The 278,151-nt window shown below is 58.5% G+C and overlaps 4 protein-coding genes across 10 annotated transcripts; 1 reads left to right on the top strand and 3 right to left on the bottom strand.

The window, feature by feature from the left end:
- Nucleotides 1-60,954: 60,954 nt before the first annotated feature.
- On the top strand, nt 60,955-118,180 carry GPBP1 (GC-rich promoter binding protein 1). Of its 7 annotated transcripts, none has more exons than XM_028524693.2 (13): nt 61,043-61,130; nt 62,216-63,162; nt 84,506-84,625; nt 94,406-94,529; nt 94,659-94,885; nt 97,433-97,499; nt 98,501-98,560; nt 103,699-103,883; nt 104,459-104,599; nt 106,001-106,168; nt 106,524-106,711; nt 109,974-110,076; nt 117,291-118,180. In XM_028524693.2, the coding sequence occupies exons 3-13, from the start codon at nt 84,563-84,565 to the stop codon at nt 117,447-117,449; spliced, it is 1,485 nt and encodes a 494-aa protein (XP_028380494.1). In that variant the 5' UTR covers nt 61,043-61,130; nt 62,216-63,162; nt 84,506-84,562; the 3' UTR covers nt 117,450-118,180. The 7 variants fall into 7 exon arrangements, with proteins under 7 accessions (XP_028380519.1, XP_028380536.1, XP_028380494.1 ...); XM_028524684.2 differs by lacking the exon at nt 61,043-61,130 and adding an exon at nt 61,266-61,415 and having other exon boundaries at nt 117,291-118,179; XM_028524718.2 differs by lacking the exon at nt 98,501-98,560 and having other exon boundaries at nt 60,955-61,130; nt 117,291-117,738.
- A 4,809-nt stretch (nt 118,181-122,989) lies between these two features.
- LOC114506106 (serine/arginine repetitive matrix protein 1-like) lies at nt 122,990-150,073 on the bottom strand. Its single transcript, XM_028523611.1, has 13 exons — nt 149,821-150,073; nt 144,551-144,703; nt 143,561-143,678; nt 142,769-143,286; nt 142,569-142,706; nt 141,114-141,190; nt 139,751-140,024; nt 138,287-138,468; nt 136,911-137,096; nt 132,302-132,439; nt 129,544-129,693; nt 127,866-127,994; nt 122,990-123,574 (listed from the first exon to the last, which is right to left on the bottom strand). The coding sequence occupies exons 1-13, from the start codon at nt 150,071-150,073 to the stop codon at nt 122,990-122,992; spliced, it is 2,901 nt and encodes a 966-aa protein (XP_028379412.1).
- Nucleotides 150,074-162,952: 12,879 nt separating this feature from the next.
- ACTBL2 (actin beta like 2) lies at nt 162,953-164,111 on the bottom strand. Its single transcript, XM_028514864.2, has one exon. It carries the CDS (start codon nt 164,109-164,111, stop codon nt 162,978-162,980), a length of 1,134 nt encoding a protein of 377 aa, XP_028370665.1. The 3' UTR covers nt 162,953-162,977.
- Nucleotides 164,112-195,003: 30,892 nt separating this feature from the next.
- Nucleotides 195,004-200,081, bottom strand: LOC114505672 (collagen alpha-1(III) chain-like). The gene is made up of 7 exons (XM_028523454.1): nt 199,613-200,081; nt 199,178-199,325; nt 198,638-198,985; nt 198,338-198,491; nt 198,096-198,291; nt 197,351-197,379; nt 195,004-195,993 (listed from the first exon to the last, which is right to left on the bottom strand). Exons 1-7 carry the CDS (start codon nt 200,079-200,081, stop codon nt 195,004-195,006), a joined length of 2,334 nt encoding a protein of 777 aa, XP_028379255.1.
- Between the last annotated feature and the right edge of the window lie 78,070 nt (nt 200,082-278,151).

Raw genomic sequence — 278,151 nt, 5'->3', positions numbered from 1 at the left:
CCACCGGGAGCCTGTGGCAGGGCAGGGGCCGTGCATCGTGCCCCGCCTTGGCCGGGGTGAAGTGCTTCCCCAGCCGACTGTCCCTCCCCTTGGCCGGTGCCATCCCCCGGGCCCTGGCAAACAGTCGTCTCTCCTCCAGCACGGGGTGTTTGAGGGCCCGTCTCTGCAGAGCTGCTTGGGCGATGCTGATGCACGGCGACACCTGGGAATTCCTGCCCCAGATGCCCCTCCTGGGCTCTGATGTGCACACGGCAAGGTTCTGGTCACAGACTCAGCCACTTGATGGTGGGACACAGGGTGGCCGACACGCATGTGATTCCACTCACAGGAAATGTGTGCACCTGTGTGAGCGGATGGGCTAGCTCTCAGGTCCGTAGGTTAGTCTTGCAGAGAGTTGATCAACACGAGTGGATCGCCTTCCCGCCCCCCCCAGCCTGCTCATTGCACCTGGGTTTGCGTGGGGCGAGCACCAGGCCTGGCTGGCGCAGGGCCTCTCTGCTCCAACTGTAACAAGGTGCAGCCCAAATGGGGGTTTGTAATGGGGCCCAGAACTGGGTGTTTAGGAAATATTAGAAAAAAAATATATGTGTATAGGATGTCCTCACCCCCACCAGTCTGAGCTGGGGGGTGGGGCGCATGGAGCAGGGCCAGGGAGAGCTGTTTTGAATAGCAACAGTTTTGCAGCTACCCTCTAGGACGGTCATTTAACAGATCTATAACCTTCCACTGGTTTCATGGATTGTTAAACAGCTGTGGCCATGCTTTGAGGCAGGGGGATGGGGGTGACTTCAACTCATGATGCACCTGGGAGGCAACGCCCCCTGGTTACCACACCTGCGTGAGGCCTTGGAGATGATTGGCTTCACACCATGGGCCACACCTGCCCGGACTCACTGGGGCAGCCCAGGGGAGCTGGAAGAATACGGGGATGCCGGCAGGTGTAACTGATTGTGGGAGGGGTCGGAGATGGGGCTGCAGAGGAGGATTGGTGCTGGGATTTAAACCCAGGTGCCACAACCATGCAGTGTCTTCTGGGGACCACGCAGCTTGGGCAGAGAGGAACCACGGACTTCTATTTCTTTTCCTGAAATACAGTACCCCGGACTGGGCGGAGGGGGAAGGAAGGACTGTGCGTTTCTGGGTGTTCTGCAGGACTTTGGAATCTCAATGAAGACATTAAGTCATTGCTCTTAAGTTTGTATAACTCTTTTCATAACCCCTTTCCTTTTCACCCATCTCTGGCACTGAGAGACGTCTTTCCCTGGTGGAGGGCAAGGTGAATCTATTTTGGGGCGGGGGACCCCCGGAGCACAAGGGGGGGGTCTATTCGCTAATAGTGTGTTGTCCCCCCGCACTGGGCCTGCGCTGTAACACGACCAGTGAAAGTGTCCCATCCTGGGAGATGCCTCTTGTCAAATGGGTGTCGTTGGTAGGGTGACCGACGCCCCCCAGGGCTCCTGAGCCTGTCCCGTGCTTTAAAATGGAAGGTCCCACACCCTGGGAGCCCTGCACCCCAGGCACACTGTCTGTGTTGGCCGGGTGCCCTCGCTGGCCACGGAGGGCCGCCTCCTCAGGGTGCGCTCTGCGTGGCAGCCTCAGACGAACCCTCTGTTTCACTCTTCACGAAGCTCTATCATTCCCAGACTCAACGATGTCCAGAATTTTCAGGACATAAGGATTTTGGTTCCAATGGAGGCTCATAAATATTATAGGCTACGGTGGGGCATGCTTTAGAGAAAAGAAAATCGTCAGGATTGCTCAAAAGTGGGATGCTCCGTCACCTCCTTTCGTAACTAGACCGAGCGAGGAGGCCCAGAGCGTGCCGGTACCTGGCTCCAAATACTGATCAGAAGGGGCCCGAGGGCCGCGCCTGAGATGTCACCAAGGCTCCGAGCTCCCTGGAACCTGCAGGAAAGACTTGGGGCCCTCGGCCACCCCTCCTTCCTGGCGTGGAGGCCTCTCTGACGTGGGGTTCAGGCTTCACCCTGTGTCCCTCCCCCCGGCTGGCCCGTGGTTCGGAGGAGAGTGTCTACTTCCACTCGGTGTCCGGGACACTCGCCGCGTGAGGCCGGCGGGCGAGCGCCGGGCGGCTCACGGATGCACTCGCCCGTCTGAATATTCATAAACAGGGGCTCACTGTTCCCCGCACTCGGCCTCATGAATAATTCACATGTTTGACAGCAGCCCGTGTCGGCCAATTTCCTTCAAGACTACAATCAGCGCAGCCTGCGACTCCGAGACGCCGCCGCCGGCCCGGGGACCGCAGCGTGCTCGAGAGTTCCCCTCCAGTTCTTTCCTCGCCGCGTCGGACCGCAAACACAGCGCAATTACCAATAATTCCACCTCCATTCCGCATGTCACCACAATCAACATATTGATTGCTTTTTGATGATAATAAATGGCTGGTTAAATTGAAGGTTTGCGATTAAGTATGTTAGCGCTGATATTTACTTAATTCAGCTGCAGCAATTTGGGCTGCACATGGTAATTTCATAAAGAGCTTTCGAGAACCGGAGTGGTTATTTGAATCGAGGTGTACGGAGAGCCCGTCTTTCCCGGAGTTGGGCATTTGAGGGAATTAGCCAAGTCGGGGCTGGGCTTGCCTCCAGCACCCAAGTCTCTCCAGCGGGAGGGCTCATTTCAGTGGGCGAACAGGATGGAGGGAAACTCAGGCCGTGTCCCCGGCCAACTTCTCGTTTCAGGGTTTGGAGAAGGAGGTGCCAGAGGAAGAGGGAACGAAGCCCCATCCACACGGAGCTTTGCCCTCGGAGGCACGAGCCAGGGCCTACCCTGGCTGGACAAAGACAAAACCAGTTGTTACAGAAGAAACACGGCAAGCAGTCACTTTGGGAGAGAGGTTGAGAGATTACCAAGATTCTGGCCCGCGGCCAGAACACGTACTCCAAAGGAACGAAAGTTCACTCTGCTGAGGAGTCCGTCCCTCAAGAGGGGACACGGAGACTTAGCATCGGCCCGGTGTCGTGGGTGACGGAGAAGAGCCTCGTGGGAGGGGTCTGTGTCGGGAAGCCGCCCTTGCTGACCTCCCCCGGTGGGACGCCCACCTGCCCTCCCGACTCCACCCCAATGGCTCTCTCTCGACACCTTGCTCGCTGAGTCCTTGGGTGCACACGCGCGGTGGGCTCCGCCTGAGACGATGGCTCTTGGCTGCTCCAGCGACCTTCCAGAACCCTGAGTGACCCCTGAGCACCTGGGGTCTCGTTCCTGCACCCACCTAGCCCCAAACACCATCGCCCCCCACCCACTGCTCCCACGAGCACACCTTGGGCCTCACAGCAGCACCTGGAATGGGTCCACCTCTAAAATCTTCAAACACCCCACGAGCAGGGCCCCAGGCCCCTGCCCCGTGTTTCTCGTTCCTGAACTCCCCACAGTCTGTCCTGACTCCCTTCTTCATCCTCTCTGCACCCCGATTCTACCTCCTGCGGACCCCATGGCCCTGGCTTCGCCCTCGCTGGGCCCAGTCCCCACCACTGTGCGCTGTCTCCGTGCCCCTTCCCCCCACACACCCGGCAGAGCTCCGGCTCGGAGGAGCCTGCCTCCGGGCCCCTCCCTGTGCCGTCTGCGGGGCTGCAGTGAGACAAACCCCATGACTCGGACTCCCGGGACGCGTGGGCCCCGACCAGGTCCCCAGCGGCTGCCTGCGCACCCTTCCGCTGTCCGGGCAGCGTCGCTCCCACTCTCCGCAGAAGTCACGTGAGACCCCCGCTGGCTGTCCTCACCTGCAGTCCTCACTCTCTGCAGGGGACGTCCCGTCCAGGGGAGCAGGAGCCGTCCCCTGGGAACTCCCGCAGCCCAGCCCGGTGCTCAGCACGGCGTTGGGCACTCGGCGGACCCTCCGTGAACACTCGTGTGTGAACGAGTGAGGAGCTTGTGGGTGACGCTTCTCCGCTCTAGACATGGAAGGGCCATGTGCTGTACGGGCTGCCGGCGGCAGAAAGACCGCAGGCTCTGGGCCCCAGCTTGCCCCTTTCTGGATAACCGGGGAGCAGTGTGTAACCTCTCTGACCTTCAGCTTTCTGACCCATGCACTGCAAGTAGCTCTCTGGACGGCTGCAATGCCCCGTGGACCGTTGGGCTGAACTCGGTGCCTGTGCTGTGGGAGCCGCCCCCTCGAACGCCTGCCCGTCGACCCCCCGCACCTCTGCGGCCATGTCTCGGTCTAGCGCTTCCTCCGACCGAGTGCGAGACACCTTCTCTCCCTTCCTCCAGAGACGGCTCCTTCCTGACATGAGATCATCCTCCCCACTCCCGCTCCTCTCTCCTCTGACTTCCTCCCGGAGCCGGAGCCGGGGCCTCGCCGCGAGGCAGACACCGCTAATGGTTTCTGCAGGAGCCGTGGCGTCAGACGCAGCAGATCCATAAGTTACTGCGCTTCCAAGCGAGCGGAGGAGTGGGCTCGAATCCCCAGGTGGGAAATGATAAATATAATTGCTGAAGTGGATACCAGTAATGGTTTCTGCAGAAATCGGACGGTCGGACCCTTCATCATGCGGACACATGCACTCCCCGGAGCCTCCAGGGCAATAAATTCTGTCGCACCGCAGGTCCGTGGCCAGATCCGGGGCACTAAAGCACAGCCTCTAAAGTGTGAGCGTCTGATGGGAGCAAAGCAAAGGCCGGGCAACAGACCCTTCTCGCCCGGCTGTTCTGAGAAACTGAGTCAGGGCCCCCGCCCCGTGTGGGTCGATGAGCTAAGTAGTTAGATCTGCCGGTCTTACCTGGGTGTGTGTGTGTCTGTGTCTGTGTGTCTGTGTGAAAGAGAGAGAGTGTGTGAGATGGAAGGGCTGTGCAGAGAGGTGACGGAGGTGGGCAGGCGTCCCACCTGTCTCCTTTGTCTCCTCCGCCCAGCTCTCTGCCCCGAGGTGGACTCCTGTAGACCCCTCCTGAGGCTCAGCGGCTTGCCCTCGTCCACCGTATTTGGCCGGGAAGAGGCCCTGAGGGGCCACCAGAGGGGAGAGGGCGTGCCTGTCCCCGGGTCCTCCCGCACCCCCTCCTTGCCCAGGCAGGTGGAAGAGCCCAGCCCAGGAACAGGCCCGGGGGAGGGGTCACCAGGCCTGCACTCTTTGGGTCCTTGGGCATTCCTGACAGCCACTGGCTGTTTGTCTGCCTGTCCCAGGTGTCGGCCCTGAGGAGCAAGGAGAAGGAAGCTCTGTCTTCCTGTGTACAGGTACCTGTCTTTCCCTCCAAGTCTCCTGGAGACAGAAGGTGTGGGTTTCAGCTGTTCCCCACCTCCTCCTCGTTCCAGCCTCCTTGTTCGCTGGGGAGGGGCTGCAGGCCCGAACCCTCGGACGCAGGTGTGCCGCCTGCCGCCCTGGCCGGACCTGTCTGTGTGCTGAGTGGCTCTGGAACGGACCTGACCCCAGGGGCCAGCCGGGCAAAAATGCACGGGTGTACGACCATGCTTCCTGTCACACAGGAACTAGCAGCGGGGCACCCAGGCAGCTCCCCTGCACCCCCCCACCCCGTGCACCCCCACCCCCTCCCCCGCACCCAGCGAGGGCTTGGGGCACCAGCACTATATTCCCGAGCTAGCGAGAACGCGGGGGTGTGGTTGCTGCTGACTCGCAGCCGCTGGTTCGGAAGGGCTCTCTCCGCTGCCCCTGGATGACCGCAGGCCCCTTTCATCCTTCTTTTCGCTTTTGTTTTTGGTCTGAACCCTGCACCTGGGTTCACCTGGGTTCTCACGGGCGGAGCTGGGGCAGAAGACTTGTCTGCCCCCTGGCATCCCTTGCCGGACTCATCGGCGGGCTGTTCTGGTTCCCAGCGGGCTCTGCTCTGCCCTGGGGGGGTGCATCTCCCAGCGGGAAGGCCTGCCGGCCAGCCCCGCACAGCACGGCGCGCACCTGCTGGCGGTTTCGGCTGCGTCGGCAGCCGGAGAGCTGCCGGCACTACCAGCGCCGGCCTCTAGGGGCGCTCTGCTTTCCCCAGCCCCAGAGCTCAAGCTTCTGCAGGAAAACCTACAGCTGCCAGCGGACTTGGGGTGACAGGCGGAGCGCTGTCCCTAAGCTCGCGGGGGGCGGTCGCGGTGGAGAGTGCGCTGTCAGCTCTCCCATCCAGCACAAGGCTGAAAGTTCCCGCCGGCGTCCAGAGAGATCTGTCCCCATGGCTTGGTTGTCCACATGGGAAACCCCGAGGAATGGACGCAAAGATCTTCTAGAACGAACGTGAGCGAGTCCATCACGGTCTCGGGTTACACGAAATCCAGACAAAAATCAATAGTGTTTCTGTGTCTAGCGATAAGCACATAGACACTCAAATAGAAAAATCTAATGCCACTTGGAATTTTCAGGAAACCAATAAAACACTTAGACGTATTCAATAAGTCTGAAATGAATTATCTATAGTTATTGCAAAATCAGAAGTTTAGCTCAATAAATATTGGTATTTCACAATTGTTCAATAGTAATATAATTTACCAATGTGATCATTTATTATTTTCACTTAACTGTGACACCCTTATTAAATTCATTTTGCTAATTATAAAAATATCCAAGCCCCTGGCCCCCCCCACACGTGAACACACGTGCACACACATTTACCTAGAATTCAACACTCCACATCTGCAGGTCTGCTGCCCTGCCTGAAACCCGTATTTCTAACATCACGTAATTCCGAAATGCACTCAGCCCCTAGTTTAGGTGAGACTTGGCATCATTCATTCCCCGTCATTCCACATTAATGTCCCAAGGCCACCTGTCAGTGACCGTCGGTGTCAGTGGCAGGACAGAGAGGTCCTTGAGCTTCGCTGCACACACGCCTGCCCTGGGAGCGGACCCCAGCCCCCTGCCTCCCCGAGGTGCCACCCCTCCAGGCTGGTGACCCTCTTAGTGCCATCTGGACATACAAGCATGGCTTTCAGAGTCTTAGGGTCAAAATGAGCATCTTTTGAAAAGCACAAGTGAGCTGATTTTAAAATAAAACCTACACCCTTACAGGGCCTGATCCTGCAGATGGCAAAGGACAGGAAGAAAGTCCCTTGTCAAAACCAGCTCTGGCCTCCACATCATCACGCCTTCCTCTCTGGGCGTGAAGGCGCAAAGCTAAGCTGAGGGATGCCATTTCTTCCCGAAATCTATTTAAGGCAGACAGGGAGTTTTAAGGAGACACATGAGCTACCTCCAATGCCAAACAGAACTCACACCTGTAGCAGACAGCTGCCTGCTTCCCAAAGGGGCTTGGCAGCCCGCACAGGTGCACCATTTTTGAAATCTGAGGAATTAAATTCAAGAGGGGACGCGGGGGCTGCAGACCTCACCAAAGCATTAGGGCGTCGAGAGGAATTTTGATGACAAGGTGAGTGATGCACAGTGAATGCACGTGTCACCAGGGCGTCGGTGCCTGTGGCGGCTGTCACCCCCACCCCGAAGGCCTGGCAGCACGCTCGCGGCCAGGGTGGGCTCTCAGGGGACAAAGGGACAGTGCGAGTGTTCTCCTCTCTGTGAGAGGCGGACTGGGGACACGAGCAGGGGCTGCACATCCCCGAAAACTCCTCCTGGCTTCTGGGCTGGTCAGAAGACGTGGTTGCAAGCAGTAAAGATTTGGGGAAATTAAGCGGAGTAGAAATGAATCATCAGGAAACCTGAAGAACCAACCGGGCTCAGAAAAGGGCTGTGAACCAAGGTGGTCGAGCAGCTGGGCCCACTGCCGAGGTCACGCTGGCTTGGGTGGGGCCTCTGCCATCCCCACTGAATGCACTGGGCGTGGCCCCAGGCTCTGCGACCCTGGGACCCTGAGGGATCGGCTGCCGCCACCACCACCCGGGGAGCCGCCCCCCCCGCCCCCCCCTCACAACCAGGATGAAGAATCAGGACCTCCAGGAGCGCAGCCTGTGCACTTGTGTCTGAAATAAGCTCTCCAAGGCGACTTTAAAGATCCACCTGGTTTGGGAAGCAATGACTTAAACGTCAAAAATAAAGCGAGTTATCGCCTTGCGCCAAGCCCCCCTGTCTGTTTTCTGCTCGCGATCACACTGTTGCTGGTGGGAAGTTAAGTTCAGCTTCCCTGGACTGGCGTTCCGTGCCCTCCACGCTGCGGCCCGACCCCGCTGTCCCAGATGTATGTCCCCCGCCGCACAAGCCGCACCAGCCCACCAACAGCCCTGTTTTCCCCGCGTCCACCCACACGCCCCTCCGCTCTGCTCCACGTTCCTCTGCTGAAAAGGTCTCCAGGGTTCGGGGCGCCTCCCCCAGAGCCTCCCTTAACCGCGTCTCCGCTTCCTCTGAACGCCCCTCGGGCCCCGCCTCTCCCTGGACACAGCACGCTGCGACTTTTGATGCAGAGTTTGTGCGGGCGTGTCATTTGTAGGGACAGGTGAGAGTCTTCGTGTCACCCGTCGTAAAGAGAACAGTCCCTGGCTGGTAGCAGATAGTCAACAATTACATGGACAAAAACCATCTCGGGAGTTTTCCCAGTCAGATTTACAGAGCGCACTAACCCTGACAAATGTCCCCAACGAGGGGCAGAGCTGGCCCCGAGTTCTCGTGTGCTAAACAGTAGCCTGCGTTCAGGTTTGCAGATCACGACTCTTTGAGAGAGGGGCCACCTCAACCACCATGTCACCCTGTCACTGAGGCAAGCAACCATACAACAGTGATTCGCATAATTACACCACACCCTTGCCCTCAGCGTCACAGTTAAGAGTGTCTATTAATTTAGAGCAAATGCTACTTACACAAAGGTCACCTCTGTCCGTGGCGACCAGCAGAGAAATACTGTAACTATTTAGGTAAATATAATCTTACACATTGTATACATGCAGCAGTGGATTTTGGATAGAAAGTTCCAGATACCAGGCGTCTGGTTTTTAAGAGGTCGGTGTTCAAAGCCCTGGAGTGACCGGCGGGCGCAAAGGTGTTGGGCAGAAGGAGAGAAGGGCGAGGTCTGGGTTTCTCCTCGGTGGCCGCCTCACGCCAGAGGGCTCCCGCTGTGAACTCACACGCACAGCGTGTTTCGTTTTCACTTTCCTCGGTGCCGTGCGTGTTCCCTCTGCCTCTCGTTCAACAGCTGCAGAACCACGTCAACCAAAAACGAAAACAGGAAAATGAAGGGAAACAGGAGAGAAAGCGGAGCAGACGAGAGCCGCATGGCTGGAGGAGAGACTCCGGCCCTGCGAAGTCCCTTCCCTTTTCCTTAAGGGCGAAGGGACTGTGGGTTTCTCGCAGCAGGAAATTTCTGTCCTTGTCTTCGGCACCCTCCAAGCATCAGCCAGAGGGGGAGGGGCCACTCGAGAATTTCTTAACCACCTGACATGTGCGAGACGGCGCTGGCCCTCCATGAGGCCCCCACATCCCTTCTAATGCGTCCCCGAGGGAGTTTCTGAGTCCCGGCTCCCTCGCCCCGTGATTCCCCTCAGCCCCGAGGACCCACGCGCTGCTGTCACGGCAGGGGGCTTTGTGTGACGGTGACTGCCCCGTCACAGCAGAACGATGTCCCGAGGGTAGGGCAGACCCCGGAAGACTGACCTTGGGTCCAATAGCTGTGCTTACACACTCATGTGCACGCTCGTGTGCACGCACACACACACACACACAGGGCCTTGTTTAAACACTGCCAGGCGGGTGTCCCGCCCTAGAGGTCAGTCTCAGGGCCGACGGGGAGAATGTCCTCTCCGGGGCCAGCCCGCTGACCGTGGTCGGGATGGGGACCGTGAGCACCGGCCGACCAGCAAAGACAAACGCAGAGTCAGCTCACTCGGGTCAGCCGGATGGAGCCGCGGCCGCCCTCGCAGCCGGCCTCTCGGAGGCTGGAACAGGCACTGGTCAGAATGGTTCCGTCTCGGCCCGCATCCAAGTCTCCCAGGAACAGAACAGGACGGAGGTTCCAGGGCTCCCGCAGATCGGCCAGACCACAACCTCCAGGGCCATGACCCGGGAGCCAGCGTTTGCCAGGTGCTCAGTCCCCACCCCCACCCCCACTGTGGACGGGGAAGCACCGGACAGAACACAACGTGCCCCCGAGTGGCCGTGAGCCGCACGACCCAGAGCTGGCCGTATGCGGCCAAACCGCTGCCACCTGAAGCAGCGCCCTCCGGCTCACGGTCCGTCTGCAACAGCTTCGCTGGGGACCGGCCACGGTGCCACCCCAGGGTGGCCTGCTGTAGGGAGGCAAGTGGGGGTTGGAGAGAGGAAAGGCAAACAGCCAGGGAGGGGGTGACCTCGCCGAGCCCTGCTCCCCAGTTGGGCCGTCGCGCTCACACCCCAGCTGCCCGTCACGCAGGTTCGGGCTCCTTCTGTGGAGCCTTGACCCAGGTTCTCGGGCGTGTCCTGAGACACAGACAGGACCCCTGCGGCCCCTCCCTGTCCAGCCCCCCTGAGCTGGCGCCCAGCTCTGGCCCTGGGTGCGGGCGGCGGCGGGAGAGAAAACAGCCGTTGGAGGCCGCAGCGACGGGCGGAGCGCGTCAGGCGATACAGTCCTGTTCCTGGAGGAGAAGGACAACCGTCGCTACAACGTGCCGTGCCGTGCTGCCCTGTGAACGCCGGCGGGTGTTCGTGGGACGGTGACTCCTTTCCCCCGGGAACGCGAGCGTTGGTGACGACTCAGGTCGCAGGCAGAGGAACGCCGGGTGACAGAATAACTCGGTGCTCGTGCGCCGGGAGGGCACAGCACGTCCCGCTTCCCGGTGTGCGCGGGAGGGCGTCGGAGTAAAGCTGGAGGGGGAGGGCGCGGACGTGCAGACTTGAGGTGGGTTCGCTGTGCGAGTGACGGGACGGGGCTGCCATGCGGAACGAGGCACGTCTGCAGGCGGGCGCCGGGGGCGCCGTGACGGGTGAGGGAGTGCAGGCCGGTGGCCACCACACAGTCGCAGGGACGTGACGTGGGGCATCGGGCACGTGGTCAGTGACTCTGAGTGGTTGGAGGCAGCAGGCAGGCCCGACTGGCGTGGGGATCGCCTGGTGACGCATGGACACGTCCAGTCACTGGGTCGTCCACCTAGCCCTGCTGAGAGGGCAGGTGTGACCTGAACGTCAAAGAGCTTCTGCACAGCTGGAGAAACCACCGACCAAACAGGAAGGCAACCGGCCGAGTGGGAGAGGATATTTGCAAACAGCACCTGTGATAAGGGGTTAACACCCAGACTGTATGAAGAACCCGCACAACTCAACGCCAAGCAACCCACCCGGTGAGAACACGGCAGGGACCCGAGCAGGCCCTGCTCCCAGGGGGACCCGCGCTGCGGCGTGCAGACGGGGCGTCCCAGAATTGCACACAGGCAGTCTTAGCAACCCACGTCTCCCCCGAATTCACTTTAGAAAACAAAGTGAAGTGGGTTTGCGTGGCCTCTTGGGGTTACTCAGACAAGCACCACCGAGGCGGAGGCACTGTGCCTGCTGTGTGAGGCGGCACCAGGCGCGCGTCTGAGCGTCAACCGGAGAATCGGCGGCATGCCGGGGGGGCCCCCAGCCCCCGACGCCGGCTGCCAGCCCGTGTCGCCCGCCCCTTTCCAAGCGAGACCGCTCAGGAGCGCTCGCGTTCCGAGGCCAGGGCAGGCGCCGAGCTCCACGAGGCATTTGGAGTGGGAAGGCATGCTTCCCGCCCCTTACTGTCGAAGAGTGTAAACGTAGGTGACGTCGGGGGGGGGGGGGGGAGCAAATATGGCAAAACAGTAACCGTTCCTGGATCTGTGAAGAAGCGTGTGGGGGCTCATAAAGTTGTTTGTTCAACTACTCTGAGTGCTTGAACATTCCCCTGATCCAAACTTGGAAGGAGACAGTGTAGCTCCTTCAGGTCACTGAGAGCACTGGGTCGCCGCAGAGCCCCCGAAATCACACCCACGCTGTGCGCACACTCCGGGCCCCTTCTCACGGGGTCCTCCCTCTTCCTGGGGGGGTGGGGGGCTGGGGGCTGAGTGTCGGGTGTGGGGGACCAGGGGGGGCTTCTGCAGAGACCAGACTTTACTGAGTCTGCAAACCGACGAGACCGTAGAATAGAAAACGTTTCTCAGTAGACGCGCCCATGCGTGAAACTCCATTTGCCAGGGTGAGGGGCAAGGACGGTGTGTTCTTGGGGCGAGGTCAGGGTCTTCTCCCGGGAGGGTCCCGGGTGTCTGCGTGCGTGTTTCTTTGCGTGTGTGCTGCCTGCACGTCCGGGTCGGGGGCTCGGAGCCACTGGCCCGTCACGCACTGTCTTCCCCGGCAGGCCCCGCGGCCCTGTCTTCTCAGCCTCCCGCACCTGGAGTGGGGCTCTGGGCCGGACCGCGGCGCACCTGCCCCCACCCCAGGAGGCCTCACTCCCTGGCCAGGGAATTGTCTCGTTCACTGTGCTCGCCGCCGCCACCCGCCGGGGCCGCCAGCCCCCCGACCTCCGCAGTCAGCCCCGTCAATCCCGCCGTCTGAGACGGGAGCGGGACCCTCTCTCCCTCCGTCTCCGTGTCCCTCTCTCCCCCTCAGCTGCCGTCCCCGTGAGCGCAGCCAACGACCACCCTCCGGGCTTCTGATACTAGCCGGTGGGCGACCTGCCCCACTTGCTGACCTTTCCCAGCTGGCTCTCCCCCACCCCGGTCCCCCGACCCCCCCCACCCCCGGCACCTGCTGGAGCCGCTCTCGCCCCACATTCCTCAGGAACGGGAGGGTCTTACACCTTCCTGGGGGTCCGTGCCCCTAGGAATGCGAGTTCCTGGCGGGGACGCCTGGTGACAGTCTCTGCTGAGTGGGGGACTGTCCCCTCCCCCCCCGTGACACCCCAGCTCCCGAGCATGTCCGTCTGCACCGCTGTGGGCACCCGCCTCCAGAGGCGGCCCAGACACCCGGGGCCTGGTCTCCGGAAGCCCCGTCAGGGCGGCAGGGTGGCGCTGTACTGGCTCGTCTGCTGCTGCGGCTAGAGGTGCCGCGTCCTCACGAAGCTGCCGCTGGGGGGGGGGGGGGGGGCTGGGCCTCCTGTCCTGAGCGGTGCACGGACCCCGGGCTGTGGGGGTGGGCAAGCTGGGAGGCCTGAGGTCTTATCCGGAGCCCAGCAGGGCAGGCCGGCTTCGGCGCCCTCCCCGAGCTGCGCGGAGGGGAGTCAGATGTTGGGGTGTCCCTGCAGGTTGAGCTCCCGCCGGGCAGCACAGGCCACAGGGAAGACGCCGGGACGGGCAGCGAGCGAGCCGCACGCCGTCGGCGTCCAGGGGTCCACCCTGGGGCCCGAGGTCTACACGCGGCCCAGGACGGCTATGAATTCGGCCCCACATGAAATCGTAAGTCTGTTTAAAACATGGGATTATTTTCTGTGTGTGAGTACATGTCGCGATGTATTTAACATGTGGCCTAGAGATGCCAAAAGGTTGCCCACCCCTGATGGTCACCACTGGGGCCTCTGTTTCCCTGGGAAGGTCAGGGCCGGACGCCTGCCTCCTGGTGGCCTTGGGGGTCGCTGGGGGCAGCAGGCAGCGCTGGCCGAGTGACAGATGTCCTCGTCCGACTCAGAGACCTCGCAGGCTCCTGGGAAGGTTTCCTGCAGGAACTGGGGAAAGAGCTTGGGAAGTGTGGCCTCCTCGAGGGAAGGTGGAGTCGCTGACCTGTTGGGAGCACACTGGGGAGCACAGGGTGGCCGAGGTCGGGAGAGGACAGAGGGGAAGGACAGGCGGGGGAGGAGCTCTGGGGCAGCCATGTTAGGGTCCGTGATGGGGCGGGCAAGAGCCGGCAGCGCGGTGCCCAGAGCAGTTGAACCACGGGCGCGAGCACCCTCCGATGGTGCCCGGGCGCCGACCCCCGGCTCCGCTGCCACAGGTCGGAGCCCAGGGAAACAGCGGCACAGATCCATCCGCTCAGTGTGCGCACCGGCTGTGCACGGGGGCTGTCAGCAGCATAAAAACACGTGCCCATCGAAGGGCATCGCTGAAACAAGCGTCGATGTATCATAAAGGTGCAATGAGCGAACAAAGAAATCAACCTTTATTCAGCACAGGAGACGCTCGTCTCACCGTGCGGTATTGTTACACAAGAAATAAAGCCGGTTACAGAGTAGCACGTGGCGCTCAGCTTGGGTTTGGAGACAGTGTCTGTGTGTGGGGGGGCGGGGGGGCACGGAGCAGTCAGCAAAGGCTGTGTGGTTAGCGTTCGAGGCCCGGCCGGCGGCCCTGAAACTCAGCGGCCTCCAGCTGCTGCTGTTTCTTGAGTTCGTGACTATCTGCAGGGCCGGCCTCCAGCTGGGCTCCGCTGAGCGGCTCTTCGGCCCCGCGTGCCCTCCTGCGCCTGTGGTCAGCAGCCCGTGGGCTGGATCCTGGCCGGAGCAGGACGGCCTCAGCTGGACGGTGACTCCTGGTCTCTCGAGACCCTGTGATGGAGCTGTTTTGTTCTCAAACGTGTGTCGTCTCTCAGGCCCAAACCACCGTCCGTGTCCGCTTTGCGAGGCTGTTACTGGACACGTCAGCCTCTGCCAACAGGGAACAGCCCCACAGTCGCCCGCCAGCCTGGCAGCTCCCCCTGCTGGGGGGCCCGCTGCACCCCAGTCCGAAAGTGGTGCCTCCTGCAGGCCTCCAGCAGCCTCTCAGTCCCCAGCCCAAGGCCAGTGAGCTTCTGGGGACGCCACCTGCACGTCACCTCAGGGCCCTTCAGGTTTAGTCCCCTGACGCCCGACCCCCTAAGTCTCGGCTGTCACCACGACCTTGTGTCCCCTGCCCCGCACAGCTGGTCCGGACGTGGTGAGCGCGGCGCCTGCACGGCAAGACCCCGGGGCGCTGGGGGCTGGAAGGTGGGCGCTTGACTCCCAGCAGCTCAGGTTATGAGATTTAACTAAACTTTCCAAGAATTCATGTACACGTGTATTTGAGGACTTTGGGTTTGAGTGTTTATAGTAACGAATTCTGATGTACAGGACGCCTTTTACTTTTAATGAACAATCGTGCGTGTTTTAGGAGAAAAAGCTCTCTCCCAAGCAAGCATTCCACGGCGGCCGTGGTGTGACCTCCCTCTTCCCCGAAAACTCGGCCTGGTCCCTGCGGCCCCTCCCCCGTGGGCTGGCCCCTCCCCCTCAGCGCCTGTAACCCCTGAGGGCTGACGGCGGGGAGCGAGCTTCCGTGTGCTCCCGGCCGCGGGCGACTCTTCTCCATATGGGTGCCGACGGGAGTTCTTGCTCCTGTCTAATTGGGTCGTTTGTCTCCTAACATTTGAGCTGTAAGAACTCCTTGTGTATTCTGAACTTGAGCCCCTCCTCAAATGCCTGATGTGCAAATGTCCTCTCCCCTTCCGCAGGCCGTCTTTTCACTCTCCCGACGCCCTCATTTGCGGCACAAGGGTCTTTGGTTTGGACGAAAACCAGTTTAGTCCAGTGAAACAGGTATCTCTCTTCTGTCGTGCGTGTGCGTGTGTGTGCGTGTGCGTGTGTGTTGTTACATGTCAGACGGCTCTGCTGCGCCCGAATTCACGGAGCTTCACTGCCGTGTTTTCTTCCGAGAGTTTTGCGGCGTGAGCTCTTGCGTGTGGGTCCGTGACCCATCCTGCAGGAACCATCCTGTGGTTGGCATGACAGCAACCTCGTCTGGCCCAGGCGGGCGCTCAGCTGTGGTTTGGTCCTTGGTTCCATCCGCCCTTCCCGGTCAAGGACCGGTCCTCACGGTGCGCCGGGTCTCCGTCCGGAGCCTCAGTGCTGCTCTGCTGACCGCCGTGTCCGCCCGTGGGCGGGCAGCACCCGGCCTCGGGCACTCTCGGCTCTGTACTGAGTTTTAGAATCTGGGAGCGTGAGTCCCCCCCCCCCCCCCCCGCGCCCCACCACTTTGGATCTTGGGTAAGTTACTTAACCTTCTCTTTCTGGTTTTCTAACTCCATTCAATGACAATAAAAAGAGTGCCTCCTTGAGATGTAAAAATAAGTCCTCAAACCTGTAAGGGGGAAAAAATCCTGATTATCCCACAGCCACAGAAGCACGCAGCCACCACGACCAGATTTCCCCCCGTCCGATCAGTGAGGGACGGCCCGCCTGAGAGAGGCCCCCCCCCCCCCCCCCGCAAGCCCATGGGCCAGGGCCAGCCCCTCGTCACCAACAGTGCAGGATGGAGGGAAGCAAATACGTTTGGGAGCGGCTGCATCCCCCGTCCCTTTCTCGGGGGGTCCTGGTGGTGCCTCTGGCCAGGGTCTGGCTCCGGGAACCGGCTGACTGGGAGACCTGGGCGCAGGAGGTGCCACGGGGAGCACTGTGGGGGCAGCCCGGTTCCAGCTCCCTGGGGGCAGCCCGCACACCCCACGGGGTCCAGGTGCAGTCCCTCTCCCGACAGCTCCTGCTTCTCGGGGACCCTGCCCTTCTCACTGACCCGTCCTGAACCCGGGGGTCCCGCCCCTTCCCCCCTCGGCTTCCGTGATTGGCCGGAATGAGTCACGACTCACTCACGGCGCTGGGCTTGTGTCGGCCGTTTCATTGTAAAGAATACACACCAGCCAGAAGCCAGAGACAGAAGGCCAGTCGGGGGGACCCCGGCGTGGGTCGCTCGTCCAGCACACCACTGCCCTGGCCCCCCCCCCCACCCCGAAAGCTCCACGGGCCCCGAGTCCAGAGTCTCTGTTGACTGGGGCTCCGCTGTGCGAGTGTGAAAGGTCAAGTCGGGGGACACACACTTCGGGGGACGGGACGCAAACCCTCGCGTCTCTGGGCAGCGACACTGCGCTCCCACGTGCTCGGCGGCCGGCCAGCGACGCCACTTCCGGGGCCGGCGAGAGGCCGGAGGGTGGAGGTCCTCGTTAGAGGGTTACCCAGGGCAGCGGCAGCAGAGCACGCTGCCGACGACCGGGCCCCTCGGAGCATGGCCGTGGGTGTGCGCAGGCCGCGCGCCCGTGGGCCGTGGGAGGCCAGCTGGCCGGACACGCTCTGCTCCACCCACCGCGGGTCCCCGAGCACCGTCCTTCACTCTGCCTCCCCCTCCTCGTCCCGGCACCTCACCACGTCCTGCGTCCTCCCGTGTGGGGGCCTCCCCAGCCTGTGCCCACCTCCCCAGGCCCCCGGCCAGCCTCCCTAAGTCAGGATGCTGGCCCCCGCCACTGGCTCCTGCCGCCGGAAGCCTTCCACCAACCAGGCCTGCCCTCTGCCCGGCTCCCCTCCAGGCAGGAGGCCAGGGTGTCGCCCTAAAAACGCAGAACTCGTCGGGATCCCCACCCCGCCCCCGCCTGCCTTGCTGACAGCAGCACTTCAGCGATGCCCTTGCTCTGGGCCCAAAGTTCACGCACCCGGCCCCGGGCGATAAGGCCTTTCCGGCGTGGCCCCAGCTCACCGCCTCTCTCCCTCCTGCTGGACAACCTTTCCCCTCTGCCCTCGCGTGCTGTGAGGTCGGACCCTCGGGCACAGAGCCAGCCGGCGTAGCACGCCTGCGGGGGTGGCCCGGGGGCCTCCTGGGGGTCCTCTCGGGGGCAGGCGGGGGGTGGGGGTGGAGGCCAGAAGCGAGCCCCTGCAACCAGGCGGCCCAGAGACTTCATGCTTTTCTGCCTGGTCCCCCCGTGTGTGAGGGTGAGAGTAAGAAAGTGTCAGCCCTCCGTGAAGGGCGTTCCCTGCAGGTGCAGGCAGGGAGCCCTCGGAGCTGGCAGAGGCAGCTCAGAGCCGCTGCGGCTGCCGTCACCCAGTCGCCCAGGGGCCTGCCGGCCTGGACGCCCCGGCTCTGGGGCTGCCACGAGTCCAGGGTGTGGCTGCCTCCGGCTGCTGCTCCCACCCCGAATCTGCGTGTGGCTTTCTCTCCACGTGAGTTTAGCTCCCACTGCAACTTTCCAACTGCTCGGCCCTCTCTCCTGAAACTTTCCAAAGTCCCCGGAGTAGGAGTGGGTGGGGGCAGGGCACCCCTGCAGGCAGCGGGGCAGGAATGTGAATGTGGGGGCTGTCCCTCCAGGGGGCTCAGCGGGGGCCCCTGAGGGGGCTTTTGGGGGGAGCAGGGATTCCAGGCAAAGGGCTGCCCGCTCCCCTGCGTGAGCTCGGCCCGACGGGCAGCTGTCAGTCACCCTGGTCCTTGACAACTTTGTCTCCGTGCACCTGTGCTGGGAAGCCGTGCATCGCCTTCAGGTGTAATTAAATGTGTGGGCGACGCTGGTGAACGAGAGGAGAGGTCACACGGGATTCGAGTGCACCTGTCGGTGATGCGTCACCTGTGTGTGGCCTCGGGTGCCACCCCCCAGAGTCAAATCTCCTTCCGTCCCCACGGAGTTGACCCCTGTGCTCTTTACTGCACCCCCCGCCCCGCCCCTCCCCTCTGGCGACCACCACACCGTCGCCCGTGTCTGTCTGTGGGTTCCCGTCTGGCTTGTTTGTTCGCTTGTTGTTTTCGGTTTTCTGTCCCTCGTACGAGTGGCATCGTGACCTTCACTTTTTTGTGCTTTGAATCACCGCACACATCTGAGAAAATGCTGCCTGCACTTAAGGGTAAAAAAAAAAATTCTAGAAATAGTTTCAGGAATATAAGGGATTTCCAACTTAAATAGCAGAGAAAGCACATGCAGATGATGGCTGACTATAGTTATTCCCTTCTTTTCCGTGTTTTAAAATAACCCTCTCCTTTGGCAACCTGCCCCCAAAGAGTAACTGTGAAAAGGTCAGAGAATTCCGGAAAGCATAATTCCGGTCGCTGAGGTCCAAGCCCATCCGCTCCCCCTCTGTCCTGGGCACGACGCGACCCCTCAGTAAACTTGGGGTCCCCGACTCCCACACGACGCTGGGATATGCTGTTCATCTTCGTCACAGACGCCGCCACTCCCCCTTGCTTCCCCTCCCGAGATGAGGAGACAGACGTCAACGTGCATGAACTTGCACTTGCTCCTCCCTCAGAATGAGCGGGGCCCTGGGTGTGCGTGGGTGTGTCGGGGATACCCGGAGGTGAGGGGCAGGGAGAGGGAGGACCAGGGTCCTTGAATTCCTCTCCGGGGCTGCAGAACGAGGTGGACCAAGACCGGAGGCTGGGACGGGTCGCCCCATGTAAACGCGGCTGGCGGTCTGCCGGCCCCCCGGGCTCTCCGAAGTTCGCACCGGGGTGTCTTCCCCTTTGCTGCTTGTCACCAGTGTTGGCCGCACGCGGGCCACCGTCAGCACTCTGGCTTCCTGGTCCCCCGCTCCCGGCAGCGACCTTTACTCCACACGAGGACCCCTCCCGCCGGCACGCCCGGGGACCTTGGCACGCCGTGTGCTCCGCCGCTGACACAGCAGGTCCCAGCCCTTCGCTCACGGAGCACCGCCTTCCCGCTCCCCACCCCCCCTCCCCCGGGCCTTGGGTCTGGTCCAGGCCGCAGGCTGCCTTCCGAGTCTCCCTCTCACTCCCAGACCCTCTCTTCCCTCCTTTCTTCCCTCAGCACGGACCCCAGGTCACGGGCTACTGCCCCTGTCTCCACCCCTCCCCTCGGGCCCTGACCCAAGCTGCTGTGGGGCTCCCAGGAAAGTCACCCCTGGGTCTCTCCGACCTCCACGTGCCTTCCTCTGAGCCCAGCATCCTGGGGGGGGGGCTTCTCACACTGCACCCCCACTCTTCATGCCACTTCTGCCACTTGCCTCGACTGTCCTTCCCGGCACACCCCCCCCCCCCAGCGCAGCGCTGGGGAGGCTGTGGCCATACTTCATGGGTGGGCTCAGCGGGGGTGCTCGGGGTCCTGGGGGTCAGGGGCCGCAGAGCCCCGAGTCCCTGACGGGAACCTCTGCCCCCTGCTCCTGAGGCCCCCTGTTCCCTCTGAGTGTCTGGGAGCCGCAGGCCCCTTCACAGCCACGTGAGCATCCGTCCACCCTCTGCACCCACGTTGAGGTGGCTCCGGAGTGTCGCGGGGACCCACTTCCGTGGAGCGTGCTGGCGCTCGGTCACGGAGACCTGCTGGGTCAGGGCCCCCGCAGCCAGCGGCCCGGGGGGGGGGGGCCTGCGGGGGTCTCTGTCGAGCAGGGACAGCGACCTCCCCCACGCGGTGGGAACCTCTTTCGAGCCTCGCCGGCCCGCGGGCTCTCCAAGCTGCAGACCTCGGGCACAGGACGTTTGGTCCCAAGGTCAGCCAAACGCCTTCAGTCCGTCCGTGACTAAAGCCCTCGTCGCGTCTTGTCCGTCGACAGCGGGAACCCGGGGCCGCCGAGGCACCGGCAGACCTTCGAGGGTTGTGGAGCCCGGGCAGCCGTGCGGCGTGTGGCGGGGACGGTCGGAGAGGGACGCTGAGCTCGCGTCGGAGGTTGGGGGACACGGGAGTGTGGACGCGGGCCGGGCGGGGGGACGGTCCCTCCCGGTGGGTGTGTGTGCGCCCATCACGAGCACTGGGGTCCCGGCCCCTGCGCCCTGAGGAGGTCACCGGTTGCGTCTCGATGTTCAACTACGGTGGTTCACGGCTGCGTGGCACCTTTAATGTTGAGGCCTCGATGTCTGTTTTACTTGTTTTGAGAATTCCACGTCCTCGTTGCTTGTTACGGGAACTTGCGTCTGACTTGACTCACCAAACCGACCTCATCGCAATTAGTTCAGCGAGTAGGAAGGGATCCCGTCCTTCCGTGGGCTGTGGTCCTCAAATAAACGGTGATTCTATCTGAATCCCCCCCCAGTATTTTGGGGGATAACATGTCACCCCACACAGAGAGAGGCAGGGCGAACAGCACCCACAAACCCGGTGCCCAGGCTCAGCAACACCGACCAGCTGCCGTAGCTGTCGGAACGTTTTTAAACGTCGACGCATAAATCTGGCTTCTCGTTAACCGTGCAACCCGGCCCCCATGCCCCCCACCCGCCCCGCGGGGCGATGGCTCAGGCGCCCACCCGCCCCAGGTGCTGGGGCCTGGGGCGGACGGAGCTGCAGGACACTCGGGTGCCCGACGGCACCGGCGGTGGTGCTCACTTCCCGGCACGCTGTCACCCTCGGTCTAGCCGAGGCCCCGTCTGCATTTCTGCCGCTGCTGCCACCTCTCCCCCCATGCGGCTCTCCGAGCCCCCCTCCCGGGGCACCAGTGCCCTTTAGATCGATTCCCCACACGAACGTTCTGTCGTCGTTCCCTGGAGGAAGTGTGCCCTGTTTGCAGAGCTCTGTCCCCGGCGGCGGGGGACTTGGGGTCTGTGCACAAAGTCCCTTCCTGCCCCGTCACCCAGAGGGCCCACCCGCGCCCAGCGCGTCCCCACGTCCCCCCACCCTCTCCTCCACATGCTGCCGTGCCACCTTCTTCACTCGCCCAGGTGACAGGGTCGCTGGTGAAATGCAGCATCTGTTCGTACTCCTGCGAACAATGTGGGCTTTCCCGCAGCTGCCCGTTTCGGACTGGGTTGCCTAGTTGTTGACTTGGAATGTCCCCCCCCCCGATTGGCCAACTTCCTGCACATCCTAAATAGAAATTTCCTTCACTTTCCCCCACATAATTTCTACGCATGTTTGATAGATTAATTCCTAAGCACTTCACAATGTTATTGCTGTGATAAATAGCGTCTCTTTTTTCTGCTGTTTCCTGTCGATCCTGGACCCGGCGGTCTTGTCCACGCTCTCGGGCGTCTCTGTGAACGACAATGTCGTCGACAAGTCAGGACGGTTTTGTCTCGCCCCTCCCCCACACATCCCCCTCTTTCGACCTCTGTGGGTGGTCAGGTGCTGGGGTCAGCAGCAGTGTTAATGCAGACGGCATTCGCACTTGGTTCTCGACTCCTAAGGGGACGTGTCTTTCTTTTTTCATAAAGATGTTATTTTATTTATTTATTTTTTAGAGAGAGGGGAAGGGAGAAACAGAGGGAGAGAAACATTAATGTGGGGTTGCCTCCCGTGTGTCCCCAACTGGGGACGTGGCCTGAAACCCAGCCGTGTGCCCTGAGTGGGAATCGAACCAGCGACCTTTCGCTTCGCAGGCTGGTGCTCAATCCCCTGAGCCACACCAGCCAGGGCTAAGGGCACGTGTCTTGAAATGTTTTATTAACTGTTGTGTTTGTTGCAAGTATGTGATAAATGCCCTTTTATCAGAAGCTACACACGGGTTTTGACCTCGAGGGCTCAGCTCCCTAATCTCTGCATTATTCAAAGATCAACTCTGCTCCCCACCCCTGCCCCCAGCTGGGAACCTAGCTGTTCTGCTCGTCTGTCTGTCTGTCTGTGTCTTGTGAGGCCGCCACAGCGCTGACCCAGGGCGACCTTTGAGCTGATCCCCACCAGCACGTCTCCGAGGTCCTGAACGCCCCAGTCCCTAGCAGGAAGCCCCGCCTGGCTGGGGGACCGGTGCCAGCCCGCCGGCCCACGTCCCCAGTCCCTGCAAACGGGAACGGTTCCCGGCGAGGGCCTCGTGAGAGAGCCGGACCGCCTGCCACGTGTCGGGCCTCACGCTCTTCTCTCCAAAACCCTCCCTCGAGGCTAAAACCCGAGGACCGAGTTCTGCCGGTTCTGCCCGTGAACCCTCCCAGACGCAACCACCTCTCTCCGTTCCCTGCCCTCCCCCGCGTCCACCCTGCATGCCCTGCTTGGTTGTTCTCCCCCCCCCCACAACCCTCCCCCCAGAAGTCTTTGCCCACGAGACCGGCGTGTGGACTCAGACTCCCTAGCGTGGCTGTGTGAGGTTCTCGGGACAGCCTGCCAGACGCCACAAGCTGGGCAGCCCCAAACCACAGGAACGTCCTCGGTCACCGGTCACTGGTCACCGTCCGGGAGACGAGAAGCCCAAAGTCAAGGCGTCTGCTGGGCCGTGCTCCCGCCAAGGGCATCAGGGCAGCATCCTCCTGCCCCTCCTCCTGGTGTCCTTGGGGCTCCCGGGTCTGGCACCATCGCTCCCGACTCTGCCTCCGTCACCACGGCCTTCTCCTCGATGTGTCTCCCAGAGCCTTCTCTTCTTCTTCCTCCTCTTTTAGAATGCGTTCATTGTGTTTTTTCACTAACATTTAGTCCCCTTGTACCCCCTCCCCCTGCAGTCACCCCTGCTGCCCAGGTCCAGGAGTCCCTTCTCCTTTCTGCTCCGTCCCCCACCCTCTCACCTCCCCCCCACCTTGGACGAGCCGTCAGCCTGCTCCCCGTCTGTGAGTCTGTCCCCATTTCCCTGGTCAGTTCAGGGTGTTCCCTGGACTCCACACCTGAGTGACATCACGTGGTACTTGTCTTTCTCTGACGGGCTTGTTTCACTCAGCATCATGCTCTCCAGGTCCATCCACGCTGTCCCAGAGGGTCAAATTTTCCTCTTTTTTACGACCGAGTGGTGTTCTGTTGGGTAAATGTCCCATAGTGGTTGTATCCACTCTCCTACTGACGGACACGCGGGCTGCTTCCACATCTGAGTGATTGTAAATAACGCTGTAATGGACACAGGGGTGCTTATGTTCTTTCAAATTAGTGTTTTGGGTTTCTTCAAATACATTCCCAGAAGTGGGGTCACTGGGTCAAAAGGCAGATCCATTTTTAATTTTTAGAGATATCTCTGTACTGCTTTCCCCAGCAGCTGCCCCAGTCTGCACCCCCACCACCAGTGCACGAGGGCCCCCTTTCTCCACAGCCTCACCAGCACTTGTTGTTGTTTGTTGATTTACTGATGGTGGCCCTTCTGACAGGTGTGAGGTGGTATCTCATTGTGGCTTTAATTTGCATCTCTCTGATGGTTGGTGATGTGGAGCATGTTTTCATGTCTATTGACTGTGTGCATGTCCTCTTTGGGGAAGTGTCTATTCAGGCCCTTCACACATTTTTTAATTGGGTTGTTTGTTTTTTTGGTGTTAAGTTTTGTAAGTTCTTTATACATTTTGGATACTCACCCTCATCAGATGTATCGGTGGATATGTCCTCCCGTCCTGTGGGTTGTCTTTTACTTTGTTGATGGTTTCCTTTGCTGTGCAAAAACCTTTGTAGTTTGATGTAGTCCCATTTGTTTATTTTTTTCTTTTGCTTCCCTTGCCTGAGGAGATATATCATAAAATATTGCTACAAGGAATGTCCGAGATTTTGCTACCTATGTTTTCTTCTACAGTTTGTATGGTTTTGAGTCTAACACTTGAGTCTTTAATCCATTTCGAATTTATTCTTATGTGTGGTGTAAGAAGGTGTCTACTTTCATTTTTCTGTACATATCTGTGTAATTTTCCCAACACCATTTATTGAATAAACTACCTTTTGCCCATTGTATGTGCTTGCTTCCTCTGTAGAATATTACTTGACTGTAAAGCTGTGGGTTTATTTCTGGGCTCTCTATTCTGTTCCATTGATCCACGTGTCTGTTCTTATGCCAGCACCAGGCTGTTTTGATTACTATGGCCTTGCAGCATAGTTCAAACCCAGACAGACCGTCACGGAGGGACCAGTGGCTCCTGGCCTGGTGCTGGTTTGCGGTTGCATCCTCAGTGCCCGACACAGTGCCTGCCCGTCGCTACAGAATGAACGCATGCACGAGTGGATGAATTCTTTGAAAAGCAGTTCACATGTGGCAGAATATCCGGGTGTTAACGTGGACAGGCAGTGGCACCTGTGGTGGTCCCTCGATCCAGACTTGCCTTCAGCGAGAATGACAACTCCGTCGGGGGAATATCGAGGGGAGCACCCCATGAATGCTGGCTGCGGTGGTGGGCAGATCAGACACCCCACTGCGTCTCGGGGTTGCGTGTGCTGGAAACCCACGTTACTCTGACCAGAGCCTCGTTCACTGTGATGATCCCGATCACACCGTGTGAGGTTCGCCGTGACAGCCGTACACTGGAACGACGGTGTTACCGCATGAATGGGTTTCGGTTTCGTAAGAACCTTATCTCTAAAGAAAGTTGCGTGGGTGTTTCTGCAAGGAGAAGAGCAGCTGCTGCTGGCAATGGGGAGGTGCGCACACCTGCAGTGAGAGCACTGGGAACCGGGCCCCGGAGACGGACGTTGAGGCAGACACTGTTGACCGCCTGCAGGTAAGTCCCCGTCTCGTCCCCGGCGTGACTTCAGTCACCCAGGGGCCTGGACAGATGGGGACAGAGGGGTGCTGTTAGGAAGATCACACGCCTTTTAGTCCACCGTTTCGGGAATAGAAAGCTCCCAGGATTCTCGAATTTCCTGTTCGTGGGTTGATAGAACATCCAGCGTTAAAGAAACACGAGGCGGAGAGGCTGGGTTGCAGGGAGAAAAGGGCCGGGGAGCCCAGCAGGGGGTGAAGGACCCCGACTGGCAGGACATCGGAGGCGGGATGGTCTTGGAGGATGGGGCCTCCCCCGGGAACCCCCGGGGCCCCGGGCACAGGAAAGTGCTCGTGAGAGCCAAGCACCTCAGAGAGGGGAGGGTCCAGCTGCGCTGGGACCCGGTGGGGGGAAGGGTTTGAGGTGCTGGGCATTCAGACAGCGGGGCGGGGGGGTGGCTTTAGAGAGAAAATGGTGGCCTTCTGTTCACTTTTCCCTCCCTCTCCCTCCCCCTCTCTCCCTCCCTCCCTCTCTGTCTCCCTCTCTCTCCCTCTCTTTCTCTCTCCCTCTCCCTCTCTCTCTACCCCTCCCTCTCTCTCCCTCTCTCTTTCTCTCTCTCTCCCTCCTTCTCTCACACTCCCTACCTCTGCCCCCTCTGGATTTTGGGGCAGTGCTGTTCCATACTCTTTGCCGGCTACCCATCTCCCTGTGAACAAAGGCCGCAGCGGGAAGAATCAGACATCCTCCTGTCACCCTCGTTTCTGGGAATCTACCCATTCACTAGGTTTTCCATTCCCTCCTGTATTCACTCTCCATCACTCAGCAAACTGTACTCTTCTGGGCATGTACTCGTCTTCCAGACCGATTCTCTCCAGCCCTGTGGCTGCTGCTAGGCCATGCAGACCGCTTTGCCGGTGGAAGATTGCTGACATCAGCCTGACAAGAGCGAGCCCAGGCTGGGATGCAGACCGGCCAACGCCCCCCGCTCTGCACGGGGCTGCTGCAGGACTCTGGGCAGCACGGCCCTCACAGGCCCCTCACACGCCGATGTGGGGTGTGACACGGGACAGTGATACACACACTGGACAACACACACACCCAGACTGAGACGCACACTCGTGAGACCGGGTGGAGCTGCCGTCGCAGCCTCTGATGGAACCATCCTCACGGCCCTCGGCAGCAGCGTGGAGACACAAGGGTGCTGTGTGGCGTTCGGGTGGGGACTGCAGCTACATGGAGCAGCAGGGAGGAATCTCACGGTGTCAATGACAAAAACAAGACACAACAGGATATGGACAGTGTGGTTATGGTTACAGAAAGTTCAGAAGCAAGCAAAACTGAACTCTGTTATTGAGGGGATGCATAAATAGAAGATTTAAATTTTTTAATTACATCTTAATGATCATGCTATTAGTTGTCCCAATTTTCACCCTTTGCCCCCCTCCACCCAGCACCCCCCACTCCCTTGGGCACTCCCCCACCATTGTTCATGTCCACGGGTCATGTGTGTAAGTTCTCTGGCTGCTCCATTTCCTACACTCCTCATCTCCACGGCTGTTCTGTAACTCCCTGTTTGCACGTCTTCATCCCCCACCTCTTCGCCCATTCCCCACACCCCTCCCATCTAGTGACCATCAAAACACTCTCCGTATCCATGATTCTCTGTTCTTCTATTTTGCTTTGTTTGTTTTTTAGATTCAATTGTTGATAGATGTGTATTTATTGCCATTTTATTGTTCATAGCTTTGATCTTCTTTTTCTTAAATAAGTCCCTTTAATATTTCATATAAAATGGCTTGGTGATGATGAACTCCTTTAGTTTTTTCTTGTCTGGGAAGTTGTTTATCTGCCCTTCAAATTCTAAATAGTATCTTTGCTGGGTAGAGTAATCTTGCATGTAGGTCCCTGCTTTTCATGATTTTGAATACTCCTTGCCAGCCCCTTCTAGCCTGCAAAGTTTCTTCTGAGAAATCAGCTGACAGTCTCATGGGAACTCCCCTGTAGATAGCTAACTTCTTTTCACTTGATGCTTTTAAGATTCTCTATCTTTAACCTTTGGTATTTTAATTATGTGTCTTGGTGTGGGCCTCTTTGTACCATCTTGTTTGGGACTCTCTGTGCTTCCTGGGCTTGCATGTGTATTTCCTTCACCGAATTAGGGAAGTTTTCTTTCATTATATTTTCAAATAGATTTCCAATTTCTTGCTCTTTCTTTTCTCCTTCTGGCACCCCTATGATGAGAATGTTGGACCTCTTGAAGTTGTCCCAGAGACTGCTTATACTATCTTTTTTTCTGGATTCTTTTTCCTTATTTTTCTTCTGATTGGGTTTTCTTTTGTTGTTTTTTGTTTTTTGTTTGCTTCCTTATGTTCCAAATCATTGACTTGATTCTCAGCTTCATCCACTCTACTGTTGATTCCCTGTAAATTGTTTTTTATTTCAATTAGTGTATCCTTCATTTCTGGCTGGAGATTTTTTGTGCTGTTGAGGTCCTCACTAAGTTCCTTGAGCATTTTTATAACCAGTGTTTTGAGCTCTGCATCTGAAAGATTGCTTATCTCTATTTTGTTTAGTCCTTTTTCTCGAGTTTTAATCTGTTCTTTCATTTGGGCCAAGTTCCTTTGTCTCCTCATTTTCACAGCCTCCCTGTGTTTGTTTCAATGCATTAGGCAGAGCTGCTTTGACTCTGTGTCTTGGTGGCATGGTCTAATGTAGTAGGTGTCCCGTAGGGTCCAGTGGCACAGCCTCCCCTGCCACCCAAGCTGGGTACTTGAGATGTGCCCTTCGTGTGGGCTTAGTTTGTTGTGAACTCCCCTGCCTGGTTTCAGAAGCTGTAGCCCCTCCATGGCTAAGGCTGAGTGAATGACCTTGGGACCAAAGCCACTAAGGAGACAAAGCTTATCTCCCTGGCAGGGGCACCGCCTCTGCCCCTTTTACTTCACCCTGCCTGGCCCCCAGTGCATGATCAGTTAGCCAATGACAGGTAAGATTACTCAAGGAAGGGATGACCTAACACAGGCATGATCACAGGGGCCCCCAGGGAAGGACTTGGGGGGCTATAGCAAAAGGGGGTGATGGACCCTCACCCCTAGGCTTTGACATAGCCTGAGTCCTCATTCTGTCTGCAAGGAGTCTCCTTATCTCTTGGCTGCCTAACTTCCGCTGCCTGACTTAAGCCTGAAACAATGACAAAGGGTGGTGCAGCTCTGTGCTGGAAAGGGCGGGTTCCCAGGGTGATCAGGCCTAAGAAAGAATACATAAAATCCTGTGAAACCTGCTTGCTAAGAATGCTCTCAATTAAATGATAAGGGTCCAAGCAGGAAATGAGTTTGTTTCCCACAGTTTTGTAGCCCTTCAGCTAACAGACCCTGACTCAGAATAAGCCCTCGTAGTTCTTTGTATAGCTATTGTTTGGTCCTCATTGCCTGACAATGATGAATGAGCTTTACTTGTATTCCTGTGCAAAATGAACCCAATAAAAGCCCATTGAGGAAAAGGCTCCTGGCCCTTCTCCTTTGAGAGATCGGCCACCTTTCTTCCCTAAGCAAACCATGTCTTGGTAGGCTTAGTCTCATCTGTGGCAGCCAGTGTGGGGGTGGGGGGGCCCTGCAGGCAGAGCCCCCACCTACACACATATTAGTTCACTCTCCTCTTATAGGTGAGCCTTGGTTGCTATTGGCAGGTCAATGGGAGGGATTGACCCAGGCCAATCAGTGGCAAGGACTGGCTGCGACCACTGACCACCAACCTCTGCCCTCCATGGAGGATCAGCAGTGCAGGGGCAGGGTGTTCCAGTGTGGTCTGTAGCTGTCCACTGGGTGCGCTGGCCCTGGGGTTTCCTAGGTGGTGCAGGCCAAGGTCAGCCCCCACCTGTGTTCTGCCTGGGCCCACCCTGCCTGAACTGTAAAGCAATCTGAGCTGGCTGCCACTTGTGCCGGGCTGGGAAGATTCCCAGGTGAAGCCAAGCTGTGCATCTAGACAGGCTGCTGCTAGTGCCCTGTGGAGGCCACTCAGCAAGAGGGATGGGGCCTAGGGGCTCCCTGAGGCTGGCTCTTTCTTGTTGGAGAGGATTTAGGAAGTTGTGAAGCAGGAGCTAAGACCAGCCATTCCTATGGAAAAGCCATTCCTAACAGTTTGGGTGGGCTTGTCAGTTGGGTGGGACAGAATCTCCAGGGACCTCCAGGGTGGGGCAAACAGTGTCAGCCGGGCTGATGAAGTCTCAGATATGGCACCAGCCTGCAGGCTCTGTGGCTTTCTAGACGAAGGGCTGAGGAAAGGGACAATGGCCTCTATCCACCTTTCGGTCTGGGAGAAAGCTGTCCCCCAGCTTTTGCCTTGATGGTAGACACGTCAGTTCCCCCCTGTGAGTCACTGGTGCCTCTCACACTGCTACTCCAGTGCCTAAGCTCAGAGGGAGTGAGTCTGGGTAAGTCTGTGAATGAGTTTTTAAGAGGAACTGCTTGGGATTCCAGAAGATTCCTCCACAAACTCCGTCCACACTGACTTTTGCAGCCAGAAGTTATGCAGACTTATCTTCCTGGCATTGAAACCCTGGGTTGGGGGATCTGGTGTGGGGCTGGAACTCCACACTCCCGAGATGTCCCTGCAGACTTTCCATCCACCACACATGGACACAGGACCAGCCCGTTCTGCCCCTCCGCCCCTCCTACCAGTCTGGGTGGAGGTGGTGTCTTTAATTCCAAGTTGTCAGACTGATGGGGGACTCAAATATTGGAAAAGTTTAGTTTCAGGTAATAGCTAATACACTTAGTAATCAATGCAGGTAGAAAGCTGCTGTTTCAGGAACTGCAGGTAGGACCCACCCTGACTGACGCCAGGAGACCACCGGCAGTCCCACCTTTGTGCCTGGGGGGACCGCAGGCCCTGGAGACGGAATCTGATCCACTGTGTTCCCAGGACACAGATAAGGAATCAAGGTCGACAGATGAAAGAATGCTGCAGCTCTTTATCTGATTAACTTTTCCTGAATTCCAAACCCCTGACCTACACTTTCCTTCTCCTTACCAAAAAGGTCGGTTTGGAATGGAATGTAAGACAGTCTGCTAGGGCACAAACCGGCCATCTTCCCAGGTGGCCAGCATCTGGAAAAGGTGCCCATAAAGATTCGATCCCTGCCTCTGCTTCTTGGGTCCGGTGGGTGGCAGGCAGCTCAGACGCCAGCTTTCCCAGTTTGAAGATTTCCATTCCCCTGGATTTCTGGCAGTTCTGAATGATGGTTGTTCTATGGTTGAGCTGCGTTTTTGATGTGGTTGTGCAAGGGAGCAAGCCATGTTTACCTGTGCCACCGTTGTGACCAGAAGTCCAGGTAGAAGATTTTTAAAAAGCTAGAAAGAAAAACAATGAAGTGATGACTGTAAAATCAGGAGAAAAGTTACCTCGAGGAGAGAGGGAAAGGGATGTCACTGGGAAGGGTCCCAGGGAGCGGTAGGTGGTGCTTTAGGGGTGCTGGCCCTGTCTGACCCCTTGCTGTAGGGCACAGCTTCACCACTGTCAGTGTTATTTGGAGACACAGTGGGGTGCTTGTCCTTGCATGTCACCTGCCTAGAGTAGGTGAGAGAGGTTGCGCCCTGGACGGGCACACCGAAGTTCGAGTCGGGGGCTTCCATCTGCACAGCTCAGTCTGAGAGCAGCGGTCAGGGTCGGATACGGCCAGGTGCCCTGGTCAGGGCCGGAGCTGGCCGCACGCGCCAGCGATGGGAGGTGTTGGAACTGGGCAGCAGGTCAGTTCACCCATTAAGAGCGACAGACAACTTGATCTTGGGCTAAATTACTCAAACATCCGAGGCTCAGCCCCCTGGTTGGTCAAGCGAGCAGTGACCTGTATCAGGGGCACTGCTTCCTCGGGAGGCCGAGAGGGTCAGAGCCGCCCCGTGGCACGAACACACGGGGGCCGGGCTGAGTGTTCAACGGATGCCGGCTCCTCACTGTCTCACGCGTGTTCACTCGCACGTGGGGGCTTCGGAGAGTCAGGAGCTGTCACGAGCGATGGGCTGGCTCCGTGACACTGCCCAGCCTGTGCTCTGCAGGGGGCAGGCAGGAGGCTGCCCGGAGGGAAGGGAGGAGGGAGGGGCTGTGTGCGAGGGGCTGTGAGCCTGCAGTTCCCCGGCCTCCCAGCCCTGGACGTTCTGGGTAAACGTTCAGTGGCAACGAAACCCTACCTTTCAAAAAATAATTTAAATCACTGATAGTGGCTTCTTTGCACACATCCCCAGAGGTGGGATCACTGGTGCTTCGGGCAGTTCCGTTTCTCACTGTCTGGGGAGACTCCACACCGCTTCCCGCAGGGCTGGCTCCAGCCGGCAGGCAGTCCCCCCAGCAGTGCCCGAGGGTCCCCTTTCTCTGGAGCCTTCCCGCCATCTCTCACATCAAGTCGGTCTGTGTCCGTCCTGCAGGCTGGGGTTCTCTGGAAGGATGGCGAAGAGCCAGCGCCGAGCTGGGGGTCACAGGGCAGGCGAACTCTGTGACCTTGGGGGACACTGAACACAGAGTTGGGGGGACTGTGGGGGCTGGCATCTCCATAGGCTCCTCCTGCGACTTGGGTCAAGTCACTCTGGCGACTCAGGTGCCTCCGTGTTGAACGGAGAGTGATGGCCACGCTTGACCAGCCCTTTGACAGCCGCGGGAGTCAGAAGAGGACTCGCGGGAGGGGAGGGACATGGCTTCAGCCTGTGTGTGTGTGCAAGTGGGGTTCCCGTCCCCGGGAAGGCTCGGAGCAGAGGCAGGGGCAGACTTGGGTGGGACGGGGTGGCCCGTGGGGCCCTGCGGGAACGGGAATCAGAACTTTGAACCAAACCTGTTGGGAGCCTCCCTGCCTGGTATCAGAAGCTGTAACCCCCGCCTAGGCTAAGGCTGAGGGAGTGACCTTGGACCGTAAGCCAGCAAGGAGACAAAGGCTTAGCTCCCTGGCAGGAATGCTGCTTCCGCTGCTTCATCCATAACTGAACCCCAACGCTTGGTTGGTTAGCCAAAGACGGGTAAGATTCCCTAAGGGGGAACAACCTCAGACAGGCACGATCACGTGGGAGGCCCCCCCAAAGAAGGACTTTGGGGGCTACAGCAAAAAGGGGTGATGGACCCTTGCCCCTCGGCTTTGACATAGCCTGAGTCCTCATTGTCTGCGAGAAAATCTCCTTATCTCTTGGCTGCCTTACTTCCCTTGCTCCACCTAAGCCTGAAACAATGACAGAGGGTGGTGCAGCCCTGTGCTGGAAAGGGTGGGTTCCCCAGGTGATCAGGTCTAAAAAAGAATGTGTAAAATTCTGTGAAACCTGCTTTGTTTGGAATGCTCTCAGTTGAACGATAAGGGTCCAAGGAAGAAGTAAGTTTGTTCCTCAAAGTTTTACAGCTCTTTGACCCTGACTCAAAATAGGCCTTCAGACTTCCTCGTTATCTATTGTTTGATCCTTACTTCCTGGCAATGAGTAATGAGCTTTTACCTGAATTCTTATGCAAACGAACCCAAAAAAAGCCTGCTCAGGTGGGAGAACGGGGTGCTGGCCCTCAGCAGCACTGTCCCCTAGGGAGGGTGGCCATGGCACTCCCCATTAGAGAGACTGGCCATTCCATTCCTATTTCCCCACAAGACCTGGTTGTTTCTGTGTTTTTCTCATGTTTTAATGAGCCATCCACAGCGTTCTGCGGTCACTGCCGGTCGGTGGCCCGGTCAACCAACTGTCCCGTTCTGCCCAGAAGTGAGGGGATTTCCGGGACTCGGCCCTCCAGTGCTAGAACGAAATGAGTGGGTCCCCGTCCTGCTGAATAACTCCAGCTGGTCACACCTCAGGCTCCTGGTACTCCACCTGCCCCAGACTCGTGGGCCTGCTTCCCTTCCCCCGCATCCTGGCCCGCACGCCCTCTCATGGCGGACAGCCTCTCGAACTGCCTCCAACGCCAGAAACGCTGGGGTTACCCTAGGCGCTTCCCCCCTGGCTTACTCCCGCACCCAGTCTTCGAGGCCTGGGGACCCCTCCGTAGGAAGCTACGTCTCAGACCCTCCAGCTTTCTCGCCTCCCCCTCAAGGACCACCATGCTGCAGCTGCCTGCGTTTCCCAGCGGACCGAGTTGGAACCTCTGGGTGCAGCCTAGGGCCGGGCCGGCCGGGCAGAGGGTGGCAGGGTTGTTCTCCTTTGGGGGCTCTGGAGGGGACAGGCTCTGAGAAGCCCACCCTTCTTCCAACCTGCGTAGCTTTTGTGTCTGCTGTGGTTTTAGTGTGTACACTAGCCGCATAGAAATGAGAGAATTAAAAACTAGCAGGGAACGCTAACAGAACTCAGGTGTCAGGGTTTAGCCTGAACTAACAGGCTTAAGTGATTAATGCGTGTGGAAAGCTGTTGTTCCAAAGTTGTGTAGTTTTTGAATAAAAACTCCTTTATCACCAAAAAAAAAAGAAAACTGTCTTTTTCATTGCTTTAACTTCGCTATCATTGCTTGCAGGGAATATTGCCAAGGCAAACTATTATAAAAGGAAACGCTATTTAAAATATTTACCCCCAGCATCTGTCTCATTGTTTGTACTAGTTGTGTTCATGTTTCTTTTCTGATAAAAATGATTAATACACCTTAGTCTCAATGCAAGGTCCAAGAGAGTGTTCCAGAATGGAGGGACCACAGAACCCCGAGCCGGTGGGGGTGCGGAGCCTCCCTCGGGCACCCCGCAGCCGGCCTCTGCAGCGCTGGGTGCCCGGCCAGCTGCCCGAGTGCTTGGGGCCCGGCTGGTCTAGGACACAGCCCCAGCCCCCGCTAGTGGGAGCAACGGGAGAGCGCGGTGCGGGGCGGAGCCCCTGGGTCTGACGGGGCTCTGCTCAAGGGCAGGGGCGCAAATGGGGGTGGATCCTGGGGGTCGGCGGCCCTTGCGTCCAACAGTCTGATGCCTGCGACCAGAAGGGGCGGAGCCGCCCCAGCGCACGTGTTGCACACGGGAGCCCCTCTGGCTCGCAGACACGTGTGAGATGATGACCCGCGAGCCTCATCGCGCTGCCTGAGGTTTCTCCAGGAACAGGTTATAGAGGGCGGAGCCGCACGGAGTGGAGAATCCCGGGAAGGACGCCGTTGCTACCGCAGGGGCGTGGCTGGGCCTCCTGGGGCAGTTCTGCCACGGGGACACGACGGTCGGCCAGTTTTCCCGGCCGTGGACGGAGTAAATAATGAGTTCTTACAGCATGCCAACCTCTTACATTCGCTCTGCGATGCGTCCTCAGAGCAGCAGCCCGGGGAACTGTGTGCATCACGGACGTGGAGGTGGAAGGGATAAAGGGTGATGGTGACGGACGGAGACTTGGCCTGGGGCGGTGAACACGCGTGACGTGTACGCGTGACGTGCTGTGGGCTCGTGCCCCCGAAGCCTTATAGTTGTGCTAACCAGTGTCGCCCCAATTCAATGGAAAGGGGAAAAGCATGGATGTGGAAAGTAAATCTCAGGCCAATTTGATCATCAGTCTATCAGCAAGTTAGCGACAGAGCCGACACTGAGATGCAGGTTTGCCTAAGTCCAAAGTCACCACTGATGCGTGGGTCACTGGCCAGCAGTGACCATGGAACGCTGCGAATGGCTCGACGAAACACGAGAAAAAACATGCACAGAGACAGACCACTTTCTGTGGAGAAGTCGGGACGGAATGGCCACCCACTCTGGTGGGGAACGTGCTGACTTACCATCCAAACTGGCTTTTATTGGGCTTATTTTGCATAACAATTCAGGTAAAGTACAGTACTGATCAGGAGGAAGTAAGGAACCATGGAAAACAAGGAACTCTGCCGGTCTATTTTGAGTCGGGGTCAAAGAGCTGTAAGCCTTTGAGGAACAAACTAACTTCCTCCTTGGACCCCTCTCATTCAACTGAGAGCATTCTAAACAAAGATGGTTTCACAGTAATTTACATATTCTTTCTTAGGCCTGATCACCCGGGGAATCCGCCCTTTTCAGCACAGGGCGGCACCACCCTGTCATTGTTTCAGGCTTAGGTGGAGCAAGGGAAGTAAGGCAGCCCAGAGATAAGGAGATTTTCTCCCAGACAATGAGAAGTTAGGCTATGTCAAAGCCGAGGGGCAAGGGTCCATCACCCCCTTTTGCTGTAGCCCCCAAAGTCCTTCTTTGGGGGGGCCTCCCATGTGATCGTGCCTGTCTTATGTTGTCCCCCCCTTGGCAAATCTTACCCATCATTGGCTAACTGACCAAGCTTTTGGGGGTTCAGTTATGAATGAAGTAGCAGAAGCAGCATTCCTGCCAGGGAGATAGGCTTTTGTCTCCTTGGTGGCTTACGGTTCCAAGGTCTTTCCCTCAGCCTTAGCCTAGGCGGGGGTTACAGCTTCTGATACCAGGCAGGGAGGTTCCCAACAATCACGACCTCACAGCCCCAGGGTATCCACGCGCAGGTCATTTATTTACGCGGCAGGTAAGTTCTGTGCGCCCAGCGCAGGCAGCCACTCTCTGTGGCTGCAGTGATCAGCCAGGTACAAGGAAGGAAAGCGTGCCCCTCCTCACGGAGCTCAGGGCCTGGTGGGACAGGTGAGCCTTCGTCAAACCCTCACACAGGGAGCCTCGGGGCTGCAGCTGTGCGTGCACCCCAGGGAAACGCCCGGGCTGCCGCAGGTGTGGGCACTGTGCTCACCTGTCCAACGCGCCTTAGAAACTGCCCCTCCGTCTTCCTCTGTGACCCCGCCCCCCACTCTCTGACGGGGCAACTGAGGTGCGGCTGACCCCACCACTGACCTCACCGAGGATCGCACAACCCAGCCCCGCACCCCGGTGAGCGCAGTGATTGGGTTCAGATCACCACGTGCGGTCAGGCCTGGCCGGTGAGCAAGCTGCAGGGACGGCCCCGGAACCTCGAAGAACGACCCACACGCAGGTACGTGAAGGTCTGATCGCCGGGTCGCGCCCCTGCAACTCACGTGACTGTGACTGAGAAACTGGAGAAGAGAATGCGGTGCGCTAAGGGACAGACGCGTTCAGAGTGTGGGTGGGGGGGGCGGGGCAACCGAGCCCGAGCCGGACGCCCGCGGAGGGCAGGGGAGCCAGAGCCAGAGGTCCCCGAGGGAGCTAACCGCACACCGCACGCGGGGACCCAGCTCCCAGGAACCACTCCAGTTCTGTGAGCCAGTTAGTTCCCCTTCTTGCTTCAGCTCTTTGGTCGGTTGGTTGGTTGATTGATTGACTGGTTTTTTGTCTCGTGCACCTGGAAGAGAAAGGCATCCTATCTCCACGGCCAGGGGTGGCTCCCCTGAGGAGCGCAGGCGACCTGGGACCTGAAGGGGAAGCAGGAGGGTTCGTTAGACAACGAGGGGAGGGAGGAGTGACCAGGCGCCAAGCTCTTCAGCCTGGATGGAAACGTGGGTCCTGTGGCTGCAGTTCGGGCCCACGGGAGAGAGTTTAAGCGTCGAGGGGGTAGGCTTCTAGTATCTCTGGGTTGTGTCCAGGAGAACAGAGGGAGCCATCCAGGGCCAGCACACACAGGGGATGAAGCTCATGCTGCCCTCTATGCCGGGCCGTTCACCCTGCATCTAAACAAGCATCTAGAGCTAGTCCTGAAAAATGGGAGGTGGGAGGGCCTAGGAACGTGCTGGACAATGCCCCAGGGACACGGCCAGCCCAGGCCAGACAGGGGGACATCGTGTAGGACAAGTGACCCAGTTAGTTCCTCCACAGATGAATGTGTGGAAAGAGAAGCAAGGGGAGGAGGAGAAGGGGGAGGCAGGGGTTGGACGTTGTCTGGATCGAGGTTGAAAGAAAACTGTAGCAGAAAGACCTTCGGGAGCAAGTGAGTCGGCCGGGGTCGGCGCCGGGTCTGTCCTGGTCCTGAGAAAGAGCCGTTTTCTTCTGTGTGGCAGTGGCGTTGGAGTTTGTTTTAAAATGATGGACCTTACATGTCAGAGACACGTAACTCGAGAATTTACAAGTGAGCTGACAGCTCTGATTTGCCATTATGTTCACAGTTATCGAATCTGGGGTGATGGGGGGAAGTTTTATATTATTATCTTCCTGCTTTTTTATACTTAAAAATTTTCATAATTAAAATATTTAAAAGTAAATTCTTAAAACATAGATTAATAAAATTTGGAATTAAAACCAACTAAATTTCAACAACCGAAAGGAACCATAAAGCTGTGAAATGCACCCAAGGTACCACTGAGAGAGAGAAGCAGGATTCAACACCACCACCACCACCAGAAACCCACGCTCGGTGCCGAAGCAAACCATTTTATCGTTATGCCTTCCCTCCGTGCCCTGCCTGCAGAACGGGTGGATGCTGAGGAAACACTGGGCCTGCGACCCTGTCTTCCCGCGAGGGGCGGGCAGGCCTGCGGGTGTGGCGGAGGAGACGGGTTAGAAGGCGTGTGGTTCGTTGCCCACAGGGTGGTGCAGTGGCCCCTGCAGATGACAGTCTGGGTGTCAGCTCCCTCACCGCTCTGAGCTGAGCGCAAAGCAAACGAAAAGGATCTTGCCAGCGTCTTTGCTGCGTTGCCGCTTGCTGACACAGAAGAGTCTCGCCTCCTTATCTTCCTCAAGCACCTTTAGGGGTGGGGCTGCTGAAAGGGGTCATCCCTGCCTTTTGGCCTGGATGCCCCCCGGAACCAAACCAAAGCCCCAGCCTCTGCAGCACGGAGCTGTCCATGGATGGAAGGAGACGGGGGAGGTGGGCAGCAAGCGGCACTGCAGCCAGAACGGCCTGCAAGTCTTGGCCCGCACCACGTTCATCTTATTGCCGTGGTCGCTGATGCACCGAGTCACTTCGTGCCACTGAAACAGTAATGAGCTCAGTTTTAGATTCACTAACTCACGCTGTCTCACAACCCAGCAGCTACTGCCTGCTTTCCACCCTACACACCCGTCTTTTTTCCCTGCTGCTCTCTCACTGAATGTGTGTTATGAAAGAAACGTAATCCACGTGGAGTTGACGCTTCTGTTGTCTGTATGGACAGCCAGACATTTATGGGAAAACAGTAGTTGATGGAGACGAAACCCTTTCCAGGTCGGGTTTCCCTGAGACAAACTCACAGGAAATGTACCAGGGCTGAAACCCTGTGCAAAGGTGCTCACGCACAGCGAGAACAGGAACTGCCAGACGGAGCTGCCACTGGCCCAGCCTGGTCCCAGAGTTCCGCATCTTGAAGAATCTGTACACAGGTAGGATGAGAAGTTAACTGGTTGGTTGTGCCCTGGCTGGCGTAGTTCAGTGGATTGAGCGTGGGCTGTGAACCAAAGCATCGCAGGTTCGATTCCCAGTCGGGGTACATGCCTGGGTTGCAGGCCATGACCCCCAGCAACCCACGGGCCTGTCTGCCTTGCTCCGTGAGCTTGTGGTATCGTTGCTGTTACGGCTTTGGGCACACGTGACTGACTGTGTATTTGTGGGATCCTCGGTCAGTTCCTCAGAGATCTCAGTGAAAGTGGACTGACTACCCTGCGTTTTCTTGCCCTCGCTCAGGGGGCACGATTTATCTTCTGAGACAGGGCCCGGGGTGACCACGTGACTTTCTCAGGCGTGACCGGCCGCAGTGAGTTCTGTCTGCTCACACTCGTTTCCCCCAAGAGTGGGGAAGGTGCCGATTGTGTCTCGAGTGTCAGAGCGTCTTCACTCGGTATCAAGCAGCTAAGGTGTTTAGTTTGATCCTTGTCACAGCGTTTTCCCACTTGGAGGGTTTCCTCTGTAACCTTCCCTCAGGCCCCAGGACACAGGTGCCAGGAATGGGGGGGGCTTTATCAGGGCCCCCACCCGGGAGCTGCACGGACCTGGGGGATCAGCTTACCCAGTGGCTTCCTACGTGGCTGCGGGGGCTGGACAACCCAGGACGCGCCAGAGGAGCAGGCAGGGTGGCTGCCGGGCCCTGGGGTGCGGTGGGGGGGGGGGTGGAAGTGGGGTGCACCGAGCAGTTCCTGGGGATCCTGGGAAGGCACCTAGGAGAAGTGCCCGGTTTTCAAGGGGAGGGGCTCACTCCCCCTCGAATATTTGCCGTTGAGCCGCACATATTCTTACCCCATTTGTTTCCCCAGATTTTCAGTCAATTCCGATGGAAACCGGACCGTCTCCTGTGGGCAGATCCTGTCCGCGTGCTGGGGGCGGGGGGGGGGGGCGGGGAGGGGTGCGCGTGTTCGGAGCAGCGGCCGTGGAGGAGACCCAGCCGGACCCACCGGCTCACAGGCTGCGGGTCGGGACTCCGTCCGGCGACCCGCCGCGTTCCGGGCGGTGGCGGCCGCGGGCCAGGGCTCCGGCCGGTGAGCGGACGCGAGGAAGGAGGAGGGCGAAGAGCCACCGCTGGTAAAGCGACCAGCGTCCGCTCGGAATGCTTTTGCTTTACAGTGCGGGGGCGGGGGGGGGGGGCGCGAGGACGACGCCCACGCGGACCTCGTCCCTCGCGGACTGGCACGGGGACGTCGGGAGAGGGCGCTGGTCCGCTCGGTCCGGACCCCACGGCTCGGCCGTCAGCCCCGCCCCCAGCCGCAGCGCACCGGCGCCCGGAGTCTCCCTGCGCAGAGCTCGGCTGCAATTTCCAGCGCGTCGCAGCGAGCACGCGTATTTCGAAAGGAAAAGTATCTTTCAGAAAAACGGGGAAGCTGGTCACTCCGCACCCGTCACGCCCCCTCTCCTGCCCGGACTTGGGCCCTTTTCCGCTCTCCGCTCCCCCTGAACCATCTCCCCGGCCCCCGCCCCGACGCGTATCCCTCTCCTCCCGGGTGCGCTCCTCCGGCCCAGCCGCGCTCCTGCGCCCCCCGGGAACCCGCGGCGGGCGGCGCCGGGTCGGGGACCTCCGGGCGGAGCGCCTCCCCGGAGGCTCCGCGGGCTTTCGGTCGGCGGCCGGGCGGCTCTTGGCCGCCCTCTTCTGGGGTCAGGCCCCGCCACTCCCGGCTGCTGCGCGCGCCACCGCCGAGGTCCCCCCGAGCAGCCGCGTTCCTCCCGCGAGTGCAGACAGACGCCTGTCTCCCCGTCTCTCAAACGCCGCAGCGGTTCGCCAACGAGGAGGATTTTGCGGAAGGAGAAAAGAAAGGAAGGGCCGAGGCCGCTCCGGAATAAGACGTTCCGTGCATTCGGCGGAAACAGACCCTCATCGGGCGCTGTCTGCGGAACACCCCCTCCTCCTCACATCGTCCCGGGTGGGCTCACACCATAACCGTCGGTAAACATCTCCAAGTCCGCAACTGCGCCTCGCACCCACCACGTCGTTTAACAGTCGCCGTGCCCTGGGAGGGCTGAGCTGTAGGGAATGAACCGAACCGTGCAGATCGGGGGAAACACCCGACGCTCCTGAAGCTCGCGGCTCCCCGCCGGCCCGGAGTGCTCCAAGGACACGGGAAGAACACGCGTTCCCTCCACACGCACACGCGCGCGCGTGCACACACACACTCTCTCTCTCTCTCTCTCTCTCCGTCTCCCCTTTAGGAGATTATGAAGAATTAAACCACTCAGGGTCTCTAACTTTCTACTCCTTCTCGTCTCTAGCCGGGAACACACTTGTTCCCTGAGAAGAACTCTCTTCCCAGCACGTGGAAACGACCGTGAGGCTCGGGGCCGGACACGAGGGGGACGGGGCCAGTGCGAGAGAAGGGGAGCATGCGCACACGCTGCTGGCGGGGTGTCGCGCGGGCTCACACGGCGTGGGTGGGTTCTGCTGCAGAGAGACACGCCACCCGAGACGCCGGCGCGGCCCCTGCGGAGTCTGCGGAGAGCAGGGAACCCAACGCCCGCAGAAATCCGCGCGCGCGCGAGCGCTCACGGCGGGTGAGTCCTCCGTGGCCCCGGACCGGGAACAGCTCCGTGTCCGTCAGCCCCGGGCGAACAAGCACGTTCTGACGCGCTCGCACGACGGAGCGCCAGTGGGGATGGAGACGAGGACGCCCGGAGCGGCGTGGGTGCGTCTCACAGCCGCGGCGCGGAGAGGACGCGTAGGAACACCCGCGGTCCACCCGGTTCTGCAGAGCGCGCTGGAGACGACGGGCAGGCGGGCAGGCAGGCGGGCGGCCTCCACTGGGGGGCGTCGGCGGCCGCTGACTGCGCACCGGCGCGAGAGAACAGTCCGGGTGACAAAACTGTCCGTGTCGCACCCGGGCGCGGTTACATGGGTGTGCGCGCAGGTGAGACGTCCTTGAGCTGTGCCGTGCCCCTAAGAGCTGTGCATTTTACTGAGTACAGGCCGGTCCTAAATGGAGAGGCGGAACAGACGGAGAAAAGGAGGTTCTAGAAGGAGCAGCAACGGGGCTGGGAAGAGAGCTGCCAGCTGGCCAATGTCTAACTTCCCACCCCATAATGCCGTGAAATCCTCTGTCTCGTTTGGAAATAAAATAGTGTTTGAAAGTTTATTCACCCGGCACGGTGCCCCCCAGCATCGCGGTGGCTCCCTGGGCGCTGCCCTTTGCTCAGGCCTGGGCCACACGTGGAAGGGCTGCGCCGGGCCCTGGGCCCAGGGTCTCCTCCACGGACACACAGCCGCTGGCAGCAGGGCTCCGCACTCTGGCGGGCCCCGAACTTGGTTCGATCATTGCTCTGCTGTCGCAGCCTCAAACGTCCTCACAGTTTGGCCTTTGAACTTGTGCTTTGCAGGTGCAGCTTGGCAGGACCCGGAAGCCATGCAGGGTCATTGGAGACGTTCACGGTCAGTGTGTCTGCTGTCCACCGCTGTCCCACGGCACGTACCACGTGTGATGCCTGGGCACCCGGTTTCCGTGGACTCACGTGCATGGCTGTTTCACAGGCTCAAAGCAAGTGCTAGGTGGCACCACACACGTGTGACTGGCCGCTTCCAGAACATGCTCGAACCGGAACACGTCTGAAAGAGGGAAAAAGGCAAACGTGTCCTAAGCAACACAGATCATGGAGGAACTTACCATACCTCCTTGCACACGCTAGGCCCTTGCAGTAGCCACGGGAGATGGCGGGTGAGCGGCACTGCGTCCCCAGCTGTCCCCCCGCCGAGTCCTCAGCGCCACCCAGCCCCACGCAGCAGCCCGGGGGCAGCCCCGGGGCAGCGCTGAGCCTTCCCCGAGGGCAGAACCGACTGCAGCTGCAGGTGGGCGGCTGAGCACCTGATGGTTGTTGTCTGCAAGTGTGGTGTTGGGCGTAGTTTCTTTCTTTCTTTCTTTTTAAAGATTTTATTGATTTATTTTTAGAGAGGGAAGGGAGGGAGAGAGAGAGAGAGAAACATCAATGTGCGGTTGCTGGGGGCCATGGCCTGCAACCCAGTCATGTGCCCTGACTGGGAATCGAACCTGCGACACTTTGGTTCGCAGCCCGCGCTCAATCCACTGAGCTACGCCAGCCAGGGCTTGGTTGTAGTTTCTTGTGAGGCAAGAGAGTGCCGAGACCCTCCTGGGGTTCCCTGGGGAGGAAGGGGGACCCCACCTGGGCAGGGCTGGTGGCCTGTCTGATGCTGAGCTCCCAGGCCCTGTCACTGGACCGTCTCGGGCAGCATTCCCAGTTCCACCACCTGCCACCCGTGCGAGTCCAGGCAGGCCCCTCTCGCTGGTACCTCGCGCCTCCCCCGTGGGGTGCACAGTGATGACAGGGCTGACCCCCCCCCCACACACACACACTGTTGTCGGGGGTCAGAGCACCTCGGGGAGCACCTGGCCTGCGGTGGACTCAACGCCATTGGTTTCAGAGCCCAGGCAGCTCCGTCACCGTTGAAAGTGGTTCCTCACTTGTGAGTTTGCTCTCTCTGGCATCCCTGGGTGTCAGAAATACTATTTTATTTTTTCCACATTTCGTCGTAATGGCCTCTCTTTTCAGGTTTCACGATCAGCCTGCCGCTTCATCGTCGACGTTATTTGTAATCAGAAGAAGAATGAAAACATATCGGCAGCATGAAGGGGATGGACACAGAGGCCTCGCTGACAGCCCGCCGTGCCTCAGTTTACCTCGGCCTCAGAGCCACACGCCTGCCACTGAAGTAGTTGGAATCCACCTGTTTCTGACAGAGACAAAAAAAAGTTGCTTGGATGTGAGTATAAGTTGTGATGAGCAGCAGGACCACTGGAGCCTGTGGGTAAGAGCCCGAGGAGAAGTAACTATGGCAACAGCACAGTTAAACAGTCAGCTCCAGAGCTTGGGGGAGCTGCTTGGGAGTTTCTGTTTGGGCCAGGCACTGTCTGCTGACCTGGGAACTCTGTGGCGACCCTTGGGGACCGCCCCCTGGACGGCAGCCGTGCAGGCGGGCCCACCCAGCCACCCACCCTGGCCCCCCATTGCCCAGCAACTGCTCCAGCAGCGGGACCCTCCCTTTGTGCGGGAGATCTGCTCTGGGTGGTCCCTACTGTCGTCTCCCCAGAAAAGGGTCGCTGCGTGGAAAACCCGGACTTCCTTCCTCCGCCTCCCCGGCCTGGAGCAGGAGTGTGACAATCTGTCACTTGTCTGCAGTACGCCAGGCCTTTATTTGGCTCCTTAAGAGAGATGATCCTGCATGTTCTTGGCTTTTGAAATTATTATAATTCCCAGAGTGAATCCATGCTGCATAAATTGCTGACAAAGATAGAATCCGTCTCTGAGTACAACTTTGTCTGCCTCCTGGAACACACGCAACCCAGGCGGGCAACCCGCCTCAGGGACCTGAGGCTGGCCGGGGGAGTCGTCTCTGTGGAGCTGCGACCCGCGCTGAGCTCCCCAAACCCGCCCCCCCCCCCACCCCGGGCGCACACGTCCCAGACGGACTCCGGGGTCTGGGAACGCAGGTGTCAGCCCCGTCTCCTCGATGTTTTTCTGTACTTTCAACATCTCTCAAAGTCAAAAAAGGAAAAAGGTGATCCATGTATATTGCGCGAAATCTGGAATATACAAAAGAGTGAAACAATCATCCCTAACTTAACAACCTGGTGGAAATCACTCTGAGACTGTCCATGCCCATTCCCGAGTGCAGGGGAACGTGACCGACCATCGGGAGGTTTGTGAGGGTCAAGGAGGTGGCACCTGACCGCACAGGGAAGTTTTGCCCTGGAGAACAAGTGACCTCAGATCCTCCAGGTCCACCGAGGCCACAGAAGGCTCCGGACGCAGAGGCAGGAAGGGAAACTTTTTGGATAAACAGGTCATCACAACACAAATGGTGATAATTTACGCAACACTTTTAATTCACAGGAACACGTTTCCGAACTTTGCCATTTTAATGAACAGAACCATTCACTTTGAGAAATATTCACTCTCCTAAAACCATCTTACTTTTCCTTCTGACGGGGCACTCAAATGTGGGAAAACTTTAGTTTCAGGTAATAGCTAAGACGCTGAGGGATCAGTGTGTGTAAAAGCTGTTGTTCCAGGAACAGAAGGTGTGACTCATTCAGACTCCAGGAGACCAGAGCGGTCCCACCTGCGTGCCTGGGGGCACTGCCGGCCTTGGAGACTGGAATCTGAGAATCTGAGCCGCTGTGCTCCAGGGGGAGACGCCCATTGCCCAGGACACTGATAAAGAACTCAGGTCAGTGGGTGCAAGAATGCTGCAGCTTTTGATGTAGGATTCCCTGAATTCCAAACCCCTTGCCTACACTTTTCCTTATCAAAAAAAGGCCGGTTTGGAATGGAATGAAGGCGGCCTGCTAGGGTGGGAACCCACCACCTTCTCGGGGCGCCCGCATCTGACCAAAGCGCCCGTGGAGATTCATTCCCCGTCTCTGCTTCTCGGGTCTGGCGGTGACCGGCGGCCCGAGCGCTGGCTCTCCCGGTTTCACTTTGGGTCTGTAGGTAGCAGAATGCTCTTTGCAAACTTGCTTCTTGACCCGGTTTATGAGCGACGCAGCTGTCCGTGGGGACATTTTTGCCCGTTCCCCTCTGACCCAGGCAGGCCTCTGGGGTGACCGCAGTTGTGCTCCTGGTCTTTCTGGGTGGAGCCGGGGCGCAGATGCTGCAGCAGGAGGAAGGGGTTTGGGGTCGGGCGTGGCCACCGGGTGTGCAGCAGAGGCTCATGGGAGAGAGGGGCTCTGTAATGGATCGAACCCACGGTGACCGCACTGGGTGGTCTGATCACAAATTCCTAACTGGGCAGGTCACGGTGGGTAGTGAGGCCCCAGGCCAATGAGTTCCCCGGTGGAAGGTTTACCTTTGCTGTGAGCACGCCCCGCCATGTCCTCGGGAGGCTAGTCTACCCCTCCCCCCCCCCACCAAAGGCCCCTTTCTCAGCCCTGGAGGCCTGGCCGCCCCCCTCACGGCCCCTCTGAGCTGCCCTGTGCCTGCTCTCTCTCCCACCTCCCTGCATTGTCTTCTGTTGCCTTGTAAACACCAAACGTGCAAAACCAAGGCCAGGTTGTCCTCGTCTGGAGTGTTTGAGAGCTGGCATATGCACTCTCCAGGTTCGGCCCTTCGGTTTCACAGGCAGCTGCGTGCAGGGGCGCGGAGGCAGGGACCCCACGGGCACAGAGGCCCCTGCAAGCCGCCCAGGGCTCGCTCACGGCAGCCCTGCCCCAGCACGGCAGACAGGCGGCGTGTGGGGCCCAACTGCTCCTCCGTCTTCTCTCCCTGGAGACACCACCCCCTGGAGGCCAGACTCAGGGAGTGGGGATCCCAGCTGGGCAGCGCTCCACCTTGGTGTCTGTGTCTCCCCCTTCAGGCGGGCCAGGAGGCTTGCAGCTCTAGGAAGTAGCTGTCTGAGGGGGGGGGGGGCAGGGCAAGAAGGTGGAAGGACTGTGTAACTTGAACGATTCCAGTGAGGCAGGCACCGGGGTTTTGAGCTGCTCCCATGCAGTGGTCAGGTGGCGAAAGGGAAGGGGTAAGGGTGGGGGTGGGTGCCGAGGGAAGCGGGAGAAGCTGAGGGGAGAAGTCGGAGACCCCGAGGGGAGAGCTGGGGTTTGGGACGGGGCCAGGCAGGCGTGGTGCCGGTGGGGACTTCCAGCTGGAGAGTCCCCAGACGTGGAGGGACACTCCTCTGCACACAGAGTCCCTGCAGACAGAAGGTCGGGAAGATGAGCGACTGGGGGAGTTTCAGGCCACCCGGGGCTCCGGCGAGACCCGGCGTCACAGATGACCGGATCCAGCCTCCCCCCAAGTCGTTGGCATTTCTGAAGGAAAAGTACCTGCTGTGTCCAGGAATTCCCCTTCGGGCGGGGCAGGACGTGGGCGGGGGCGGGGGGGGGGGACCGGAGGCCTGGAGCAGAAGTGGGGGATCCGACCTTCACCGGCAGCGGTCTGGGAACGGGAGGGTGTTTAGATTGTTCCAGAGACAGCCTTTCACCAATTCACATGTGGTCGACCTGCCTTCTTTTACAAGGTAACTGCTAAGTGTTTCTTGCTTGGCTTGGATGTACATCCAATTTGCTGGGAAAGCAAGCACGAAATAAAGCAGAGGAAAATCGTACTTAGCCTTTCACGGGAAGCTTGACCAGGAGACACCCAGAACGTCAGAAAAGGGTGCTGTCACCGGCCCGCTAACCTCATCCATTCAAATCAGGGCGGCGTGTTGCCCGCATCTGTGGTTCCCGCAGCCGGACTCTGCAGGGGGCGCTCTGAAACACAGGCTGGGGCGTGTTCGAAGTGTTGAGAGTTCCTCTGAGCAAACACGGACGCCAGCCTGTTGCCTCTGTCCTTCCGGCAGCTGGAGAGGAGCTCCGTCCGGGGAGCTGCAGAAGATGAGAGTTTGTAGCGAGCGGGAATGCGGCAGTTACCCTGATTCAAAACAAAACAGAACAGAACAAAACAACTGGTCACTGCTCAGGGGATGGGAGGGTGTGCGGGGGCAGGTGCCTCTGACGGAGACACCCAGTGCCCGTGCCTGTCCCCCCGTACCTTGGCCAGGCCAGGTCTCACCTCCGGGAACACATCACCAAAAACCCCTGCTTACGTGCTCACAGCCTGCTGATCTGTGATTCTTTCCCGCGTCGGCCAGAAGGGCCGAGCCTCCCACAAAACTCCCACCAGTGCTGACCAGGGGGTTCCCGATGGGCTGGCTGGTGTGAGTGAGGCTCCGGTCCTGGGGAACCAAGGCTGTGTCGCTTGGTGACTCGGGGGCCTCGCGTGCGCACACCCATCTGCCTTGGGCCCGCTGGCTTGTCCTCAGCAGCGCAGACACACGGCCGCCCCACTATGCATTCCCGTGACTCAGCATTTCCACGCTGAACTGTGCGTCTTATTAAAAATTACTTCCCGTTCATTACAGCGAAGGGACAACGCGAACGGTTTATTACTAAAAAAGAGAGTGTGCGTTTGCAGAGCCAGGGCCCACTGGCCCTGGTGCAAGAGCTTTTCGCTTCGGGGCCAAGAGGCCGTTTGCAGAACGCAGCGAGAGCCGGGGAGCTCCGCTCCGCACAGGAGCACCAACTGCTGGAGCACCTGGGTGCAGTGCACGCAGGTGGACTCCGTCTTAGGGGGCACCTGGAAGGTGAGGTGATGGAGGTGTCACAGGTGGGCACAGGTAACCGGGTTGTTGGTGATTGTGGACAAAGAATTGAACCGAACACACAGAGTGCACAGCAGACAGAGAGCGAGCAGATGTATTAAGTGATAATACACTCCACAGAACATGGGAGCGGGCTGACCCGGAGCAGAGGTAGACCTCTGGGGCCGGAGGGGTTCTGTGCTTATAGGGCAGGTATTTCCTGCCTAGTTTGGGTGGGTTTCATTGCCTATGTGCAAGCAGGTATGGTTTCAGCGGGCTTTTATTGCATACATATGAGTAGTTGTGTGAGGGGGTGCGGCCAGGAGGCCCCCCAAAGGATTCATAATGGGGTCCAGAACTCAGGGTGTCCAGGGAATATTATATATATATATATATATATATATATATATATATATATATATATATAATGTCCTCACCCCCACCAGTCTGAGCTGGGGGGCTGGGGGAAGGGACACATGGAGCAGGGCCATTGAGAGTTGTTTTGCATAGCAACAGTTTTGCAAATATCCTCTAGAATGGTCATTTAACATATCTATACCTTTTAACTGGTTTCATGGATATATTAAACATACAATGTATTTTCAGACTATAAGACACACGCCCAAAATTTGGGAGGAAAATGGGGGTGCATCTTATAGTCTGAATGTAACTTACCTGGCTCACTGTGGTGGAGGTAGAGGTGGAGCTGAGTCACAGATCATTAAATATTTTACCACATTTTTTCCTTCAAAAATTTTTTTTTCTATTTTCCTCCTCTAAAACCTAGATGCAGCTTATGGTCCGGTGCGTCTTATAGTCCTAAGAACACCTGTGTGAGAGCCTGAAGATGATTGGCTCCATGCCACAGAACCACACCTGCCCGGACTTACTGTGGCGGCCCAGGGAAGCTGGAAGAACACGGGAATGCTGGCAGGTGCAGCCAATTGTGGGAGGAGTCGGAAATGGGGCTGCTGAGGAAGATTGGCTCGGGGATTTAAACCCAGACGCGGCAGCCATGACAAGAGGAACCCCATGGCCTCGGCAGGGGAAAACCACGTGGCTTTGGGGCTCCCTTTGCCATACAGCTTAGGGAGCTGGAAAGCAGATGTAGCTGCCACACAGAGCTCTCTCTCTCTTAGCAGTTTGGAGGAATGCAGGAGAGACGCTGTGGGACAGAAAGGGGTGAAAGTGTTCTTGCTGGTGGGCCAGGAGAAGGTGCCTCGTGGGTTTGGATTAAGTACTGGAGGTCGCAGCAGCGACACAGCTGATGGTGCCGGGAACCTCGGGAGGCCTGCCAGCCGAGCCCGGGTTACTGGGAAGGACCGGGGGCTGCCTGAGCCATGGACTTCTGTTTCTTCTCCTGAGATGCAGTGCCCCGGACCGGGCAAAGGGGGGAAGGAAGGACTGTGTGTGTTTGTGGGTGTGTTAAGGGACTTTGGGATCTTAATGAAGACATTAAGTCATTACACTTAAGTCTGTATAACTTTTGAATAAACAATTCCTTTCCTTTACACCAATCGCTGACATGGAGAGCTGTAATTCCCTGGCGGCAGGCAAGGTGAACCTAGTACAGGGGACCCCAGGAGAAGGGGGGTCCATTTGGTAGCACTGTGTGACCCCTTCTCCGGTGGCCGATCAGGGAAAATCATGGCAGACCCCCGTGCAGTAGCTTTAAAGTGATACAACTACTTACACGTGGGCAGTAAGAACCCACCAAAACTAGCCAGGAAGGAGCCGCCCGATGAGAACAGAGTCCCTCCAGCCCACGAGGTCACCAATCTCTGCTTGGAGCTGGCCTGCTCCTATGTTCTCTGGTCTAAACTCTGGGTGTTCCATTCAATTCTTTGTCCTGATCCCCAAGAACCTGGTTACCTGTGCCCACCTGTGACAGCTGTATCACTTGAAAGCTACTGTGCATGTGGTCCTCCCGTGATCTTCCTTGACTGCCCACGAGGGGAGAGGCCTCCCACAACGCTACTCTATCCTCACGCTGTTACAGGGAAGCAGGGGCCGTGCAGCATCTTCTGCCCAGGGGCTGCATGACTCACCAGCACTTTCCCAGAGAGCAGGAACATCCGGTCTTAGAGCAGGGCCTCCGTCCTGCATCCATGCCCTTTGTCCCAGCCCTGGGGCACCTCCGGAGTTTCCTCCTCCCCGACTGTCTCCTGCCTCAGGGGTGGGTGCTTGAGCGGTTTCACAGGCAGTGGTTTCACTGGGCTCGGTGGGGTGCACTCGGAACACAGCCTTCTTTCCTCCCAGTCCTGGGCGTGCAAGCCCCGTCTCCAGAACCGCTTCCGTCTGTCTGAGGACGAGGTCCTGGGCACGCTCTGTGGTATGTTCACGGTCACGGTCAGACAATGGAGAGGCCAGCCCAGCGATCTACATTCTACCCTCCCACCAACCCGAGTCCTTTCCTCCTTCCTGCTCAATTCTTTTCAGGTTGTAAACCCTTGGTGGGGGAGGGGCGAGGTCCGTTTGTTCTCTATTTTCTACTCCCCGGGCCCCGATGGTGAGGCTGTGCCACCTGCTCCTGGTGTATTCGGCGGGGCGAGGGCAGAGGAAACACGGAAAAGGGGCCGAGAGGGCTGCTGTCGTGCTCCCTGGATTAGACAGGCCCCAGGTGCTGGTTCCGTCCCAGAGTGCCTTCCCCGATGCTTCCTGAACCCTCCCCACTCAGAAAATGCCAGCCTGGAAAACCACGGTTGTGGGCTTGAGCTGGCCCCTCGAGCTGGCCACGTGTGACCAAGACTCTCTCCCGGACCAGCCTCTCGCCAGGCGCCTCTGAGCTCGCTCCTGACCCGGCCTCCACCTTGGCCGAGAAAGACCCGGACAAACACAGGGTCTCCGGCAGGTCAAAGCTGCACCTGGGGGTGACCTTCCGCCTGCCTGGGAGGGTCCAGGTGCCTCCAGAACCGACCCTCGGTCCTGGCCAGCCTTGACATGGTGCCTGTCCCCAGGCTCCGTGGGAGGCAGGCGTCGACCTTGAACAAGGGCAGTTGACACACACAGATCAGTGTCCTGCGGACCAGCCCCCATCCTGGTTTTTGTGATTTTCTTTTGCCAGGTGGCAGACTGTCATGGTTTAACTAGTGCAGATACAGTGTGCTCACAATCTATCCCTTTTCCCTGCTGTGCCCCCGGCACTGGGATTGGTGGCCCCGAGGGCCCGGGGGCTGCTCTGTCCACAGTGGCTCCGCGGTCCTTCAAGGGGACGCTGTGAGCAGCGCCAGCCACCTGGCTGCCCACCAGCAGCGCTTCAAGCCCCTCGACGCTGTGGACCAGGAGCTTCCGGAAGCCCCGGGCAGCACGGGCTTTGTTTCCCTGTCCCAGGGCCGTGCTGCGCCCCGAGATCCGGCCCTTGACTCTCCTGCGCACACTGTCGTCTGTCCATGCCTCTGGGTTTCGCCCGATGCGCTGAGTTCCGACCCATCATCGCTCTGACTGGTGCCGGGAGAACGTCTCGGTCCCCTTCCCGACGACCTCAGGTTTCTCGAGGGGTCCGAGGGCAGCCGTGGTGCCGGTTGGCAGTGGCAGGCACCTGCGTAGCCAGTGCCAGGAAGAGCTGATGTTTGTCACTTTCTGTTTCCCTGACTCTGCCGAGCCCCCTCCCCCTCCCCAGTTCATCACTGTCCCTCTGAGACGCCCAGTCCCCTCCAGATCAACGGACGGTCAGCTGGTTCGCCCCAGAGTCTCCCCGACTGGAGCAGGACACCAGGGACCGTAGTCTGTCCTTCCCGCTTCTGTCCGGCCTGATTGGTCTCTGACGGTTTCTGGAGACTCACCTCTCTGCGGACTCACCACACCCTTCCAGGTGTCCCTCCCAAGCCCAGTCCAGCTGCCTTCACTGAGGCCCCACCTGACTGAGGGTGCTGGCCGAGCCCAGTGCGGCCTGAGTGGCCGGTCAGCTGTGGTGTCGGGAACGGTCACCAGGGAGCCGCCGGGGCCTGGGCCGGGTGTCCCGTGTTAAGGATGGCCCAAGCATCCTCCCCTGTTGGCCTGTGTTTGTCCACTTGTCCCTGTCCCTGGCCACAGGGCAGTGGGTGTTCGATACCCACGTCTCTTTCAATCTCACGACCACAGTTTTCCTTTCATAGGTGCAGATGGAGTCACCGGCACCGTACTCCTCGCTGCAGCACCCTCAGCACTTAGCCTGGCGCCTTGGGCAGAGGAACTTTGTATGACAATTTTTTAAATGAACAAATGATTATTCTATAGGTAAATAATTTTTTTTGCATGCAAGTTAAAGCAAAGAACAACAAAGAAAATTCTAAGTATGGTTTAGGTTTCTTTCTCTCTCACCCACGTCTATTTGCTCATTCCAGTTCTGCTTCCCTCTCACCCTGAGTCACCGGCTTCCCTACCAAAGTGGCTTCCTTCTTTCGCCTGCACCCTTTCACGCCCCTGGAAGTTCGGCCGGGTTTGTCCTCGGCGCGGAAAGGGGTGTCGACGGTGGGAGGCCTCCGGGCTCTCTCAGGTTCCCTTTCCGTTCTGCTGAAGCGCAAAGAGCCAGAGCCCCGGCTGGCGGAGGAAAATCAGACCGAGTAAATTGCTTCCTCTTCTATTTAGTTTCCACAAAAGGGATCCGGCTTTACAGGGGACCTTGTTTCTAGATGGAATAGGCGAGTTTGATTCTTCGCTCGGCAAGCTGTCGTGTTGACACAAAAAGAGAGAAACACAGAGCGGTCCCCCCCCCCCGCCCCCCCGGTGGCTCACGCCGGTCAGTTCCGTCACCAGACACCGAAGGTCCTTCTCGGGTGATCCTGGACATCACGGCTGGAGGAAAACACGGCCTGGCACCCGGCACCTCGCGGGGCCAACACGCTGACGTCACGGGTGTTCCTTAGACCGCACGAGGCGGAACCCCGCACAAGGCGATGCAGGCGGGCCCTGTGCTTTCCCTGCGGGGGAGTCCAGAGGCGGTCCCTGCCGCGGGGAGGTCCCAGGAAGGACTGAGAGGCCGTGAGAGCTCTGCGGTGTCTCCCTCTGGGAGGTGCCGGGCGGGCAAGGTGGGAATGCAGAGTTTCCCACGGGGCGCTTGAGACGTGCGTCCTTTCGATGTCAGCGCCCGCGGTGGAGAGTGGACACACGGGCAGCACAGTCTCGGAGAAGGCTCTGCCTGCTGGGGCCAGCCGGCGCCCCATGTCCACCCTGCAGCCCAGGCAACAGCATGCCACCCGGGCAGGCCTGGGACCTGTGACCATGCTTGGAACAGGGTCACGGGTCGGGGCTGGCCCCACTCGGACCCCACGGAACGGGTTCCCTCAGGAAACCGGCACCCTGTGGTCGGGAAAGTGTGGGGCGGGGGGAGAAGAACGAAGTCCAGGTTTAAAAACAAGGTCTCCCCTTTAAACTGCTCCCAAGCTTCAGGGTTTAAAGGCGGCCATGCCTCAAATTACCTATTCCAATATGTAACACATTTTTTCTACCAAAAGTGATCTCTTCCTTTTTTAAAAAATTGTATTTATTGAGCCCTGGCTGGCGTAGCTCAGTGGATTGAGCGTGGGCTGTGAACCAAAGTGTCGCAGGTTCAATTCCCAGTCAGGGTACATGCTTGGGTTGCAGGCCACGGCCCCCAGCAACTGCACATTGATGTTTCTCTCTCTCTCTCTCTTTCTCCCTCCCTTCCCTCTCTAAAAATAAATAAATGAAATCTTTAAAAAATTGTATTTATTTATTTTTAGAGAAGGGGAAGGGAGGGAGGCAGACAGGGAGAGAAACGTGGACGCGAGAGAGAAACATCCATCGGTTGCCTCTCCCGGAGGCCTGGCCAGGACCAGGGCTGGTGCACCCGCGACACCACACCGTGCTGGAGTTCATGCCGCAGGGGCAGCCACACCCGCCAGGGCGCGCCTCCTTATTTCTCTCGAAGGGCATTCACGCTCGGGTTTATGGGCACGTCCGCTTCTGTGGGGCTCCTGACAGACGTGTCAGACAGGTGAGACCGCTTTGCTTTAGTGACTCAGCGGCTGGAGAGAGAGAAAGTTAGAAAGTAACAGGAGAGAATACCAGGGGAGGAGAGAAGCTACAAACAAATGAAACAGATGAAAGTGACTGCAAGAGGGAAGAGCCCGGTTCTTATTCTGCCTTTTTGTTTTATTCTTTTTTGGTTCCGTATTTTTTGGGTTGGAGTTCCCAGTTTATAAGACAGCCACGTCACATGACCGGCCCGGCCTCCTCTGAGAGCAGTGAGGGCGGGGGGCAGGGGCAGAGAGGCGGCCGCACCAGGCCCGAGAGGCCAGCAGGCCTTCCTTGCCCAGCGTTCTCTGTAGCCTCCGACCGAGTGCCTGGGGGAGCGCTGAGGACGCAGGTTGAGGCCGGAGACTCGGCTGCGCTGCGTTTCTTCCCGCCTGAATTCGTGGTCTGAGGCTGGTGCCCGCTCCAGGTCCCGCCCTGGACTAGCGCCTCCACCATCTTCCCAAACTTCTCGGCCTGGGGTCCTGACGCGGGGGCCACAGCCGCCCCCCACGGGACCGACTGACCGCCGACGTTTTCTTGCCTGGTCCTCACAAACATTTAGGTGTAACGTGCTCCGTGTCCACCCCTGAACCTGGACGTGTCCCTGTCTGCCACTCACCCGTTCACCTGATCCCTCTCGAGGCCCAGCCCCTGCAGACACCTGGCTGACACACAGCCACGGCCCGACAGAGGGAGGGACATCAGGCTGTGAGACCCGGTTGTCTGGTGGACGGGCGGCAGCGAGCACAGGGGCATGGGCGCTCTGGTGGGAAGGCACAGCCTGAGGCCAGAATCACAGAGGACGATGGTGCTGCACAGGCAGCACCAAGAGACGGCCAGTGTGGCCTCGGCCACCGTGGTCCTGCACCCAAATGGGCACCTGCCTCTCAGCCTCTTCCCTCCCTGGGGTTGTGTCTTCTGCCCTCTTCCCCAGAGGACCACGGGAGGCCCTTTTTTTCAGCATGAATCCAATCGTGTCCCTCTCCAAAGCGGTCAGGACAAATACCTGCCGGCCCTGCACAGGGTCAAGGCCCCTGGGACAGGAATCTGTGCCCGTCTGCAGTCACGCCCGAGCTCCCGGCAGCCTGGGGGTGGCCGTCGCTTCTGGCATCGTTGGAAATGCCTTGCCCTTCAGGGGTGCCGCTGCCTCTGCCTTGAGGGCCCTTCCCTCCCGGCGTCCTGTCTGGTTCGTCGGCGCGGGTTCCAGAAGGCTGCTCCTCAGAAGGACAGTGCAGAGCGGCTGTGCTCGCCCCCAAGGCAGCGCTCAGCACGAAGCTTTGAAGTTCACTCCCTTGGCAGGTGCCGAGTGGCCTCTGCTGCTCCGGGCCCTGGAGGACGCAGCACCGAACAAACCGGACACAGTGTGAGGATCCAGAGGCCGGACTCTGCTCAGGCGTCTCTGCAGCCTCTGCAAATGGCACGGCAACAGCACCGGGCGCAGGGAGCGCGCCCGTCCGAGCCGAGCCGGCACTCCCGCCCGGGTCTGACTCTGCCAGAGCCTGTGCTCCTCCCAGCGCTCGGTGGAGTCCAGACTGACCTGAGCCTGTTCATGTAAAAAATGGTAATGCTATCAAGAGAAATGGTGCCGTGGCTGGCGTGGCTCAGTGGACTGAGTGCCGGCCTGTGAACCAAAGGGTCGCCGGTTCGATTCCCAGTCAGGGTACATGCCTGGTTGCAGGCCGGGTCCCTAGTAGGGGACAGCAACCACACATTGATGTTTCTCTCCCTCTCCCTCTTCCCTTCTCTCTAAAGAGAAATAAAATATTAAAGAGAGAGAGAGAAATGGTGCCTGACTCTCGTCTAACCAGGACCTGGTTCATCATAAGTGCCCGGTGAATGATGCGGTGTTGCCAGATCTTCCTTTCATACGAGCGTCCTTGCCACCACGCCTCACCCACAGACTTGCCCCCGTAATTTTCCCGGCACTCCCCACCCCTTCCTTTCCACACACACTCTGAATGCACAGACCGCCACGGTTCATGGAAGAACAATGAGATGCAACCTAAAAGTTCTTCCAGAAGGTACTGGTTAAATGAACAAAGTAAACGCTTTCAAGGATTGTTACGCAATTGTTAAAAATAGTAAGTCAGCCCCGAGTGCACTGACGTGGGAAGATCTGTGTATTATTAAGTTGCAGACTAGAATGTGGAGACCAATTTCATTAAGGTGCATGCGTGTGTATGACACACGTATGCATAGGAGAACATCTGCAAGGATCACAACACACAAAAGTGTGACTCTGGAGGCATAGTAGGACTTTCTTCTAATTCATGTGTGTTCCTCTGGTTTGCATTTTGAATAAAAAGCTTGCACTAGTCTCATAATTAAAAAGATGAACATGTAATCAGAGATGCTCTCATAACATAAACTGTGCGTCTTCCCACATTCATTTCTATGAACTGTGGCCGAAGCCGGTTGGCGTGAACACAGCTTCTCGTCTCGGGGAAGGAGAAGCGTTAGGCAGGGCGGACAGCAGCCCGAGGCCCGGAGCGGGAGCCGGCAGTCTCCCCGCTGGCTCCCTGCCCGCAGCCGGTCCGATAAGATTGCCAGGTGTTCCCAGCGTCGGAAGGAAAACCGTGGTAGCGCGGGAGGCGGCGAGCCCTTGAACCCCCGCGTGTATCTTTCCCAGTGTCTGGGAAAGGAAGCCTTTCAAACCGTGTGCTCAGCCCAAGGTCGGGGGGGAGGGGGAGGGGGAAGGGGTGGGCAAGGGGGGAGGGGGACCTGGAAGCCGGCTGCAGGCTCAGAACCCCTCAGGCCCCGACAGCCAGGGCACTCAGAGCGGCCGGGGGCCTCCCCGCAGCTCCGTGCGCACGTGCTCGCGTGCATTCCGTCCGCAAACTCGCTACTTCACTTCTGCCAAGCAGGTTCTCTGCCACCTGGAGTCTCCTCCTGGGGGTGAGGCAGGAGCGGGGGAGGGGAGCCCCCCGCCTCTGGGCGCCCCGGGACAGAAGTGACCTATGATTGCTGTAATTCTGAGACCCACAGACTCAGTCTAGGCATCCCCACAAGACACCTTCAGTGTTACTTCCATGCCTGGTGCCCCTGGTGGGGTCTGACTGTGTCGTTCGGCTTCTGCACAGTCGTGCCCCCCCACCTGCCGACCAGGCGAAGGCTCCGTGCTGGGGGCGGGGGCGGGGGCCGTTCCTGCCCGGCAGCCAGGGAGGGCTTTGGGAGGGCGCCGCGGGGTCTCTGGTCCAGGACGGACTTCCCTTCACGAAATGGGCCTTCAGAGTCAAGAGTGGCGGCCGCGATCCCCACGGGAGCTCGGGAACCTGAGAGAATAGGAAATCCCACCACAGAGAGGTTCCTAAGCAGTGTCCCTCATGCTTACTGGACCCAGAGGCCCAGCTCTGGACTCGGTTTCCCCTCCCAGGACCAGGCTGTAACGAGGCGCAGGGAGCGGGGCAATCACACCTCCCCGGCTCCTCCTCCGCGAGTGCCACGCCCAGAGATGGTGCGGCGCACCGCGTGCTGCAGCGGACCACCAGCCTCGGAAACGCCACGAAAGGGACTCCGTGCACAACAACGTGCATGCGTGTATCTCCACTGTGGGTTTAAGTGACAAATGCCACGCCAGAAGACGCTGCGTTTTCGAAGCCACACGTGGGAAAGGATATTTAAAAGCGTTTGCTGGCAGTGGTGCTCACGCTAGTGGTGCTCACGCTAGTGGTTTCCTTCACACCCCCCAGCAGAGGGGGGCACAGAGCGGGGCCAGGTAGGGGAGCTGGGCCCCCCAGAGCTGCTGGAGCCCGGAAGAATACTTGCCAACCAATCCATTTCTGTTGAGAAGTGGTCAGTTCCATGGTGGTCAGTTCTATGTACAATTTAAAAACTGATCAAGCCCTGGCTGGCGTAGCTCAGTGGATTGAGCACGGGCTACAAACCAAAGCATGGCAGGTTCGATTCCCAGTCAGGGTACATGCCTGGGTTGCAGGCCACGGCCCCCAGCAGCCACACATTGATGTTTCTCTCTCTCTTTCTCCCTCCCTTCCCTCTCTAAAAATAAAATAAAATCTTAAAAAAAACTGATCAAAAGGGAGACAGTACTTAGTAAAGTTAACTTTATGACCATGGATTAAATCCGGTGTACTTTCATAGGATCAGGAACCTTTCCTTGTGGAAGGCAGTTTAGAAAAGGGGCTCAAACTAGTAACCATCCTTATTGTGTTAAAGAGATCATAGAGATTAGTATGAAATGTTTTAAATGAAGAACTAAAACATTATGTTAATTTAAAAAGTGGGACACAAAATTAAAAAAAAACTGAAAAATGGGGAGTTTGAGAACCAGAGCTGAATGAAACACAGGTGTAAAGCCGTGTGCACACTACGACACGGCTGCCACACGCAGACACTGTGTGGACGGGGCACGTCCCTCCATGATGGCCGTCGTTTCTGGGTGGCAAATTATTGGCGATTTTAATTCGTGTGTGCTCTTCCGTGTCTGTAAGCTTTCTCCAACAAGTAAGTACAACCTTCATGCTTAAAAAATGGAAATAAAGGAGTATCAAATTTATTGATCAAAGTTATCATCAGATGTCATGATTACAGATGACCTAGATCTTTCTTTTTAAGGTTTTTATTTTTTAGAGAGAGGGAGAAAAAAGAGAGGGAGAGAAACATTGATGTGTGAGGGAAACATCTATTGGTTGCCTCTTGCACGCCCCCTACTGGGGACAGGTTCGAAACCCAGGCCTGTGCCCTGACTGGGAATCCAACTGGTGACCTTGTGGTTCATAGGCTTTCAATCCACTGAGCCACACTGGCCAGGGTGACATAGATTTTTACAAAGTTAAAATTACACTCTGTCATTTTTCATGTTTTACATAACACGTTTTTTAATTTAAAAGAAAACTTTATTTCTTGCAGAGCAGCGTTCTTTTTAAACATTTCTCTTCAAAATGCTTCCACTCCCATCATCCAGTCCCTTATTCGCCCAGGTAGTGTCTATGTAATACCTCTGTGTCCAGCATTGTGCGAGGTGCTGGGGACACGGCAGAGGACCAACAGGGCAGGGAATCAGCCCTTTGGAAACCCATTGAGGAGAGGGACCCATTGAAAGGACCAGCCCAAATTGTGAAACTTGCCAGAAAGAAAGAGAAGCATGCACCTGCTTTTGGTTCCACCAAGGAGAAAGGCTGTGTGTCTCTGATTTTTTCCAGGCGGGACACCTGAGCCTCATTCGGACTGTGTGGACATGAGTGCGAAAGCGGGACCACGGTCCGCAGCGAACAGAAACGAGGAGAGAAGCCTGCAACTGGACAAGGTGCTGGGGAGCCGGGTCAGGCTGCCCTGGTGCCGGGGACCAGAGCCGGTTAGTTCTGGATGCTTCAGGCGTCCATCCAGCCTTCCTCAGGCTGAGCTTTAGGCGTAGGGGGAGGGGATGAAAAGAAGTGTTGCTGACCGGGGTCTCACCATCTAGAAAGGGGAACAGAAGGAGGGCAACTAGTGCCCTGGCCAGTGTGGCCCCGGGGGTTGGAGTGCTGTCCCATACACTAAAATATACTAAACGGTTGGGAGTTTGATTCCCGGTCAGGGTTCATGTGGGATGCTTAAGGAAGGCAACCAATCCAGTTTCTCTCCCACATCAGTGTTTCTCTGTCCTTCCCCCTTCCTCTCTCTGTAAAATCAATGGGCATATTTAAAAAAAAATAGCAAATAGTGATAAAAGTGAGTATATACCCATATAAGAGCACAGAGAGGGAAGTTCTGAGCTTTATCTGATAGTTGCTTACCTGAGTGTTATTTGAACAGGGTCTCTAGGAATAACAATACAAATTTACAAAGTAGAGAGTGGGGAGGGCAAAAGCAATCTATAATTAAAGGAAATACATTGGTACAGAATATTCAATACAAGGGAAATTCTGAGAACTCAGGTAACACATGAGTAAAACAAGGTTAAAGGTAGGGAAGTCACACATTCAACAAACACTGGAGAATTTACACACGACTGAAAGTGTACTAGGGGCTATGAAAACACATGAAGACCTAGTCGCTGTGCTCAGGGATCTGTGAGTCCAGTGGCAGAGACAGATGGAGAACTGACCATTTGAACCTCCGGCAACAGGATTAGGAGCAACAATAAACAAGGTCTTGGACACCTCTCCAACATCAACATAGCACAAAAGGAAACTTTCTTTTTTCTGCCAGCAGGCAAGCCGACTTATATATACAGAGGGCCACGCCCCTCCCCCACCCATCCCTGATTGGCCTGTCATCATGCAAATGAGGATCCAAACCCTTGCACTTTGATTGGACCAAAAGGCATTGTCCTGATTGGGCAGAATGGAGTCTCTCTGATTGGTTAGTGAAGAAGCTGATGAATATAGCTCCCCTCTGATTGGATGAGGAAAACCTTAGTCCTATTGGTTGAAATAGGATTTCAGGAACTCCTTTATAAGGGCTGTGTCCCGTGGCAGAAACACAGTGCACGCTTCTCCCAGAAGTGTGGTCTGCTGAGAGGTCCCTGTGCGGACATGGGTGCTATGACCTTTTTTTTTTTTTTTTTTTTTTTTTTTTTACATTTGAGCCAAGGTGGACACCAGCAGGCTTTCATAATAGGTGTGGTCTCTTCTTTCTCAGGGTTCACACACTTAGTTTTATTTCTACTGAGAAAGTACTTTTTTTCTTACAGTTATTGACACATATGACTAGCTTGATATCCTTTTATGTTTCAAAAGAGTTGGTTTTATTTTCACTAATTTGTAAGAGTTCTTGATATATTTGTAAATTAAATATTAGAAGGCATAATAACTGAGTCTATACAATTAAATATTAAACTGTCATACATTACAACCATTCCTACATTTCACTAATGTACTTGTGTTTTTAACTTTGGTAACGTCCTTTGCCGTATGAAAAGCACAATTTGTGTGTGTTCAAATGGTCAATATTGACCTCTTTCTCGAAATAGGGCCTGTCCTAATACGTAAGTCACTTCTGGGGAAGCAGCACAGTGCGGTGGAAAGAATGAGATTGGGGCTAAGCAGACTTGAGTTTTCCTGGCACAGCGAAGTTGCGGCACCCAGCCCCAAACTCCATAACTGGAAGCACGGTCTTGAACATAAACCAGTTTCCTCCTCTACAAAATGAGGAAGAGGGTTCCAGCAAGTGTTAATTCTCTTTCCTTGCACTCAGCCGGAGGCATCATTAATTGCCAACATGTCCAGCTTCCCCATGAAGGGTAAAAGAGTGGGAGCTGTAGTTTTTGGTGAATTTACATTCAACCATTCTTCCAGGAGGCTTTCAGTAGTCCACTGAACTACTGAATGTGTGTCAAGGGATGATCAGTTTCTGTGCAGAAAACTTTTGTGGCTTGCGGAGGGTGGACTCATTTTCTGGGCTTTCCTTTCCCCACATTCCTCCGGGCACACAGGTGCTTCGTCTGGAAAGGTTAACTTAGATGTGGGGCGGCAGGGCCTTCCCTTGTTACTCGAAGTGACTACACGACGTTCATTTAAGAAATCGCGTGGGCGGTGTAGCTTCAGCACAGGTGAACCTGACAATCGGCTCGCCGACGGTGTCCGCTAAGCCCTACAGATCCTCGGGGAGTCGGAGCCTAAGTCCTCGGGAGCAAGTCTCGAGGCCTCAGCACCCGCTCCCGCAGGCCAAGCGCGTGTGCACCACGACTCCAGGGCGCCCGGCTGCCGGCTCTGCGCAGCCCGCTCCTATCGCGAGCACGTGACCGGCGCCGCCCGGCCCGGAGCCGGACCAGCGACTGGCGCGCCGCCGCTGCCCCCGCATCCTGCTGCTGCCTGGCCACCTCCCGGCCGAGCGTTTCAGTTTCGTCTTCCCGGCAGCCCCACCATTTAGGCCCCCGGCGGCCCCGGGCGGGGCCAGGGCGGGAGGAGGGGGCTCGGGCGCGAGCAGCGGGGAATTCCCCTCCTGCAGAACGTTCCCGATTGTTCAGGGGGCGCACGTCAGCAGCAGGGGGTAATCCCCGACTCCAGCTGCTGCTGACGTCACCGCGCGGAGCCCCCGCCCCCCCGCGGCCTCCTCGAGGCCCCGCCCCAGGCGTAGCCACGCCCCGGCCCCGACCCCAGCCTCCCAACGTAGAGGGCGGAGCGTCCCCGGCCGGGGCGTGAGCTGTCGCTCGGGCCAGAAGGTTCTGTGGTGGAGGCGCTCCTCCTGCCGCCCCGCCCAGGAGGTTCGTTCGCGGCGCTGCCTCCACGCCCCGTCTCCCACCTCGTCCGCGCCCCGCCTTCCCCTCCCTTCGCCTCTGCCCTCCAGTTCCTTCCCCGCCTCGCCCCCTTCCCCCATCTCGCGAGACTTGGCCCAGAACATTGCGGATCGGGTCGGCGCCATTTTGGGACGGAGACTGGCTGTGGGGGAGGGAAAAGCGGCAAAAGGGGATTATTCAAAGTACCGAGATCTTCGTCCCGGGACCGACAGCGGGCACCCCAGGCCGGGGACACCTGCGGGGTGGCAGGAGGTAACGCGGTGGCCGGTCCCCGCGCCGGGGTCGGGGGTGCCGAGTGGGCGTCGGGGCCGGGGTCGGTCGGCGCTGGCGGCGCGCGGTGCCCGCGCAGGGGTGCGGGGGCCGAGAGCAGGCCGGGGCGGGGGCCTCGGGGGTGGCGGGGGCCCGGCGGCGGCGGGGCTGGGGCCGTTCCCCTCCGCGCGCTGCCGCCCCCTCGGGCTCTGGGGCCGGGCGGCCGGGGCGTGAGGTCGGGGCCTCGGCCGGGGTGCTGGGCGCCCAGGGTCCGAGCGGCTCTTCGCGGTGGACGCGTCGGGGGAAGCCGCTTCCTGCGTGGAGAGAGCCGGTGCCCGCGTTTCGCCCGGCGGCCGCCCGCGGAGGCCGGTGCGGGCATGGTGTCGCCCTCGGGGTCCAGCGCGTCGGCCCTCGGTCCTTGCAGCCCCGCGGGAGCGGCGCTCCCCAACTTACACGGGCGAGAGCTCGGCCCCACGCCTGTCGGCGCCTTGTCTCCGTGCCCGTGGTGGAGCACGCAGGCGAGATGCCCTGTCAGGCCGGGCGCCGCTCTCGCAGTGGCGACGTTTGCCCGGAAAGTGCGAGGCTCCTTATGTAAGCCCGCGGGGGCCCGCGCCGCTTCCCACCGGCATCGGCGCGGCCCCCGCCTGCGCTCTCCACCCGCGGCCGCTCGGACCCCGCGCGCCGCCCCCAGACCCCGGCGGCGGCTCCGCAGCTCCGCGCCTGAACGCGGGGTTAGTTCCTAGTTCCACGTCAGAAGTCTGTAATTCAAGTTTTTTTAATTTTTTTCTTGATAACTTTCACAGGTGATCGGATTACTCAGGTACGAAGATCGTCTTCTAGGTTTCGTGGAAAAGCCCCGGATATCTCAAGTGGCCATTTTGGAATTACAGTGTTTCTGGGCAGCTCTGCCCCAGAAGTTGCCTGAGACCGCGGGAGGCGTCTCCGGAGCGAGTGGGTAGCGGTGCGGAGCTCCGCGGGCTCCCTGAACGGAACCCGGCTGTCCTCGGTGTGGGGTGCACGCGACGTACGTCACCGGCTGAAGTGTCGCAGCTGCTGGCGGTCCCCGCCCCCCACCCCTGTGTCTGCAGCCCGAACTGTGAGATATGCGTGGTTTGCGCGCCGAGTGGTCTCGGAAGTGTCCAGTCACTGTTTAGACAGTGCCGGAGTCCCACGGCGGTTTATTTTTATCCCGATTAAAACTTTTAGGAACTTTTGACCTCCGCCTCTTTCATGGCATAATGGGACTGCCTTTCTGAATGAAGACTTCGAAAGAGCACAGAGTTTTTTTCCTTTCATCTTTTATTTACGTGGAAATTTAAGATGTTGCCACTTCCCAGCAGCATGGTAGTGTCGAGATAGCTGCGTCTCGAGTGCTGATGTTCAGGAATGCTCTTCCGATGTGACGTTTTCTTTTCGTTTTTGCTTTTCGGCTCATAAAAGCAAATTCATCTGGCTATTTCATCTCGAGTGGATACGTACAGCAGTGACAAGTACATGGAATAATCAGGAAGCCCTTGCACTCCTGCACCCGAGGACGCGGCTGGTTGCGGAGGTAGCGACAGGAACCCTCGACAGCGGAAGCATGGGCAGCTGACTTGAAGGAGTAACTCTATGTCAGATAGTCGTAGGTCGAGTGTCTTTAGAGAACTCGAATTTTATTTCAGAGGATACAAAATAAAAAAACAAACTGGAAAACACAAAGATAACAGAGAAAACCCCAACACCTTCCTGTGCGGTCCTGCTGGAATTTGTGAGTACCACCGGGGAGCCAGTCGAAGGACCCTTCCTGTGGTGTAAGGGGGGTCCAGGCTAGCCCGCTGCTCTTGGGAGCCTTTCGGTTTGTCGCGAAAATTGCTTTGACTTCAGATTCCTGGGCAGTTTGAAAACAACTGTCAAGTAAATTTAAATGCAGACCAAACAGTCCAAAGTTTAAGTTTTTGTGTTCCTAAAGCGGAAGACAAAGTCCACGTGGTCATTGTCCGCCTTAGGCTTCATAGGATTCACAGAGGGGTTGGGAAAAACCCGGCAAATTGTTTCATGTTTAAAACACCATAATGTGGGGCTTGGTTTTTAATCTGACTTTTCACGAGCTAGCTTGTTAGAAATTACGTTTTTGAAACAATTAGTGGCAGTGATTGTATTTCACATTATTCTGTAAGATCTGTTTCAAAGAGTCAAGTCATGACCAGGAACAGAAACAGGAGCTGAGCTCGATGTGTTAAGAACTTTTAAAATGACTTTAAGAAAGAGTGTATCATGTTTTTCCCCTGGAAAAATTATGTTGGTTTAAGTTGATAAAGCTTTTTAAGAAAGAGTGAATGTTAACTGCTGTAATAGAAAGCCTTTTGGTGAATGAATTATCTTTTAATGTAATTGCACAAGATTGAGTCGCATTTTGAGTTACCATGAGTTACTGCTTTTTTTTCAGAGAACTATAGACATTCAGTTGAAATGTTTTTAAATCATTAAAATTCTTTAAGCAGTTACTATTAGTGAACACATCAGTGTAGCTAAAATTAGGGTTTATTTCACTTAATTATCTTCCCGAGGTGAAAGACTAATTTTTGAACACTTGGCTAAGATGGTCTGTAACGTGTCAGTGGGTCATTTACTTTTGTAGCAACGGCTTTTTTGCCGTGCAGCTGACCCCCCAGCGGTTTGGGTCAGAAGAGGTGGTGGGGTCCAGCGTGTGGGTGTTCAGGTGTGCACGTGCAGCGCTCGTTTTCTGATCTGAAATGGAGGTTAGGGTTCAGCACTTCTGTTGATGTAGACCAGGGGGGTTTTGTTTTCTGTCAGAACGCTGGGCGGTGTTTTTAATTGAGTTTCCACCTTGATTTATGTAAAATGTGATGAGAGCATTCTCCCTTGTTCCTTGCTTCAGGGAGCTTGTGTTTTATGCTTTCCTCAATTTCATGGCTTTTCAAGTTACTTTCCTGAGATCATGCGTCTTAAACACGGTCAAGAAGAATTGGAAAGGAACGGTCTTGACTCGCAGAAGAGGGCCAGATAACATGTCATTTGTGGTTATTTTCCTTTAGATTATTCCTGTTGATGTTGTTACCCCAAACAGTGTTTTTAACGCTTAACTGTAATCCTTGAACAGAACGTTTGTGATCTTTGCTTACAGCAGGTGTTCAGGCCCCATTGATAGATATTTTATTGTATTTTGTTTTCTTGGTGTTGAAGTACACGGTACCACGTGTAATGGGGACAGTGACCTGCTTATCTCTGTAGAATTCCCTTCTCTTTTTCTCTCCGGGGCCTAAGCTCTAGGTGTGAAAACAGCAGAGTGACTGATGTTGGTAGATGATGGCTGTGCTGTGTGCTCTGCTGTGTGCTTCACAGGGCACATCTTCCTTCTTACCCCCTCCTAGGAGGGGCGCTGGTAACAGTGGCACAGGTGTGGAAGTGAGGATCCGACAGAAACGGTGGGGTCAGGTTACCTTGAGCTCCTTCACCTGTGCTGTCTGCACAGGCTTGGAGCGCAGTGTGTGTCGGCGGTGTTTTCTCCGGTTTTTGGTTGAGGTGACTGCATGGAGTTTTGTGCTTAAAGCTGCTGATAGACTCAAGGAAGGGGGGAATAGTAGGAAAATAAGAGCAATGGGACATAGTAGGGAAAGAATGGGAGTGGGGGAAAGAAGAAAATAAAAATCAGAGAGCTAAGGAGAAGGGAGTAAGGATGGGAATTTCTAGTCTGTGAGTGAAATTAGCAAGGGAGGATAGAAAGCTAACCCAGGCCAGATTACTTAATTGTCTTTGATGCAGCCACCTTTTCTGTTCGAGCTGTGACGGCAATGTTTAGGTAACCATTTTGATCTAGGTGCTTGCTGTGATGTAGAGAGTAGGGAATGTCTGGGGGTTAGGAATATTTTTGGTTTAGGATTTGGAATATCTAGAAAAGGGCCCGTGTGACCTTGTACATTCACCTAGCCTCTTTTGGCCCTAGTTCTTCATAAAACCGATGGAAATAATGCATTTGAATGGTTTTGGTTAATTAGAGTGTAATAGATAAACAGTTTTATTCTGATATTTCAAGATTCTATTTAATGTCAAGTCAGTATTTATCGTAGTCTCTGGCATTGTTTTTTCTCTCGTGTCTGTTAATGGCATCACCAGCAATGCCATTCATGCCCTGCCTTCCCATTTCCAGTTGCATTTATTCTAGCTTGGGTCTTAGCTAAGAAAACCACCTGTTAGCTCGCCTTTTTGCCTTTAGCTCTATTCCCTTCTGTCCACAGTGTCTCCTGTGGCCAGGGACTCTGTCTCAAGTATAGTGCTTGGGTTTGTTGCTCCAGCAGCCCTGGCTGTGTGTGTGGTTGGCACACTTAGCGGGGGTGAGCTGGAAAGGAGACGTGGCTCCCCCCAACCCCCTGTGTTACACTGTGTGTCGGGTTCCTAACGTCAGTTCTTTCCAGCTGCGTGAGTGGCTGTGGGAGGCAGTGCAGTCTGAGAATTCTCCGGAGTGGACAGTTTCAGGGGTGCTTACGTATTTTTCTGGGGACCAGCCCCATTACTTTCAGGAGGACTCGCATGAGAAACAAAATGTTGGAATTACTGATAAACCTTTAGTGGTTGGGTCTTCTCTTTTTTCCTTCCATTTTTACTGCTTGCTTTTTTCCTTTTTGTCAACTGCTGCACCCAGCATTCATGGGCTTTTGCTCTGTCCCTTCATGGAGTTGCTGGTCCCTGTGTCTTTTTGTACAAGACGCCCCACTGGTGTCTCGGTCGTCAGTCGTCTGCCGTGGACAGCCTGGGGAGTGCGGTGTTTCTGCGCTCCACTTTCTGCCTTTAATTCAGTTTTGAGATCGTATTTCTTAAAACCACATTTAAGGGTTTTCTCATACCTTTTTTATTTTTAGCAAGAACAAAGAGTTAACATCCTAGTCAAATAGGTTGTTTCCTTTGAACTCAGAATTCACAAATAGATTTTTAAAAATATCTTAAAAAATTGTTAGGAACAAGTTACCTTTACGTGTGCATACTAGTAAAAGAAATTAGTTTGCTTTTCAGTGAACATAACTATATATCCTTTTATTGAGTGAGCTTTAAAAACAGTATTTCTTTCACGATTTTGTGGGTAAGAAGTTTGGGAGCAGTTGAGCTGAGGGGTTCTGGTTCCCTCCAGGTCTTTGATCACATCTGAGGACAGTGGCCAGGGCTGCAGTCGGTGGGGAGCCTGCGGGCTAAGGAGCTCCCTCCAGGTGTCCTCATCGGCTGGCCTGTGGGTGCTGCCTGCTCAGCTCCTGACCCTCGTGGGCCTCTCCACTGAGCTTGCCTGACCTTCTTTGCTGGGCGGCAGCTGCATCTCCCAGAGCAAGTGGTGGAGAAAAGAGGTCAGAGCCTCCCTGACCTGCCTGTTCTCAGAGGTCACCATCTCCACCCTGGAAGCACGTCGTTAACTCTAGACGGCTGTCGAGGGTGTTGGTGTTACACTCCCTTGTGTCCAGAGAATTTGTGGACGTACTAAAAACCACAGTAGGAGACCATCCTCCACAACCAGTAGCTGTCACTGTAATTAGCAAAGTTTTCACCCTGCAGATAGGAAGTTGTGCAAGTTTAGAGAAGAAAGTGTGTTCTGAATTTAAATGAATTTAGAACGTTTAGATCTTCATACCTTTCTAGCTAATGTATGAGATGTGGAGGTAAGGTCCCTCCCCCTTTTGTACTAATTTCCCAGTCAGTGTGTGAGAGCAAGTAAACATAACATTTACTACTTTAGCCACTTAAATTTTATCTTTTATTAAAGCTGGGGACAGCGAAACAAGGAAGGACTTAGGACAGAAGTAGCAGCAGGAGAGAGCCCAGGTGGGGCTGTTTGGCTCACAGGGCAGTGAGAGAAGAGGGGCCTTGGAGACAGGTTCAGGCGTGAGCTTGCCCCCGGCAGGGAGCACGCGCCTCGCCACTTCTCATGGTTCAGTCTAAAGGCATTGAGGCCACTTACACTGCTGTGGAGCCCTCCCCACGGTCCACCTCCAGAACTGCCTCACCTTTCCAGGCTGACACAGTGCCCAGTGAGCATGAGCTCCCCTGCCCCTGGCTGTCCTCGCTGGAACTGCACTACTCTAGGTGTCTCATGGGGGTGGAGTTGTGCACTGTTGGCTCTTTTGGGACAGTCTTGTTTCGTTCCGCATGATGTTCTCCGGGTTCATGCATGTTATATATAGCAGGTGTCAGTATCCCTGTCTCCCCTTTTTTTGGTCCCACAGGCTCATCCAAGGATTCCGACCAGGTAAGCTCTTGGAGGCTGCGAGGAGATTCTGCAAAGGAGAAATAAGGCTCGCTGAGGCTCACAATTCCAACTGGCCAGCCTCACTTCCTTATACTGCAGCAGGTCCCTCCAGGTCCCATAAGCTAGGGAAGACACCAGGAAGACACAAGCCTCTCTTTTGTCAATATGACCCTGATAAATCAGTAGCCTTCCGAAGGCCAGTGACATCTTGGAGAATATGATAAAACCTATGGGCTCCAGAAAAATGTACAAAACATACCATTCAGGGAATTCAGGGACCCCAGTAATTTCACTCATAGCCCATAGGTTAATGGCCTTGATACAGAGTAGTAGGAAACCAGGGGTTCTTTGCTCACTTTTTCTTTCCATTGCCTGGTCACTCAGCAGCAGCACCCCTTTCACTTCCAGGCCAAAGAAGGGAAAAGTGTAGAATTCCAGCCAGTCTCTTTTCCCCCCTTTGCACGTCTAGTGGAAGATTCAGTGGATGGTAAAACTAAAAAAACAGGGTTTAGAAACTTCCCTAATATCAACAACTCCCCCCCCCCCCCCGCCCCAAATTCCTAAACTCTGCAGAGTTCAGGTGCTGGGGACTTTGGGAGCCCTGCTTGTGGACCCTGCTCCTCCTGCCCAGTTTCTCTGCATGCTCTTCTCCCAGCGTTTCAGCCCTGTCCCCAGGTGTGCTCCTTGCACCGCCTAGGAGAATACTGCTGGGAATCTTGACTCCTGGAGAGAGGGCGCAGGGCCCCAGTTCTACGGGCCGACTGAGGCAGGGTCTGTATCCCCTTCCTTCCCTGGCCCTTGGTTTGTTCTCCCTGAAGTGCACACCAAGGTGGGGGGGGGGGTCAGTCCAGGTCTGTTTTAGCGGGTTGGGATAGGAGTGGTGGTGAAACTCAAAAGCAAAGCATAGAGAGAACCCAGTGGTCTTGCAGCCTTGGTTTAAGCCCCGTGGCTGGTGGCCAGGGAAGAGGGTACCAATTCTGCGGGCCCAATTCTCACCTTCCACAAACCACCTTTGCACATGCGTAACGTGCACATGCGTGACGTCTCGGACCTGATTCTGGCCCTGTCCAGCGTATTCATGCACAGATTTTCAGGCTGCTACCGGAGCTGGGCCCCAAACCTGGGGAGGGCGTCATTCCTGGAGGCAGCTGGGGAAATTCCACTTGACCCCCAACTCTGCTCAGAACCCTCAGCAGCGAACCTCAAGGTCTCACCCCGTTCCTAGGCTGCAGGCTCCAACAATTTCTCTGATAGAATTTTCCCTTTTTAAAACAATAATCCTTTGGTTGTGTATACCACACTTGGTCAATTCATTCATCTGTTGATGGACCCTTGGGTTGCTTCCACCTGCTGCGACCAATGCTGCTGTGAACATGGGTGTACAAATACCTATTTTACTGTTTCAGTCCCTACCTTTAATTCTTTCAGTTATATACCCAGAAGTGCAGTTGCTGCTGGATCATGTGGTCACTCTGTTTAATTCTGTAAGGAACCGCCGTATTTTTCATGGTGGCTGTACCATTTTTTGTCAGCAGTTCACAAATACTCAGTTTCTCTGTGTCTCCAACGTTTATTATTTTCCATGTTTTTTCAAAACAGCTAGCCTATTGAGTTAGAAGTGGTAATCTTATTGTGGTTTCGATTGCATTTTCCTAATGATTCGTGATGATCAAGTGATGTTCTTTCACGGCTTATTGACTTTCTATGGAGAAATGTTTGTTCAAGTTGTTGGCCCGTTTTTCAAATCCAGTTGTTTTTGTTGTTGAGTTGTAGGAGTTCTTTATGTTCTGGCTATCAACACCTATAGTGATGAGCAGATCTTAATAACTGGTGTTTACTTATTGCTCATCATGTTCCAGGCAGCGTTCTAAGCCTTACAAGTGTGTTAAGTATTTGTCTCATACACACTGTATGTGAGAAGGTCCTAGTGTTGCCCTCATGTTACAGATGAGAGAGAGAAGGCAGATTTTAAGTTGCTCACCAAGGTCACACGACCAGTAAGTGGTATTTCTGAATGCATGCATTCTGTATCCAAAGTCTAGATGCCCAGCTGTCGTGGCTTACGGTTACAGTTTTTAAGGTGGTGGTAAGAGGAAAGAAAATACTGTTCTGTTTCAGGAACTTAGAAAATACAGGGTCCTGAAGAGTAACACCTGCTTGAGGGTAGTTGGTCCGGTAATAATATGAGTGTAATAATTTATAGTTCTTTTTTTTTTAACATTTCACCTCAAATGTCATATGGTGTGCTTGAGTGTGATATTGTTATGTTACAAAATTACATGCTTATGATTTTGTAATAAGAGTTTATAATAGAAAAGGGGTATTATTTGTGCTGGACCCTGTATTTTATTTTCCTGATGATGTTACAGTTGTAACTTGTCTCTAATACACCCTTCACATGAGTTTGATCTCAGTCAGGAATATTTTCCTTTTGGATTACTTCATAACTAATGCTTATATAGTATTTTGATTTAGGAATTACTTTTCCCTATTACATGTGAAATGAGTGCTATTTCCATTTCCGTGGTCTTCAGAAACTCAGTCTGAGATTAAATAATTTACCCAAGGTCCTCAGTAACTGACAGAGACAGAATTTGAATTGTGTCACCTGTACTCTTCCGTTCCAGTTACCTTCCTAGAGTTTGCTGCCCTGCAGGTGGGTGAGGCCACAGAAGGACCCTGTGTCTGCACTCCTCGCTGGGGCTCTCTGGCCAGTGTGGAGCACGCTGCACTGCACAGTGCAGATGAGGAACTGAGCTTTGAGTGTTAACTTTTAGTGTAAACTTAACCGTCCCCCCAGATGTCATTTGCCCCCCATAAATCAGTCATCTAGTGTTCTTAAGAACTTCTCTCCTTAATGGAAGAAAAGTTACTTAGGCCAATTAACAATATAGTTACTAATTAGGGTACTTTTCCTTTATTTTTGTAATGTTTATTGTCAGTATAGTTGAACAGGTAGTTAGCCAGCGTTGAGGCTGTCTTGTGGTGTAGTGATACCATACCCCTAGAAACGATCAGAAGGAAAGCACTGTGTGTTGCTGTGTGTAACACGCTGCCGTGTATAATGCGTGCCTGTGTTTTTTGCACCCATGTGTTTTTTCAGAAAAATCTTGTTTTAATTCTTTATTCAATTATTTATTTATATTTAGAAGCGAAATCGATGATCATATTCCAGGGTATTACTTTGCATATGGATATTGTTACTGCTTTCTCGAGTTACACTTTCAATGTGTAAACATAAAGAAAAGAATTAAAAACATTTACATAGACGCGGAATTAGTACTACCCATGTATAATGCACGTACTTATTTTCCCTCTAAAATTTGGTCAAATTGCGCATATACATGGCAGAATACGGTAATTGTTAGTTTCTCTCTACTGTTAATTGAAAGTAAAAATCAACATCCAATTTGGGTTAGTGGAGTGGGCCCTTGATGTAGAGGGAAAATTATAGGATAAATTTATTAAACTTCATAGACTTGAGAAAATAAGCTTCAGGGTCAAAGTAACACCAGCACACCTTTGGTGTGCTTCACTTCTTTGTGCTTCCCAGATGTGTGTGCGCGCCTGTGGAGCGGAAGGCAAGGCCCTCCTCTGGCAACACAGCTGGCTTGCTTTGCCGCGGACTCTCTCGTGATCTGGAACTGAACCTTCGTTATCTCCAAGCTGCGCCCGTGTGGGGGAGCACTAGTAACCGTGTGTTTTCACAGTGGAAAGTGGTGGTTTTTTATAGTTGGTCTGTGTAAGTGTCTGCTGATTTTTTTAATGGGGTATGAACCCATTTTAAAATTAGGTTTTTTGAGGTGTACATACAATAAATATACTGTTTCTAGTGTAAAAGTTTGAAGGTTTTTGACAAGCCAGTTGTGTAACCTCGCCACAATGAGAATGTAGAACATTTTCAGCACCCCAGAAAGTTACCTTGCTGTCATCCTGTTCAGATAGACCCCTCCCCACACCCCCCAAACCATCAGTCTGTCTCTTCTTCTCTGTTGTGTGTCTCATTTTCCAGAAAGTTGCATGTAGGGAATCAGTGTGTAGCCTTCTGTTTGATGTAGACTTCTTTCATGCGTGTCGTTGAATGTGTTACAACCATTCTTTTTATTGTTAAGTGGTATTCTGTTGTATGGATGTGCAACCAATGACTACTTATTTGTTCTCTGGTTACCTGACATTTTGTTTTTTTCACGGTGTTTGTGAATGAATGAGGCCTTTTCAGACGTGTGCATACAGGACTTGGTGTGAAGGAATGTCTTCATTTGCGGGGGTTGGCGGGTCGAATACCTAGCAGTGGGATTGCAGGGTCACATGAATTATGTGCATTCAGTTCTTTTCCAAGAGGAACCATTTTAGCATTCTCACCAGATGTATACATTATATAGTTTTAGTTCTCTGTTCTTGCCAGTATTGGATATTGTCAGTCTTTTAATTTTTGCCATTCTAGTGGGTGTGTAGTTTGAATTTGCATTGTGGTTTTAATTTGTATTTCCCTAATAATGATGCTGAGCATCTATCTTTTCATGTGCTTTGGCGATGTGTCTCTTGAAGTCTTTTGCCATTTGAAAAATTGCAGCTGTCTTATTGAGTCGAAGGAATATATACAGGGTGGGGCAAAAGTAGGTGTACATTTGGGAGGACGGGTAACAGTTTATTCTTGTGTTATTTTCCCATCAGAACAACTGTAAACCTACTTTTGCCCCACCCTGTACTTTGGATGCAAAGGTATCAGACAGATGTTCTGCAAATAATGTCTCCCAGTCTGTGTGGTATGTCTTAATTTTAATAGTGTGTTTTGAAGAAGAGACATTTTAAATTCTGAAGTAAAATTGGTTGATTTTTTTTCTTTCATGATATGTGCTTTACTGTGTCCTAGGAAACCTTTGCCTAACCCAAGGTCACAGGATTTTCTCCCTTTTTTTTGAAATTTTGTAGTTTAGCTCACATTTTACCATAGATCTGGGTATGAAGAACAGGTTGAGGTTCTTTCTTGGGGGTGGGGGGTGGGGGAGTACAGTTGTCCAGTTGTCTCAGTTCCATTTGTTGAGAAGACATTGTTTCCCATTGAGTCACTCTGAAACACCTGTATTGAAAGTCAGGTGACCATATGTGTGTGAACTGCTTGTGGACTCGTGCAGATATGCATGTCCCGTGTCATCTCTGCATAACAGTAGGTGATAAATACATGTTACGGATTTTGGCTTTTTCTTTCTGCTTTATTTTTAAACCTGATGGCGTCTTTTTGTTTTCTAAAAACTTAAGGGAATTTGGATTAAGAGAGTAAACTTTTTATGGGCATGTGAAGAAACCTGTTGCAAAAGAATGCTGTTTTGAATGTATAGAACAGTCTTTTGAGTGGCTTCAAATGTTCATGTTTCCTAATTTACAGTTGAGCGTACTGGAAAACACATGACTGCACTTCTGTATTGGAAATGAGAAGTTGGGGTGCAGACCTGGCGACCTTTGGACTGTAAACCGCTGACCTGGCGTTCGAGGGGTGGGGTCCTCGTCTCCAGAGCAGGTCTGCATGCCAGCGCCCTGGCCTCAGCAGAGGTGTGCCTGCCTGCCATGCCCCTGAGCTGTCACTTTGCCGCCGTGGGAGGTTCCTAAATTCATGGGTCAGGAGTGAGTTTGTGCCTCGGTGGGTTAGGTGCAGGCCTGCAAAACCAAAGGGTTGCTGGTTTGGTTCAATTCCCACTCAGAGCACCTGTCTGGGTTGCTGGCCAGGTCCCAGCAGAGGACATGAGAGTAAACCGCATATTGATGTTCTCTCCCTCTCCCCTTCCCTCTCTCTAAAAATAAATAGTCTTTTGTTTTCAAAAAGAGCTTGTTTGGAAGCTCTGTGAACACAGAGTAAACAGTACCCTCGAGGTTTGAGCTGTGGAACATGTTCCAGATCCTTTGCAAGAGGGTTTCTTTACTAAAGTTCTAGTCTGCAAGAAGTTTTGTCTCAGGCTGCTCTGGCGAGTCCTCCAGGTGAGGGGTAAGGTCAGCGGTTAGAGGAACACCGGCTGTGTTGGAGACCCCTCGGAAACTGGGTGTGCCTGGGAAGGTGTCCGAGGCCCTTTTCAGTGCAAGGCTAATTGCCTTAGGTTTTTCCTGTAATTTAACTGGTAGTTTCAGATTTTTCACGAGTTACTCTTTGGTCTCCTTCATTAGTATGATTTCCTTTTATAAAAACTTGGAACTGGAGAAAAATGAGTGAAAATGTTTTCACCGTAGTCCTTAAAATTAAGCTTCCCAGGACTGAATGTAATGAGCACAAGAATCTGCTAGGGAACAAAGGTGGCTAGGTGAGAGTGGGAAGCCAGTGGCGAGGGCCCTGGTGGCTGGAACTGCGGGTGTCATTCTGCCTAGGAGAGTGCCAGCCGCGCTTTCCGTGGGCCCTGCAGCTACCACCCTGGCTTGGTAGGCACAGCTGAAAGCTCCTATTTTATGAGGTGAGAGTGATGTCCACCTGATGTGTCCGGGACTCTTTAAAGTGTGTATGCGTGGGAACCCCGCCCCCGTCTCCTGGGGAGGTGCACGAAGCTTTGAGACCTGTGGGCGCCCTGCCCACGTTCGGAGAAAATGGATAGGCCTCAGTCCAGAGGGGTGACTCTAGGCGCAGCCTGCTCGTCTGAACAGAGTTGGGGGACACCTGCAAACCTGAGCTGTGGATGGGTGCGATCCGCATGGTCCAGGGGTAGGCAGTGGCCGCGCGCGGAGGCGCCCCCCTGGAGGCGCGCGCCGAATCTGGACTGTGCGTGTGCGCATGCGTCTATGCGTGTGTGCGTAGATGCGTCCTAGCGCATTCCTGGGTTTGCCTATATATGTGCGCGCGCGCGTGCGCCTTTGCTTGAGTTTCTGAGCTTGCGGTGGAGCCACGAGGAAGGAGTGGGTGACCACGGCCCTGCGTTCTTGGCGCCAGAAGAGGTTGGTGTCGGTAGCAGCCAGTGTGGAGCGACCCCCAGTGGGTGGCGGATTTCTCCCGGCCGCCCACGGCCCGCGTCTCCGGACACGTCCCGCCCCGGACGGACACGCCGTACCCGGACGGTTTGGCTGGGGTGGGAGGCCCGTCCTGGCGGCGTTTTACTTTCCCGCGCTCTCTTCCGAGTGCGCGGTCACTAACTGCGCCTAGCTGACTAAAGCACGTGGGTGCCAGCCTTCCTGCTTCCAGCAGTAGGAATGCGTGACCGTGGGGCTTTCACGGTGCGAACGCGTTCCCCTGAGAGCTTCAGGGCGCCTGAGGAGCCTGGTGCGGGCTGATCGCGTTCCTTCCCGGTGGGGGGTGCTCTCGCTGGTCCCGAGGAGGGGCTCTTTATTCTCAGGGTTCGGGGAATCGCACGCATTTGGGCGACTTCCTGCCCTGTTTCTTGTGCGTCCATCATTTTAACGGCCGCTTGCATGGCGCGTCTTACCTTCCAGGGTGCGGTTGCTGCTCGGTGGGCCCAGCAGTTGGTCTGGATTTTCCGGACCGAGGCTCCGGGGGTGCTACTGGCTGCCTTCCACACCGTCCGGAACGCTGTGGTTAGATGGTTTGGGATGGCCTCGTGTCAGCGCGCGTTGTGTGGACACTCACCGGAGCTGGGGGGCTTTTGTGCAGCGCTCTCGGTATTGAGGGGGAAGGAAATGAGCAGCCTTTTCATTTTCAGTTCAGCGCCCTTGGTCACTTAGAGAGCGGTGAAAATGCTGCTGAACTGCGGCGGGAGGTCTGCGCCGTGTGTGGGGAAGGCGCCGTGACCGGTGGGCCGCGTCAGGAGCGGCGTGCGAGGTTTCTCGGGCCTGCGGGCCCTTGGGCCCACGCTTCTTGATGGGGGGGCTGTGTCACGCGGCGGGCGGTGTGCCGCGCCTTGGCCCCCGCCCGCTGGGCGCCCGCGGCGGGCCCGCCGGACTCGTTTGGCGCGCTGTCTCAGTCCTGTCGTTTCCATCTGTTGACTGGGATTTCTCAGGCTGTGGCAAACACGCGGTACGCATTTTTAAAGTAAAAAACAATTGAGTGGATTTTGGGGGTGGAGGGAAGAGAGAAACGTCGATGCGGGAAGCATGGGTGAGTAGCTTCCCATGCACGCCCTGACCGGAGACCCGGCTAGCAGTCTCGGTGTGCGCACCGAACCCCGACCTTCGGTTCCGGGGGCGCCCCAACCAGCTGGGCCGCACTGCGCAGGGCGGAAGAAACAGTGTAAGTGTTTTTGGGGGGAGGTGTTTAGAAATTGTATAATAAGGTTTCCTCAGATTTTTTGGTGAGTACATTTATATTTCTCTTTTCTTGGCTTTTTATTCAAGGAGTTATGTTATAATACAGTGTTCTTACTATATGTTTTTATTGGTGAAAGTCATATCTAATGAAGGTTAACTATTTTAAAGTGTACAATTCAGTGGCATTTAGTGCGTTCACAGTGCTGTGACACCGACATTTCTATCAAGTTCTAGAACGTTTTCATCACCCCAAAATAGAAATCATTCCATTTTGTAGTTTATACCCATTCCCTCGTAACAGTTCCTGGTAACTATCAATCTGCCTCTTCTCTCTGGATTTACCTGCTCTTTAATTTTCAAATAATTGGAGTTTGTGCTTGGTTTCTTTGATTTAGCATGCTTTTGAAGCATGCTTTTCACTACTTCGTTCCTTCTTCCACTGAAGTTTTAAGGGGTTTGTTCAGAAGGTACCCAGCCATGTACTATGAAAAATGGAGACATTCAGTGAAGAAGATACAAGATACAAGAAGCATGGTACACACCTGAGGGACAGTGACGCCTCAGTCCCCTTCAGAGCAGGCACCTTGGGACCTCACACAGTTTTCCCAGTCGCCATCAGCTTCCCCATCGTATTTTCCTGAATCTCATCAAGGGCTTGAAATCTCTTCCCTTTCGAAAGTGATTTTAGTTTTGGCGGAAGCCAGAAGTCTTGGGGCACCAAATTGGGGCTGTAAGGGGGCTCGTGATACTTGAGCTGATGCGTTGTGTGGATGACACTGCAAATCACCAGTTGCCCATAGCTGTGGCCTTCGGAATCATCCGAATCGTTTCCACAGAGGAGTGTGCAAGCTTCACGCAAAATTGGTGCATGTTTGTTGCTTTTCTCACTCACTCATTGTGAACATGAGGGCCGCACAGTGCACGTGCTCATGCAGTGGTGCCTGCCTTGCTACCAGCAATGTGCCGGAACCGGTTTCTCTACATATTTGCCAACCCTCATTCTTTATGTCTTTGTTTCTCTCTCCCTTTTTTTTTTTTTGGTTTATCTTTTTTCTTTGTTTTTCAAATTTCATTTTTTTCTCTTCTTGTTAGGGGTGGGGTTTGTGTGTTTGAGTTCTTTGCCCATTTTTTAATTGGGTTGTGTTTTTTTGTTGTTGACTCTTGAGATTTCACATATTCTGCATAATAGACCTTATGTGATTTGCCAATTATTTTTTCCTGTTCTGTCAGTTGTCTTTTTACTTCGTAGGTAATATTCTTTGCATAGAAGTTTTAAATTTTCATGAAGTTCAACTTTCTTTTTCCATTGTTTCTTATGTTTTTTTGTCATTTCTAATAATCCATTGCCAAATCCAAGGTCATGAAGCTTTACTTTTTTCTTTGATGGTTTGTTATACAATTGAAGCTTTTATAGTTAAGTCTTTGATTCGTTTTTTTGTTTATTTCTGTATATGGTGTGACTCAGAATCCCAGTTGTCGCAGCACTATTTGTTGAAAAGACTTTTCTTTTTTCTCCATAGAGTGGCCTTAGAGCTTTTGTCAAACTCAGTTCGCCATATGTGTACGACTTCTTGGATTGAAGACACTGTTTTGATCGTTGTAACTTTGTAGTAAGTTTTGAAATAGGGAACTTGAGTCTTGTAGCTGTATTCTCTTTTCCCAGGATTGTTTTGGGCCCCTTGTAGTTCCAAATTAATTTGAGAAAGACTTTTCTATTTCTGCAGAACAGGTTGTTGGAATTTTAATAGGGATTAAGTTGAATCTATATCACTTTGGGCAGTATTGCTATCTTAAGATTGTTTCCCAGTCCTTGAATATGGGATGTCTCTGCATTTATTGGTCTTTTAAATTTTTTTCATCAGTGTTTTGTAGTTTTTAGTGAAAGTTTTATACCTTCATGGCTAACTTTATTACTAGGTCTTTTATTCTTTTGGATGTTACTGTGAATAGAATTTCTAAAGTTTCTTTGGGATTGTCATTGCTAACATGTAGATAAACAACTAGATTTTCTGTGTTGACCTTGTATCCTGCAACACAGGTGAATAATTAGCTCTAGCAGTTTTTTCCATGGATTCTTCAGCCTATTCTGTGTGTGATATCATGCCACTTTCCAGTCTGCCTGCACGGCAGTGGTTGAAGAGGCTAGCTAGCCTTCTCATCAACCGCTCTGTCTCTGTAGCATGCAGTGTCTGTGATGGTGGAGGTGTTCGCCGCTGGTGGCACCTGCACCCGAGGGCTGTCTGAGTGCATCGCCACTCCTGGTTGTGGGCATACTCACTTACTCGGTGCTAGAGATCCTGTTTGTGCCTCCTGTAAGGGGAATGGGGGGTTTTCACCACCTGTTGTCACCGTCCTGTGAACCACCTTCTCTCTACGAGCAGGTCCTCTCCTACCAGCGTGCACTTGGGCCTGCAGTTCGGCACGTCTCTTTGGGCTCGCCATCGATTATCTTGTTGGGGAGGAAATGGCTGAGCAGTGAGTGTGTACACATGGGGGCGCAGGATGGCAGGTAGAAGTGAATCTTTTTGCACTTGACTTCCTTGATGTTTGGGTAGCCTCTTGGATACATACGTTCGTGTGTTTACCGAATCTGGTAGGTATTGGGTTGGCCAAAGCTTGTTCATTTCTTTCCGTATGTTGGCTCTAGTAGCGTTTAGTTGCATTTAACTTCATTCAAAACACTTTTGTTAGATTATATTTTGAGAGCTGTCATGTCAGCATGCATTTTTAAAAAACTTACCAAAATCTGTGAATTTTTGTGTAGCCATTTTAATATTGAAGATGGAAGAACATAAGCAACATTTTTGGCATGTTATGCTTTACTATTTCAAGAAAGGTAAAAATGCAGCCGAGACAAACATTTGTGCAGTGTACGGAGAAGGTGCTGTGATGGATGGAACGTGTCAGAAGTGGTTTGTGCAGTTTGGTGCTGGGGATTTCTCGCTGGATGATGCTCCATGGTTGGTAGACCAGGTGAAGTTGATAGCGATCGCATGGAGACATTAATTGAGAACAATCAACATTCTACCATGCAGGATTATAGCCAACATACTCAAAACATGCAAATCAAGTGTTGACAATGATTTGCACCAGCTTTGTTACACTCGTTTTGATATTTGGGTTCCACGTAAGCTAAGTGAAAGAAACTTTGTATTTCCGCATGTGATTCTCTACTGAAACGTGAAGAAAACGTTTCGTTTCTAAAACAAATTGTGATGGGAAATAAAAAGTGGATGCTTTACAATAATGTGGAGCTGAAAAGACTGTGGGGCAAGCTGACTGAACCCCCACCAGCCACACCAAAGCCAGTCTTCGTCCGAAGGTGGTGGTGTGTATCTGGTGGGATCGGGAGGGCATCCTCTATATTGAGCTCCTTCCGGAAAACCAAGTGATTTATTCCAACAGGCACTGCTCCCCATCAGACCAGTTTAAAGCAGCACACAAAAGCCTCCGGAATTAGTCAACAGAAAACACATGATCTCTTTTCAGGATAGGGCAAGACTGCATGTTCCTTTGATGACCGGGCAAAACCTGGCACAGCCTGGCTGGGAAGTTCTTACTCTGCAGCCTTCACCAGACACCGCGCTTTCGGATGTCCACTTATTTTGGCCTTCACAAAACTCTCTTAATGGGAAAAATTTTAATGACCCAAAAGACTGCAGAAGGCACCTGGAACAGTTCTTTGCTCAAAGAGATAAGTTTTGGGAAGATGGAAGGATATGAAGTTGCCTGAAAGACCGCAGTGGGACAAAACGGTGAATACGTAGTTCAGTGAAGTTATTGCTGGAAATGAAAAACATCTTATTTTTACCAACCTTATTGGACAAACCAATATCTAGTCATTATTTCCTTAGATAATTCTTTCCACCTTTTTGCTTTTTTTTGGAACTTCCATTATGCATGTGCTGGTATGCATGATGGTGTCCACAGGTCTTTTCAGCTCTGCTCTTTGCTTTCTTCTTGCTCCTTAGGCCTGTAATTTTAAGACCTATCTTCAAGTATCAGATTCTTCTACAGGCTCAAATCTACTATTTAAACTGTCTACTGAAGTTTCATCTCAGTGCACTCTTTGGTTCCAGAATTGTGTTTGGTTCCTTTCTGTAGTTTCTGTGACTCTTCTGGTCTTCTGTTTGTTGAGACATTGTTCTACTGGCTTCCTTTAGCTCTTTGTCCTTAAGACAGTGGAGGTCAGTGTATAGTCAGAGGCAGTTTCTGCTAGTGTTTTACTTGTGAATTGGCATGCTTTTTTAATTTGTGTATGTAGAAAGTTGAACATTCTGAGTATTGTCCTTTGTAGACTGTGGAATCGAACACCCTCCCCCACCCCCTTCCTATCCTCATGGCTACTTGCCGTGGGTTGTAGTTGTGTCTTCATTCAGTGACTTTCTTAAATTGTTTTTGTGAAGTCTGTATTCTTCGACTGGGGTAGTCTCTGACCCATAGGTTGTGGTCATCTAGTGTTCTTTTTTTTGTTGTTGCTTTTAGGTAAAACAATATTTTAATGAAGAATTTTAAAGAAATTGATGGAAAAATATGACGAACAAAAGATAAAAATTTACATCAGAATCAGTATGTTGCTTGTGAAAAGTTTGCAAATCCTCACAGCTGAGACAGGTTGTGGTCCATTTTTCTTTTTACGTTTTTATGGGGGTTATGCAGGTTAATGTAATAATAGGTTCAAGTGCCCCGGTCTGTAGCACATCATCTGTGTATTGTCCTGTGTGCTCCCCACCCCGACTCGAGTTCTCCTTGCATCACCACCACTCATCCCCCCCCCCCCCCCCCCCCCCCGCTCTCAGGTTGCACCCTTTGATAAGACTGGGGTCGAGTCACTGCTCACAGAGAGTAATTCCAGTGCAACAGCAGTTGAAGTTCAGCTGTGTGTGGAGCTGGTGTTCTCAGAGTTCTCGGACCAAGAGCCATCTTTACTGCGTTCACTTAGTGATCTGCTTGATGACCGGGCAGACGCATGACTGGAGTCTAAATGGAACTTAAAAAGTGGAAAGAAAAATAACTCTCATGTTGGCCTACTGGGGCATTTCTGTAATGCCTAGCCACACCTTTATAACTCTGCCTTAGCCTCCACTTCCTGCTTTTGCTGAGCCTGAAAGACCATCCAGAGGTGAAAGCTCAGGGTTTTCAGGTTTTTTCCTGTGTGGCCATCTCGTCCTGGGCATTTGTGTGGGTTTCCAAGTTACCTGGTATAAGGGAGTTGTTTGCAGTGAATAATTTCCCAAAGAAATTCTCTTTTAGTCTTTCCCCTCAGACTTCGGCTGTGCTGTCTAATCATTTGTAAACCTCTGTCCCAGGTGGGGGCAGCTTATGCCATACAGGTGTAGGTGAGTGCCCTCCACCCCTTGTGATTGCCCCCGTGGCCCCCAGAGAGGCTGGCACAGACCAGCACAGCTTGGAGAATAAGGTTTCCTCTGCTGACTCCGGAACTGAAATACCGGGCCCCACATTGAGTGTCAGAGACTTCCACTATGCCCGGGAGACAGGTGGGGGTCGAGGGCGCGTGACAGGCGCGTGACGGAAGGACATGAGATGGGAGTAGGACGGACCCTAACAGGGTTCTTTCAGTTAGTCATCCCTTGGAAGATCTTATTTCCAAATAATGGTTTCATTCTGACAAGGAGGGGTTACAGCTTCACCATACGAATTTGGGAGGGGTTGGGGGCACAGTTCAACCTGTAACATTCACACAAGGAAAGGAAGATGGAATGAAATCAGACGACACAAAGCACAGTTAAGATGAATTGGGTGGAGCTTTTGAAACTCTTTTGCCTTTACTTACGCAGGGGAGTACCGTTTCTGTTTCCTTGCACCCTCCAAGGTTCCATGTGTGGGCCTTGTGTGTTAGACTGACAGAAGATAGGTTCCAAGAGAAAACGGAGAGGTTCATTGCTCTCATTTGGGAGTACCAGAGATGGGTAAAGCAAAGAGGTGGCTAGGATTTCAGATCTCTTCATAGGATACAGGGAGGATGGGAAAAGGGGACTTAATGGAAAAGCAAATGACGTTTGAAAGAGGCCTTTAGGAGAATTGATGGGAGAAATGATAGTTTGTGGCAGAGTCTTGGGGATATGCTGTGGTTTTTTTGTTTTCTTCTTGGGGGGGTCTCCCAGGAGAGAAAGTTGGAGTTGCCTCATGAAGATTAGGGGATTGATCCGATCATTGTTTTGGGAGGCTCTGCTGTTACAAATGGAATTTTGGGGATTCAAATGCCTTCGGAACCGCTCGAATGCCAGAGAGGCGTGTTTTGGGGTGGCACATCCTGATCTCAGCACACTCTTGCGTAAATGCCTCGATGGCACCTAGTTTGCTCTGTACCTTTTCAGAACATGAGCACTTAATGCCATTAGCTGTTGGTATCTTATTCTTTAAGAACTACATTTAAATTAAAATTCCTAAGGAAATTGCAGAAATGGATAGGTGATATTATTAATGGTTGTCTCAGTGATTTCTGTTTATAACTTCTCACATAACCGTCATTTTGGATGAGATCCTGTTAAAAACCATTAGCTTTAAATTATTGGTTAATTTAAGTTATGTGGAGTTTCCTGTGAACTTTGATTTGATGGCGGTTATAATTTCCCATTCACGTTGCATTGTTAGAACTGTAATCTTCAGAGTTTCAATGCAAAGTAGTTGGGAAAATAACAGTCTGTTACAAATGCATAGACATCACAAATATTTAGTGTTCAGCTTAATGTCAGAACAGATAACAAAAATCCTTCATATACCCTAAAACATTGTAGGTTTCACTTTTATTGTAGAAGACTTAAAAAAGTAACATAAGATGGTAGTGGAATTAGAATTTCTGATTTTTTTAAATATAGTTCATTTTGATTAGGCATGCTCTTAAAATCTTACATTTGTTTGTTCCATAAGTGGGTTTTTGGGTTTTCTTTTTTCTTTTTTTTTTTTAATTCTGTCAGGTTTTTGAATTGTGTCAATATTTTTCTATCCCTGGCTCTCATGAGCAGTTTTTAAACATTTACCGTAGTGAATTAACTAGTTATATCAGTTTTTTTGTTTCTGGCCACTCTTAACCTGCCTTTTAATAGACCAGCACCACTTGGGATAGTTGAAGCAGAATATTTGTTACATCTTGAGACTCTTTTAGAAAGTAATTTAGAGTATTGATAGAACTTTAAAAAATTATGGACATAGCACTTATATTTGAAAGAAGACTTGCAAAATGAAGATTGATAGTGGTACTGATCATTTTGTTTTTAAAATTGTTTTCACTTGAGATTATTTGTAAGTATATAAGACATTGTTATTAAACTTGGATGTTTTGATGTTTAGAAAATTTGATTTCTTCATTGACTAATAGTGTAAGCTCTATATTGAATGTGTATAGTTGCCCACTTGGCTTTGGCATTATTTAAAAAAACTGAATTTATTACGTTTAGATTGGGCTGGCAACTTGTAGGGCTTATTGATGCAGTTGAGAGAGGCTCCCAGAAACTTACATTTAGAATGCAGAAGAAAGGTTGTTGCTCAGACACAGGGTGGGGCAAAAGTAGGTTTACAATTGTTTGTATGGAAAATAATACAATAAGAAGTAACAGTGTAAGAATACACTCTTGTTTCACATAATCAGAACTGTAAACCTAGTTTTGCCCCGCCCTGTGTTTAAGACAGCTGTTGGGATGGTTGTAAACACCTGTTAATTTTGGAACACTCCAACCATTCATGTCAGTAGAGAGAGGAGTGTTTCTGCACTCTTCTCCAGCCCCTCGAACCAACACTTATAAACGTGTGCACAGCCGTGTCGCAGTGTAAACCTAGTCAGCAGTCCTTGGTCATGGCACGGGCACTTCCCAGCCGTGTCGTGTTCACTGTCAGGACACCAGTGTGTGCCTTCCTATTCTGTGCTGTCATCTCACTAACCACTGTGACAGCTAAAATGATGAGTAATCTCTCAGTGCCATTTCCTATTCAGTCATGTTCAGGTGTTTTTATTATGTCATAATGTTCATTCTTACGGGTAGGTTGGCTTGAGTGTATATGTAAGTATGTGTGTGTGTGTATGTAAGGCCCACACATTGTGTTTGATTGCTCTGCCTATTCAAACCATTTATTTATTTGTTGAAGAAACTAAATCATTTTACCTGCAGAACCGCTTGTGATCTGGATTCGTTGGATTACCTCCCTCAAAATGTCCTTTCGTTCTCTGGGTGGAGCTTCCTGCAGAGTGGGAACCAGTTGGATCAGAGTTCATACCCTGTGTAGGGTGGGGGCAAGGAGGCGTCCTGAATGGCTCTTTGTGCCTTCTTGGGACACTTGGTGTGTCGTCCGTTTGTGCTAAGGCTGTCGCACAATCATTTTTAAAAATAAGCTTTATTGAGGTAAAGCTTTTACATTAAAATTAACCAGTGTTTAGCGTACAGCTTGATGAGTTCTGATGAATGTGCACGTTTATACCACCAACACCCCGATCCTAGAGAACACCCCGATGGCGCGGAAATCTCCTCCTGCCCTTTGCAGCCATTCCCCTCCCCCGCAGGCCCTGCACTCACTCCACTGGTCTAGCTTCTGTCACTTTATTCTCGCCTTTTGTAGAATTTCACTATAAATGGAATTTTAAAGTAGTGAGAGCGTTGTAACTGCAGGAGCTAGAGAATGAGAAGATGATTTTGGTCGGGAGCTACAGGTCTAACGCCTTCCATTTTTATGACAGGGACTTGCCATGAGGTGTTGAAGCCCTGTTTCATTGAGGCGGAGAGACTGGACCTAAATGGCGCAGCATGACTTTGCTCCAGCCTGGCTTAATTTTCCCACTCCACCATCATCAACAAAGGTACCCGTTCTCGCATCTCTCTCCTCTTTTTGTCTGTCTGCTTCTGCTGTTCGCATTCTACCCAAGCGTGGCTATTGTAAAGGCTTAATAGTTTTGTGGAGAAGTACTTTTTGTATTGCTTTGTAAGTTAGTTTATATTTAATCTATTGGTTTTTATTATTTAAAAGTCAGTTTTTAATATTGGATCAATGCATGAAACCATTCACTTCAAAGGTGTCTTTTGTACAGATCAAAGTTCCATGCACTGTTTCAAGCCGTGTCAGATTAGTGCTGCATCCCGCCTTTTCCTGTGTTATTTCTCTGATAACTTGCCTTTCCTAACATTTCGTTTCAGTGGAGGTTTTTGAAATCTTTCCATATAACCGGAAGACTTCTTTTTTGTATGATCAGTGAGACTTCCAGTGGCACATTGCTAAAGTTTCAGGAGCGAGGAGGACTTTGCAATAGTTGTTATGTATCAGGACTCACTAATCTGAGAATTGTTCCTTTTACTAAAACACCAAGACAGAACAGCTTGTGTGAGGGACCTTGGAATTGGTTGGGGTCACTCACTCTGCTGTGCTGACGAGCTGTCTGCCACTTGTGTTCCCCTGACACGGAGGAACAGGGCGGGGGCGGGGGGGGGGGGGGGGCGGGCCCTGCCCTCGGCTTGCCTGTGACACAGCTCCGCCCAGTGCGGGCCTGGTGCACCACATCATGTGGGGAGCAGCTGTTCCGGGGGTCGCTGTGTAATTTGGACAGTTGCTACCTTATGAAGACTTGTTGGATCATAATAAATTTGGCCCGTAGTATCTTGAAAAGCTGCACTGGAGCGACAGAATTCCTAGACAGTAGAATTTAATGTTTGAACGTTGATCTTACTGGTCATGTCGGTTGACCTTTTTAGATACGGATGGAGTCTCTGGAAGGTCGATTGACTTGTCTGTTGTCATGTAATTAGTGTGAGCTTAGATCAGAATCCAGGCTATATTTCCTATTCTTTTCTTTTCCCATAGGAGTAGTTTTCGGCATTCTGTAAAGTGATTAAACACTTTGTTTACTGTGAACGAGGGTTTGAGATTGTTAGGGGATGGAGACTTCGCCGATGAAGCCACTGAGATCACTTAGTTACAGATGCTCTGTTTACCCCTCTTCCTCTTCTATGTGGGTTTCTGGAATTTTCTTGTTCATTTTCTTCCCTAAGTTGCGCTCATCTATCTTTTCAGTGGGTTCATTTCTTTTTCTCCCCAGGCTTACTTCAGAGCTTGGATACACATGAATTTCCTGTTTCCCCTTTGTGTCCTTTTTCTCTGATATAACTGTGACGTTGGTTCTCATTTTTAAGCAAATCAATAGCAGTTACCATCACCTGGAATATTTGTTGCAAAACATTATAAAGTTTGAGAGTAATTTTTTCAGATGTTAGTTCGATATTGAGAAAGATTGACTTCTGTTTGTGTGTGGCGAACCCTTCCTGCCGTCAAGAGCCTGACCCTGGTTCTGCTCACGGGCCCTCCTGCACAGGGACGATGGTCCTGAGAATTGGGGCTGCTTATCCTAACTTCTCACCCGCTGTTTACCTAAGCTGCCTCCAAAGAATGAGATTGAGGGAGGGAGAAAGAGCAGGAAAAACATCGGTGGAAGAGAGGAACATCAGTCCCTTGCCTCGACCAGGACCAAACCTGCGACTGGGGATTGAACCAGCAACCTCGCACTTTGTGGGACGGTGCCCAGCCAGGCCACACCAGTCAGGGCCAACGGTGTTTTGATAAACACAAACAGCCTTTTAGTAATGCCTTTTAAAAACTTACTCTGTATGACTTACACCTTGTCTTTACCCTTTTACTTCAAAATCACTATTCATGGATTCTCCTTTATAGTTAACCTCTTGTTTTCTGTCAGAGCCCTTTTAACTTGTATACTACGTGGAGCAAGCAATAATTACTGTTGGGTTCTTTATTTCAACTTAATGAAAGTCACTTATTTCTTTGAAGGGACGATACCAGGACATGAATTAAGGGTAAGGTATTTCCAGAATAGACTGACTGCACTTCAGTAGCTTCCTGAGTTGTGTAGGATTTTAGCCCCATCGTGTGGTGAAATGTTGAACTGCATCGATAATGTCTGGCAGAGGGCACCCGTTGGCTGTTGAAATAGATGCTCACTGGGACCCAGTGAGAAGGAAAATTCTTGTAACGTTTTTGTGGACACTAAAAAGACACAGACCTGTGGTGCACTAATATTTTCTCTTGTGGCCTTTTGTTCTTTTCTATTCTGTTAAAAGTGCAAATTGTTACTAACTTCATCATTCTTTAACAGGTTCTGACCCGCAGTTTGAAAAGTAACATTTTTGTTCTTGAACAGAAGAGGCTGTAGATACTGACAGACTTAGACCCCTTTTCAGATGAGCCCTGTGCGGGTAGAGGCTTCTCCTCTGCACCTCCCGCCTTCAGACGCTCGGGGCGGTGAGGGCCGCGGCGCGGAGGCCCCCTTGTGCTGTGCAGTCGTTCGAAGACGGTGCCACCAGGGGTGCAGTGTGAGGAGTAGACGCGCTGTGGGAAAGAGGAGAAAAGTTGGGAGCGTTTTTTTTATCTTTTTAGCTCTAAATAATAAAAACACGTGTGGTTCTGCTACAGCCAGTCAGTACATTTCACATCCTTATTCCGCATCCTGTTGTCACACGTATGGCTGAAGTAAGCAGTAGTGCTTTGTTGGTTCTCTCATGGTGCCATTTGAAAGACACTGAATAACACTGTATTTCCCAGTGGTGACAGTGATGTCAGCCTGAGCGGAACATGTGTGCTCTTTAAGCTTTCAGCCATTAGGGGATCAGACATTTCAGTCAGACTGGTAGCCTGGTTTGTTTTCAAACTTTGGTTTGCTGTGTAGAGTTTTTTGTATTGATTCAGGTACTCTGGGGAATCCAGAAAAGGAATTGAAGTGAGGGAGAGGGGTGGGTAGAGATGGTCTCTTCCGTGCGCATCGTACCAGCTGACGTTTCTTGAGGCATCGCCACACGCCAGTCACTGGTAGAACTCGTGACTCGAGGGCCAGCGGGAGCCCTAAGAGGAGACACCTGTTTTCCCTCATTTACGGGTGAGGGGTGAGGCCGAGAGAGAGGTGCAGTCTGTTCCGGAGGGCTGCAGTGCGGGTAGGAGTCCATGTGCTCCTCCCTGTGAAGTTAGTTAGCAGTTCAGTGACTGACTTCGCTTGGTTGTTAGGCGGTAGACTACTTTGCAGACGTGAGTACCAGGATGCTTTTACGCATGTGCCAGAATATATTTTTATTCTGGTCTGAGTAAACACATGAATCGCCTTTTCCCTGTAGGGGGCGTGTCCAGCATGTCTGTGCAGCCGGCCCCCGGGGTGGGCCTGGTGCATCCCAGGGGCTGGAGGGCCTGCTGTGGAGCGGGTCTCCCTGGACGCTTCAGTCACCTCCCTGCTGATGGGCTCAGCTGCAGGAGTGCTGGGTAGGCGGTGCCTGGTCGCTTTTTGCAAATGTTGTACCGATTTATAATCCCATCAAAATGTCGGGGGCCCCCAGTGTTGCCAGTACTGGGTGTTTTCACGTGTTTAGTCTTTGTGGAATCGAATGAAAAACGGCGGTCTGTCGAGCATAGTTCTGTGCCAGGAACAGTCTCCAGAACTGCTTGTTCCCACAGTCCATCTCTTAGTGATCTGTGACAGTTCTTTTTACGTCGAGGGGTTTGTTTGCCGTTAGCGTTGCACATGTTTTCCTAGAGAGACGCGTAAGACAGATGGGACGAACACTTACCCCCACGATAGCCACATCTTGCCACTTTGGCATATTGGTGTCACCACCTCTTGGAAGTGAAACAGCGTGTGTCGAGTTGAAGTGGAAGGGCACTGCTGACTTCTCCGTGGTCCTTTTCTGTCTTCGTCCCCCCCAGAGGGGGTCTCCGTGCTCGTTCTTCTATTACTATTGCATGTGTGAGTGTCGATACATACTTTTGTTCTGCACGTTTAAAAGGTTTATGTGAATGGTTGCCATCGATTTGTCTGCATCTTGCGTTTACAGTCGTTCTGTCGCTGAGTCTCTTTCCGTGTTGATGCCTGCAGACCTCGTGTGTCCGTGGGAGGCTCGGCGCAGCGCTCTGCCCTGTGCTTCTGCGCCGCGCTTCATTTGTCCACTGAGGTTCCGGCTGTCGGTGGCCGTGGGCCCCTGTGGAGAGCACCGCCCTGCAGACCCTCGTGCTGTTTCCTTGTGCACGCGGACGGCCACCTTCCGGGCCAGCACTCCTTACACACGCAGAACGTGACCTGGGGGTTTTGTTCACCTGCGAGTTCTGGTGACGGCAGTTCTCAGGGGAGGGCCCTGGCCCCAGCACCCGCCGGGTGGGGCCCGACTCCAGAGCGCAGGTGGGAGTGAGGAGGGAGGTCGCTGGGGCTTGATCAGACATTGTCAGTTCTCTTCCACGTGGTGTGCTGCACTGGACTCCTGCGTTTTGGGTAGGAGTGTGTGCTTGATACTGTTGCTCGGGTTCTTTCATATTATCAGAGTTAATATTTCTGCCATTCTTTTGTCATGAGACTCATCTCTACTCTCCTTGGACATTGGGTCACACTTCTGTGAATTGCGTATTCACGTTCTCTGTTCCTTTTGGGTCTTTTTTTTCATACTGGTTTAGGAAGTATGTATGTACATATACACACATACATGTGCATATGTCACTTTAATCTCTTCAAATACAGTTCATGTTTTTTCTGTTCTAGTCTTCATGTATTTGGCTAGGTGTGTTCAAGCACCTGCTTGTTGCTGTTTCAGAAACCGTGAAGCCCTTGATGCAGACAGCTTGTCAGTGTTGTGTGTGGCAGCCGAATTCTTAGCCCGTAACGCCTGGGATTTTTTAACACGGACAGACAGTTGTTCACAAACACTATCAGTTTTTTATCTACCTTTTCAGTCCTGTTACTTGTATTTCTTATCCCTAGTTGACTGTGCCAGCTGTGTGTCAGTGTGTGAGGGTCTGGGATTTTATCATCTTGCAAACTGGTGAGCTGGCCCCCCGGGGCTGGTGGGAGACTGGAGACCCCTTGGTGGGAGGTGGAGAGCTCCGGCACTCACGGTGCAGCAGGCAGCACCGGCCTTCCCATCCCCAGACCCTCAGGGGTTGTGTGGAGTGTCCCCACGGATGCTGCCCTCGCCCCGAGTGGGGAGTCCACCGCCTTGTCATCAGCCTGCTCTCGTCCCAGAGAAGGACATGACCTGTCTCTTCATGCTGCTTGCTGCGAACTTAACCCTTAGGTATGGGCCATACCGAGAGTGGTCACGGTCCCACACTCTTGGCACGAGGCAGTGAGGCGTGTTCTGATCGAGTGCCCCAGCAGTCTGCTCGCTAGCCCTGTGTGTTCTTGGCCAAACTTGTGTTTCCACTTGGGTGTCGCTCTGCCGGCCGCTCCGATGAAGCTAGCGGAGGGGAGAACCGAGTTCATTCACTGTGTCTTGATAAACGGCATTTACTTGATAAACCAAAACCCAGGCGGCGGGTCGAGTCCGTTCCCGACTGTGGGTCGGTTTCAGGGGACCAGTAGATGGCTGTTTCAGCCGCTGGCGTGTGATGAAAGGCCCCCTGTCATTAGTTAACCTCTCCAGGGAGTTTCAGCTGACCTGGATTTCGGTGTCCTTACCTGTAATTGTAGAGGCAGTAGATGGGCCTAAAAGCAGCTCTCATCCTCAGTAAAAGACATTCTGTGGCACAGACATGTCACCTGAAAGGGACCCAGATCACTTCAGTTTGGGATACATTGTTGAACTTGATTTGGGTCACTATCATGTCATTGTGCTTAAGTGACATTTACAGTGTCAGCATACATGGCCTCATGGCAGAGATAGCAACTCTCAACCTCTCTGTCTCGGGGCACACACAGTCTAGTTAGTCTAAAATTCTGCAGCAGACCAAAAAGTACATCTTTTGCCTGTCTGACAAAAAATAGGTATAGTTTTGATTCATTCAAGCAGAACAGTTGTGTTGCTGCTGTGACTTTTTGTTCGACAGTCTAAGGGAACAGAGGTCAGTGCCCCTGACTGGTCAGGCACTGCGTGTTGGACACCGCTTGTAGCACGCCGGTTGCCAGTTGCTGCCGTTAAGACCGCTCGGGTGTTAAGGAGGACCGCGTGCATTTTTATCTGAAGGATGAGACACGGCGTGCAGGGTGGACTGTGTGCGTGTCCGTTCACGGTCCGGAGTGGCTCTCTTCTTGGGCAGGCACCGCACAGCACCTGAGGGCCGGCTCTGGGGGCAGGGAGAGCGTTCCCTGTTCTCCCTCCCAGTGCCTGCTGGGGTCGCAGGCACTCCCTCTGCCACCGTGAGAGCTCTGTGTCTGTCCCATTCCAAGAGCTCAGGATCCACCGAGGAAAAACAATCCCCGTGCTCCCAGGGTTTTGATCCTGAGGAGCTGGACATGGGAGGGACAGGACATTTTTACACGGGGTTCGGGGAACCAGTCCAGTTCTCACCGTGGTTCACAGGCAGCGCTGCTAGGGAAGGCTGTGTGGGAAGGGGTGGTATTCACGCAGGTCCTCGGGTCTGCGGGTGCAGGGCCGCGTCTGCCCCGCAGGACAGACCTGCTGGCCTGGCCTTGGTGTGCACTTAGGGGAGGCACAGAGGCCTCACGTCCAGGCTATTAAGCAGACCAGGACCCGGAGTTTCTGAGGTGGGTCTAGGTAGTCTCGTAACTTGTCACTTCTCCTCCTGACCGCGGTTCAGGGTGTGGCGGAGGGGATGGTCTCTGCGGCCGGGCCGGGTGGTGCTCGCTGGCCGGCCGGCCCCCTTACTGAGGGACGAGGGCTGCCGGCGTCCGGGGGGGCTCTGCGCGGTGTTTGGAGGAGACGATGAGAGTGCTCCACGTCACCAGTGACTGGGTGGGAGGAAGCATGGAAGGCGGGCCTGTCGTGGGGGAGACCTTTCTGACCTAAGATGACTGCGAGTGGTCCGGAATGCCAAAAGCACGACATGGGTTAATCTTGAGGGTCACGGTAGCATGACCCAGGTTAGCCAGTGAGACTGCAGTGGTGATACTGTGACTTGTGGAAGTCCCAGCAAGGTGAGGTGCCATGATCGCTCCAAGAAGTGGTCAGAGGTTTGATGCAAGTCCCTAGTGTCCACGTGTACCTCCAGCTTCTGGCAGAAGTCACACGCCGGCAGGCAGTGGTAGTGCCGCGTGAGAGAGATTGAGTCTTTGATCTGCCAGTCTGGCTTTTCAGGTACGGACAGGTCGGAGGGGCCATTGGCACTGGCCTAAGAGCCAGAACGATGTAAAATGTCTGGGCCTTGAGAATGTCAGGTAAGGTGAGGGTCCCTGCTCCCACTGTACCCCATTGTGCCTACTGGCACTTACTTGGTCTTCAGAGTTGTGGGGGCTGGTGGGGACTGCAGCCCAGGGGACTGCAGCCCAGGGGACACCGCCACCTTTCGTGTGGTTGAGCCATCAGCGAACAAGGCCCAGACGTTTAGGGGAACTATGATGGCTGGCGAGCCTTACTGAACTGGTGGCTGTAACAGGTAGCAGGGAAGGAGTTCGGGTTTCTTACCCCAGAAGGTAGTTGCCGCTTGTTCGTGCAGGGCTGAGCTGTCCCCAGGGCCAGGCCAGCTGCACCCTTGAGCACGCTAGTTTCAGTTGATGAGAGGAGTCCCTCGGGGCCCTTTTTTCTGGTTAGTCCTTAGTTTCAGGTGTTTGCTTTTGATCAGAACTCAGCAGTAGGGCAAGAACCACATCTCCTTGACGCAGGGAGTGTGCCTGGTGCCCGTGTCAGGCAGGTGGCACTGCTGGGCTGGGAGACAGACTCGGTCCTCCTGCATCCTCCACACCTTCAGCTCCCTCCCCATTGCCGTGTTCTGGGGACCTGGAAACGATGGGAGGGCTGCACCGGTCCCCCTGCGACCCTAACCCTCAGTGGGAGAGTTTTCAGGGCAGGCTTGTCACAGGAACACCACCTGCACAGCACCGCAGTGCACTGAATGTGCCTGAAGCCACCTGCACGATCACTTGAGTTTCCCTGCCTCCTGCTGGGTCTTCTAGCTGCGACGCTCAGGTCTAGTTTCAGATCGAGCCCCTGGGGCACTGACTCCTGCTGCGGGCACAGGAACTGAGGGGTTCGGTGTGTGCTGTCAGGGCTGCGGTTGAGGCTTCCAGGTGCAGCTGGGATGGGGGAAGGTGCTGGTGGAGCTTAAGACTGCCCTTCGGGACCTGACGGCGTGGCGTGGGGGCTTTTTGTTTCTCCCCAGGGCTCCTCCGCCAGGCCAGTGCTGCCTCCTCCCCTGTGTACCGCCTGCTCCCAGCAGACTGGCAGGTTGGGGCCCTCCCCGCCCCTCCGTGGCTGTGCCCCACACTTCTCGGCTCTGTGTTCCTCACCCCTGGGCTTAGTGCTCTTCCCGCCGTGGGCGTGGCCAGGACAGGGCCTTGGATGCCTGTGTCCAGGGGAGCTGTGAGAGTGTCTCTCCCTTCCTTCCATGGTGCACACGTGACTTTTCGGTTATAGCCCCTGAGGTCAGCGTGGTAGGGAAGTCACTCCAGGAAGCGGGCTCTGCATTTGCTTTGCTTCCAGTAGGCAGCAGCAGCTGAGCCTTAACGACCGACCCTGAATGTGTGCAGCCACAGCGCCTTTCGTCTGGGTCCCCTTGTCACACGGAAGCATCCCTCCTCCCACTCACCCGGAGAGTTCAGCTGGAGCCCCCTCTTGGTACTTGTTTCAGATCCGCCCTTTGCCATTGGCTGCTAAGCAGTGAGGGGCCCTTACTCCCTCCTGCCACTTGGATGAGGACGGCTGCTGCAGGTCCCGGAGAGGCTCCTGACACGTGCCCTGGTCCGGGCCGGGGGCTCCCAGCTTCCCTCCTCCATGGTCAGCTCTGTGAGCGCCGTGTCCGCATCGCCACAGCGCAGGGCCCCGGTGCAGGGCTCGGGTTTTCATCCTGTGTCCGGGCCTGGCAGACGGTCTGGCACTGTTCCGTGCGTGTTGGGGGACAACACGTGACAGTCAGGGACTTGGTCCTTCACGGCCTGGCGCCTAGCATGCGGCCCGAAGAAGCAGGGAGCTAGCACTGAGAAGCCCCATGGGGCAGTGTGGGGGAGAGGCCCCGCTGGGTGTGTGTGGTGGGTTCCCCCACAGGGAGGAGCTCCGCTCTTTGTCCTGGAGGAAAGGGGTGCCTAACACAGCCGAGAGAAGCGATCAGGGCTTTAAGAAAGTGCGAAGTTTGGATGGTGTTTTCATCTGATTAATGGGCTAATATTGGGGAAAACCAGCAATTTTCATACATAGTTGTTTTATTATACAGTTCTAATATTTAAAAATAGTTTTTACACACTCTTTTGATAATTTTTGAAAACATTTGTTTTGGGGAAGAAGGAGTTTTGAAATAAATTTAGAGAACTTAAGATAGAACTGTAGCTTTATTTGCTACAATATTCTAACATTGGAGAAAACCTTGAGCTATTTAATTCAGGCAGTGTATGGTACATACTGTTACGTTTTGTTACAAGAGAAATGCACCGTGTTTTGCCTTGTTTCCCTCACACCGTTTCGCCTTTGAAGTCTCAGGGTGGGTAGAGGTGGTTGAGCTCCGTGAGGGCAGCGCTCCTGTTCTCATTGGGAAGAGAAAGCACACCGGCCTCGGAGTCCACCTTGCGAGTTACCAGTCAGCAGACGTGCCGAAAACCACTGCAAAGTCTTCTTAACCGTTTAACATTCTTGGGAATAGAATGAGCCAGAGAGTGTTAGTTTTTAAAGTTGGTTGTAGTTAGGTTTCACATATAGGTTCACCCATGTGCTTGTAATTGTTTCAGTCTTCACTGAATTTCGAGAAGCATCCTGAGAACTTTTCATGGACAGAGAGTCGTTACGATGTGAACCGCCGACGACACAACTCTTCAGATGGCTTTGATTCCGGCGTTGGACGTCCTAACGGAGGTAAAGGGTGCCACGGGACGGTAGAGGTGAAGGGCTCTTTTATGTTCTTTGAGAATGTTTCGATTGCGATTCATTCTTTAGGCATAACTATCTTCTTTGAATTCATAATACTTTCCACAATCAAAAAAGGTAACTTTGGAAGGAAAGAGAAGAACGGATGGCGGACGCATGGAAGAAATGGAGCTGAAAACATAAATCACCGGGGCGGGTTCCACGGCGGGGGCAGCTCCCGCTCTCGCAGCAGCGGCTTCCACCCTGGGAAGAGTCAGGGGCTGCACGAGAACAGCACCCCTGACAGCGACGCCGGCAGGAGAGAGGACAAGAGGGAGCGCAGGCAGTTTGAGGCCGAGGACTTTGTAAGTTTCCTGTCGCCGGGGTCCAGGCGCGGTTTCTGCAGGTGGCGGGCGGGGCGGTGGGGGCGGCAGGAGATCCTGTCAGCCCAGCTCCTTCCCTGTGGAGATCACAGTGGACAAGCCCGCCTTTTTAAAGGCTTTTGTGTGTAATTCTCCCTGCCCCGCACCCCCCTCCCCTCCTCCTGCTTCCTCCCGAGTCCCCCTCACCCTGTGGTCTTGATAAATTTGTGTTGTTTTATTTCTTACGGAAATGGAAATAATTTCTCTTAGAAATAATGCCTGAGTTCAGTGGGTTATTTGCAAATGGATCATAGTATCTTTAAAAATCTGTTACATTTTTGGAAGGAATATTTTATCCGTAGTGCATTTTACCTAGATTGTGTCTCCTCACACTTGATTATTCATGTATACTCCTAAATTAATTCCAGGATAGCTCTCCTTTCTTTGAGCTACTGTCTCTCGAGTGTTTTTGTGGTCAGGGAAGGCAAACTAATTGTTAGCCTAGGTCAGAAATAATTAGGAATATCAGCTGCACTACTAAAAACAAGGATGAACTAATTAAAAACAAAATTTTGCTAATATTTTTCCTTTTGGTAAATCTCACCATGTGGCTGGCCTTCTAAACACCGTTTTCTCGAGCTGCATAAAAACTGATCTAGTGTGCGCTCTGTATCTAGTTCCCGTGACTCATTCCTGATCATCTGTGTGTGTGCACATGCTCATTCACCATTCCGATGTGTGTGCGCGGCTCTGAGTCTAGCTGTTCTTGACCTTCTGAACACACAGGTGAGAAAGACAGGGGAGGTCCCCGCTCTTGCTGAGTTTCTGGTCTGTGGAGGACCTTCAGACTACGGACAGAAAAAATAATTAGTGTTCTGCGGAGAATTTAGACAGGAAGTAACTGAGTGGCCACTTTGGTTTGGGAGACCAGGAGGGGTTCCTCTGGGGGTGTCCTTTAATCTGCGACGGGAGGGCGTGTGCGGTGTTGAGACTAGGAGAAAGGGGAAGAGCTGGTGGGTGGACCCCGAGGGTGGGAGCAAGCCTGTCCTGTTTGAGGGCTGGAAGTGAGGCTTCTGTGGGGTGAGGAGCAGTGTTACAGCGGGGTGGAGAGGCGGGACAGGGTTCTCCTCCCTGAGCAGGGTTGGTGCCCGCGATGGGGAGAACTTCAGTTTAACTGCAGGTGCAGCCGGAGCCTCTCGGGAGAGAAGCAGAGTCCGGGAGGGCGTTGGTTTTCGTTTCTCTGAAGACTGCTCCAGGGGAAGTCAGAACACAAGAGGCTCACTGCGAGAGCGGGGAGGCCAGTTGGGAAGCGGTGGCCGCAGTTCGGGGGGAACAGGATGGCTTGGCTGGGCAGGGAGCTGGGACGGGCGAGGGTTGGTTGGAGGGTTGAGGTGAGAGAAGGAATTGCACAGATGGGTTTCCGGGTAGGGGAGTGGCGAGGGAAAGAGAAGAACAAAGATTATGCTTAGGTCCTGTCCTCCATTAATTAACGTTCGAATCACTGAGCTTTCCATTTCTCTCTAGTCTGTTTTTTCCACTTGTGAGTTGGCACAAAATGGAATTTTTGTAACATGAACAAACCAGGAGTGATAGTAGTGTGCTCTCATAGTGCTGAGAGGGTCAAACGAGCAGTACGAGTAAAAGTCACTTACAGACAGCGCCAGGCACACAGCAAGCGTTCACTAAAACCTAGTTGCCGCTGTCGCTGCTGTTAGTACTACTGTGACTGTGACTAGGGTGACGATGCTGCGCCCCCACTTCCACGTCGGTGGGCGCCAGCCGTCGCAGCCCTGGCGCTGGAGTCCAGGCCCGTAGCCTCACACCCGACAGCACTGCCCTCCGCCGCAGCCTCCTCGGTCCTCTCCAGCTTGCGTCAGGGGGCCGGGCCAGTGCGCGCGCCTGCTCTGCGGGCTGCTGGCGGCGATGCCGCAGAGTGCCTTTCACTCGCTTGTGTGGTGATTAAAATACTCACGGTTGGGTTCATTCCATTCAGCACATGCTAGGCACCTCTGTGGCATGGCAGGCTGTATTGCCGTGTGATGTCAAAAAGATACGGTGTGATTACTGGACGTTTAGGATTTTAGAGGGTGGACGCATCTAAAGATGAGCTTTAGAGGGTGCGTTCAGTGCTCAGCTCCGTTCCTTCTCAGTATCCTGAGCGCCACTTGCTTAAATAAGAATTTGGACTTTGCTTTGAGGATAAGTGTGCTTTTTACTGAAGCATCCAGTAATGAAAACAACAAGGATTGGGGGTCCTCTTCCCTGCCCTTGACCTTCTGCTGACAAAGGGTTTTTCTCAGATTAATACGACTATGTTCTCTTTTGTTCGCTCTTTTTTTTTCTGATACTTTGCTTGTTTTTCCTTGCTAGGAGTGAGTACAGGTAGTAACCATTTTCATGATTAGCGGGCTAAGCCAAAATGTAGGTTCGTGATTATAATTCATCTTTAATTGCTGAGTGGGTTATGTCATTTGGCTTTTCAGTATGACTTTGAGATTACATTAAAGCTTATACATTTTTTGTATTATTTTGATTCCAATTTTCTTTCAGCCATCTTTAAATCCTGAGTATGAGAGAGAACCAAATCAGAATAAGTCTTTAGCTGCAGGTGTATGGGGTAAGTAATCTTTTGTCTATCTTTGAGGGGTATAAAATGTTATTTGTAGGTTTCACTTCTGTGTTTTTAAAATACATAGGCTAGAATTAAATTACAGTATGGTTTGATGCTAATAAGTAAGTTACAGAAAAGGTGGAAATTACCCATTAAAACAAGATATTGGGGATAGAAGAAGAGTTTGAGTAGAAATAATTGATTTGCCCTTGTTTGTACCATTAAGTATACTCACATATGAATTTTTAAAAACTGGTTGTAAGTTAATGTTAATGAACGGTTGTCATTTTGAGAGCAGCCCAATAATCTAAAGGAAAGACTTAATTTTTAGTTTTACAAAGTTGAAAATTTAGTTAACTGGAAAAATAAGTACTCCTTCTTACAGTGTGACAAATTTAATCTTTTTACTTAAGAAAATGGTTATCCATAGAGAGTATGTAGATATAATTGTATGAATTTGCCTATGGAAGTAGTCTGTGCTTGAAATTATTTGCCTTTTTGATTGTCAGAGTTTAATGACAGTTTTTCTGATAATAAGTCCCTTTTGTATTAAACTGCACTCAGTATAAATTAGCTTTTTTAAGATTTAAGTGAAGTTTAAAATAATGGGAAATTCATAATAAGACTTGATATCTGAAAAATAAATTTAATTATTTGATACCAAATTCAAAAGTGATGTAAATGTATGTTCACTTTGGAACTTGTACGCATGTTCATTTATATTTTCCTATTGAAAATCAACTTACCAAAACAAAAGGATTGTGGCTATGACAGCATAATGGCCCAGCAGTGAAGGCATTATTTTAAACTTTGCCACTTCCTGTGCTATTCTTTATTGTATTTATGGGGTGATACTCTGGGCAACTATTTTGTTTCTCTTTGATCTCCAGGTTTATTTGAGGGGTTTTTTGAGGGTGGGGGTGGGGGTGGTCAGACACTTGTTAGAACCATGTGAATGGCGTTGTGTTTTCTGTATTGCAAATTAGTATTTCTGCCACTCTCCCCAGGCCTACACGCCCAGACACACACATTCCCAACCAAAAAATCCTCCCCAGCTCCTCTCTTAGGTATGTCTCCTTATTCTTCAGTTTTTCTGGGAACAGCTGATTGCGTAAGAATATAGAACCACCTGGAAGGTGTTAAATAGAATCTCTAAGAGATTAGGAATAATTTGGATAATTTGATTAGAATGAAAGTAAATAAAAAGTCAAGAATATCAGTGAACATTTGTCATATAAAACTTCCTGTAGATATGCTGATATCAATCCTTGGTTAATGTAATAATTTTTATAAATGATTTAAAGGCAAATGCATCTTTGACAATATTGACAGTGCGGTTTATTAATATGAAGATTTTGGTTTTACTGTTTCAGGGTTGGTATAAGGATTTTGAGTACTAGTGGGAAAGATGTTTGAAAGGAAAATGTACTCATTACTGAGAAGTGTGTGTGCTTTAGAAAAAAAGATTGTTCATTGTGGCATGGTTAATTGTGAAATTCCCAGTGCTTCCCATAGGAATACAATGAAACTTTCATTGTATTGCATTTCATTTTTCCTTTCTCACTTCCCCCACTGGGTTCCCAAATACTGTTGTATCACTGCAACATTTAAAGTAGCTATTATGTTCCTGAGGAAGACATGAGAGAAATTTAGGAAAGACTTCAGTAGAACTTTTCTAGTGCTGCCTCCTTCCAGGTAAGTAAAAATTTAATAATGGAAATATAATAAGTATTAAAAATAAAAACAGTTTGTCCCTGAAGTTATCCCCTTATAGATCAGAAAGAGTCTAAATATAATATCCCAATTTAAAAAATGACCTTGTGGGAAAGGAAAGCACCATTTAAAATGCAGTTTACATACATTTAATTCTGCTCAGAACTGGGTCAGACTTGCTAGGAGCACCTTCACGCAGCTCATGCCTGTGACTGATGCAGGTCTGGCCCTAAGCGGGGGCACCGTGGTCGGGGCACAGAATTGGCGCCGACTCGGTCGACCTCACTTCCGTGACCGTGACGATCTGAAACACAAGCCCAGGCAGGGCACTTCAGTGCGTCTGTGAGGATTGTATCATACTTTAGTTGTGCGGTTTGTTCGGGGGATGACGAAGAGATACAGTGACGTGTGTTTATTGTGTATTTGTCAGCGATTGGAGACGTAATTAGTAACTGGTTTTTGTGATCTCAGGAGTCCTGCTGGCTGTGTCTGTGTCGACACAGCATGTCAGCAGTACCGTATTAGCAGAGGCTAATGCGCAGTGCTTGAGGTGCTGAATAGTGAGAACTTGGGTCGTTAGTAATTAACTTAGAGCTTAATTTTGTTTCAGTTCAGCATTCATACTTGTGTGTATTTTTTATAACTTGAGGAAGTTTTACAATTTTTGCTGTTTCACATTACTACTTGAAGGCGTCAAGGTTAATTTTTAAGAGTTTTGTCTTTGAATTCAAAGCAAATTGGTGACTGCTTCTTAAAGATGGGTGGTTTTCTAGAGAATTCCAATGATGCTAGCCACAAGCATGCAGACCTGATTTAATTAAATGAGTTAGATCATGTCGAAACCCGGTTTTTTAAAAAAAGGAACTTTGTAAGTAGAATTAAGAGAAGGGAATAATCTTTATCAAATTTCTTTGCAAACACATTTTGTTGGTGAATTGTTTATGTATCGAGATGATTCCATTGTCCTTTAATATCTCTCCTGCGGGAGTGTTGTTAAAACCATTGGTAAAGCAGAGGCGGGCGGCACAGCCGGTGTTCACGGTTGAGGAGGGAGAGGGCGAGGGGTTTGGTCAGGTGACATGACACAGGGAGCTCGGTGTGGTCGCAGCGGGGCACGTCACATGTCCGTCCTGTGAGTTTGTGCTGCTCTGGGGTGTGTCTCTCCTCACCTGTCCCTCACGTGCGTGAGAGACGCCAGCCCCGCATGCACATCAGGTCCGCGTTGGGGAGACCCGTTCGGTAGCCCCCCGCTGCCGTCAGAGAGGATGGGCGTGTGCGTCGCACCGAAAACTCAAGCCCAGACTCCGGCAGCCCCGCCTTGGGCTACTCGTTAGACCCAGGGTTCACGGTAGGAGTCTGCTGCAGCTGCCGGGGCACAGGGTCTCCCAGCTCGGTGCTGGGGTGCCGCATCTTCCGCGCCCGTGCTCCCTCCCCCGTCAGCGTGGCACTGTCCCCCATTCCCCGTCCCCCCTTCACTGGGCTGTGTGCTCTGCTCACACGGCAGAGTTGTTTCTTGTCTTGTGTTAGGGTGGCGAGGAGCCTCAGTTCAGGCCAGCGTCGGTGGGACAGCGGAGGGAGGGGTGGCCTGGGGTCACGGGGCCGTGCCCCCTCCCAGGCCCGTGCCCTGCCGGTTCGGTGTGGACTTGGCGCTTTCAGTTGGGCCCGGGGCACGCTTTGCAGTGTCCGGCTGGCAGTGGTCGGGTCTCTCTGCTCTGCAGCGCTGGGATGCTGTGCCCGAGCGCACCGGCTTCAGGGTCAGCTGTGGGCCCCGCAGGAGCTCGGTAGCTCACGGGTGGTTTCCTTAGCCGCTGGGAAGAGGGCGCTCGGCCTCTCTCGTGTGGGATGGGGGGGGGGTCCGCGGCCCACGTGGGGAGAGCACCATCCACGCTTGTCCGCCGTGTAGAACCCTCGATCACGTTACAGGTGTCTAATCCCCTTGTTCAGATCCAGCAGGCCAGGGACATTCTAGTAGATTTATGAAAAGGCTCCCCTCCCCACCAGAGAAGAGAGAATTTCTAGTGATATGTCAAATAGTAAAGTGTAAGTAATTGAAGTCAGAAAGAATTTCATGTGGCCGCTGTGCAGAGAGCTTAAAGAAAAGCAGGGAGATTGAGACGTCAGCTTGGGATTACATGGGGCAGTATTTTAATTCTCCTCTTCTTCCAAAGAGTCGAGCCACTGTCCTCCCCCTTTTGACTTTGTATGGGAGGAATGAAACTGGTTGTTACAGCCACAGGCATTGGGAAAGCAGGAATACCAGGATGACAGAGGGACATTTAAAGTCAGTTGTTGGTGGATTACAGTAGCTGGTGAGGACAGAGGGAAGCCGTGAGGTGAGAACCCCAAGGCACGTTTGCCTGCAGGTGTGTGGAACTTCGATTTGAGTGAGGAGAACTGCTCGGGAGCTTGTGGTCATCGGCACTTGCAGTTTACCAAAGCCTGTAACTTCCTTTCAAATTCTAGGTTAAAGGTGTTTCATCAGTACATCATTTTTCCCTTTAAAAGAACAAATAATTTGGATCTTTTGCATGTAATTTACAAAAACTCTCCAGTTCCCAGTTGACAAAGTAAATGGAGAAAGTGTAGGAGACACTGGATACTGTTGAAACCTGACAGCCTCAACCCTTACCTTGGAAGGGTGGTGTCAGGAGAACTGGTGGGAACAGCCTGTGGTCCGATGAGCCAGTCCTCAGGGACATGGGGTGGCCACACAGGACGCACAGTCCACCCGGGCTCTGGGTGCCGCCGCCACCCTCGCCGTCACGTCCGTGTGGCTGGCGCCGGTCCACACACACTGCCCTGCTCTTCATCGGGCGGGTTTACGCAGGGTGTTCGGCATAGATGTGTGCAGGGCTGTCAGTCTCCATCGCGTTTATTTCTGGTAGTGTTTTTCATCTCTTACAGTCCCGTGGATCAACTTAAAATTCCCGACAGAGGACACCTTTTAAATATAATTGGAAGCCTATCATGGTAGATACGGTGCATGACTCCTCGGGACATTTTTTCCTGGTTTACTGAAGGAAATACTGCAGTAACTTTGAGATACGAACTATTTTCCACTTAATAGACGAGAGATTACCTGGCAGGGTTGGAGCAAGCACAAAACTGTGTAGACCTGAAACAGAGCCACGTGTTCTCAACGCTGCGCTCTAGTGCTGGAGCACGGACGGACTTCCGCGCGCCCGCGCTGGGTCCGCTGCCCGTCCCGCGCAGCCCCTCGCGCCCACCTTCCGGCGCCGGGGCCGGCTCCTCCTCCGCTGCCTGTTCTTCTGCGACCGATCGTGGGGGCTTCGCGGTTGCTCTTTCCTGTGTCGAAGGCTCTTGGAGGGAGCAGCCAGCACATTGCCTACTCCTCCCAGGTGTCTAGGAGCCCAGTTGTAGGAAAGGCCAGCGACGCCGAGACTCAGAAGGAGCAGCTCTGCTTGCCTCTTCACTCCCCTTCTCCTCTGACTTCTCGTTTTGATCAGTGATAGTTTGCGTGTAAAAAATACTATTTTTTTGCTTCCTGTGCCTGCAGCCTTGTATGTGGGATTGTCTTCCTTCTGTCTGAAGTACACCATTTAGAATGTACTTTAATGAGGACCTTTGCTGGGTGACCAGTTTTTAATTTTTGTCTGAAAAAGTTTTATTTCTGCCTTACGTGGCGTTTCCCAGCCTTAGTCCGCAGTCCCTCCTCAGGTGTTGGGCTCCTTTGTGTGGGCTCTGAGCTCCACAGAGCTGACGCTCTCAGAACCGCCTGTTGCGACCATCGTGAGCGTGCTCACGTGGTACCATCTCTTTGACCACAGGCACACTGGTCACACTCTGCGAGTAGGTTTTCATACTCTGACAACTGCCGCGATCTTGAGGAAACTTGTAGTCAGAAACTGTCAGTCCTTGTGCTGACTTCCGAAGCTGGGGTTGGGTCGGCTGCCCTGCAGCTTACAGATGCCTTCAGTGCAGTGCAGTGCAGTGCAGTCCGGTGCTCACAGTGAGGACTGGAGTGAATGGGCTGGTGGTGTGGAAACAGAACTCTTTCATTAGTGGTAGCTGAAGTAGAAATAGAGGAACTGTGGTTCCCTGCTTATTGGTAACAGCTTTATAAGTGAGATCAAAAAGAATGAAAAGAAATGAGGGCAATTCTCCTTTCAAAAGGGAAAAAAAGGACTATGTACTTTACATTCCCAGTGTTAAGAGCCATTAGGATGAAAACTGCAATTAAAAAAGTAATTAAAATCCGTTAGACTCTAGTTCACCTTGGTGTGGACATTGTGGGCCTTTCAGGGCCACTGTGCAGCTGCAGTCGCGGTGGTCGCTGGCACTGCACAGTGCCTCTGTGGCCTGTCCCGGCGTCAGCCGGGCTTCGCAGGGGGGAGCGTGGCTCACGTCGCCCGGGAGGCGGCGGTGGTTTCTCAGCGTGATCGAGGCTTAGAGTGTGCTGTGCATTTGGTACTTTAATTCTGTGTTAAAAGGTAAACTGTGTGTAACTCCTGCTCGTGCTTTATTTATGCAGAGTACCCTCCGAACCCTAAATCCAGAGCTCCAAGGATGCTGGTCATTAAGAAAGGGAACGCAAAAGACTTCCAGCTCTCTGGGTTCCCAGGAGTCGGAAATCTTCCGTCACAGCCAGTTAAGAACGGGGCTGGTCCAAGTGTCTATAAAGGGCTAGTCCCGAAGCCTGCTGCTCCGCCTTCAAAAGTAAGTCTTACGTTGTTGGAAATGCACGTTTCACCCAGGTGTCGGTGGAGTTACTCCGGGAAACCAGGGTTAGAAAATTTACACCAGAGTGGGGGTGGGTATTTGGTGAGGTGCTGACTTTTGGGTAGAAAGAGTTGGTGTGTTATGTGTCATTATTTCAAGGGTATGTGTGTGTGTCCATGTATGTGTTCTCGTTTTAGTAGGGAATGAAATCTGGAACACTTTTGTTAGATGGATTTGAGATAGATTTGCTTAGGTTTTTCATTTGCTCTTTCCCTGGTGTTCTGGCCTTAGCTTTTTGAAATTCCCACTAGTGTCTTCTTGACATTAGGCAAAAGAAATCTAACTGTGGGCTTCTAAAACGGAAAAAGTAGCTGTGTAGTCAGATGTTTTCATCTGAAAACCACACTTCCAATTTGATTTGCAAAAGAAGATGCCAGAGAATCCGGTGGGAGTGACTAAGAGCAATACAAAACAGCCGTTTCCGTGAGCCCTGCGCGGTCACCTCCGCTACACTGTTCCCCGTGTTCTCGCTCCTCTAGGTCATCTGTGTGTGTGTGTGTGTTTTTCTTCAGCCTCCACAGTGGAAAAGCCAAACTAAAGAGAATAAAGGGGGCGCTGCTTTCTCTCACGAGTCTGCATACGGCGCTGGCAACTTCAATGCTTTCAAGTCCGCTGCCAAGAGCTTCAGCCCGTCAGCAGCTTCCGCGAAGGAGGTATGGCCTTGAGCGTCGTCCCTGAGGACCACAACGCTTTGTAGTCGTGCCCGGTTCACTGACAGCAAAAGGCATGGTTTCGTTACATGAATGAATTAAAAGGAGGTGTAGTTCTTTCTCAAAACTTTATTCAGATACTTCCCCTATATTCGCTAACACTTTGGAATGTTAAGTAGGAATAAGTTTTTTAAGGTTCTAATGAAACTTCCCAAATATCCCAAAACGTACATAAAATACCACATTAGGAAAATCACTGTTTTGATAGTTGGGGTAGAGTAATGCTAGGCATATGATTGAACCTTGACTCCAATTTGAGGATTTGTATAATTTCATCTTCTTTTGGGGGCCGATGGAAGTTTTACTGACGTTAACAGTTCGAGGAACAGAGGGCGGAGGGAGAGGAAAGAGGTGTATTGTCGAGCTGACTTCAGATGCTCAGTGAGCAGGGCATTTCTGGGGCGTTGACCAGGCCTCTGGAACGTCCATACCAGGGAGTCCCCTGCCCCGTTCACGGTCAGAGGACACTTGTGGCTCTGCAGCTACACTGGAAGTTCCCCTGGCGCCATGTGGGAGCGTCAGGGCCCCTCGTGCACTGGCTCTCGGTCCCAGGCTTTCAGAGCGCTGGTGGGAGGACCCGCAGTCTCGGCTGGCCAGCCGTGGCGTGGCGCCAGTCCAGTGTCACGGCTCTTTGCCCCGGTGAAAGCCTCTGACGTGGCGCTCTCACGCTCTGTTCTGTGTTGTGTCCCACCGCCCAGACGAAACGCTGGCCACGGCGTGACGCCAGAGTGTGGCCCTTGTGCTCTTCCTGCCTGCCCTTCCACAGAAGTCTTCCTGGTGAAAGCCTCCCCCCCCCCCCCCCCCGCCATGTGTGAATGGGTGCAGCCTCAGACCCTGGGGAGCACAGTTTAAAACACGGCTTTTCTGTGTGCCATTGAAGCGCTTACACGGTTTTAGGGTTTATTTAATAAAAATAGTGTTTACCCTGGCTGGTGTGGCTCAGCGGACTGAGCGCCGGCCTGCAAACCCAAGGGTCGCTGGTCTGATTCCTAGTCAGGGCACAGGCCTGGGCTGTGGGCCGGGTCCCCAGTAGGGGGCACACAAGAGGCAACCACACACTGATGTTTCTCTTCTCGTTCTCCTCCTATTCCGCTATCTCTAAAACATAAACAAAACCTAAAGCACAGTAAACTCCCAATTTAGAGTGGTCTGGTCAGGCCGCAGCTGTTCCGGGGGGGTAAGAAGGTCCTTCCGTGACTCGCACGGTGGCGTAGCGGGAAGGCCTCGGGGCGGGGGAGTCGGTCTCGTGCCGGGGGTGCAGGCAACAGCGGGCAGGGCGGCCGGGCCTGCCCGTCCACACTGGGGCTCCGTGCGCGTGCTCATTGCCGCGTCTGCTTCTTCCAGTGTCACCGCTCCAACTCCTCTTCGCCCGTGGACAGGCTCGGTCAGCAGCCCCGGCTCACCAAGCTGACGCGGGCGCGCACGGACAAGAAGAGCGAGTTCCTGAAGGCCCTGAAGCGGGACCGAGTGGAAGAGGAGCACGAGGACGGGCGCCGCGCCGGCTCGGAGAAGGTGACCGCCTCGCTCTCGGGCCTCCGTGGCTGTCTGCGCGGGGGCCGCGCTCCTCGCGCTGCGTTTCCTGTGCAGGAGGAGACCCGGAAAAGTCCCTGTCCGCCGCACGTGCTCCTCTCTCCCACGTCGCCTCCCTTCCTCTGGGGGGGTGTTTGCCTGTGCCGAGGAGACGTGCACCTCGGAGTCGGAGTCGTTGGGTGTCCCCCGCGGCCTGGGTCTGCGTCCTGTGAGGATGTCGGGGGGGTGGTTCCGAGCACCGTGTGGCTGCAGCACCGACAGAGGCTAACCAGGCTCTGCTCGAGGTTTTGACTGTGGTGTGCTCTAACCCGCTCTTCTTCCACCCCCTGAAAACCAGGACGACGACCCCTTTAACCTGCACAACAGCAACAGTGCCCACCAGGAGAGGGACATAAACCGGAACTTCGACGAGCACGAGCTCCCGCAGGAGAACGGCAATGCCGTGGTGGTTTCCCAGCAGGTCGTCCGCTCGTCCACCTGTCCTCAGAGCGACGTGCTTTCAAGTTCACTTGAGGCAGAGCACAGGTGAGCATTCACCTTTGCTTTCTCTTGCACTTGCAAGGCCCAGGACTGGGGTCCTGCCGGAATGGGGTGGTGTCTTCTTTAACGGCTCTCTGGAGCTGCAGCTCGCACACCATGAGTCCCGTGCATCTCACGCGTGCGGGTCTGCGATTCTGCCACTCAGAGTCGCACTGTGCTCACCACGGGGGACGTGCTGGTGCTTCCCTCGCTCCCAGGAGGAGCCCCGCGCCCATGCGCGGTTGTTCCTGGCTCTCCGCCTCTGTTGGAGGCGGGCCCGGGCTCCTTCCAGCAGCTGCAGACCTGCCTCGTCTGGTGTTCTGTGGGAGGGGACTCTTACGACACTTCGTCCTCTGTGTCTGGCTGCTGTCACTCAGCGTGACGTTGTCCGCGGCACCGATGCTCCAGCACAGGCACAGCTTCCTTTGTTCCTTCTGGGCGCCTGGCGTGCACGGTGTGGCCCCTGTTCGTCGGCTGGCTGGTGGGTGGTGTGCACACTGGGAGTGCCCTGGAAGATGCTCCTATGAGCATGCGTACGCACGTTTTTGTTCTGGGTGCACACCTAGGAGTGGAGTTGCTGGAGCAGGTGCTTGCATTTTGAGAAACTGCCAGACTTACCACTCGTGTGCGTGCACACTTGACGTTCTCAGCAGCAATGCGTGGACGTGCCCGTTTCTGCAGGGTTTTGCCAGTGCTTGTTACCACCTGTCTTGATCACAGCTGTTCTCGTGGAGGTGAAGCGGTGTCTTTCGTGGTTTTTGATGTTTGCATAGTGACTAATAGTGTTGAGCATCTTTTCATGTGTACTTGTCAGCATGTTGTTTACCTTTGGAGAAATACCTGTTGAAATTCTTTGTCCATTTTTAAATTGCATTATTTGATCTCACTGGGTTATAAGTGTTCCTTCTTTATTTTGGGTATAGGTTTTTTATATATGTATTTTGCAGGGTTTTTCTATTCTGTGAGTTGTCTATTCAGTTTTTAAATGGTGCCTTTTGAAATACAAAAACCTAATTTCCACAAAGTCCGTGTGATCACACTTTCTTCACCGCTTTTGCATGTTCCATCTGTGTGGTGAGACGCGGGTCCCGATTCGTCCTTTTCCGTGTGGCTCTCCATCCAGGTGTCCCCAGATGTGGTTTGCTTTTTCATTGTGAACTTTCAAGGTCACTTTCTGCTCTGTCACTGTCATTTTACGTAGTTTATATAGTGCACTCGTAAGCGATTCAGTCTCCGAGTTGATGTATTCAAGCCTGGTGTAGACTTCTGTGTTTTTTTCCGTGATTTCACAGTTACGAGCAGGTGTTTCTGCAGAAGTGATTTACCTTCCTTGTGGTCTTGAAATAAGCCACATGGTTCAGTGTCATGACATGAAGGGCTTGCTGAGGGCTTTTGTTGTCTACTAATGTAACTGCGTCGCTCTGTGTAAAACTGGATTGTTTATCAACAGAACATTCTTACCACCCTCTGGGGCCAGGTTCAGCATGGGGCAGGACCCGTTAACAGCCCAGTTGATTAGTTGACTTGACTCTTCGTTGAATTTTGGTATAGTAGGGAACTGGGCTGTTAACCTACTGTAGAGCAATGCTTTAAAACCTTATTTTTAATTTTAACTTCGTTAAGAACCCCCGCTCTGTGAGGACAGAAATTTTGCCCCTTTTGCCCAGTGCTGCGTCTAGTACCGAGCGTTCACAGTGTGTGTCGGTGTGGCTCACGAGTGGGGATGGAGCGGCCCCAGCACTGCCCGCCTGCTCTGCGAGAGTGCCCTGAGGGGGTGGGGCCTGCTCAGACAGGGGCACGGGGCGGTCGTGCTGAGGAGGGGCGCTGAGGGTTGTGTGCAGGGGCAGTGGGTGGGCATCTCGACAAGAGTGGGGGGTCCTTTGTGGAATTAGAGGTGACCTTGTTAAGGTGCAGTCCTGCTTGTGGGGAAGGGGAGGCTCACGAGAGTGTTTGTTTTGAAAGCTGCTCCAGAAACAGGTAACAGCCGCGGTCTCTGGGAATAAGGGAACCAAGGGGGAAAATGCACAGGTGGGAATCCCTGACTTTTGTTAACACTTGAAATAATTTGTTTCATTCCATTTGCATCATTAGGTTCAGTTTCTCACAGTGAAACAGGTATGAGTAGTAGCAAAAGAAGTGAGATCGTCCTACCACCCTGGACTGGGGGGCAGTGGGCTGGAGCTGCCGTCCCCCGGGGAGTGAAGCTAGAGAGGGAGGGAGGGCAGTTGCCTTGGAGAAGGGAGGAGAGGAGTAGTGATGGGCTCTGACTGACATTCTGGTGCAGAGGCAGCAGGGTCTGGTGAGCAAAAAACCAGAATTCCGTCTCCTTCTCCGGCCTCAGGTGTGCAGATAATTTTACTTGCGTGATGTTGATGTCTTATCTGTGAAGCGTAGGAATAGTGTTAAATTTTACTTGGGAGTCTCTGAGCACCAGTATTCTCTGGGGTTGCTTTAAAAACGTAGAAAAGTCTGCAAAGTGTAGCGAATGTGTGGCAGGCTCAAGTTGAGAGATAAATAGGTACAAATAGTAACAAATAAGGCATGTCATTAAAGCACAGTAAGATCAGGATGAAATCTGAGGCCGCTGTGGCCAGGTGCTCAGGTTTGCCCGGCTCGGGGGAAGCGGTTGGGTCACTGCTGGCCTTTTGTCCCGAAGGGACAGAAGGAGACGTTCTAAAGATGGGGCGGAAGAGAGGAGAACGGTGCTGGTCATTTTACGTAGAGCCTGGCTGGCCTGAGGAACCGTGGTGATGGAACCAGCCGCCCCTCCGAGGCTGCGGGGCGTAGTCGCCCGCTCACATTAAGTCACGTGTTGAGGATGAGGACTGGCGTGCACGAGAAGCAGTGTCCGTAGGTCAGTGAATTATGAAACGCCAAGTGGGTAGCGTAGCCCAACCCTTTCTCCTCAGCGGAGCAGACGTAACAGTTACCTGCAGTGGGAGGGATGGTGGTGGCATCAGAGCAGATGAAGTGAACTGCATTTGCTTTGGTTACACGGACTCGGCGAATTTGAGTTTCCAGCCCGGAGAAGCTCTGGCACCTGAAGTAAAGCTGCTGAGCCGCTCGCTGTGGTCTTCCCTGAGACGTTTCATTGGGCTTCATCCCACCTGTTCACCCGTTTCCAGAAAGACATCCAGAGCGCGAACTCGGGCCCTTCTCTGAGTGTTTTGGGGACTCGGTGCACAGCGGGTTGCAGTTTCTTGCGCTGGCATGAGTGGAGCCGTCCTTAGGGGCAGCTCTGACTGTGCCGACTCCCCCCTCCCCCCAGGCTGCTGAAGGAGATGGGCTGGCAAGAAGACAGCGAGAACGACGAGACCTGCGCCCCCCTGACTGAGGACGAGATGCGGGAGTTCCGGGCCATCAGCGAGCAGGTGAGCAGGCCCGAGCGGGCCCGTCCTCGGTCGGAGCAGCGGGCTCTCGCGGAGCGGCTTTGGGGAGGGCGGGGCTGAGCCACCCAGTGTCCGGTAGGAACTTGCTGGACGTCACGTCATGGGCCAGAATTGCTTTTATGTCTCCATAGTTTTCTCTTAGAAAGAGGATTAGGAAATGTTTGCTAGTGTCAGAAAGTTGATACGGTTTTCCAAGTTCATTGCGGTTTTTTTAATGTGGTCTCACAGAAGTGATTTCCCTAAATGGACATGTTAAATGTTTACACTTTGAAGTGTTTTTAATTAAATCTTGAGGAAATTAGTTAATAGTCACTTGATAATAAAATGCAGATGATCACACCAACTAGAAAATTTAAGGATGAATTGAATGTTTTTTTCTCAGCATTTAAAACTTTGTGGCACAAAACACAGAACGTGAGCTTTTCCACTTAGCCACTTTTAAATGTACGGGTGCTTGGCACTGAGCGTGGTCACACAGTCGTGCAGCCATGTCCCCGCCCCTCCCCCGAGGTCTTTGCTCTGGGAACAGCGGAAACCCTCCCCGTAACCCACGGGGTCACAGAACATACACAGCCCCGCCAGCGCCAGGGGTCCCCTGGTCTGCCCTCTGTCTCGCAGCTGCCCCAGGGACCGCACTTGGGTGGAATCCTGCAGTGGTTGTCCTTGGGTGACTGGCTTGTGTCACTTGGGGCCGCCACCCACGGAGCAGGTGTCAGGGTTCCTTTTTAAGGCTGAATAATAGTCTTGTGTGCGTGTCCTGCTCTCTGTGTGTGCGTTCATCTGCGGCGGACACACTTGGGTTGCTTCCACCCTTGGCCGTTGTGAGTAACGGTGCTGTGAACGTGGGTGTGCACAGACCTCGAGTTCCTGGTCTCAGCTCTTCAGGAGGTGCCCCCAGACGTGGGATAGCCGGCTCCTGCACGCTCGTGTGTGCGCCTGTGAGGGGCCGCCCCCACTGTGTTTCTCCAGTGGCTGCACCTGCTCCATCCCCACGGTGGGTGTGCTCAGGGCCTCTGTGTGCAGATGGACGGACCTGGTGGGTGAGGGGTGGTGTCTCATTTTTCTTTCTCTTTTTTTTCAAAATATATTTTATCGATTATGCCATTACAGTTCGCATTTTTTCTCCGCTTTATTCCCTCCTACCCTTTACCCGCCTCCCACCAGCATTTCCCTCCCCCTCCTCCCTTTTAGTTCTTGTCCATGGGTTGTACACAGAAGCTCTTTGGCTTCTCCATTTCCCGTACTATTCTTAACCTCCCCCCGTCTGTTTTGTGCCTACCATTTATGCTTCTTATTCCCTGTACCTTCTCCCCCCTTTCCTCCTCCCACTCCCCTGTTGCTAACCCTCCCTGTGATCTCCATTTCTGTGATTCTGTTCCTGTTCTAGTTGTTTGCCTAGTTTGTTTGTTTTTTTTAGGTTCAGTTGTTGATAGTTGTGAGTTTGTTGTCATTTTACTGTTCATAGTTTTGATCATCTTCTTTTTCTTAGATAAGTCCCTTTAACATTTCATATAATAAGGGCTTGGTGGTGATGAACTGCTTTAACTTGACCTTATCTGGGAAGCACTTTATCTGCCCTTCTGTTGTAAATAATAGCTTTGCTGTAGAGAGTGATCTTGGATGTAGGTCCTTGCCTTTCATGACTTCAAATACTTTCCAGCCCCTTCTTGCCTGCAAGGTTTCCTTTGAGAAATCAGCTGACAGTCTAATGGGAACTCCTTTGTAGGTAGCTGTCTCCTTTTCTCTTGCTGCTTTTAATATTCTCTTCTTGCCCTTGATCTTGGTTAATGTAATGATGATGTGCCTTGGTGTGTTCCTCCTTGGGTCCAACTTCTCTGGGACTCTCTGAGCTTCCTGGACTTCCTGGAAGTCTATTTCCTTTGCCAGATTGAGGTAGTTCTCCGTCATTATTTGTTCAAATCAGTTTTCAATTTCTCGTTCTTGCTCTTTTTCTTCTGGCACCCTTATGATTCGGGTGTTAATGTTTAAACTTGTCCCAGAGAGTCCTAAGCCTCTCCTTGTTTTTTTTGAATTCTTGTTTCTTCATGCTGTTCTGGTTGAATGTTTATTTCTTCCTTCTGGTCCAAACTGCTGATTTGAGTTGTGGTTTCCTTCCCATCTCTGTTGGTTCCCTGTGCATTTTCCTTTATTTCATTTACTATAGCCTTCATCTTTTTCTCTATTTGTGACCATACTCAACCAATCCTTTGAGCATCCTGATCACCAGTGTTTTGAACTGTGCATCTGATAGGTGGGCTATGTCTTTGTTGCTTAGTTGTGTTTTTTTCTGGAGCTTTGAGCTGTTCTTTCATTTGGGCCGTATTTTCTTTGTCTCAGCATGCCTGTTATGTAGTAAGGGGCAGAGACTTAGGTATTTGCCAGGGTGGGGCAACCCATCCGGCTGCCTTGCGATGCTGTATGTGGGGGAGGAGTCCAAGAGGGAACAGTGCTGCTTGCTGGCTCTTAACGGCTTTCAGTCACTTCCCCCCACTACGTACAAGCAAATCGGGCCCTTGTGGTGCTGATTCCTGAGTGGGTGGGTTTGTGTATGTTCTGTGACCCTGTGGGTCTCTCCTCGAACTTGCCTGTGAGGCTGTTTGTCCCCATGCCACAACCCCCGTGGGTGTTTACAGTCACAGGTTTGGAGGCTTTATTTTCTTGCCTGGAAGCCTGGGTTGTGTGGTCTGTCTCGCTCCCCAGCTGTTCCTCCCGGCTTATCTGCACAGGAATGTGGGACCGCCCCGCCCAGAGTCCTCTCCACCCCAGCTGCCCGTCGGCCTCCGCCCCTCCTGCCGGTCTAGCTGGATGTTTCTTTAACTCCTCGGTTGTTGGACTTCCACACAGTTCGATTTTCTGGCAGTTTGGGCGTTTTTTGTTTCTAAATTGCTGTTCTCCTTTCGTTGTGTGAGGAGGCACGGTGTGTCTGCCTGCGCCCCCGTCTTGGCTGGAAGTTGGTGTGTCATTCTCCAGAGATGGTGCGTTTCCCTGCTGGTTGGTGACCCTGGGCACCTCTCCCGGTGCTTCTCGGCCGTCGGTCTGTCGCCTCGGCAGAAGTGTCTGCCCGTGCCCTCTGCCTGTTGTGAGATTGGGCTTTGTTGTCGTTGAGCTGTGTCACTTCTTCGTGTGTTCTGCATGGCCGTCTGTCCCCAGACAGACGGTCTGTCCGTGTTTTCTCCCACCCCGCATGCGGGCCTCCTTTCCCCCGCGGCGTCCTCTGCTGCAGAGTGTTCCACACCTGGACGCAGTCCCGGACACCTGGTTTTCTGTGCCTGCCTGTGGTGGGGGTGTCGTGCCGAAGAAACCCTCCCCAGGCCCAGTGCCGTGGAGCTCGCCCTGTGGTTTCTCCCGAGTGTCCGCAGCTTTGGTTCAGTTCCGATCTCCGGTCCATTTTGAGTTCACCTCCGTACGAGGCACGAGTTGAGGGGCTGCCCTTGTTCTTGCGTGTTGGTCGCCGTCTCCCCCTCTGTTGGCCGGGCCCGGCCCTGCGCTTTCCTGCAGTCAGGGGTCTCGCCCCCCCCCCGGAGACCGCTGGCCTGTGTGAGCCGGGCCGCCTCCAGGGTCTGCGGCGGCGTCCGAGTTAGGTTGCTGCCTCGCCGTGTGGCTGCCGCGGTCGTGCAGGGCTTAGGGTCAGGGCTCTGAGGTGCCCACTCTGTCTCCCAGAGACCGTTGTGGCCTCTGGGGGAACCTTGGTGACGAGGGCATTTTAGGGTGGCAGGTTTGACTCTTCCCAAACGACCTTTGGGGTTTGGTTAGGGGCTGCGTGGAACCTTGATCGCTCTGACTGGTGCACACGTCTTCGCGGTATTGAGTCTCCTGATCCGCGAGCGCGGGCTCCTTTTCCGGTTATTGGTGTTTTCTTCGTCAAGTTAACTAGGAAGGAGGAGACTTTTACCTCCTTGGCTGAGTTTATTCCTTGTACTCATAATTTTGTTCTTTTAGCTGCTATTGTAAGTAGAATTGTTTCCTTAATTTCCTTTCGGACTGTTTGCTACAAAAATGCAACTGATTTTTGGGCGTTGATTTTTGTGTCTGTATCTTTGCTGTATTAGTGTGCAGTTATTTGGTGGACTCTTTGGGGTCTTCCACATGCAAGGTCATGTTTTTAATCATAATTGTAATTTTACTTATACTTCAGTTTCACATTTCCTTCTTTCTAATTAAATTTAACTTTTCATTCAGACGTTCTTAGTGAACCGTGTTGTTTTTTACAGAACAGAACAGTTAGGTGGCTGATGGTTGCTAATGGCTTCGAAGATTTTTTGTCATATTTATTGTATAGTTTCCCTACAAAAATTCACTCTCAGCACAGAGCTGCATGAGTGCTGACAAACGTAGATGTACAGTCACGAGCCTCATAGCAGCCGGGTAGCGGTGCGCAGCGGGCGGGGGGGGGGGGCGTCCCATCAGATTCCGATGGAGCTGAGTGTCCCGATGAAACGGAGGGACGTGGTGGTTCAGGAGGGTTTTCTTGGAGGGAGCAGGGCCTGCGGGGCTGGGCAGGAGGCCCCTGTCCCCCCGAGGCACCTCTGGGCCGAGCACACAGCCGACGGCCCCTGTCAGCCCCCTTCTGGCCTGTGTCAGCCCCGAGGAGCCGCCCCCGCAGCGCTGCAGGTTCGGGGACGTGGGGGCCTCCCAGACCCGCCCGAGGGTCTTTGAGCACGTTGCCGCACGTCCTCTGGTGGGGCCCTGGGCCCCGTGCGAGGACATGGGGCCACTGGAGTGACCGAGACGGGGGCGACCCTGGGACAGGCGCCTGCAGCACGCAGCCGAGGAACGTGCTGCGCCCTGGTGCGACGGGCCAGCCCGCAGCGGCCGCACCCCCGGGGGGGGGGGGGGACACGCGCTCTGCCCCGCCCGCACAGTGACGGGGTCGCCTCCCCACTGGCGCGTGGCTGTGTGCGGGGGTGGGCAGTGTCCCAGCGTCCCCTCGAGGCCCCCCCCCGCTCTCTGCGCCTGCAGCGTCGCCTTCCCCCACAGCCGTAACAACCGGACCCCGCACTCTGGGCGTCAGATCGGCTGTGCTCACGCTTCTGGGCGTCACTCCTGTTGGCGAGTCGTGTGGCCCATCGAATGCATTTACCAGTGTGTCTCTCGGAAGGTTCGCCTGGAACGTGGAGAAAAGGCCCGAGAGGTGTTCCCAGGCACCATTCCCATGAGGGGGTTTCAAGGAGAGCGTCCTGTTGCCGGGACAGGGCGACGGGCTTGACGTCCTGGGGTGCCCGGGACGGCAGCCGGATCCCTCCTGGCAGGGAAATGACGAGCCGACAGACACGCGTTGTGCCGGGAAGCAATGGCGTGCACCTCCGTCTGTTTTCCTGATCAGGGACAAGGACATGGACACAGCGGTTTTAATGACGGCATCATCTGGCATTTAGGATTTTGGAAAATCACTAGGGTCTGACGCGTTTGTGAAAGGATTTGCAGGAGTGGCAGAAGTAAAGTCAATGAGTGACGCAGTGGTAAATAAATAAATGACACAAGAGTAGACTCTGTTGCTCCCACTCACGCACGTAAACTGCCTCTGCCCACCCCGAGGACTGACGGTCTCTGGGGACCGAGAGCCTGGGTTCGGGTCAGTGCGCGCTCCCTGAGCACTCACCCCACCCCACGCGCTGCAGAGCTCACAGGGACGGGCCCCTTCCTGGGCTCCCGGCTCCTCGGGTGCAGGAGGCCCCCGAGGGCTGGTTAGGGTCGGGGCACGGCCATCGCGTGTGCACGAGGAGGAGGCGGCTCGGGTGGGTGTGCAGTGCCCACTGGGAGTCGGGGGGATGTCTGGGGGTGCACCGCGGCGGTTCGGTGGGGACGAGCGAGGACTTCACGTAGAGAAGCGACCGTGTGGGGTGACCCTGATGGGACCGAGGGCTGGGCTCGACGCAGCCAGGTTCTGAAGTCGCGGCCCGAGGGCTGGCGCCCTGTCCCCAGCAGGGACGCAGAGGAGAGTGCCCCTGGGTTCGGTGCTCTGGGGGTGGCGCGGGCGGTTCCAGGCTTTGGGGGGAGTCGGCGCGGTGGGCTGTGCGCCACGGGACGCACGACTGGCACTTCGGGGGCGGGGGAGACGCACCTTTGAGAGAGGGACAGAGGTGGGTTTCCCAGCGTCGCGCTGAGAGCAGCAGGGGTGCACACGTGGCTTGTGTTTCTGAGGATTGTGGGGTGGTTCGGAGTGAGAGGAGGTGCTCACACTGTGGGACTGAGGTCGACAAGGAATCTGCGGTGGAGAACGGGGGGTTGGATCCGGTGGGGAGCAGGGGGAACACGAGGCAGTGCCCTGGGCGGGTGGTTTCTGGCTCCCGAGGGCTGCGGCGGCCGGACACTGGCTGTGGTGTGAGGGGCCCCTTGCCTGCAGCCTCACCCGGGCCCCGGGACTCGGGACGCTCTCCGGATGGTCACGTCTGTGAACGGTCCCAGACGCTAGTGCGTTGCGGCAGCTGGGTCAGGTCTGACAAGGGTTCTATTTGGAGATGCTGATGAAAATTACCGGAGCATCAAGCATTTTTATGGAAAAAATTTTAAAAGCTGAATTAGTAGATTGTACATTATCGTTATTATTATTAATTTAACTTTGTATTTTTTTCAGTGGTTTCTGTTTTGGGTCAGTCTCTGCCCCCCCCCCCCCCCCCCCGCCCATAGGTGATCTTTGGACCCAGTTTTTATTACCATTATTAATCCTGGTTTTAATGTTTCATTTTCAGAAATAGAAACTTTTTTCCTCAGTATCTTCATCTCGTGGTCAAGCAGAGGGCCCTGCTTGATGCTGGTTTTGCGGGCCGTGGCTGCGTCCCAGGCAGTTTGTGTTCTGCGCGTGCTGCAGAGTGTAGCCGCGCAGGTGGTGAGGGTGCGGTGGCCCAGGCGGGTCGGGGGATGGAAGTAGCAGCTGGAGCCAAGCGGTTGCTGGTCCCGTTTGGGCAGCATCTGGGGGCAGCTGTGACCATTCTCCCCACAGTCGGGCGGGTGGGAGTGCGGCCTTCCCGAGGGCAGCGGCTTCTACCCCTGAGAGGCTTCGTTCAGCCACCTGGACCGACCGCCTGTGTCAGGCTCGGGTTTCAGGGGTGATGGCGTCATCTGTGGACTTCTAGGGTCAGATGCAGTTTCACTGCCTTTATCGTGTGCATGGCTCCATTTAATTACAGTGTTCTTCGTTTGATAGTAACTCTTGCGGATTAGTTTATTTAATGTTGTATTTTTGACTTTTTTTTTAGTTACGGAAAAATGGTCTGAGGAAAAACGGTGTTTTGAAAAACGGCCTGATCTGTGACTTCAAGTTCGGGCCCTGGAAGAACTGCACCTTCAGGCCCACGGTCGAGAACGAGGACTCGGAGACGAGCAGCAGCGACACGTCGGACGACGACGACGTGTGAGCCGTGGCTCTGCCGGCGTGGGCGGGGCGCGGGATGGACAGCTGTACCCTACGTAGTGAGACACCCCAGTAGAAGACAATTTGGGGGGGACTTCAGCACGAAGAAGCCAGGAGCGCTGTGTCGGGCTGTGTCGAGCGTGACTCTGTGCGTGGGTGTCGTGGCAATGCGGACTCCGGCCGACCGGCACTGGCCCCTCCACCACTGCAGCATTTCTCTGACTAGCAATGTGACGATGTAACAGATGAGATTTTCTCATTTAATAATAAAAAATTGTGTAATGTTTTGCAAAGCTTCTGTCTTAAAATGTCCAGGTCTTAAGAAACAAAGGCAGCTTGCACTGCTTTGCTCGCAGAGCCGTGTCTTTTCCGTGCCGTGGAAAACCCTCGAACCCGCCCCGTGCGCCCCCCCGCCCCCAAAGGACACTGCAGCATGTCGGCCGGCGCCGGCGCGGGGACCTCGGGCCTGGCTGTCTCGCGAGTCGCCCATCAGCGTGCACTCTGCTCTCCAGCCCTCGCAGCTCGGGAACTGGCACGGGGAGCCTGGCCACGCGCTCTTCCTGGGGGACAAGGTGGCTCTCCGGAGCTCTCCGGCTGTGCTGTCGGGCCGGGGCTTTCAGAGGTGGTGCAGAGTGTTGTGGGAAGACTTATTTTGATAAATTATTACACGTGCAGACAACTGGCCACACTGACTGGATCTGTCCACAACATGGAAAATAAACTGGATTTTCAGAGTGCTGTCGTTCTCCGTGGTGTTCACGCTGTCGGTCTCTGCACCGTGCGCCTCGCTCACGGGGCGAAACGCGGTCGCGGTTCGTCCGAGGGGGCGGGTACTTTCGGAGTTGAGGAAAAGAAAGGGCTGAAAGGAGCCTTTTTATTGGGCAGTCACATGCTCTCACACGCCTGTTCATTGAACGGAGGTCACACAACTATTTTCATTTGCACATTAACGTTACGGTCATTTCTGTCTCACCGCTCGCCGGAAGGGGAGTTTGTCTCTGCATTTGTTTGTGTCTGGGTTTGGGGGCTTTGCCCACCCGCACCTGCCTCAGGGCCCCCACTCCCGTGTTTACGTGCGCTCTGACTGTGGAGGGCATCACCTCAGAGCAGAAACGTTCCGGGTTTTTGTCCCGTTGAGCTCATCGCCAGTTTAAAAAAAAACAAAACCAAAAATGATGTTCTCAGAAGGCCTCTGAGTTTGACACCCTCTGCAGACTACCCCGTGTTTGCGAGAGGCCGGAATCACTTGTCTGCCCTGAGTGCCGGCGACCGGGAGAGTGCGGCCAGTCCCGTCCCCGCGGGTGGCGCGGGGTGAGCCACGGCGTCCCAGTGCTGACCACGCCCGCGGTGCCTGGGCGGGGCGCCCGCCACCGCAGGGCCTCCGGGCGCTGCCACAGCGCCGTCCGTGCCCTGGGCCCCTCGGGTGCCGATTGTATTCGCCTAACACATTGAAGACCAGCCTACCCGAACAGCTTTCAGAAAAGATTGCGTAGTTTTTTACGTTATTCCTAGTGCCTTCTACCTCGTAGTCAGGTGTGTCTTTTCTCCCTGATGCCCATCTCTCAGCAGCTAAGGGGTTACATCGTGTGTTTGTGCCCCGTGCCGTGTGATGTGTGTTCCGTCCGTGGGCGCGGCGAGCGCGGTGTTGGGCGCTCCCTCCACGCAAGAGGAGCGCACCGGTCCGGCTGCGGGGGGCGGGGCGGGCGGGTGGAGGGTGTTTGCAGGGGGTGGGGCCATTCAGGCTCACCGTACTTCCTGTTGGGGCCGTGTTGCTGGAGAGCAAGCCCCCGAGTCCTGGAACTAGTTAAATGTGCGTTGAGCGTGGGAATGCCGGACTCCAGGACGGGCCACAACGCCCGGACCGAGCTTTCCGGGCTGCGCTCACGTCCGCCTCCTTGCAGCGGTGCACTTCTTACGGAGCGCTGGGCGAGGCCCAGGGGGCGTGAGCTGCGCGTCTGAAGCGGGTAGTTGGGTCAGCTCGGACCCGGACCTGGACGCAAGGCTGAGGGTCAGGCCGGGCCGGGACCGCCCATCACCTCGGGGGGGTTCCCTTGCTCCGCGGTCCTTCCCTCTCCAGCTGCGTGCCCGCCTGCGGCGCTGCCGCCGCGTTGCTGCTGTTCGATGGTGGAGTGTGTGAGCAAAACCCACGGTGACAGGCTTGCAATAGCTTTTCAAAAGTTGTGTTTTAGTCGTTTGATACTAAGGATTAGAATGCCGTTTTCATGAACAATTCCTACTAAAGTTGAAATAAGCATAGAAATGTTAACAGTAATCAATTGGTTTCATAATACCCGATTTAATTCTATTAATAACAGCTGACACGAGGGAGGGCTGTGCGCACGCCCCTCCTGGGCTGGTCAGGGCTGGCGGGAAGAGACAGCGTGGCACTGACCTTGGACCCGGGAGCCGGGTGGAGGGCGCCCCTCCTCGGGTGCCTCGGGTGCTCGGCTCACAGAAGACCCCACCGTCCTGGCTGGAGGCGGGGCGGGACCCCAACCAGGATAAGGCGTCTGGGCCAGGACGGAGGACGGTGGAGATGACCGCGTCTGGGAGTTTGTGCCCGAACATGATCAGTGTGACTCACCAGTACCCGTTGTGTCTGCACCTGCCCGAGTCCCACGGTGAGGGCCGTGGGACGAGGGTCCGCGCGGCCGGGGCCGTGCTGAGAGGACCGAGAACGGAGGGACACACCCTGGGCGGGAACACGAGCGACTTGTGGGGTCACCAGGCTGCAGCCAAGTGTGCCGGGCACAGGGCGAGCACGGGCCGGCCCGAGGCTTCCCGGGATGGAGAAGGGCCGTTCGCCGAGGCGCCAGGCAGAGGGGACGCGCCACAGGCCTCTGGGTCCGGGAGGACTTCTGGTCCAGGGGAGACGGGGTGCGGGAGGGGGAGGAGCCAGGCCACGGTTGCCCTGCGGACCACGCTGCGGTTCTCCCCTGCGAGGAGGCGCGGGGCGCGCCGAAGACGGCAAATCTGGAGCGCGCGGGCTCGGCGGGTCTTCTGTCGGCCACCGAAGTCTCTTCAGCGTCGAGGGTCTTGCCAGGGTTGCTCGGAGCTGTGGGGTGGGGGGCTGGGAGGGCCTGCCCAGGCCTGACCCCAGCAGAGGGTGAGCAACGGAGGGGCAGACCGTTCCTGGCCGCTGGGGCTGGGGGGCTGGCAGGGTGGCCTCCCCGAAGATCTTCCCTTCCTCTCCCCCCTGTTCACAGGGACCCACGCTGGAAAGAGCTGGCGATGTCTGCGCAGTTGCGTGTTGGTGACACGGACCAGGAGATCCGCAGAGGCGGGGGCACGGCCGCGCCTCGAGAATCAGGGTCTGTGTGCCAAGTATCCGAGTCGCTGTGAGTCCAGGGGTTTTGTTTAGACAGCTCGGCACGTTATCGTTATCTGGAAATCCGTCTAAAAATGCTCCTTGAATAGGTGCTTTTGGCATTTCTAAAAACGTATCGAGCCCTGGCTTGTGTGTCTCAGTAGATTGAGCCCAGGTCTGGGAACCGAGGGGTCGCGGGTTCGATTCCCAGTCAGGGCACAGGCCTGGGTTGTGGGCCAGGTTCCCCAGTAGGGGGCGGGTGAGAGGCAACCACACATGGAGGTTCCTCTCTTTTTTCTTCCCCCCTTCCCCCCTAAAATAAATAAAATCTTTTAAAAAATAAAAATGTATGGACTTTATGGGCAAAGCACGTTCAGACTCTTTGGGCCTCATGCACTTGTCTGGTTTCTTTCACGGTGGAGGGTTGACTTGCTAAGGAGTGTTCTCTACGGCCAAGCAGGGCCACTACCAACGATACTTAAAATAAACACCCCGGCTTTGGAGGACTCCGCCAAAAGGGTAATTCCAGAAAGCGCTCCGAGACACGGCAACGCCACCGAAGGCTCCCGCGAGGTACCTCCCCGCCCGGTGCCACCCTGCCCGCGGGCGGCTCTGCAGGGAACGGCGGTCATTCGGGAAGTCCAGCTCCATGTGCTTGTTTGAAAAGTGAGAACCGCGCTTCCCCGTCTCACGTGACTTCGGTGGAAAAGTTCTGGAGCGAGGCTGGTGGCTAGGAGCCGTGACTGTGGATTTGGTGGACGAGCGTTCTGCCGACGCTGGCATCCGGGACAGACAGGTGCACAAGCTGGTGGTCTTGGGCCGTGGGGGGAGTTCAGAAAAAGACTGATTCCCTCGTGTTCTCGGCGCAGCCGTGGTGGCCGGCCCTCCCTGGCCCCCGGCCTCGTTGGACTTGACTCAACAGGAAAGGCCTGTGGGTCAGTGGCTTCCAGCCCCGGTGTCCGGGCCGGCCTTCTGGACAGGCTGCCCGGAGCCAGAGTGGTGCGTGCGAGGGTCCTCGGAGAGACATCGAGCAGGGCATGGGGCGGGGGCTGGTGGTGTCCGAGCGGCCCTTGGGAAGCCCGGGGGCGGGGGTCGGTTAGGTGGTGCTGGGGTCGGCACCTAGCTTTGGTGGGCCCAGTCCCCTTAGCCGTGAAATTGGACACTTCCTGGAGCGATCTCAAAATTTTCAGGAAAACTGAAAACTGAGAAACAAACCCCGAGGCCCCAGGCAGACACGTGAAGCCATGTGAGGGTGGGCAGAGCCCGTGCCCGGCGCCAGCAGCCCCTGCTGCCGTTGGTCCCGAATGGCTCCCCGAGGGGCCCGGCAGGGGTCTTTCCACGTCAGCTCGTGTCGCCTGGGTTGGCAGCATCCTCGTGTTTCACGTTTGCCGGAGTTTCCTCACCGATGCCAGCGTGCTGAAAGACGAGAGTGCTCTCTTCCCGCAGTTCCAGGAGACGGACTCTCAGGGTTAGGGCCCTCCCCCCCCACACCCCAACCACGCCACCAGCTAGTCTGACCTTGAACACCCACTTTTGATCTCCCGGTCAGGGCACTTCCTGCCTCGTCAGGTGTCTCAGTGCAGCCGCCAGGCCACGGAGGAGGGGTGTCCCAGGGCCACGGAAGAGCAGGGTCCCCTAGCGAGGGTGTGGCTCACCGGTCGGGGCTGGGGGCGGTTTCCATAGATACCATGAGGGGCTTCTTGCCTCGGGGACAGTCTCAGCCCCGTGACTGTCACTGGCCCTTGGGACTGAGGGTTTACAGTCTTCATCTAAGAAGATGAAGTTTGTGAACTCGTGCTCAAGAGTTGTCAAAATTTAGTCCTGGCTGGCGTAGCTCAGTGGATGGAGCGCGGGCTGTGAACCAAAGTGTCGCAGGTCCGATTCCCAGTCAGGGCACATGCCTGGGTTGCAGGCCACGGCCCCCAGCAACCACACATTCATGTTTCTCTCTCTCTTTCCTTCTCTTCCCTCTCTAAAAATAAATAAAATCTTTAAAAAAAAAGTTGTCATTATTTTTCGTCAGCAACTTCACCTGGATGTCCCTGCTCGGAGTGACTTCCTGCCGCCCGTTAGCGACCTGCACTGGGCTGCTCAGCCACGTGGGTCCCGTCGCCGCGCGTGGAGCAGGAGAGACGCCCAGGACCCCGGCCACGCTCGCTCCTCCCCGTGCGGATGACCGTGTTCCCGGGAGGCAGTGCTCCCCTCCGCCGTCTGGACCTGGGGGCGAGAAATCAGCGTCACCCGCGCGCTCCGGCCGCGGCGGTCCCTGTGGGCCGAGCCCCAGCAGCTGCCGTCGTGTGAGTGCGCGGTGCGTGTGGGCGAGCGCCCACGGCGAGAAGGAGTCCTCCGGCAACCAGAGGGGCCGAGGCCGTGAGAACACCCTCGGTGCGGCGCGGGGGGCGCAGTTCCGGAGACGAGCCGGGAGCCCGGGCTCGGTGCTTGCGCCGCGTTTTCAGTTCGACGGGTGACTGGGGCGTCTCGCCAGCGATTCCCCCGTGGAGCGTCCGGCTTCCCGAGCGTCCGCCCACCGGCGCGGGACAGGAGCCCGAGGACGTCCTCGCTGCGGGGTCAGGGGAGCCGATATGAACGCAGTTTGGCTTTCGCGGGCCGCCGCACCGACGCTGGAAACGTCCGAGGGGCTCCCTCCGGCTGTCACCCGAGGGCGAAGTCCCGGTGGGGGCGCAGCGGGGAGCCCGGGCGCCCTGACCGTCCCGCAGCGGCTCGGGGGGGCCTTCCGGGCCGTCCTCGGTCCGGGTTCCAGCAGCCGCGGCCCCCCTCGGGCCCTCTCGGGGCAGCGACACTCCCCCGCGCCCCGTCCTCTCCTCCCGGGAGGGGCGCACTGCGCGCCCCCCCCCCCCCCCCCCCGGCAGGCTGCGGCCGTCACGTGTCACTCCCAGGAAGTCTCAGCCGCCGGCTCGGGGTGGCCGGCCGGAGCGTGGGGGCGCACTGTTCAGCCCCGTGCGGGGCTCGGTTCCTTCTCCGGGAACTCTGTGCTCGGCATTAACCCGGCTTCAAAGCATCGACGCTGCAGCCTCAGCCGCTCCGCGAACTGTTTGCAAACGTCCCGCGGCCTGGGGCCGGGAGAGGTGAGGCGCGGGCGGCCGGAACCGCTTCGCTGCAGCGGCCGGGGGCCAGGGTCCGGGCGGAGCCGCCCTCCGCGAGGTGGCGCCCGTGCGCGCTGCGGTGAGCGGGGCGGGACAGCCCGTCTGCACCCCCGGTTCAAGTCGCCCGCCGGCTCTTCAGCACCGGAGAGACCCGCAGTTACCGCTCGTGCAAAACGCCAAGTCATTAAATCACATTTTGGATAAAAACGAAGCGTCTAGAGCGGTTTTCGAGAATTCAAGAGTCCTGCGAACCCCCCACCCCGAGTGTGTCCCTGGTGCTGCTCCCCCGGAGTCTCGGGGAGCCCGCGGGCCGGGAGGGGCGGAGCGCAGGCTGACGGACCCTGTGGAAACGCAGGCTCCCCCCCGCCCACCACCACCCTTGAGGGTTCCTACACCGCCCCGTGTCTCGTGGTCTCGGGACAGCCCCACGCTCCGTGCCTGGGGACACGCCAGGGACTAAACACCGTTCTACAAGGAAGCACTCAGGCGCTCGGGAGCCTGGGCCTGCGCACGGAGCCGCCGTCCAGGCGGGGTTGGGTGGGCTGACGGGCACCGGCCGCCAGGAGCTCACTCCCGACAGGCGCTGTCCCGGCAGGGCCCGCCGCGGCCACCAGACCCCGAGCTCGCGCCCCGAGCACAGATCACGTGCGTGTGCCTGCGTGCCCTCCCCGCAGCCCGTCGTGACACGGGAACCACAGTCAGTAAACGTGTTCCGAGAAAACTCTGGAACTTTTTATTCCAGCAGAAAACATTGTGGAAACATTTTTAAGTTTTTGGTGCCCTCAGGTGGCATAACATTGCAAAGCAACTTAGAAAAAACACCGCCAGTGTTACTGTTTTAAAATCTTGAAGCCCTAGGTAGTGTAGCTCAGTGGGTTGAGCACCCGCTGCGAACCAAAGCATCGCAGGTTCGATTCCCAGCCAGGGTACATGCCTGGGTTGCAGGCCATGACCCCCAGCAACCGCACATGGATGTTTCTCTCTCTCTCTCTTTCTCCCTCCCTTCCTTCTCTAAAAATAAATAAAATCTTAATAATAATAATAATTAAAAAAGAGTATCTGAGATCCACTTAAAAAAAAAAAACTCTTGAGCCCCATTTGTACTTAGGTTGCTACTTCCACGAGTGATGAGGACTCTTCTTCCACTCCAAGTTACCTTGCAAACGTCAAGCCAACTGTTTGGGCGTGTTCCCTGCCCCCCCCCCACCCCCGTCCATGCCGTGTGGACACGGGTGGCTTTACCGATCGGTCGCCCACACCGCGCTGTTCCGACTCCTCTGCCGCTAAGAGGAGCCGAGCTGTGGCCTCGGTCAAGGCCTCCTCCCTTTCCATGCATGTCCACGTCGCCACCTCTGGCTCCACATTTCTCTCCAGAGCAGACATTTCTGTCAGATTAGGGGTGTCCAGTGTGGTTTTGCATTTCCCTATATTGAGATTTAGTTTAATTTTTTCCTTCTTAAGGCTCTTCCAACATTGATGAGTTTTTTAACGCGGTGGAGTTTGTTTGGGCTCATGCACTTCTCGCTGAGATCGTGGGTGGGGGTGGCAGGAAGCTGAAGAGAAGTGGGAGATGTGGGCACTCTTCCCAGCCTCCGTTCAGCAGCTCGGGAAGTTCACGGATGAGCCTTTGTGGGATCCAGTCCCCCTTACCGCCCAAGTGGCCACAAAAGCTTGCAGAGCACTGTGTCACCAGCATGGTGGGAGGGGCCAGCGATGAGATGCTGGATCTGGGGACGCCCTGGTCAGGTTGGGTCCACGCCGCGTGCAGAACCCAGAGAGGGTTTTTTTTTTTTTTTTTTTTTTTGGTGGTGATCCCCAAAAGTGATCACCAGGAGAGGTTGGAAGAACTAAAATTCTTTATCCAGGAAAAAGTCTAGGGCAGAGGCACCACAAGGAACATGTATTTGAACATTTTGTTTCGTCCATTGGCTCACGTGTCTGTGACAAATCTAATCCCACTGGTCGGGACACAGATACGGGGAGCAGAAGCCGGTCCCCAGGAAGCTCAGGGGGTGGGGTGGGGTGGGAGGGGGTGCCAGAGACCCTCTGCCCAGGCCGAGTCCTGGCCCCTGTTCGAGGGGGGACGGGGGTTCCAGCCCAGGACCGGGCGTGGGGCCGGAGAGCCGGACCGGAGGACGGAGGCCGGAGCAGATGCGGGTGTCTCAGCAAGGTCGCGGTGGCCGCTGCGTGCAGAGGCGCCTGGAAGAGGGTAACCTGAGCACTGCAGGGGGGGGGGGGCAGTCACGAGTGGGGCCACTGAGGAACGAGGCCGGGGCATGAAGGAAACAGAGCCCACAGCACCGGTTGGCTGGGGGTGGGCAGGTGGCACGGCTCGGCCGGCTGTGTCGTCTGTCCAGGAGACTGCACTTTGGGGGAATGACAAGAGTGGAGCCCGGGTGTTGGATTCGACATTCTAGAAGGCGTACAGAGGAGGGGGTCCAGCAGGGCGCTGGGGGGGGGGGCAGCCAGGGAGCCCTGGAGTGGGGCCGGCCTGAAGGGCCCGGGTACCCAGGTGGGGTGCCTGCCTCCACAGTGGGCGCCCGAGCGGCCAGAGTTAGGAATGGTGAGACCCCGTGGTCCTTCTGGCTGGGGGGGGGCACAGGCCAGGAAGTGGGGATGGGATTCCGGAAGGACAAGAGGTGCAGAAGGGAAGCTCAGGGCTCCGTCTGCAAACCCCGCTCACGTCTGTCACACAGACCCAGGTGTGAGCCTTGGGGGGCGGTCGGGGCCACGTCCTTCACCCCACAAAGCCGCGGTCCTTCACGGTTCACGGGGCGAATCTGGCCTTCTGCAGGGCGGGCATGAGGAGGGCTCAAAGAGCCCAGTGGGGGGCGCAGGAGGGAGTCACTCAGCACCTGTCAGACAGGGGATGCTCAGTTGGTGCAGGTGTCGGCTGCACTAGCCAGGGTTGTGAGCGGCGGGGGACCGGCACCCAGCCGGCTTGCTGCGGAGGGGGGACAGGGTGTGGTTGGAGACAGTGTCACCTGGCTGTGGTGACAGCTCCCCACCCTGAACACGCCCTCCTCATCTCCCCGGTTCACCCCGTCCTGCCCTCTGCAGGTGGCGTCTTTCTTGGGGAGAAAACTGATACAAAAAATTGTTAGAAAGAACTGAAATGTTCAGGATTTTGAATAAACTATGACACATCCATGCTATGGAATATAGTGAAACTGTTAGAAGGAGAGAAATATATCCATTACCTGAAAAAGCATCTTCGAAATATTAAGCGAAGAGAGAAAATTGTAGAACATCACCCACAGTTGGATCCTATTTCAGAAAATGCAAGAAGGAAGAGTCTGCACGGGTATCCGTGCAGCTTTGCACAACCAGGGAGAAAGTTACGGAAGGATCCGGGGCTGGGGACCCCGGGGAGGCGGGACTGGGTGGCCACAGGGAGGTGGATCTTCATGTTGATTTTTAATTACTCAGGTAATTAACAAATCCCTGTGTTTGTCAACAGGCTGGTTGGGACACCAGCCCTGGCACTTGCACCAACTGAGCACCCCCTGTCTGACAGGCACTGAGTCTCCTGGACTGTCACTGCCACCACAGCGACGTCAAACAGAAGGCCGGCACATGTCCATTTAGTTGTGGCCTTCCCGGCGCGGCCCGTGTACGTACATGGCCGCGTGGGGAGAGGGGTCCGGTGTGTAAAGAAACACGTGCCGTTGTGCTACAGGGAGCTTCCTGCAACACGCTTGCTCACTCCGTGGGACTGTTGTGGGTATCTCCATGCCGGCACACGCAAACACACCACCTTCTTTTAAACTGCTGAGCAGGGTGCCGTAGCATAGCCTGCGATTTCCAACTTTTCATCTCACGACACATGAACTAGTGACTAAAATTCCACGGCACGCCGAAAGACACATTTCATTGCATCTGTTAGAAATGCAGGGGCAGGTGATTTCCCTTCTGGCGTGCGTGCTCTTGATTCTCATTTTCTCTTCGCTCTCCCTTAACAAAGTGCTCAGCTGTTCACCTCTGACTGGGGTCTTCATTGTCTGCCCACCCGAACCTCCAAATTAGTGGCCACGATCTCATACGTGCCCACAACGGCACAAAGACCGGGATGGACATGCGTTTCTTCCAGGCTCTGGTCGCTGGGCGACACGAAGGCCCGGCCTTCTGTTTGACGTCGCTGTGGTGGCAGTGACAGTCCAGGAGTGGACCCAGGGGAGGGAAAGGGCCAGGACAGCAGTAATGGGTGGTGGGGCGGCCTTGAACTTTTGTAATGAAAGGAAATGAACACCAGGGGGCAGCACAGCGCCGGTCCCAGGGGCCTGCAGACCTGCCCGGGCCCACCAGGGGGCAGCACAGCGCCGGTCCCAGGGCCCTGCAGGCCTGCCCAGGTGGAGGGGCTGTCGTCTTGAACAGGTGACATCTCTGGAGGTCAGAGCGTCTCCCACCAAGGGCAGCCTCGTCTCTCCGCCCTTCCCTGCAGCGTCCCGCTGTCCCTAGGCCTCCCAGGAAGCCCATTGCTGACCCCACCCTGGGGCCTGCCGGGACCTCCCGGTCTGTCTCCCAAAGACAAGGACACGCCTGAGTGGGAGCGACTCGAGGGCTGAGGGCTGGAGTCCCCCTCCTCCCTGCCCGCGACCGCGTCCTGGCCGCTCAGTTCACGCCGAGTCTGTGGAGACCCCCTTTTCCCGGCTCCCCCTCCTTTCTAGGGCACATGCTGTCCTGGGTTGGGGGTTATGGGGCAGGGACTTGGGCACCAGACGGGCCCATGGGACAGGTCCCCAGTGACTGCCGTTGTCCGGGGGTGTGGTCCCCGTCCTCCCACAGCCCCCTCCCCCAGGGACCGGGAGGCCCTGCCAGAGGCGGGAGCAGAATCCCTTCCTAATTTTAGGGGCCCACTGCAGGGGAAAGTTCCGGAACGGCCAGAGACTGGAGGTGGGCCGGCCCTGAGCTCTGCACCCCCACTCCCTCCGGCGCTGTGTCTTCTCGGGGGACAGTCTCGGGGAGCAGCTGCTCCGCTTCTGCCAAAGGGGGGTGGGGGGACCTTCTCCAGCTCGGAGCTGGAGGCCTTGGCACTTGGCTCCTCGTGTTCCCGGGGGCGGGGGTGTGGGGGGGGGCAGGCCGCTGTGGATGCACCCCCAGTCCGTTGCGCTGGGACTTGGGGACGAGGAATTTTTACCCCTGTAACGAGTGAAATGACGCAAGTCCAACATGAACCCTATTTGAAAAGTGACTCATTTTTAACAGACATCATGTCACTTTGCCAAGTTTCTGTCAAGTTTCGGAAACGTGAGTCCAGCTGCCCCCTGGACCGGGTCTGCCCCAAGCAGCGGTCCCCGGGGCAGGGGTGTGGCCGCGCTGTGGGAAGCTGTGCCGGCCCAGCCGGAGGACCCAGCGGGAGCAGCCCCGTGGCCCGGCCGGCACGAAGCTCTGTGGCCGGTGTGGGGGCATCTGTGGCCGGGGCCCCTCCGCTGTGGACAGCACAGGGGGTGGCGGTGCCCACCCGTCTCTGGGGTTGTCCTGGGGGCGAAATGCTTGTGTGGGGACCCCTCCACGTGGACTTTGCTGCTGCCGTTGAAGTGGGGGCCAGAGGTCGTTGGTCCCAGCGGCGGTCAGCTCTCAGCAACGGAGGCCGGTCAGGCCCCCACACGGCGGCCCAGCGGGGGTGGGGTGGCGCGTGGGGCCCCCCTCGTGCTGGGCCCAGAACGAGGGCGTTTCCAGGTGCCGACAGGACTCGGGGGGCGGGCCGGGGGCCCGGCGTGGGCTGCAGGCCTCTGCTGCTCCTGCTGTTTCAGTTCGCCCGGCGCCTCTCTCAGAAAGTCGGACTCCACGAAGCCGATGTGTTTGTCTCCTCCTTGCTGCTCGGTTTCCCTTTCTAGCTGGAACCCACAGGCGTTTCAGGCTCGCAGCGCAGCTGGGGATGTTTAGGTGCAAAGATAAACTGTTTTGTCCAAACTAAACACCAGGGCGGACTCCTTGAGCCCACGTCCCCGTCCCCCCGGGACCCCGAGTTCTCTGGAGAGCGAGGGCACCTTCGTTCCAGCGAGCACAGACCTCCCACTTCTGGTGGCGCTGCCGGGTTGGCCACGGTCGGTGGAGCACGTCCGTGACGTGTCATGTGTGACGGGGTCATTCCTATCGCTCCATCGGCCCAACGCTGAAGCGCACAACGTGCCGAGACCCTGAACACAACGACCGTGTCCCCGTGGCCGGCGTGGACCGGCCCTGGACACGGGGAGAAGCCGGTGGGGAGCGTCTGTCTGTCCGCTTCTCCGCTTCTCCGCCGGCTCCTCTTCTGTCGGGGCCTCGCCCGTCCAGGGACGGGGCTGGACTCGAGCGCGAGGTGGGGCCGAGCAGAATCTGTGTGGAGACGCCCCGGTCCTCGCGGGGACGGCCGTCGCCGGGCGCTCGGCCTCCAGCTGTGCCGAGTGCCCACTCCAGGGAGGAAACCACAGTAACCAGCCCACTGTGGGCGGAGTCCCGGGCTCGCCTTTCCCGGGTGGCTGCTAAGTCCCTCCTCCCCGTGCGTGGTCAGGCCTCACCTGCCCGCCAGGTGTAGCGGAGCCAGGTGAGTGGCAGGAATCCCATCCCCAGGGCTGCGTGTCCACTGGCCGCCGCCGCTGTCCCCACGAGGCTGGGCCCAGGGTCCTTGGTGCTGCTCCCGGGTGGCCCCCGGAGGGCTCCGTTCCTCCAGGTCCTGACTGAGCAGGTGCCCAGCCGTGCTCCCTGGTGACCCGGGGACGGCCACACGGCCAGCCCTGCCGCCGTGCGTGGGGAGTGGAGTGGACTGCTGGGCCTGGCGGCCTCCACCCAGCGGCCATCGCCTTGGGGACGGGGCCTCTTCCGTCCCCCCTCGGGCAGCCCGTGGGATGTCGTCTCAGGTGGACTCGCTCACTCCCGCTCCTCCAGAACCGCCCCCCGGTTAGAAGCTTCCTTTCTGGAGCCGGTGGTAGCTAACCGCTAGTGCGCTTAGTGTGAAGGAGGGACCCACTCCTGTGAAGCGCTTCGATTGTGCTGGCCGACTAGCGTGTGTTTGCAACGAGTCAGTGCGGTCGTCTGGTTGCCGCCCCTGCCCCGGTGTCCGCGTCAGTGGGGGCGGGTGTGGGGCCGGGGGCCCAGGCGTGACGACGGGAGACGGGACAGATCGGGCCGCCGGTGCCGCCGGTGCCACCGGTGCCGGGCTCTGCTGGGCCCTTCTCTCCTCCCGCCCCCACTTCCTGTCTCTCCCTGCTCCTTCCCACCCCCTCCCTTCTCTCTGTGGGGCGCCCCCTCCTTCCCGACCTGCTCCCCCCGCTCACAGGGACACCCCCTTTCGTGGGTCACTTTTTGGGGTCCGCAGAGGGTGCACCTCCTCCTGACAGCAGGGAACCGGGCCCGGGCTCCCCCCCCCACTCCCCCGTGGGGGCAGAGCCTGCAGCGTCTCTGGGTCTGTCTGTGCTTTGGTCACCGCGTGTGCTCCTCTGTGCCCGAACTTCACCTCGTTTCCCCTCTACAGCAAGTGCGGAGTCAACACAAGTCAGTCGCTGCGAGAAATAAACTTTATCTAAAATTTTTATGAGGTAGTGGGACAAATCTAGGTAAACAAAATTTTTATTAGGAGTAAACAATAATGTACGTCAAGGTAAAAGAAAAGTTTACATTCTTTACCGAGAGTGGGATTTCTGACCGTCTTTTCATTCCTGCTGAATTTTTATGATGGAACGGTGGAGTCAGATTCTCGCATCGGAAGCAGTGGAAGTGTGTGTGTGTGAGTGTGAGTGTGTGCGTGAGCGTGCATGTGTGAGTGTGCATGTGAGTCATCTCCAACGCATCTCCCACTTCAGCTGTGGATTCTTTGGGGCCTGATCAGCAGTTTGGGAAGGGATCTGCCTCCGCTCCCCCCACCCCAGGCTTTTACACGTTCCAGGTTTCTGTCCAGGTTCCTACGGTCATGCGGTGGAGCAGGGAAAGGACACGGTTGCACACGCACACGTTTTAAAGCCGTCTGAAGCGGTGTATCGGAGAGGCGACCAGGCTCGATGCTGTTTCCAGACCGGGGGCCAGTGCACCGGCCACGGGCAGCTCCCCGGCCCCTCTGCCTATCACCCCCCCCCCCCCCCCGCCTGGAAACTTCGATGACGGCGTGTGCAGCTCCCCGGGGGCTCGAGCGGATTCCAGTGACAACGCGTGAAGCTCGCCGTCCAGGCCAGACGCGTGGGCACCACCGTGTGTGCCGAGTACACGAGGTGGCGCTGGACGGCTCGCACTGGAGGCCACCTCGGGGACTACACGGCCACGTCACAGACGCGGAGGCAGGCGCGGAATCCGATGGGGAGCAGGCTCCTCACCAGTGGACGCGCATTCACCGCGGCCCAGCCCCCCCCCCGCCCCCTGGGTGCCGGCTCTGCCCCGCGGGGGCCGGGCGAGCGCACTGGACGGCTCCCCTCAGGTCGCCATGGGCCCCAGTCCGCCCTCCCGTCCGCCGTGTGGCCGCGACGCAGACACAACCCACGGCTCCTCCAACGGGCCCCTCGGGCTGGCGGTGCCGGGCAGGCCCAGGGCAGTGGGGACCCACGGGAGGGGCCGGCGCAGGGGCCGCAGGCGGGCGTCCACGCGGCTGCGCGTGGGGGAGAGAGCAGGGCCGGCCTGTTCGGTGGAGAAAGGGGGGTCGGGGAGGGGCCTTTGCCGCCTGTGGGCGTGCGTTTACGCCCGGCTCTCCGTCTGGCCCTGCTGTCCCCTGGACCCTCCGACTCGGGGTCCCACCCCCGGGAGGGGACGAGGCCTCCTCTCTGGGGAGGCTGGCTGGCTCGTGGGGTCCCTCAGGGCACAGGAAGCTCCGCCCACCCGGGCACCCGCAGGCAGCCGGGCCGGAGACGAGCCGCACTGGCCGGGGGGTCAGGCCCACCGGCCCGGGGTCCCGGGTGAGGCCGCGGAAGGAGGCGGTGGAGCCCCGCCCCGCCCCCCCTTCTTTCATCCGAGCCCGGGCCTGGCTCCGGCCAACAGCCTTCTGTTCGGTGACCCCCGGTCCGGCCCTGCCCCAGCCCCCACGCCCCTCTGGTGGAAAGTCTCCGCCCCGCGCGGGCGTGGGGGGGACCGAGAACGCGGCTCCGTGTTGGGATTTGCGTGGCACAGCGACGGCGAGCGAGGGGGCGTGTCCAGCCAGAGGCGCTTCAGGGGGCGGCGAGGGAGGGCGGGGTCTTTGGGAGGGGCCTGTGCTGCCCCAGCACCCAGGGCCGCCCCACGCCCCCTCCCACCCGGGCCCCGCAGCCTCACGAGCCCCGAGCAGGCCAGAGGCTTCCTCGGGCGCACGGGGCCCACGGGATGCCGAGAGACACAGGCAAGAGAAAGGGCTCCATCGGGTCAGAGGGAGGGAAAAGCTCCATTCCTCTTCACGCGTAACCTGGGAATCGTGAAGGGAAACGAGCGAGAACGCGTCTTCCGGGGGGGCCCGTTGAGCGTGTCTGGAGCGTCCGCGGCGCCGAGGCCGGCCTCCAAACTCAGCTGCCCCTGGCGGCCTCCTCCGGCTCAGGGGCGGGCGGGATCAGAGGGTGACCTGCCCCGGGCCGAGGCCCCGTCCGCCCCAGGCTGTCCAGCAGGGTCAGTGGGTCAAGGTTAAGGTGCAAGGCGGGTCTGCCCCTGCCCCACCCCAGCAGAAGAGGAGGCGGTGGGCTTGGGCCTGGGACCGCCTGCGCCTGAACCAGGATCTTCTCGGTTCACGCCGTTTCCTGTCGTCCGGTGCGTTCTCTCTGGCGCTTCATCCATCGGCTCTGGGAAGGCCCCTCTAAGTTAAAGCCTGTTTCAGCTGCCGGGCAGCCAGGGAGGCACGCTGAGGAAGAGGCAGCTCCGTCCGCCGGGGTCCCTGGGACACGGGGGCCCCAGGTTCACACCCCACCAGAAGGGTGTCGGCCCGGTCGCTCCCTCCCAGCCCGAGCTGCGGCCACACGGTGGCTTCGTGTCTGGACGCTCAGGGCCTTCTGGACGAGTCTCCCGAGGACCCGTGTGTGACCGACGACACTCGGTGGCGTCGGGACACGGGAAGGAAACAAAGTCACGGTTTTCCCCGATGCAGACGGTTATCGGGTGGAGCAGAGTGGGCGAGAGACGCCGGGCGTGGAACGTGGAACCGAGACGGTCAGATGTCAGATGCGGGGAACAGTTAGCGTGCCAGGCAACGTGCTGGTTCCTGTGTATGAGTGTGCGCCCGCGTGTGTCTGTGTGTGAGTGTGTCAGAGTGGAAGTGTGTGTGAGCGTGAGTGTGTCAGAGAGTGTCTCTCTGTTAGAGTGTGAGAGTGTGAGTGAGTGTGTCAGTGTGGGTGTGTCAGAGTGTGAGTGTGTCTGTGTGTCAGACTGTGCCTGTGCCTGTGTGTGTGTCAGTGTGAGTGTGCCAGAGGGTGAGTGTGTGTCTGTGTGTGTATGAGTGTGTGTCTCTGTCTCTGTGTCAGAGTGTGAGTGTGTGAGTGTGTGTGTGTGTGTGTCTGTGTGTGGCTGTGCGAGCATCAGGCCCATTTGGAGAGCCCACCCCGTGTCGCTGACGGAGCAGGATCTACGTGAGTGTCATGCGAAGCCACTTAAGAGCTGGACGGGAAGCAGGAGGAGGTAATTATGTATCAGAGAAAAAGAGGCTTTTTTTTTTTTTAATTTTCAGAGAGTCTAATCCTTGAATAATGTTTTCAAGGTCAAGGCCCAAGCTTGGCTTTGAAATAATTGGCTTACTGCCTGGAGTCAGGGGTTTGGCTTTTAGACACAAATGCACTAATCAGAACCAGCTTTCAGGAGGATTGTATTCTGCCCCAACACCCCCCCCCGGCCCCCCGCTTGTCTAGCAGAGGAATGGAGACCTCCACGGGGAAAGGCCGGCGGCGGCGGCCACGACTGCACGTCTGCCTCCGTGGCCGTGAAGAGGAAGTGGGCTGAGCTGCAGCAAGAGACGCGGAGGCTCGCATTCCCAGCCACAGGCAGGAAGGAGTCCTGGTCAGAGTGTCGGGGGGCCGATTGCGGAGGCGCACGCAGCAGGGGGGTGGGGCCCAGGCCCCTTCGAAGAAAAGGTGGAACCGGGAAGGCCCGTTCCCCACCCCGCCCCCCCGGCTGCCTGCCGGACACACAGTCCTGCCTGGAATGGTCTGAGTCCCCCCGGGCGATGGCATTTTCTCCTGGAGTCAAGACACCCTGCCTTTCTGAGGACCGGAGCCCCTCAGCTCGTGTGCCCGAAGCGTGTTGGTTTATGAAGGGCACAGGTGTGAGAGGAGCTGGTTCAGCTGAGAGCAAAAGGAAACCCTGCGTGACGTGGCGCAAACGAAGAGGAACTTAAGAAGCCCGGAGGCAGGGCATCCAGCTCATGACGTCCTCAGGACCCACCATTCTCGGCACGTAGCTTCTACCTCATGGTCCAAGGTGGCTGCTGGAGCGCTGGCCATCGCCTTCTACATTCTAGCCAGGAGCAAGGAAGAACAAAGACGTGCATGTTGCCTTCGTGTAAGAAAACTTCCCAGAAGTTGCAGAAGACACTTTCGCTTATATCTCTCCAGCCAGGACTTCGATGCACACACTGTGGCTTCAGGGCAGCTGAGAGACATGGTCCCGATCTTGGGACCTCACGTACCAGCTAAACACCAGGGGTTTGCTTAACAGAAAGCAGAGAAGCATGGCCAGTAGGAGACACTTGCAGTCTCCACCGTGGGGGTAGAGTGGGCACCTGGGACCTGTAGTGGTACCTGTGAATGTGACACAGCTTACATTTTAAAAACACTTATGTCAAATCACATGTGCCACGAACCCCCAGCCATCCGACGGCTGTGCTCTCCCTGGGGAGGTGAGCCCCTTGGGCCCCTGAGGAGAGAGACGTCCCGCGGCCCGGGTGCTCCTCAGCAGGGCCCTGGCTGCCCGAGCTGGGCTGGAGCTCACAGGTGTCCCTCCTCACGAGGCCCCTTCCTTGACGAGGGTCACACCGACCCCCACCCTCTGCCTCTGCCCGTGTGTGCGGTGAGGGGGTGCCGGGCTCCACTGCTCTGGAACCTGGCATGTAGTCTGTGTGTAGTTCCCTGCATGCTGAGATGTCTGTGGCTTTGTGCCCTGTGTCTCCTGTGGTCCGACGGGAAGACAGGAATAACGCAGGAAGTGCCCTGTGCCCGGAGCTGGAAGCCTGGTGTGACCACGTGGCCTGGGTCCTGCTGTCCCCCGGGTGGCTTCCCCTGAGGTGTCCACGCTACCCGGCACAGCTGGGGCTGGGGACGAGGGGCGGAGCTGCCGTCCCAGCTCAGTGCGGGCGCCTGGGCAGCCGGCCTGGAGGCTGTGGTGGTGGGGGCCCCGGGGGGAGACCCTGCAGGGGGACGCCTGCCCACTGGCTTTGAGCCCAGCGAGGAAGACACGCTGAGGACGGCGGGGAGGAGACGGAAAAACCTCGAGTTGGAATGAAGGTTCCGCAGGGAACACCGGGGCCGAGACGGAGCTGGTGGGGGGCTGGTGAGGGGACCTGGGTCAGACGGCACGCCTGCAGCCCGAGGACCTGAGTTCATCCTCTTGGGACGGGCACACTGATGTGCACACGCTTGCCACATACGTGCACACACACCCCTGACCACACTCGAGGCACACATGCACACCCGTGCATGCACACAACACACACTTGACGCACATGCACACACACCTGTGAGCACACACAATGCACACTTGATACACATGCACACACACCTGTGAGCACACACAATGCACACTCGAGGCACACATGAACACACGCTCGATGTACCCAAGGCGCACAACACACACGACACACATGCACACACACCCGTGAGCACACACAATGCACACTCAATGCACACATGCACACCTGTGCACACACAACACACACATGACACACACACACGCACACCCATGCACACACACAACGCACACTTGACACACACACACGCACACACTCGGGGCTTTTCCTTGGGTGTCGGTGTCAGGGATGGACGGGCTGCGTGCCTGAAGCGGACGCACAGCAGGGGGCGCTGTGCGCGCAGGCGATGCTGCCGAGGCAGAGCCCCCAGAGCGGTGTGCGCGTCCTTGGTGCTGCTGCGGGGAGTTTCAGAAGGAAGACGCGCCCCTCGGACGCCAGCTCAGAAACGTCCCCACGCAGCACGGGCTGCGGAGGCTCGGGAGGGCCGATCAGGTGGAGCTGGGGCTGGTCCCACGCGGCTTTCGGGGCCGGGGGCGGCCGGCACCCGAGGTCCTCGAGAAGCTGCTCCGGGCTCGTGCTGGAGCCCTTGTGCCTGCTGACGCGGCGGGGCCGCCGGTTGGGGGGGGGGGCTGTCCGCAGGGGCTGCTCCTGCGGTTGGCAAAGCCGTCCCGTTGCAGCGGTTTCCGCCCTTTGCCCGGCGGGCGGGCACCACACGTCTGCGTTTGGGATCCACCTCACCCCTGGGTGCTGGACACTGGGGGCGGGCGCCTAGGCCACAGCGTGGCCCTCCATGCCACGGTGCTGGGCAGCCCCAGTGGGCGGGTGCTCTCCAGTGCCAGAGGTCAGAGGTCGCCCAGCAGATGGAACCCCTGGGCTGCTCCCCGTGGATGGTCCCAGCCGTGGTGGACTCTCGCTGGCAGCTCGCCACGCTGGGCAGTTTGGGGCGCCTCTCGGGGACGCCGTTCTCCACGGCGACGGGGCTGGGGGTGGGCAGGGAAGGCTGTGACCGAGTGGAGAAGCGCCGCCTTGAAGAGCCCAGCACCTGCTCCGCTGACGGAGGACCCCCGAGTCTTGCAGGGCCGAAGCCACGGAGGGGGCAGGTTCCAGAGCGACAGGGGTAAGGGGGCCTCCGGCCTGGGCAGCGCTTTGTGCCCCGAAAAGCAGCTTTTCCTGCCAGCGCCCTTGACCCTCAGGGGAGCCCAGGCTCCGTCCAAGGCCGAGGCCGGAGTGTGAGGGGTGGGTTGGAGTCCTAGGGCCGCAGCAGCAAAGCGCCACAGACGGGGGAGGGGGCGTTCAGACCACAGAAGTTCACTTCCTCTAGGTCCTGCGGGCCCGAGGCCCCAGGGTGCCATGACCCCAGGGGAGGGCCTTCCTGCCTCTTCCAGCTCCTGGCGCCTGCAGGCGGCCCTGCTTGGTGGCGCATCACCCGGTCTCTGCCCCCCCTTTCAGAGCCTTCTCTCTGTGTCTGTCTGTCCCTCTGACGGGCACGGGGGCGGGGGAGGGGTATGGGTACTCCCGGGGTGGAGGGGCCCCCCACTCCACTACCATCTCAACGTAGCCCCACCGGCAAAGACCCCATTTCCAAACAAGGCCCCACCCCGCGGTGCCAGGCAGACGTGAACGTTTGAGGGACCCCGCTCCGCCCCCCGCACGGGGACAACGCCGGGCAGCGAAGCGCGTCACCCCTGTTCCTGATGGCAAAATCGAGTCCCGCCGCCAAGCCCAAGGTCAAGCGGGCGGGCAGGCAGCCCCACCTCCAGCGGGAGGAATTTCCCTGACCCTCGGCAGAGGGCGCTGACTCAGGGGAGGCACGGAAACGGGCCGGCGACTCCGCCCACTGCAGACGGCAGCGAGCTGTGGCCCCGGCGAGGAGCCTGGCCGGCGATGCCGCCATTCTTCCGGCCGCCCCGCTCCCACCTGACGAGCCGGTGCAGGGCGCGGGCAGGCCCCTGGATGAGCCGGTGCAGGGCACGGGCAGGCCCCGGGAGGGTGACGGCGGAAGGGTGGTGCGCCAGGGCCGCTGAGCGTCGTCCGGGGCAGGAGGCCGGCGCGCTGGGGGAGCTCCCACCTGCTCCCCTCCGCCACCACCTCTTCGCTGCCCCCTCTCCCTCGAACTTCCACCAACACCGGTGCTTTCCGTTCTGCACAGTCCGTAATCCTCGTGCGCCAGACAGGAAGTGCCCTGGCAATACATTCGATGATGAATTTGGAATTTGGAATAAAGGGCCCTCAATTTTAGGAGAGAGACTCTTAGGCTTTAAACTATTAAGACCGTGCGTCCTGGCTAGCACCCAGCAAGCAGGGCGTGCACTTTGACCTCGGGGGTCACAGCTCCGGGCGGGAGTCTGTGGCCCTGTCTCAGAGGCACGGGGACCCAGCAGCCACGCCTCTGCAGGACGGAAGGGACCGGCCTCTGCTCTGAAGAGAAGCTGATTGGACGGACAAGGAGGCCTCGGCCGGGCCCGGCCCCTCGGCCGGGCTGTGAGAATGCCCCCCCCCCCCCCCCAGCAGCCTTGGCCTTGCTCTGTGCTGGTGAGTCACGGCCCATTGTTTTTGGGAGGGGATGCCAGAAAAGGGGCTGCTGTCGTACAAAACCCTTTTTAATGCAAACTGTTTATTTGATGGAGTCTCGGTGTTTAGTTTTGTGTAAAGTAACTTCTGAGTGATGACTCACTCGCCACCTGCACGCAGGCCCGGCACGCAGAGTGAGGTCGGGCCCTGGTCTCCCCTCGGGGGGCCGGCGGGAGCCCTGGCGAGGCCTGGGGGTTTCTTGGGCGCCTGGGAACCCCTCCCAGTGGGCTGTGCCCTGGGGGTGGGGCCGGGTGGGGGCGGCTGCTCGGGACTGGACCCCGGCCTTCGCTTCTCCTGGGTGTGACGCGGGCTCCCCTGGTCCGCTGCTCGGGGAGGACCTCTGTCCAGGGCCGTGTTCTGCTGCACACAGAGGGCTGCTGGCCGGGTTCCCGCCGGGCTCTTCCTGGGAAGCAGCGTGCGGAGCAGACAGCACGTGGCCCTGCACGCGGCCCAGCAGGCGGCCTCCGCGTGCTCCCGTCCTTTGTCCCGCCCAGACCCACGGGGCCCCTCCCACAGCGGGGCGGGGCCCGGGCCTGGCCCCCGGGCAGCCGCGTTCTTCCCACCCGCGCAGAGCGCGGCCGCGGTTCCCGTGTCTGCGACCCCAGTCCCGTCGGCCGCGCTCTGGCCGACCAGGTCTCCCCTCTGGACGGGCTTCCGGGGAGAAAATAGTCGCACGACGGCCTTCAGCCTCGTTTAAACACGACCGTGTTTCTGGAAGGCGGCGGGCCCACCCGAGCCTGGTGGTGGCGGGGGTGACCCTGGGCCGCACAGCGCCCCCCCCCCAGCCCGTGTCCGCCCAGGGCTGCGCGATGCGCCCTTGTTTGGATACGGGGTCTTGCCGACGTACTCGGTCACCGAGAGGTCAGGCTGGACCAGGTGGCCCCGGACCCCAGGGGCTGGCTCCTGGCCGGCCCGAGAACGCGCAGACACGCCCCGGGGAGGCGCCGCGCGGTGACGGAGGCAGAGACGCCAGCCCAGGGCCCGAGGATGCCCGCACGGGGGGAGCTGGGGAGACCCAGGGGAGACCCCCCCAGCCCCTTCGGGGGGGGGGGCGGCCTGCCGACGCCCAGACTTGGTGGCAGCGCGCGCCCAGTTCTGCCCAGTTGCCCGGCACCCGGGGCACAGGCGGCAGCGGACGAGTCCTCCACTGCGGCCCGGCCCCCGGGGAGTCCTCCTCGCGTGGGCAGAGGCCCCTCCCCCTCCCGCCCTAGTCGCACACCCGCTCCTCGCTCGGTCGCTCGGGGCAGGAGGGGTCGGGCTGCTGGGCCGGAGGGCGACCTGGGCAGGAGACCCCCGGCTGCGTGTGTGTGTGTGTGTGGGGGGGCGGCCTGGGCGGCCAGCGACGGTGCGGGCCGCGTCTCCCCCTCAGTGGGAGTGACGTCAGCCCCGCACGCAGTGACGCAGTGACGTCAGCCCCGCCCGCAGTGACGTCCGCACTTTACGCCCCACCCCCACCCCCGCAGTGTGTCTCCTGGTTTGCTCCTCACCCGGCGGGGGGCTCAGGTCTGTGTGGGGGGAGCCCCTCCAGGCCCGACACTGACCAGGGTCTTCTGCCTCCGAGAAGCTGAGTCTCCTCCCCGTGGGCGCGGGCGCGGGCGTGGGCGCTGTTCGCAGAGAGGACCCGCGGGCTGCAGGGGCCCCGGGCCGGGGGCAACGCCCCGCTCCCCCCCGCACGCCGTCCGAGCCGCCCAGGACAGTGCTGCCCCAGCCCCCGGGGGCCCCGAATGGTCCAGCGCACTGTCTGTCGGGGGGATCCCTCTGTCTCTTTTTAAAAAAATTTTAGTTGTACTTTTCCCATTACCAGGAATTCTCTTCTTTACATCGCTTCGTTGTTGGAATCAGAATGGTCTGGGAAATCAAACATTTCCTCTTTTAAGTTTTATTTACTGGTGCGAGAGTTACGTGTTGGTTTACATTCTTATTTGTAAATAATTATGTAGTCACAAGAACCTGAGGGAACGTCCCATGTACCTGCACCCCCAGGGCCCCCCGGGTGACCCCTGACACCGGCTGACCCTGGGGTGACCTGGGTGCGCTGGAGAGTCTGCTCAGGTGTCCGGAGCTTCCCCAGGGGGTGGGGAAGCCCCCCCTCACCTGCGGGTCAGGCCTCCTGGGGACGGAGGAAGAGGGGAGACGGAGCAGCCGGAGGCCTGGAGAAGGGTCTCGGGATCCTGAGGAGGCGACCCCGTGTGGGAGGGAAATGGGTGAGGAGGTGGAGGGCAGGGTGTGAACCCCCCCCCCCCCCCGCACCTCGGGGTGACAGGGTGTCCAGGAGCAGTCTTCACCTGCAGCCTCTCTCTGCGGTGATGTGAGCTTCCGGGTGATGTCCTGGCCCGGCTCTGGGCCTTGACCCTGGCTGGTCAGCTCCCCTCCCTGGACGGGCCATGCAGCCCGGCCTCCGACCTCCTGCCCAGGCCCCAGGGCGGGTGCCTGTGACCAGGGGACAGCCCGTGTCCCCGCACCTGCTGAAGGCACTCAGACCAGCCGCTGCTACGCCCGCCCCTGCCCGGCCGGCCCCCCCCCTGCAGGACCCACAGTGAAGAGCAGGCCCAGCTCCCGGTTCCTCCGCCTCTCAGCTGGCCCTGCTGCCTCCTCGGGGGGCCCTGGGCGCCCCCTGTGTCCCCTCCTGGGGAGCTGCGGGCCCAACGAGCTTCTCTCCACAGGCAGCCACGCCCCGGTGTGTCCGCTCGCCCGATGGTGACACTCAGACCATTGGACGGGTGTGGGGCCTCCGACTGCGTCTCCCTCTGGGGTGGTGACCTTGAGTTTGTACCACTTTGACTGTGGGGATCCCGTGGCCGGCCCCCCCCCCCAACCTTGTGCCATTCTGGCTGCATCACAGGGGCCTGGGGGGGTGGGTGGCCGTTTGGGCTGGAGGGGAAGATGTGGTCATTTAGTCACTTTTTATGAGGGAGATCAAATGGTCAGTTCACAAGTGGGCCTCCCTCCCTCAGGGGCTGCGTTCAAGGGGCCTCAGCGTGGGCACCCTGCCGGCCGCTGCTCTCGGTGCCGGGGGGGCGGGGTCCATCCTGTCCTCTCCCGGGGCGTCACGGTTTCTTCCCACGGGACTCCCGGCGCATCCCTGCCTGCAGCCGAGCTGTTGTTCCGTGTGAGGCCCGTGTCTCCGTGTCGTGAACGCCCGTCACTGCGATTCAGCCCGGCTAACGACTCCAGCTGCTTCGGGACGTTTGCTGTTACGGACACTCGATTGTTCTGTGTCGCCATTCTGAGTTTTATTTTCCCCACTAGAATAACTTGTGACGAGCATTTTTGTGCCAACGTCCATCTGCCCCTGGGATGGTCTTCTTGGACGAGAGTCTCCGATTAAGATGCTTGTGTTAAAGAACGTTCATGTCCTACTTCATGCGCATCGCTCGGATCACCGTTTGGTTCATGCCTGCTCAACGGAAAACACACAGTCCATGTTATACAGTATTTAAACATTAAAGAGGGTTGGAGGGATTGAGTCTTTAAAGTTAAAACCAAGTCGTTAAGTTGTGCGCGACATGAAATTGGGGAACTGACTGCCTAGAAAGCCAAGTTTCTGACCGAGAGGCCCGGAGTCGAGTCTGCGGGAGCGAGAGCGACGCAGCGACTCCGTCTGCAGCCGCTCCGCGCCAGCCTGGGCGCTGACGCCTGCTCTCCGCCGCGGGCGGGGGCGGCCGTGCAAGGTGGTCTGCGGGGGCCCTGGCCGGGGATGCGGGTGGTCCTGAGCGGGAGGTGGAGGGGTCCGCTCTAGACCCACCCACTCCCGCGGCTCCCGCCCCTCAGGGCCAGCTCCAGCAGTGACCACCGAGGCCGGCTGATGGCCCCTCGCAGTCTCTTCCCCCCGGGACTGTCGTGCAGCTCACTCTCGTCACGGACGGAGGGATGGAGCTCCTCAATTAGCCGCCGGCTGGCCGGGATGCTCCTGGTAACAGGCAGGTCATGTCCGCCGCCCCTTGCGGCGGCCAAGTCTCCAGGTTCCTGTTTGGAAGCTGCCCATCGTGGCCCGGCATTAGGTCCAGGAATTCGGAGGAAGCTGACAGCGTGTGGGGACGGGAGGCCGGAGGCCAGGGCTCGCCGTGAGGGTGGCGTCCAGGTGCTGTCTCGAGGGGGCGGGGAGACCGCGCCCGGTGAGCAGGTTGGAGCACCCGGCCTCCGGGCTGCCCCTCTGAAGTCCCACCTCCGAGCCCTGATCAGGGGCATTTTCCGGGAACCAGGGCGGAAGGGGACGCGGTTCTCGGCTGTCACTGTCCAGACCTGCCACTGTCCCGCGGACCCGCGGCTGCAGGAGAACCAGGAGCAGCTCCCCCAGGAGCAGGGCGGCGTTCGCATTAGAAATGCACATCTGCTACCTCCTGTTGCCTCTCACGTCACTACTCGGGGTGCGGGAGACGCGCCCCAACAGCGTGCAAGGTCAGGAAGGTCTCCCCGCAGGACCTCGGAGGCCTCCTCGGCTCTGCCCCTCGCTGGGCCCAGCCAGACCCGCGTCCACCGGGGTGGGGAGCCTGGGAATCGGCCCGACCCTCCGCCTGCTCCCACGTCTGACCCGGGGGCACCGAGCCCGCCTGCTGCGCGGTGGGCTCCCTGGGGCCCCGGGACTCCCCCGCACGATGGGAGAGGAAGACACCACGCAGGGGGGTCCCGGTCCCTGGGCTGCCTCCCGCGGCCGAGTGCCTAGAGGGAACACAGATATTTAGGCTCGCAGCGGCTATTTTGAAAGCACAGTCCCACTGGCGATACAGTTGCAGTGCCACGGACACAATCTCCATCTGCCTGCCCGCAAACACAAATAACGAATGAGCATCTGTGTAAACATCCCTGGAAAGTTCTTTTTAAAGATGCAGGGACTCGGTGCACCGATGAGTCATGCGTGGGGAGTCCTTTCACCTTCTGGAGGGAAAGGTCAGAGAAATGACATCGGCACGTGGTTCGTTACTGTTTGTCCTGCTTCTCGGTTACAGGACGGGGGCTGGGCCGCGTTCACGCCCTGGGGCCTGCGTTCCCGTCAGGCCCTGGGACCGGGTGGGCGTTACTCGGGGGGTGTGTCTGCCGCGCCTTGTGCAAGGGGGGCGCGCCCTGAAGTGACAGTGACACTCGGACGGGACCTCGCGGCCGCTGAGCCCAGGGGTCTTTGAAAGGACCTGCCTTGGAGGGGCGCCCTGCGTCCTGGCCGGCAGGGCTGCCCCGAGCGAGCAGAGCCCCGGCGGAGCCCCTGGGTGCCCACGGCCCGTCGTCCACGGCGCGTCTGCGGTCTTCCCGCGCCCGCGTGGGCTGCCGTGGTGCGTTCCAGTGCGTCTGTCTCTCCGCGTCACTTCCCCCGCGCTCCCCTCGCTCCTTCCAGGACGAGGCCTTGCTCACAAAGTGACTTCCCCAAGCGCCGGGGGTGTCGGTTCTGGGCAGAGACGCTGTGAACCGGCCTCGCCAGGGAACGCGGTCTGTTCAACGTGATGGGGCCCACGTGTTTTGACGCGAGAGAAAAGGGTTTCCATCAGGAGGGAGACCAGTGGCGCCCTAAGGAGAGTGTCTCCCTGCCCCCCAGAGCTCACGCCTCCGTTCGCTGCTCTCCGCGCGTGTCCGGTCTGCGCCGTCGTTCCAGCGTCTGAGCCGCCAGAGGGCGCTGTCGGCCGTCCCGGCGCAGAGCAGGGTGACCCCGCGGCCTCGGCTCCGCTCGGGCACGTCGGTCGGCCGCCGCCGCGCGCCTGGGGCAGTGGCAGGGGCAGTGCCGGCGGGAGGAGCGGCCAGGGCTGTGGTTCCCAGGGAGGACGCGGTCGGTGGTGGCACCCGGCCTCGGCAGGGTGGGTCAGCGGGCCGGAGCGTCGTCCCGCACACCAGGGGGTTGCAGGTTCGGTCCCTGGTCGGGCTGCGTGCGGGAGGCAACCGACCCACGTCTCCCTCTCCCTCCCTTCCTCTCCCTGAACATCAGCAAACCCACCCTCGGCTGAGGATTTAAAAGGAAAGAATGTGGGAGAAAACAGAAGAGCCGAGTCCTGGGCCGGTCTGCTCACGAGCTCTGTTCTCCCAGGTGTGAACACCCTGAGTGCGTCCCCGGGGCTGCGGGGCGGGCGGAGCGCAGGGGCCCTGGCCCCGCCCTGGGGGCGGGGAGAGGAGCTGAACGCGGAGCTCAGCGCCACTGCGGACGGTGACGCGGGCGGTGAAAGTCCGTCGGGGCCGAGGGACGCGGCGTGGCCCTCTGCGGGCCCGTCCTCCGAGGCAGTGACATGGAGCCAGCGCGGAGGCGACGCACCGGTGCGGGTCTGGGCGCTGTTCCCCCAGGCCCGGAGGGCGGCTCTGGGGGGCCCGGAGGGCGGCAGGCCCCTCTTGTGGCTGAGGACGATGTATCTGTTTTTTAAAGTCTTAACTGTTCTCCGATTTAAATTGATTGAATCAATTATTTCAGTCTTGATACCTGAACCCTGTCTGATTTTGCTTGCTCTGTCTCTCTCTCTCTGGTAGGAACAGACTGCTGAGTCTTTGAACTTAAAAAGAAAGATTGATTTTTCTATTTTTGGCCACCAAATGCTCCCATTAAAACAGCAGATTTTTTCCCTATGGAAATGTATTTTATAACACCAAAACTTAAATGGAAAAAACCGAATTAAGAAGCTATAATTCGCTCAGGAAATTCAAATGAACCATGAAATACAACGGCCTGATTGAATCCGTGCCTTGCTAGTCAATTCCCTTCCCACATAAAACATGGAAAAAATCCTTTTGTCAAACAATTTGAGACAAAACTTTAAAAAAAATTAAAGGTCTGACCAGCGGGAAGCATCCTGATTTGCTTTGATGTCGCCGAAAGGAAGACTTGGAGGGAAGTTCTTCTGAAAATGTTTCCTCTAAAGCGTCATCCGTCTCGAGTGTAGAGAGAGGGAAACTTCCTTTTCCGCGTGAATACTCTCTCCCTTGAGCGTTTCGGAAGGGAGATAGCCGTGCGGCCTCATCACGATGCACACGGCTGCACACGCGTGTTTCGAGTTTCCGAGACCATGAAGAAAACGACTTTGCTCGTCTCCACGGAAACGACGGAGGAATGACAAACACACGTTCCTGGAGGCCTCTGGCTGACAGGGCACCCCACCTCCCGTCACCCTGCGGATGCCGAGGCCAGGGAGGGCACGGTCTTTTTCTTGGGCAAGCACGTGGGCACTCGGAGGTTCAGGCGCTCGTCCTGGGTCACCCCGAGGGGAGGGCAGCTCCAAGGTCACCCTCAGGCTTCCCGTGTCTCAGGTTCAAGTTCGTGCTGATAGCCCGTGGTCCTCCGGCCTGTGGAAGCCCCGAGTCAACAGGTCCCGGGGCCGTTTGAGTCATTTCCCCTCAGATCGGCGTTTGCCCCCGGAGTGGCCCGGCCGACGTCCGCTTCCCGTGCGGTGCTGCCTGTCACGGTGTCTCGTGTCCTCGCGGCCCCTCTCTGAGGAAAGCCAGGCACATTCCGGGCGCTCCACTCTAATCGGCTCTGATAGCGGGGAGGCGCGGCGGGGGTCGCCTGGGGGCCACCTGGCGCTGGCCCGGAGCGGGGGGTGTGGGGGGAGGCCTGCTCGTTCCGGCCCTCCTGGGGCAGGAGTGGGCCCCGAAGCCTGCCCCTCTGGTTCTGGGTACTCCCCAGGTTCTCCCTCCGGGAAGCCATGCTTGTGCGCTGCTGCTGCTGCCGCTGCCGGCCTCTGGCTCGCGCCCCTCTGTGCCTCGCGCCCCAGGGAGGGGCGCCCACTCACAATGTCTGATGCCTGGGCTCCGACCCGCGGCCTGTGGCCCGGCACCAGCTCCAACCTGCCCTGAACACTGTCCCCTCCGACGGGGGGGGGGGGGCTCCGAGGGCAGACCCTCGACGTCCTCTCGGGTTTCATCCTCTGTGTCTCACGCTCGGCGCACTCCTACTTTCCGAACCGCCTGCCTCGGCTCCGGCCCCCTGACCGGCTCCCCGCACACCGTGCCCCCCCCACCCCGCAACCCCACCTGCCCCCTCACTTCCAGCAGCGGGTTCACCCCCCAGTCCCCTGAGCTCTCGTCCCTTTTCCCTCGGTCCGGCGGCTGCCTCGGTGGCTCCACCTCTGAACGACGCCCCGTCCCCAGCTCCGGCCCCGAGTTCTCTCCTGGGCCCGGGTCTTCAGACTCGGACCCCGCAGTCCTGCTGGCCGTCCGGGCCAGGCCCCCTGCTCAGCCTCGGGTCTGAACTGAGACTCCTTCTGCCCCCTCACCCCCGGGCAGGGCTTCGTTTGTCCTTGCACCCAAGGTCAGTATTGGTGTTACTCTGGGCTCCTCCGTCTTCTCCCCTCCAATGCAGCCTCACGCCCGGCCCCCCCGGCACCCAACGACTCTCCTCTCCTGGACTCGCTCATGGCCACGCCCCTCCTGCCCCCAGGGCCGCTTCCCCGAGTCGCCCCCTCCCCGGGGTCTGTGCACCATGCAGACCCCAGCCTGCAGGTGCGGCTGCCCTGGCCCAGGCCCCTGTCCTTGTCACTCACTGTGACTCCTGTGCCCTGAGCCGCTGCCGCCCCGAGCCCTCCTCACCCAGGGTGGGGGGTGGGCCAGCCGGACTGTGACTCGGGCAGAACCCAGGCTCCATGGGCCCTTGTCACCGCGGACGGGCTTCCACGCCTCCTCACCTGCCTGGGTCGGCAGCGGGTGCCGAGCAGAGCCAAGGCCCCCCCCAGCCTTCCCTGCCCCCTGCGCTGTGGCTCTGGGGCTGCGGCTTGGGCTGGGGGCTGGGCTCCGAGGCGGGCTGAGAAGCCCCATCTCCGGGCAGCGGTGGCCTGCGCTGGACACGGGTGTGCGCACGTGCCGGCCCCCAGACGGGCCTCCGAGACCCTTCACTGCCCCCCCTCTGGGGACCGATAAGGCATAACAGTGCTTATTGACGTTGGAACTGCTTCTCCAGCACAAACAAGTGCCCATCCGACACAGCTCGTGCTCCTCACAGAAGAATGTGGCCCGGGCCCAGGGGGCTGCGAGACCTTCCGCTGCGGGGGGCGGGGGCAGGGTCTGGGGGTCTCGGGCGTTGGGTCCAGCGGCGTCTGAACACCGGACGAAGCTGCTGCTCCTCTCCCGGGCGGGGGGGGGAGCTGGCCCTCAGTCCCCGGCCTCTCCGCGCTGGAACCTGATGGAACTTCTCACGCAGCAGCCCTGAGACGGCAGAGGGCACTCCTGGCCCCGGGGCCACCCACCGGTTTCTCTCCCCCTCGGTTTTAGGTTCTGTTCGAGTTCACGTCTGAGGGGACGGGCTCCTCTGTCTCCAGGGGGCCCCAGCTCGTCCTCTCTGTGGGCAGGGATGGAGTCAGCGTGCTGGGCCCTGCAGACCAACCCTGTGTTTTTGTCTTTAAGAAGCTCAGTGCTCCCCTGCCCCCACCCCGTCACCCCCCCTGCAGCCCCCGCCGCCTCTCGGAGGTCGCAGGGCTCTGCTGTGAGCCAGGCAGCTGCTCCGGTTTCCTGGGGGGACCCGGGGGGGACTCAGCTCCGGGGTCAGGAGGTGCCCCCACCCAAGACTGTTTCTGGCAGCACTTGCAGCCACCCCACGGGTGCAGGTGTCCTGAGGCAGGTGGATGGTCCCGTGTCCGCGGGAAATGGGGACCACCGGTCCCTGGGCACCCACAGCCTGTCTCCCGCCCTCCCAGTCCTGGGTGCAGGGCAGAGAGCCGGGCTCCTGGGGAAGGTGCCTTCTGGACCCCGGGCCCAGTGGACGGGCCTCGAGGGGGGGCGGTGAGGGGTGTCCGGTGTGACACAGCCCGTGAGACCCCACGGCCGGGCACGGGCCGTGCCGAGACCTGCCCACCGAGGCCCGGAAGCCTGACCCGGGTGCACAGCCAGCTGCAGCGCGGGGCCTCCGTGCCTCTGCAGAGGGGCTTGTGGGAACAGAGACCCAGCGGACCCTCCTGCTCCCTGAGCCCAGGAAACCGCCCCCCTCCCCTCGGACCCTTCGGGGCAGGACCCTGGCCTGGTGGGTGCACGGGTCCCAGAGCCCCAGTCGGACCTGGGAATGACTTTCCTGGAGGAGCTCAGAGCACGGAGTCTCCACAAAGGGCTCCCCGGGCCTCACACACCGAGATTAATTTGGGGGAAGCTTGCGGACCCCGGAGAACGCATATTCTTCCTAACGCATTTATCACCTCTGCCTGTTCTAGCTCGGGGAACACGGAAAACAGCGTTCGGCCTGAATAGGGAGCGGGATTTTGGGGGCCTCAACCAGAAGGACCAGGGTCCCCCACGAGCAGCTCTGGGGAGGGGGTCTTCCAGAGCCAACTTTTTTTTTTTTAGATTTTAATTTATTTATTTAGAGAGGGAAGGGAGGGAGAAAGAGAGAGAGAGAGAGAAATATCAATGTGCGGTTGCTGGGGGTCATGACCTGCAACCCAGGCATGTGCCCTGACTGGGAATCGAACCTGGGACACTTTGGTTCGCAGCCTGTGCTCCCAACTTTTTAATTATTTTTATTTATTTTTTCAAGTTTCAGCCTACTCATCTTTATTAAAAAGATTGACAACAGCTCATGCCGACAGGGCCACAGGCGAGAGCACTCGTCGCATGCATGGCAGGAAAGCAGTCGAGGCGTCCACAAGGGGATTTTGAATGCACACGTCCTTTGAACTGGAAACGATATCTTCTATTTTTTTATGAATAGGACTTCAAAATATTGTATAATTAAAAGCCTTGACATATGCAAGATCTATAGACATGATTTTCCTTTTTTTATTTAATCTTTAGAGCCAATGATTTTAAACTCACAAAAGCCTCAGTCCTCGATCTCTCTGCCCCCCTCCCTCTGCTCACCCAGTCGGTTGGCAGGACCCAGACTGGTCTCTGTAAAGAGGGGGAGGTTCCCGCTCACGGTCCCCCACGCTCAGCAGGGGTTCCTGGCCGGGCTTGTCCAGCCAGCTGGCAGAGACGGGCACGCTCCTGGTGCTCGGAGGAGGCGCGGCCTCCGGCCCGGCCCTTCTCTCCCAGGGGTCCCGCTGGCTCTGAGGGGCCCGAGGGCAGCTGCGCCCCTGGCTGCCCAGCCCCGGCGATCTGCGGGGCGGACCGGCGCTCGCCCGATGCAGGGGGAAAGGCTGGATCCGCCCTGGCCCCTCTGTCGCTGGCATCGCGGACGAGCGGCAAACACTTCGGGTCTCGAGTTTTCCTCCGTGACAAAGGAAGACGGTGTCTTCCTCGGGTCACTGTGCAGAGCGAGTGTGACCGAGGATGGGGAGGGCATGTGCCTGGCCCCTGGGGGAGCGTGCGGGCCCGCTCCTGTGTGCTCCATTGGCGTTTGTCACGACAGGCGGCCTGGCCCCTGCCAGGTGGGTCAGGGCCACGTGGGCCGTCCGTGTGGGCTGGCGGTGGCTCCGGGGAGGCAGACAGAGATGGGGGTGGGGGGTCAGGTCACCTGGGGCCTCAGTGGCTGTCGGGGGTCCGGACGTCAGCTCAGTGGGGGTCAGGCCCAGGAAGGGCTCTGCACAGCTCAGGCACAGAGTCAGGGCCGAGCCCAAAAGATGGACGACAACCCGGTGGAGGTTAGACTGGAGTGGGGAGAAGCGGGGTGGGGGAAGGTGGGGTGGCCTCGGATGTGGCGAAGGCAGCGGGGCTGGCTGGGGGAGGCCCGTAGGTGGGCACCTCTCTCTCCTGGGGCTGGACACGGGGGAGGGGTCTGGTTCATCTGGTTGGAGAGCAGGGCCGAGGGAAGCGTCCCTCGGCCCTGTCAGAAGTGTCCGAACGTGTCTCGGGGGGTCTGGGAGTGGCGGCCGGGTCGGAGGCCGTGGGGGGCCGTCAACTCAGGGACCGAGGAGGATGGGCGGGGGGGGGGGTGACTGCAGCTTTGAAGGGAGCCGAGGGGCCGGCTAACGTCCTCGGGTCGGCGTCCTGGAATGCGGCGGCCGGGTCACAGCACGCTGGGCGGCTCCACAGTCCAGCGGGCCTTCCTGCGGAACGGACAGACGCCGGCCGACCCGTCCAAAGTAACCAAGATCTCCAGAAACACCCGTTCTTCCTGCCGCGATAGCACGTTGTTTGTGTTCTGCAGGAGAGCAGACAAAACCAGTCTGTGTTGTGCCGCATTTTTACCTTATTTTCCTTGGAGCCCGAGCCGGGCGCCGTGGACCGAGGCGGGGGACCCGCATCCCTGGTCGAAGTCAACAAGACTCCCAGTGAGCGAGCGCTGGGGTCTCCGGGGCAGCCCAGCGCCGCCCCCCACCCCCAACTCGTGGCGCGAGTTCCGGGGTCGCCTCCTGACGAGCCGGGCACACTTTTCGCTGTGGTTTCCGAGGAGGGCAGCATCCACACAGCCGAGACCCGTTTTCAGAGCCGGGAGACCCCTCTGTTTCCTGGCCCCACTGGTCCTGCCCCGGGGGAACCAGCAGCACCAGGTGGGGGCTGGGGACACAGGGCTTGGAAGCACCCGACCGGGGGGCTCAGGGGCTTGTCCCGAGGGGTCACGCTCCTGACACCCCCTCGTCTTTTGTTCCGGGTGCCCGCTGGAGGAACGCCGGAGATGGTCCGCTTCTGTGGAAGCAGCCAGGGCGCCGCCGGCTCCGGGTGTCCGGCGAGGGCCAGCCACGCAGCGTCGCACCGGGCCGCGTGCAGAGCCCCGGGATGTGCCCGCCCTCGTGACCCGTGCGCTGCGCTTTGGGGCGTCCACCCTCCGGGGGCCACGTTCCTGGTCGCGAGTGTCCCTCACGCAGAGACGAACCGTTGGTTGTCAGGCCGAGGGGCAGGAGCTGATCGCAGAAGCCCCCCGTGGAGCTGGTTGCAGAAGCCCCCGTGGGTCTCCCTGAGCAAAGGTCACAGGGGCGGCTGCTGGGAGGGGGCACCCTTGGAGGGGGGCCAGGCTTGCGCAGCTTTCTCCTGTCTGGGCAGCACAGCTCCTGCCGTGTGCTGCTGGGGCTGGCTGCCTGTCTGCCCACGGCTGCCGCCGGCCCAGGGTCTAGACAAGAGGGAGGAACGGGCTCTGGGGAGCCCGCGGGGGGTGGCCACAGCCCGAACCAGGAGCAGCGGTTCTGGGCCAGCGGCCGGCTCCAGGGTCCTCCCGTCATAGCCCCCACGTGGCCACGGGCGCCAGGGGGCCGTCCCCCAGCTTGGAGGTCCTTTCTCCCGAGCAGCGTGGCTTTGGCCTCTACAGTTTCTCCCGAGGTCGAGAAGGAAGGGCAGGTGAGAACTCCTGTTTGCCGACAGCCTGCCACTTGGCGGGAATCTTCTAGATGCTTCTGTCGCCCCGTTCAGCCGTAGCACACCCCTCCCAAGGGTAGGTGCCGTTATGTAGTTTCAGAGACGGTGACCCCGGGGCTCCGAGCGGGGGGCACACTGGCCTGCACTCACGCAGGGTGTGAGGAGCCCGGCCCCAGGCGCAGTCCGGCCTGGTCTTCTCCTGCGTCGCTGCGCCCCCCCCCCCCCCCGACCCCTGGCTCTCTGGGCACACAGGCGGACCCTCCAGCTGCCAGGACAGGTCGCCCACCTCAGTGCCTGGCTTCCCGGTGCAGATACAGGGGGATACGCGCGACACCCCCCTCGTGGAGACCTGCCGGGGAGTCTGCTGTGAAGGAGGGGGCCTTGGGAAGTATTGAAGTAACGCCTCCTTGGAGTCCACCCCTTTCGACCGTCTCTTCTCCTCGCGGCCCTGCCCCAGGCGCTGAGCCGACCGAGCGAACCAGGTCGGTGCCCGCCCCCTGGGCCCGAGGGACGGCCGCTCCAGCCGGACGCGTTTCCGAGAACAAACAGCCAGGAGAGAGCAGCGGCGCGGCTGCACCAGCACGGACGGATGCGGAGCATAAACAGGCCGGTCGGAACAAAGTGTCCTCGCAGCGAGAGGGGGAAGGCCCAGCCACCACGCCGCGCGGGCGGGGAGCTGTGGGTGCAGCGTGCACCCCCGGGGAAGCCGCCCAGGCTCCCTGCTGGGGGGTGCGCGTCTGTGGGGGTCCCGGGCGTGGCGGGGTAAGGGTGCTGGTGGGCGAGGAGCAGGTGTGAGGAGGGAAAGATCTGGAAGGACGCCGTCCCCATGGGTCAGGCGCACTCCAGGCACTGACGCATCAGCCCGTGGAGCAGTGTCATGAGACCCACCGCGAGGGAGGGGAGGGAGGTGGCGGCGGCTCCCAGAGGTCCCCGCAGTGTGTGCAGTGCCACCCACCTGGCGGGGGGGGCACCCCCGGGTTCCTGGCTCTCACGCGGCACCATCGCGCACCGGGACCTGCGGCAGGAGGGAGAGGAGGGGAGACGTCGCCGGAGGTGAAGGGCGCGGGCTGGCTCCCGAGCTGGGGGCAGCTGTGGGTGGGGGGGCGGTGACAGGGAGGAGGCGACGCTGAGGGGCAGGAGTGTCTGACCAGAGCACAGGGTGGACAGAAGGGGCCGTCCACCGGGGTCGCAGCAGGGAAAGGCAGGCCGCGGCCAGCTGGTTGCAAGACTCGAAGTGGTCCAGAGTCGATGGACTAAACAAAACTGTGCTCAGGGGGCAGATTTTGCAGCCACTGTCGTCAAGTGGCGCTGGGGGGTGGGGGCTGCGGGGAGGGGCCGCGGGCGCCCTGCTGGTGGGCGATTCCCCTGTGCTGCCTGCCACGCCCGGAAGCACGTGAGGACAGGGGCGCGGCTGCTTCACTCGTTTTGGCCTTGACTTCGAACCGACCAGCAGCTGAGGGCCCCTCCAGCTCCATGGGAATCCCCTCGGGTGAGCGTGGGGGCAGGCCTGCCCCGGCTCCCCCTCAGTCAGCGGCCGGAGGTCAGGGAGTTGGCCCCGGGAACCTGGGAGAGTGGCCCCGACGGGCGAGAGCCGTGCAGAGATTCGTAGGAGCCTCAGTGACGCGGGAGGGCCGTCGACACCTGTGACGTGGTCCCTGGCAGGACATCAGCTAAGGTCTTTAGACTCTTAGTTTCTGTCCGTGTTCCAAGAACGGAATCTGTGAGCCCCTCATCATCCTCCCCCGAATTCCCTCTCTGGCTTTGGCTCTCCGCCGCCGTGTCTGCTGCCCATGGTCAAGCTCGCTGACGGAGGTAGTGCGACACCAGCACGTGGGACGACCGGCGAGAGGCCCTCAGGGAACGGGCGACCTGGGAATGGACGTCCGGCCCCTGCAGGCCGAAGGCAGGGACAACCCCAAGCGTGTCCAGTGCAAATTGGGGGGAAGCAGCTCCTCAAACAGCTCCTGGGGTCACTTCCAGGGAAGAGCGTTTTGGGGGTCGAGGCTAGGGGAGCCGAGCCCTCACGGTGCTGGACTAGCAGAAGGGATGGCTCCCCCCATCGGCGCTGGCCGGTTTGAAAGAGCGAGGGGCGGACACAGGTCCCTGGACGGGGCTCCGGGCACAGGCTGAGCCAGAGAGTCTCTCATCTGTTGGAGACGTGAGGCTGAGGCACCTGGAACACAAGCCCCCGGGACAAGCTGCCTTCACAGACCCCCAGGGCGCTCCCGTCGGATTCACAGCAGCGACGGGAGAGAGCGAGGCCCCAGGAACTGCGGAGTGGAGCTGGTCAGAGGGGTCCGAGAACTGGGAGACCCCGCACGCCCACCCCCACTCCCGGTGGCCGACGCAACCTCTTTCCCTTGTGGGACGCGGCCTGTACCATCTGGTGGTCCAGGTGAGCATGAGGCGGCCTTACCTGGTGGGAGGCGCCTGGAAAGGAAGAGCTCACTCTATTAGGTGGTGTCCCGGCCGGTAGCACAGGGAGGGCCCGGAGGGTGTCCACGGAGGAGGAGTCCCACTGGAAGCATCCGTGGAGGTCTGGCAGGAGTGGAGACCGGGTGCCAGCAACAGCAGGAGGCCACTGTTGCCCTCAGGGTCCACAGAGCAAGGGAAGGCCGCGGAGCCCGGAGCCCAGGGAGAGCTGCCAGGAAGCGGGCTGCCCGACGCGGCCACAGAGCACAGATCCAGGCCCAGCCAGGCCCCTGGCCGGAGAAGGAGGCAGGGAAACGTGGACTTGGGGCTCTGAGTCCCCGTACCCCCCCGCCCAAGGCCCTGCCCCCCACCGGCCTCAGCCTGTAAGAAGCCAGGGGTCCAGGGGGGCCGGGTCCTGGGGTCCTTGGGGCCCAGCTGGCCACGGCACAAGCAGGACAGAGCAGACCCAAAGACCAGCACACCTGTTCTCCTCACGGCCACACCGCGGTCCCCTCGGCCACTTCCAGACCCAGAGTCAGGCCCTGGCGTGACCGGGGCTCACGTCCGAGGTCGGAACCTGGAGGAAAGGGCTCACGTGCAGAAAAGGAGCTACAGCACCCCGCTCCGCTCTTCCGGCAAAGGCCCTGGACACCTGGGTACAAGGGGCGCTCGCTCGGCCCTTCTCTCGGAGAGAGCTGGTGCCGCAAGAGCCCCAGCGAAGGGGGAGCGGCGTCACTGCCCATGGGGCCGCTGCCGGACGTGGGGGCTTCCTTCCGGGGCGGGGACTGAACTCGAGAGCGCTCTGCCCACCGCACGCCGGGTCGGTGTCTGGCTGCGTCTGCGACCGTGGCCGGCGCCGGGACGAGGGGCGGCCCCATTCAACAAAGCCAAGGTTCTGGAAGTTCCCCGCCGTCCTACGGAGAGAGGAATCCAAAGGTTCTGCGGGAGCAGAATGGCAGAGCGGACTGGCCCCAGCCCCTTCCCCACACCGGCTCTGTCTGTGCCTCCAGGACGCCTGGAGCCCGGGGCCTTGGCCTTGGGAAGCGCACCCGGCGGCCGGAGCCCAGGCATCACTGCAGGACCCCCGTAGGGGGGTGACCCAGAGGGGCGCTCTCCCGGGTCTTCAGAGGAGGGCCGGCCGTGGGGGGGGGGGCACGGCGGCAGGAGGCCCGTGGGCTTCTGGCTTCTCGGGGGGGGGGGGGGCCCGGGCAGAAGGAACGGAACCCCCGTGGGAACGAACATTTGCTCGGAGCTCGAACGCACCAACCACTCACGTCGGTGACGTCTGTTCTCTCTGAAAACACGGGAGGAATGTTGGATACTTGAAACGTTTGTTTCCGGCCCCAGCAACAGGAGGGTTTAGGGCGCTGGGGAGGGAACACGTGGTTTCGAACTCGGCGAGGAGGCAGGGGGTCGGGGCCGGGACGTGAGTGGGGGAGGGACTCTGACGAGACCTGCGGGCTCGGCGGGCGCCCGGCGATGCCCTGGCCCCGGGGAGAAGGCGCAGCCTCCCAGCAACTCCCGTCTAGGCCTCCCCGCAGTCACCCGTCACACGGGTCCCAGCGAAGACGGTGAAATGCAGCGTTCAGCCTTGTTTATCTCAGACACGAAGAAAAGTGACACGAAGAGGCATTCTTAGGTGGAATCTTTCTACAGAGCCTGACAGGCTACCCGTTTTTAAAAACCCAAACCTAATAAAACGAAGACATGATCCGACTCGTCCTTGGGCTTGAATTTAGATGACAAAACCGATGGAGCACTTCAGATTGAAGAGAAAAATTAATTCCAGGGAAGTGATACGAAACAGGTTGACAGCACACAGGACCCCGAGTTTTCGATGAGGGCGCCCCAGCCGGGTCAGCGTCACCGTTTCAGTCCTTCAGGGGCAGACGGGACCGTCCCAGACACGGCCCCGGCTCTGCTCCTGGACTTGGACAGCCCGCCCCACGCGTCCCATCTGCCGAGTGACTTGGGCAACCTCCTCACAGCGCGTCTCAGAACCTCACACGGGCCCTGGCTGGCATAGCTCAGTGGATTGAGCTTGGGCTGCGAACCAAAGCGTCGCAGGTTCGATTCCCAGTCAGGGCACGTGCCTGGGTTGCAGGCCACGGCCCCCAGCAACCGCACATTGACGTTCCTCTCTCTCTCTCTCTTTCTCCTTCCCTTCCCTCTCTAAAAATAAATAAATAAATAAAATCTTTTAAAAATTTCTAAAAAAAAAAAAAAGAACCTCGGACGGGACCCGCGGTGCCTCACTTCCGGGCCAGTCTGTGCCTCTGCTCACCCTGCCCCCACAGCCCGTGTCCCCGGCTGGAACAGCCGCCGAGGAAGAGAAGAGACCACGGTGCAGCCGGCTCCCGGCGGCTCCTCCCCCCGGCAGGTGCACATGGCAGTGCTCTGGCCCGTCGTCCAGCCCGTGGTCCGGCCAGCGCGGGGCTCCGAGGAGCGTCTCAGCGTCTCAGCAAACCCGCGACCACACAGACACACGTTCCCGGGAGGCAGAGAGGCCTGCTGTGAGGCCCCCCAGTCACAGCGCAGGGTGGAAACTGTGGGGCGGCTCCCTGAAATTCTGGGTGCGGCGCTGGGGGACAGCTCAGGGTGGCCCCCTCCACGGCCCCGGAGAGCAGGTGGCTGCCTGGCCAGCGGCCGGCAGGAGGGAGGACAACGGTCTCTGTGGGGCCAGCAGCGGAAGGGCGGAAGGGCGGGGGGCGGGCAGGCGGGGGGGCTGCAGACCTCCGCTGCTCTCAGGCCCGGCCCCCCCCCCGACCCCGGGATGGAAGTCACGCCCCTCACACCTGAGACATGGAAGGCGTCCTGCACGGTCTGCCCTGCCTCTCCCCCCGACACCCCGCTGGCCGGCGCCTTGCTGACTCCCGTTTCACTCTGCCACGGACAGCGAGTACTTTCATCATTTCCTATTTGCAAGTCTGGCTGGTTTGTCAGATCGCTAAGTGGTGCACCTGGAGCCCAACGTCACCGAAGTGGCACTGAGACCAGGTACAGGGGACGGACGCTCTTGTGGTTGTTTTACTGTCTCCGTTTTCTCTGATACTATCTGCACCGACGTGGGTTTCCCGGGTTCGTCAAAATTTAAAAATTACACGTTTTGTGCTTGTTTTTCTGCAGATAATTGCTTCCACTTTGATAAAACTGGCTGTTTAGCCAAGGATGTGACGTCTCGACTCTCATTACTGAATTAGCGCATTTTTGTGTTCAATAGGGTGTGTTCTCCCTTCCTTCTGGCATGTCACCCGCTCATCACCCAGAAATCACAGACTCCACACACAAGGAGCTCTGAGATCACTCTGGCATCGAGGATCTGTAAAGAGCCCCCGTTTCTGCGGAGACCTTCCCAGGACGGGCCCTGCACGCGTGTGGGGCCCCTGAGCGGCCGGCATCCCCATCTGATGTGTGCGGCTCCGTCTTCTCCGCGGGGACCAGCCCCCCCCCCCATTGTCGAGGGAGAAAACGACCTCTCAGTGACAAGGAGGGGGGTGGCCTTTGGGGACAGCCTGGAATACGCTCCCTGGGACAGGCAGGAGCCGTGGAGGTACGAGGCCCTGCTGGTGTCTGGCTTTCCCGTCTCGCCCCGCCCCGGGAGGCAGCCAGGAAAGTCTCCTCTCCGTGCAGGACACCCACAGGGCCCCGAGGGGGGCACCCCCTTCCTTCGGCGCCCCCTGGTCTGCCCTCCCGCCCACGCACGCGGCTACCAAGGGATCTGTGTGTCGCGGCAGACGCCTCGCTTCCAGGCCCGGAGAGAACAGCCTGGCGTGTGGCTTGCCTTACACGTTGTCAAACAGCCAATCAAGTACGATTTTCCACTGTCCAGTGGTGTCGGGTGTGGTCTGGACACGGCGTCTGTCATCACGCCGTCGCTCGGGTGCGTCTGCGGAGTAGACTTCACTGAGCCTGGAGTGACCCGGCGGCTAGGACGGCAGGTTTGGACGGGGCGGGGGGGGGGGGGGGGGGAGAACAGGGCCGGCGGCTCCACCGGGAGGCTCTGCGCTCTCTGGTCCTTACCGTGCTCGCTGAAAAACGACATTTCCCGTGCGGACGGTTCCTTCCATATTCAAACAGGAAGTCTTAAAGTATTAATTAGCTTTAACGAGCGGTCTCTCCACGGATACGCACGCATGGGTCCCCGAAGGCAGCCCAGCTGTGCTCACCAGCATCTGGAAGCGGTGTGGGGCAAGCCACACGCTTTGTTCCGGACTTCAAACGGTTTCTGAAAGGAGCCTTTTGTGAATTCTGGAAGGCGGCTATGAATGGTTACCAGAAAAACACACTTTTCAATATATTGTTATGTCTGAGTTCTTAGGGGGTTACGTGCCTGAGACTCCCCTCTAGAGCAATTTGGAGTTTAGGGGAAGAAAAACACCAGCAAGAGTGCAGATGGGTTAGAAGAGTTGAATATACCACTGTCCTCAGCAGAGAACCCTTGTTCTTGCCCTCTCTCCTCTCCCTTCCCCGCACCCCTCCTGCTCTTGGCCTTCTTCCTCTCCCCTCCCCCCCCCCTCTGTCTGTCTCTCTCTCTCTCACACACACACACACACACACACACACACTCTATCATGGCCATGTAGCTTGCACACACCCCAAAGATGGGGCTGATTGACCCTTTGACCAGTCAGAAGAATGGGAAACTTCTCCTGAAAAGCAGAACGTTTTAAAATCCAGCTCCGCAGGCTGAGGAGGATGGGGCGCGTGGCTGGAAGAGGGAAGAGAGGAGGAAGGAAGGAGAAAGAGTGTGTGTCCGAGAGGAGAGACCACAGGAGCGGCCGACAGCAGCGTGCGGGGAGCGGGGGCAGAGTCAGAAATGTCTGGTGCGGAGCCCAGGCGCCCGTCCGCGGTGCACGCCGGAGTCCGCGGCTCCGCTGGTCAGTCCTTGGGGCCATGCGTGCTGCGTGCCCGGCACCAGGGAACCCCCAAGACAGAGCGGTGAGTGCGCCTGCCCCGCCTCTGTCCGCCAGGAGCGGGTTGAGGGGCGAGTGATGTGGGGGGAGCAGGGACACCTGGCCCAGGTGAGACGCCGTGCGCGTGCACACGCTCCCGTCAGGTGAGACACCGTGCGTGTGCACACGCTCCCGTTGGAGCCCAGAGGAGGAGCTTGTGACTGTCCTTGGAGAGGGGGCAGGGCGGCCGGAACAGCGTCCACGGGGAGGCGGCCCTTGAGCTGAGCCGTGGAGGTTCCGTGCTTCCCGGTCTCCGGCGCAGTCCAGAGGGAGCATTCCACGCAAGGCTCGGACAGCCCGCCAACCCCGCGAACAGGGTCGCGACCACCGCGCCGGAGCCTCCAAGACGCGCTGCTGTGTCCAGCAGGGCTCCGCGCTTCAGTTCCGGACTCGGTGACTCCGCCCTCTCTGCTGACTGCCCTGTGATCCTCCCGGCTTGGCTTCACCTGCCCCGGCTGGATCATCCCGGCACCTGGGACTGACTGTGTTCAGTCTGACTCCCCCTTGGCTCCTGCCGGTCCCCGGTCGACGGTCCCCCACTACCCGCCCCCCCGCCCTCAACTCCCCAGGGCCCTGAAGCCCTTCCCTAGGAAATGCTGGCGCCGGGCGTTGAAGTCACAGCGGCAAAACGAGTCGATAAGTGTGGGAAGGCCCCTGTCACCCCACAGGGTTCATCTCTGACTGTCTGGGAGAGGCGGGGCTCATGCCCAGGCCCTCCCCTGGTGCAGAAGGGAGCCCGCCAGGCTCCAGCGCCGCTGGGCCTCGTTCCTGAAACACACGCTCTCCGGGAAGACGCGCGGAGGTGCTGGCTCTGGGCCCTGTTACCTGCGGGGAGGAGAGAACCTGGAGACCTGAGGGGCGGCCCCAGCCCTGGCCCCCTTTTCGTGGGGGTGGTCACGGAGGGAGAGGGGGACCGTGTACGCCGGTGTGAATGTCACCTGCTGCCCCACCATACTAGGAAGATGGAGCAGGCCCGAGCCCACAGGCCTGCCCTGCCTTTGGGGTCTGCTCTGGGTCTCAGGCTCCGGGTTTGAGAGCCTTGAGCCGCCCGCACAGCTGGATTCTCAGTCCCCCGCCTGGACTGACCGAACCAGGGTCCCTGCGCCCAGGGCCAGAGCTCCGCATCTCCGTGACGCCCTCCAGATGATGTGGTGGGTGAGCCGGGCCCGTGCACCTCTGGTGGGGGACAGGCCAGTTGTGTTCCCTGAACGGACGGCTCAGAATCCAGGTCAAGCTCACCCGTCGGTTTGTGCTGACCAGCAGCAGGGCACCCAGAGACCCTAGGGTCACACTTGCCTTTATTTGAAAGCGAGGTAGTCTCTTAGTTACTTATTTAATTACATTTTATTGATTATGCTGTTACAGTTGTCCCCCTTTCCCCCTTTGCCCCTCCACCCAGCCCCCCCACTCCCTCAGGCCGTCCCCCACCCTTGTTCATGTCCACGGGTCATGCGTGTGAGTTCTCTGGCTGCTCCATTTCCTGGGCTGGACTTTACACCCCCATTCGTGAGTCCCTGTTTGCACTTCTTCACCCCCTTTGCAATATGGAAGGCGCATTTTTCTTCTAAGGAGCCAGGGTTCAGTACTTCTGAGTGGGGGTTCGCCGTGACCTGTCCTGTAAGTTCTCCGTGGGCGGGAGCTGTGTTGTCTCTGGTCCAGGCGAATGCAGGTCAGGGTGTTTGCGAGGACCTCACTACAAACAGAAACGGCTGCAGCGTGTAAATCTGGGTGCTGTCATTAGGGCTGCTATTATCTCTGCCCAGGGACTTCCTGCGGCCAGCCCGTCCACTGAAGTCCAGCTCTTAAATCGAGACGAGGAGGAATTTACAACCTTACTGACCAGTGAACTTTCTTTTCTAAGACACTTGCCTGTTACCCTTTCCACGGTCAGACGTAGCAGGTGCACGATGGTGACACACACACATAAAAAGTGACCCTCTCTGGCTCATTCCACATTTCTCTGGGGAGAACTGAGGGGAAATAGTAAGAAATGCAAGTACAAAGCAATTTTAATTATTCAAAATTAATTAAAGGAGAAGGAAACTCCAAGCCTTATAAAATACAGTGCCTTTGGAGGTTAACTTTGGTTGAACACATTTTAAAAATTGTGTTGTCAGATAAAGGGAAGCAAGGGAAATCAAATTCTTTGAAAAGATCTACCTTAGGCAAAACGTGCTGAAAAACTCCAATGTAAAGCTTTAAAATACAAGTTTCCCAAGTAACAGGAAAAAAAGAAATTCCTTCTTCTTAAGAATCTGATAAAGCCTTAATAAGCAACCCCTTCCACCAAATATTTCAAATTTTGGGGGGGGAACCCTGAAAAATACAAATAACTGCAACATCCAAATAACCGGGAACCCCAGCATATATTAAAACAACGGCTCGAGTATTTAAAAGTGGTTGAAAATGGTCACCGGATTCACTAGACATTTTTGGACACCAAGGGGAGGCACGCTGCTCTTCTGTAAGATCTCTCTGAGGGAGATTCTGCCTGAAGCCATTTAGCTGGCCACTGGACACAGGAGCATGGTTACTCTGAACCGTTTCTGTGGACGGAACTGCAGCTACGGTACTGGCAGTGGAACGTGTAATTTATGGAGGTGCTGCAGCCACACTGCCCCTCGGTGAAAGTCTCGGTAAGAGAAACACCCCAGATCACGGCCCACAGACCTCAGTCAAGCCGTGTGCTGCCGGCCCAGGCACCGAACGAAGTGAAGTCACTCTGGTGAACTGCGGCACAGCCCCATCGCCCGGTGTTGCAGCGTCTGGCTCAGAGGCCAGGCACCTGCGCAGCGCTGCTCCTGTGGCTGCTCCGGCAGGGCGGCGGGGCCCAGTAAGACAGACGGACATGGGCACTTGTGTCCGGCCAGCACAGCCCCACCGCCGTCTGAAAACGCAGCCGGGGTGCAGACGCCACTGGTGGGGCGTTGCTGCCGAGAAGAGTGAATCGTGGAGCCGCTGGGACAGGGGCAGCCGGGAAGTCAGGAGCTCCGCACCGGCTGGTCGGAGGGCCCGTGGTGTGCCTTACGATGCTTTGTCTTCCCCGTGCTTGTGCGTAGGTAGACATTATTGACCCTTGTAGTTCCTCATCTCCTTACAAAGAAGTAAAGTAAGACAAAAATGCTCATCAACAAGGCTTCTGTGCTCAACAGATACACATTTTTACAGGGTTGCACGGCCTGCTGGGGCTAAATTGGTCCAGCGAGAACTGCTTTCTAAACCTTGGAAACTCCGGTCCCCCATTCTGCCAGAACGTCTCTGGTGATTTCACTCCTTGTCACTTCCTGTCGTTGAATTCTCCTGAGGGTGGCACAGGCCCAGATGCAGGGGGCTGGGCGGGAGCCCACGGGGGGGGGGGGGGGGGTTGTAGCTGAGTTTGGGGTTTACGCCGGAGCAGGACTACCGCCCACAGCCCTGACCCTGCTGGCGGTGGGCGGGCGACCCAGGACGGGGAAGACGCACCCACTGTGGGGAGGCTCCTTCAGAAGCATTTGCGGTGGACGATGGGCGGGCCGGCCTCGTCGTACTCCTGCTTGCTGATCCACATCTGCTGGAAGGTGGACAGCGAGGCCAGGATGGAGCCGCCGATCCACACGGAGTACTTGCGCTCCGGGGGCGCGATGATCTTGATCTTCATGCTGCCGGGCGCCAGGGCCGCCACCTCCCTCTGCATGCGGTCGGCGATGCCCGGGAACATGGTGCTGCCCCCCGACAGCACGGTGTTGGCGTAGAGGTCCTTGCGGATGTCCACGTCGCACTTCATGATGGAGTTGAAGGCCGCCTCGTGGATGCCCCGGGACTCCAGGCCCAGGAAGCAGGGCTGGAAGACGGCCTCCGGGCAGCGGAAGCGCTCGTTGCCGATGGTGATCACCTGCCCGTCCGGCAGCTCGTAGCTCCTTTCCAGCGAGGAGGAGGACGCGGCCGCCGCGGCCATCTCCTGCTCGAAGTCCAGGGCGACGTAGCACAGCTTCTCCTTGACGTCGCGCGCGATCTCCCGCTCGGCCGTGGTGGTGAAGCTGTAGCCGCGCTCCGTGAGGATCTTCACGAGGTAGTCGGTCAGGTCGCGGCCGGCCAGGTCCAGGCGCAGGATGGCGTGGGGCAGGGCGTAGCCCTCGTAGATGGGCACCGTGTGGGTGACCCCGTCCCCGGAGTCCATCACGATGCCCGTGGTGCGGCCGGAGGCGTACAGGGACAGCACGGCCTGGATGGCCACGTACATGGCCGGCGTGTTGAAGGCCTCGAACATGATCTGAGTCATCCTCTCCCGGTTGATCTTGGGGTTCAGGGGGGCCTCGGTGAGGAGGATGGGGTGCTCGTCGGGCGCCACGCGGAGCTCGTTGTAGAAGGTGTGGTGCCAGATCTTCTCCATGTCGTCCCAGTTGGTGACCACGCCGTGCTCGATGGGGTACCGCAGCGTCAGGACGCCGCGCTTGCTCTGCGCCTCGTCCCCCACGTAGCAGTCCTTCTGGCCCATGCCCACCATGACGCCCTGGTGCCGCGGTCGCCCCACCATGGAGGGGAACACGGCCCGGGGGGCGTCGTCCCCGCCAAAGCCGGCCTTGCACACCCCCGACCCGTTGTCCACCACCAGGGCGGACAGCTCGTCCTCGGTCATGGCGCCGGCCGGTCTTCCCGACTCGGCGCAGGGACGCAGATGCGGCGCGATCCCGGACGCTGGTGTGCGCGCGAGAACGCACAGGCTGGAACCGCTGCGCGCAGCCGCCTGCAGTGCACTGGGGCCTGCGCCGCGCTGCGGGGGATTTAAGGGCCCGGCCGGGCCCGCCCACGTCCCGTCCCTCCTGCGCTCCGCGTTTCCGGGCGGCGTGGCCTTTGAAGCCTTCGTGCTGATGATGGTGATTATGTAGATCATTAGTGGGCCTTCCCCATAAAGAGCAAATTGGCTGCCAACTGGCCACGCCGCGGTTACTGCAATTAGACCACCCACGCAGGCTCTGGCGAGGTCTCTGGGCGGGCAGGGCGGGGGCGCAGGGCGCAAGGGGAAAGGGAGCTGGCGGGCGAGTCACGCAGCCGGAAAGCCACTTCCGGCGCAGTCTCCCCTCGGGTCCGTTCTCTCCGCGGAGCTTTAACTTTCCGCGCTCCATCCGCCGTTCTTACGGGAAGTCGGAGCCGCACGCCTCCCTGTTTTAGGGTTGTCTTTCCCACACACTCCCCCGCCCCCCGTGCGGTCAGGACGGAGAACCGCTGCGGTGGTGAAGATCGTGGGGGAGCCAGGACGGCTCGTCACCGCTGTGGTCGTGGTGTGTGCGCGCGTCCTGCCGAACTTAGGAATACTTAATGGACTTTGCATCCAGCACAGATCAAGTAGAAGCAATGAAACGATCCATGTAGCAAACCACCACGGACTCTTCGTTCCCGATGTGAATTTGCAGCAACGAGATGTCACCCAGCCCGGCCACGCCCGCGCGGGGCCCGCACAGCTAGGACGCCCGGGTGCCTCCGAGGGCGCTCGGAGGCCGGATGTCCAGCCCCGGGGCGCGGTTTATCTGTGAAAATGCAGGTTGCAAAAGTTTTATTTATTTGCCACAACTGTGAGTCATATAACAATGTATGAAATTAAGTGATAAGATGCATTTTTAAATCATGCATTTGAGCTGATCTTTAAAACACGTTAATGTTCAAGATTCATACACTGAATTGTAACGTTACACCCCTTTGTAGTTGTAGAAATGTGCACGATTGGAATAGTATTAGCTTTCCTTCGATTTAGGATGTGTCACATCCTGATCATTCCATAGGCAGGGTTCGTTCGGGTTTTATTTAAGACAGAACTCGAGACAGCGTGACGAAACGTGCACTGTGGTAAAATGGAGGGCGTTAGTATGTTTGCACAGAGGACCAGCAATTAAGCACGTTCATCACTTGGCTTCCTTGCGTGTGAGGTAAACAGGACACTGTCGCCCCGTCAGCTCCTCCAGAGAAAAGCCATTTTCCTCGCCTCCATGGGTCCTGCACCGCCGCCTTCGCTTGGTCCCTTCCTCGGTCACCAGCGCTCACTCTGGGAGGCGCGCTGGCGGCGGCCCCGCACGGCGGGACACGGGTGCATCCTTCAGGCCCAGGCCGGGAGCACCAGCCAGTGTCTGCGCCTGCGGGCCTCTCTGAGAGCCTGGGTGTCTCGGAGCCGGAGAGCCTGGGTGTCACGGAGCCGGAGTGCCCGCTGACTTCTCGGCCTGCAGCCTGATGCAAGTCACTCTCCTCCGGGCGCACCCAGCGGTTCCCCTGTAACGTCCTGACACTCGGTCGGGGCGGAGTGCGTGCTTTACCGCAACACCACGGTTTTGCTGCTCCTTCCTCCCCCCAGGACCGTCCTCCCCCACCTTCTCTGTAGCGGAAAAGTCGGTCCGTCCTTCTACAGGAGGGAAGGGCTCCCCTCAGGCCCCCACGCCGAGTGGTTTGCTGGGGTCTTCTTTGAGGCACAGCCCGGCTCTGGGTCCAGGCACGTTTTACTGCCGTGCATGGGCCGGGGCCTCTGGGAGCGCCTTCCCCGTCCTCGTCTCAGAACCACGGCGAGCCACACGGGCGCCCGGCACCGCGGGGAGGACAGCGAGGGTCACAGCGCCAGTCCCCACGGGGGGCCGTCCAGTCTGGACGTAAAGGGGGTCGGGTCGGCAGGGTCGTCCGCCCTTGGGGGCCCGCGGGGCGCCAGCGCGACCTCCGGCCCGGCCCCTCGTGCCCTCTCTGCAGTCGCCTCTGACTGGACCGCCGCCCGGCCTGGCTCCGCGTCCCTGTGGCCCGGCTGGCGCCTCCCAGGGAGGCTGGTGGTGATTTTGCTGGAGGACCCTGGCCTCCACTTTAATTTCAGTGTGCTGAGAGGAACTATCGTCAATTGTGTGTTCTTAAGTTCTCTGCTTCAGTTCTCTGAATTCACAATCGAGGAGGGGCCGGCTAAGCTTCCACAGCCGAGTGGAAAGGCACCTGTTGGCGGGTGGGAGCGTGGGCCGGGTCAGAGGTCAGCGTGAGCGACCAGGGAAGCACAGCTGGCGACGCCGGCCGGCCGGCCAGCGCGGTCTGTCTGTGCGGCGGTGCCTACGCGAGTGCCCCGGCACTGTCCCCCCAGACCTCGGAGGAGCGGGCCGGGCGCTGCTCAGCCCCACGCCGAATCCGCACTCGTCTCCCTCTGGAGGGAGGAGACCTGCGCCCTCGGCCGTCGTGGGGCCGACTCAACTTTGGAAGCGGCACACCTCCCTCCAGGGAGGGCTTTCTGGTGGGCGGGGCCGACTCGGGGCGGTTCCTCCTCTTCTGAGCCAAGGGAAGCCGTTCTCCTGGGGCTCCCAGGCGACAGAGCAGGGAAACTGGTCCGGGTGTCCGGGACCGGTGAGACCTCGGCGGGGGGAGCGGGGGGTGTTCATAGTGGTCCTCGGGCGGGCGGCCGGGCACGCGTTGCCTGTGGACGGGAGGGAGCGTGGGCAGGGGGCCTGGGGTGTGGGCGGGGTTCAGGGGAGGAGGGGCCCGGAGCGGAGGGAGAGGACGGGAGGTCCGGGCGCAGCAGTGCGGGACCCAACCCCTGTCTGTGCCGCGTTTTCTCCCTTTGGTTTCGTGGAGCCGAGTCGGGGGCCTTCGGCCCCACGGGGGCTGGGTGCCCCTGGAGCCGCTGGGAAGCGGAGCGCGGCCCCCTGGACGTGGGCAGGAGGTGAGGGCGCCCTTCAGTGGCCCTCGGCGCCCGGACCGGGCTCCTCCGCGTAACAGCGACGACTGTCGGTGGAAACCTGTGCGGGTAACCCCGGCGTGGGGAACGGCGTGGGGAACGGCTGTGGGCCGCCCCGGAGCACCAGGTCCAGCCGCTCAGGAGTTGCCTGCCCGCCCACCCGCCGGCCAGGCCGAGTTCCGTGTGGTTCCGTTCCGGTGCGTACGGGGTTGGGTTGGACACACGCCGGGCACTTGCTCACTCGCATATGAGGGCTCACGCGTCAGTTCCGAGCACACAGGCGCTCTCGGCCCCGCGTGGGCAGAAGTTCGGAGGCCGGCAGAGGTCGCACCTCTGCGCCGTGCACCGTGTGCTTCTGGCGGGCGCCTCGGAACACGCACGGAGGGGCTCGGCCCGCGTGGCACCCCGTGTGCTGTGACAGAGAAAGTGCAGTCACGTCACGTCACGGGGGGGTAGCGCTGAGTCCGACGTGATTACGGGGCAGCGGGGGGGGGGGGCGGGAGAGAGCAGCGGCCTGCGCCCCGCACCCCGGAAGGTTCCAGGTCCCCCACCCCCTCCCCCATGGCATGGGGCACTAGGACTGGGGTGTCCTCGTCTGTGGAGGGCGTGAGCGCCTGGGGACAGGGGCACGGAGAGCCTGCCCCGTCCCCAGTGGGGGGGGGGCGCGGGCGAGCCCACGTGTGGAGCCTGGAGACGAGGAGACACGGCCACAGCGAACGTCTCACAGGGCGGGCGCCGGCGCTCTGAGGGGAGCAGGGGAGGGGGAGGTGGGACGGGAAGAGCCACGTTTAAACTCTGAGCCGTTTGTTGCTGAACGACTTCAAAAGCTCTGGAGCTGGTGCTGGCGGGGCCCCTGCAGAGGGGGTGGGGTGGGGCTGCTCCCTGACGACGGTGAGGAGGAAGCCTCGTCTCCGTCTGGGCAACGACCCTGGACTCGGGCCGGGTTTGGGGTCTGGTGGCCTGGGTGGGTCAGGACAAAGCGTCCTCTCAAAAACAAGCGGGCTCTTCGACCAGGACACAGAGCAGCTCAGCGCCCGTTCCAGAGGCGTGTTGTGAAGTTCACAGCAAGTGTGCTCTGTGCTGCAAGACGTTTAAGAATCCGTGTGCGGGAGATGCCGGAAGCCCCTCCCTCGGGCAGGCAGCCGAGATCTGGGGTCGGCCCGCCCAGCGTCACACAGCCTGGGAGGACCCTGAGGAGCCTGGTGGGGGGGGCACCCCAGGGCCGGCTCCTCTGGGACCTGCAGGGGAGGGGGCCCAGCGCCTCTCTCCCCCCTCCCCCAAGCTCTTACGCCCCGTTGCACGGGTCAGGTTTCCCAACTGTTTTCTGGAAGCAGAGTTCTCTGAACGTACGGTTCACCTGGAGCTCACCCTGTCTTGTGCGACCGGAGAAAGCGTGAGCAGGAGGACGGGCCCTGGCAGGGAGTCTGGGCCGTGGGCGGGTCTTCCCCTTTCCCCAGGACCTCGGAGGACAGGGCAGTCAAGCCACCCAGCACCCCATCCCCCCTCCTGGTCAGGAACCGGGACTCCCCACCCATCCCCCACACGGAGGAAGGCGTGAACCAGGAGCACTGCACACCCTGAGCCCCGTGGTGTCCAAGGCAGCCGCACACAGAGGCCTTGCCCTGGGGCCCCGTGTGTCTTTCTCACGTGAGGGCTGTGGGGGTGGGGGGGTGGGAGGCTGAGTGGGCCAGTCCCCGGCCCGGGCCCTAGGGGGCAGCAGAGCTCTTCCTCGGGGAGTCCCGAGTGTCACTCACCCAGCAAGACAGACCTCAAGTCCCGCCTCGTCCATCTTTGTTAGCAGCCCCCTCCACGTCTCGCTGCTCCCTGGCTGCCTGATGCAGGAGCCTGCTGGCTACCGAGGAGGATGCCCGACGCTCTCTCGTGTGTGTGTGTGTGTGTGCACGCTCGTGAGTGTGTGTGTGAACTCCTGGTGTTGCCCGCCCACCCCAGGACCATTGATGAACCCAGACCCGGTTCCCAACACTGCGGGGCTGCAGCCTCCTGCCCTGGGGCCGGCCGGGCCTCACGGGGCGTTGACAGTGTCCCTGGCCTGTGCCCACCAGAGGCCTGTGGTGCCCCCCCCACCATTGTGATGTCCCCAGACTGTGCCAGACGCCCCCCGGGGACCCAGTGGGGACCACCGAACTGGGCGGTTCTGAGTCCTTCCAAGGACCCTGCTTCCCCGCCCACTTATGTTTTCGGTGGAGGCGGATGAGGTGGCTCTTGTCTACGTGTGACTCAAACACGTTCCACCTTTGAGTGAGTGTGTGTGTGTGTGCGTGTGCTTGGAGGGCACTCTCTCCGGGGAGGGGAGATGAGGCGGCAGACACACAGCCCGAGCCAGACGCTGCCCGCACCTCTCCCCCAGACGCGAAGATGCTGGTGGTGAGAAGACCCTTTCCTGTTAGTTGCCACGGGTAACACGATTCTGTTACTTTTCTTCCTTTTGGTTTTAACCAGCGTCGCTGAATGTGAATCATGAAACGCAGAGAAAGCATAAGAGGCTCTACTTGCAACAAATTTTGATGTATGAGAAAGGTTTAAAGAGCTGGAGGAAAATTTCAAACAGGAAGGAGCTGCAGTGTAAGCTGCTTGGTCTAAGTTGGGAGTCTCTGGGATCCAGGTGCAGGGGCGGGTGGCCGAGAGGAGGGGGGTGTCAGTGGGAGACCCTCAGGCCGGTGGCCTGGCCTGGGTGAACGAGGGGGCTGCCATCTCTGTGGGCGAGGGAGATACTTGGTTATTTGCAAAACAAAACAAAACTGGCAAAGCAAAGCCTGCCCTTCCCCCACCCAGTCTCAGCCTGTGGATTCCCCCCCACCCCCCAAGCTGCCCCCAGGGCCCGGGGGGGTGGGCACTGGGACAGCCGGACCCCTGAGTCTTGGCCAGCCCAGAGGGGAGGGGAAGGGCGGGATGTGGTAACAGAGCCCCCACCTCAGAGGAGTTGCGGCTCCATTGGACGCAAACCCTGCACCCTCACTGCAGCCTTCCAGTGGGAGGGAGGGAGGGAGGGAGAGGGGGGACCAGAACCCAGACATGAGCAGATTCACTCAGGGCGGGGGTTCCCCTCTGCCTCCCTGGGGCGGAGAGAAGGGATGGACGTCTCTGGGGGCCCAGCAGACCGGCCTGGCCGCGTCTGCAGGGAGCCTGTCTGTGGGGAGGGGCCGCGCGCCCACCTTTCGAACACGGGACCCAGTTTCCAGGGGACGCCCCTGCTGGGCGAGAGAGAGAGATGAAGGCCGGAGAGTGAGGCCCACGTGGATTCACGCGCGTCACCCTCCGTGGGGCCGTGGCAGCCACGCGGGGACTTCGGAAGGGTGGGATGTCGGGTGAGGCCTGTGGGGGGCGACAGAGAGCAGCCCGGCTCGAAGGAGCTCCGGCCGGGCCTGCTCCCGGGGACGCGGGGACGCGGGGACGCGGCGACGCGGCCTCGTTCTAACGTGATTCCCAGCGTCACCAGGTTGCGAGCAACAGCGGGGGCTGACCCTCCGTTGGGAAGTGAGGTGTTTCCCGCAACCACCGCTCCTCCTGCCGGTGTCACCGAGTCTTGGACTGCCCTCCGGCCGGCAGGACAGCCTGGGAGGGGGAGCCGGAGGGAGAGCGGCCGCCAGGACAGACCGCCCCCCCCCAGGAGGTCGTCCGTCCGCAGGGACTTCGGGGACTTGGCTCCACGGCCCGTCGAAGGCCTTCACTTCTTCCCCGACGATCTCTGCGCCGCGCCCCCCGGACCGCAAGGCGCGGTGGGAGTTCGGGGGCTTCTCCGAGAGCCAGCGATGATGGTCCACGGGGAGCAGGGGCGGGGCCACGGTGACCCTCCTCCCCCTCGTTCCTGGTGGGGGCCCCCCCTGGCTCTGCTCTCAGGCCGCCGTTTGCCCGCTGGTCCCGACTCCCGTGCAGTCCGGTGCAGAGCGTGGGGACCAGGCCGCCAGACGGGGCCCCTTCTGCCCCCCTCTGCTGCCGTCAGCGGGCGGAGCCGGGGGGGGGGGGACGGGGGGTGGCCGGATGGGGGGACACGCTGTCTCTCGCTGCCCTGGGCGGGGTTTGCTCCGGTCGCACGAGGGTTTCCGGGAAGAAAATGCACAGGTGCCAGGTGAGTGCAGACCGGGCCGTGAAGCCCCTGAGGTGCAGCCTCCGGTCGCCCGTGCGGTGGGAAGGCGGGGGGGGGGGGGGGGGGGGAGGCATACCGGGTGGGGCCAGTCACTCCGCTGACAGGTGCTCGGGGGAGACCAGCCGTTGCTGTCAGAGCTGCGGACACCGAGCCCGTGAGAGGAGGTGGGAGGAGGTGGGAGAGCAGCCGAGACCCCCGGGTTCTTGCCTCTGACGTCGAGACCCCTGCCTCTCGCTGGGCCGGCAGAGACGCCCGGTGGCTGGAGGCGCGCCTGTGGTGGGAGGGACGAGCCACCGGAGGGCTGGAACTCGGCCCCGAATGCATCTCCTCACCTTTCGGCCTCCTGGTGCTCCCCCCCACCTGCCCCGCCCAGCGCCTGACTTTTCAGACTCCTGCCCTGACTTCAGAGTTTCCTGGAGCCGGAGTTTGGTGCCCAGTTTCCCGCCTCCTGCCCTCACGGACCCCCTTCCTTCCTCACGGAGCTCTGCCTGAGCCCAGGCCTGGGGCCGGGGACTGGGACCGGCTGCTGTGGCCGAGGCCTTCCTGACGCCCTGGCCGCTGCAGCCCCCAGGCCCCCCCCCCCTCGTGGAGACTCCCCGACCCGGCCGAGACCCGAGTCGCCCGAGACCCAGGGCTCACTTCGGACGTGCAGACGCTCCGGTGCCGCCCGGGACCCTCTCCCCGGGTTTCAGCTGGTGTTGGGAACATGGTTCTCCAAGGGGCCTGCCCAGGGAGCTCCGTGGACCTCGGGTGCCCCGGACGGACCCCAGGTGGACGGAGTCGGGTTTCTGGGGACGCTCGGGCGTCACGATGTTTACTGCCCGCCCCTGCCCCCCAGGTTATCCCAACAGGCAGGCGCTGTTTCAGCCTCATGCACCCACGCCGGCCCTCCTCGGGTCGGCCCGCCTCTGCGGTGCCTCCGTGGGCTGGCTCACCCCGGCTGCCCGGCCCCGTCAGGGAGCCACATTCCTGGCCCCATTCCCCTGGGGCGGCCTGGCTCCCCAGCCCACGACCTCCGACCGAGGTTGTGTCGTGGAGCTGGAGGGCTGGGAGGCACATCTGCGGACCCCAGGCAAGCCTGCTGCGGTCCCCCGGCCTGCCATTCTGACGGACGCTCTCCACCGGGTGTAAATATACCTTATAATTCGACGCTTTCCTCCTTTTGTCCACTGGGAGCTTTGCCGGCACCTGCCCTGCGTCCCTCCTGGGGTGGGGGGCGTCCCGGGTGTCGGGAGCCATGGGTCCGTGTTTGGGACCGTCAGCTCCCATGTCTGCGGAGCGAGAACCTGGAAGGTTCTGGCGTGTGCCGGTTCTGTAGGTTCTGCAAGGCCTGCACTCAGGGGAGGGGTCGGGGGCGAGGGTGTGCAGCCCGGCTTCCTCGGGGGGAAGACCGCCGGGGCTGGGAGCAGGCCGCGCCCTCGTGGAGCCGGGAGGCCCCTGCACCTGGGGTGAGTGCCCCGAGCCCCTCCGACAGGTGTGGCCCCGGGCCCCGTGGTCGCCTCTCAACACGGAGCTGGAACGAGGACCTGGTTCTCCGGACTCAGAACCGGACCCTGTGAACGTGTAAAACCGCGGGGTGCCGGGTCCCCGTGACGGCGTCTGAGCAAAGTGCCTCCCACTCTGTGAGGAGCAAACGTTCCTGTTCGTGGACGAGGCCGTCGGGGGTCCCGGGCACGGTTCTGACGGAGGGGCCAGCCCGCCGAAGGGACACCCGAGCGGAGGGTCTCGTGGCAGAAATGGGCTTTCCTCGGGACGGCTGCGGGAGGGGGAGGCCCTCCGCCCCGCCTCTCTCGGAGGGGCCGTGTCGGAGCACAGCGTGGGCAGGTGGGCGTGCGCAGCCGAGGAGGGGGGCGGGGCGGGGGTGTCCGTGGGCGCAGAGCTCCCGAGAGGGAGCCCCCCGGGGTGGAGAGGGCGCCAGCTTCTGGCTGGAGGGGAGCAGGGGACGGAGCAGCCAGGGTGGGGGGAGGCGTGTGGTCAGACAGTCTGGGTGGACGTGACCTCTAACCCGACACGGCAGGTTCCTGCTGAAACGGGGCTCCCGAAATCACGCCCGAGGACGGGGCCTCGTTGGGAACGCCGCTCGGAGGCGCCCGGCCGGAGCTGGTCCAGGGGACGCCTTGGGGAGCTCCGGAAGAACAACACTCCTTTGTCTCAGGACGGTTTCGGGGAGTGTCCTCCCCCGCTGCCCTGGCTGCGTTCCAGGGGGGGGGCCTGGCCTCGGATCACAGGGAGGCCCGTGGGCTCGGGCTCTGAAACTGATGCGGCTTTTCCCCTTTCTGACATTTCGCTCCAGCCTCCCCCGCCTCCCCCTCACGTGACCCGCTGCCTTGAACAAACGCTCGGGAGAGACCCCTGGAAAGGTGGACGACGGCGTCTGCATCTCGGACTGCAGCGGTTCACGTCAGCACCAGAGGCGGCCCAGCACGCGTGCCGAGACCTACCGGCTCCCTCCTCCCGTCCCCCCGGACGCCTCGGGGGCAGGAGGGGTCAGACCCCCCCCTCCCTGCTGGAGAGGTGGACGCCTGTGTCCCTGTCGGTCTCCTCCTGGGACTCACTCACGGGCCACAGACGCGGGAAGTGGCCGGCCTGCATCAGCTCAATGCCAGAGCTGCCTCCTCATCTCCACCCTGCCCCCCCCCCGCTGTCCCCTGGGGTCCCTGCCTGCCGCCCACCCCACCCGGGTGAGGGGCTTCATCAACCCAGGCGGCAGCGCCCCCAGGAGCGGCTTTGGGTGACGGGGTCCTGACACCCTCTGGGATGGCCGTCCCAGCCGAGCCCAGCTCTGCTGGCGGAACCGCAGGCGCCTCTGTGCTCCCCCTCCCGGCTGCATGGAGATGGCCTCACTCGGCCTCGGTCACAGGCGGGCTCTGTCCTTTCTGGGCTTGGAGGGCCGCCAGCCGCTGCCTGACAGGCCCCGGAGCTGCAGAGGGCTGCAGCAGCCGGCGGGGCTGGTTCCTAGAAACTCTGAACGCGGCCTCTGTGTCGCAGGCCGGGGCGCGGCCGATCTGGTTTCAGTCTGGGGGGGGGGGGCGGTTTCCCTCCCAGGAGCCTGTCCGCGGGGAGGGGGCGTCAGCTCCTCGGGCTGCAGTCTCACGGGCCCCGACACGTTCGTTCGGAGAGCTCCTCGGGCCTCAGACGCCTGGGGTGCTCTGCAAGGAGGAGGGGGAGGGGGAGGAGGGGGGAAGGGGGGAGGGCTGCGGCCCGGCCCCCCCACACCCCGCTTCTCAGCGGGTCTCCGAGGCCCCGCCTGCCCCCCCCCCCCCCAGCCACAAGTCCACGTGCATGGGTGCATTTTCCCATTTGTTCCGAGACCTGGTCCGTGAATTGCCACCAGCCGGCTCCTTCTCCCCGAGCTCGCCCGCCTGGGAAGCACCGATTTAAGTCCGCTCTTCTTGCTTTCCCGAGCCCGTGAAGAATGTCAGATGAAAGAGACCAACGGCTGTGATTTCATTTCCATTCGCCTTACTACTGAGCTGAGGTGGGGACTGCGGGCCCTTTTACTCCGCAGCTGCAGGGGACCCCGTGCCACGCTGCCCGACCCCTTCCCCGAGGGGTGTCGACAGGCTTGTGTACCCTCCCCCCAACCCCCCTGAGGGCCGGGCCCACCTTGGCGCAGGGAGGCGCTCACACGCAGATGCTGCTGTGGGTCGTCCGGTGAGGTGTTCAGACGGCGAGTGTCCGGGCGACAAAAGCAGAAGCAGAGCCGACAGGAGGCCCCAGCGCCCAGAGAACAGCAGGTGGGGCGGGGTGCCCGGCCCCCTGAGGCAGAAGATTGTGTCCCGGCCAGATGGACGACGGTTTTACCAAAGCCCCGCTCAGACCCCGGGGGGCCCGGTCACGGGTCCTCACGGGCCATCCCGGTGCCTGGCCTTTGCTTGGAGGGCGGGGGTCGTGTGGCGACTTTCCGGAAACCCGGCTGTTGGCCGGGCGGCTCAGCAGGGCCCATCGCCTGGGGCTCCCACCAGGCCCTGACCCTGAAGCTGGGGCTCCAGCCAAGGTCGGACGGTCCGCCACGAGCTCCGCACCTCAGAGAGCTGCCAGCTGAGGGAAGAGGTTACGCGAATCCACCCCACACTGTAAACGTAAGGATGTAGCGACATGTTTACATGCATGTGGGTTTGTGTACAGGTCTCCCCCCACAGCAAACGAGGCCCCTGATGTCTGGGGGGGCCCACAGCCAACACTTGTTATGTCTTGTCTCGTTACCGGTGGCCATTCTAATGGGTGTGTGGCAGCGTCTCGTCGTGGGTTTAATCTGAATTTTCCTGGTGAGCGGTGGCTGTCTGGCTCCTTCGGATACGTGCCTATTAGGACCCCCTGCCCATTTTTAAAATCGATTTTCTTTTGCAACTGAATCATGTGACTTGTTTATGTGGTTGGAGATGAACTCCTCACTGGAGATATAACCTGCACGTTCTCTCTCCCGTTCAGGAACCGCCCGTCACTGTGCCGCTGGTCTCCTTCGCTGCGGGGAAACTCTTCAGCGTGGTGCAGACCCACACATCTGTGTTGGCTTTCGTCGCTTTTGCTTTTCATGTCAGGTTCAAAAAGTTACCACCAAGACCCTGAAGGGCTCAGCACCGATGTCTCCTTCCAGGGGCTTTATGGCTTCGGGTCTCCCGTTCAAGTCTTTAATCCACTAGGAGTTAGTCCTGGTGTGTGGGGAGAGACAGCGTTTCAGCCTCACTCTCCTGCGGGCGTCTGTCCTGTCTTCCCAGCACTGTCCTTGGAAGGCACCGTCCTTCCCCCGCGGCACATTCTCGCCTCCTTGTCGTAAGTTGGTTGATCGTCGCACGTGGAGTTGTTGCTGTGCTCTCCTGTCCGTCACCCTGACCGGTGTGTCTGTTTATACCACCACCGCCACACCGTTTGGATGACTGTGGCTTTGTGACGTAGTCTGAAGCCAAAGCCTCCGGCTCTGTCCTCCTTTCCCAGGATTGCTCTGACTGGTGTCTTCCTTGTTCCCCCACACGTTTTAGGATTGTTTGTTCTATTTCTGTGAACAATGCTACTGGACATTTGATAGGGATTGCATCGAATCTGTAGATTGCTCTGGTGCTATGGACATTTCCACAATAGTAATACTCCCAGTCCACGAACACAAAATATCTTTTCATTTATTTTTATTTTCTTCGGTTTCTTTCATCATCGTCTTAGAGTTTTCAGTGTGCAGGGCTTTTGCTTCCTTGGTTAAAATTATTGTCTTTGATGTGATTATAAATAATATTATCCTGATTTCTCTTAATGTCGCTGACAGTTCATTATTATAGCGTAGAAATGCAACAGCTTTTTGTGATTGATTTTATATCCCCAAACCTTACTGAATGTGGTCATTAGTTGTACCAATTTTTGGTAGAGTAAAAGTTAAACATTTTAAACGTCTCATGATTAGACGTTGAAGTCTTTTTACTAAATTTATTGGGATGACATTGGTTAATAAGATGACATGGGTGTCAAGTGAAAAGTTGAGTTTAAAAAAACTTGGTGTCACTAAAATAGGAAATGCTCAGTTTTCTATGGTGAATTCTGTGAAGTGTAGAAACTAGCGAATGCTTCCTGATCAAACATCTAAGGATTTCACGCTGTTGACTCCGAGTGTCCTTGGGTTTTCCCGGTTGTCAGCCGAGTCTGTTGCCTCACTCTGTAGCGGGTTACATTCGTAAGATCCTCCAACCCTGGAAGTGACGGCCAGTGACACGGAGGGATTCGGGTCCGACCCTCTGGGTCTCCGAGCCGGGGGGTGTCAGTTCCCTGTTTTTAATAAAGTGGCTCCTTCTTCAACTTATGACATCAGTTCGCACCTTCGTCTCACTGGGCAGGGTTCAAATCCACACCTCCCTCCAGCCCGGCACCTGGAAGTCAAAAACTCCGTGGGGTGCGAGTCCCCTGTGGCCGCTTATTTTGTCCCCAGAGCTTCAGTCCAAGGCTGCGTTCCCTCCCCTCCCCCTGCCCCTTAACCCCACACACAGTCAGCAGATTGCCTGGGCCCAGAGTGGGCGCGGAGAGAGGGAGGGAAGGGAGGGAGGGAGGAAAGGAGGGAGGGATGGAAGGCAGTCTGTGACCCAGGAAGCTTCAAGAGAGATACGCTGGACAAAGGAAGACGAGAAGAGTGAGGGCACCTCACATCCTGCTCCACTGGCACCTCTAACCCTAGCGTAAGATTAGGAACCTGCATTAGATGCCTAAGATTATTGTAACCCTAGAGGTTGGGTTGGCCAAAAAGTTCGTTTGGCTTTTTCCTTATGATGGCTCTAGTAGCTCTTAGCTGTCTCTAAGTTCATTCAAAACTATTTTGTTAGATTATATTGTGAGAGCTGTCATATCAGCATGCATTTTTAAAAAGCTTATCAGAGTTGGTGAATTTTTGTGCAGCCATTTTAATATTGAAGATGGAAGGAAATAAGCAATGTTTTGGCATATGATGCTTTACTATTTCAAGAAAGGTAAAAACACAAAACACAAAAAAAGACTTGTGCCGTGTGTGGGGAAGGTGCCGTGACGGATGGAACGTGTCAGAGGTGGTTTGTGCAGTTCTGAGCCGGAGATATTTCTCTCTGGACGGTGCTCAGTGGTCGGGTGGACCAGCGGAAGTTGGTCCAGTCGAGACAGTAACTGAGAACCATCAACATCATACAGCTCAGGAGACAGCTGACAGACTCGGGATATCCAAATCAATACAGATATTGGTGAAAATGAAGATAATGTCTTTTGTTTCATGGAAAAGGCCACGTGGGCCTCTTGGCCGGCCCCACAGGACGCACACCCTCACGCAGGGCGCAGCAGTGACTCTGGGTCCTGTCCCTCCCCTGGCCCCACGCAGGACAAACTGTCTCCTGTGTGTGCCACGGGGGCCTCAGGGGTTTGTTCGGGTGGGACCTCCCGGGAGATGACACCGGCCTGACCAAAACCAGCGCCCAGGAGCCGACAGCAAGAGCAATGAGTTGCGAGAGCAGCGCCCTTGGCGAACCGAGTTCTATTTGGTCTCCAGGAATCCTTTACAGAGGCCACAGAGTTCGGGTGAGTGCTGCGTGGTCCTGGTGGGCTGGTTCTGGTTAACCAAGTACACAGGGAAGCCGGTGGGACCCGCCGGGGATCAGCCGGAGGCCGCGCCCCAGCCCAGGAGTGAGCAACGGCCCCACCTGCGAGGGGACTGCCCAGGCCTGACTGCTGGAGCCGCAGGGGAATCTACCTGTGGACCAGGGATAAAGCGCATGAGTGTTTCCCCAGTCTGCCACTGGTGCGCGCGAACAAGTCACGTGGTTTCACCCGGTGGATGGATACAACGGGCCTGAGAGGGACGGAGAGAAAATAGTGCGTGTTTGCCTTCCCCGGCGGAGCAGGCGCAGGTGCCTGGAGAGTCACGGAACACGCAGCGGTGAGAGCTGCACGTGCGGCGGCTGCAGGCCCTCTTCCTGGCCGTCGCCGGCTCCTGCGACTCCGCACCGGGGGCTTCCGTGGAGCGCCGCTGAGTGCCGCCCTCGGCGGGGACGCGGGGTGCATCGCCGGGGAACGCCTGCCGGCGCGTCAGCAGCCGCGGGTGCGCGCGGCCCCGGGGGGGGGGGGGGGGAAGTTACCTGCGCGGCTGCGGCAGCGCGCACGGAGGGCCCGGCCAGGGGCCAGGGCCGCGGCTGGAGGTCACCGACGAGGACCACGCCGGTAAGTGTGCACGGCGGGCTCTGCCCCTCCGGGTTTCCACTCGCGCATCTTGCACGCGGGGCTGCAGTTCAGGGCCCAGGAGTAGGTCAGTCCCCGCGCCTTGGGACGGGGGCGGTAGGGGTTCCGTTCTCGGGTTCGCCAGTTCCTGGGTGGCTCTGGGCCGTGGCGTGGCTTCGAGTGTTGCTGGTCATTTCCTTTATGACCACAGGCAGAAGTGAGGGTGGGCAGAGCTGTCGAAAGGCGCTGGGCGCTCGGTGGGCGCCCGCGGGGCAGCAGCGGCTGCCATCCAGCCTTTTCTTGGGCTCGAACTGGGCGCCGGGGCGGGGTGCCCGCCTCAGTCGCGGGACGACGGGACGGGGGGGCCCTGCGCCTGGCAGAGCGCATCGCGGAGGGCGCGCTGCGTTGGAGAGCCGGGCCTGGCGCGCAGAAGCAGACGAGTCTTTGGCCACTCGCGCCCCTCTCTGCGCCGCGCGGTCCGATCGGGGGTCAGAGCGCCCAGGCCGGCGTTTCTGGGGCCACGAGGCCTAAGCGCACGTGACTGACAATGCTTTTTAGAAATTTTTATGTGTATTTGGGTCCGGTGGAGGGTACCTTTAAGACTGAGTCAGAATTTAAAAAAGTCATTTTTCCTCCATTTGTCCACCAAGTGCTCCCTTGTTACCCAAGTGGTGTTTTTGCTCCCAGTTTCCTTCCCCACCCCGTTCGCCCTTTGCCCTGCTGCTAGGGGCCCGCAAAGGAAACGCGGACTTTACTCTGTTTTCCTGAGCGGATTGCAGGGTGCCCCTGAGTGAAGGGGCCTCCCTCAGGCCAGAGCCGCTCTGCTGGGAAAGCTCTGGGATCCTGTTTGCCCCGGGGGAGAAGAACAGGGTTAAAGCTGGGGTGTGTGCGAGGGGCCCGGATGTGGGTGCACGCGAGGGGCCATTGCCCGGGGAATAAAACCTCCGACCACAACCACGCGGGCTCCGAGACGCGGGACGGAACATGGCCGACCGCCCCGGAGGCGAATCTGTCACGGGGCGGCGGACCGGTGCGCAGGGAGGCAGCCTGCAAACGGGCGTCTGGGGCCGTCGGGGCCTCAGGTGGGAACTGCTGTGAGAACAGTAGAACTCCCCGTGTCGCCCGCTGCTCCCATGGCCCCGCTGCTCCCATGGCGGCCTGCTGGTGGCGGCAGCGGCGGCATCGTGGGGCACCGGAGGGAAGGGCGGAACCGGGCCCCTCCCGGGACCTCTGAGGCAGGGCGTGGGGGTCAGCGAGGTCCCCGGGGGTCTCCCACACACACGGGAGAAGCACCACCTCCTGCACTTGGCGCTTGCTGCCGGGGTTCTGCTCATCATGCAGCCCAAACCCTGTTGTTATTTCACGAATCACTCCCCGAACCTGCTCTTACTCTCCTTTCCCAGGTGGGTGAGACGTCAGTTAAGTTGAACTGTGCGGGATTGCAAGGATGAGGTGGTTCTTGCCTCGCCCACAAACAGGCGGTTTCGTGCTGTCCCGCTCACCGGTGCGTGGGGGTGCGCAGGGACCAGCCCCCCGGTGGCTGGACTCTCCCAGGCCCCTCACTGTTCCTGTGCCAACCGCACATGCCAGTTCCTGTGGCTCTTCCAGGGGAGGACCCCTCAGGTGGGGACGCGTTCTTGCACCCCCAGGTTCGGAGCCTGGAAACGTGTTTAATGGTGACAGCATGACAGAAGGGGGTGGGGGTGAGGGGGCGGAGGGCAAAGGGCGCAGCCGGAACGACGGGCTGTTGCCTCCGCTCCGGCCGAGGGGCCCTGGAGACTGCGGGCGTGAGCGCCAGTTTTCTCCCGGGCGCACGGCACTGAAATAGCCTTTGTTCTGGCTGGTGATGATCGTCAGCTGGTTCCAGGTCTCGAGGGCTGCGTGCAGTCTCGGGCTCCGCGCGGAGCACAGAGCTGCTCTGTCTGTTCACGTCCGGGCCGAGGGAGTCAACAGTGCGGGCTTGTGGGGCTCGTGTGTTCACGGGCCAGCGTCTGAGGAGTCTGTGGGAAGCTGGAAGAGGAAGGAGAGGTTTCCTGCCAAGCCCTCCGCGGCGCTGGCTCCCCGGCAGCGGCCGACGCACAGTGGGGGCGCAACAAAGGACAGACTTCCACCGGGAGGCCTGCCCCCGAAACGGAGCAGGGAAATGTTTCCTACCCGAGGGTCATAATCAGCTAATTCTTCGTGTGTGTGGCTCACGGAGGACAAGGAGGGCCTGTTTCTCCGTGACTTTTGCCGGCCGCCCCGGTCACGCTGCAGTGCTTGGTCGTAACAAAACGGCTTTGTGCGGGAGACGCTGTGTCTGCACGCGGCCCGTGAGCCAAGGTGGCGAGGACTCGGGCGCAAGGGGGCCGAGGAGGCTGCTGCAGAGATGCCCGGGCTCCCGGCCCGGGACCCGGCGGAGTCTCGGGCCAACCGTGTCCCGGCTGCCACGTGCGTGGTCCCATGTGGCTCCCTGAAGACAGGCCTGTGCAGAAGTCCTGCTCTGAGCCCCCTTCCTTTCCCCGTGATGCTCCTGCTCAGTGAAGCTTCGCATCGAACAGCCGACGTTCCAGAGGATCGAGGTTCAGCCGCCACGGTTCCGCCCCAGGACCCCGACCGCCCTCAGGGGTCCGAGGTGTGTGCACCCTGCTCGTGCATTCCCGGAGGGACGCGGCTCGGAAAGGCTGAGGGAAAGGGCGGTTTCTTTAAGGAGCGAAGCGAGCGGTTACCGGTGGCTTTAAAAACAAGCAAGCGTGGTGTGGCTGGTCTCGCTGCTTCTCAGCACGGGGGGAGGGGCCTTGCATTTGTTCCCGTCGTCCTTGGAACCTGGGCTCCAGGAGCCAAGACTGGAACGCCCCCAACTGCCAGTGGTTAACACGCTTCCGTAGCCTTGTCGTCCCCCCGACGGAGAGGAGGAGTTTGTTCCGTGTGCGTGGCCAGTGGGCCCGGGGTGTCCAGGTGCACCACCCGGACCCAGCCCCGCGGACGCGTCCCTGGGCCTCGTGCTGCGTCCGGTCCCACGCTTCTCGGTGACGTGTCGTGCGACCTACGGGAGCCGCTGTGCTGGTCTCGTGCACCCTGCCATTCTTTCCTTTGCTCTTTAAGAAGTTTTCTAAAATAAGCTCTTCCTTAGAAAGTTCGGGGTTCAGAAGAAGGGAGTAGAACTCGAGGAGGAAGGTGCGTTAAGAACTTAACACGTCACTTTTCCGTTCAGACTGGGGCTTGCAGGTGGAGCGCGGGGACACACAGCCGGCGGCTCCCTCCTGTGTCGGGACGTGGTCCTGGGTGCTGCCCCCGTCTGCAGCGTGTCCGGCCTCCTCCTCGCTCCCGGCAGACAGGCCTGGGCGCACCTGACCTTGGGTGCTGATGCTGCAGGGTGCCCGGCTCTGAGTCTCTGGCCCGTTGGGCCCTACCGAGCAGACCCCAGTAAGAGGGGTGCAGAGGAGGGTCCCCAGTCTGTGTGCGTCTCCCCCGAATAAGTAAGGGCGGTTTCTCAAAGGGGCTCCTGCTCTTCCCGTCGAACAGAACATCAAAAACAGAGAACAGAGCCCGTTGCGGCCAGAGCTCCGAGCTTTGTGCTCGGTGTTGGCACAATTACCCCGTGGACGGTCGAGGCTCGGGGACTCCGGGAGGACACCCGGGGGCTCCAGGGCATAGCGCCCGCTGTGCATCACGCCCTGTCACTTCCCAGACGAGGGCGTTGGCACTGGTCTCCCGCGACCTCGGACCGTCTCGGGCTTTCTAGACGGGCCCTTGCTTTGTGTCGTTTTACTTTCCTGATTCCTCCCAGCTGACAGGTGGTTGCCGCGTGGTCTCGGTGGTCGGAAGTCCGTGTCAGGTGGTGGTGGAGGCAGAAGAGGGGAGGAGCTCGGGGTCTCGTCAGAGAGACACTCGGCAGGCGCAGCGGTCACTGCTGCCGCGTGGGAGCAGGGGGAACGCCGGGAGGGAGGGCCGGCGTCGGGGTGAGAAGCAGGCGCTGGGAGGGGACCGTCTGTAGGACAAAGTCACGGGGGTCTCGGTTTCCTGCGGCCGCTGCCACAAAGGACCATAGACTCAGCGGCTGAAAGCAGCACAGGTTTACTCTGTGTGGCTCCAGAAGACCTGCCCGTCCCCTGCCTAAGGACCCTGTGGTGACACTGGACCCGCCCCCACTGTCGTGCAGGGTGGCTCCGTCTCAGATTCCTTAGTGACGTCTGCAGGTCCCTTTGTCTCAGAAGGGGCCGGTCTCAGGTCGGGGATCGTCGGGCCCCAGACGTCCTGGGTGGGGGCGTTCTTCCCCGGCCACAGCGGCGGGATTGTCTGCGTGGCCTCCAGCTCCAGCTGCCACGAGGCCACGAGGCCGCGTCAGCGCCGCTGGCCCCTCGGTCACCAGCCCGGCCGGGCGCTCTGTCTGTGTGTCATTGTGCTCCGAGAACAGACAGCTCTGTGGAGCCCCGGCTCCTCTGTGAGCCTTGACCTTGGGGCCGCCGCAGAAGGGGCCGTGTGGGGGCTGGAGAGCCCAGTGCCGAGGCTTCTGAAACCCACGCTGTTTCCGTGACAGACGCCGCGGCAGCTCAAGGGCAGCTTTTGTCCCCCGCTCAGCGGCAGCGCCGGCCCCGACCCCGAGAGCCCCCTCTCCCCCTGGACTGCGGCCCGTCTGTGCCAAGGGGGCTTGGACACGGCCGCACGAGAACTCGCTCTTGTGACTCGGCCCGGAAGGCGTGGGGACGGTGGTGAGGCGAAGCAGGGGACGCCCTCACGGCTGCTGCTGCACCCGCCGGGAAGGGAGCGGCGGCCGAGTGCGGGTTGTGTGAATCCTCGTTCGTGCAGGCGGGGGGGGGGGGGCGACGGTGCCGTCGGGAGATGATTTGAAAGTCATTGACATGCTGTTTCGAGGGGGAATCCTTGTTTTCAGGAAGGCCTCCTGCCGTGGTCACTTAAAATCAGATGGTGCTCCCTGAGCCGAGCCCGCCGTGCGGCTGGTGGGCGGCCGAGGGCAGCTGGCTGAGGACCGGATGGTCGGCTGGACGTGCCCGTCCCCCTCCTGTGTGCTCCGGCTTCCTCCACTGGCCCCTCTCTGTGTGTCTTCTCCCCTGAGATGCAGCTGACGCGCAACCATGTATCATTGACGTGCAACACTGTATCAATGCTAGATAGTGTAGCGAGTTCACGGATGTGTGTGTCGTGAAAGGGCCACCACACAGAGTCACAGACACTTCTTCTGGTGACGAGAACTTTTAGGGTCTACTCTCCTGTCGGCTTTCAAGCGTGCGACGGGAAGGGTCCGTCCAGGTTGTCGCCGGGGCAGGACACCCTCATCGTTAGGACTGGACGACATTTGCTGCTTATGCGCCACCCACTGGGGTGTCCGTCCCCATGACTCCCGCCCTCGGCTGGACGCCAGGGCCACATCTCCGCCCCACGGGCCCACGGGGCCAGTCACCGTGGACCCTGCTGTCCCCCCCTCCAGCCTGGCCGGAGCGGGCTCGGGGATGGGCCTGTGGCTCAGTCTGGCCCCCGGGATGCAGGAGAGCTGCTGGCGCTGTGGGGGCGTCCCCTGCCCTGAAGGATGCAGGGACCACCGTGCTGTGGGCGGGAGGGCAGCCCGTGGCTCCACACACCCACTGGTGGCGTGTCGGGTGTTTTGTGAAGCCCCCACCCTCAGACCCGTCAGGGCCTGTGGAAACAGAAGTCGGTCGGGCTGATTTTAGCCGCGGGGCCTTGCTTCTGTCCGCAGGTGTCGGGGCTGCGATAACTCTTTCCCTTCCCAGACACGTGGGTGTTCTCGTTGGTCGACGCTTGTTTACGGCGTGCTTGGGATTTCGGGGGCCCGTGGTTAAATTGCGTTATCAGTTTATGACGCTTTTATCTGTATTTATTTATTGGGTTGCAACACGCAGGCTTTTTTGAGCTTTTGTCGCTTTTTTAAGAAGCGCCTAATTTTTGGTCGAACATCAACAAAAAATATAGACTCTGGGGGCAGGCCGGTCGTCACCTGTAAAGTTACTAGAACACAAGGCGTTCAGGAAAACCTTTTTTATGCTGAGTGATGACCAGATGTGATCGCCTTGGGTACATAAATGTGATTTGGGTGAACTGGGCATTAATTTCTGCAACCTCAGCAGTGAACTCAGCCCGTCCTTGGGAGACTCAGGCTGCTGGTGGTGACCGCAGGGGACACGGAGAGCGAGGGCCCCTGGCTGCGGGGGTGGGGGTGGGGGGGTGGCGGGGGACGCTGGGACCCGCTCCAGCCATTGGGGAGTCGGCTCCCTGTGGGGGCGTCCCAGACGCAGGCCGCGGTTGCTGCGCTGCGCTGCGCTCGGGTCGTGGTGCCGCGTCTGCGCGGTGCGTGCGCGTAGCCGCCAGGGGGCCCGCGAGGAGGGACGCGCACGGGCTGGAACTGGATTCCCGAGTCTCGTGCAGCTGTGCCCTCCCGCGGGGCCCTCCCGCGGGGCCCTCCCGCTGGGCCCTCCCGCTGGGCCCACGAGCAGACGCCTCTCCTCTCTCCCGGGGTCTGCGCGCTCCTTCACCTCCTCCGTGCATGCGCAGTGTTTGCGCCTGCCGGCCCCGGGGACGCCTCCCGAAGCCTGATTCACGTTCTGGGGCGAAGCTCTCGACACATTTCCCTCCGGCTCTGGGGGCCCAGCCCGGCGCCACGTCCGAGTGCTGTTTACTGCGTGTTCTCTCCAGATATTAGCGTATTAAGTCAGATGAGCATATTAAAATTTTATACCATCGCTTCTCGGCCTTCTGGCTAGGATCAAGTGTAGCGTCTGCCCTCACCAGTTGGACATTTTGTATCGGCTCCGGTTCCTGTCTTCGAGATACAGTGTTTCCCCCACATGTGGCCGCGGGCAGGGAACTGGGGTCGTAAAACTCACGGAATGACAGTTCAGTGACAGGGAAAGCTGAACTTGACTTGGCGCTGATGCCCCGAAAGCTTCCAGGACACGGCTCCTCTGTGTCACCGGTTCCCGTCTGCACTCGGAGGGGGCGGCCGGGCCCTGGGGCACCAGGTGGGCCGAGACCTGTGTTTCCTTCAGATAAGAAGAGAGGGGAAGGGTCGTTCCTCGCAGGCTTGAGCCCAGCGGCGGGTTCTGGCTGCTCCGCAGCCCCAGTCTGGGCCGTGAGACTTGTCACCGCTGTGGGAACGCACACGCGGCCCCAGCAGGTGTCTGCCCCTGTCCCCCACCGGGAGGCTGCCGGCCTCTCCGGGCACAGGCCCAGTGCTGCGGTGGCCTCGGGCTCCCCAGCGTCCCCTCTGGGTGGCTGGCCGGCCAGGCCCACCCCTGTCACCCTCAGGAGCACACTCCTGCTCCAGGCTCTGCAGAACCCGGTGGGCAGCGGCCCTGGGCGCCCGCCGAAAGCCCTCACGTGCCCCCACACGCAGTCGTGTGTTTTCCTCCGTGTTTGACGGGACGGTTTCAACGGGCTGCACGTGTACTGGGTTCGGTCAGCTCCATTCCTTCGGCTGATTCGTTAGCATCTTTAATCAGCAGACCGCTCCCTTCAACCTGCGAGGAACATTTGGTTTTCTGACCTAAAACCCAAAGCAGTGAGCTCTGATCTCTCCTCTTCTGCTCTGTGGGGGTCCCGGAATGCGGCCCCCCCCAATCAGAGCAGTGGGGTGTCAGGGCCGCAGAGCTCCGTGGTCAGGGCCTCTCCTCACACCCGGTTTTCTGGGCGAATGCACCTTGTTTTACTCGTATTTAACATGTTACGGGGAGGTCATTGCGGGTGCTCCGTGTCTCCCCGAGCGCCTGCTCCAGGAAGGAGCTTCTGCCAGAGCCTTCCTTGGGGTACGGGTTCTGAAACAGGGTGTCTTTTCCCCGTTTCCTTGTCTGCAGTGGCCAAGCTAACTTTGAGGGCCCCTCGGCCCGCGGAACCCCAGGCCATGGGGGCTGCACTGGCCCGAGACCCTCTGTCCGCTCTCTCGCTCCCTCCATCACTGAGGGCAGAGCGTGGGGCCGAGGGCCGGGCCCACTTCCCCCAGAGGCCTGGAGTCAGGCTGGTAGCGCGACCCCGATTGCAGCTGGAAACAGGTTTGAGGGGAGAGCGGTTCCGCCCGAGGGGGCCGGTGAGGACCTGTGTCACGGCGTCCTGCTCCTGAGAGGTGGTTCCGAGGCCTCTCCGACCAAGGGGCCAGGGCCGGCAGCCTGTCCTCCTCCCTCAGAGTGGGTCTCTCCCCCGTCCCCACCTCACGTGTCAGTCGGTCCAGCCCCGACAGTCGTCTGGGGAAGAAACAACCTCCAGAGCCCAGGACCCCACCCAGGGCCCTCGTGGTGGCGGGGTCTGAAGTCAGGCCACCGGGAGGGCTGGTTGGACACAGCGCCCAGGCAGGAGAGCATGGGACAGAGTGGTCACTTGTGCCGCAGGGGCTGCAGGTGGCGGCTCTGTAGGGGTCCCAGGGGACGGCTCAAAGCCCCACCCTTGGGAGTGGTGGGGAGGGCTCCTGCTCCTACCCCAGGCCCTCCTGGTCCCGTCTCTGCTTCCGCTGAAATGCTTGCGGGGAGAGGTTAGAATTCCTCACCGGGTTCTCCGGGGGTGGGGGGTGCAAACGAGCCTTCCCCACACTAAGAGACTCCGTTGAGATGCAGGAAAGGGCACGGGGCTGGAGGGAGAAGCCTGGAATCCAGTCCTGGGTCTGAGAAGTCACCTGCCCGCGTCACCATCTTTCTCCGAGACGAGGAAGGTGGCGCAGGGACCGCACGCAGGGTCTCCTCCGAGTGCCAGGACTCTACGAGGTCAGACCCTCGGGAGGGGACAGTCCTCTCCCGCAGGGGCGGTCAGGGGCGGTCAGTGGTGGGCGGTCAGAAGGGGGAAAGCTGTCCTCAGACTACTTTTGTGAGGTTCTGCTTACGCTCTGGTTTGGGGGTGTCCGTTTCTCAAGACTGTGCTGGAGGGAAACTTTAGGGCGAGCCTCCCAGACAAGCCACAGCCCCGGAATAATCTGAGCATGTGTTTCAGAGCATGTGTAAGCATGTGTTTCCGAGTGGCTGGTCCGCAGCGCAGCGCGGTGCGGTGGGAGGGCATCTGTGTGAGTCGGTGCGCATGCGCGTGGGGGAGGGAGTCCGTCCGTCCAGTGGGCGGTCGGAGAGGAGGGTGTTGGCTGAAGAACCGGTGAGCGCGAGACGGGACAGAGATGGCGTCCGCGGATAACTGTGTGAGCTGCGGCTCATGCCACCCATCGGGACAGGGACCGGAGAGCAGAGTGGACGGACGGACAGACAGATGGAAGGCAGCCTGCAGGAGGGCACGGTTTTTATCCCAGTGAAGGCCAGCGGGTGAGAGGGAATCTCTGGTTCGTGGAGCGAAGGATCCATGCTGCACCCAGACTTCGAGCAAGGTGCCCCAACGGGGCAGCTTCGGAGACGGCTCCGTTCCCAATGCATCGCCCCCCCCCACCCCCATCCACTCGGGGGTCCAGGAACTTCTCGGACCCGTTCCACTCTGCCTGGGAAGGTTGTTCGCTTTCCTCCAGGAGAAGAGAGGAAGAGAGAGGGAAGAGAAATCAAACGTTTTGAAAGAAGACAAGGGCCCCTGATCGTGTTTCTCAGTTTGTCCCCAGGGGACCTCCTCTCCCGGGAACCGTGTCCAGGAAACGTAGTTGGGTTCTTGACCAAAGAGACGGCGAGGAGGGAAATCGAGGCCAGAGGGAGCTCCTCCGGCAGCGGCTGCTCCGGCTGCAAGGGGGTGGGGGCGGGGGCGGGGGCGGGGGTGGCGCCTGCCCCTGAGGTGGGAGGTCAGGACTGAAGGTTGTGCCCCACGGAGGGTGAGTGGCTGCAGGAGCAGGCACCTGACTCCGCGGCGGGGGTGGACACTGGGCGGGAAGAGGCCCTCCAGTGCTCGCCCGGCTCTCCCTCCCTTTCCCACCGTCTTCGCTGCAGGGCCAAGGGGGCGCGTCTCTGTGGTTTTGTGCGTCTTGCTTACAGGGTGGATCTGGAACGTGACTCAATCTTTGCACCGCGCCTTATTAACGGAACGGATTTAACCCACCTAGAGGAAGACAAACATTGGTTTAAAGGTTAAAAATAAGGCAAGTGTTTTATTCTGAAAATAAAAATAGACGCCCAAGACAGAAGGGTCGCGTGAACAGGCTGCATTTGCTGGGAAGGCAGGGACAAGAGCCCCGCGGAAAAGGGGACACTCTGGGGCCGGGCGTGTCAGTTTGGAGACGCCCTCAGTGAGGCCCCGGCTGCAGGGCGAGGCTGTCACGGCGACAGCTGAGGGAGTTCAAGGTTACGGCCATAGAAACCTGGATTCTCGCAGACCACACACCAGGCGGAGGGTGCTGAGGCCGTGGTGCCTCTGGGGAGGACAGTCCCCTTGTGAGGTGAGGTCAGAGGGGAGGCTGCTGGGTGAGGGCTGAGGTTTTGCCCCCAGGTTGGAGGGGCCCAGGGCAGGGCTTGGGGGAGGGAGGGGGAGAGCCTGGGTGGGGGGCCGAGAGGCCAGGGCCCCGGCAGGAAGGAAGGAAGGGGCAGGGTGTGACGTGTCCTCATGGGTCTGGAGGGCCCGGGTAGGGGCGGGGGGCGGGGGCGGGGTGGGGGGTGCTATGTGTCAGGCTCAGCCTGGGCGAGAAAATCCAGCTCAGAGTGCCTTGCAGCAGGAAGTACCTCGTCCTTAACGACAGACCCCTTCCTGCCTTCTTTCTTCTGCTGGTGACGGTCCACCGTGGAAAATGCCCGAGGGTCCAGAGCGACAGAACGGCGGTGTCATGGGTGGGCACGCCGGCCAGAGAAGACAGCGTGGGCGACCCTCCACACAGGGCGCTGGGAGCGGCCGCTCTGCCTGGGGGCCGTGAGACCCTCCCGGTCAGCAGGAACGCCGCTCTTCCTGGTCGCCCTTTGGAGCCCCACGACGGTCACGTGTTCTGTGTTGTTGGGCCTCCTTCCCGCCTGGCGGTAGACACTGTGCTCAGAGCGCTCGTGCAGTCTTCCCGGAGCAGGGAGAAAGGAGGGGAGAGTGACTTGAAGATGTTCCCGGGACGACGCCGGGAGGAGAAACCAGACATTGTGAGTGCTGTGGCGCCGTGACGGTGACACAGGGGCCTCTCCTGTGGCGACAGGTGCCCCGGCGCCGGCCCGAGACCTGCTTCGGGGGGCAGACCGCAGGTGACCCTGGGAAAGGAGCCTGGATGCAGAACTGCAGCTTCCGTCCGTCTGTCTGTCCTTCCTTCCCAGGCTGTGCTGTGGAGAGCAGGCTGCCAGGAACCACCGTTTTCTTCCACTGTGTGTTTCCAGACTCCGTTTTTTAAATTTCAGGGGTGCTCATCGTCCCCCATTCCCTCTCTGACTTACGTTTGGAATCATGCGCCCCGGTGTCCAGCTGATGGGGACCGTCGGTCTGTGGGTTCCCCTCCGGGACTGGTTTCTCAGCCCGCTCTGTGGGGTCACGCGGAGCGCGGCGGTGGGGCTGCCTTCCAGCTCAACTCGCGGTGCCTCTCGGTGGGCACCTGCCCTGCCGTCCTCCGGGTGGGAGCTCGCTGGCCGACTTGGTTCACATGTGGCTGCTCATCAGCGATCACACTGACCATTGGCAGGACGTGGTGCCTTTTCTCTGCTTTAAAAAGATGCCGTGGCGTGAGGAATGAATGTGATACAATAAAACCATGGAGGGGAGGCCAAGATTTTCCTCCTGGAACTCTCTGACTTAGGTAAGGAATTTTGAGCTGGCGTTCTGCAGTCTTGGGTTTTGTACTTGAGTCCGTGATCCATTTGGACTGACTTTCTGCCTGCGGTGGAGGCTCAGGCCGGGGTCCGTGCTGCTGCCGGTAGCAGGAGCTGCACTTCCGCTCCGGCACCGTCTGTCGAGACTGGCGGTGATCCGGTCGTCCCTTCATCGAGAGCGAATTGGCCGTGTTCAGGTGGGTGTGATTCTGGCCCCTCCGTCCTGTCCCTCTGGGCTCTGTGTCTTTCGCCTCCTCGGGACCCCACAGTTTCGACGACCATCCCGTGCCGGACGCCCGAACACTGGGGGGTGGGGGTCCCCCTTCATTCTTCTCCTCGCAGAACTGTTTGGGCTGGGAGGCCTCTCCGTTCCTGAGTGCACTTTAGAACAAACTTGTGCGTTCATACCAGACAACTCCCTACGACTTAGACCAGAATCTGTGTAAACCAACAGAACAATTCACCCCTTTGCTGCCGTGACTTTTCTAACCCACGAACGTGGCACATCTCTCCAAGTATTTAGATGTTCTTCGATTTCTTCATCAACATTTTATAACTTTCATCATGTAGAATCTGTCCATGTTTTTATCAAGTCGACACCTAAGAATTTATTTTTTTTGTAGGAATTGTAAATGGTGTGTGTTTTTGATTTTGGTTTCTACTTTTTAGTTGCCAGCATGTAGTATAGTAATACAATCAATTAATTTTTGTGTATTGATCTTGCATTCTGCGACTTGGCTGGATTCACTTTATTACTTCCAAGAATATTTTTGGTAGATTCCTCAGAATTTCCTACATAGCCAATAATACTATCTGTGAATAAAGACGGTTTTATATTTCTTTTCTCCAAACTATACACTGTAGATGTGTTTTCTTGCCTTATTGCAGTGGCCAGGTCCTCCAGGATGTGTGGAACATCAGTGATAAAGCACACGTTTTGTCTTGGTCCTGATTTTAGAGGGAATTCAGGATGCATCCAGCGTCTCATCGTTACGGGGATGTTGCCCACAGCTTCCTGTGTTGAAGCCCGTTATGAGTCCAAGGAGGCACCCTCCACTCCCAGTACACTGAGGGTGTGTATAACTGACGGGTGGTGCACTCTGTCAAATGCGTTTTCTGAGCCAAGTGATGTAATTAGAGGGCGTTTTCCCTCTGGCCTCCTAATGTGGTGGGCGACCCGGCTGCTCAGTCCTCTGTGGCACACCTAGAGTGAATCCCCCCTGGCTGTGGCGTGTTTTTAACATGCGTGTTGGATTCCACTTGTGGGAGATTCCACTTGGGATTTCTGCTTTGCTCGTCGGTGACTTCTGCAGCTTCTGCCCCTCCTCCCTTCCTGTGCAGCTTCACGTCGGGCAGAGCGGGTGGCACCTGCGTGTAATGTTCATGCTCGGTGAGCTGTCTGCCTGCAACCACAGCTACCTCGGCCACTGTGCCACACGAGAGGGTGACCTTGACTGTTCCCTCGGAGCGCGTGAGAAGGAAGTGGTGCAGCTGGGAAGACGAAGCGGTCCTTGCAGACACACCCCACGCCTGTCCCACTGGGGTGTGCGTCCCCGTGGCGTGCGAGGCCGTGCCGTGCCCACAGGGGCAGCCCGAATGCCGGCCTATGCGCGAGTTCACGTAGGACCGACTGGCACCGATGCCACGCCGAGCCGTGTCACGGAGGACCAAGCACGAAGCTACTTCAGTGATTCCCGTCACGATGGAGGCGGTGGGTGGGGCGTCCGGCAGCCGTGGGAGCGAGGCTGCCTCTGCCCGAGCCCCCAGCGAGCTCGCAGTCCGCCCAGGCATCAGGGCAGGTCGGTGTGGCCCCCCAGTCCTCAGGCTGAGCCTCCTTGCATGCACGAGCAGGTCCTGGGGTGGGGGGGGCCCGGCAGTTTCTTACCAGGGCAGGGGTCAAGGCCGGGAAGAAAAGGCTGCATTTTATCATCTGCAGCCTATCTCGCTGGCTCTGCGTTTTCGCTGATAATCCCGGGTCGCCGGATGTAATGAGCATCTCCTCGGACAGGAATCCACTCGGGCAAACAAAATATCTGTTTGGGAGCTGGATGATTTACGAGCAATTATCCCAATTAGCCCAAGAAAATGCAGGTTTTCGGGTGAATTGCTGGTCATTAAAAGCATCCTCTCACTGATTCAGATTCATGGGAACATTGTGTGCTGACGAGATCTGATAAACTATGTTTGGTTTTTCTTTTCTCCCCCTTTCTGTGCAGCTGGGCCAGGCCATGACCCGCGGAGAAGCGGACGGTGTGAGGGCCGGCGCTGCAGCGCTCCGTGTGGGGTTCCGTGTGCCCTCTGAACGCCGCCGCGTGGCCCCGAGCAGACGGCGGAGGCGGCCGGGGCTGCGTTTCACTTTCCAGGGGCCTCGTCTTCCCAGCGGACCGGTTCTGGGTGACTCTGAGGTCCCTCTTGGACGTGCGTCCCGGACGCCCTCCAGGTGCCGCTGCTGTGCGGACCGACTGTGCCGGACACTCGGAGCACTGTTGCCGGGGCCTCTGCCACTGAAACGGCGTCCGGGCTCCTGTTCTCAAGACTCTGTGTGCTCCTCACGCTCCTCGTGGCAAGGACCTCTGCTGGGCGGCTCGGGGGCCGTCCGGGGAGGACTGGGGGTCCGGGAGCCCAGCCACGGCCGCCTGCCCGGAGGCTCTCTGTGCCGGGTCCATGCCTGAGCACCCACGGGTGTTTTCCCGCTTCCACCCCCGCCCCACTCCCCAACCAGACCACACGGGAGCTCCCTCCGGGGACCCAGCCCCCTGGGGACCCCTGGATGCGAGGTGGGGGCACTGGGACGGTGCCCTTGGGCTCTGGCAGGTTCGCTCTCATCATCGTAACCTCCAGCGGGTGACGTCTGGGGCTCCCAACACAGCGAACGGCTCCTCCTGCGAGGGAAATTCTCTTCTCGTTGCCAGGCCCCATGAGTGGCCCCTGGAGACCTTCGCCCCCCAGGGAGAGCCAGCCCACGGAGAGCCTCACGGCGCGCCTGCCCCGCTTCCTGAGAAGCAGGACCGTGTCTGTTGTTCTTTGTGGGCGCTCGGTGGTGGGTGTCCGTCTTCCACACGAGCGGCTCCCTGTGGGGTTCGGGCTGGGGCTTCCGGGTCAGTGGCTGGGGCCGGTCAGCGGCAGCGACGTCATCGGCAGCAGGAGAGCACGCTGCAGGGGTCGTGCGTTCGGGGTTTGAGGGTGACGTGGGCATTTGGGGCGGATGAGCTCCCACCCGCCCGGGCGCTGGGCGGCCGGCGGAGCCAGTGGACGGCCACGCTGCTCCCTGAGCTCCCTGCAGACGGCCAAGCAGGACGGAAGGTCAGACACTGAACACGGAGGTGGATGCAGTTGTGATGAGGCAGCTGCTCCCAAGCCCTCAAAGTGCTGAGGTCCCCGCGGGCGCCTAGCTCATTGCATAAAAGTCTGGTCGCTCACAGAAGGGGGACAGACGACCTTCCGGTCCGAGGCCGGGGTCCTGCCTGCAGGTGCCCTGCCAGGTGCCAGGTGCACCCAGAGCAGCGAGTGAGTGGGGGAGGGGCGCCCAGTGCGTGAACCCCACCACACGGCTCCTCACCCATGGGAGAAAGGAGGTTGCTCCCGCTAGGGGAGCAGCGGGGCCCGGGGAGGGTGGTGGCCGTGGACACGTGCCCCTCGGGTCTCCCGATGCCTGTCTGCTCCGCCCTGGAATGCGCCCCCGTGGGTTTGTGCCCAGGGCTGCCTCCCCGGGGCGGTTCCCAGACAGGGCTAACAGACATGGACACTGGGGCAGGTCTGTCCTGGGGACGCAGGGGTGCCTTGGGCCGGCGACGTGGGCCGAGGAGGACTCCACACTGGCCCTGCTGAGTTTTCTTGCAAATGCACCTCAGTCCAAGCCCCTGCTCCCCTCCCTCCTTCCCTCCCTCCTCCCCGGGGTCAGCCCAGCCTTGCAAGTTAATGCCCCCTACCCCCCTGGCCCCCACAGCTTTCCTGGCCCCATTTCCCCTCCTTGTACCTCCCCACCCCAATCTCTTTCATCTCTGAGCCCATCCGGGCTGCTTCTCCGAAGACCTGGACACATCACGAGCCATCTGCCGGCAGCGGGCACACTCACGGGGACTAGCGGGGGAGGGCGGCACCTTCCGAGTTTCCCGTGTCCAGAGCCCGTCCGTGGGACTGAGAGAGCGGCTGGGTGTCTGCCGGTCTGAAGGGCCCTTTCCCTTTCACTCTCCAGTCAGCCGTGGGTTTTCTGTCTGTGCTTGTTGTCCCTTGGGGCACTGGCCTGTCCCCACCACCCTGCCCCGAACCACAGCCAGCAGGGTGGCGTCTGCTGGGCCCGGGCTCCACAGGGGGAGAAGGGGAAGCTTCCAACCACCCCCTGTGCCGTCCCTTCAGGCTCCGGGGTCTCCTGGGCTCAGGGCTTGTGTCTGGCCGTTGCCCTGGGAGGGAAACCGAGTCTGCCGGGGGCTGCGGGCAGGAGCAGGGGCTGGGTCCCGGCTGGTCACGGAGGCCGGTCCAGCTTGAGCTTTCCTGGGAGAATGTCTCTTGGTGTTTGAGGGTGGACTGGGGCAGGCGCGTCCGAATCCCCACAGATTCCGGCCGGTTCAGAGCCCCGGATGGGGGTCTTGCCTGGGTGCGGGGCCCTTGCAAATCCTACTCGGGTTAGCGAGCAGCCCAGGCGGGTACGTGGCGGCTCGGGGGGCTCCGCCTGCCTGCTCACTGGCCCTGGAGTGGGGGGCGGGAGGCAGTGCTGAACGCAATTCGCACGGACCGGGGCTTGGCCCCCTCCCCCGCCCCCCAGGGCTGACAGAGCCGGGAGCAGCAGCCCCACCACGCAGGAGCCTGCCGATGGCCTGAGCGTGAGGAGGCCTCCTGGGCCGTCCTGGCTTCTCTGTGATTCTGTTCCCGTGGACTCAGCATCTTGGAGCGCGTCTCGTTCCCACAGTGCTTTGCGGTCGCCGCCGCCGCAGAGCAGAGCCGCCTCCTGCGGTGTCCCGGCCGGCGCTGGCGCGCGCACGGCAGACCCTCCCCGAAGGAACGGGCAGCGGAGGCGGAGTTCGTGGGAGGGGGGAGGGCAGGGGGAGGCCGTGTCCCTGCCGTGGGGCGGGGCACCGATGGGGGAGGGGGGTCCACCCCTGCGCTCTCCTTCGGCCTCTGGTGCCCGGTGGGGCCGCGTCTTCCTCAGCGCCCTGCAGGCGAGAGGACGGCCGGAGCCCCGGTTTGCAGGGCGCCGTCCCGGGACCCAGGAAGCCGGTCCCGCTGAGCGGATCGGTGAGGCGGGGTCCGCAGGCCCTTCACAGCCGGGACCGGCAGCCGGCTCGGCAGCCCCCGGACTCCGGTGACCCCGCCTGTGCGTGGTTCCGCTGTGAACGCAAGCCAGGCGGCTGGAGGAGAGCGGCTTTCTCATCGCGTACAGATGGCCCCCGCGGTTCGGCGGGTAGCAGCCTCTTCGGCCGCTGTTCCCGCAGACGCCCGTGAACCCGCACCGACCCTAAGGGACAACGACTCGGTCACGCTCGAGTCCCGGTGTCGGGGCGCACCTGTGGCCTGGCGGCTGCTGCCTGCTCAGCAGTGAGGGCAGAGCGGGCTGGTCGTCCACCTCGCAGCCCCCCCACCCCCAGGGTCTCCAGCAGGGTTGTCTGCTGCCTGCAGAGCGGAGACAGCAAGAGCAGAGACAGACGCCTTTCCTTAAAGATTTTATTCATTTATTTTTAGGCAGAGGTGAAGGGAGAAAGAGAGGGAGAGAAACAGCAATGTGTGGTTGCCTCTTGAGTGCTCCCTGCTGGGGACCTGGCCCACAACCCAGGCACGTGCCCTGACTGGGAATCGAACTGGCGACCCCTTGGTTCATGGGCAGCGCTCAGTCCACTGAGCCACACCAGCCAGGGCATAATTCTGTATTTGTAACAGAACAACTCAGGAGCTAACCCGGTGTTTTGGGGTGGGTGGCAAGGGCGTTCGTAGCAAAGTGTGTCCCCTGCTGTCCGCTTGTTGGGCACGTGGGTGTGCTCTCCTCCGTCACGGGTGAAGGAGGGCGGCCCCACACAACCCCCAGGAGACGGAGAAGCGGCTGGAGCCCGGGGTAGTTGCGGGGGGGGGGGGGGCAGTGAGAACCACGTCTGTGCTGGTGCAGGCCCTCGGGGCTGGGAGGGCACGCCAACGCCCTCCACCCCGCACGGCGGTGGTCTCGGCAGCCGCCTTTGCTCTCGCGGTCACTTGACTTTGGAAAACTGTCTCCTGCCCACGTCTCCAGCAGCCCTGGAACGTGAGACGAGGTTCTCGTTGACACGAGGAAATGAGCAACCACACAGATTCCTCGTGAGCTTTCAAAGACGCCCGTCTCGACCCCTGACAGAGCCCCTTGTGGTCCTTACCCGCCCCGGGGCCGGCATGCACCCTCTCTGTCCACCCGCCAGAGGCTCCTCGGGACCGAGCTGAGGGCAGGTGTGCGCCTCCTCGGCGGGTCCTGTCAGCCATCGGTGCCGCGTGCACGTGAGGTGTCGGACGGCCTCGCTCCTTGTGGCGCTGCGGGCGCCAGTCTGTGCAGAGTTTCACGCACGCGCCTGGTCTTCTGGCAGTTTCCAGCCGAGCTGTGAACACCTGAAAAACGGGAAGGCTGTTTCTCGGTGTGTGGTCTTTTCCTTCCTCTAATTAAGTGGTTTCGAAACTGTTTTCCCCAGTGTCTGGTTGGGGAAACAGTGGATTGTACTTACTGGGACGGGAAGATAGCCCTAAATATAAATTGTGTCTCCCAGGATTTAGAAACAGCTCTCCCTGCGATATTAATTGCCGTCCTTAGAATTTTGTCAAAGTTAAATCAGATCCAAGGGAGCAACGCTAGAGCTTACCTCGCTGATGTTGGACCTGCGAGAAGAAACTTCAGGACAAAGAGGCAACGGGCTCAGTTCGGTGGTTTAGAAAAACTAAGTACAGCAATGTTTACACGGACGCGTGCGGCACAAGCCCTTCCTGTACTAGCGCGGTGCGTGACGAGGCAGCGTGTGCGCGAGCCCGTGGCTGCCGTGCACTCGGCCCCCTGGTGGGGGCGCTCTGGGGGCCCGCCGCCCACTGCCCGCCGCGCCCCGCCCCGCCCCGCTCCGCGCTGCGCCGGGTGGGCTCGGCTCACCCTGATCCTGACGCCGCGCAGGAGAGCGCTCCAAACCGCCCTCCTTTCCGAGACCAAGTCGGCCTTGAGCCGGCGGCGTTTCGCACTTTCCCCCGCGCGTTTCTCGTGAGCAGGTCTCGTCTCGTGAGTCGCACACGGTCCCTGACCCTGACCCCTGACCCGGAGCACTGCACAGCCCGGTGCGCCCCGCGTGGCTCTCCGGACCCCCGAGACGCGCGGCGGCGGGAGTGTCCCCACGGCGGCCCGGAGGAGGCCCGTGCGCGGGGCCCACGTTCCAGAACGGGCAGACCCCGTTCCACTCGGCGGTGTGGGGTCCTCCGTCGCCCGCGGGGGCCTGTGGCTTCGTTCTCCGGAGACTTCGTTTGCGGAAGTCGGCGCAGCTGGTGGCCGTGGGCCGCGGTCCCCGAGGGCCACGGTCCCCGAAGGTCCTCGTGCGAAGGAGCAGCTTCACCCCAGCGACCCGCTACCTGCTCCCAAGGCCTCCGCTGGGGGGGGGGGGTCGTCGTCACTGCGGTCTTCGCGCCCCCCCCCAGGTGGCGGTGCATTTAGGGGCGCACGGGAGGTCGCCCAGACGAGCTGGGTGGGGCGCTGGGTCGTGCCCTTGCCCGGCGAGGAGGCCGCGGGGACAGCCTGGCGGTGCGGGCGGGGGAGGGGCTCTCGGCCCTGCGGGAAGGGAGCGAGGCCACCGATGCCGGGAGGCCCGTGTCACCCGCAAGTCCCGGCCATCGGGGGACGGACGGAGCAGCCGCCCTGAGCTGCAGTCACTGCCGCGTGGGCGTCCCCGGGAGGGTTCCGCGTGGGGGCTGCCGCGTGCCCCTCGGAAGCCTCCAGAGCTCGCCCGCTGGACCCCGCTCCGCCCGCACCTGTTCGGGGGTGATGACGGGACTAACCGTCTCCCCAAACGCTCTGCGTGTCCTTTCTTCCAACGAGAGAACCCCCCCCCCCCCCCGCCCCGGCCCTCCCCTGTGGGTCTGTCTCACACATGCGCATGCACACACACGTGCCTCACAGGAAATGTCCTGACTCGGGCCCTCGCAGCACCAGCAGGTCTCGGGCAGCGACTGAGCGGAACAGGCGGGGAACGGCCACGCACCGGCTCTCTCCCGCCTCTGGGGGCGGGAAGCTCTCACGTGGGACCGCCCTCCGGCGTCCTTCCGGGAGGGGCCAGCTGCAGCGCCTGCCGGACGGCCTCTGGGAGCCGCCCTCCTTGGTGCTCGTGGGGCCGGCCGGAGGCCTGTTGTTACTTTTGCCCGGCTCACGCTCGATCTGCGTTTGTGTTGTGCACGTCTGAGCAAGAGCCTCGCACAACCACTCTCTCTGCCAGGCTGCTGCTTTCATTGTTTTTGAATCCAGTTTTCTGCAGAAGAGTGTGGTGTAGGTTATCACACTCAAAACGAGCCGTGGAAAGAAGCCCGGAGAACGGTGCATGCAGAGAGCTGGTGGATTGCCCGGTGCTCACGTGTGTTAGTTGGGAAAACAAATGTTCTGTGATCGCTCTGTCAGCGCCGACGCGCATCAGTGCAGGAGGGGTCTGTTTTACATGACTCACTTCAGGCTGTGGGCAGAGAAGACCCCCAGCTGCTGCTTGTCCTTCTGGGGACCCCGGGCAGGACGAACGCCCCCTGTGTCCCCCACGTCCCCCACGGCCAGGGGCTGGGTGGGGAGGCCTGCCGGGCCGCCCCTGGGCTGGTCCGAGCCTGTCGCGGGCCGGCAGAGGTGGAAAGCGTGTCAAACACCAGATGTCTGCGTATTTGCGGATTCGTGACTGATTAGCACGTAGAGCAGCACTTCCCACCCGCGAGGCGCCGGAGGTTCTGCAGCAGGCGGCACGTGACTGTTCAGCCCGGGGCACCGACCTCTCTTCCCCCAGGTTGTCACGTAGAAAAGCCTTCTGGCGTGGGTGACTCAAAACTGTACCTATCTTTTGTCTTATCAGCAAAAACGTAGTTTTTCGTGTGCTGCACGATGCAAGCGAGTCGCTCACGGCCGTGAGATGAGAAGGCGGACGATCGCCGACTTAGATCCACGTCCTCGCAGAAGGCAGAGGCCAGCGAGGACACCCCCGAGCGCCCAGCGGGGCGGTGAGGGCGGTGGCGTGAACGGCGGCCCGGAGCGTCCCGGTCACGTGGGCCGTTCGCACGGGAAAGCGCGACTGGCCCTGGGAGCCACGGAGGGCTCCGCGGCGCTGCCTGGGGAGGCCAGTCCTTCGCCGGCCGGACGTGGCCGCCACCTCCTCCGTCGGGCGAATACTCCTCCTGCGTCCCCGGGTGCGGTTCCGAGGTGTGCTCGCTTCCTGCGGATTCGGGAGTGTCCGCTGCGTTTCTATCGGGCTGTGTGGCCTCGCTGGACACAGCAGGACCGTGACCGTGGGGAGGCTCCGAGACAGACGCGCGGCGCGGACTCAGGTGGTGGGCGGAGCCGGCCCAGCGGGCGCAGCGGGCGGCCTCCCCCATTCCTTGTGCCGGAGCCCAGCCCAGCTCGGCTCTAAGGGCTCTTTCTTGGCCTCGGAGAGAAAACTTTCCGCTCGGGGCGCTAATAAATGGAAAAATGCGGCAGCCACGGGCGTCCGTGAAGTCTTTGCTCGGTGCTGACTTCGTGCCGAGGCCGGACCGGCAGCACCCGATCCGGTCTCAGCAGCGCCCCCGAGAGGCCGGCGCTGTTATCGCTGCCCCTGCACACGCGGACCCCTGAGGCCTTACAAGTGACACAACCTGCCCCGGTCACACTGCTCGTTGGTGGCTCTGGAGGACCTGTCTCCTGTCGGGCCGGGAAGTCCCTGCTCCTCACCACTGCGCCACGTCACGAGACGAGTTCCCTTTGGAAGAAGGACCGTATTTCATACCGGGGTTTCCCCGGAGCGCACAACACAGGGCCTTCGCTGTCCTGGTCGACTCGGAAGCCCTACGCGACGTGAACAGGTGGGCGGGGCGACAGGGAGTTAATCCAGTGAAATGCTTCCTGTCTCCCCGCGACAAGGCAAATTGGACCGTCACCTGCAAAACCCCGAGGAGCCGAGCTTCCTTCGTTCATCCAGTGAACCTTCCTCCCCTGCGTGTGCCCTGTGAGCCAGGCTCAGGGCCCCGCCCCCGGGCGGCAGAGGGGAGGGGGGAGCTCAGCGCAGTGGGAGAGGGAGAGACGGGGATCCAACAGGAAACCTCGGGGGGGTGTGGGGCAGAGTCTGGGGTCTGGAACAGGGTCACGCAGGCCGGGCCGGGGTTGAGAGCCGTTGGGCGAGCACAGGCCAGTCTTTCTACCCAACGGCCGTAGCGCAGCTGGGCGCCATTCACGCGGCAGTCAGTGAACCCCAACCTACAACTCCCCCCCCCCCACACACACAATCTCTAACTCGGAGTTGGCGAGGGGCCCAAATGTAACGTAAACCTGTAACACGTCTAGAACGTGGGAGAAAACCTCCCCAACTGCGCACTAGGCATGACTTATTTCTCACACGCGACACCAAAAATGTGGTCCATAGAAGAAAAATCAACGGGCTGGACGTTATGAGAATTAAAGCCCTCTGCTCTGAGAAAGCTCCCGTCAGGAAAGGGAGCGGACAGGTCCCAGACGGGGACAAGCATTTGCATATCACGTGATCCCACAGTGGACTCGCAGCCGGGAGGTGCGAAGAGCTCTCCGTACTCGCTCACAGGACTAGCCAATCAGAAAACGGGCACACACACAAAAAAATCTACAACAGACACTTCGTTAGAAAGGACGCACAAGTGGGCAGTGACCCCGTGGAGATGTGTGACAGAGTCGGTCGTCACGGAACGGGCTCATTAGGGTCACGTGAGATTTCCCCACACACCTCGTACACAGGGTAAGATAAAAAATACCGACGATGTCAGCTCGCAGGGGTGTAGAGCGATGAAAGGGAACGAGCTGCTCACACACACACGCACACGCACACACACACACACAACTTGAATACGTGTCGCAGGCACCGCTTGGTGAGAAAGAAGGAAGACTCGCAAGTGCTGTGTGCTGTGGGAGCCCGTGTGCGGGGCACAGCGACGGGGGCTGCGGTGGCCGGGGAGTCTCCCTCCTTGGGCACAGCAGGGGGGTCTCCGTGGGCACGGACGCCGCCCGCCTCCCGCTGTGGCAGTGGCCACCCAGACGCATGCTGGGACCCAGCTGTGCAGACACACACACACACACACACACGAGATGCATGTGAAACCGGTGACCTCCGAGTGAGGTCGGCGTTTAGAGTGTTTACCGACAGCCTCAGTTTCTGGTTTTGATAACAGACCACAGTTACATAAGATGTTAGTGTATGGGGAGGCCCTCTGAAGGGTATGCTGCAACGCTCTGTTCTATTTTTGCAAACTTCTCATGAGTCTAGATTCATTCCAGAATAAAGGGTTTTTGTGGACTAAGGAAGGTGGCCGGGATGAGCCGGGGACACGGGGAGGGAGCTGCAGCATCTCCGTGGCTCTGGGGCCGATGGAGGGGCAGGCGGCTGGGGACACGGCACGAGGAGGGAGCACGGGTGGAGCCTGTGGGCGGAGCAGGGGCTGCAGGAAGGCACGTGGCCCTGCCACCTGCCCCCACCTGAAGCTGGGAAGCCTCCCAGCCGGGCCCCCGCCCCCTTCTCCCACACTGGCCCCCACCCCACTTTGCCCCAGGGGTGCTCTTAAACGGTAACTCAGGCGGTGACACTGCTTTGCTCAGAGGGCTGTCCTCTCAGTGAGAGAAGGGGCCCCCCGCCACTCGTCCCCCCCCCCCCATTGTCGGAGTGGCTTCTGAGCCAAGCTGCCACCCACCGCTGAGCTCAGTTCCAGCCACTCCTCCGTCCCAGTCCCACTGGCCTCCCTGCTGCCCCCCAGTCCCCCTGTGCCCCCCCCCCCACTCCAAGGCCTCCTCACCAGCTGTCACGCTGCCTAGAGCCTCTTCTCTCGCTCAGCTGGCCTCCCCCCCGGGCCCCACCCAGTGTGTAGCTCTGCTTCTCCGAGACCTTCCCCCAAACGTCATTTAAAACTGCAGTTGAGCCCTGGCTGGCGTAGCTCAGTGGATTGAGCGCAGGCTGGGAACCAAAGCATCGCAGGTTTGATTCCCAGCCAGGGCACAGGCCTGGGTTGCAGGCCATGGCCCCCAGCAACCACACATTGATGTTTCTTTCTCTTTCTCTCTGTCTCCCTCCCTTCCCTCTCTAAAAATAAATAAATAAAATCTTAAAAACAACAACAACAACAACAACAAAAAAACTGCAGTCACTTCCAGCTGCCTGAACCGTCTCCTCCCAGATTCACTGTCCCTGTCAGCCCTGAAGGTCGAGCAGACACGAGTCGGTCTGTCCAGTTCCTCGCCCAGAGAAGGAGACCCCGACTTCTAACACAGGTTTTAGCGCTGGCCCTGGCCACCTGGGTGGTTCCTAGAAGGCCCTTCCTCTCCTGCCCTCCGTCTCCACACGGCAAAGGCCCCCTTTGGCTCCAAACGCCGGTGGTGCCAGAAGCGTTGCCAGGCACCGGGAGCAGCGCGCGTGTTGGCGGACTTCCTCTGGCTCGCCGTGGGTTTCCGTCCAGCTGGGCTCGCCCAGTTTTGGTTTCTGATCCGCACGGGGAAGAGCTGCACGGGGCCCGCAGGGGCGCTTGGGAAGCCGAGCGCCTGGCAGCGCGCCCAGAGCGCGCACGGTGTTGAGCAGAAATGCTCGTTCAGGGCGCTGTAACCGGTCCCGAGTGGCGCCGCGTGGCCCCTGCGGTGCCCGGCCGGTGGCCGGTCTCTGGCCCCGGCCCCGACAGCACGGGGTCTGCCGGACTGCCCCCGACCGGAAGTGGTTCCAGACGCCCAGCTCTCCCTGTCCGGACCCGCGGAGTCCCGCAGGGACCCTCAGCAACCTCCGCGGCCCGAGGTCGCCCTCAGCCCGGCCCGCTGGGTGGAGCCGATGCCCGGCTGGGGACCTCCCTCCGCCCCCGGGGAAGCGCCAGCTCCGGGGACTCAGGGGCAGTTTCCTTGGACGCTCTTTCCTACCCCCACCCTCGTGCCCAGAACCGGGCGGCGCACTGACCGAGCGGCGCACTGACCGAGCGGCGTCCGCAAGGAGTGCGGTGCGCCCCGCGGGAGCCAGCGGTTTGGGGATCTGCTCCAAAATGAGCTCCGCCCCCTCGGAAAAAACCCTCCATTTATTCGATCTTCATCAACAACACGCTTATTTCGTTTACAGGAAGATGGGCCACCTGAGGCCTTAGAGGCTGTACCTGGAGAAAGAATGTTTCCAAATCTTGTGCTGGAAGAGCTAGGAGCTGCTTTGCAGCTTGAAGTTGACGGTGTCTGCGCACCCCAGAGCCAACGGCCTCTAGAGGGCGCCAGTGCGCCAGGCCTGCGGCCACGAGCTCCCACAGCACCCCTGGGCCGGTGGGGGATGGGGTGGGGGTGGGGGTGGGGGTCCGGCCCCATCTGAGCGCCAGAAAAAATGGGGAAAACTGACCACGGGAGTGGCTGGGCTTCAGCTGGCCACTTAAGAAATAGGAAATCTTGTCTGGAACGGAACGGGCTTTATTGCTTTTTCTTGACTCATTCTGGCTCTCCTGCACGGATGTAACTGGAGAACCCCCCCTAACAGTTAAATGCTCCCTCACCTCCCGGAGCTCCTTTGGCTCCGTGAACTGAGTGCTGCCGTCTGCGGTGGTCTGGTTTGCAAGGCGGACTGTCCGGCCGGCCTGCAAAGGGCGCAGCGAGGCGGCGGGACCGCGGGAAGGGCCCTGTGACGAACTGCCCCACGATTCCGGAGATGCCCCAAGCGGGGGGTGCAGCCCCGCTGCGTCCATCTCGGCACCGGAAGGGCTTGCTTGGCGGTGAAACACACCTTTCCTGAGGGGGAGCCACCAGGACGGGGGCGCCACCAGGAGGGGGCAGCCTGGAGCCCTGGTGGGCCTCTGCAGGCGGTGGGCTTCTTTAGTTACTGTGAAACTTTAACCCCGTGCGAACTAATCGCCCACCTCGGAGGGAACTGGCCTGTGGGCAGAGGGACTGAACCAGGCCGTCAATGACAAACCTCGGGGAGCCAGGGTGGGCCAAGGCATGACCCGCTGCCCGCTGTTGGCCAGCTGTGCTCAGCCCAGCCCGGGGAGTTGCCATGCAAGGACCAGAGCCCCGTGCCTACCGCCGGGCTGCTCTCCAAGGAGAGAAACTCCAGTGCCACGACTTTCCCAGGGGCAGACCCCCGCTCTGCTGACCCTCAGGAAACTGCCTCTCCCACCCCTCCCCGCATTCCTTCCTGAGCTCCAGGCCGAGGCGCAGCCAGCCCGGAGGATCCCGGGGGCTGATTGGCAGGAAAACAGAGCCTTCCTCCAGATAAGGAGCAGCTCTGCTCTGGGTGGGGCCCTCTCCCGGCCTCCCTCTCCCCTCCGGCTTCCGTGTTGCTGACTGTGGGGTTTCTTATCGTTTCTTTCGGGGACCTGGGGCGGTGGGTCCGCAGACAATGGGCTTTGTGTGCCTCTGGGAACCGCCAATTCACAGGGAAGTACCGCACTGCCGTGTGGGGTCTGGGGCCGTTCTCAGGGTTATTAGCTCTTTCTCTTCGGTGCAAACAAAGAACAAAGGCAGATTCTCATTTCTGAGTGGTTTCCTGGAGCTTAGTGCCCCTTGACACGTGGCCAGTCCCGTGGAGGTCGGGGGGGGGGCGCTCAGACAGGAGGCCGCCCACCCCTGTGGCACGCTGGAGAACGCTCTAGCTGAGGCAGTGCGGGGCGGCGGGGCGAGGGGCGGGGAGGGGCTGTGGAGTGTGCACAGCGTGTCTCTCAGCTGGGCCGGGGTGAGCTCGCTGACCGCCGTCCACGCCAGCCCGGCCGAGCTTCCCGGGCGCTCTGTTTCGTCTCAGTTGTCAGCTGGAGGACCGGGCAAGCCCCTCCGTCCCGGTTCCCTGAGTCACAGCACCGAAGACGGCATACTCCCAGGCCCCTCCTGAAGCTGACGCCTGCTGTGGGGAAGGGAGGCTGTTCGACCTCCACGTGTGAGTGGCCACGCGGCCCTGACGACACGCCAGCCCCTGGGCGGCCTGACACAGCAGCGGCCTGTGTTCTCAAAGTCCCGCAGGCCCCACCCAAAACGAAGGTGTCCGCCAGGCCACCCTCTCTCGGCTGGCCCTCGGGGACGCCGTGTCCTTTGCCTGCCTGCCTGCTGCGTTTGCTGCGTTCTCTCGAGTGGCCCGTGTGACCCCCGAGGGTCTTCTGCGTGTGTCTCTGCATCCAAATTCCCGTTTAGAAGGACACCAGCCCTACGGGATGAGGACCCACCACGATGACCTCACTTTAACTTCGTTACTTTTGAAAAGACCCTGTTTCCAAGTAAGGTCACATTCCAGGCAATTCCGACGCCCACGTAACAGGGAGCGGCTAGCAGATCCCTCTGAGTGTTGGGCTCTGGGTCTTTCCCCTCCTCTCTCCCCAGTGCTCACAACCGACCAGGGAGCCCCAGAGATGCCCAGAGGTAAGAGGCAAGAGGAGGGGGTGGGTATGTGCCCCCCAGAATGGGAGGCTGTGGGGAGACCCTCTCCACACAGCTGTCCTTGCCTCTGGGGACCCTTGAAGGCGTCTTCAGACTTAAGGCTGGTTACCGTCCGCACCCCAGAGCCCTTCCTGGCTCTGTCCCGGCTCACGCCTGAACAACGCTGTCTGTCAGCCTGTGCACACCACCACCCACTCTGAGTGAGCTGTCTGTTTTTTGCACAACCCTAACCCCCTCCATGCTTAACGATCGAATTACTCTTCTAGAAGCTCGAGGTGCCCGTCTGGTGCGCAAGAGCCCAGGCAGGGACAAGGTCTCCTGCAATCTACCACAACCTGGCTGGGTCACCCTAGTCCAGGAAACTGCCGGAAGGTCAGGCCCCTCGCACAGGGGCCCGGGTGGCAGGGAGCAGGCCTGGCGGGCGTCTCGGTGACCGGGGCTCAGATGTGTGCGGGGCTCTGGGAACAGCCTCAGGGCACCTTAGGGCCCTGAGGGAGTTGGCTCCCCCTGCCCTGCACCCGCCGCTCCGGTGAGAGAAGACCCAGCCTGCCTGGACGCTGCCTTGTCTCCGAGTTCCCGGGGGACCGCGCCCCACTTCCCACTCCGGGATCAGGTCTGTCTGCATAACACAGTGTCTTCCTCCTAAGCATTGTTTGCGTTTTGTGATTTCAAGGTCTGCCCTAGCTCCTCTCTGTCCTGGCTCATGACAGTGCCAGGGAGAGAATGTCGGCAGGTCTCCGATCTTCACACGGGAAACGGAGGCGCGGGCACGGAGAGTGTGACGTCGTCTCGGACTCCGTGGACCAGACGCGGTTGTCCCTCTGACCACTCGGGGAAACCGGGTTTCCGAGCGACTCGGAGGACCTCGGTGCTTGCTGGGCCGGGAAGTTAGTTCGCAGGGCTGACACCCAAACCCGTGCTTTCCAATTCCGCCCTTCGCTTCTACAGCGGCGTGTTTATTTTCTCCGTGACGTCCACCGGCCTTGAAAACGAGCGCCGGCACCGCGCGCTCGGTGGCTGCTCTTCGCGCTCCGCGTTGCAGAGGCGGCGGCGGAGGCACCTGATGCGGCGCTGCCGGCGCTGCGAACCTCCCGTCCGCGAACCTCCCGTCCGTGAACCTCTTCCTCAGAGTCTGCTGGTTCTGGGGGCCTAGGGCCCCTCGACATTACGTGTTACAGTGTAAGCCCGTCTCTCTGTGCCGAACCTTCTTCGGTGAGTTGCCGGTTCCTGTTGCGCCCTGGGCCGCCCGGTGGCTGCTGCTGTCCCCATGGGACCTGAGCTACACCTGCAGCCCAGCGATGGGTGGGTGGTGCCTGCGGGCTGCCCAGGCTCGGCCGGCTCTGCGGCGGCGGCCGGGGAAGTGGACGCCAGGTGTGAGGGTGCGGCTGCCCCGAGGGTACCAGCGCCTCCTACCCTGTGCCAGGGAGGCGGCCTGTTGCTGGGAAGCCCAGAGACCGGCACACTGACTTCTGCGTCTGCGGCTGAGTTTCTGCTTGTGCTTGGAGACTTCTGGGTCGGTTCGCATTGGAATTCATGTTACCCCATTTAAGGAAAGCAAAACAAAACTCACTAAAAGGTGCAACGGTTTTCTTGGGTGCTGAGCAGCTCTTTCCAAACTGCCTGTGTCTACTGGGGTCTGAAGGCACGAGACAAGCTTGAATTGTTTCCCTCAGAGACCCCTGGGCCTGAGAAAGGGACGGGAAACGCCGCACGAAAAGCATCCTGGGTTGTCTGGGAGCTCCATCAGCTGCAGAGGCCTGAGACCGGGAGAACGCCCAGGCTGGTTTCCATCTCGCTCTGGGTGGCTTCTACGCACGTTATTACTGGGCTGGCCGACAAATTCTGTCTTCTTTCGTCCTTCTTTTTCCCCATAAGATGGCTCTAGTGCTGCTTAGTTGTCTTCATTCAAAACAATGTTGTTAGATTGTATTGTGACAGTTGTCACATCAGCACGCATTTAAAAAAAAACTTATCGAAGTTGGTGAATTTTTGTGCAGCTATTTTAATATTGAAGATGGAAGAACATAAGCAACATTTCCAGTGTATTATCCTTGATTATTTCAAGAAAGGTGAAAATGCAGCTGCAATGCAACAAAAGGTGTTTGCAGTGTATGGAGAAGGTGCCGTGACCGGTGGAACGTGTCAGAAGTGGTTTGTGAAGTTTCGTGCTGGAGACTTCTTGCTGGACGAGGTCGGGTAGACCAGTTGAAGTCGATAGCGATGAAATTGAGACATTAATTGAGAACGATCAACGTTATACCACGTGGGAGAGAGCCCACATACTCAAAATGTCCAAATCAAGAGTCGAAAATCATATGCACCAGCTTCGTTACACTAATCGCTTTGATGTTTGGGTTCCATATAAGCTAAATGAAAAAACCCTTCTTGACTATACTTCTGCTTGCGATTCTCTACTTGAATGTGACAAAAATGTTCCACTTTTAAAACAAATTGTGACGGGCCATGAAAAGAGGATACTTTGCAATAGATAATGTAGAATGGGAGAGATCGGGGGGCCAGCGAAATGAGCCCCCACCAGCCGCACCAAAGGGCGGTCTCCATCCGAGAAGGTGGCGTTGTGTATCCGGTGGGATCGGGAGAGCGTCCTCTGCAACCTGGAGCTGCTCTGGGAAGCCAGAACAGACCCACTGGACGCAGGGCTCGAGGGGCAGCCCCTGGGATCAGCCAACCGAGAATAGAAAGTCCTCAGTGAGGCTGACACGAGGCCGCACGGCTCCCTGGTGACCAGGGAAAAGCTGTCGGCGTGGCCGGACAGTTCTGATTCATCCGCCGTGTTGGCCAGCCACGGCGGCACCTTCGGATGTCTGTCCATCTCAGCCTTTCCAAAATTCTCTGAATGGAGAAAAACTTCGATTCCCTGGAAAACTGCAAAAGGCACCCGGAACAGTTCTTTTTGCTCAGGAAGATGAAAAGTTTTGGGGAGATGGAAGGATGACGTTGCCTGAAAGACCGCAGTGGGACAAAACGGTGAATACGTAGTTCAGTGAAGTTATTGCTGGAAAGGAAAACTGTGTCTTTTATTTAGAAGCAGAACGAACTCTTTGGCCGACCCACTACTGTTGCCGCTGTATTATCCGGGGCTCAATAGCAGCTCGCTGCTTTGTGAAGATGGGAAGTGTCTGGAAAGGAGGCGGAAACCCGGTGGGAATCAGAACCAGCCCTCTGGAGCCCCGGCCGGCCCCGGCCCCGTGGGCGTTCAGAGCTGCAAGGGCCGGGGGGGGGGGGGGGGGGGGGGGGGGGGAGCGAGGGCAGGCGCCTGGGCCCCTGTGTTGGTTCCTGTCCCTGGGGCTCCCCGCCCTCCTCATCCTCGTCCACTGGACCGAGTGTGAGTCTCGGCGTCCCCTCTGGGGAGTGCCCAGTGCCACCCGGGAGCCTCAGCCTGGCCTCCTGCTGCTGCGTGTGAAGGGTGTGCTGGGCGGAAAGATCTGCTCTCCGTGGGCCCCGAGCACGGCCGTCTGGTCTCGGGAAGGGCCCGGCCGCTGTGTGGCAGCGGTGCTCCAGACAGGTTCCTGGGGGTGTGGGGGGCCCCGTCCTGGCCACTGGGGCAGCCCTGGAGGTCTGATGCCTGACCCCAGTAAAAAGTGGGCCCCCGCTGCAGGAACATGGAGGAAGCCCTGTTCTGTGCTTGGGAGGAAAAGGCTCAGGGCTGCTGCACTTTAGTTGGGAGGCAACTCCCCAAGTGCTTGCTGCACGCCGGCCCTGAACTCGAACCAGGGGCTGTTCTGGGGTCTGCGGCGTCCTGGCAGAAACCACGGGGCTGCAGGGCTGCAGGGCTGGAGCCGGGACGCAGGGCGTGAGACCGATCCTTCTGGCTACTGGCTCGTTTTCGGTCGGGTGTGTGTTCTCTGGGCTGCGGCCTTCTGGGGGGGGGCATATCTGACAAGTAGCGGGGCCAGACGGGGCTCTGCCTGGAGGACCTAGAGGATGTGGCTGCACTGTCTGCCCGGCAGGAGGGCGGGGCCCAGGGCTGTCACTCAGCTGTCAGTAGCTCACCGTCTGGGCTCGGGTCCGAGTGCCAGGCTCAGAGGAGGCTGCAGACGAAGCCCAGAGGAGGGAATCTCCTGCAGAATCTGAGCATAAAGATTAGCGCCGTCTTGGTACCAGTGCCAGATGGTATAAAGTTCAGACAGATTTTTCTGATTCCACTGCCACCCGTCAGAGCCTGGCCGCGTGGGGGGCTTCTACAGGGAACAGTGACTTTTTTTTTTAAAGATTTTATTTATTTATTTTTAGAGAGGGAAGGGAGGGAGAGAGAGAGAGAGAGAGAAACATCCATGTGCGGTTGCTGGGGGCCGTGGCCTGCAACCCAGGCATGTGCCCTGACTGGGAATTGAACCTGCGACGCTTTGGTTCGCAGCCCATGCTCCATCCACTGAGCTGAGCCAGCCGGGGCAGGGAACACTGACTTTTCTTACGGACGACGGTCAGAGCGGAGACTCGACCTGGAAACGAGACAAGGAACACAGTCACGTAAGGAGTAATGGGAGGCAGTGCTGCATAACCCTTTAAGATACTTCAGTTTTTTTCGTTCTAACTTTAAAAGTCACAGGAGATTTTCCTTGGGTGCTTGATAACGCATCATGTAGACGTAGTTGTTTAATCCTTGTTCCCTTGAGTGTTCACGTCTGCTGGAGAGGCAGGTGGTGCGTCACACACCCTGTTTCACACCGACACACGGAGCTCGGGTGACCGCGCGCAGGGGCCGCAGGCAGGCCTCTGCCCCTCCTGGCTCGCGTGCTGTCACGGCAGGCGGGACCGTTGTGCTAACCACAGTCAGTCACGTAATTACAGGCACAGCGTTCGATCACCAAGTCCTGTCCGTGTTTTCTCCTGAAACGTTCTCTCGTTTGCTCTCTGTCCTCACTGTTACCAGCTGTGCTCAGACCTTCATTTCTCTGTGGCTGCTCCCCAAGCCCCCAACCCGCCCCCGAATCTCTGCACAAGCAGCTCCACACCAGGGTCTGAGCGCAAACTCTATTACTTTTCGTGTTTCTCTGCTTTCAGAGACTTCATCTCCAGCGGGTAAAGTCCAACCTGCCCCGGCCCCCATGCCTGCCTAGAGCCGGCCTCCCCTCTGCCCGCCCCCCCCCCGGCCCCCCGCGCCGCTGAGTCCTGGCCCCGAGTCGGCCCTGGCCACCCTCTGGGAGGCCTCCCACGGGACTGGGATGACCTCCTAGTGGGAATCGGTCGGCGTCCCCGTCACCCCGCTCAGGACTCTCTTTTAGAGCCGCCTGTGGACGCACCTGTCACCGGTGCCTGTGGGAGCGTTGCCTCTGCCCTGCCCCCCCCATGTCATGTGACCTCAGCGATCTTTCTCAGATGCCGAAACTCCCTATCTGGCCCCAAAGTTCTCAGACAAACCTCCTGGGGCCTTAGTGCCGCTCACGACGGTTGCATGAGTGCTCTGACCCACACCTGCTTCTCCAGCCGCGGGGCTCCCGGGGCTGTCCCGGCCCCTCGGGGCTTCTGGTGGACGGAAGGGCTTTTCATTCACCCACCTGATTGATTTCACCGGCTTCGGGGTTTTTGCATTTGCCCGGGACACTCTTTCTTTCCACCTGCATCTTCGTTTCCGAGGTAACTGCTAACTCGTCATTCAGGTTGTAGCTTAGGTGCCACTTCCTCCAGGAAGCCCTCGCTGATGTCCCCATCCAGAAGTGGTGTCCTCGCCGTCTCCCTCTCTCCCAGGCTCTGCCGTCCTCACCTTTTGTCACCCCCAAGCCGGGCCCCAGGAGGGCCCCAGGAGGAGGCGTGAGCCGAGCCCGCCGCACACGCGGCACTTAGGGAGGGGCGTGCCCGGGCCGCCGCTGAGCAGGTGCAGAGCGAGTCACGGACGCGTGAGCGAGGGAGCGAGCGAGCGCCCGAGTACAAGGCCTTTCTGTGTTACCCGTGGGCCCCACCTTCCCGGGGGGTGGGGAAGTGACAGGCAAATGCCAGTGGGGCTCGGGGTCGAAGGACAGACCTTGCTGGTCACACACGGCCCGGGGCCGCGGTCCTGGGGTTCCCGGTGAGCAGTCTGGTCTGTGACCCCGGTCCCTGCCTGAAGTCGCGCCAGGAGGGAGGGGCCAGGGGGCAGCGGCTGGAGCGGAGGTCGAGAGCCTTGTTCCGGCCCCTGCGCGGAGGGGGGGAAGCCCCGTCGCCCCGCCGATGTCTGACTTCCGAGCCACCTGGCTCGTGGGTCTGGCTCCGGGCGGGAGTGTGGGCTCGGGGGACGGTCCGTGAGTGCGGCTGCCCCCTGGGAGGCGCGGGGCTGACCGTGACCAGCGGTGACTCAGCCAGGCCGCCCTATTTTTAGGCCCGAAGGTTAGTTTGCGGCACTTGGGAGGGTGGGGGGCGGGGTGGGAGGGTCAGCAGCTCCCCTGAGTCTTGTTTTATTTATAAACACTGCGGCGATTAATTTTGTAATTGGTTATGTTTGGTTTGGGACCTGACGTAGGATCAGGCCCCCTTCTGAGGTCCTTCATTTGCATCCGAAGGACCAAAGAAATAATTTGTTTACAGCACGTTTTATGACACAGCAGGCGGGCTGAGTTTGTGGCTTCGTGTGCTGCGTTTGGGTGTGGAAGGCACATGCAGAAAGACGTGTGCTCTCTTCCTGGCAGACGAGTCCAAGGCCCCGGACCCTTCCCTCCAGAAATGTGCGTTTTCTCCGGTTCCTCCTGCGGGGGGGGGGTCACCCCCAGGGCAGCCCGCTGGTGCTTCTCGCGTGGGGCGGGGTCACCAGCAGATGCGGGTGGGGGGTGGGGAGGGCTCGGTCCGGATGAGGCGCGGCCCCTCCTGTGAGCGGGGGGATGTGGGTTCCGTGACCCCTTACGCCCGGGTCGGCAGGCCGGCGCGGGCAGGTTTGGTCCCAGAATAGATTCCGATGCGGTGAGCTGGCTGCCCGGTCACGTCACACACCAGCCTTCTCCCCTGACTCACGCTCCGGGCTGCGTCAGTGTTGCTCACCGCGGCGACGGGTGTGTTGTTGCCGGCCTCCTGGGTTCGGACACTTGCGGTTCGGCCGGAGGGAAACTCACCCAGAGTGACCGGAACTGCCCCCCTGCCCAGGCTGCGTGGTTTTGGGCGATCGGCTGAAGCCTCCGCGTCCTCGTCTCCCAAACGGGGCCGGTGCCAGCCTGGCCCAGAGGCGGGTGGGGACTGGGGTCAGGACCGAAGTAAAGGGGAAGGTGAAGTGACGAGAGTCAGGCTCCCCCGGAACACAGGGCCCCACACGCACACGCGTGTGCACACGCAGCCTCCCATGCACTCTCACTGGGATTTTGCGCATCCCACCGGACGCCGGGGCCGGAGCTGGGGATCACTGCGCGCGCGCGCGCGCGCGCCGGCTCAGGCGGATGCAGGCCCGGCCGAGCGGTGCGTCTCCCCCTGGGCTCCCTCGGGCTCTGCGTGCCGAGGGAGAGTTGCGGTGGCCGAGCCCCCAGGGTCCTTTCGGGGGGACGGAGGGGGGACGTGCAGGCCCCGGGCTCAGGGGGCGTGCACCCTGCGGCTGCAGTCTGGGGGGCGGCCCCGCTGGGCTGTGCAGATCGCGTGTGTCTGCTGGGGTCGAACAGCCCGCCACTGTCTCGGGTTCGAGGACAGGCCCCGGCGGCTGTTCCGCAGCCCGGGTGGCCCCTCCCACCAAGGCCTGGGGCGCTGGTGAGCCCTTCCCAAGCCCACCTGACCAAGCTGTGGGGCGTGGCTGGGGTCCAGGGCGGCCCCCAGAAAGGGGCCGGGTCCTCCTAGCTGGTGCCGAGTGCCAAGCCACCAGCCCGTGGGTCTGACCCTTTATTCTGACGTCAGCGAAGATGCCATGAAGCCCGGCTGGGCCCCAGCTCTGCGCCAGGCGGGTTCGAGGACCGAACACAACCTTACTGAACCCGGGCTTTTGCTCACAGAGCGCTGTGTTAGTGGGGAGAAAATGGGGATCATTGTGTCAATGACGCCTGTGACCCCGGAGCTCAGCGTCTGGACGCGGAGACGCGGGTTTTCACTCTCGCGCGAGGCTCTGCTCTCCGGCACTCGGCCACGAGCCGCGCTCCTCATGGGTGATGCGGTCTATGATTTGGAATATTGTAAAAGAAAAATAACACGTTATTTTTGAAACTACCTTCACTCACTTATATTTGCTCTCATAGGCAACTTTGATAAGAATGTATTCAAATGTGGGGTAAGAAAAGTAAATTTATGAGTCTTTACTTCATTGCTCATCTCGTCCAAACGCCATGGGCCCTCAACAGGGTGCTCAGAACGTACAACAGTGAGTAAACTTGACCGTTTTAAAAATGTTGCTCTCAGCCACGTAGAAACAATTTTATCCTTTTCAACGGAGTCATCTAAGATGCATTTGTCAGGGTAGCAGGCTGGGGCCACCAGATCACAATGCGAGGAAACCGTTCATTCGCTTCTATGCCTCCAGGCCTGTGGTGGAGCGGCTCCCCCCTCTCCAGCTCCTCCGGCGGCCCCTCCGGCCTCCGCTCCGCCCACCCCCGGCCTGACCGAACTGGACATGAACGGGCCTCATTCAGGGCAGGGGCCGAGCTCTGCAACCCGCTGAGACCCCGGCCGAGTGTCGCAAACGTAGTCAAGGCCCAGCACACGCCCGAGAATTTGACCGAACGGCGTTGAGAGAAACAGTGAAGGGGAAGGAGCTGGTGGGTGGGGGACGGGGGGCCCGGCCGAGTCCTGCCCCATCCCTCTGCGCCCAGGGCCGGTTCCCCGTGACTTCCCGAAACACGAGCCGGCAGGCGTGTGCTCACATCACGGGGCAGCCATCTGGAGACAAGGGCGGACTCAGAGGGACACGTGTCGCGTGTGCGTGCGTCCGGGAGCCACGCCTGCCGGGGCCCCTTCGGCAGCGGTTCGGAGGGACCTGGCCGTGCGGCTGCGTCGGGTCTCGGGGCCGTCCCGTCCCGGCCTGGCTGCCTGGCCCACTGCGTGCCACGGTTTCCAACAGGCTGCGTGTGCTTTCACGTCCACAGCGTGAGCCACGCTGTCTTTCCTACATGCATGTCATTGAATGACACACATGTTCTTAAGTCAGAGAGAACTTGGTCAAATCGACCTGTGGCCGTCTCTGTGGATGCAGGACGAAACACCGACGGGTCGGAGTTTCGAAGAAGTGTGCAGTGGGTGGCTGTTTTCCTCTGAGAGACGATGCACCAGGACCATCTCCGGGCCTCCTGCTGCGTGGGAAGAAGCCTTCGAGCTAGCAGAGAGCGTGCCCGCTGCTCACGGCACACAAGGAAGCGTCACCTGTTCGCTCTCCCGCCGGCCACACGCTGCCTCTCGACTGTGCTCCTCAGTCCGTGGGTCAGGGCCAAGGGTCAACCCAATACTATTCTGGAATAGAATAGGTCACAGCCAGGGAAAGAGGTGCTATCAACTCTTTTACAAGGTGCCTTTTTACACTTTTCATTGCTTTCAGGTGGACAGCACAGTGGTTAGGCAATAACATGACTGAGTGAGGGCCCCCCCCTCCGCCCCACCCCGGTCAGTCCGTGCCCGCCTGGCGCTGGACCGAGCCGCTGCAGGGCTGCTGACTCGACTCCCGGGGCCGCGCTTCACACCGTGACGGGTCTGTCGCCACTGCTCCGTCCTTCTCGGTCCCTGCACCCACCCCCCCCCCTCCGGCCTCCCTGCACCACCCCCACCCCTCTGGCCTCCCTGCACCACCCCCCCCCCTCTGGCCTCCCTGCACCACCCCCACCCCTCCGGCCTCCCTGCACCCACCCCCACCCCTCTGGCCTCCCTGCACCCACCCCCCCTCCGGCCTCCCTCGGTCCCTCCACGGCGTCCGCGAGTCTGCGTCTGCTTTGTCTGTCTGTTTCTTTTGCTCTTTAGGTGCACATGGGAGGGAGGTTGCTCATCCGTCTCTCTGGCCGACTGACCTCACTGAGCGGAACACCTCTAGGGCCACCCATGTCGTCGCCGGCGACGAGAGTTCTCGTTCCGCGGCCAGGCGGGGTTCTGCCGTGTCTCTGCGCCATGACCCTTCCGTCCAGGGCATCTGCTGACCGGCCCCTCGGCTGCTGCCACAGCTTGGCGGCCACCGACAGCGCTGCTGTGAGCACAGGGGTGCCGCGTCTTCTCGAACCGGTGCTTTGGATTTCTTCTGTTATGTTCCCAGAAGTGGGGTCACTGGGTCAAAAGGCAGATCCATTTTTAATTTTTAGGAGCATCTCCATGCTGCTGTCCACAGTGGCTGCCCCAGGCTGCATTCCCACCACCAGTGCACGAGGGTCCCCTTTCTCTGCATCCTCCCCGGCACTTGCTGTTGGTTGATTTATTGATGATGGCCCTTCTGACAGGTGTGAGGTGGTGTCTCGCTGTGGTTTCTATTCAGATCTCCCTGTTGATCAGTGACATTGAGCATCTTTTCACACGTCTGTCGGCCATCTGTATGTCTTCTTCGGAGAAGTGTCTGTTCAGGTCCTTTGCCCACATTTTTAAGGATTGTTGGATTGTTTGGTTTTCTGGGGTTGAGATGTGTGGCTGTCACAGTAAACCCTGGGTATCGGCCCCTTGTCAGAGGCACCGATGGTGAGCGTGTTTCCCATTCGACTGTCTTCCTCTTTCGCCGACGGTCTCCTGGGCTGTGCAACGACTTTTCAGGTTTACGTAGCCACGTGGGACGGTGAGTGAAACGGCCCAGAGCCCCGCCCACCTGCCTGCCTGAAGCCCATCTCCCAGCAGGTGGAGGGCAGTCAGCGGTCTCGGGGGGCCCTGACCTGGGTGTCTGCTGCTCAGTGGGCACCAGGGGCCCCCACCAGCAGGGGGTGGGGGTCAGGGAGGTCACACCGCACGTAGCTGAGGCCGTTACCATCCGAGTCTCCGGGGTGCTGACCAGCGTTTACCGGCCTGCCACCCCGACCTGGCAACTCAGCAAAAACACTGTATTCCTCGCACTCAACTCTGAAATCATCCAAAATTGTGATTCACCAATTCGTGATGTGTCCCCACACTGAATGGGGGGAACCCCGCCCCCCCGCTCTGGTCTTCTGCCAAACCCTGTCTCCGTTGTTGACAACGTGTGGGGCTGTCCAGTGGTCAGTGCAGGGGTGCGGACCCCACAGTGGCGCTGGGCGTCTGCCCCGACGCCTCGGAAAAGTAGCGGGCGGGACTCCCGCGGGACACAGCCCAGTGGCACCGGCACACGCCACAGGGGGGCGCTCGGCCACTGGCACGGCAGGAAGTGCTGTGTCTTAGGGCGTCGAGCGAGGAGACCCCAGTCCCTGCGTGAACGCGGCCCACGCCCTTTACAGCGTCTGCCTGCACGTTTAGCACAAACTTACTTACATCCTCGTCAGAGAAAAAAACAAAGTTCATTTCCATTCAGGCCCTTACAGTCCAGACGCCCCTGCCAGACCCGCTGCACTGGCTCTGGTCATGTGCTGGTGGGAAGCGCCTTCTCCAGCGGGGCCCCCTCTCCCACCTGTGCCCGGCCACCCTCCGCGCGGCTCCGCCTCGCCCGCCCGCTGGCCTGGTGGCTGCGGCGCTTGCCCTGAGGCCGACCTCGGAGCCGGCGCTGCGCTCTGGGGCCCTGAGTCACCTTCTGGGCAGGAGCCACGCCACGCGGCCCCCTCCACGGTGGTTTCCCGGGCCTCTGCCAGCCCGAGATGCCAGAGGCACTTGGACTCGGACTCCAGGCCTCAGACCTCAGACTGAGGGAGGCGGCCGGTCAGCGGTGGGCGGGGCCCTGCGGGTGTTCCCACAAAGGAGGGGGAGGGTTTCACAGGGACCTGTCCACAGGCACGTTTTCGCATCGTCAGAGGGAAGGCCCCTCCCCACCCCCACCCCCACCCCCCAGCTGCGAGGGCCCCACAGAGCCAGCCCTGCCTGCCCACCTTGAAGACCCTCGGACGCCCTCCTGGGGTCTGAGGTGTGAACCTGCTGCCCTGGTTTTTCACAGTAGCCCCTCACCCCAACCCCTCCAGGCATGAAATAGCCCAACCAGTCAGAGAGAGCCTTCCGCCCACGAGTCACCGCCACAGACAGGCAGCTCCCCAAGAGCCGGTGGCATGTCACTGGCTGTGGGGTACGGTCCTGGGGTGCGGTCGGCACTCACGGTGCTGGTGTCGGGACTCAGTGAGAGAGGCCCAGGGGACTCCGTGCTGAGCCCCTGGCGGTCTGGCACACAGTGGGCATCGCTGGCCGGCTCCGAGCCGTGGGACCCTGCCCGGTCTGCCCTTCCCAGTGGGTCTTGCCTGGGGGTCTTGGGGGGTCTGGGACAGCCTGTGCCGAAGAACAGCTTCGGTCTGGGCAGGAGCAGGCTGCCGCAGGGGCTGCGAGCGCTCAGATGCAGCAGGGAGCTTCCCGAGCGGGTGGGAGTGGAGAGGCCCACCGTCTGGGTCCGAGAACCGCTGTGGGCGCCTCCCGGAGCGAGGTTCGGAGGGGCCGCATGGGCACCGGGCTCGTTGGATCCTCGAGGAAACCACGGAACCGGTTTCCAGGGAAAACCCGAGGTTCTCGAACCCTCTGTCCCGGATCACGTTCCGTCTCCACCCTGCAGCGAGGCCGCAGGTCCGCCTCCTGAGAACCAGGGCCGGGAAGGGGGCCTTGTGGGGGGGCAAAGGGGCCTTACGTGCAGGCCTGTGGGGGCGGCCCTCCCTTAGAGCCTCGGGCGTCCCCCGAGACCCAGTCCCCGGCTGCTGGGCCGGCACCGCGCGTGGGAACACACCTCTTCCGGGGGGTGTCGTGCTCCCCGCAGATAGACTCCCGTCACCTCCCCTTCGAGCTCCCCTCTCCTGTCCTCCTTCGGTGCCGGCGTCTGGCTCCGCTCCCCGGGACACCTCTCTGTGCTCTTACAAACCCACCAGCGCACAGACGCCTGGACACACCCACCTTTACAGTGGCCGGTCCCAGCCCCGTGACACTGCACTCGGTGGGCGGGTCCCTGGAGACGGAGGAGGCAGGTGGCCGCAGGGAGGGACCGGTGAGCAGGGGCCCTGACCCTCCCGGCCCCGCAGCCTCAGCCCTGGAAATTCGGGGACACTGACCCATGCGTCACTTGTACAATCACCGGTCACAGAGGCCGTTCAAAGTCCACCATCTCTTGTTACAGGAAAGTGCACCGATTAAGAAGTAGATTAACTCAGTGTTTTATTTGGTGTGAATTTTCCTGATTTTGGGGGCGCACAGATAACCATGTACTTTGGTCCACTCTCAGCACCAGCAGACACTCACAGAAGCACATTTTGCTCTCCCCTGTTCAGGGTCAGTTTCCTGACCCCCCGTCGTCTGGGGCCAAGAGCTGACCTCCTGTGCCCGGGTCCCCCTGGTTTGCAGGCAGGTGTTAGACTCAGTTTTTTACGAGGGGGTGTTTCGTGTCTCTCAGCCGCCCAGAAGAAAAGCGCTCAGAGCAGAAAATAGAATTCTTGACCCAGTTTTCCGTTACTCCGTGAGCAGGCAGGATGGCGCTGCTTGGCCGCAGGCCGAGTGTCCTGTGTCCCGTGTCAGAGCCGCAGGCTGTCTCGGCCGTGTTTCCAGAGGGACCCAGTTCCCGGGCCAGCGTCTGAAAGCACGATGCCCCCCAGGAGTTGTCTCCCTCCAGCCCGGGGGCTCCGGCCCGTGAGCCTGAGGCCAGTCAGTGCCCTCCACCCTCCCAGCAGTGCTTTGGGGCTCATTCTAAATGCACCCCCTTCCGAGGAGAGGAAACTGTGAAGGGTCCTCCAGCCTGCGGCCCCAAGCCACACAGGCCCCTCCCTGCCTGCCTGCGCCCCGAGGGAGCTCTTGCCGGAGCGACTCTCCAGAGCTGGGGCTGGCGGATGGTGGGTGGCGTCCGGGGAAGACGGCCGCGTCCCCCAGCTTGTATTGTGCTCTCCGACGGAATGGCGGCTTTTTATTTTGAACAAGTTTCAGTTATTTTTCTTCTATGGAGTGTTTTGGGTGTCATACCTAACACACCTCTGACTAACCCAAGGTCACAAAGTTTTTCTCCCGTTTTCTTGCAGAAGTTGCATAGTTGTAGGTTTTAAAATTAAGTCTCCTGGTGTGGTGTCACCGTGACCCTGATGGACGCCCTGAGGGGCCCTTGGGGATCCCAGGGCTACCTGGCTGCGCAGCCGGCTCCTGTCTGGGGCTCCTGTCCGGGGCTCCGCCCTGGGACTCCGCCCTGGGACTCCGGCCTCCCATCCACTCCAGACTCTGCCGTGTCTCCCGGCATCGGGGCCGCAGCGCGACCTGGATCACGGACCAGACTTGAGGCTGATGCTGGGGCCCCTCTGGCCCGTCCCCGCCTCTCAGGGGTCCTTGTCCCGAGCTGCCTGCTGTCCAGGGTCTTCAAAGTCCCTGTTTCGTGTCATATGTCTAGATTTTTTTATTTTTATTTTTTGGCATTTCAGGAAAGACGGTAAACCTAGAGATACAAGTCAGTTTGATTTTAATAGATAAAAAGAACGAGCATTTCGTACCTACACGCATCCATCAGCCTCCCAGCTACGGCCGAGCATGGGTTGGTTTTCAGCTTCATTTCCTGAGACCACAGGCCTGGCTCTGTCCTCGCTCAGAAAGGACTCTCCTGGGGTGGGGGTGGGGGTGGTTCCTCCTCTCTTCTGTCTAAGGTGAATGACTGATCGTCTCTTAGAGCCACTGGCAGGAGGCTGCTGCTTGCCTGCTCGTTAGTAAACAGTTAAGTCAGTCCCTCAGACTTGCTCCGAGAGCTAAACGGTCTCTTTATTAGCTTCCTGTGGAATGTAATCAAATACGAATACATTTCATCACATTTTATGCAATAGAGAATTACTTGCAAAAAAATACATAATCCTTATATGTACACAGGTTACCACACCCCAGTCCCAGTTCTACTTTATTTATTCAGTCACTCGCTCGCCAAGTGCTCATTGGCCAGCAGCTGAGCCACTTGTCCGGTGCCGCTCACGACTCCGGTCAGCCGCTCACTCGGCCCGTCAGACCCGAGCTGGGCGTCCGCCGTGGGGACCTGTCCCGTGGTGCATTGTCCCAATGGAGGCTCCATGGATGCACGAGCCACCTCCCGGGACCCTCTAGCCCACGGCTCCAGCCCTGACAGAATGAGGGTCGATGGGGCCACCCTGTGACGCTGGGACCGAAGCACGGAACTTGCGAGAGCGTTGCCTGAACAGATACGGAAACTCCGAAGTCTCAGCTCACACTTTCAGCTGTGCAGCATTTTGTGATGTGATGTTTGGTGCTTACATACTGTATCGACTATCGTGCAGATTCAGGGAACTGTTCCAGCATTTCTCTAAAAGACGATCGTAACGGCTGCCCTTTTCCGAGTCACAGGGACTGTCTAGTTCAAAGACCACCACGCCGGGACATGCAGACCGGTAAGGGTTTTCAGAGGGGACTTCGGCCACCTGAATCCAAGCCTTAAACCTGAGCATGTCACTGGACGTGAGCTGCTAGGAGTTTATCCTTAAAAAAACCGTTGGTGGGTGTACCAAGTTGCGCTATAAGAAAGAACATTCAACACAGTGCTCCTTGTAATAGTAAAAAATTAGAAACAACGTAAAATTCAGAAAAGATTTAAAAATATGATGCAATGAGGTAAGGACGTACTGCACAATCACTTTGAACAGGCGCATTTCAAGGGGCAGGGAGATGACCTTGAGTAGAGGTTCCAGGTGGCACGTGGCCTCCTGGCTGCCTGCACACTGGGTTTGCACACGGGTTTGCACACTGGGTTTGCACACGGGTTTGCACACTGGGTTTGCACACGGGTTTGCACACTGGGTTTGCACACTCGGGCGGGCGGGCATGAGGACGGCGCCCAGGCACGGGCCACATGTTAACCGTCTTCCGCCTGGTGAGGGGTTCTGCTGGCTCCTGTTTCCTCGCCCGTACCCCGTCCGTCTCACGGTGGCGCTGAGCCCCGGGAGCGGAAGGGTGGCCCAGGGACCATGTGACCTCGGTGACCGAGACTGAGTGCAGGACCCACGCACCACGGGGCAGCTGGAGGAGGAGGAGGAGGAGGAGGGGGAGGGGTGAGCTGCTGAGCCAGGGACAGTCGGGCCGTGTCTCAGTCAGGCCTCCGTGGCGGACGCTGGGACCTTCACCCGGATGCAGCCCTGCTCCGGCAGCCGCGGCCTTGTCACCTGCGCGGAAGACGGAGCCCCCGCGCCCTCGTGCACTCGCTCTGGGTCCTGGCCCAACTTCCCATCTGTCCCTCGTCCCCTGTGGCCTCGGCTCTCCTCTGACTTGTGTCTTTCTCTCTGTCACTCTCTTCTCTCTGCATCTCCTTCTCCCGCTCTCCGCCGGAAGCTTCTTTCTAGAAACCAGACGTTCAGGGGGAGGATCTGATCGGCTGCATTAACCGTTCGCCGACAGAACCCTGTCGGGCCCTCGGGGCGTCTCTGGGCCTCCAGGTCAGACGCCCGCCTGCCCGCAGCCCCAGCCAGCAGGCACGGGGCGGTGCTCTGGTGTCCTGTGCCAGAGCCACGAGACACGTGTCCAAGGGCCTCCGGCACACGCCTCCTCCGGCACAGCCGCCACGGTGCACATGGTTTCCTTCCCGCCGACCAGCGCCGGCGAGCCAGCACAGGGCGGGCGGCCAGCGTGGGCACCTGCTCCAGGGGCTGGCGGCAGCCGAGGCGGCTGAACTGGACTCTGAGTCACCACTGGTCAGCGGGGCAGGCTGGCTCCCCCCTCCCCGGCCGAGTCTCCCCGCTGCGCAGGACCTGGCCGCGGGGAGCTGTGGGAGGGGGCAGCACCGTGCGGCTCCGTCCCCGGGAAGCTGAGTGTCTGTGGTGGCACTGGGGGCCCGGGCTCGGGGGCAGATGTGGTGCTGCTGGAGCTTCTGGGGGGGCCTTGCTGCGGGGGTGGGGTGGGGGTGATAGTGTGTGGACGCCTCGTGGGCGGACAAGAGCCCCTGCTCCCTGCTGGCCGCCAGCCCGTGTGGTCGCTGAAGCGCCTCCCACACGCGGGCCCCCGAGTGGGAGTCCCATGGGGACGGCGGGAGGAGAGAAAATGCCAGCCAGGGTGCGCGTCTGCCCGGGATTAATCTGTGAGCCAGGCCGTCCTCAGAGAGGGGGGGCCGCTGCCCGCCCACGGGCCTGAGTCACAGGCCGGGCGAGAACAGCCCGGAGCCGGCCTCGGGGTGGGAGAGTGACCAGCCTTGCCCCTGCTGCCGCCGGGCCCTCCTGGGCGGGCCCTCCCACCAGGGACCCTCCCACCGGGGCAGGTCACTGCACACCAAGGGCAGAGTGGTCAGGGCTGGCCTTTGACCTTGCTTGGCAGGGGGAGCCCCCAGTCCCAGCTGACATCCCCGACTGGACAAAAGCCTGAAACAGTTTCAGTGCCCTTGGCCCGCCCCCCTGGGGCGAGGGGGCCGCGGGGAGGGGAGACGGGGAGTGTGTGTGGGAGCCCCAGGCCCCCTTGCCCGACCCGGTGAAGGGGGCCCCTGTCTGCCAGTCAGACGCCACCCTGAGAGCTGGAGTCCCCGAGAGGCCGTGGCCGCTGCCCAAACAGACACAGACGCCAAAGACGCGCGGCCGTGCCCAACTGAACAGACACAGTGGAGTTCCCGGGGCAGCTCCCGGGGCATCCCAGCGCCGCCACCGTCCTCTGCTTCCCACGGGGTCCTGAGGTGACTCAGTGGCTGGCACCTGCCGGGCCCCGGCGGCTCTGTGGGGAGGCGGCGCAGTGGCCTGGGTCCCTGGGGCTGGCGTCCAGTGGCTGAGCCAGAGCCGAGGGGCCGGGCGTGAGCTCCAGCCGGCAGGCACCGTGGAGCTAGCTGTGCCTTCGACCCAGGGGACACTCAGAGGGAGGAGGCCGTCCTGCCCCGCAGGGATGCAAATGGGAGAAACACGGAGAGTGAGGTGTGTGTACGTTTACCCGAGACCTGGGGGGGCCCGTAGAACCCACTGGGCCGGAGCCAAGGGCGCTCCCAGGGAGACACGCGATGGCCAGACGTGCAGGGTGTGGCCTGTCCCTGCGACCACCTTCCAGCTGCGCCCCAGGCCCTGGGAGCGAGGGGCCGCGGCTCCGTCACCCCCGAAGGAAGACGCCTTTCCCCGGACCTCAGCCTCTGGGACGCAGCTCCCGCCGGTGCCTGGGCCTTCCCGCTGCTGCTGCTCCCCGTCGCTGCTGCCGGGTCTGGTGGCGCCTGTGCTCGGGTGCCGGCGGTGCTGCCGGGGCGGCCTGGTCCCTCACCGAGTTCTGAGATGCACTTTCGTGACGACTGGAACCATCTCCTCAGGCGCCTCGCCGCCATCCGAGCGTCTTCCTCGGTCTCTGCCCACGTGCTCGCTCGTCTGCCTGCGTCCTGATTGTCCTGTGGGGACCCTCCCCCGTGTCTGTGACTCCTCACATGTGGGGTTCCCAGATGCCTCCCCACCCACCCCAGTGGGCAGCTCGTGTCTCGTTTTCTCGACGCCGTCTTCCGTGGAGTGGACGTTTTTCGTTTTAAGGAGGCCCAGCCCGGCCCTCAGGTCTCTCTCGGACCCCACCTCCGCTGAGGTTCTGACCCTCCCTCGCCTGGGTCTTCCGCTGTGTCCCTGGGCCTCTGCAGGCAGCGTCCCCTGCCCTTGCCCTCGAGGTCTCGGGGTTGCGAAGGGGCGGGTGGCGGGCTCTCGAGCCCACTGGCACGGAGGAGTCCGGGGCAGGCTCCCCGCGGAGGGAGGGAGGGAGGGAGGGAGGGAGGGCCGAGTGCTGGGCACTCACTGCCACTCCCCTTTCCGGCCGAGGACCTTGGCTCACAGGGACGTTTTAAGAGCTTTCTGTCCAGTAGCTTTCCAGGCACTCAGTGTCGTGGGTGGGGCGAAGCCAAGTCCCTCACAGTGCCGCTGGCCTCTCTCCAGACCGGCCGAGCCCTGGACTGTCGGCACTACCTGCGCAGCCACTGTCCCAGGAGCCAGCGAGTTGGTGTTGGAGGGAGGACTCGCAGCCACCAGCTCGCGTGGGTGGGCGGGTGTCGGTTATTTCTAAGCTCCGCTTATTTGAGGCGAACTCTGCAGGTCTCTCTGTGCCATGCTGTTTGGGCCCGAGAGGTGGTGGGGATCTCGGGGCCCGAGACCGTGTGATGAGTGATGCAGGGCAGGGGCCTGCCCGCTGATCAACCTGAGTCCTGGGAACCAGAGTGCAGGGAGCCCCGGGCGGCCCCCTGGGCGGTGGGCCCGGGAGGCCCTTCCAGACGCAGGGTGGCCCTCACCAGGGGTCCGGGTGCCAGACCGAGGAAGAGAAAAGGACGTGATTCAAAACGTGGAACTGGTTTCTGGCTGAAGGCCTTGCTGCTCAGCACGGTTCTGCCTGCAGATTAATGCAGAGGTGAGCACCGGTGACTCCGGAGGGAGTTAGGCAGAGGGCATCCTAAGGTTACTACTTACCGGCTTGCAAGCCTGTAAACACATTCTTTTTTTAAAAATTATTTATTTATTTTTAGAGAGGGAAGGGAGGGAGAAAGAGAGAGAGAGAGAAACATCCATGTGTGGTTGCTGGGGGCCGTGGCCTGCAACCCAGGCATGTGCCCTGACTGGGAATCGAACCTGCGACACTTTGGTTCACAGCCTGAGCTCAATCCACTGAGCTAGGCCAGCCAGGGTCAACATATTCTTAACGTGGTGATTTCTCAGCATCAGAGGCCTCATCAAGGTGCTTTTTTCCTCACATAAGTTCAGTCCTAGGGAGCTTTTCCATACTTTGTTTATATTTTCTACTTTTTGTTTTTTTAACCCCTCTTCTTTGTATCTGATATATTTGTGAGTCTCCATGTGAAACACCTTATACCATGCCTTCCTCCAGAGAGACAGAGAGTGGGGGAGGGAGGGAGGGAGAATACGCTGTAAACTTGCAAGTGGCGCGTCGGCGGGAAGCCCCTGCCCCGTGCAGCGATGCCATCGCGACATCATCCCGTGAGGCTCCCGCGTCTCAAGGGAAAGCTCTGCTGGCGGCTCCAGTCACCTCCACACAAAGCGAAAGCCAGGGGTGGCGTTGGGGGTGCTCTGTCTCCCCTGTGGCCAGACCCCTGAGTCTGACGCGGTGGGGTGCCCCCGCTCTCCGCCTGGTGAACGGGGCGAGGGTCGTGCTGGGGGTGTCCACAAACCGAAACGGAGGAGACTCGGGGGAGAGCGTCCCGTCTGACCGGCGGAGGGGGGTGCGTGCCGGCGCGTCCTGGACCGGGACGGGCTGGGGCCCGGAGAGCGCCCGCGGGAGTAAGTGGCCCGCCGGGTGGGCTCGTGGGTTCCCTCCGCCCCTGCAGCAGCAACACAGACACACAGAAGGCCAGCGACCAGACCCAGACAGAAACAAACCTTGTGGTTTCCCCCGGGGAGGTGAGATGAGCCGCGAAAACAAGGCTCCTCTGAACCCCGAGATCTCGGTCGGAGACAGACGTCGCGGCAGCGCCGGAGTGGGAATGTGGGAGTGCCCCCCGGCACCGTCCCGGGGCCCCGCCCAGCCGCCCGGGGCCTCGCCGCCTCGGCGGTGGAGCTTTCATGTGGCTGTGGCACCGGTTTCCTCGCTAGGGCGCCTTCCTCCCGGGACTGACTGCACTGTCTCGTCTGGGGAGAGACACCGTCGCCGGTTCTCAGGTGCAAAACGTCTGTGCTCCCGCCCCGCCCCCGCAAACCCTCCGACCCTGTCGTCTGACCTCGTGGCCCCTGCGCCTGCACGCGGCTGCCTGGAGGGGGCGCCCCTCTTGCCCCCTTCCGGACAGGAGGGGGAGAAAACGTCGGTGGACCGCCCTGAGCCCGACGGAGGAAACCAGGCTTCCCGGGGAAGCAGCTTCGCGTTGCTTAGCGACCGGGCTCCACCTGCGCCTCCTTCCATGACCCCTCTGCCCGGGGCTCCGCTCTCCTGGGGGGCTCGCATCCACGCTGACGGGTCGGACCAGGGCTCCCCAGCCATGGTGCCCCCTAGTGCCCCCTCGGGAGCCCGCCCTGTGCCTCGTCCCCCAGCTGACTTCCTCGGGAGCCACCCGTGAGGGGGCGGTCGGCGCTGGGCGCTGAGCGCGGCCGTCGGAGGTGGATGCAGGCTGTGACACGCACGGGTCTCGGGGTGGCCACTCGGCCTCCCATGGCTTCTCGTGTTTCCAGACGAGGGTGCTCAGCGAAAACAACAATTAGTGTTGAGTGTGCGGAGCACGCCTTCCGTCTGGTCCTCCCCCAGGGCCCCAGGAGGCCAATTAACCCACGGCGGCGCCCCCGCCCCGTGTGGACTCTTATCTCCACCTCCCACGGGGAGAGGCCGGGGGTCAGCGGGGTTGCGTGGCCAGCACGGACGGCCAGCAGAGTGAGTCGGCGTCGGACGGGGCCCCGGGGCTCCCAGGGCCCGGCCCCCAGAGGGCCCGGGCTTTGGTCACTCCACAGCCGAGGCGGGAGGTGCCAGGCAGCCCCACCGTCACCGACAGTCCTGCGCTCAGGTGGCCAGGGCTCCCCCCCCCCCCCCCCCCGCCCCGTTCCTGCTCTTCCGCGAGGGCTTCTGGCTCCGCAAGCTCCTCCGTCCGTGCGCGAGGGGAGCCCGGCACAGGCCGTGTGGGCGGGGCCTCTTGCTGGTGAGACCCGGAGGGAGCAGGCGCTGGCGCCCACCTGCAGCCTCGCAGCACCTGGGGAGCTTCGCGCCCTGCTCTGCCTGGGCAGCGCCGGAGCGGGAGGTGTTAGTGGGTCACACAGCATCTTGTCTCTAGAAAAAGAGCAGCCTCCGCTGTGGGTTTAATTCGCTTCTTAAAATTTGAGGTGACCCCAGTGGACGGGATAGAAGTCCCAGGTGCAGGGCATGGTCACCCAGCATCGATGTTGGGGCAGCACGCCCGGCACCCCAGTCTCATCCCCGCCCAGCACCCACACCGGAGCCCGGCACCCCAGTCTCATCCCCACCCAGCACCCACACCGGAGCCCGGCACCCCAGTCTCATCCCCGCCCAGCACCCACACCGGAGCCCGGCACCCCAGTCTCATCCCCGCCCAGCATCCCACACCAGAGCCTGGCACCCGCTGTCCCTCCCCGGCCCCTCCCCTTTGTCGCACGCTGTTCGTTCTTGTATCCACCAGTTTGTCTGGCTTTGTTTTGGTCTGTTTGTTCTTTTGTTTTTTTATAGCCCACGTGTGAGAGAAATGGCAGTTTTTGTCCTTTCCTGTCTGTCTGACCTCACTCGGTGGGAGACGCCCGGGTCCGTCCGCGTGGGTGCACAGGGCAAGGGTCTGCCCCGGTCACGCCGGGGGGTGTCCGTCGTGCGGGTGCCCCTTGTCACGGGTGCCCCTCGTCACGGGTGCCCCGGCGCCCGGCGCTGGGTGCTGAGGTGGTTTCCCTGTCTCGGCCATCGTGAACAACGCCGCGGGGAGCGTGGGCTGCAGACACCTTTTCGAACTGGCGTTTTCGTGCTCCCGGGGCCGATGCCGGGAAGTGGGAGAGCGGGCGGCACGGCGGTTCTGTTCTAGGGTTTCAGTCACCCCCACGCTCTTCACTGCAGTGGCCGCACTGGTCTGCTGTGGGCGATGGCACTAGTCGGAGACCGGCTGCCCAGATGCGCCATCTCCGTCCTCTGACCCGGCCCGAGTCCCGGGCAGCGTGCCGTCTGCGGCCTGAGGCAGGCTGCGGCCTGGCCTGGGCGGGCCGGCCTGCCCCCAGACTGCCCCTCGAGGCCACGGCAGGGCATTGAGAAGACTCTCACTCAAACGACTTTTCCTTCAAAGGCAGCGACATGTTTCTTCTCGTGAGCAGGTTCAACGACCTCTCTCGCCCGGTCTGTGAAATGACTGAATGAAACCCCCGCTGCGCTCCGAAGGTGCCGTCCCAGGGACAGGCACTTGGGTCGAAAGGGCGGGGGTCCGATGGCTCTAGGGGGAGGGAGGGAGGACAGGCCCTGCGGGGGTGGGGACGGGTCCTGGCTGCCCGGCCTGCTGCCCAGCGGCCGCTGCCGAAAAATCCAGGGCGAGCTTCTCGTCCAGCACCGGTGTCACGGATGGGAGGTTGCGGCCCCCCCCCCCCACCTCCTGTTGCAGCCGCCGCCGCCACCGGACTGCGCTGGGAGGTGGGGCCTGTGGGAGGCGGGGCCTGCGGGAGGGAATGAGGCTCAGGTGCGTCGTGAGGGTGGGGCCCCGGTGCTGGGTGTCTCTGTCACTCCCCCTCCCCCGCGTGAGGGCGCAGTGAGGAGAGGGTGGCCCTGGGCCAGCCGGGGAGGGTGCTCGCCAAGAGCCCTCTGTGTCAGCACCTGGATCCTGGACTTTCCGGCCACCAGGCCTGCGAGAAGCACGTGCCCGGTTTTCCTCCCGCCGGGCCCAGGGCGCGCTGCTCCAGCAGCCCCGCCGACCGGCGCCCCGCGGTGTGCGGCTGCGTCCGGCCCTTCCGCAGCCTCCCGTGCTGTGGCGTCTTGTCTCTGTGGATCCTTGCGCGCTCAGCCCTCCGCGGCTAGGCTTGCAGTGGTCCGCGTGTCCTGTGCGGAGGTACTGCTTGTCAGCCTTGTTCCAGAAATAATTAATGATGTCATTAAGGAATGACTAAGGAATTTCTGTGTCTCCTGGTGCATGTTAACTCTGTCCCACACTCCACCCACATCGTTGATTTAAATGCCTCGCTCCTCCTTGGAGGACAGTACTGCTAATCTCTTGGCTTTGTAGGGGATAAGACAGACTTGGAAAGGCAGGTGTCTTAGCTGCAGTTTCATGTACAACACGCAGTGGATGCAGAGTCTGAACCCCACAGTCTGGTCCCCCCGGACTTGCCGATAAGCCGCGGTGCGGAAGCAGCAGCGCCGACCGGAACGGCTGGCCCGGGAGAGTCCGCCCGTCACCCCAGACCCCGCGTCCGGCCCGGACTGTGCAGCGTCGCCCCAGGTCTGCGCTGCCCCAGCAGGACGCGCTTTCACCAGGGTTAGGGATTAGTTTCCCACCCGCTGGTCGGCGGCAAGACTTGGACGGCCGGATGCTCCATTCTGAGCCCTGGACACGGAGATGAGGCCCAGTGGCCCCCTCAGCATCTGAGGTGGAGGGCCCAGCGCCTGTGGCCGTGCGCCCCACTGTCCACCCCCCCCCCCGCCCCCCACTGCTCCCAGGCCGGAGGAGGGAGCGCTACCCGCCCGAGCGCTTGGCAGGGTGCCCAGTGAAACCGCCTCTGTCTGGGCAGAGCGGCTGCCCCGAGGGATGCGAGCACAGAGGAGGCAGAGGCGGCAGGTAGACAGGGTGCCTTCCGAGGTCCGGGCGGTGTGGCCGGGAGGTGCGTGCGGGCACCACGCACAGGAGTGTGCGGTGACCCGGCGGGGGGCTGCCCCGAGGACGCCCGATTCCCAGGCTCCTGCAGGTCCCGCACGGATCGTCTCCTGTTCCTTCTCCAGGGCTGGGATGGAACGAGAGCGTGTCGACCCAAACGCTGTTTGCTCACCTCGTGTCTCTCTGCATTGTCTCTGGTGCTGCCAGGTTAAAGTAAAACGGAAGGAAAAACAGTGACCGCTGTTACGCAGTGAGCTCCGGCAACGGACCGGACGCTGTTTCAGGCCTTTCATGTCTTCCCTGATAGACGCCGCACAGAGCCCATGGGTTTCTGCGCTCGTTGTGTAGGCCCGAGGAGACCCCGGGCTCAGAGGGGACGGATGCCGAAGATCGCACGGCCGTGCGTCCTAGAACTCGACCTTGGGCCTGCGCTCGCGGACGGCAGAGCCCACGCGGGAGCAGACACCTGGCTGCTCTCTCGTCCCAGCCGCCCTCAGCCTGCGGCTCCGCTGTGGAAACACGGCCCTGTGCCGCCTCCGTGTCCGGGACGCGTTGTGCATTCCCCCGAGGCGTCCGTGTCGCAACTGTGTCGTCGCATTATTACCGGGGACCCTCCTGGTGCGAGAGAGAGTGGCCCGGTCCAGTGGGTCCGTGCTGAAAGGCGGGTGGTGCTCGAAGGGCCAGTAGCTGCAGCTGCTGAGAACACAGTGATGCCCTTGAACTTCATGTCAGAACAGGGGAGACTCGCGTGTTTGCTCCCGGTGACCGTTCTGGTGGCAGAGTTGGGTTTGGAACGGAGCAGACCTGGTTCAAATCCCAGTCTTACCACTTGTTTGCCCTGTGGCCTTAGGACATGACTCAACTTCTCTGAGCTTCCGGAAGCTCAGGGCTGGGCAGAAAATCCCACAGGCCCAGGGAAGGAGAGCCCGTCCGGGCCTCTGGCCGAGCCATGGGCCAGGGGAGCCCAGCAGCTTCCAGGGGCCTCACTCCGTGGGCCGGGGCCTCTCTGGACAGTGTGCCGCCGCAGACAGAGCCGACGGACAAACGCAGACGCGGTGGCCGGGAGCAGATGCGGAGCCGCCGCTCCTCGACCTGCTGACGTGCCGTCTCCCAGCTCACGAACAGGCCACGGTAAACGATGCCGGTGTCACGAGCGCTGTGAGTACGTATCCATGGAAACGAGAGGCATTTTTAGGTTTCAATGAAGGATTTAAAAAAAAAAAGTTTTTGGCATGTATTGTCAAGTGAATTCCCAAAAGAAGGTGGGGGGTGTGAACCTTGGAAAACTAGACACACGGGTTAAATTGTCCAGGGGACCTGGGCCGCAGGCGCAGGCGCAGCAGGGAGGCCAGGTGGGCAGAGTGCCGGGGGCTCGGACGGCTGGAGGTGGACTCACACGCAAGGCCCGGCCGGCGGGAAGAGCCGGGGAGAAGGAGGTCCTCGCACACGCGGTGTGACCCCCAGGCGCGTCCTTGGTGTGGCCGTGCTCAGGGCCACGTGGGGAGAAAGCTGCACGTGTCCACGCTGCTCTCCCTGTGAGTGAAAATCTGAGAGCAGCTGACCTTTCGCAGCATCAGAGGAAGCAAGGGCATAGTCTGCAAAAGGTCACACGGCTTCGGGGGAGCTCAGCTCTGGAGACACAGCCAACGTTTTTTCCCAGTGTCCAGTTCTGTTCTCCAGGCGTTAATGACTCAGATCTATCGTTCCACTGCTTCTTGGAACGTGTAGCCTGAAACCGTCCTTCTGCAAACTCAGGTCACGATCAAGGAGCAACACGGAGTGCAGGAGGAGTAATACACGTGGGCTGCAGAGGGGGTGGCTGGGGAGATGCTGGCGTCCCCCGGACTCTAGGGAGACGTGGGGCCCGGGGTCTCTCTGCGTTCAGTCCCGCCATCGCCATCGAGGAGGCCGAGTCAGGTCCACTCGGGGACGACAGGCGCGTCTCTCAGAATGCTGCTCACCTGCTTCGGTTTACTGACTGCCCACCGGAAGTCCCCCGAACGTAGTGGCGTCCACAGGACCCCCACCTCGGGATCACCCCAGTGACCTGGGCCAAGGACGAGCGGGACCTCGTCACGCGGTTCTGGGAGTTCACGGAGATGGCGTGTGGGAGGCGGCCCAGGCGCCCGGCACGCGGTCAGAGTCTACAGACGCGTCCCCGTCACCCTTGGCGTCCCCGTCCTCGTCACCCGCAGTGTCCCTGTCACCCTCAGCATCAGCGTCCCTGTGACCTTTGTCACCCTTGGCGTCCCCATCACGGTCGTCCTGGGTCCATACATTTTACGACACGCTCAGTTCTTGCAGCCGACACCCTCAGCCACGTGGACCTATTTTATTTTTTTCCCTGAATTCCTGCTCCCGGGATTCCGGGCCCAATGAACGTGCACTTCAAACTGCGTCTTCATTCTGAAGACTCTGCCGTTTCACTCCTGGTCCCAGCTGGAGAGGCTCTTCCATAGCTGCCGTTGGAGGCCGGCCCAGCCTCGCACACTGGACAGCGCCCCGCCCGAGCCACCAGCTGTCACGGGCCCCAGCTCCTAAACAGCGGTTCCACTCCCGTGCGCGTCTGCCCCGGCGCCTGCTGCCTGGACGTGTCATCCCAGGTGGTGTTTCTGCAGCTCAGTGTCCGTTTCTGTAATTTTTATCTGTTTCCCAGGGGAGAGCGGGAACGCAGTCCCCACCCCCAGTCTCCCACGTCTGGGGACACGGCGGGGGTCACAGCACATCCGGAGGACAATCCGGGGTTGACCATCTTCAAACGAGGCTATTTGACATGGAATTCGTTGCTGCTGAGAAATAGTCTAAAGACAGAAAACAAGCATATTTACACTTTATCTGCACGTGAAGCCTAACGCCTGTCTACTTACTGCCAGCCTTGGGGGCGCTGGCACGGCTGGACTCGCCCGGAACGGCTGGTGTCCACCCCCTGACGCTGTGTGTGGCGTGCACAGCCCTGAGGCTCTGTGGGTGTGATGAGTGGAACAGGAATGTGAGTGTTGACGACGAGACGTCCCCGACACCACCTGGTCCGTGGGCCTGTCCACGTGCACCACCACCACCACGGCCAGAGCTGCCCACGACGGTGCCACCCACAGGTGCAGCGCGGGGCCATGAGGGTTCCAAGCAAATTAATCATCAGTAGTTAATTAGCAAAGGAGCTGAAAATTTCCGTACAATTTCTTCCTGTTCAGATACGGGTATGAGTGAAAAGAACAAGAGGAGACACAATCTAACAAGAGCATGAACATAATCTCTGGAAAGAGTATTAAAGGAATGTATTGTGATGTATCACTGATCAAAATGAACATACATGCGAATGTTGATTTAATTGCATGGCCATTTAGGACACCTATTGATTAAAATGTGCCTTTGCTCTACAATGAAATAAGGAAAATGTAATTAAAAGTAAAGCATACTATTTTAAAACCATACTTAAACTTTGATTTAAGGAGAGTTGCTTTAAGTCCGAGGCATGTTCCCTTCTCTGGCTCTGCTGACTGAGCTCAGCCCACGGAGAGACTCTGCCCCAGGCACCAACCTCGGCACCGTGGCGTTCCGGCCTCACGCGGCCCAGCGGCACCCTGTTTCCAGCTCTCCCCGGGTTTCGGCGTGTGCAGGTCACTGGGCGACACACTAACAGGCTACAGGCAGCTTTCCTCGCGAGGACTTGGCCCGGTGCCCGCCCGACTCTGGGGAGAAGGTCGATGCTGCTGCCGGTCGGACTGATTCTGCCCTGACAGCCGTGCCCCTGGGCGTGGGAATCCACCCCTGTGGTGCTCCATGCACTTTCTGCCCGCCGCTGCGGTGCTGGTCGCTGAGGGCAGACACAGAGCGGCCACCGCCGGCGGGCCTCCGGACGCAGGAGAGACTCGGTGCTGCCGTGTGGCCCCGCGGTGTCCCCGCCCCGGGTCTCTGGGACAGTCTGGGACCCTGGCCGGGAGCCGGGCGGTGGAGGCGTCCTGGCGTGTCTGTTGCTGGCTCCTGGACAGTTCGGGTTTTGCGCGTTTTCCCAGATCAGCCCAGATGTCAGGCTGCCGTGCACCTGAGCTCCTGGTGCCTGACAGGGGCGTGAGACGCCCTCTCAAACTGGCTCAGCTCCAGAGACCGAAACCGTCCACAGCTCTGACCTCTGCCGCTGGCCCGCGAAGCGAGGGCCCCCTCCGTGTGCTGGGGGGGCCGCCCTATTGTGATCTGCCTTTGAAGTGAGTCACGTACTGACTTCCTCTCGGGAGAGTTTAAACCGACGCGTGTTTAGTCAGCAGGGTTACTTGTTTCTCCGACAACCCGGACATCTGAGCTTCTGGCAGTGCGATTTAAAGATGCAGAGGGTGCCGGGGTTTGGGAAACGTGGGCAGAGCGCCCACCTCAGGGGCCGCCGACCCAGGGTCTCAGCCTGTCCCCTGTGTCTGTGCTCAGGGGCATTGTTAGTAAACAGTGCAGGGGAACAGTCTGGGGTTGGGCTCAGCCTCAGGGGACAGCGACCCCCCAGTCATAAGGACGAGCAGTTTCTCCTGTGGATCACAGGGCCTGTGCGGACCCCGGAGGGTATGGGACTCGGGGAAGCCTCATGCTTCGTGCTGCCGCGCGCATCGAGGAGTTGGGCACGTTGGGAATCAGGAGTTCTCGGCTCGTCCGCTGGTTTGCAAGGGCGTGTGCGTTGTTTCGGAAGGGCCCTGGAGTTCCGAGCGTCGTTGGACAAGCAGAACCTCGTCCTAGGTGACGTCTCGACTGCCCGTGGGCCCCCTTCAGGAAATGAAAGCCGTGCCGATAGGGAAACGTGGTTAAACGCCCCAGCAGGGCCTATGGACGGGCCTGGCCGCTGTCGGACAAAGCCCACGGCCCACGGAGCCATCCCTGGGCACCCCGAGACATTGGTGCCGGCGGCTGGCAGACTCATGCCAGAGACAACCGGATGTGTCTCCTTGGGCAAGGTCAGCAACGGCAAAAACAAAACAAAACAAAAACAAACAGGGTGACGTCAGACCAAAACACTTCCGATGGGGAAGAAAACCACACGTGGACCCTCCGTCATCAGCTCAGGGTTTGCCAGGCTGCTTCCACTTTCCTTCCTGGTTTGTAGAACCTGGACACTCTGGTCTTCCCTCAACTCCTCACTCAATCACATCTGCAAACCCCTGCTCACCTTTTCCCAATGAGGCAGCATCCAGAGGTCTGGAGGGTGAGGCCACCGTTCAACGCCCTGGCGTGGGTTTGGTGCTCTCCCTGCAGCTGGCGTTCGGCTCGGGCCCCGCGTTCCCTTATTTCTGCGCAGAGCTGTGGCCGAGGGGAGGCTGGGGCCGAGGGGAGGCTGGGGCTGAGGGGAGCCTGGGGCCGAGGGGAGGCTGTGGCCGCCTCCCGGCCGCCCCTGCCCACTGACCCTCGACTCCTGCCTCTTCCAAGCCTGCGTCTTCCTCACTCCGTCACCACGCGGTGTCTCGTCCCTTCCCGCCACCGCTGCCGCGTCCCCGCCCCTCCCCTCCTCCACCTGACGGTGACCCTCCTGGGGCCTGGTCATGACCGTGTCACCTTAGAGTCCAACACACCGTGGGTGTCCGTCCCAATCTCCTGCCCAGCGACCTCCCCACGCGTGATCCTCAGCATCGCCGGTTGCTGCCCCGGTTCTGAGTCCCCTGCCTTCCTGGATGGGGTCTGGCTCGTGGACGGTGCCCGGAGGCGGTTCCCCCGCCTGACCCGAGCCACCGCCCGTCACAGTCACACAGGGTCCTCGCCCTCAGGGGCCCCCGGCCGATGACCGAGTGAGGCCCAGTGGCCGTGCCCAGTGTCGCCGATGTTCTGAAAGTCACTGCACGAAGGGCCGGTCTGAACCTCCCCGCGGCCGGCACACGCAGGCTGGAGCCGGGGCAGCGCCGGGAACCGGCTGCAGGTGGGGCGGCGGTGGGAGCAGCCTGCGGGGGGGACACAGTCCCGGAGGCCCGGCGTCAGGTGGCCGTGGCCCTGGTGTGGGTTTCGCTTTCCCGTGGAGCCCCTTGACCCCGGGTCTGCCGGGCTCCCTGGGCGACCTCGAGCCTTGGTTCTTCCTCGCGCGTCCGCACGCCATGTTTGCCTGCTCCCTGGACTCGCCTTCCCCGTGGGCCCTGGAGACAGCTGGGTGTTTGGGCCGCCCCCCATCACACACCCAGTGCCGGCAGAGGGTCTGACAGATCGGAGAGGTTCAATCAAATCTACCGATTGATTCAGGGGGAGGAGAGTCCCCAACGGGCAACACGTCTGTGATCCCCTGGGCCTTCGTGGTGGCCCATCGATGGGACCCGTCTGCCCAAATCAGTTCCAGGTGAGCACCAGCGGTTTCCGGCACACGGTGTCTGCAGTGGCGTTCACACTCCGGCTTCCGTTGCCATGATTTATGGTAACACGGCTGAGGGCGAAGCTGAGACGGCGACCGTGGGTCCCTGGGGTGATTAAGGGGCCGTGGGGCAGGGTGCACGCTGGGCTGCGAGTTAGAAAACCTGGACGCTTAAGGGACACTCGCCATGAATGAAGTAGCAGTCTTGGGTGCACCACTGTAGGTTTCTAATTTTAACGCAAAAATGAGAAAAATACAGGAGCTCAGCTGATCTCAAGGGTGTCTTTCAGAAGGGTGCAGCTCCCTCGGCCCCCAGAGGCCCCTCCGGGGACAGTGGAGGGGTGCTCAGGTGGCCGAGCATTCCTAAGACCCTGCGGCGGCCCAGCCTGGCCCCCTGGCCCCTGGACCCTGTTCGAGTGCTTTTCCTAGAGAAACGGCTCCCCCCGCATCTCCTTCCTGAGCAGCGAACTACGTGACCTCCGAGGGTCCTGGCTGCCCTAACGCTCCACTAGTTTGTCCTGACTGTTCAAACGCCCAAAGTCCACACAGTAAATAGCTTAGACACTTAGCTCCCCTGTTCCCAGAGAAAGTCGGCCTTTGAAAAATGGCCAGAGAATATCGTTGTAAGCGTGTCCTAGATGCCCCATCTGCAGTTTCTCTTAAAAATAAGAACGGAAAGGTTTGGCTTACTTTGGAGCACATCATGAATATTCATCCGAGACGTTATCCCCAGAATAGAGCACCAGGCATCACCAAGAGTATTCTGGGGATAACTGACTGGTTTTTAAATGTCTTTCCACCAGCACGGTTTGCATATCTGGTAGGTGCTAGCCAGGTGCTATGGGCTTTGAAAACAAGCGCCCAAACGTCCCCAGGCTGGAAGTTCGCAGTTCGGTGGGAAGACGGACTCCCAGACAGCCGCCTGCCCAGCGCCGCGGCGTGTGCGGGGCGTGTGCGGGGGGTGTGCGGGGCGTGTGCGGGGGGTGTGCGGGGCGTGTGCGGGGACCGAGCGTAGTTCCAGTCCCACCCTTTACCGGCCTCACGGATCGAGGTTTCATAACTTCCTCGAATCGCGGCCTCATCTGCGTCCTCTGCGCGGAGGGGGCGGAGGAAGTGGCAGCCGCTCGGGACTGCGCTGGGCCGGTGAACTGGGGCAGCTCGCGTCAGCGCCTGCGCAGTGTCTGTGTTTCCTAAAACGGCAGCTCCCGGTCCGGTGCCGGTGCCGCCTGGCGGGTTTCTCCATGCGGAGCGCGGCCCCCGAGTGTGGGGGCGCCGTGTTCCCGCGCGTCTCACGAGCCCCGCCCTCGCTGTCCTCACTCCGCCCCGTTCGGGGGCGCCGCAGGGCTACGCGTCCGGAGGCACAGGGCGCGGCCCCTCTGGAGGGAGGGCGGAGTGCTCCTGCGTGGGCGGGAGACACGGCCTGCCCTCGGGGTGCAGTGGGGTGGGCTCCTGCCAGCCCCGGGTCGGGGGTCCTCCCCGTGGGCGCCCCCTCTGTGGCAGGCTCGCATCTGTGGGACCCTGGGGCAGGCGGGCAGAGGGAGGGGCACCTGCAGGGACTCGGTGACTGACAGCTCTTCTGTCTCCCACCCAGGACCCTGGTGCACCCCCCCAGCCCCCCGGGGGCCTGGGTGGGGCTAACCTCCCAGCATGAAAAGGGGGTCCGACCTTGGACCTTCCCCAGCTTTTCACACTGGAGAGAGTCCGGGCCAGGCATTGCCCCTCCTGGGAGTGACGGCTCGCACCCACCTTTCCTGTCTTCTCCACAGTCCGTCGTGAGCACGTGTGAGCGTGCGACCCAGGAGCACCCGTGTGCCGCCGTCTAGGTCGTGCCTGGGACGTTTTACTCTACGGATAACTTTTCTCCCTGAAAACAGAGAATTTTCTGGTGACGATCCCACCTGGCCTCTGTCCTCCCTGACCCTCAGGGCCTCACAGCCGGGCTGGGATGCAGGGCTGCCTGCTCAGGCTTGTGGGGGGGGGGGGGGCCCTGGCGGCAGAAATCACCGCGGCAACGCAGGGCGGGTCTCCCACGACTCCCCACCCCCGGCTCTTAGGGAAAGAAGGGGCGCACGTGCTGTCTCCACAAGGCCCGTGAGGGCCGCGCCCGCCGCCCTCTCCACTGAGGCCGAGGGCGCTGGAGCCCAGGACGGGGCTCAGCACAGGCTCAGGCTCACCGTCCAGCTTAGTCCGCGTCACTTCTCCCTGAACCCCTGAGCACCCAGTTTAGGGACACCCTGGACTGGGGCACGGCGGCTCCTTTGGGGGTCCCCACGTCTGTGGTGACCGACACCGCTGGGTTTGCCTGCCCCGGCAGCCCCACTGCTCCGGTGGACATGCACTGGCGCCCCTCGGGCTTCTCCAGGTGCTCCTGGGCAGGTAGGGGGTGTTCCTGCCCTCATCATCCCCGTGAGGAGGAGGAGGAGGAGGAGGAGGAGGAGGAGGAGGAGGCGAGATCCTGTCCATAAAGGGCCAGGACACCTTTATGGCCTCAGGTGCAGCTGGAGTGTAATGATCTCACTCGTTGGGAACTAAGCAGCATTTACGACCTGGCTTCAGCCCCATGCAAACGTGTCGTGTTGCTTTGCAGGAAATACAGGAACCGGTTGGTAACCGTTCGGTTGATAACCTGCTGTAAGCTGGAGGTAAGTGGTAAAGACAGAGTCTTTAGGCTTTGGCACGAGCCTTTGTGACTTGGAAAATGTGCCATTCTCATCGCCTGCAAAAACGCGTGTGACACACCAGCCGGGCGCCGGCCTCACGGCGTTGCCTGCGGGTCTGGTTCTCAGCAGCCAGCGGCCCACGAGCTCCCCCTCTCAGGACCGGAACAGGGGCGTCCTCCAGGGAGCACGAGAGCCCGGTGCCCTGCGCGGGGGCTGCCTGTGGGCGGCGCTGCAGTGCGCACGGCCAGGTGGGTGGATGGGTGGGGCTCGGGGCCAGGGCCGCGGCAGATGCGCCCACAGAGCGGGACCATGCTTCCCCAGTTTCCAGAAGCAACTTTTTCAGACCCTAATTGCTCTCTCTGCGACTGGCACGATCCTCAGTCGATGGCGCGGGCAGCGTTTTTCTCTCCTGTGAAGGCGAACGCCGCACCTCACGGTGATTGCTGCATCTCAGCGAGGCCCAGCCCCCGCCGCCTCTCACCTGCGCACGCGGCGTCTTTGCCGGGAGGCCTGCCCCTTCGTTACGTGCACAGGTGCTGCGTTCATTTCTCATAGTTCACAGATTAAAACGGAACATGTTTTAAAGCTTCTTGCCCTTTTAAAAATAGGTTTAAGTACGCGCTGACACTGCGCGGACACCCATGCACCTAGGGGGCGGAAACGCTGTCCTCGGAGAGCGCCCTGCAGACCCGCCAGCGCCGCTGCGGGAGCGCGGCGTCCAGGCCCCCCGGCGCCTGCGCCGGTGTGGGCTGGGGATCCGCCTCGCTGCTCTGCGCCGCTGCTAGCGCGGTGGGCGGCGGTCGCTGCCTGCGTTGTCACGGCAACCAGAAATTCATTCTCTGATCTTGTCCTCGGCTGTCAATTGTTCCTTGATAAACCTATTATGTAAAAGAATTCCACACGCCAGCTCTAATCACCCTGGCGTGGGTGACTTCTCTTTTCCCCAGGAATATTTTAGGATGGATTGGACGTCAGAGGCTAAACTGGCTCCTTCCCGCCGCCGGGTTTCCGAACGCGGGAAGATCGTGGCTGCTGAGGGTCGGCAGGGGGCAGTGCGGTGTCGGCTCAGACCTCCCAGCAGCGCCTGGCCGTTTGTCCGCGCTGTTTTCTCCTTTTTCCTTTCCCGCGGCAGCTGAGCGATTCCAGAGCGAGCACATAAATAGAGTGCTTGTATTCTTTTTTTACATTTTAATTTATTTTTAGAGAGGGAAGGGAGGGAGAAAGAGAGAGGGAGAGAAACATCCATGTGCGGTTGCTGGGGGCCATGGCCTGCAACCCAGGCATGTGCCCTGACTGGGAATCAAACCTGCGACACTTTGGTTCGCAGCCCGCGCTCAATCCGCTGAGCTACGCCAGCCAGGGCGAGTGCTCGTATTCTAAATGCGACTGCGTCACTGTAGTCGCATCAGCTGGGGACATCCACCGGCTAGTTCTTGAGAGATCGAAATGGGTCCTTTGAATTTTGTTTAGGATTGTACAGCTTCCCCTGCGGCGGTGTTCACAATGTCGCAAGAGAAGTGGGAAGGGGCGTCTCGTCTCCACTCCCTGGAAGCAGAGCCCAGACGAGAGGGGAGGCGCTACCAGTGCCGAAATACCTCAGTTTAGAGCAGAAACACATGCACTCCCATGAAGATTTCATGTGAGTGGTATGAACAGCCCAAGTGCCGAGAAACCACTGCCTTTGCCTTGCCAGTACGGGGTCCACGTGACGCAGGACGACTGTTCCGTGTTTGCCTGATGCGGTTCACGAAGGAGGCGCTGGGTATCCGAGCCGGTGACAGGCGGACGACCCCTGGGTTTCCGCTGTCCCTGCGGCGGCTGCCAGTGCGCAGGGCGTGCGACGAGAACCCCGCAGACACGCTTGTGCCAGATGTTACCCCTGAAACACACGTCTCAGAGATGTTTAATGAGCTATCGACTTCTTGAGCTGTTTTGTTATGGAGAACATGGCATATTTTTAAAGCATTTTTATTATTCTTTATGCCATCTGCCTTTTCATTTGAAGGCTCCCTGGATAATTCAGGCAAAAGAAAAAGAAAAAAAAAGGAAGTGGGTGTGGTTTTAAAATGCCTGACTGGGGTGCTGGGCTGGAGTTCTCTCGGCCTGCGGCCCGCCAGCCTGGGGCACGTCCGGGGTGACCCAGAGCCTTGTGGTAAAGGCGGCAAAGCCTCTCGGAGCCCCTGCTTCGGACGCTTCCGGAACACGGACCCTGATGCAGCTTTAGCTGGGTTCCAGGGGCCCCCAGCCCTTCCCCCGGGTGGAGCTGCACGACTCACCAAACACCGATGTGCGTGGGGTTCCCCTTGTTTCTGTCTCCTGACTGACAGTTTTCGAGAAAGCCACGTGCATGGAGTCTTTCTAAATTTCTGGTTTCAAAGTCGACGACGTTTGGTTATACTCGTGTCCATACAGTCTTCCTCTGTGCACATTTTGCAAAGTGATTCCTTTTCTCTCCGCACCGCCTCCTGTGAGACAGGCCGTGGCCGAGGGGCGTGGACGTGCTGGCTGGCTCACCACACAGGAGCCTCTGTGGGTGGGGGGGGGCAGTGGCGCCTCCAGGCCAGTCCCGGGGGGGCACTCACCCACCAGCCTGTCCCAGCTGGGCTTGCCCGAGGGGTGCGCCCTGGCCAGGGGGCCTCGGAGGGGAGCGGACCAGGCCCAGCTCTGGGCAGGGGGGACCGAGCACAAAGCAAAAAGGACTCGTGGACATGGACAAGAACATGGTGACTGTGGGGGGCATGGGGGGGTTAATAGTAATGGGAAAATACAATAAAAATAAATTAAATAGAAAGCAGACCAGGCTGTTATGCCCAGTGAAGGCCGGGAGAGCTCCAGGCTCAGACAGCCCCTGAACCCTCAGCTCACACCAGGCAAGCGCCCTGTCCGAGCTCCCGGCCAGCACCCGGAACCCCCGCTGTGTGTTCCTGGAGACGCCCACGCAAGTCGCCGAAACGGCTCAGCGGGTGCGCTGGTGTCCACCAACGCCGGGTCCCGGCCTCTAACTGCACAGGAGGAATCGTTGCCTCGTTGGCCGGAAGCGGCTCGGCCAGCTGGGGTGTGCGGCTCACGTCCGAGGACGGAGGGTCGTGCCAACGAGACGCAACGAGGCTCTGACGGCCTGCGGCCTCCGGGCCACTCCAAACCTCCTGCCTGAGGAGTGGGAGGCTCGGACAGGCTTCCGGGAGTTTCCACGACCACGGCGGTGCCGCGAGCGAGGCCTCGTTGTCGTCCTGGGAGCAGCGTCAGCTGGAGGCGAGAGGCGCGCTTCTATGTCCAGGTCCCGCCCGCTCCTGGAGGGGGACCCAGGGCCGTGAACGAAGCTCCACGTGCCGCCTGAGCGACCGAGCGCGCGCTGCAGCCGGGGGTGCTGTTGGACGGGGACAGCCACCCAGACGCGTACAGTCCGCAGCGCTCTCCGCGGGGCGAGCAAGGCGCTGCGGTCCGCCCCGTGCAGTTCTGCGCATGTGCGGCGCAGGCTTGTATGCAAGTCATCGCTCGAGCTCGACCCTCCCCCCTCTCGTCCAGGCCCCGTTCCCAGGGCCGAGGGGCGTCAGCACCCCCTGAGGGTGTGCGGGAAACGGGGGCGCTCAGGGCCACCCAGACCTGCGGCATCAGGACCAGAGCCTGCCACCGCGCCCGGGGTCCCCAGCACAGCAGCGGGGCGGGGGGCGGGGGTGGGGGGCACGACGCCCTGGCCCCGACAGGAAGTGACGCCACCACGCAGGTGTGCGCAGCTGTCCTCCAGATGTGCGCAGGGAGGGCGTCCATGTGCTGGAGCGCCCCGAGTGTTGGCAGCGGCCACGCGTCGCCGGCGGGAGGCGCGTGTGCAGGGAACTGCTGTGGAGCTCCCTTGGGGGGGAGCCCGCCCGCATGGCTCTGAGGCGCCGCGGGGTCGTCCCCCCCAACCCCCCGAGCGGAACTTGCGGGCCTGGGGCGGGCACACGGCTCGTTCCCGTTTCCCGCCAGCGGGAGGGTCGGACTCTCGCTGCTCTCCGCTCTCCTGGTCTGCACGCCCACCCCCTCCCCCACCGGGGCTCTCTGCCCCTGCCCCTGTCTCACCGCTCCTGCCCGGCCCACGTCCCCCCGGCTGGGTCTGGCCCGAAGGCTCCCAACACGTCTGTCTTGAGCCTTCCTGTCCTGCTGGACGCCCGGTGGCCGTCCGAGTGCCCCTCTCCCGGACGACTGTTCGTGTCCTGCAGCTGAGCCTCCTGGCGGTGGACGCTGCCCTCCAGGCCCAAGGTGACCGCTCGTCACGGGTGGGCCCCAGCTCCACGGCGTCCCCCGCCCCGCACAGAAGCCGAGGCCTGTGAGGCCCTCTCCCTGTGGGTGAGTGCGGTGGCCCCCGAAGGCCAGGCTGTGGACGCATCGTCTCATGGGGGACGGGGAGCGGGGGGACTGGACTGTGTTCCTGTTTCTGCTGTTGGAACCCCCTCTTCTGCTAAAGAACCGCCGAGCAAAACGCGGTCTAATTTGGTAAATGGAGAAAATCACGCCTCATGAGCAAACCCAATGGGTCATTTGCTTTATGACCCAGACAACGTGGGGACGGTGACATGCCACCGGCTCCTCGCAGGCGCCCGGTCTGTGGCAGGCGTGCCGGGGACAGTTCTCACTCCTCCCCCCAGACCACCAGCCCGGGAGAAGCTGGGAAGCGCCCCTCTGACCCGGGGCCGGCCTGGCTCTCGGGTCTGCACGCCAGGTTGCCGCCTCCCGGGGCCGGTGACAGCGTCACAGGACACGTCCAGGCCGGGGCTTCTGCTGCACAGCCAACCTCGACTCGGCGTGGCCTCAGGAACAGTCACTGTGTGTTGACGGCGGTCTGCCCGTGTTGGGTAAAAACTGCAGAGCGGTCTCTGCTGAGCCCACCGTCTCGGTGGGACGTGCCATCGGCTTGCGAGTGAGCGGCACGTGCCCCGTGCGCCTTGGTCCGAAGCACCGAGCGTCTGGGGTCTGCAGGTCGTGGAGGGTGTGGGTGCGGACACCGGGCACGTGCAGACCCCTACTCACTATCGCGCCTGCAGAATGGCCCTGGGCCCCTGTGAGGCCCTGAGTGAACGGCAGCGGGACTGCGGCCGACGGACTGGGGTCTCCACCAAAGCAGAGCAGCTCCCTGTCAAGAGCCGACACACCGGCCACTCGGAGGAGGGTGCATTTCCTGTCCGTCACTGTCTCCCTGCAGCCTGCCCACCGGTCACTTCTTCGTCTTCCCTGGTGGTGGCCCGTGGCCGGCAGGCACAAAGGCCATGTGGGGCGACGCGGTGAGCCTGGTGGGTGTGAGAGCCAGGTGAGAGGCCTTCGACTTCCCGCCCCCCGGGGCAGTTTCCTGGAAGAGCTGGCCGCAGAGAGAAGTTTGAGAAAGAGCCGAGTTCCCTTGTGCGCGGTTCCCCTTTCTCTGCCGGGGCCTCGCCCTTCGGGGGATGCTTCCTGCCCACACATTCTTTCCTCTTCCCCTTTCTGGAAACCTGCAGAAGACCTCACGCTGATAAGCAGTCAGCTGTTAAAACTGTGATGTGTTCCTTTTACCAAGAATATCGGTATTTTTAATTAGAGACCAGAAACCACATGTCAAGAAAAAATGAGAGCATCTGTTAGCTGCAGAACGTGAGGGTGAGGGAGAAGGCGGAAAACCCAGTCTGCAGGGGGCGGGGCCTGGAGTCACGCCAGCTCCATGCCGCGCCCGGCTCTGCCTGCGCACCCCGAAAACCTGGCGCGGGTGAGGGGAACACATTCTCTCCCAGCGTGAAAAGTTCTCAGACAGAAGCTTCGAGTCATGATTTCTCTTGTTAGTATTTTCACTTTTTTCACGTTTGACTTGCTCACAGTGACGCACGTTTGCCCAGAAAATGAGCGTTCAGCAGCGAATCAGAACCCAATGGGTGTGGCGTGGGGGTCCGTCTCCAGGGGGCTCTGGGGACTCTCGCCCCTGGGGCCCACACCCTGTGCCGGCTCGGGCCACGCCGCACACTGCGGACCTGCCCGTGGGAGTGACACGTGACCGCTGCAGGCTGCGGTCGCACCGCGGGAGCTTTTGCCCTGTGCTGGCGGCGTGACTCGCTCCAGAGGAAGCCGGACGCCAGGTGATGAGCATGCCCCACCTGTCCGGTGGGAAGCCCATGGGGGCTTCTCCTGGCCGGGGAGCTCACCCTCATTCTGAGGAGTCATCTGTCAGCACGTTTTGGACACTTCCCTTGGAAAACCGTCACTTTCTTAATGCCCGACATCCCCAAGTTGCCTCTGTAAAATTTTGGGGGGCCTGTGTTGTGACCCTTCACACACTTCACCTTGGATCGATGCTGTTTCTGTTCACTCCCGAGAAGGTCCGGGGAGGGGGGCTGCTTTCACCCATTTCTCATCCGATGCCGCTCTCACGTGCTGTCTTGCCCAGAGTAAGTGCCCGAGAGAAGTGTCGTTCCAGGTAGACAGAGGAAAGACTGCACTGTAAGGGTTTCTGTTGGCTGTGCTCCTGCGATAGAAAGATCATGTTGTGAAACACGTGGTGGATTGGGCACTTGCCCTGCTCAGAGCGAAGGCCGGCGCTTCATAATAATGTACAGCACCTGTTCGCCGTTACAGCCGAGTGTGCCGGACGCCCCCGAGCACGGCGCAGGGAGACCAGCCGAGTGCAGCGTCCTCGCTCGGGGGTCACTTCCTCGCTCAGCCGGCTCCAGCTGAACATGCTTGGCCGTGTACGCGTGTGGGTTCACGTCTGGGGCTTGATTCTGGTCTGTGGCGTCTGTGTGTCTGGTTTAATGCCAACAGCATACTGTTTTGGTTACTGTAGCTTTGCAATATAGTTTGAAACTAGAACGTGTGATGTACCGCACTTTGTTTTGTTTTCTTGACTGGCTTGGCTGTTTAGGATCTTTTGTGGTTCCATATAAATTTAGGATGTTTTCTATTTCTTTGAAAAACAACATTTAAAAAAATCAAGAATGAAGACATTTGAAGCCTAGGCATAGAAATGTATTAGTTGTATCTCTTTATAGCTCTTCCTCAGAAGTAACTATTTCCCTTGTTAGTAAAAATGGCAAATGTATTCCTGAGCATTTCAGTGAGGTTAACCTGACTTCTGGGTTTCAAAATAGCCTCAGATAATTACCGGGGAAGTGAGATGGCGTGCTCATCGCCATGGAAACCCTTGCTGGGAGACCCCGAGGAGGGAGGAAGCCGAGGCTCTGTCAGTTGCTCTGTGGGTTCTGCCTCCATCAGATAGGACCACCAAGTGTGAGCCAGCGAAAATATCTCATCTCATTTTGTACTTTCCACTTCCAGTTCCCATTTCACATTCAGCGTTGCTCCGTATGGGCCCAGGTGCACCGCACGGCGGCGAGAAGCCGCAGACTCTGCAGAGAGGCCCCCAGCGTTCCCAGGGCCCACCCGGCCCCACACGCAGTGACGGCTGACCGTGTCCCTTGGCTGGGCGTTGTGTCCGGGACCGTCTGGGACGCCCGGCGTGCACCTGTCCGTCCCTCCACCTCCCCCCCCAGCCCCCCCGCCCCCATCGTCTGGCCGTCCCCAGTTTGTTTCGTGCACCAGAGAAAACGGGTTCATCACGCGCTTCAGCTTGGAACAGCTGGAGTCGGGTCTGGTCATCGGAGGCGTCAGAGCCCTGACTGTGAGGGGCTCTGGCTGCTGACGGCTCCTGGCGGTAACTCAGCGTCGTCCGTCCGTGGTGCTGTCCACAGGGTGCACTGCCCCCCTCCCCCGTGCGGCGGCGTGGCCGCCCCCGGGACCTGCCCTGACATTCGTCGTTTGGTTCCTGGCCCTTCTCTCAGGCTGTCCTCGGTTGTCTCACACCTGCCTTTCGGCTTCCTGACGACTTTCATTGTCGTTACTTCCCTTTTCTCACCCACGTGAGAAGCAGACGTGTCCAAGGCAAACACACGGGGGACGCTCGGTGTGGGACTTGACCTCGGCGGGTCGCGTAGGAGCCTGCACGGCAGGGGGTGCCAGTGGCAGGTTCCGTCGGGACGGCGACCCGCCCCAGGCCCCGAGGAGCTGGGGCACAGAGACAGAGCCTCGTGCTGACGGGCGAGCAGCTTCCGGAAACTTGCGGATGCCGGCGTGAAGCGTGTTGCATTCTGTGAGTCTGGAACGGCCGGCGCACTTCCCACGGATTACGTGGAAACCGCGGCTGTTCCTTGCGGCGATGTTTTTAATCCCCCTTAATTTCCCATCGCGGACACTTGAAGGGTGCTCGGAGAGCTGTGTGAGTCAGCATCAATCCGTCGGTTCACGAAATCTGGCTGAGGTCAAGTGAAAAACCACGGCAGACCCCGAAGACAGGGTTACCACTGCTCTGCCCGCCCGGGAAGGCCGGGGCCAGGTCCCGGGGGCGGGCGGCTGGAGCCGTGGACGGTTTGGAGGACAGGTGCGCCTCTCAAGTTCTGGCAAAAGGCTCCGCTTCACCTGGATCAGATCAGTGGCCTGCAGTCTCAGTTCCATTAAAACATGAAGAACAATGAGTTCTAATACAGCTCTGGGGGGGGGGGGGAGGGGTCAAGGGAAAAAGGAAAAGGACTCAAGGACACAGACAACAGTGTGGGGAGCAGTGGGGGAGGGTAGAAGGGAGATAAATGGTAATGGAAAAAATGCAATAAAAATAATAAATATATGTAGAATAATAAGTTCTAATACAAACCATTAGAGGGAAAAATTTCCTCTTGTGATAGGAACAAAAGCCAGGAAACATTTAAACGGTTTGGAAAATAGGCTTAGTGGAAGGTAGATACCCACGACGAAACCACGTAAGTTGGAGTGCTCTGTTACGGGTGACAAAGGGAACTGTGTTAACACATTTCAGAATTGTTTGAAATACGTGAGTCCTTCGGTTGGAACACTGCAGCCTTTAATCGCCCCACCTGCCGGGCAGCAGGTCCCGGGCTTGAAAGGCGGGGTGGGAGCCACCCGGGCCGCAGGCAGGAGCCACCCGGGCCACAGGCGGGGACGCATCAGGAGGGCAGCTGGGCGGGGAAGTGGCCGGCTGTGACATTTCCGCAGGGATCTGCCGAGTGCTGCCGACTGAGGAGTAGACACAGCCTGGGGGGGTGTGGGGAGGGCTTTTTTCTCTCAGATCCCGTCGCTGCCTAAATCTTGGCCACGCTCCTCGTGGCCGCACTGGCTGGCTGGTCGTCCAGAGGCCTGGCTCTGGGGAGCCGGGACCATGCTCCCTCCAGCTCTAGATACAGCTTTGGGGTGACTGGCAGCTTCTTTGGACCTTACTTTTTCTTACTCCTAAAATAACAATCATTGTCCTACCCACTTCCGAAGGAATCGTGAAAACCATATAACTTAACGCATGTCAAGAGGCTGCAGCTCAGTGGGTTAGAGCACCATACTGATATGCCACGGTGGGGGGTTCGATTCCCAGTCAGGGCACGCACAAGCGTCAACCCCTGGGTGCATCAGGGAGTGGAACAACACATTGATGGGCTTTTTTCTTTATCGTTCTGTAAATTTTTGAAAATTTTAAAAGAGGCTTTGTCAGTTGTCCAGTGCTCCCCGACCCCAGGACGGCCGAGGGGGGCACTGTCCCCACTGCCGGCCCGTGGTCTGCAGGCTCCGGTTTCTGCGTCCGCTGACTTTATAGCCCTTGACCCAGCCCCGCGAAGCAGGTGATGCGACGTCATTGCCTCCATTTCACGGGTGAAAACAGAGACACTGGATAGTCCTCCAAGGCCACGGAAGCGGCAGGACCCACGTGGCCCCGGGCGACCGGGTCCCAGGGTCCCCAGGGACTCTCTCCCGGCTGCTGCCCAGGGACAGCCAGTGATGGTGATGAGGTGACGACTTCCTGACTCAGGAGACTGTCTGGGGCCCGAGCACCGCGGAGCCCCTGCCCTGCCCACACTGGACGCTGCCCCTCGGCTGAGCTCGTAAACCGACCTTTGTGGGGAGAACGGGCCCCGAAAATTCCCCTCCCTACCCTCCCCACCAGTTCTGATTTACAGAAACATGCATCACAGTGAAAAGCACAACTCAGGAGCACTTTATGGGCCAAGAGGTTTTGGCCGATTAGTAAATCGCTGTGATGCAAGCGAGGCTCCGGGCCCACCGCCCTGCCCCTCACCCCCACCACCCCCTGGTCTGTGTGGAAGGGACACCCTGAGCTCGGTCTGTGCCTCGAATTCCGCACTCACACACGCACCCCCTTTCGTCCCCTGGAATGGGGTTCATGCTCCTGAGACGGGCACAGTCTCAGACGGGGCCTCAGTCAGACACCCGGCCTCACTCCCGGCTGCATCACCTGGGACAAAAGTAGGTCACACTAATGGTTACAATTCACGGTCTGGCTCAGGCCTATCCAGGAGTTTCCTGAAGCTCAATTTCACTTGTCTCGACATTCTGTTCAATTACTGTTGATATTTTAAAGGGTGATGTTAAATGCTAATATTTTCAAATTTAAAAAAAGAACCACTAGTTATAGTGGAGATAGCTACTGAAATATTTACAGATGAAATGATAAGGTGTTTGTGATTTGCTTCAAAATCCAGGGTGGGCTGTGGCGATGAGAGTTACAGATAGCACAAGTCTGGCCATGAGGGGGAAATTTTCTTTTCTTTTCCTTTTTTTTAGTTTAATCTTTATTGTATTTTTTTCCATTACCATTTAGCCCCCTTATGCCCCCTCCCCCAGCAATCACCACACTGTTGTCTGTGTCCATGAGTCCCTTCTCCTTTCTGCTCCATCCCCCACCCTCTCACCTCCCCCGTCCCCCAGTAGCCGTCAGCCTGCTCCCCGTCTGTGAGTCTGTCCCCATTTCCCTGGTCAGTTCAGTGTGTTCACTGGATTCCACATGTGAGTGAGATCACGTGGTACTTGTCTTTCTCTGACGGGCTTGTTTCACTCAGCATCATGCTCTCCAGGTCCACCCACGCTGTCCCAGAGGGTCAAATTTTCCTCTTTTTTACGACCAAGTGGTGTTCTGTTGGGTAAATGTCCCACAGTGGTTGTATCCACTCTCCTACTGACGGACACGCGGGCTGCTTCCACATCTGAGTGATTGTAAATAATGCTGTAATGAACATAGGTGTGCTCATGTTCTTTTTAATTGGCGTTTTGGGTTCCTTTGGATGTATTCTCAGAAGTGGGGTCACTGGGTCAAAAGGCAGATCCATTTTTAAGTTTCTGAGGTAACTCCGTACTGCTTTCCCCAGCGGCTGCCCCAGTCTGCACCCCCACCACCAGTGCACGAGGGCCCCCTTTCTCCACACCCTCGCCAGCACTTGTTGTTGTTTGTTGATTTACTGATGGTGGCCCTTCTGACAGGTGTGAGGTGGTATCTCATTGTGGCTTTAATTTGCATCTCTCTGATGGTTGGTGATGTGGAGCATGTTTTCATGTCTATTGACTGTGTGCATGTCCTCTTTGGGGAAGTGGCTAGTCGGGTTTTAATTGGGTTGTTTGTTTTTTGGTGTTAAGTTTTGTAAATACTTTATAAATTTGTATATTCACCCCTCACCAGATGTATCAGCAAATATAGTCTCCCGTTCTGTGGGTTGTCTCTTATTTTGTTGATGGTTTCCTTTGCTGTGCAAAAATGTTTCAGTTTGATGTGGTCCCATTTGTTTATTTTTTCTTTTGTTTCTCTTGCCTGAGGAGATATATCTGATAAAAATTTCGACGAGCACGATCTGAGGATTTGCTGCTTTTGTTTTCTTCTAGGATTTTCATGGTTTCAGGTCGAACATTTAAGTCTTTGACCAATTTTGAATTTTTTTTGTGTGTGGTGTAAGAAGGTGTCCAGTTTCATTTTTCTGCACACATCTGTCCAATTTTCCCAACACCATTTATTGAATAAACTGTGTTTAGCCCATCGTATGTGCTTGCTTCCTCTGTTGAATATTACCTGACTGTAAAGCTGTGGGTTTATTTCTGGGCTCTATATTCTGTTTCACGTATCTATGTGTCTGTTTTTACGCCAGAACCATGCTGTTTTGATTACTATGTCCTTGTAGTGTAATTTGATGTTAGGTATCGCGGTTCCTCCAACTTCGTTCTCACTCAGGATCACTGTCGCTATGTGGGGCCTTTTGTGGTTCCATATAAATTTTTAAAGTATTTGTTCTAGTTCTGTGAAATATGTCATTGGAATCCTGATAGTGTTACAGAACAGACAAGGGGGGTCCTGAGACGATATAAAGAAGCCCCCAGGTCCGTTATGTCCGCCGCCAGAGGAGAGACGTGTCTCGATGCCAGAGATTTGTGAAAAGGAAAGGAAACGTTTATTTACTGCTATACACACTTAAAGTAGGGACCTAATGTCTTCACCAAAAATCCTAAAGTCCCTTGAAGCACCCACAAACAGACACAGTCCTTCCTTCCTTCCCCCTTTGCCCAGTCCAGAATACCGTATCTCCTAAGGCTGCGGGGGTCCCTACTCTGGCAAAGGCACGTGGTCCTGTCTCCCCAGACCACGGGAGTCCCCACTCTGCCAGAGCCGCGTGGTTCTCCCTCTCAGGGCCACGGGAGTCTCCACTCCGTCGTGGTTCTCTCCCTCAGGGCCTCGAGAGTCTTCACTCTGCTAAAGCTGTGGGGTTCTCTCTTGCAGGGCTGTGCAAGGTTCTCCCCCCTCCAATGGCTGCCACGTCTCAGTTTCAATCCCAGAGCCAATCTTCCTCTGAAGCCCCATTGCCGACTCCTCTCACAATTGGCTACAGCTGCCAGATTCTGGGCAGGTGTGGCCCTGTGGTGTGGAGCCAATGATCTCCAGGCTCTTCTGGTTCTTATTAAGGTCCCTATTTGAGGCTCCCCTCTTGGCTGCACCCTGTTACAATAGGAATTGCATTGAATCTATAGATCACTTTGGGTAGTATGGACATTTTTTTAATTTTTATTATTTTTTATTTTTTTTTAAAGATTTTATTTATTTATTTTTTAGAGAGGGAAGGGAGGGAGAGAGAGAGAGAGAGAGAGAGAGAGAGAAACATCAATGTGCAGTTGCTGGGGGTCATGGCCTGCAACCCAGGCATGTGCCCTGACTGGGAATTGAACCTGCGACACTGGTTTGCAGCCTGCACTCAATCCACTGAGCTACGCCAGCCAGGGTAGTATGGACATTTTAATGATGCTGATTCATCCTACCCATGAACACGGTATGTGCTTCCACTTATTTGTACCTTCTGTTTCTTTCTTCAGTGTCTTAGAATTTTCCATGTACAGGTCTTTTGCATCCTTAGTTAAGTTTATTCCTAGCTACTTTATTCTTTTTAAAACAGTTATGAATAGGATTGTTTTCTTAATTTCCCTTCCTTACCTTAGTTCATTATTGTCATATAAAAATGCAGCTAATTTTGTATCCTGCTACCTAGCTGAATTCATTTGTCAGTCCTAGTAGTTTCTCGATGGAGCCTTTGGGGTTCTCCATGTTCGGTATCATGTTGTCTGCAAACAATGACAGTTTCGCTTCCTCCTTTCCAATTCGGATGTCCTTTATCTCCTCTTGTCTGATCGCTGTGGCCAGGACCCCAGCGCTACGTGAATGGGAGAGGTGAAAGTGACCTCCCTGTCTTGTTCCCGATCCTAAGGGGAACCTGGTAGTTCTTGCCCGTTGAGTTTGAGGTTCGCTGTGGGTCTGTCACACGTGGCCTTTGTTATGTTCACGTATGTGCCCTGTATTGCCACTTCGCTGGGACTTTTGATCATAAGTGGGTGCTGGATCTTATCAAATGCTTTTTTCGCATCTATTGATATGATCACGTGGTTTTTATCCTTCATTTTGTTTATGTGGTGAAGCACATTTATTGATTTGCAAATGTTATACCAACCTTGCATTCCCAGAATAAATCCCACTTAATTGTGGCGTAGGATCTTTTTGATGCATTGCTGTATTCGGTCTGCTGATATTTTGTTGAGGACTTTAGTATCTATGCTCATGACAGATATTGGTCTATAATTTTCTTTCTTTGTAGTATTTTTTTATCTGGTTTTGAACTAGGATGATGCTGGCCTCAAAAAATGAGTTTGGGAGCCTTCCCTTGTCTTGAATTTTATGAAATAGTTTGAGAAGGAGAAGTGTTAGTTCTTCTTGGAATGTTTGGTAAAATTCACCTGTGAAGCCATCTGGCCCAGGGCTTTTGTTTGTTGGGAGTTTTTTGATTACTGCTTCAGTTTCATTAGGTGTGATCTGTCTATTCAGATTCTCTGGTTCTTCCTGATTTAGTTTTGGAAGATTGTGTGTTTCTAGGAATTTATCCATTTCATCTAGGTTGTCCAGTTTGTTGGCATATAATTGTTCATAATATTTTCTTACAATCCTTTGTATTCCTTTGGTGTCAATTGTTATTTCTCTTTCATTTCTGATTTTATTGATTGGGGTCCTCTCTTTTTTTTCCTTGAGGAGTCTGGTTAAAGGTTTGTCAGTCTTGTTTATTTTTTCAAAGAACCAGCTCTTGGATTCACTGATCTTTTGTATAATTTTTTAGACTCTATTTCATTTATTTCTGTTCTGATCTTTATTTCCTTCCTTTTATTCACTTTGGGCTTTGTTCATTGTTCTATTTTTTGAATTCCTTTAAGTATAAAGTCTGATTGTTTATTTGAGATTTTTCTTGTTTTTTTTTTTCTTTTGTTGTTGTTTTTTTTGTTTGTTTTCGAGATAGGCCTGTAATGCTATGAATCTCCCTCTTAGGATTGCTTTCCCAGTGTCCCCCAGAATTTGGATTGTTGTCTCCTCATTTTCATTTGTTTCAAGGTATCTTTTAATTTCTTCCTTCATCTCGTGGTTGACCCATTCACTGTTTAATAACATGTTATTTAGCTTCCATGTCTTTGTATATTTTTCAGCGTTGTTCTTGTGATTGATTTCTAGCTTCATAATATTGTAGGCACAGAAGATGCTTGATATGATTTCAGTCTTCTTAAATTTATTGAGATTTGTTTTGTGTCCTAACATGTGGTCTGTCCTAGATAACATTCAATGTGCACTTCAAAAGTATGTATATTCTGCTGCTTTGAGGTGAAATGCTCTGAAGATATCAATTAAATCCATTTGATCTAGTGTGTCATTCAAGGCTGATGTCTCCTTGCTGATTTCTACCTGGATGATCTACCCACTGAAGTCAATGGGGTGCTAAAATCCCTGACTGTGACTGTATCGCTGTCGATCTCTCCCTTTATGTCCATCAACATTTGCTTCACACATTTAGGTGCTCCTATGTTGGGTGTGTAAATGTTTACTAGGGTTATGTCCTCTTGTTGGGTTGTTCCCTCTGTCATTATGTAGTGTCCTTCTTTAAAGTCTGTTTTGTTGCATATAAGTGTTGTTACCCCAGCATTTTTTTCTTTTCTATTTGCATGAAATATCTTTTTCTATCTCTTTGCTTTTGGTCTGTGTGTGTCCTTCAATTTGCCGTGGGTTTCTTAGAGGCAGCATATATGTGGGTCTTGTTTTCTTATCCACACAGCTACCCTATGTCTTTCACTCGAAGCATTTAAGCCATTACTTTTAAGGTGATTATCAATAGATACATATGTAGTACCATGTAATTGTTAGATTGTTTTCTTCTGTTTTTTTTTCTCTTCTTCTTCTTCAAGCAAGCCCTTTAACATTTGTTGCAGTACTGGTTCAATGTTAACAGACTCCTTTAACTTTGTCTTGTCTGGGAAGCTCCTTATTTGTCCTTCGATTTTAAATGGTAGCCTTGCTGGGTAAACTAATCTTGGTTGTAGGCCCTTGCTTTTCCTCATCTTGAATATTTTGTGCCTCTGCCTTCTGGCCTGAAATGTTTCTGTTGAGTAATCAGATGACAGTCTAATTGGTGTTCCCTTGTAGGTTACTACCTGCTGTTCTCTCGCAGCTTTTAGGATTCTCTCCTTGACTTTAAGCCTTGCTAATTGAATTGTGTATATCTTGGTGTGGGCCTCTTTGTGTCCAACTTGTTTGGGACTTGCTGAGCTTCCTGGACTTGTGTCTTTTTCCTTCCCCAGGTTAGGGAAGTTTTCAATCATTATTTCTTCAAATAGGTTCTCAACTCCTTGCTCGCTCTCTTGTCCTTCTGGTACTCCCCTGTATGGATGTTGTTATGCTTCATGTTGTCCAAAATGTTTCTTAAGCTCTCCTCATTTTTTAATTTCTCTTTTCTTTATGCTGCTATGCTTCAGTGTTCTTTTCTGCCTTATCTTCCAAAAACACTGACTAGGTCCTCTGCTTCATCTAACCTACTGTTTATTCCTTCCAGTGTGTTATTTATCTCAGATAGTGCATTCTTTATTTCCAGCTGATTCTTTTTTACAGTTCCTATGTCTTTTTTCATGCTGTTGAGAATCCTTATAGTCATTACTCTAAACTCTCTACCTGATGAATTGCTTGCCTCCATTTCATCTAATTCTTCTGCAGAATTCTCTTGTTTTTTCATCTGGGGTCTGTTTCTTTGTTTTCCCATTTTGGCTGCATCTTTGTGTTTTCCGCCGTAGATGTTAAACTGATCAGCTGCTAAACAGATTGGTGGTTAATCTAATCAAGCTGTGGCCAACGGTCTGGCTTAAATACCACAGGTGGAGCAGAAAGATTCCTATCGGTGGGCCTATTGCTTCCTGTCAGGCTGGTGCCACTTGGAGAGGAGAGCTCTGCCTGAGAGACAAGACTCCTGCGGTTTGGGAGATGACTCAGCCCTGGGATCCTGGTGGCTGTTCCCTCGGTTCCCTCCCCAGAGCTACCAGCCCCAGACTCTCCTCAAGTGTCTCTAGTCCACTCTGCTCCCCTTTGCCGGAGCCCAGGGTACGTGGCTGCAAATGAAATTGTGTGCATTTGTCCTTTAAGAGACTCTGCATCTCCAGCCGTCTCTCCCTGGCCGACAGAACCCCTGCTGCTTCTCACAGCTGGGTGTCTCCTGGGTTCCTTTCCCAGCTCTGGTGCTGTGGGCTGGGGAGCCCAGCTGGGGGCTTACACCCCACACTTCTCAGGGGAAACCCCCGGCCCTGAAATATCCCTCTGGCACTGCAGCTGCCGCCCCTGGGAGCCCAGCCAGCCCTCTGGTGCCTCCCCCGCACTCCCTACCAGTCTCGTTGTGATGAAGTGGTGTCTTCCATCTGCCCGTGGTTCTAAGGCTTCTCTCCAGCTCGTGTTCAGTTGGTTGTTCAGGATGCTTGCCCTACAATGCAGCTGTAATTCCAGACTGGCCCTGGGAGGAGGGGTGTGCAACTTCTACTCATTCCTCTGCCACCCTGGACCTTTGGGAATTTTCAGAGCTTGTGGTTAGTACAAGAGAGTTCCTGGTGCAGTTTTCTCAGGTCTCCCACAACTCCAGAGCGTGGTGTGCGTGCTCTGAAGGTCGTCCCTGACCCGTCAGGGCATCCTGGCACCCTGTGTTTCCTAGTGCTGACCTGGTCGGCCGTGTATCCCCACTCCTGCCACACAGAGGCACGCCGCCCTGCTTCAGGCCAGCAGTCACTTAGCTGAAACCACGTGGTGATGAGGGACAGGTCTTGCACAGCATCTCCTCCCCTGCCCTTTGGTTTTACCTCACCCTCTGGCTTTCAGTTCCTAACTGTCCCTCTCTGCTGGGTGTCCTGGACACAGGGGTCAGGGGACAGACGGCTCACCTCCCCCCACCCATGTGACTTCTCTTTGCTGCTGCTCCTCACTGCCCTCCTGCGGGTCGTCAGCCTGCTCCACCCCAGGGGCCACTGGACAGACTAGGGTCCTTGGTTCTGCAGGACAGCAGTACACCCCTCCTCCCCACTGTTCTCCCCGAGGGGGGTCAAGTGCCCACCTTTGTTCCCAGCTTACAGTCTTTCTCTCCCACTTGCAGACAGAGCTGCTGCCAGCCAGATGCCCACGAATGGTTTACAGCTGCCTGAATTCTTGGATTCTTGGTGTCCACACATACACACAGACCAAAGGGACGCTTCTGGGATCTTTCTGACCATGATGCTTGGTCAGTCCGATCATGCCTGGTCCATGGACTCGGGGCGTATTTGGGGGGACTGGTATTCAGCATCGCTGCTGACTGCACCTCCACAGAAATAGAGCCCCGGCGAACGCAAGTTGGTTGTGGTTAGTTTTGGAACGGTTCTATTGTCAAGCTCGTACACAAAGTCCAAACGGTTTAGGGTGCCGGAATTTAAGAATGACTTTCTTTTTTTGTATAAAAGAGTGGAGTTCTTTGGAGACACAGGAAGCTTTGGGATGGAGCCGCAGGTTCTACAGGAAGATCATCTGCTGAGCGTTGCCATGGAGACTGAGCACAGGAGTGGGTGGAGTGTCTGTCACAGCAGGCTGGCGGTTGGTGTCTCAGAGGGGTCCATGGCTCTGATCACAGAGACGCCTGCAGCCACCTTTCCTCTCGTGGGCTTGCCCCGCGTCCTTTGAAAACATCTGCCTTGGTGAAGTTATTCACGAGACAAGACAATCCCCCAGTAATCGCCGAGTTCTAACCATGGCAGCAAAGCCTCACTGTGCACTAGAAGTGACTAAATTTGCTGGATCCTTCCAAGGAGAACAGTTGGAGTCTGACTCACTCCTGGTGCTTGTGTTCCCTTCGCTGTTTGTCCCCGAGAGGGGGCCATCTGAGACGATTAGTGAGTAATGAAACTTTAGTCACACTCTGATGCACAGATTGCTGGGACATGCAGCAGCTCCCCAGGGGGTGGTGGCAAGGAGTGGGAGAACCATGGCAAAGAACATTGTCTTACGAAAGAGCAGCCTTTCTTCCAGGGGCAAATGCAGTTGAAAAAAGACTTCAGGAAAGGCACGGCCTGGCTTTGGACGATAAAGCCCTGATGGACGGTTTCCTTCCTCCAAGCAAAGGTCCCTGGGACAGCCCGCCCACGCGTCCCCAGGAGGAGCCCCGGCCGGTGCGGAAGGCCGTCCACAGGCAGATGGCCGTTCCCCCGAACCCCCGTCCCTCTCCCCGACTTCCTCTGCTTGAGGCCGGGAGGAAACAGAGCGCTGGTCGCCCTTCACTCAAGTACGTGAAGACAGGCCTTTTGTATCCAAGTCAAATAAAACAGGTTTAAAATATTTACTTAAGGGGCTCGCCCGCTAACCTTTTATTGTGTTGACGTTTTAAAGTTGTGCTCGTAGTACGTTTTCGCACGTGCCTGGGAATCGTAGGCCCCAAACCGACACAAGACATTCTGCTCTGAGTCCTGGAACATGCCTTGATGAGCGAGCCACTTTTGCTTCCTGTTTTGTTATTTCCAAGTAACACGTTGAAGTCCACAGTCAGCATGTGCTGTATCTCAACACCCAACTTCTGCGATGATTCTGAAAAGCTAATAACGTGAGTCCCCGAAAGTCTCCGAGAACCTGAGGCTCCTCTTGGCTTTGTCGACCATTTCAGGCGGTGTTTGTCAGTTTCCCGACGGTCCTCGCCCTCCGACCTTGACTTGAATGAGAGAGGGGCAGGTGCTGAGCGCGGATGAGCTGCTGTTTGGGAGGACAAGACGGTCATTCGCTCAGTCGCTGGCTCACCATGGTCACATGAAAGCTGTGACCTTGCCTCTGTCTTCCATCCTGGGAAGACAGCACGAGCCCCAGGTGTGGTGTGCGCACCCCAGAGGCTCTCCTTCCCAAGCTTTCGGGAGGATCTGAGAATCCAGAGGGTCAGGAAGCACAGACCAGCCATCCGGTTACCTCGGTGTTTGTCTCTGGGCAGCAGGTCTGCAGGCCGGACCACGTTTCCCAGCCCGTCCCCGGGGCTCGTGAGCTGCGGCGCTGCGGAGGGCCCACGCTCACTGCGGCCACTCACTCACCTGGACTCCGTCCTCCGGTCCTCGTCACTAACCTTCCCGTGAAGCGGGTGGGGCGGTCCCCAGGTGAAGAGGTCAGAAAGCTTGGGGGGCTTTCCCAAGGTCACTTGCTGATCAGGAGCCGAGCGGCGACCAGACCCCCGCCCTCCAGACCTCATCTGTGAGGGGCTCTATCCACAGTCCACGGCAGCTACTTCTGGAATTCCCTCCGTAAGACTTTCCCCGGGCCGCTCACCATTCACCAGTTCTACCCAGCCCACAGGGGTGGTGACTGGTGGCCATGCCTCCTTGGTAAAGACACGGGTCGTCCAGGGCCAGCATGTCCTGTCCCGAGGCCAGCAGGAGGCCGCAGGACACAGCAGTTCGCGTTAGGAGGGAACGCTGCCCACGGGGAGCCGAGCGGCAGTGAGACGCGCAGCATCTCATCAGCTCGGAGCCGCTGTGGTCAGACAGGTCCTCTGAGGCGGAAGGACGCGCGGTCACCTGGCCTGGCGAGTTGCGTGGACGGCGGAGTTCGCTGATACAGCCCGGCGTAGGGGTGTGGTTTGCGGAGCCGCTGGTCCCACCCCCGGGAGGGCGGAGTCACCGCACGCAGCCCCTGTCCCCGATGCTCGGCCAGCCGCACCCCCACTGCTCCGCGGGCGAGGACCCTCGTGCTGCCGAGGGGGGATCGGCGATGCTCCGCGGCCTCCCCCCGGGGCCCAGCGAGGAGGCTGACCCGCACGTCCGTGGGGCTGGCAGGAATGGGGTGCGAGGGGCCCCATGAACTTGAATGTCAACTGTCTCTCGGCCTCTGGAAGAGTACAGACCGAGGGTCAAGTGTTCAGGAGAATCCAGACTCTATATAAGTATCCTTTCATTTAAAATGAGTCAATATTTGGAAGGTTAATATCTTTTTAACAGTTTCTAGCAGATTCGTGGCCCACGAGAGCGACAGCCTTGTAAATGCAAATGCAAGTCCCCCTCCCGTCCCCAATTAAGACTCGAGATCTTAAAAAGAAGTCTTTTCCATTTTATGTGCTGTTTTGAAACATACGAAAAACACTAAGTCCCATGATATTTTTAAGTTGGCTACATTAGAATAATTCAATATTCAAGAGGATTTTGTTTCAGAGAAGAAAAGTACTTACAAGAGAAAGAAATGTAAGATGCAGTTTTAAATGTCAAATTTTGAACTAGGTTTTTACATAGGGACACTTTCAAAGTGACTTTTAAACGTTTGCTGGATGCCGAGTAACAGCATTTGGCTAAACGTAAGAGCTTAAGAGATTGGGAAGGGTTTACGGGAGCAAACTTGAAGGAAACGCGGACAAAAACTAGGGGGAGGGTGAGAATGGGAGGGAAGTGGGGAGGGTTGGGGGGGGCTGTATTGGGAGTAAAAGGGAGAAAACTGTACTTGAACAATGATTAAAATAAAAAGAGTTATAATCAAAACAGTAAAAAATAAATAAACTTATTGATATTAAAAAAAGAGCTTAAGAAATAAGTAGATTTTTATATCCAAAACTTCATTAAGTTATTTATTTTTAAACAGAAGCAAACCTTTGGATGTCCTCTTCTTGGTACAAAATTCGCTCTCAAGAATACCATCAAAATCTCACCAACACTGCATTGTACTATATAAAATCTATTTATCTTAGTATTTTTCTTCATTTTTCCCCACGTATTTCCCTTCTGTTTGCGCTAGCTCCCTGAGAAAGATCTGGTGAAGACGTTGGCACCCACTAAGCATGCAAAGTTCACCATATGGGAGAGAAATATAAAACTTGTCACCAAAGCGACTGCTTCCTGGGAAACATCGCTGGGAGTCCCGGAAGTCGGGTCTGGCTCAGGTAAGGCCAAGGACAGGCCCCTGAGGGACAGGTGAGGAGCGAGAGGCCTGGCGCCCCTCACAGGTCCCACACAGATGCACACGTGTCCTCTGAGGACCCCCCCCCCCCCAGGAGAGGTCAGAGTCTCATTTAAGCTAAAGTTGGCTGGTGCATCCGGGGCTTTGTCAGTGAAAGCAGAACGCAGGGGAATGCCCAACCACCGTGAAAGGACGGTGTCTGGGGATTTTTAAAAATTTTCAAAGTCTTTGTTCCACTTTAATTCTGCATACAGGTCTTTCGTGGAAAGCAGCCTGTGGTCTGCAGTTCCGCCCTGTGGGCCACGGTTGCAGTTTCCGTTTCCATTTGGGGACAGTGTCAGATGGTGAGCTGGCACGTCGGGGCCTGGAGAACAGGATTTGGAGAGAGCGTCTCCGTTCCTGGGGAGACGGGGGTCTCCCGTTGTCCTCGGTGGGAGCTCGTGTGTGCACGGGTGTGTGGTGTGGGGACGCGGGGAGCTGGCCTCAGGGTCCCCCCATGGCAGGGGGCACCCGTGCCCAGCGTCCTCTCTCTCCCTGGGCTGCAGCTCCGAGGAGCTTCCTGAGGTGAGAGTAGAGGCTCGCGCTCCGCTCAGCACCAATGCAGGTGGGTCGGCACACCCCGGTGGGCTCCGTGGGCTCTAACGTGGCTGCTCTGGGCTGTTCAGAGCGTCTCCCATTGTCCGTCGTCCTAAGCACAGTGTCACTCCGCCCACACCCACCTGCCCGCCGCCGGCGCGGCCCCTGTTCCTCCTCTGCCACGGAGGGCAGGAAGGGACCCGCCGGCCCCTCCCATTCCCCCGGCCTCTGGCTGGTCCGGCAGGGGACACGAAATCCAAACCAAGGGGTCTGTCTGGGCAGCTGGACGTTGGGCCTCTTATGCCCAGAAGCGGGAGTGTGCTCTTGCCTCTTCGGTCCAGCCCAGAGGGATGCAGGCAGGGGTCCCGCCCCGCCCGTCCCCCCCGAGGAGCCTGTCTGCAGGGAGGAAAGGGAGGGCCCATGGGTGAGCCTCACCCTTCCGCTTCGCTCAGAGCATCTGGGGCCTGCACACGCGGCGTCCCCAGTGGAAGCAGGCAGTGGTCTCCAGTCCAGACGCGGAGAGGGGCCCGAGCTCCGCTGGGGGACAGAGGGCAGCGCCGAGGACGGGTCAGCGTGCCGGCGGCCCCAGCTGCCCTGGCCCACGGCTGCCCTCGGCCCCTGGTTGCGCTCCCCGAGTGCTGCCCCTCCCTGGGGCGGGTTTTCATGCAGACGCTCCTGCAGGGGCAGTGACTCTTCCGTTCTAAAACTCACCTGTGACCCGGGGAGTCAGACAGCCGGCCCTGCACGAGAGCAGCGTGTGGAGACAGGGGAAGAGCATGTTCTGCGGGAGAGGGATGTGGGCGTGAAAGTGGACAGTCCGCCCTGGCGTGGCTCAGTGGACTGACCGCGGGCTGGGAACCAAAGTGTCGCAGGTTCGATTCCCAGACAGGGCACATGCCTGGGTTGCAGGCCACGGCCCCCAGCAACTGCACATTGATGTTTCCCTCTCTCTCTCTCTCTTTCTCCCTCCCTTCCCTCTCTAAAAATAAATAAATAAAATCTTAAAGAAAAAGAAAAACATTAAAAAAAAAGAAAGTGGACAGTCCCCCACAGAGAAGCCCCGTGCTCGCGAAAATGTCCCCGTGGGTTCCCCAACACGTCGGTGAAAGCGGTGGGAGGACCTGCCTCGCAAAGTCGCGGGGAGAGTAACCGACGGGGCGGCGGCGAGAGCGGGACGCGCCAGTCGGACCCACACGCACGGACACGGAGTCCCTCCACCCGCCTCGGGCCCCTCCTCGGGCCCCTCCTCGGGGAAGCATGCAGTGACGCTGCTTCTCAGGCTGGCCTCAGGCACGGAGTGAGGTGCAGCACCAGGCTCATCAGATGGTGGCGGAGCCGGTGACCCCCGGGGTGGGAGGCCAGAGTTACGGGCAGAACGGTTCTGGATGGCCAGGGGGCCTGGGGGCCGCGGCCGCGGTGCCCATGCCAGCTGTGACTCGGGCTGCGTGTGCTGTCTGCACGCAGTCTTTCGTCGCTGTGTGTGACGCTCTGTCGTTGCTCTGCAGGTGACACTGGCGTCCTCGGGCCGGGGTGGCTCTCCGGGGGTCTGCGGCCTCCACTCCCAGGAGCGGTGGGAGCAGCAGGCCAGGCTGCACCCAGACGGGGGCCGTGGAATGTCAGTGACGCCGGGACGGCAAATGGTTCCGTCGCTGCCCACACCTCCCTGAACCACGTCAACCAGCCAGCCAGGGGAGCACGGGTGGGTAGAACACGGAGTCTCACGCGCTGGGTTGCCGATGGCCTCCTCCGTGGGGACCCTGGCAGGCAGGGCGGGGCCAAGTTCATGGATGAGACGCTCAGGGGTCAGAGACGGGCGGGTGGCAGCGAGGCCTCCGGGTGAAGGTCGTTCTCGGGAGAGCCCGTTCGAGTCCCTCCGACTGCTGTCCTCCATTCACGCAGCAGTCTTACTGCACGCACACCCCCGCCTTCCGGGCTGGCATTCGATCCTCTCGTGCGTCTCTGTGGGATCGGTGACAGCGGCCCCTGACCCCCCGGCTGGGCAGGGGGGGCTTCCGCTCCCACCCACCAGTGGCCTCTGCGGGGCCCCCTCATCCTCGTCACCTCCAGCCGGAGCTCTTGCTTCCTCTGAATTCACGAGTTTGCAGAGCGCCTCACCGCAGCGCCAGAGTCGTCCTGCTAACACACAGACATGCGTACACACGCACACACAAATCTATGTGCACGCACACACAAACACGCAGACATGTGTGCACGCACACACAAACACGCAGACACGTGCGCCCAGGCACAGCAAAGCAGAGGCAGCAGATTCCCTGGAGGCCTGGGAGACACGCGGAGGTTTATGCTGAGACTCACGAACAAAGTGTATTTCAGATCCTGCCCTTCGGCACTCTGCCATGTTACTGGGGGACCCCCTCTCCCTCATGTCCTGTGTGCCTTTTCTCCTTGTCTCTGTCCTCCTCCCCGACCCCCCAAAGTCCTCCCTGACCCCCCGACTCCTGTGGACTGTCAGCCCGGCCGCACTCCGGTCTCCCCCTCGGTGCCTGGTCTCCGCTGACCCGTTTGTCGCCCTGAGCAGCTGGTGAAGGCTCTCCTTTCTGCAGCACCCTGTTACCACATGAAGGGGACGCAGAGTTGTAGCCGTTATCACAGAAAGTTATGACCCCACCTTGTGAGCGTGAGTCAATCACACAAAGTCAATAAATAGCTTGTCCCGAGCAGGAATCAAATAAAGGAAAGGACTAGTGAGGACCCTGCGGATGCTGTGAGGTTCCGACTTGTGGCTGGGACACAAGGAAGCACGTTGCCCGCCCCCCCTCCCCGCCCCCCATTGCTAACCCTCCATTAAGGAGGCCGTGCTTTGGTAATTAAACAGAAACGTTATTTCAATGTGTCGGGATTCCTGCTGATTCCTCAGAATTCTGAAATGGATACTTTTACGAGGCCCGGCAGCACCTGTGCACGTATTTGCACAAGTGACACCAGAGTGTGTTCTCCTGTTCACCAGGAGACGAACGGAAGAATTGGCGTGCAGGTACGGAAGGTGATAGCCGTGTGGGAGGAGGATGCTCGTTCAGTCGGCTCCCAGAGGCCCTCTGCCAGCTGCGAACCTGACGCCGGCGAAGTCCTCCCAGGGACTGGGCCTGGCTCCTGGCGGGCAGGTCCCGCTCCCCGGAGGGTGACGGAGCTCAGCCCTACGGGCAGGGGGACCTGAGGACGAGGAGCCGCCGGAGCTCACAGGTGGAGCACGGAGGACAGCTCTCGGGCCTGGTGCCCCATCTTGAGGGAAGGACAAGGATTAGAACCGTTGAAAAGTCAAATCTGAGATTCCTTACGCAGATTCCCAGGACGAAGTTGGCTCTCTGGCCTGGGGAGCTGCCCACTACCAATCAGTGCTGGGTTTGCTGGGCAAAGTCAGGGCGGCTCGAGGGGATAAGTGAGTCTCTTACTCTGTGTGTGTAACCTTCTGCAGAAATAGGAGACCAGCCGTGTGTGTGTGTGTGTGTGTGTGTGTGTGCGTGCGTGAGGAATTCTCTTCACCAACTGGTTATGACCAAATGGGAGGCTGTCAGGAAACTATTATTTAAAACCTGAAACGTGGAAGGCGCACCCTTGGCTACTAGGGTCCTGTTCGGCGAACTTCCCAGATGAGCATCTACCTTTCCAGGGGTGTGTGCTTGTGCTCAACTCGTGTGCACTGACTGCTGAACTTGGGCTGGGAACGTGGTAAACTGTGTGTTTATGTCCCGGAGGAGAGGTGACCTCAAAGCTTTGCCCTATAGCACAGCAAGTAGTTTTTTATGTAACCCAACAATCCCTTCCTCCCTCCCTCACTTTCTTTTTCACTTTCTTCCTCCTGTCTCCCCTTCCCTTCCCTTCCCTTCCCTTCCCTTCCCTTCCCTTCCTTTCCCCTTTCTTTTCTCATGCTGATAAATATCCAGTTCCTCAAATTCTTTTGGAACTAGCTTTGCTATCTCCCTAGTTTCCTCATTACTTGAATGAAATAATTTTTTGCATGTGTAAAATTCATGTGTATATGAGAGTCATTCCCTAAAGGTCCTGTAAATTATGCTCTGGCGTCCCCCACCTTCGGCCCCCCACCAGGTCAGCGCTGAGCACAGCCCTTCCTGGCTTTCCCCTGCAAATGAAACACTGTGCCCATGAATCTGCACTTGGATTTACAACATTGTTCCCCTGCTTCCAAGCAGGAGCTGAGGTCATTTGCATGGAAAATGCTGGTGCGGCGTCCCTGAGCCCACAGGGAGCCCGCCGCCGCCTCTGGGAGCCCATCTGGCAGTGAGTGGAGACAACCGCTGGAATGCCGTGTTCAGCCCCAGCTGGCGTAGCTCAGTGGATTGAGCGCGGGCTGCGAACCAAAGCATCACAGGTTCGATTCCCAGTCAGGGCACGTGCCTGGGTTGCAGGCCAGGTCCCCCGTGGGAGCCACAGGAGAAGCAACCACACATTGATGTTTCTCTCTCTCTTTCTCCCTCCCTTCCTGTCTCTAAAAATAAATAAATAAAATACTAAAAGAAAAGAAATCAATCATTATAAAAATAAGAATACCGTGTTCCCGAGATCGCAGACATTTCTGGCACCCAGCGGCTCCCAGAGAACGGAGGGCCCACTGGGCGTGACGCTCTCGGGGTATCAGCAGCGTCTTCGGGGATGGTGTCTGCAGGGGAGCCCAGTGCCAGGGGCGGGGCAGGGGGCCCCTGGGGAGCCTGGACACGGGGGTGGGGGGGGCAGCTGCGGGTTCTGGCGAGGTGGCGGTGCCCCGACCCTGGGAGCAGCCCGTGCAGGCGGTGGGGGGAGGGGAATGATGGGACTGCTGTCCAGGTGCGTTGCCTGTTAGAACTCGCCGGAAGGGGAGAGGCTGACACGAATGTTGCCCTAGTGGCGTCTCTGGAAGATCATTCGGCGGCCGCGCACCTTCGACCAGGGCTCCCTGGAGAACGGCCGAGGGCCACGGTTCGGGTTTTACGGCTAACCGGCTAATCGTGGAGCAGCTCACGCTCTCAGCCGTGACTCGGCGCCGCTGTTACTCTGCTGGGAAATTAGGACGCCGAGACGGTTTCACCTGACAGCCCGAGTCTGCCCCCAGGAGAGGAGGCGCCGAGCGCCGATGGGGGAGACAACAGCCTTCAGGAGAGAGACCCAGTCACCCCCGAGCCCCGCGCCGCAGCCGGGGGCGGCCCGTCACGGCTCCGGAGCCTCTTGGTGACCGGCACGTCTGTGGGAAGGTGTTTTATGCTGGGTTTTTTGTCACCTTTTAGAAGATGAGAGGAAATGAAGTTATTTGTGGCTCTTTAATTAAACTGACAAACACTTTGCAGCACCTGAAACACAATTAGGCAGGAATAGCAACTGTGGAGAACGTGTTATCCAGGCCACCTGGGAACGCGGTGGCCTTACAGGTTCGTGGTGACAACGAGAATGCACGCTGCCGCTGAGAGGGCCGAGGCGTCTGCTCAGGGCCCCCCCCGTCGGTGGGCGGGGGGCCGGCCGCTTCGGGCTCAAGGGCCTGGAGTCCTCGTCCGGTCCGGTCACCGGCTCTGAGAGCCACGTGGAGCCAGAGGGAGGACAGGTGTAGAACCCCTGTGACTGGAGGGGTTGTTGACTGCATCGGTCGTTTGCCTTTTTTAGCACGGACGACGTTCTTTCAACTGCAGCTGACATGCAACGTTATGTTGTCTCCCGGTGTGCAGCAGAGGGATCAGACATTTGTAGAACTCACGACGTTTTTGCCCCGATCGCTCCACCGGTTTTAAGACGCAAAGCAGTGCTGGTGTTACGGACCCGGGAGCTGCGGGCCCACGAGCCACACAGAGAAGCAGCCCTCTGTGCCCCTGCTCCCTGGGAGGGAGGCACCGGGGAATCCGAGAGGCCCGCCCCCTTGGCGGCGGGGACCGGAGGGAGGGTTTGGTTGGGGGGGGCTGGGGAGCGGGGGAGGGGACGGGCAGCTGGGAAGACACGGCCAACTTTCAGCTCGTCCCCGCGGTCAGTCGGGCGTGTTCCAGCGGCCTGACCCCCGGGTCAGGAGGGAGAGATCAAGAGAAGCGCCGGCGGGGGTTGGCACACGTCCGTCCACATTCCTTCGGGCTTGGGTGGCGTTCGAGCGTCTGCGTAAAGGGAGCCGCGGTTTTCACAGCGCTCCCACACCGGGTGCGGTGGGTGGGGCGGCAGGGCCCGGAGAGGGCGGGCGCCTCTGCTCCGTGAAAGGACAAAGTGCGGAGGGGAGGGTAGAGGGGGGTGCAGGGGTGGGGGCTGGGTGGAGCTGCGGGCGCCGGTGCCTGTCCCCCAGACAGCAGGGCAGCGCGAGGGGGCGGTCAGGGCCTGGAAACGGTCCAGGTCCACCTGCCTCTCCCTTCTGTCTAGTCAGTCCGGGCTTCCCTAACAATCTCCCTCCTGTTCTGTTCACACCGGTTTCAGGGGGGAGACTGACCGTGCCCACCTTGGCCCACGTGGGTCGCCGCCACCGTGTGGGGACCAGCTCCAGCCCCCGTCCCCTCCAGAAAGGCCTCTTTCTCCATCGAAGCTTCTTCCTTACAGTCCCCCGGGCCCAGTCCCCGCCGCCTGCTTCAGCCCGAGCTCCCAGTCAAGTGCGAGGTGGTGACAGGCCAACGTCTGTGCGTGAACGCCACACCCACCACCACGGTCAACCGGACTTTTGTCCACTCGGAGCGGCGGGATCTAAGCCAGGAGGAAGGGCGCTGTGGCGGCCCGTGTGGCCTGTGGGACGAACGGGGAGGGAGGAGAGACCAGAAACGCTGGACGGGACTGAGCGTTGGAGGGGGGCGGGGCACTCGGTGTGCGGGTGTGCAGTGGCTCTGCCCTGTGGGGACCGCGGGCGCCATGCAGGGCGCCTGGGAGCTGCCAGAGGCCGGGACCGGCGGGCGATGCCCTGGGGGGCTGGGCTCTGGGTCTGGACACTGCCCAGACTGGTAGTTGTTCCGGTCAGATGGGGGCAGACGGGGGCTGTCTTGCAGGAATGTGAGCCCAGCAGCCGTGTGTAGGAGGGTCAGCAGGGACGAGAGAGGACACAGGGGTCTGGACCAGCAGGCCGCTCCAAGGGGCGCGGTGGGCGGGGCCGGGGCTGCAGCCCGGAGGGGGCGTGGCAGCGAGGGGCGGCGCCGCGGCACGTGGTCAGCCCGGCCGGCGGCGGTTGGACGAAGGTTCCGGCCTGACGCGACCTGGTCCCGGTCTGCAGGACAGGAGGGCCATATAGGTGGGGTCGGGGGCAAAATATGGCCACTTCTCGTTGCCAAATTACTCCTTCCCAACCAAGGGTCAACCTCAGAGCTGCAGAATGAACTGCAGAACGCTCGTGTGAAAAGCGATTTTAAGAAACGTGTGTCCAAATAGAATCATGCTTGAGGGCTCCTCTAGTTTTTCCTTATCTGTTATATTTACTAAATATATTCCTGTGTCTTTATTTTCAGTTCAGACAGCTTGCAAAATGTTCTGAGTTGTGGTTTGTATTTGTTTGGCTCTGCACGACGGTCACCAGACCAAGAATGGGCCGTCTCCCAGTCTCGAGTCGGACAGGACGCCTTAGACACCGAAGACTCGCGTCTCACAGTCGGCACCGATTAGCTACAGGTCCCCTCACACGCCGACCGGAAACTCTGTCAAGCGTTCCTCCATCGAAACGTCACTCATGTTCTCCTGAATTCAGTCCTAAAATTCACAGCCGCAGATTGGCCAGAATCTCAGGACCGTGACCTCCAGTTTGTCATTTGCCACCTGTCACATGGTGGGTGGGTCCACCTGGACTGGAGCAGCTACAAGTGCCAGGCAGCCGCTCCGCTGTGCCCGGGCGTCCCTGATGTGGGGGGCGGGGGCAGGGGCCACGAGCGGCGTGTTCCCGAGGGCAGCCACGGCTCGGCTCCGCCCGGAAACGCCCCTTCCCCGCACATCGTGGGGAGCTTGGCTCACGTAAGTCTCCTCGGTCGGCTCGCCCTCCTCTTTCTGGCAGGGAGGACGGAAGAATCGCCCGGTCACCATCCCCCCACCGGCCCAGTGAGGACCACGCTGCCGGAAGCCGGTGTGCGGCTCCTGCTGCTGCGGGACAGGGCGGGGCACCGGGACCGGGCCTCCCCTGGCCTCGCCCCCTGCAGGCTCGTCCAGCGGCCAGATGTCGGGCCTCCAGCCGGGTCACCGTGGGTTGTCACCGGCCAGGGCTCCCTTCCGGTCAGAGCTGCGCCCTCGGGGAGGCCTCGTCCCGTTCTCACCCCCTCGCCGCTCCTTCAGTGCTCAGAACGCTCCAGGAAAGGGAGTGGCACCGCCAGCTTTGGGCATGGACCCTGAGTGTTGGGCGGTGACAGTTTGGGGGGCAATTATTGCCTTCAGTGGCGATAACATGGAGGTCGCAAGGTGGTTTCTGCCGCCAGAGGCCTGATCTCCGCCCCCCTCCCTGCTCGCCACTTCCTGCCCGGCCCGGGGCCCCCACACGGCAGTGTCCATGGTGTGGCCACGCCTTCACGCACTGCTCACAGGCTCGTAGGGATTTAGAATGTTAACCACAAAGAATGCGCATTGTTAAGGGTATGTGTTAGACAGAAAACATTTGTTTTACATTTAAATCCTAACCGGTCATTCCTGGCCCCAGCAGCCTACTTGTGTTTTCTAGCACATTCCATCGGCCTCGTTTGTTCCAGTCCAGGGGCCGTGGCGGGGGGAGCTCGGCCATCACCCGGCATCCCAGACTGTCTGCAAACCGCCACGGTGTTCTCGGGGTCAGCTCTCCTGGGTACGGCGACGAGGCTGAAGGGCTGGGGGGGGGCGGCAGCCAGGGCGACCGAAGCTTCGTGTTTCCCCGAGTGCCCGGCTGGGAGCGCCCGAGGGGGGCTCAGGCACCTGACGAGCAAGGGTCCCGTGGAGGACAGTCAGCCGCCCGCAGGGGTCTGTCCTGTGAGGAACACACTTATCTCTGTCCGTCCTGCTCGGGTTTGTCAGCGGCCAGCACCCGACACACACACATGACAGAAATGCACACACGTACACATGCGTGTGAAACGAAAGGCAGGCACTTGGTAATTCTGAGCAGAGAGGGGAGGGGCTGAGCGTGCGGGGGCTCAGCTGCGGTGTGTCTGCCCTCCCGTTTCGCAGGGACCGTGACCCCAGCACCCAGCTCCCCAGGGAGGGGGTGACATCGGACCTGTCCTCACCCTGCAGGGTCGTTCAGGAACAAAAGGTCGGAGTGAAAAGATACGACGTTTAATTAGACCAGACCTGTGTGGCCTCTGGGGTCACCTGGGAGAGAAACAGGTGTCGAGGGTGACGGTTTCTGCCCCGGCGCTCCTGCCTGCCCCACTGTGACCGCGCACCCGTGTCGCGCAGGGAGCGGGCCCTGACGTGCTCGGGGCTGAGAGACGGCGCGGGAAACTGGGCACCACTGGGGTTTCTGCCAAGTTCCTGTGGGGTGGGTCCCCACACAGGGGGGCCGGGGTCCCACATTGCTGCCAAAGCCACTCGAGGTCAATGCCAGGGACCCGAATGACCGTGCAGGTGGGTCGACCAAAAGCCTTTTTGGTTTTCTTGTTCTTCCTAGGTATGTGTGCTGGTGTGTGTGTATGAACACACATGCATGCAGAACATGTATCCACCCACGCACATTTGTGTTTATAACACCCCCACACACATAGGTAATGGGTGTCGTACATAGAAGAACACATTGTGGGAAACTTCAAGCATATGTGAGAGCAGAGGCAATGGCACGATGAATTTGCCACGTCCCCGAACCCGCTCCACAGCCTCGGCTTCGGGCAGATTGTTTCTTCCGTCCCTTCACTTGTCCCCGCTTCCTCCCTTCTCATCATTTTGAAACAAATTCCGAACACGATGTTACTTCATCTGAAACATTTCGGTGTTCGTCCCCAGAAGGCGAGAGCCTCTCCTCTGAGTAGAACCGCGGTGCCCCTGCCATCCCACGCCCAGCCGGAGTGAGTGGCCGCAGGGTGTCTCCTTGACCTTCACCTTCCTCTGCGTAAACCTCCTCCCAGACCGAACCCTGACTGTTGATGACGCCCCCGTGGCTGCTCAGTTTTTTATCTTCATCACATGCATGACACACGGCAGGCTCACCGGGACCCCTGATAATGTGGTCACTGAAAACAGCTTAAAAATTTCCCGCTCTCTGTGCTGAAGGGTGCACTTCCAAGTTGCTGTGTTTTCCAGTCCTTTGGACTGACTCCCACAGCAGCTCCACCCGCTGCAGAAACATTCATCTTTATTTCGTTTTGCCTTTGATGGTTAGTGTTTTGCTTTTTACATTTTAATTTTGTAATTATGTAAAATATTCACATGGTTCTGAAATCAAAACCACAGAATGATCTCCATGGAAATTTAACTTCTTTTCTGTCTCTCCCCTGTCACTCCGTCTTTGTTTAGGGAATTTTATCATTATTATTATTACTACTTAATTTGAAATAAATACATAAGCACAATCTGGCCTAGTTAAATATTAGCAACTACCCTTTCCTGTGCTGCCATTTAACTAACAGTGTATCCTAGAGATGGCTCCACAGGAGGGTGTAGATGAACTAATCCCACCTGTGACAGGTGCACTGATTCAATCCCACCAGAGGTGCACTCCAGGGTGGATGCGCCCTAGCTCTTAAGTCCACCCGCTGCTGCGGCGATTGTGTCTGCACAACAACGGTGTGCTCGCGTCCCCGCCCCCGACCTGCGCGGGCAGCCTACTCAGAAGCGGGGCCTTTGCAGATGTAGTCGGGCTAAGACGAGGTCCTGGTCATGCACTGGGTGGACCCCAGCCCAACGCGGCTGCGGTGCTCACAGAAGAGAAGGGAGGCTCGCAAGGAGAGGACAGCCGGCCGCGGGACACAAGGGCCAGCCGCCAAGGGCGAACACCAGCGACAGGTGGCGGTGGGAAGGGGTGCTCCCTGCCGGTGTCGGAGGGAGCGCGGCCCTGTGATACCCCGGGGCCAGACTCCCAGCCTTCAGAACGAGGTCGCACAAGTTTCTGTTGTTTCAACCTCCCACTCTGCGGTGATTCGTCGCGGCCACCCGAGGAGAGGGATCCGCCCACTGCTGGCCGTTCGCGCAGCGCCCAGTCCCGTTGCGAACACTGCTGCTCTGGAAAGCCTCGCAAAGACGCCGACCCGCGTTTCCGCCGCTGCGCTCTGGAGGGAGGGCTCCGGGCAGCAGGCTCGCGGGTCAGCGGGCCGACGCCTGTGGAGTCCGGGAGACAGCATCTCACTCCTTCATCGCTGACGTCGCCGGTGACGACTTCAGAAGGGCCAGTCGCCCCACAGGGAGAACTCTGCCAATCTGATGGGCAAACAATGGTTTCCCAATGCAGTTTAATTCTGTCTCTCGCTCGGAAGGCGGCCCCTATTTCCACGTGGCTAACAGCCGCCGGAGTTTCTTTTTTTGGTAAACTGTCTTCATCTACGAAACCCACTTTTCCAGGCCATATAGCTCTCCTTTCCTATTCGTGGACGTTACCTGGATATTATGGTTATTAATCATTTGAGTTATGTTGCCAAGTGTTTTGTCCCAGTTTGTTTGTTCTTCATTTGCTGATTAAGGGTTATTTATTTATTGTTATTCTTTTTTTTTAAAGATTTTATTTATTTTTAGAGAGGGAAGGGAGGGAGAAAGAGAGAAAGAAACATCAATGTACAGTTGCTGGCAGCTGTGGCCTGCAACCCAGGCATGTACCCTGACTGGGAATCGAACCTGCGACACTTTTGGTTCACAGCCCGAGCTCAATCCACTGAGCTACGCCAGCCAGGGCTTATTGTTATTCTTAAAGCATTTTGAAGATCTTTATTTCTTAAATTGAAGAGTTTGATCCATAATCAGTGCAAGGAGAATGTAGATTCCTTAATTAAGGAGGAAAGCTAACACCGAGGGCTTTTTAGAACTTACTGCATATTACCAGTTCCATGTCACAGCTGATTTTGAAGAAGCCTGGCCCACCTGACCCTGTGCCCCCTGCCCCCCCCCCCCCCCCCGCAGCTCAGGTAAGTGGAGGCGTCTTTGTGTGATGACTTAAACCTTTCTCATCAGTGTTTGGGGGGTGGCCACAATGTGCCAGGTTACCTGTCAGTAAGGAGCGCACCAGCAGCTAGACATTTAAAAAATACACTCAGTTTTAAAAATGTGTTCAGTTGACATTTAAAGCGCCATATGCACGCCTTAACTCCCCAACTGTTGCCACCCACTACGAATGTATCAAGTCGGTAGCATGTGAACACATGTCCTCTCCCGAGTGAATCTAACACCGAGCGCCGAGCTCCCTGTCGGGCGGCGCAAGCCGCCGCCTCGGGCTTCAGCCCGGGATCCGCAGAGGAGGGGCGGGTTCGCGCAGGGGACCAACACCACACCCAATGCGGTGCTCGAACAGCAGCTCACGGCGCACGAGCCCGGGTGCTGGTTGGCCGATGGGCCTGTCAATCAGGGCTCGCCCAGCCCTCACCCTGCGCTTCCCCTGGGGCGAGGGTTTAGTGTTCGCCGCTGGTGTTTACGGAGACGCGCACACCCAGGCAGCCGTTTCCGGCCGGAACGTCTGAAATAACGACCATCTGTGCTTGGCGTGTAGCAGGTGAACAGTAAGTGTCACCTGACTGGTCGAGCACAGGACGGTTGTGATCACAACCGCAACTTAATGAAAGGGCTTTCTCAGGCTGATCGGTGACTGGTCGGCAGCACGAAGTGGGGGCTGGGCTGCGGCACGTGGAAAGGACACGTGGCGCGGCGGATCCCCACCACGGCCTGGCCGCGCTGCCTGCAGCGACCCCTTGAGGTCGTGCCTGAGTCTCCTCCCCCAACCAGGACACCGACCTGCCCGACCACCGCGGGGCTCTCGCCCTCGGGGTTTTGGGAAGGAGCCGGAAGACACCCGGGCCGTTGTGACTGTGGAGCTGGCAGCGGAGTCGGGCCACGAACCCCTGGCCCCGGGCGGTGCCCCTCCCCGCTCCACCCTCTGTGCCTCCCCAGGCCTTGACCTCTGGCATTGACCTTCTCGGGGCCTGGTGATCTAAGGCTGGAGTGCCGACGGGGTCTGGGAGCGGATCCAGAACCGTCTCGCATCTGGCACCGGTGCGCCTCTGGCCCTGGCCCCCCGAAGGGGCTCGGGTGCTGCTCCGGCCCCTGCGAACCGGCCGCGGCCCTGGGAAGCCTCTGTCAAACCTCGCCTGGCCGGACATTCTCCCTCCGGGAGCTCAGGGCTCCTGCCCTGGAGCGTGAGGCCCCACTGGGAGGGGAACGCGGGGTCCCTGAGGCGCAGGGGGCGTCTGAGGGCCGAGAGGGTGAGAGTGAGGGCGTGGAAAGGGAGAGAAAGACTCAAGCTCTGACTCGGTTGATTCTTTTGCATAAATAAAACTCCACAGGTACAGGCTGGAGTGCTCACCTGCGCTCACGCACTGCCCACGTCTGACGAAGCTGGACTCCGGCGGAACACAGCCTGGTCGTGGCGCGGAGGGCCGATCACTGGGGTCCGAGCCTCCGGCTCCGGTGCAGTGAACCGATCAGCGGGTGGGAGATGCTGCTCCAGCGGGTGGGAGATGCTGCCCCAGCGATCGCGGGTGGAGCCGCAGACACACTGGTGCTTCCGGAGGGGGACAGGACCCCTGCTGAGCACCGGTTACTGCAGCCCGCGGGAGCTTGGCGTCACCGGATGACAGGGGCGAGTGACTGTCACACAGGAGAAACGCCCGAAGGAACACTGTCCAAGTTTCCCGTTGGTCCCGTTTAGGAACTTGACCAAGAAGAACTTCGGGACAAACAGCAGTTTCCGAACCCTCAGCGCACGGCTGGGCGGGAACGGAGCTGTTCTGGGTTGTTCTGTGGGAATGGCAGGTTTCCTCCGTCTGGTAGCCCGCAACAACACACAGCTGATGCGCGTGGGGTCCGGGACCCCGTTCCCAAACACACGGACTGACCGAGGTGGCCCTCCAGGACAAGTCAAACTGTCCCCGTGCACGCCTGTGGCCGGACACAGCCTTCTGGGCCCAAACAGCAAAGTTCCGGAGCCACAAGCTGCAGGGGCTGCGTCTAACCCTGAGGCCCGCCCCGTCGGGGCTGCTCTCGGCCACACAGCCGCGAGGCTGGCAGCTGTGGGCATAGTCTCGTCGGTGAAGATTATGTTGGCATGATTGCCTCTTGTCCCGGAAGCAAATAGGTGCTATCAGTAGAAAGCGGCGTAGTTAATAGAGATGAGCAGGTTTGCTTTCGGGGGTAAACGTGCTGGTGGCAGTGAACCGTCCGGCTCGTGCTCTGATCCTTTCCCGGATTCTGGGCCATTCTTTCCACCTGCATGGCGGCCGTGGGGAGAACAGGCTCATTCACGTCCCCGTCTGGCTTGTTCCACTGCCGCTGTTTTCCCGTAGCCATGTGGTGACCCACCTGTATGCAGCGACCTGGTAAAGGTCACCCAGCGGAAGCTGTAGGACCGTTATTTAAATGGAAGAAAACATGGAGAAGGCCATGAATCACGTGACTCAAAGCAATCCTGGTTTTCCGTTTGCTGCCAGAAGTAACCTTGCTTTCAGGGTTTTCTTTGTTTCAGAGCGACACTGGCTACAATTAAAAATATTAACATGAACAGAAAAAGACCTTCTAATATCCACTAAAGGGGTCTGCCATGACCAACCAGAGCTCCCAAGTGGTCTGAAGTAACTTCTGTATCTAACTTCCAGTGACAGCACCTTCTGTACAAGGGCACTGATACCGGAGAGTGACTGGGGGAAAACAGCAACCCGGAGGCCGCCCTTGAGCCCGGCCCTGACGGGGAACTGCCGACGGATTCTGACGACTTGTTGACGCCGGCGTCACCCTCCGAGGGCTCTCTCCAGCCTTGACTGTGTGATTCTGCGGGGAAAACAGTCCCCAGAATCGTGGCCCACATCCGCCGAGAGGGATGTTAAGGGAGAGGAGGAGGCTGTTTCCGGTCACTCGTGAATAACGTGTAAACCTTAAAGCACGCCATGGCCTGACCCCCCAGGTCGTGGAAGGGACTGTGCCAGCCAGAGCAGGCAGTGCACAGCACCACACCGACCCGCCCTGTGTCCATGCTGCAGCCGCCCTGCGTGAGGGCGCACTGGGTGGTCCTTTCTGTCACCCGGCGAGAGCGGGCAGGCGCTGAGGGGACTGGGCCCTTCAGCCCAAGGATGTGGGCGATCGGAGCGCTGCAGCCGGGCACCCACAACAGCTGGGCAGGTGTGCACCCCTGGTCCGGTGTCTGGGTGGGGGTGTGGCTTCTTGCTTTCGAGTGAAGGCCGAGCGGCCGGCCGGGCGCATCGGCGGGGACGGAGCTGCTGTGTTCCCGGCCGCCCGGGCTCGGTCCTGCAGGAAGCTGGAGCCCCGGGGTGGCGTGGGTGGGCTCGGGGTTTATAAGGTGGGACGGCTGGGACAGCGGGCCATGTTTCAGGGCCGGGCCCGCCCAGAGGCCTCGGCCAGGGAGGCGCGTGCTTGGCGATCCTGCGCGTTTGGACGAGACGTGGTGAACGCTTCCCCTCCCTCTCCCTCCCCGCACAGGTCACGGCGCCTCCTCAGACAGACGCGAGAGGATGGAGGAAAAGGGCCCCCGTGTCGACTGAGTGTGCGTCGTCCCAACCACTGGGTGCCCGTGTTTGCCCTGAGCTCGTGCCCACCTGTCCATCTGCACCCCAGGGCGGGGCCCCGGGCACGCAGGGCCGGCCGCCACCAGCTGCGGGCCGTCTCGGTGGACACCGGCCCCGCTCACGGGGGTGGCACGGGACAGCAGGCTTCCTCTGGTTCACGTGGCGGCTCAGCTCTACCGGATTTTCTCTGAAACGACTTCTCAGCAAGATTTACCCTCCTGGTGTGAGCCGAGTCTGCAGCGGTTTCTTGTGAGCGGACCGGACCCGAAAAGGAGCGAGGCAGACCCCTCTCTCGGTAGAGACCTGCTTCATTACTTGGAGACAGGCCCCTGGGGGGCGGCTGCTTCCTAGGGGGCTATCTGCTCCGGGAAATGACAAGCTTCTGCTTGAGAAGTGCAAATTGCTAGCTGACTTGACACTGTTTTATTTCTATATTTTTTGTTTAGCATTCTCAGGGTTAGAATGACAATAAAGCCATTTTCTCTAAAGCAGAGCCGTTGTCCAAAAAGAGCAGAGACGCCGTCTTCTGGCCCTGAGTCACGGGCAGTGACGTGGGCACCCCCGTGTCTGCCCAGAGGACGGATCAGGACGCGGCCTCCCGGGCGGCGGGGGCCTGTGCACACACTTAATGGCACCTCGGTTGCCGCTGGGCTGCCTCCTTGTCGGAGGGGGGCGGGCCGGGGGCAGGAGGAGCGTGGAGGGAAAGACCGGTCGTGCTGAGGACATGACCGGAGAAACCAGGAAAGGGGGTCTGGTGGCAGTGAGAAAAATCGGAAGCAGGAAGGTGGACTGCAGCTCTCGTGGTTGCTAGGAGACCGAGGAGGACCCGGTTCTGAAAGTGTGCATCCGCTCCCGGGCGGCCTCTGCACAGCAGACGCCCACAGCTTCTGTCCCGGCCCCGGGGGGCTGACAGCGTCCTGGTGACCTCACCTGCCCCGGCGGGCCCGGCTTGCTGGGTCCAGGGTCGCCTCTTCCCGCTGTGGACGTGAACGGTGGTGACGCAGCCCGGGGAGCGGTTGGCAGGCTCCCCGGACCAGATAAAACTGTGTGGGAGGCGGAGCGGGAGGGGGGAGGACGGAGACTTGGCTGTGCGTCTCCAGCCACTAGACTGCGTGTCACCTAAGCAGCCCCGTCTGGGACTTCTGAGCGCCTGAGTCCCTAAGTGCCCTCGGCCACGCCGGGTCTCCCAGGGCTTTCGTCCCTGCCCTGCAGGCGTCCCAACGAACTGTGGGGCAGCCTGTGACGTGCCCCTGCCCCTGCCCCATGTCCGGCCTGACCTCAAGACCCCTCGGGCCAGCGGGGAGCGTCCACCTGCCCCAGGTGGGCGC

This window comes from Phyllostomus discolor, chromosome 3, assembly GCF_004126475.2.
Source record: "Phyllostomus discolor isolate MPI-MPIP mPhyDis1 chromosome 3, mPhyDis1.pri.v3, whole genome shotgun sequence".
NCBI classification, from domain to species: domain Eukaryota; kingdom Metazoa; phylum Chordata; class Mammalia; order Chiroptera; family Phyllostomidae; genus Phyllostomus; species Phyllostomus discolor.
This window is presented reverse-complemented; position numbering and strand designations above follow the sequence as displayed.

Excerpts from the sequence above, each read along its gene's own strand:
- GPBP1 (XM_028524693.2), top strand. The coding sequence starts at position 84,563 with ATGGCGCAGCATGACTTTGCTCCAGCCTGGCTTAATTTTCCCACTCCA. Across the intron at positions 84,626-94,405 it reads CTCCACCATCATCAACAAAG|TCTTCACTGAATTTCGAGAA; the intron begins GTACCCGTTCTC and ends TAATTGTTTCAG. Across the intron at positions 103,884-104,458 it reads CTGCTGCTCCGCCTTCAAAA|CCTCCACAGTGGAAAAGCCA; the intron begins GTAAGTCTTACG and ends GTTTTTCTTCAG.
- LOC114506106 (XM_028523611.1), bottom strand. The coding sequence starts at position 150,073 with ATGCCAGCGACAGAGGGGCCAGGGCGGATCCAGCCTTTCCCCCTGCAT. Across the intron at positions 138,469-139,750 it reads CCCGCCACCACCAGGCTCGG|CGGCCCTGGCGCACCACCCT; the intron begins GTGGGCCCGCCG and ends GACGACGCTCAG. Across the intron at positions 123,575-127,865 it reads CCACTAATTTGGAGGTTCGG|GAGAGGACGGGGCGCGGGGG; the intron begins GTGGGCAGACAA and ends CCCTCCCGGGAG.
- LOC114505672 (XM_028523454.1), bottom strand. The coding sequence starts at position 200,081 with ATGGGGGAGGCCGCCCGCTGCGCCCGCTGGGCCGGCTCCGCCCACCAC. Across the intron at positions 199,326-199,612 it reads CGCCTTCTCATCTCACGGCC|GCTCGGACCAGCCCAGGGGC; the intron begins GTGAGCGACTCG and ends GGCCCGCGACAG. Across the intron at positions 198,292-198,337 it reads CCGATGGCCGGGACTTGCGG|GGCCGAGAGCCCCTCCCCCG; the intron begins GTGACACGGGCC and ends CCCTTCCCGCAG.
- ACTBL2 (XM_028514864.2), bottom strand. The coding sequence starts at position 164,111 with ATGACCGAGGACGAGCTGTCCGCCCTGGTGGTGGACAACGGGTCGGGG.